At 41.7% G+C, this 250,752-nt stretch overlaps 1 protein-coding gene and 2 long non-coding RNA genes across 13 annotated transcripts; 2 read left to right on the forward strand and 1 right to left on the reverse strand.

The window, feature by feature from the left end:
• Positions 1-1,696: 1,696 nt before the first annotated feature.
• On the reverse strand, positions 1,697-219,344 carry FBN1 (fibrillin 1). 7 transcript variants are annotated; one of them, XM_048867767.2, is made up of 66 exons: positions 219,330-219,344; positions 218,300-218,585; positions 197,890-197,972; positions 196,525-196,623; positions 189,095-189,190; positions 187,020-187,115; positions 136,418-136,615; positions 133,379-133,504; positions 125,384-125,509; positions 120,454-120,612; positions 115,938-116,093; positions 113,769-113,909; positions 112,531-112,650; positions 107,313-107,438; positions 104,863-104,985; positions 99,373-99,495; positions 97,165-97,317; positions 92,638-92,691; positions 91,282-91,407; positions 88,916-89,041; positions 87,703-87,822; positions 86,521-86,658; positions 84,336-84,386; positions 81,013-81,138; positions 79,821-80,048; positions 77,527-77,652; positions 77,303-77,431; positions 75,654-75,779; positions 75,375-75,500; positions 74,188-74,310; positions 70,565-70,690; positions 69,428-69,553; positions 59,094-59,216; positions 58,225-58,347; positions 56,178-56,303; positions 54,087-54,209; positions 53,043-53,165; positions 51,778-51,942; positions 51,309-51,377; positions 51,077-51,202; positions 49,381-49,503; positions 46,830-46,988; positions 45,245-45,316; positions 42,226-42,351; positions 38,118-38,240; positions 33,886-34,011; positions 32,626-32,742; positions 31,636-31,764; positions 30,313-30,432; positions 29,419-29,544; positions 26,275-26,424; positions 23,016-23,081; positions 22,137-22,253; positions 21,790-21,909; positions 20,621-20,743; positions 19,950-20,081; positions 19,353-19,478; positions 18,529-18,735; positions 16,691-16,816; positions 16,333-16,455; positions 14,028-14,144; positions 12,795-12,923; positions 11,114-11,233; positions 7,405-7,636; positions 6,017-6,200; positions 1,697-2,969 (listed from the first exon to the last, which is right to left on the reverse strand). In XM_048867767.2, the coding sequence occupies exons 2-66, from the start codon at positions 218,473-218,475 to the stop codon at positions 2,580-2,582; spliced, it is 8,613 nt and encodes a 2,870-aa protein (XP_048723724.1). In that variant the 5' UTR covers positions 218,476-218,585; positions 219,330-219,344; the 3' UTR covers positions 1,697-2,579. The 7 variants fall into 7 exon arrangements, with proteins under 7 accessions (XP_048723724.1, XP_048723726.1, XP_048723723.1 ...); XM_048867769.2 differs by lacking the exon at positions 219,330-219,344 and adding an exon at positions 219,269-219,293; XM_048867766.2 differs by lacking the exon at positions 219,330-219,344 and adding an exon at positions 219,191-219,289.
• LOC142073398 (uncharacterized) lies at positions 106,984-161,599 on the forward strand. Of its 2 annotated transcripts, none has more exons than XR_012670253.1 (3): positions 106,984-107,183; positions 130,652-130,803; positions 160,476-161,599. It is a non-coding gene; the product is annotated as an uncharacterized LOC142073398 (long non-coding RNA). The 2 variants fall into 2 exon arrangements; XR_012670254.1 differs by lacking the exon at positions 160,476-161,599 and adding an exon at positions 134,889-136,819 and having other exon boundaries at positions 106,989-107,183.
• A 34-nt stretch (positions 219,345-219,378) lies between the features above and the next one.
• Positions 219,379-230,458, forward strand: LOC125644195 (uncharacterized). 4 transcript variants are annotated; one of them, XR_012670250.1, is made up of 6 exons: positions 219,379-221,332; positions 225,381-225,443; positions 225,978-226,015; positions 227,466-227,572; positions 228,774-229,006; positions 229,881-230,458. It is a non-coding gene; the product is annotated as an uncharacterized LOC125644195 (long non-coding RNA). The 4 variants fall into 4 exon arrangements; XR_012670249.1 differs by having other exon boundaries at positions 228,927-229,006; XR_012670251.1 differs by having other exon boundaries at positions 219,379-220,731; positions 228,927-229,006.
• Positions 230,459-250,752: the final 20,294 nt, after the last annotated feature.

Below are 250,752 nucleotides of genomic sequence, written 5' to 3' on the forward strand. Positions count from 1 at the left end.
GCTTAGAGTCTCTGTGAACCCACTACCAAGTCAAATACAAGAAAATAATTGTATTTAATTGCTCTTGTAGGTTCCACAAACACTATTGGCTTAGTGCAATATTACTCTTTGTTGTTCACCCCAAATCCAGGAGTAATTAAGAAATTACACTGGTGTCAATAATTATTGAAGCTAAAAGTTCTAAATTACATTGGCAGGATACAGAGGCAAATCTCAATTCAGGGCCCAATCCTGCAAAGAGACACACCTGGGTCTGAATCCTTTAAAGGGACATTGTCAAGACTTTGTAGCATAACATTGGAATTGTTCAAATAGTGTGTTTAGCTGACAGAAAGAACGTTCTGATTTCTAAATATCTCCTGTTTGAATATATCACTCCACGGCACAGAAATACTTTAAAATAGTCTCTCTTTTGTGGGACCTACAAAATCACAATATTTCAAACTGCCTTTTTTCCCCTCTGCAGTTTCAGTTAACAAAGATGATTTTCAGAGCTGTGCAGACAACACTGAGGCTGCTGGAGCACGATCAAACATGGTTCGGCATGATAAGGTGTTCTATAAAGATTTACATGTTAAACGAAGAAATCCACTTGACATTGTCTGTAGATTTCTCTAAAATAATTCCTTTTAGTTCCTCTCAGTTTTTATGTACAGGAAAGAAAAAAGAAATATAAACTCCAATGTACATGCCTTCACTGGCATTAAAAAAACCTCACTATCTATTGAAATGGGAATGGTATTTACAATTGTAAAACTCTGAATATGTTTTGCTATATCTAATCAACATGTGGAAAATATGCTGTTCACAACTGTGGCACTATGGTAAATAAAACCAGACATGGCCTATTGAAAACATCATGGTGACCCTCCGTGTGCCAACTTCTTTTTATATTATTAAGCTGGTTATGGAGAAAAAAAAATCTGAGATGAAATCTGATTACAGAAAATACTATCCCTCTGAGTGAATTATTACAGAACCTTTCCCTTTTACAAACTATTGTCGCTCAGTATATTTCCATCTATCAACTACAATGCTGTCCAATCAAGTTTTTCCACTGTATTTTCAGTGCCACGAATTGTTTTCTTTTCTTTTGGTTATTACATTCTCACGTATCAATAAAATGTTCTTTTCTTGCTAAAGTGTTAGCTTGTACCACTTCATAGACAAACACTGGCACCTTTACATTATGCATGTCATATAATTTGCAGTTGATTTCAATACTGGATTATCCCTTTGTAATCAGCCTTGGATTATTTGACAATAGATGTCATGAGGAAGGGAGGAGGAGGGAAGAATGGAATACTTTATGCATGCCAAAGGGGCTTTAGGAGACACGACTTTTGAAATGAAATGCACGTTTTCCAAATAATGATTTAACATCTGATTTTGCATGTTTTGGCTATTAGTTACTGATTGACAGGATTATTTAGGTCAGGTCATTGGAAATGTTCTAACTTGCCCTTTGGGAGCTACATTTTAGAGAATTCCATTGCTGAATTGAATTGCTGAATAATTCTGTATTTCTCTTCTGTCTTCCTCCATAGGAAGACTGAATAAACTACAGATGCATATATTCAGTAATGAATCACCTATACATGCAGTATATCCCACACTATACAGGAATGCATGAAGCATAAACATTCAGTCTAGTGTACTGAAGAACTAGTATTAGCAAGAACACAAAGTCACAGAATAAACTAAAAAAACCCACTGTTTTATTGTGACGTTGAACCCTTGTTGATATGAATGATTATGGGTACTCTTGACATGTATTACATAATGTCATGGTGTAGGATGGCACTGATTATCATCTGACTTCTGAGAATGTTTAATGGTCCCTACTGACCTCAGTGCATTTTGGTAAGTCACAGAAATTTCATCATCAGGTTTGTGTATACAGTTAACAAGTAGTTGGTCTTTATAAGCACCATTACAAACCCTCACATTAAGGGTATTATTAATCTAGTTTACAAATGCTTCATTGATAAAAATAGCATGATTACAGTATACACACACTTAATTTACATGTACTGTATTATAGGCATAACTGAGATAAACTACTGAGCTAACTTTGGTTGATTGAAGTATGTAGACTGAATAATTGCAATTTTGGCTTCTAAGTTGTGTAAATATTACAGTGCATTTATAAATCTAGATTGAAAATTTATGAGCACCAAATGGATATCATAAATGGCTGACCTAGTAAGTTGTAGTTGGAGAAGCAAAGTTTAAGAATTACAAAAATAGAGAAGTCCATCAGTTGAAAGCATGTTCTTGTACCTCTGCTGAAATGATGTGTCTCAGCATCAGTGGCCAACCTCCAATGATAAAAGTCCCAGTTTTCAAGATTCAACATATCAAGGTAGCTCAGCTACACTTTAAGAAGCCTGAGAAAGTGGTTGTTTTGAGCTAGGGTATTCATCCTGTACCTTGCTTATGTAATAATATAATAGTGCTCATTCATACAAATGTACTCATGAAAGATTGTACCTATGATATGGAGAATCTGATTGGGAGGAACATTCAGTCCTACCTATCTATCTTTGGTTTTAATTATTTGGTCTTTGGTTGATGAATTAATGAAGCAAAATCTGAATTTTCATTTTCAGGTTATCTCCCAGCTCACCACTGAGGTAGTCTTTGTCATGTTTGTCTTCAAGCTGGTTAAGTTCCTTCTTTTTATAGAGAGGAATACTACTGATTTGTAATGAGTAGGTTCCAGGTATTGGCTTCTTCTTTGTGAAATGAAGGTAGCTTATCCCTTCCTTCTGATTGATTCTAAAAAAACCGTCTTCGTTTCCAGAGTCAATTAAATATCGGTTGTGATTTGTCAGTGTTGAGAGAGCGGGAAGAAGTTCCAGGATGCGATCTTTGTTATTAAGCCCAGAGATGTTGAATGAAAAGATGGCTGTTTTTTCACTATCCCAACTGGCAAGACTGACTTCTGGTTCCATCTCAGGTTGATCCTGCACAAGAACACTAACATTAGTCTCTGCTTTGTCACAGAACAGTTTCATCCATTTATAAACATTTCTTTCCAACTTAAGAGGCCATCTAATAAAAAAGTTGAAAAGAAAACTATATTGTTGCCTGTCTTAAACGCCAGGCAACCCCACTTGCTCCAACTGAGTTGCAGAGGGTCTAGGTCAGATCAGGATTTGAACCTTGAACTGAGCAGTTAGTCCTGTGTATGAAGGCAAAAGAAAAGAAAGTCTTAGTTACTTGCAATTAGCATTCTCTGTATGGGTCATCTCAGGCATGCACTGAAAGACGCTGCATGCTGCACATGGCTCTCAGAGCCTTTGAGATGATGCATTTCAGAGTTCAGACCCTTTACTCACCCTCCACACACCTGTGTCGCACTTCCCAGTCTGTCCAAAACAGTAGTGAAGTGAAGCTAACAATGAGCTGTGTGAGGTAATGTGGTTTGTGGAGCAGGCAAGTCATTTACATGCGTGTGGACTTAGTTTTCTTCTTTACCAGCTTTCCTCTACCTAGGCACTCTGTTGGAACAGGCTTCCAACAGCTTCTGTGCCACAGACGAAGGGAGCTGGAGATGAAGTGGGTGTCAGCTCTTGCCTCCAAGGACACATCTACACTGAAGCCGGAGTTGTATTTTCCTGCTTGAATAGATTGCACTGACTTTGATCGAGCTAGAGCGATAAAAATAGCAGCGTAGCTGCTGTCGTTAGTGGCAAGAAGTATTAGGTGCCCTGAATACAACCGAGGGTCTTGGGACAGGATTATATTCAGGGTGGCTAATGTCTCCCACCACTGCACTGTGGCATCTACGCTGCTATTTTTAGCACACTTGCGCTATCAAAGCTAGCATGTGTACATCTATCCTGTGTGGGGGACATTACACCTGCAGTGCCAGTGCAGACACAGCTGAAGTCAAGATGATTGAGCTCATATAAGACATGAGCTAAACTCCACTGAGATGCGTTATTAGCAACATTTCTATAAGGCAGAGTTTCAGGGAACAGAAAAGAATGTCAGCTGGAACGATATTAACTTGGAAACTTCCTGCAGCAGGCAAGGGTATGCCAGTGTAATTCTTCAGCCACAGGGACAAATTGTCCTTCATCAGCTAGCAAACATGCTAAGCTTTGAAACCTTGATGATTTTTAGGGAACAGTTATCAAACCCGTGGCATTCCAGCTTGCTTCACAGTCAACACAGCTTCTTCTTCAAGTATATTTATTGTGCTTTACTAAATCATTGATCTTGCAAGATTATACACTTTGCACCAATTTCAAGGGGCCCAGAGAAGTGCACCCAAAAAACTTTTGCGTGGGCAAAACCCCCCTACTTTTGCACATGTGGATCATGTACCTGTGTACACAACTTGGCTTGCACACACAAACTTGAGTTATTTTACATGTGTGAAGGGTGTCCCTGATACCCCGTGTTAGCACATGAAAAGAAGAGATATCTGCACATGCAAATATATATACGCTGAAAACATGCAGGACGCTTAGCTTGGTAAATGTGCATGTGGTACAGGGACATTTTAAGAGGCCCTTTAAAGTTTTCTGGGTTTCACTCATCATGATGCACAACACAAAACGAAGAGGGCAGGGAATGAATTAAATGCCCTTGGATCTGGTGCCATTTCTAATGTAAATTAATTAAAATTTCTCAAAAAGAAGAATATGAATTTTATAGTATACATTAATTGAAGGACGTGCTCTGGCCTGTGCTTTACAAGAGTTCAGACCAGACAATCACAATGGCCCCTTCTGGCCTTACAAACTATCAAAGGAGCCAAATCCTGCAGCCCTCAGTTAAACACCAAGGTGAGTGAGAATTTTGCCTGAGTCAGAGTGCAGAATTTAGTCAACGGACATGAAAAGTTGAACCTGCCACTAGGACTTCTTGTGCACAGGCACTGTACGGTGCTGGAAACAGGAGGAGTCTAATATTTTTCTGCCAGGCAACTTAAGAACAGAACAGGGTTATGACCGTTTGAACACCGAAGTTACTCGCTTTCGTCAATTCAAAACAAACCATAAGGATGAGGCTGATGCAATGTTTATTTTCCTTTGAATCGATTTTGAGGAATGTTTACTAAAAATGAAAAGAAAACAGTCTCCCATTGGAGGGAGTGAAAGGCGACTTGTAAATAGGTGCAGCTAGTTGCATGACACACTGTTTTTCACGTAAATACAGGTTGTTACGTCATCTATTATTAACATTATTTGGTGCAAGAGGAGGAGGGGGAGTTGGCTGAGCAACACAGCAGATTGTAGTAATTTAAGTTTCACAGTTACCCCAACCTAAAGATGTACATTAAACCTACTCCTCCAGTGATCTTCCAACAATTATGTTCTGAATTCAGCTACCAGCTCCGCTATCTGGGCCACACAGGGAGAACATTATTTGCCTGACTGTCTCTGACAGTCTTTGGTCCAAAGCCAGAGTTGTGTGTGACCAGAAGCACGTCCACATACCTCGTGAAAGGCTGCAGTGACTGGATGCACAGCAATCCCAGCAGTTTCTGTATTTAGCCTTTGGAACACAATATTTTCTTTGGAGAGAGTCCCACAGGCTCCATGCTCAACAGTCCCTTTCAGTGGGGGACTCACCCACTCCCAGAACTAAGCGTCCTTGTTTTGAGACCACAAGGTAACAAAAGTGTTCTACACTCATGCTGTCCTTTGACATAGAGAACTGTCCTCGCTCTTGAGCTCACCCCTTGCTGGAGAGTTTGATGGGCATTTAGCTTTAGTGTTTGATAAGAAACAGGAAATGAGCAAGTGTGTTAGGATCTTCCAAAGATCCAAGGTCTGTACTTTGTAGGTTGCACATGAAGTTCTCCCTGATGACTGTGAGTATCTTCAGAAAGCCCCCCCAGACATGCAAAGTCCCAGAGAAACTCCTTGGGCCATGTTGAACTTACATGCCTGGTTGTAGTCTGAATTTTTCCCTCTAGATTCGTTCTTTGCACCCTAAGTCTCTAATTCTGGCTCTCAGGAAACAGCTCAAATCCCTCCCCAAGAAGGACAATTACCTCTGCTTCATTTGCAATGGTTTCATTAGTGCTTCTGCGCTTCCTTCCTCTCTTGGGATAACCATTGATTTTACATTCATAGCACGCCTCGGGGGAGAGAGAGTTGTCATCTACTTCATCGCTGATGGGCAATTCTTGACCATGACCATGACCTTTACCCAGTCCCACTCCAGAAACACAGTGTCTGATGAATTAAGAAATGCAAATTAGTTCCATGAAATTAGTTCCACCCCTCAAGAAAAAACCCATACAACATTAAGAACTTGTATTGCTCTAAACACACACAAAAATAACGTAGCCAATTTATGTGGCAAAATTCCTACTGAGGTCAATAGGCCAAATTCTCTTCTCAGTCACACTTTGGCTTCAGAGAAATTGGCCCAATGGGGCTTTGCCTAAAAAAGGCCTGCAATGTTTGGCCCTATGTAAACACTTAATGATTCATAAACACAGGCCCTGATTTTCAAAAGTAGCTAGTGATTTTGGGTGCCCAAACCGAGACACCTTGATGGGGCATATTCAGGAAGCACTGAGCCTCTTGTCTTAAATGCCTCAAGTTGGGCAACCAAAAATCATTAGTCACTTTTGAAAATGGTGAATGGGACAAAGATCCTGGCCTACAAAGTGCTTGAGCTGAGATTCTTCACACACCTAAAAGTCCCAATGAAGCTAATGGAAATTTAGGCACCCAAAGACTACAGACCAAGGTCTGTATTTTGTAGGTTGCACATGAAGTTCTAATGAGCATTATTCTCTTATTTTTCATGCCAGCATAGATATATACAGAAAATAATTCCCTTGGAACTTCAATGTCATTCAACGAGAAACTCAGGACCACTCCAATATAAGGATATTTCATTCTAATGTCATCAGTAAAAGACTGGGATAATAGTGATTGTCTTTAGAGCCATACAACTCCCCTTTTCTTAGAGAGGAGCTCTATGCTGCACAGGAATCAAGTTCATACTGAGGGGGAAAACCTCCCTAGTGCACAGCTCAGGTACGTGGGGTAGGTGCTAGAGTTCTTTGTAGTAGGACAAAAGGAAGGGAGGAATCTTCCCTCCCAACAGGAGTGTCTCAGCAGACACTACTCCAGCTTGTAGTATCCTTTGTGGCCCTGAACCAAACTTCCTTGGCAAGGCCTAGAGAATTCATCTTGCTATAGATCCATCATCCCCACCTTCACCTCTCCTATGGCCCTGCCTCATCTCCCTTGCAGAACTTGGCTCCAAGCATGGGAGGGAGTGTGAAACTCTTGAACGCCTTCCCCAAATCCTACCCCTTTCCCAGCAGCTCTGCTGCCATTGATTTTGCAGCTCCACAGCCAGAGGCAAGGGAGCAGATTTTGCCACCTAATGCCTATTAGTTTAAATATGAGAAGCCCTTACCCTTGTCCTATCCTGAAGTAACCAGGTGGGCATCCACAGACATAGCCACCATCAGTATTTGAACAACCATAACTGCATGGGGCTTGCGCAGAACTGCATTCATTGACATCTTGGCAGCCTCCACTAAATTGTTCATACTGAAATCCGGCAGGGCACATACATTTATAGCTTCCCAAAGTATTGTGACAAGATGCTCCTCCACAAACGTGTGCACTGAGGCATTCATTTTCATCTGGAAGGGAAGCACAGCAGATTAGAGACTGGCTTTTATCCTTAGGACTAATTCAGCCTATCCCTCCCCTCTGTAACTTTAGAAAGGCCTAACCTTGATAACTGAACAGATTCAAACATGCTGCCTCATCAGATGTCCAAATCCAAGAACAGGGCTCTGCCTCATCCCTGGCTGCTGCAGCAGGCCCTAGGAGGCTACTGCAACCAGAGTAACACAGAGCAACCCTTGGGCTACTCTATACCATACCAGAAGCTGTTTCAGCTCTCAGCCAGCCCAGCTCAAGGGAGCAGAACAGTAGCTTAAGTGCCACCTTCCCCCCCGCCCCACTTCTCAGCTATGCCAAGTGTAAACTTGATGAAGCTGAAGAGCTGGCCTGGTAACACCATATTTATTATATTGTAAAACATTAAGGGGAAAGAGTGAAGAAATAGAGCACGACAGTTTCTGTAACCACTGAATCTTCTTTTGATTCAAAAAGCAGATATAGATGAGGTACAGTTCCTTACAGAAGAAATGAGCAGGAAAAGCATAGTATTAAAGCACCCTTTGCAAGCATATGTAAATATTAAAGGTGAACAAAGTTTGGACCTGAACTTTCCCCCAGTTCAGTGGTATGGTGAGTTGGAGGTCAGGTTGGACTCATCTACAGTAAATATATGGCTTATTGTTCAGGATGTTTTCTCCAATATGGCAAATTGCAAGAGTGCCTTGAGATTTATTAATGCTACTGTTCTGTGACAAAGTTTAGCTATTTTTCTATATTTTAGAAGCAATCCCTTAAATTTCTTGCAATATTGAGTTATGGCTTGGCACAAAACAGAACTGCCTGGGCTAGAGAAGCAGTCACACACTGTACAAGGCATGGGAGGAACCAAAGCATTTTTTGGTGATTAACTAAATGTGTGTTGCAGCAACATCAGAAAGTCCCTGTACACTTCATGTAATAAGGTCAAAAAGACATAAATTGTTTGCAGAGCCAAGATTGCCAAATTACATGAAAGAAAGATCTTGCAAAAAGCCTATGACACAAATTCTTCCCCTGTGGTATGCCCAGGGGCCCCAGCTTAATATCTAACCATACTTAAGACATTCATATTCTTACATTCAGGAACCAGTAGAACCTAGAGCCTGACCTTGACTCCCTGAAGTCCATAGGAGTTTAGTCATTAAATAAAACGAGGACAGGTTTGGGTTCTATGTCACTAACTATGGCTCAAACCTACATACTTAATTGCTGCTGAACTCATAGTTATCTTGCCTACAGTATGGATGTAAATTTGGGCTAGAAGAAGGTTATAGTAACCACAGCAACAAGGGAAGTTGAACTCATTTTACCTAATTTTGAATTAACCTTTTTGATTTTTTGAATCAAAAGAGTTCTCAACCTTTTTCTTTCTAAGCCGCCCCCCCCCCGCCCCGCATGATATAAAAACTCCACGGCCTGCCTGTGCCAGAACCTTTCCTGTATATCCAGTAGACAAAAAGCCAGAGCTGGCATTAGGGGGGAGCAAGCAGGGTAACTGCCTGGGGCCCCACGCCAGGGGGCCCGCAAAGCTAAGTTCTTTGAGTTTCGGCTTCACCCAGGGCAGTGGGGCTCAGGGGCTTCAGCTTCAGCCCCAGCGAGTCTAACAGCGGCCCTACTCTCCGGTTGATTTTGGCAGACCCTGAAACCAGCTCGCGGCCCCCCAGTGGGCCCCGGACCCCTGGCTGAGAACCACTGAACTAGAATTTAAGTATTGATTTCCATTTATAGGGGGATTGTGATGAGGAAAAGGAGAAAAATCCAGTGGAAAATGATATAGTAAATATACCCTATAGAGAGGATCCATTGGTATCAGCCCGGCTTATCAGGGGCTCACTCATTTCTAAGAAACATTGGTAGCATATGCTTCACTTTAGCTAGAAAAATGGGTTTCAACTGTGGAATCATCCTACAAAGACATGGGTTTCAACTGCAAGCAATAATGATCCAAAATATAGTTTGAGAGAGTTCCTCCATCTTTGATTCAAGAGAGCTGGAAATTACAGTTTATTCTTTTCAGGTTGTTTTTAAAAAGGGTGAATTAAATCCCAATTTAAATCAAATCTCCCGCTCCCCCCACATTTAATTAAATCTTTCCATAACCAAACCATTTTTGAATGAGCCTCAAATTCCCCTGCATGTAAAACACACCAAGCGCTGGAGCAGAAATGTCTAGACTCCCTATCCAGGGCTGTGTAATATGTCAGAAAGTTTGGTAAACATAATTAAAAGCAGAGACCTCCCTAGAGCAGCAGAACGATAATGAACAAAGGCATTTTTATATGCTCTTAAAAACAAACAGAGCCAAACAAAGAGTTATGAGGCCCTTAATTCTCAAAGATGGGGTCATCAAACATATCTCTTTAGCCATCCATGCAAAACTGCAGCTTGTGTGGAACCTAATTAAATCAGACTGGAAATACATGCAATTCTAGCCAGCAGAAAAATAATGTGTCTATCGTTTGAATACGGCAGGTTCATGTTGCCCTGCTGCAGTATAATACAGAGTTGTTTCCTAGGACTTCTGAGACAAGTAGGGCCCAAATCTGTTTGCTGAAATCATATTGAAGATAACATTCTCCATGAGTAACCCCACTGATGTGGGTCACAGCAACTTGGTAAGTAACCAAATTTTAGATGGGGACCAAATGTTTCATTTTAATCTGCAGGTGAATTTATTTCCTAACACACTGAAGAACCAATAGCAGAAACAGTGTTGGGTAGGTGCTCCTTGAGAATTTTACCCCTAAGGTCTGGGGAAGTATCTTTGGGCAGATACAGTCAAATCTGGCTGAATTTTGACAAATCATGTTTTAGATTTGTAATGTGAGCAAACCTCCACAAAGCTTTAGGAGAACCTATCATTCACGCATGTGATCTCAGTAGATTTTAAAGCTAGTTCTCAGACACAACAGTCCAGTTGTAGGACTGTAGCTAAAAGATGGAGATGCAGATACAGCAGGATTGTTCTGGAATATTAGATGCTTGCAAAGTGTTGTGCTAGATGTTTAATCTTACAGGTCTATTACAATCCAAATACAGCGTTTGATTCTGCCATTTGTTATGTGTCGACAACTCTCAGAGTCCTGTCTGAGTAATGACTGAGAGACCAGTGAGTAAGGTTTTCTGCATTTGGGCCATGTCTGAGTCAACAAAGTACTTCAGCATATGAGTAGTCGTTCTCTTGAAGTTAATGGGACTACTCACTAGTACACACTTAGCTCTGACTAAAGTGCTTTGCTGAAGCAGGGCTTTGGCCATTGGACTTCAATGGGAGTTGAGAGTGCTCAGAATGTCACGAGAGGGCCTCAGTATCGTATCAGGTTTGCCTTCTGCTGGACAGAGTTTTATGAAATACATGGCTAAACAAAATACAGAAACAAACCTCCCCCCTCCATCTTGTTGCTAACACAATTATGGTGTATTTTATTTTGTTAACAAAGACAGTGACTTGCCAACACATTGGTTCCACTGGTAATGCTGGAGATATCCGTGTGGGCAGCTACACCTGTATCCTCCAATTATATTCTGGCAACCATGCTGGCACCGGTGGTTTCCATCACATTCATCAACATCTAAAAGGGTGACACACAGTCCAAATGTCAGGAATTCTCTCTTCTCAACGGAAATATTAACCATGTATTTTCCGTGGTTTCTAAAAAAGGGTTTTTTCTTTTCTTTTTAATCCTACTGTCCTTCAAAATCAATGTCATGTGATCAGTGAGGAGAATTTGTGAAAGGTGGGCAAATATGAGTGGCAATATAAAACTGTAAGATAGAGGAATATCAGAAGAGGAGTAAGCTAACTTCAGTGGCTTCTTGTGTTAGTTCCCTTGTCATTTGGGAATTATTTTATATGACACAAAATGTGATCATCTTTTTAAAAAATACTTTTAAAATTGAAAGCAGTGTATCCTAGAAACAGTGGCCTGCGAAATATTTTGCTCAGAATTTAAGCAGTATACATTAAGTATTGTTGCATTCCTTAAGAATGGAGCGTTTATGACTGAATGGAAGCAGTGGCACACAAGAAGATCTAAATGAAGGCCATTTAAAAAAGAATATAATGTGCATTTTAAACCTGTATTGTAAGATTAAATAAAATTTGTCATAAAAAAGGACTGGTTTTTATTAAACATTTCAGGTTCTATCTTTCTGAATCTTTTTCTTCGCAAATTCTATTAACCTTCATTACTCAGGCATCAATCACTCTTCTACTTCACACATGCAAGAAGTGAATTACACGCTGAAATTGACTTTGCACAGTGCTCCTTTGTGCTTCATACTGTAATCCTTCTTCTAAACTAGACAGAAAGAGCCAAATTCAGAGCTGGTTTAAGTTAATGGCATTGCATGCACTTGCTTATTCCAGCTTTGAATTGGCCCCTGGATGCAAATGACTTCAAATAACTGGGTACAGCTCCTACTTACTTCAATGAAAGTGACACTGCATAGCTGAGAGCAATGCGTGTGAGTATTTCCTTGCGTACTCACATCAGATGCATGCTTACTGTTCCCTTCTTCTATGGGGCATGTATACGAGGCCAAATTCATTACTGGCGCATCCACTGAATTCAGTGAACTTGTGTTTGCTTTCACCAGGGCTCAATAGGATCCACACAGTAGAATTCCCTTCCACACTCACAGACAGAGCCATCAGAAAATCAAGGTGTCCAGGATTCTCACCTCATTGTCTGTGTTTTGCTTTCTGGATATCTTATTATTTGAATGTATATCAAAGCTGATCTACAAATAGCAACAACTCCCACGGGAAGGGAAGGGGTTCACATATTCTGGGGCAAAATTCAACAGGAAGCCACCAAGCAATGTTCAGTTTGGAACAAAGGTGCTTGGCTCAGCACAGAGGGAAAATCACCGTCTCCTTATGCATTTGGGGAGAAGTGAAGGGAAATCCAAGAGGAACCCTCTTATTCCCAAAATTCCCACTGGGGCAGCGAAAGTCTGCGTGCTGTTGTCTTTGAGTTTATGATGCCAGATGCCCCAGGCTCATCTGTTGGTCTTCTATTGTTGGGACAATCTCTGGTCTTCTATTGTTGGTCTCATCTCTGGTCTTCTATTGTTGGGACAATAGAAGACCAGAGGGCTCAAGCTGTCTGTACTATTTACTGTGCCTACCTTCACAGCTGAGTCCAGTCTGGTCAAGGGAGAAGCCACGCTGACATTCACACGTGAAGCTTCCTGGTGTGTTCTGGCAAATACCCCTCGCCCCACACAGATTGATTTCAGAGGCACATTCATTATTATCTAAAGGTAAAACAGATGAAAGTATTACTACTGTTCTGCAAGGTAATTACTCATCTTGAAGATGATCATTCAAGGATGTTAATAGTATAAGAGTGCATGAAAAGCAGAGAAGAAACGTAAGTGACACAAGACATTGACATGACTGACACTGCGCTCTTTTCCATTCTGTACCTTGCACCAAAGAAATGGGAGAGAGAAATCCCTACTTTTCCACTTGACAACACTAGCAGGAGATACAATATGAAGAGAACTGCTCTCAAACCTTCATGCTGGATCCTGACTGATATTCTGCTCTCCTTGTGTACACAGCATGGACACTGGTGCCGTGGGAGCGCAGAATACTGGAATCAAGATCCAGATTGCAGAACCGAAAAGGAGAGATTCTATTTTACATTGAAACTGTTCTAATATGGATGTATACATCGATCAAGTCATTCAAATGTAAACATTTAGGGCCAACTTATTAAAGATACCTTAACATGGCACCCAACTACAGGCACAACATTGAAACTGCTGATAACTAGTGAAGAAAGGGCCAGAAACATGCACAGTGCTATCAGTGGACAGTCCTTGCACTTAGGGAACTCAAAGACTTGAGTGCAGGAAACAAGGGAAAGGGGGAGGGAGGAAGGGCCTTTTTTCCACCTCTGCCCCTACTCTTTCATCCAGTGCAGTCCTCCTCTGTCCCTAGGTCTCTAACTACCTGATTTGCTAGTGCATTCATATAGACACCTACACACTCTCAGTTACACCAACAACTAATTGCAGGTGCAAAATATAGAGGCTGTTTAAAGAAAACATGGCTCTGTGCACAAACATATCAGTTTCTTCTACAGTAAATAATTGGTACTAGCAGACACAGCAAAGAAAATTTGTTTGCACAACAAACTTATTAGGCCAAATTCCATCCTTTGTGGCTCCCCCAGTGTAAGTGGAGCAGAATTTGGTCCAGTATTTCAGCATAAACAGCCTCCATTTCTGCACCTCATTTCTTCTGGGAGATGAAGTCACCATTCTGTTACAACACCATCAGGAATGAGATGCAATAAGAATCCTCAAATGGGAGTTTCCACTTCATGAAGAGCAACGTCCAATGTCACTTACCAATACACGCTGTATGATGCTGAGTGAAACCAGGAGGACACTTACAAGTGAAGCCCCCTATGGTGTTGACACACAGGAACTGGCAGTTATGCTGTTTTGTTGCACATTCATCGAGATCTGAAAGAGTAAGCCAACATTCCTTCCATTTTCAGTCCCTACCAAGGTGCTGACATTTCAATGTCGACACTGAGAGAAGTGGCTGCAAGTTAGCAGTTCAACGTACAAATATTTTGTAGAAGAGTAAAACGTAAAAGTACATTTCACAGGCCTGGCCCAGTACTCTAGCAGAGCAGCACGTGCTACCAGTCAGAGGACCTTGCCTGATGTCAGCTAGTGGGACAGGAGAGCTTCAGGCAAGTAACATTACATTTTGATTGATTTATGTAATGCCCTTAATATCAAAGGGCTGAGTAAAGCCCCTGTAGGTTACAACAGCAATTCCAAACTTGGCATAGGAAATGCCATTTTACTTTGTCATTATTGTTTAAATAGTTCCTTTGGGATTACAGCCCACTTCAGCAGAATACAGTTTATAGCCTGCTGGAGCTCCTTTGGAAGACAATTGACTTCAGTGGTAGCAGGCACATATTTTGTAGTAGCATCTATCAGACAAATGATAACGATGGCTCTGATGCTGGAGTGGGTTCCCTTAGTGCAGGCTCTGATGGGCAGGCAGAGTCCTTTTTAATAGAGTAGGACTCCATGTGAAGGGAGCTAGAAGCCATTGAAGGATTGGAGATCTGACCTAAAAATGCTTTTACAGATTGAAATAATGCGGGCCAGAAGACAGCATATTGTATAAATTACAGAAATTATGGAGCAGATTTTCAAATGGTAGAGTCCCATTTGCATGTATATTAAAATACATATGCAAAGGTGCTTCCACAGTATTGTGCACCTTTACCACAAATACTCACAAACTGGATATTGCAGATGTGAACAGGAATTTAAGTGCACAGCTACCTAGTTGCCTATGCAGTTGCAGTAAATGTATGTGCACTTGTGGATGTGCAATTGCACAAGCTCCTCTTTGCATGTGGAGCTCCACCTCTCAGCATTGAAAGAATTGGTTCTCTAGGATGAATACATGTTAGCATGCAGCCATAAAGCCAGCAACAAAGGGAGAGCAAAATGGAAGATACTGGCAACAGAGAAAATGTCATCATTTTAAGATGAAATTTGAAAAGAGATGGAAATTGGATAAGATGTAGAGCTACAGAGACACTCTTCCAGATGACAAAGCCTGCAGAAGAGAGGTCTCTCCGATCAATGGTTTTGTCAAAAGAGACAAAGAGGAGGCAGAAGCAGTGGAGAGGAGGAGAGACAGAGAATATCCCTGAACTGGATCTGCATGGGGGCACCAGTGAGGCTGTTTGAGAAATGAGGTTTATTGGTAGTTCCTCTTGGGACTTGTGAGAAAATGGGCAGCAACAGTGGAGAGCTTGATTGTAGGACACTGGGACCTGAAAAAGCCATGGAGCCGGGAGTTGCTTTAGACAAGAGAAGGAGAAATGAAGGCACAGATGAGGGTTTCAGAATTGGTGGAGTCAAAGCAGTTATGTGCTTAGGCAATATAGACTCATAGACTTTAAGGCCAGAAAGGACCATCGTGATCATCTAGTCTGACCTCCTGCACAACGCTGGTCACAGAACTTCACCCACCCACTCCTGTAGTAGGCCCTTAACCTCTAAATTATTGCCTCTTCCTGTCAAAAGGCAGTTTTGTAGACAGGAGAGGTGTGGGAAGAAAGGTGAGGGTCGAGCATGATGCCAAGGTTACTGGGAAATGGGAGTAAAGGAAGGAAATGGAGGAGACAGAGTATTCTCCTCTCCTTCATTTTCCTCTCTCATCCAGTGCTGCAGGAATGGTTAGTTAAAACACTGCTGATGCTTGACAATGTATTGCAAACATTCAGTCTGAGCTACTATAACTGGCATTAATTAAAATGAAATTATTATTGCAAGGCATGGCTTAAATCAACATGCTTAAAATCAGAAGAAAAATTACTTATACCAGGGAGCAAATATTGAGAAAGAAAAGTCTTAAAAAATATTCACTGCTATAGTTACTGTGACTAGAATATTCCAACTGTCTCCAATATTTTTGGGCTCGCCTCTGCTCTCACATTTACTCCAGTTTTAGACAGCAGAGTTCAGTGGAGCTACTCCTGATTTACACCAGAGTCAGTGAGATCAGAGTCAGACCCTTGGCATGTATGTTGGTAGCTATTTGTCTGTGAAATGTATCTTTGGGTAGATACAGTAAAATCTGTGAAACGTAGAGTTCCTTCATTCAAGTTTTCACCTTTACAGCTTCTCCCATCCTCTTGTAAGATGTACCCTTTTGGACATGAACACTGGTAACTCCCTTCTGTGTTCTTGCAGATGAAATTGCAAGGCTTAGGGGACTGGTTACATTCATTCAGATCTAAAATGAGAAAAAAACAGACTATTTTTGGTGCTATTAACCAAGATTTGTAATGAAGAGTTAAAAATATTCAGGAGATTATTTCGCACAAAAATATTCCCCCAAAGCCTGGTAACAAGTGATGTTTTGTTTTCCTGTGATGAAAGGAAACCCTCATTTCTTATTCCTGTAAATTTCCATTCAAGTTCATCTCTTCAGTAATGTACTGGCAGGTGTAAAATAATGGAAAACCTACCGATGCAAAGGGTGCCCGTTATATCTGGAGTATAGCCAGGTTTACATATGCAGCGATATGATCCTCTCTCATTGATGCACTCTCCATGCCGGCAGACATCGTGAATAACCTTGCACTCATCAATATCTGCAATGCAATAAATATAAATTCAGAGAGAAGACAAATAATAGGAAATTACTGTACCTGATTTTAGTGAGACTACTGTGTTTTGACAAGAAAAATGCAACATCCAAATAATGAAATGCTCCATGCGTTTAGGAGGCTTGTATCTTTAGAAAGAAAAATATGGAAGGATTTAGGCAATGCAGCACAAATTTAACATTTAAATGTAATGAGCAAGCTTTAAATGCAAATGAATAACTAGAGTAGGAGGTCCTATCAAGAACCTCAAATAAAAGACTTGTTCAAGCTTCCATTTAAGCCAGTGACAAAGCTCACATTTTCTTTTACGAATCTGACCCAAAGAAAATCAACAGGGATACTTCAGCATATTTGCAAGTGAAATTTGTGTAACATTTTCAAAATCACATAAGTGACTTACGAGCTGAAGTCCCATTTTCAAAGATCATAGGGCCAGGTTTTTAAAGGTATTTTGGTGCCTAAAGATGCAGATAGGTGCTTATGAAAATTCCACTAGGCACTTGTCTGCTTCTTTATGTGCCTTTACAAATCTGGCCTTTATGTACTTAAGAACCTACCTCCAAAGTCAAAGTGACTTAAGCACTTTTGAAAATATTATCCTTTATGTATTATGTTTCTTACAGGTTTGAGAAGCTGAGTGTAACACTGCAGCATAAACTCTGCTGCTGACAGCTCACAACACCACTGAACATCACTGAGGCCTACCTAGAGCAAGCTAAAGTCCCTCTTTTCCAATATTGCATGTTTTAAAGAAAGTTTTCCACTTCCTTCTCCAGGGTTTTCTAGTTAGCACTGCACACTAGAAAGAAAACTTCACCAAACGATGCAATATTGGGGTAAATGGGACTTACCTCTCCAAGGCTCCAGCACTTTTCATGGGGTGTGTGCATGCAGCTCACCAACCAAGAGCATGCTGGGGCATCACACTGAGCAGGAGCCCATGATCTTGGGGTGGGGAGAGAACAACACTTCTAAGAGCTGGGGAAAAAACACCAACGCTCAGCATCAGTGACTACTGTGCTGAAACGTCTCCTGGGTCATTTGGAGTACTCAGTGGTATGTTTAATTATAGATCCTGGTAACTCCATTGTGTGTTTTTGTCCAGTTATCTTTAATCAAACCAAACAGGTAATTACACCAAACACAAATGCCAGGTTTCAAGTGTCCTCCATTAGGCACAGACAAAAAGTTCAGATCTGAGTGTGCAAACATCCACGGACACATAGGTGCTGGAACTAAGGGTGCTGCCACACACCCCTGGCTTGAAGTGGTTTCCATTATATACAGGATTTACAGTTTGGTTCAACAGCTCTCAGCACCCCCACTATAAAAACTGTTCCAGCACCATTGCACGTTCATGTGCTGGACTACCTGATGTCTGCATACAAATGTACGTCCTGCCAGCGAATGATTTGGGGAGCCTGCTGAAATTTGGGATTTAGTTGGTGCCTAACCACCTGAGTTGGCTGCTCAAACACCTTTTTGCCTATGCACGAAGGTCCTCAGCAAATTCTGCATTCTTACCGTTGGAAAGCTTGCAGAAAATTTGGACCTAAATGTCTATGCGTTAAAATAAAGGATTTCTGTGTGCTCAAAAATGCAGCAAATGGAGTTTACACTTTATCTCTTGATTTCATAGTCACTAATGTGGTTTTTTGATTGCAGATTTCCCCTTAAACTTTTACAGACAGAAGTACCTGCTCCATTGGTCATGTATCCTCGGCCATGGGGGCAAAGCTTCTTAAAGGCCACGGTGCCTGGGAAGGGGCAGATCTCACAGTTTGGCCCCCAGCCACGCCCGCCATCACAGCAGCATTCAGACTTTGTGACAGAGTTCCTATTGCTTGATCCAATCTGACACAGACTTTGTAACACTTCAGTGAAGCAGTAGCCCTCTCTGTTGTCTGAAAGACAAATTATGTTGCAAGTAGAGTACTCGTGGCAATGACTGTAGGGGGGTCATGACATATTAGGAATTTAGTCAGAAATATCAAAGAAAGGGAAGCATACTTAACCCTGGGACTGCGGAAGTGAAAATGAAAGTCTGGCAGCAGCAAGAAAGAGAACATGATGTCTGAGGGAAACAAAGGAGACAAGAAATTTAGTAAGAGGGTAGGAGTGAAGTCACAGTGTGCCTAGAAAAGTTGCACTTCTGTTTGAACCCAGAGAAAAGAAGAAGAAGGGCTGACTGAAAATAGAACGATCACAGACAAAAGGACAGAGTAACTCCCTTCTGATTGATACTAATCAACAGGAGGCTTTCATAATAAGCCAGTGCACTCTAACCAACTGATACAAGAGTACAATTAGCAAAGGAAGAATTTAGTGCCAGAATGGTGCCTAGTGACAGAGGGCTCCACCCTGCAGACACTTAGGTAATCCCGCTGAGTTCAAACTCTTTAGTAGTTCTGCAAAAACAATAATATATTATTAGCCAGTGAAATAATCCCAACCTACTGCAAACTTCCGGTACCAAATGAGATGCTAGTTGGCTTTGCTAAAGCATTAACCTGGTGCTTACCAAGGCATTCATTCTGGGTGTCACTGGCAGTGAATCCTTCATTGCATTCACATCTGTAGCTTCCTATTGTGTTGATACAACGTCCATTCTCACAGATCCCAGGTTTGGTTTGACATTCATTTTCATCTGTATTTTTTTAAAAAGATGTGACAAAAAATAAAATCCATAAACATGTTAGTCCAGGAGTCAAAAAAAAAGTATGAAGTTTTGAACTTTGAATATATTCAGCCTGTGGACCCGATTCTCGACTGCCTGTGTCATCATTAACCTCTGTGCAAAGAGAGTGTACAATGCGGCCTGATTCAAATTCTCCATTCACTAACAACAGTGGTAGCATTTTACACTTATCTTCCATATGTGGCCACATATGGAAGGCATTGGAGAAGTAGGCTCTCCACGACCCTTTACCTGCATTTATGGGCACAATTATACAGGTAGATGAGTGATTCTCTCCCCTCCCCCCAAATTCCTAAACAATTAGTCAAGTCCAAAATTGCCAATTTTTCTCCAGAATCTGGCTCTATTATCTGAAATTCAGCTCAGCTCTGCTGGGAAAACGATTATCTCACAGAAGTTTAACACCACAGTTTCACTTACCTACACAGCCCTCACCATCCTGTCTGCGCTGATATCCTGGTCCACATATGCACATGTAAGTGCCAATCAAATTTTTACACTCCATTTGTTTTGAGTCACAATCATGAATTCCTTCTTCACATTCATCCTGATCTGAAAGAGTTCATATTACAGAATCATACATACTTACAGAGAGAGATTCTCATGGAAACTCATAATAATGAACTCTTCATTTTGAAAGTGAAATCACAAACAACTTCTTTCTGCTGTGCTAAATTAATAATCGAAAAATACTGGCCTGGAGGTAACTGATTTCACTTAAGGTGGGTAACCCTTTACATTGATACTATTACCCTTTTCATAGATTAATATATTTTAAGACCAATATAATCAACTAGTCTGACCTTCTCCATAATATGAGCAGGCCATAGACTTTCACCCAAAATTTTAAACTTCCCTAGGATGACCAAAGAGCAAGTGTGAAAAATCAGGAAGGGGGAGGAGGGTAATAGGTGCCTATAAAAGACAACCCCCCCAGATATCGGGACTGTCCCTATAAAATTGGGACATCTGGGCACCCTAATCTTCCCCTCCAGGGCTCCCCAGGGATTTGTACCTGGGACTGTTAGCATTGAGAGAATTATACCCCAACTTGTCTGAAATTACAGTATCTTCTAACTATGAAACCTTACCTCTGCACATTCTCCTGTCTTCTCTAAGAACGTAGCCAGCTGGACACTTGCATTCATATGATCCGTAGGTGTTCACACATCGGAAGGCACACAGTAGAGAATTCTGAGCACACTCATTTACATCTGTATTCAGACAAACAACCATATGCAAAGTGAAACTTGCTTTTGCAGAAGACGCCAGCTGAGAATGTATGTAGTTTAGTTTAGTTATAAATCAGAGATGCTAAATTGCTCAAGGTTAAATTTTACTGTCAGATCTGTGATTCTACTGACTGACTGTACACTTCTGCACAGGACCAGGGCCACAGAAATCCCTACTTGCCTAGATTTCCTTATGGGAGCAAGGCAGCAGAAATCACTGCCTGCAGCATCTATCTGGCAATTGGAGTAGTTTCCAGCTTTGTACTACTAAAATACAATCAGTGTTAAATCAACACCTGCCCCCAGATCTTGTTTACTCTTACACGTGTTGTTGATTCTAGGCATTTTATTTTAGCTACCAACAAGACAACAGACTCTTCTGTAGCCTGCATTTTACAAAATATTATCCTTATTGTGACCAACATCGCCTGAAACATATTTATTCATGTGCTGTGTAAACTGAACAAAACTACATTTAGTGTTTATGCATTTGATTTACCTCCCACTGAAGTCAATGGGAAACTTTCCACCAACTTCTGTGGGAGTTGGATGAGGCCCTAAGTGCTTATTAACAGTGGCGTAAGCCAATCCAGTGGTAGAATTACTTTCCAGTGCATTGCTGGAGAGAATTAGGTTATGTCAGAAGGTCTGAACTCTCACATCAAAGCCGCATGCATAGTGAATACAATCAGTAACTTTTCTGGAGAGGGTACTGAATGGAACTTGCTTATGTTACTCCCAACTGGGCAATCCATCAGCACGCACTAGCTCAGAAAGTGAAGAAGCTGCTCACTTACCTTTCCAGTTAGAAACAGGGTAACATGGTAAAAGGATTCACATTTGGATTGGGATTCCTGTATTTGAAGTGCTGATGAGGCTAAGGTCTGCCATAGATAGTTGGAGACATCGCACAAGAGTATCTCTAGTTTGCCTGCTTTGGCACCTCAAAATTTATCAATTGTTCCTGAAGTTACTGATGGTTTACCATAAAACTGAAACTGAAAGACCTGCGCATTTGAGAGTCTCACCTTCACATGTCATCATTGGTCCTGGCTCAAATCCCTCATCACAGGTACATTCAAAACCACCTACAACATTCCTACAAGTTCCATTTCCACATGGATTTCCAACAGAGCATTCATCAGTATCTGCAAGCAGTTAAAACAAGACATGAATGCATGTTACAGGAGGCTGAAGTTGCAAGTATCTGACTCTGATCACGTGCAAGGATTCTGCATTATTCATGAGCATGAGAGTTTAAAAACAAGGAATCAGTAAGGGTCCTAAACTGGAGTTGCATCTATCACTACTCCTCTTTATTGTTATACTTGGGGAATTAGGAGTCATTACAATGGAATACAACACTTTTACTTACCTACACATTGAGCTCCCTGAAGGATATAACCAAAAGGACATTCGCAGCGGAAGGATCCATCCGTGTTGATACACTGCCCAAATCTACAGTTATCTGGGTCAAGGCACTCATCCACATCTTAGCCCAGAAACAAAAATGAAAGGGCTACAGTTAGTGAAATTAATTAAATGCCATTTTTTAGACTAATCTAGCATGACAAACATGAATTTAGGACTGAATATTCCACAACACACAATGAAAATATTTGAAAGGAGATTAGCTCACATGAGGGACAATAGGAACTTTCATGCCAAATTTTCCAAGGGCGGCACATAAGTTGCAATGATCTTTAAGGTTGGATAAAGAACCTTCTTAAGAGGGGTCCCAGTGAGAGGAAGCATCATGCTATAGTAGCTATCTCACTCTCCTGATATCAAAAGAGTTACCCACAAGATTTGGGCTAGAGTGTTGTTTGTCTACGGAGGGAATTAGACCCAAGAATGTATACAGGTGAACTGGGACTCTGTGGTTTTAGTACTAAGAGATTAAAACCATTTCTTACAGATGAGCTGGTTATAAATGTCGGTAAGAAGCGGAAATATGCAGCTTGGATCCCTTCTCTAGGTTTTTCAGATTTCTCCTGGTATGTCTGGTCATTATAATTTAAGACAGAGAACGGTCTCCTCAAGGTTAATTAATGGAGTGGGAGAGAAGTTCAAGTTTGAATTTTACATTTGTATAAATAATTCCATGCAAAGCGTCTGTACAAAACAAATTCAGGGCTTTTGAAAACATTTGCAGAGAAGTGATTTTTAATTGGAAGAGAGGGTGCCTGATGGACAGGAAGTAGCCTGCTAGAGTTATGACCCTACGGTAATGTTCAGAACACCAATCACTTACCAAGCCGTGCATCTCCTGGTCCAATAAGGATGCCAATTCCAAATGGACAAATTTGACGAAACGCCTCTGTAAGTGAAATGCGTATGTTAAACCATGTAACAACAATTAATTACAGATAAATATATTATCAGTTTAACATATGGTGGGACGCAGCTTTCATTTATATGTTACATTTAAGAGGGTGTGCGTGTGCACACACACACACGTACACATACACACTCAAATGTGGTACATAAAGTATATATACCTACACTCCTTTACATATAAAGCAACTGTATTCACTTCATTTTTATCAGGTACATATATAATCTTACAAACAATTAGCATTGTTTATTTTATCCTTATGGAAGACATTAAGTAAAAGATTTCTATTAAAAGCAGTAAAATGTCAACAACGGTATTCTTTTTTCTTGTAACTAAAATTTCTGAAGAAAATACAGCCTGATCTGATTGTAAACCAATTTGTTGAATCCTGTAGAGCCACAAGTTAATAGCTGCCTTTTATACATCAAGTATTGATTTCAGTACAGATGAACTGAGACAACAGCACCTCAGCCTATCTTAGATTTACAATAGAATTAGTCTGATGTCAACAAACCACTTGAGCTCTTTTTGCAAGATATCAAATGGCAGAAGTCGTGCAAGATCAGGTTGCTGTCCACTCTTTGGTGTGGAGAGCATGTTCCCCCTTGTTTATATGAGTCAGTTAGCACACTCTGGACACTTGAAAAATAAATAAAATCATAAATTTCCACTACACTGAACCAAAAGGTAATGAGAATGGAAATGCTCACAAGATTTCCATCAAGTCAGATTCAGAAAATAGAACCCTTATGATTTTGAGTTAGACCCAGGACAAAACCCTCACACAAGCTTTGGGGTTGAATCGAAAACCACCCCTCATCCCACCCAGCCATAAAATTTGTGCAGGAAAGTAGAGTCTTGGATTTGAGATTAGATCAGACCCACCTTGAGATATTATTTATCTACTCTACACTCAGAATATAACATAGTTATAGTTGCAGATGTTTTGTCTCATGGCTTAATTTTAAAATATTACCTACACTTTGCTGAGATTGTATAAAATGAAATGAAACAAAACAGAACGGTGTATGATAGCATTAAAAATCAATCAAGTGCCAGACCAGCTGTTCCTCACAGAGAGTGAAATTCAGCCCCATGTAGAGTGTCAGCAAAAGGGCTATGCATCACAAAGGCGTTTAAAGTAGGGCTTAAAATGGGACATAAGTGATGCATAAGCCTTAGTCTGACCATGTGCTCAAGGGCACATTTCACATGGACTGCATCAGGGAATACAATACAAGGTTTAAAAAATTTGGCATCCTCCATACTAAGGGAGTTTTCTAGGTTCAGAAATTTGTAAGCAATTTCTTTTTTAAAGATGGAAAAAAATAAAGAGCCTTGATCTTGTCATCTGAGAACAATTCAGACTGGGACAAATGTATGTGTAGGCACTTCAGGAAAACGCTCTGAAGCTCACCATGCTTTTATAATTCACTCTACCTTTTTGACTTGTACACAGATAGACCAATTTAATCACCCACGCTTAGGGAAGAAGCCTTCAAGAAACAGCACAATAGGGAAACCTGATGTTTTGTTTCTTGGCTTCTGCTCAACATCTCCATGATTTGTTCATGAGCTGAACTGCATTAACACATCATTGAAAATAGTAATACAGTTAATCGTGATTTGTCATTCTGAATTAATATACCTGTAACGTAATAGCACTGACACTGTGAATTCCCTAAGTGTCTATTCAGTAAAAAACTGTACACCAATACTTTAACTGAGCACAGCCTGTGGTTCAGGGCTATCCTAAATCAGGGCTGCAATGAGTAATCAGTTTCACTGTTCCCCCTGTTATTTGAGTCTTTCATAGATACAGGATGGAGAAAAACTTTTTAGCAATCAGAAAATGTGCCAAAGACAGGCAAGGAGGTTCAGAGAGGCAAGTGTAATACTTTTAGCTCTACAGTTTTAAAAAAAACTGACTAGATTTCAAGCTTATGGTGGCCCTTCCTAGATTTCATTTTGTTTAGATGAAATTCCCTTGTATCCCAAAGGTTTTTAAACTAACAACCTAGCAAGGACTTAATGCTATTCTACCAAAATTTAAAAATAAAAGATGCATTAGAAAACTCCAGAACAGAGACTTATCTGACTGACTTTCCATAAAATAACCCAGAAATGCTACAAATATTTTTTGAGAAACAGGTATGTTGTATGGTTTCAGAGTAACAGCCGTGTTAGTCTGTATTCGCAAAAAGAAAAGGAGTACTTGTGGCACCTTAGAGACTAACCAATTTATTTGAGCATGAGCTTTCGTGAGCTACAGCTCACTTCATCGGATGCATACTGTGGAAACTGCAGAAGACATTATATACACAGAGATCATGAAAAAATACCTCCTCCCACCCCACTCTCCTGCTGGTAATAGCTTACCTAAAGTGATCATCAAGTTGGGCCATTTCCAGCACAAATCCAGGTTTTCTCACCCTCCGCGCCCCCCCCCACAAACTCACGCTCCTGCTGGAAAACCTGGAAAACATGGTCTCTGTGTATATAATGTCTTCTGCAGTTTCCACAGTATGCATCCGATGAAGTGAGCTGTAGCTCACGAAAGCTCATGTTCAAATAAATTGGTTAGTCTCTAAGGTGCCACAAGTACTCCTTTTCTTTTTAGGTATGTTGTATGCCTTTCTATAGCACAAAGGTCTTTACTTCATCAAAAGAAATATTAAGTGAGATGGTTACTACAGAGAATTCTTTGCTGGATGTCTAGCTGGTGAGTCTTGCCCACATACTCAGGGTTTAGCTGATCACCGTATTTGGGGTTGGGAAGGAATTTTCCTCCAGGGCAGATTGGCAGAGGCCCTGGGGGTTTTTCGCCTTCCTCTGCAGCGTGGGGCATGGGTCACTTGCTGGAGGATTCTCTGCACCTTGAAGTCTTTAAACCACAATTTGAGGACTTCAACAGCTCAGACATAGGTTAGAGGTTTGTTACAGGAGTGGGTGGGTAAGATTCTGTGGCCTGCATTGTGCAAGAGTTCAGACTAGACGATCATAATGGTCCCTTCTGAACATAAAGTCTATGATTCAAACAAAATAATCTACTAGTCCTTGAGGAAGATCATTCTGTTTTCTAATTCCCACTTCTATGACTCTCAAAGTTATTGTTTGTCTTCTTTCAGTTCTGAGTGCCCATAATACCATGATTGCATTATATCTGATAACGTACCATCTCCTTCCTCTGGGCAAAGCTCACATGGGTCGCCCCATCCTTCTCCTTGCAAGGCGCAGCAACATTCTTGCTTGGAATGGTTTCTGGATTTGGGAACTGAGCATTTGCCATCTTCAAATTTGGTAAAGCAATAACTCACTCTCAGATCTGCACAAACAAAAGCACATTATAATACAGCTCTGTATTAAAGACATTAGGACTTGGTGCAATTGGTATGTGAAAATCAAAACTTAAACTAATTACAAAAGAGCTTCCATATGGATAATCTTAAAAAGCATTGTTGTGGCCAGTGGTTACAGGGGATTGAAACAGAAGAGAGAGCTCTCTCTCTACCAACCAAGGAAGAGAAGATCCATGGGAGAGAATTGTTTACTCTAGCCAGGGAGAAGAGGGGGGAGCTCCCCACTGCTTTAGAAGAGGAGGATGAGCTGTGCTCCTCCCAACCTCATTTTCCTTTCCTGCACCCCCTGAATATTAACTTAATTTATTTACATTCTATTATTAGAGCAATGATCTTTAGCTAATAAATCACGTGGAAACTAAAAAGTGTGAGTTAACCCTTGATGATAATGCTGTATGTAAAAAATAATCGAGTGGCAATTTTCAACAGCACCTTTTTCCTCCTCAATGCTTTACCAAATTAGAGATAAAGGCCCATTGGTTCTGTGGTACCACATTGTGTTCTTACATGTTGGGTAACCTAAACACTGGAACAGAAGTGAGATCGCAGACCACATGCCTCCAGCAGGCAGACAGCTGGCAACTCCTTAGGTTGGCACTCAGACAGCATAAGGGTCAGCTGCAGAAGCAGCTGCTCATCCAGTTTTCTGGCTACAAGATCAGTGCTGGGCACTGTCCAGACTTCAGAAAAACTCTAGGTAATGTGAAGTTTTAAACAGAAGCTTGTTTGGCTCAGTACACTCAAAAAAACCAACCTTCCGCTGAAAAAACACATTGCTTTAAGTTCAATGTACAGAAATAAATTAATTTTCCTGTGACAATCCACATGAAACACCTGTCCTCTTTCAGAAAAGATAAGATGAGGTTGCATTATTTCTACAGTTATTTTCTTGGCTTTGTGGGTGATTTTTCAGAAGAAGAGATTGATAGCACATGGGCTTTAAACAACTGTGTAAGTGCGGCTACTATTTTCACAGTGCCAAACCAAATGTTTACTGCAGGTTGGATTCATCTCACCAAAACCACAATCTCATTTAGCTATCATGGGATGAAGAGCTCACTAGGATTTCAACAAGCATCCCTGTCTTGGGCCAAACATAACTACAGAGATCCTGAAAGGTCTTGTCACTGGTGATTCTTGCTGGGCCTACTGTACATTGCATTTGTGAACCTGGATATCTGTTTGTGAGTTTGGAAGTTTATATCTACTTGAGCTTCCTCAAAGTCTTTGAGATGTCCAGCTCTTTAGTTTGCTGCACTTCTGTGCAGGCAGTAACAAGCCTACATGTTTCTATTCCTAGCTGTTCAGTTTTTGATCTCTTTTCTTAGTCAGTTCCATGTTTATGCTCAAAACACTGCACGTGATTCTGGTAGACAGGGCTGGATTAACTCTCCTGTGGACCCGGGGCTATTAGATTTTGTGGTGTCCATATATACAAGTCTTTTTCCTAATTTAAAACAAAATTATCACAATTATGGCATCGAGGCTATTAATGCTATACTAAACTTGCCTGTTAATTAACATAAAACCATTCTGTGGTTATATTTCAGTCTTAAAACATGTAGAATATAGTTAAGTTAATTCAAAATAGCCTACCTCTTACCTTACCAGCTGCTATATTAGTTTCTTTCTGGGAGGGAGTTTGGGTGCAGGAGGGGGCTCCAGGCTGGGGCAGATATTGGGGTGCAGGAGAGCATGAGGAGTGTGGGCTGTGGAAGGGAGTTGGGTGCAGGGGTGGATTCTGACCTCAGGCAGGAGGTTGGGGTGCAGGAGGTGGTGTGAGGTGTAGGCTCCGGCCGGGAGGCGCTTACCAGAGGTGGCTCCCCAGCCGGTGGCACAGCAGGGCTCAGGCAGGCTGCCTGCCTGCATGCCATGGCCCCACGCTGCTCCTGGAAGTGGCTGGCTGCTGACACATCTCTGCACACCCCTGGGGGGAAGGGGACAGCGTGTCTCCGTGCGCTGCTCGCACCCATACGCGCTGTCCCCACAGCTCCCATTGACTGGGAACCAGCCAATAGGGGCTGCAGGGACGGTACTGGGGGCAAGGGCAGCATGCGGAGCCACCTCCCCCCATCCATGGGCCACAGAGATGTGCCAGCAGCCGGCCGCTTCTGGGAGCGGTGTGGGGCCACGGCATGCAGGCAGCCTGTCTGAGCCCTGTTGCACAGCTGGACTTTTAGTGGCCCGGAGATCATGATCAACTGGCAGAGGCTCCAGAATCAACCAGTTGATCGTGATCGATGGATTGGTGACCACTGAATTATATATAATTATCGATTTATTTTTGCGGGGCCCACCTTAGCCCAAGGCCCTGGGCTGCAGCCCCTAAAGCCCCTCCATTAATCCAGCCTTGCTGGTAGAACAAAGGCATCTAAATCCTTTTAAAGCAGAGGGTGTTTACTCTTCTTACAATGCTGCTTTCAAAGGTTCTTCTTGTCTTTTCTTTACCATATCTTCCTGGTGAGGAATAGCATGTATTTGATGCTACTTAACATCTGCTAATCCTTTTTCACATACACTCTGTTCTTTTCGTCTACATTAGTATTACTCTAATGTAAGCTCTTCTGTATATTCATCCTCAGCTCCCATTCCATACACTTTGTTCAAAGTTCAGAGTAGCCGCCTCAGTCTTTATTTTCACCTTTCCCCTCCTCTTTTAAGATTTCTAAACTTTTTCTCCAGGTCGGTGAGGAAAGGTTTCAAGCAGACAGGGTTCCGTTGCTTAACTGTGTGCCTTAACCATATCTTTTCACTCTTAATTGCTCCTCTCTCTCTTGTGCTGAGGAGACAGTGTGAGAGAGAATCTAGGACAGAGTACATAAGCATCAAGCTTTCTTTGTGAAAAACCACTATTAGATTCTACAGCCTCTTTGTTACTTTAGAAACAGGCATCTAGTAAACTTTTTAGTAAACCCAAAGCAAATAAATATATAAAGACCAAAATGTATAAAATAACTTGCCTTGGCATCTTCTTCCTGTGGAAGACAGTACAAACCCTTCAGGACATAGGCATGTGAAGCTGCCTGGAGTATTGCTGCATGTACCCAAGGCACAGATTTCTGGTTCTTCTACACACTCGTCAATATCTGCAAGAAAAGGAACACAATACTTCAGCAATCAAAACTGCTGTATTGGCAGCTGCAAAACACAAAAGGTAACTGACAATACCCAGCATAGTAATTGAGATCCAGCAGGTATTACACTGCATAGTTTCAGCTGAGAGCAAATCCCTGTGCCTTAACGAAAATAAACTTTAGCGCTCTATTGATAATAAATCCAGGTGTGCAATTTGGGATTAACTTCCAAAGACGTTTTCAGTGGGCATGCCCACAATAATGAGACATCTCCAGGCCATACAGGCCTTTAAAAATGTCTTTCCGGGGGTCACGTCCTCCAGTCTTTGCTCAGGCAAAACTCAGAGGGATTTTTGCTCGAGTAAATACTAAGTGATGACAGCACAGGCTATCTAGCATTTCACATTACCAAGAGAAAAGTAATACTGCGTATTTAGATACCATAGCGATAGGTACCTAGACAGACTAATGGGTTGCCCCCCAAATGAGTAAAAGTCTCTGTGGCTGCGTAGCCTAGAAGGATTAATTTAATTATCTATTTTTTTAAATCAATACCATTTACACTTTATCATACATATTATACTGTACACATGTACATAAACTTTACAGGATACTTAATTTTGTTGGAATTATTCTATTTTATGATTAGGTTCAGACACTTGACAGGGGTCAAAAATGACACGTCAAGGCCTAAAGATAGGCATGACTATACCTATTATTAGGACTGAGAGCTGCTTTTGACCAGGCTGCCATTATGAAATACGAATGACCCTTACATACCTTCACACCTGTCATTTTGCAGAACGTATCCAGGAGGACAGATGCATCTATACGTCCCATCCAGGTTCTGGCACGTGCCAGGTGAGCATCTACCAGGCTCCACTGCACACTCATTGATATCTGCAAGCAAAGAAATGAAGGAACAATATTCAGAACAGTTATTGAGGCAGCTCTAATCCTGCTCACATCAAGTCAAGTGCAAAACTCTCGGTGAAAAGAATGGGAGCATCTATCACTTGCAGGGCTCTCTGAGGGCAGGGAGGCAGTCCTTTTTTACAAGGAGTTTAATGTGCTTATAAATTATCTTATAAATCAAGAAAGACAAAAGATTCCTCAGCCCAAGAATCAATATCAATTCATCCCCATGTCAGACATGGACAGGGATATAAGTGGATTAAATGTATCTGGAAGGGAGCAGGCACCCAAGAAGTGTGAAGTGCCCCCATATGCTGAACACTTCTATTAAGCACCCAAAGCCTTCTGTTACGCTGCTCCCTGTGCCTTAAACAGTCTCCACCACCTTGTCCTCCAAGCATCCACCCTCACCTTCTTTAAAACTGGCTTCCTCCAGGAGTCCTGCCTATCTTCTTCCCTTCACCGCTAATTCCCCACCACCTGCCTTTCCTGATCTGTTCTGTGTCCTGTTGTCTTGCTTTGATTATTTGCCTTACAACCTGATCCTGAAAACACAACTGCATGTAAACTTACTTTTATGCACAGTGCCATTGAAATTATACAAAGGAGCAACCATATGGGTGGGAGAAAGGCTCTGCTGGATCAGGCCCCTATGCAAGGGTGCGTGCTGGCCAGGAAAGGTGTCATACTATACATTTGTAAAGTGCCATGGTAATCTAGAGAGCTATGTACATTCTTATTAAGAAGAATCAATAACTATTATAAAAGAATGAAGTAAAATCGGACTCCGATGAAAGGGGAAGATCTGGGAAAGTCACTGGACCTGTTTGTTTCCCTCAAATATATGCAAGATGTTTTTTAAAAAAGATTACACGCAACGGCCTGCAAGGTATTTGACCCCCCCCCCCGCAAAAAAAAATCCCCAGAGAGGAGACAAAGGTAGTTTTAGCCAGTCCTAGAGCAAAATTCCTTCCTGACTGTGTGCACAATAACTTAATGAGTATTTCAAGGAATACAATATTACAATGCAGCATGCTACCACAGTATTTGTGCTTTTCGACAAGAGCATAGTGATAGCAGGAGAAGTTCTTCTCTAACCTGCCTTTTTCTCACCATTTTGCCTGGGAACATGTGCTGAGGATTTACAGTCCTCTTGCCGTAGTAACCAATGCTAGATTAAAATCTCACCCACACAGGTCCTGCCCTCGGGGGACACCTCATAGCCATCGTTGCAAAGACACTGGAAAGACCCAACTGTGTTTATGCAGCGGCCATTCCTGCAGAGCATCCCATTTCCACTTGCACATTCGTCCACATCTAAAACAAAAAACTAACATGAGAAATGCATGGCGAATATCCACAAAGATTAAATACACGTAAGAAGGAATTTTGTTTATTAAACTGACTTTCATCCTCACAGCACAATATTGATACATTCAGGATGGCATAATTATTTATCTGTCTCTTTATCCCCAAATGTGGGCCCTGATTCTTCTAAGGGATATGCACACGTGGGTTCTTTCTCCCACCTGGAGCCCCATTTGCATTCAGTAGGGCCACAGACAGACAGCCTTTCACACACTAGAATCCCATTACTTGCAGAGATTTTAAGTCCACAGTATTCCTGTCCCTTTCTGTCATCTCCTGAAGAAAGTCAAAACAGTTTTCTTCTGTATCATAAATATTTTTGCTTTCCTCAAAAACTATTGGGAAAAAATTGCAGCCAATTGATTGTTTTATGGGATTCTTAGATAGATAGATAGATAGATAGATACTTAGAACTGACTGTATATTCGGAGGCATATGTTCAAGTGGCTGCCAGAAGAGGGGAGTAAATTACATAGCAAGAGATTAGAGAGGCAAGGTGGGTGAGGTAATATCTTTTATTGGACCAACGTCTCTTTTATTTTTATTGGTCCAGTAAAAGATATTACCTCACCCACTTTGTTTCTCGAATATCCTGGGACTGACATGGCTACAACTACACTTCATAGAGTGTGAGACTGATAAACTGGCTTCTAGAGCAAAGAAATTGCTCTTTACCTCTAATTATATTGACTATACAGATGGGATTTGAATTCACTGGAAAAATATGGTGTTTATGACTATGTAATTAGAATAACAGACAATCTTAGAAAACCTGGACTGGTCTCAGCAACAGTTTTAGTACCTCCTTACCTATGCAGTCATTATTGTGTGAGAGAATGAATCCATTGTCACAGCGGCAGTTGAAAGAGCCAACGGTATTTCTACATGTTCCATTGCCACATGGATCTTTTTCACACTCATTAATATCTATGAAAGAAAAGCAGCAACAAGAACTCTTGTTACTAACTGATAGTGAAGAGGGAGGCCAGATAGCCAAACAATGTGCAAAGAAATGAACTAATCATGGATTACTAAAAGAGCAATTGGGAGAATAGAGATTAAGCTTCCCTAAAAAAAAAAGAAAAAAAAAGGAAGATATGAGACAGGGTTATACATTTGACTGATAATGTCAAAAGATGTTTTTTTGAGCAAGGGCTGATCCACAACTTGTTTACATGCAGCTTCCATCTTGCCGTTTCCTAAGGAGGCATACATTAACCTTGTCTATAAGGGATCTGCTGTCTTCCCAAGGGCTTTTAGGTGGCTAGCCACTTCTAACCCAGACACGCCCAAAATCTCAGTAAGAAAACTGAGTGAAACCCAGAACAAAGGGTGCATTTCTTCTCTCCCACTCTAATAATGTCCCCATGGAAAAGGGACAAATTGGCCCGAATCTGACTAGTTTTTATCTGAGATGAGCTCTACGCAAGCAAATGCTTAGAAGGCTTAGATGCAGTAGAGTATATTCTGAATTCACTGATTGCATAAGTGGGCACAAGTCCTCTGAAGTCAGCAAGTAATTTGGCCCTAAACCTGAAGCTTTCAAAGGGCTTAACATGAAAGTTCTTGTTTTACTTAAACAGCTTTGCTTCTGCCTCGCAGGAAATCAGTCCTTTACATGCTTCAGCATTAGACAGTTTTACAATTATTGCATTGCAATGTTGAATTATTAATCTGTGGAATTCATTTCCCCGAGGTATGATTGAAACCAAGGGGTTAGTGAAATTCTAAAAAGGATGGAATATTTATATGAAGAACAAAAACATCTCTCTACAGCTATGTTAGGTAGGATACTTTTTTTTTTTTTAAATCATAGGCACTATATGCTTCAGAGTATAAAACAACCACTAACTGATGCAGAATAAACTTAGCCAATGGTCAGTTCTATCCATAATTGTCAACTAAGGTGTTGCTTGCTCCTTTTTCTGAAGCATCTATTACTGGTCACTGTCAGAAGCAGGTCACTGGACGAAAAGTGCCACTGGTCTACTCGGATCTGGCAATTACTATGACAGAGAAAAGGCCTCAAACCCCTTACTCATTAATCTAACAGCATAACTTGATACTTGCCTATGCACATCGTTTGGTCAGCATTGGTTTTGAATCCTGAGTGACATATGCAGTAGAATCCTCCAACAGTGTCAATACACTGGCCATGGCTACAGATATTGGGAATTTCTAGGCATTCGTTGCGATCTGTAAATAAAAGGCATCTGAAAATTGTTCCATAAACCACAAAGCCAGAAACAAACTATAAGTGGCAACTATGAAAACTAGTATCCAATTCATGCTTCTAATTTAAAATGACAATTATTCTCTCATGGCAATAAAGTACTAATTTGTTAACACAAAATGGAATATTCATGGAATTCATGTGGAATTCATTGGATTATGTGGAATTCATTAATTCACAAAATTAATTTTTGCAACATTTGCAGATTTGGAAAATAATTGGGAAGAGTTACTTACAAGTGACTATTTCTAGCTACAGCAACAGGGCACCATGGGAATAAAAATAATGCAATGTAATTGTGTAGGAAAATCTCTCTTATGCTGAATTAAACAGCTTGTAAACAAAGAGAATAAACAATTGTGCAGTGGTTTGGGAGGTTTAAGAGCTTTATCTGTTATGGTTATACATATTTCCAGAGGAAAATGCTACTTGCTTGCAGACATGTTTGATTATAGTACTGAATGTAATATGATCACCTTGATTAACCATCAGAGAACTCATACAAATGAGAAATGGAGCGAACACTGGCCCTTCCCTGCACTAGGCTCTCAGAAAGCCAAAATCCAACGTGCAAGCAGAGTGGTGCACAAATAATATGGCTACAGTGGTGCACCCAAGTGTGGTTGCATCTAAATCTCATCTAAAGTGACACTACGCAAACCACGATCAATGGGAGTGTGATTAGCTTAAAACAGGGACATGCCTGGCAAATAATTTGGACAGCACATTTCCTGACAGTAGCCACAAATGCTTAATAGCACCATCTTGCACAGAAGAGCAACAAAAAGTACCATACCATGTAGTGCTGGCCCAGTGCATGACATGCTGATTTCTGATAGCAGGATGTCTTTTGCACCAGTTGGATATGTGACTACTCACTGCTACCCTTGCTGTGAATGCTTTCCTCTGTAAGTTCAGGATTTAACCAGCAGTCAGAAAAACACATATAAAGAAGCAGAATGTTTACTATTCAGCACATTTCTCCCCATAATAAGAAGAAGTAGAGATGGAAAAAAATCTAGTAAGGTGATCTTGTCTACCTCCATTCCAATGAGGGCTGGTTCCACTCAGTATACTCCTAAGTGTTTTGTCTATTCTCGTTTTAAATGACTCAAGAGATGGGGTACTCCCTTTTCTCTTCAAAGCCATTTCACAATCTAACAAATGTGGCTAATTAGGTAAATTTTTCCTTATATTCAGTCGAAAGAAAGAAGCAGCTTCTTCCCGGTGATGGAGAGATCCATTAACAGGAAGTCCCCTGTTCTGTCTTCACAACTTTCAATGGTTGCACTCCAAACTTTATGGCCATCATAGACCCTGGGAGCTTCTTTTGTGATGAACACAGAACATTAGGAACTGGGAAGCGGCACTCTTTTAGGCATTATGAAAGAAAGTTGGATGCAAATTATTATCTTGCCATAACAGGTAACACCTGAAGAATTCTATTTAGATACTGAGACGAGTAACTAGCTCAATCTGTCTGAGGCAGCAACGGGTCATATTTGGATACAATAGCACACAAACAGTTCTAGTATTACCATTTTCCATGCAGTGGCTGCTCTGTGGGCCCAATCCTACAAGGTGCACAGCACCCTAAACTTCCATTGATTTCAGTAAGGTTGCCAGGCACTTTTCTCAGGGCTTTGCTGGATCAAACCCTTCATCAAACACTTTTATTTTGACTGTGATTGTTCCACCTTATTTTCACTAAATATAAAATAAAAGCAAAATACAGGGAAGTAATGCTTGTGCCAATTTGTATTAGGGTATTGTGGCTCATATCAGAACCTTCCCTGGTTTTCCTGTTCTGTTAAAATGAAGGAATTACAACAACAATCATGTTAACAACATGCTAAATATTTGCACATGTTGCCATATATCTTAACAAAACAAGCTTTAGTTCTCAAAGTGATTTTCTTTTCTGCCCCTACACCCTTTTCCCATGAAGGTCTCGTAAAACAATGCAAAACTGCACTGCAGTGAAAAGTGCACTTCCTAAAACTCAAAAGATTAGAAGCAGAAAATCCAAGGAAAATGTTATCAAGTTCCTTTGTAATTATTATTTTGTCCAGAAAGGTATACAATGTTTACAGCCACTTGGCACACAAACCTGTATAGAACCTTTGTGATTCTTTAAATAATCAAGATAACAAGAATACCATTCTTGCTATGATGTCATCCTTGGAAAACAGAGTGAATGGAACAGAGAACTGTAGTCCCCGTCAAATAAGTATATTAAAATAATCTCCAGAGTCTTGTTTAAGTGTGAAAAGCTTCTTAAACTTTCTAAGCTAGCTATTGAACATCACCTAGCAGATAAGACCACCTTGTCATCAGAGACTACTAAAAGACAGTGATTATTTGTGAAAATCTGAGCGGTAAATGTGCTAAAACTAATGTTAAGATTTTGTCACGGTTATTTTCGGTGAAAGTCACAGACTGGTCGTGAGCAATAAACAAAAATTCACAGCAGCCTGTGACCTGTCTGACTTTTACTAAACATAATTGGGGGGATGGGGAAAGCGCTAGTGTGTGTGTGTGTGTGTGTGTGTGTGTGTGTGTGTGTGTGTGTGTGTGTGTGTGTGTGTGTGTGTGTGTGTGTGTGTGTGTGTGTGTGTGTGTGTGTGTGTGTGTGTGAGAGAGAGAGAGACAGCTGGAAGCCCGAGCCCTGCCAGGAGGTGCGGAAACTGCATCGCCACAGTGCAGGGCACATGGCCTTGCCTGAAGCCATGGGGTGGGGGCACACGGCCCCAGCTGCAGCCATTGGTGTACAGTCTCCGGTCCCAGCTGTAGGTGTTGACAGCTGAAGCCGAAAAAGTCACAGGGTCCGTGACTTCTGTGACTAAATCGTATCCTTAGCTATACACATTTAGCAAGTGATAATGCAAACCACAGTAATTATGTAGAGGAAGGGGAAAATACTGCACTTTCCCTGGGAAGTTTTTGAATTTCCAGGGCCAGATAACAGTAATTTTCCTTGGCTTTACCTCCACAATATACCACAAACGAAGGGTTAAGCACAACAGAATTAGTTCAGGGAAGGAGCTTTAGGGATAGATGAGCACAAATGGCCTATTTAGAAACCTAACTGCCACTTGTGCCTTTGAAAATCTACCTGTTAGTCTTTATGAATTTTCTGACTGTAACATTGACCATGTAAGTTCTTCTAGTTCAGTTTATTCTTAGTTTCATTTTCATTTTTAAGGTTAATTAAATAAAAGCTAGAAAAATATTATGTGGCTGTGTATGAGACTCAAATAACCTTTACGCGCTGTATTATACTACTCCATAGCCAGACACTGTGGTCTGTTATGGAGGTACATGCACAGAGTCCATCCAGCTAACACTAGTCACACAATAAGCACTGTACTGAGTGCAAGTCAAGGCCAGATTTTACTTGTAACCAATAAAGAAAATACTTTATTCAGTGTTTGATTCAAAGGATACACTCGTTTGGCAGATGACATTTCAAAGCCCCTCTTTGGAAGTTCTCTAGTTAGACTTATTTTGCAATCACACACCTGAATTTTTGCAGGCATGAAGTGTATTAACCATGAGAGAGATAAAAAAGCAGAACATTCATCAAAACCTTTATATATTGTTAGAAGGCAGGCCCTTACAGCTCAAAAATATAGTCTGCACACATTCCAACAGAGCAGTAGTCCCCAAACTGTGGGGCACTCCCTCTATGGGGGTGTGGAGGAATGTCCAGGGGAGCACCACCCAGGCCCACTCTGCCCCCAGTTCCGCTCCGGCGACAGCACCAGCTCTCAGCCCCTGGCCACAAGCCCACTTCTGGCTGCAGCCCCCGGCCCAGGGTGGGGGCGGACCAGGTGGACACATTCCATTACTGGTAACGGGAGCACGAGAGGAAAAGTTTGAGCACCACTGCAACAGAGGGTTGCTGAGGGGAAAAACCTAGCTTCTCCCTACATTCTTATCATCATATTAGTTTAGAGTGACACAAACACTACAGCCTTTGTTAAAAAAAAATATGATTTTAAAGGTTTTATTTTTAAAGCCACTATCTACTGCATACTGAGATACAAACAAGCCTGGAAATACTCACCAGCGCACTGGCCTGTTGACGTGAACCTGTAGCCGGCTTTACACTCACAGCGATAGCTGCCAGCCGTGTTGACACATTCTGCATTTCGTTGACACACTGGTCCATTCTGGCATTCATCAATATCTATCAATGCAAGACAGAATATGATTTTTAGGATAAACTGATCATGGACAAGAAAACAAAATGTATTTTTAAACTCAAAGGGATGCTCTCTAACCTACAGTTAAGGAATTTTTTTGTTTTGTACCAAATGTATTTTTTTGTATTTAATGTATTTTTTTAAATGCAGAGAAAAATACTTCAATGGGAGTAGATTTTTGGTTGGATTTAAATATTTCCCCACCATGATTCTGAATGTGCATGCAATCCATCACTGAAATTTATCCCTTTGCAGGTAGCCAATAGAAGGCTCTTTTGAAATCTACGGGCCTTTGGCTGGCACTCTGACCATGGGTGAATTTCAACCTGTGACCCCAATCCTGCACTATGAACCCTGCAGGTGGACTGCTGTGTCCACACAAAGATCCACTGAAGTCTCCGAGGTTCCACACTGATCACAGTGCAGGATTGGAGCCCAAGTGTGTAACTTTCAATGACTTTAACAGGAGTTCAACATAACAGTGACATGCAAATAAGACTTTTAATACAATTCTTTCAGTTTTTAATAACGTTAGACTCTAGTAAAAACACACGTGAGGACAGTTAGGAAAAAAAATCATTTTCACCCAACAGTTTTTCTTTGAAAATATTTTTTTTTCTTTTGAAAATTCTTAAACTGAATTTAATTATTAATTCTTTACCTGCAACTTAATTGATAAGATTTTTGTTTTAACTAATTTTCCTTCCTGCTGCCTGCCAGCAGAGCAGATGAGCAAATGACATATTTTCCATCTGTAATATTAACCAGTGCCAGTTCCAGTTTATTTACTGTGGGTGGCTGGGGGTTGCATGGGACACACCCATTTACAATAGCTGTACTGTTGTATAGAATTCCTAAAGGCGAACAGGAACTGAAATACCTGCTGTAATGAATAATGCAAGCACTAGCTACCCACAAAGAGGAAGACAGCATTAGAAAGAAGAGAGAGTGTGAGCCAGCCTGGTAGCTATGGGTAGTAGTGTGTAATAACGAACATGCGACCTGGGCCTGAATTTGCATTCTCAGTCCCCAAAAAGGCAAGGGCTGGAAGCATTACAGAGGCAACATGTGCATTTTCCCAGGGGTGGAGTGTTACCTTGGTTATTCAATAGTAACACCTGGGCAGCAGCAAGTGAGTTCTGAAAGCATCTTGTTTTAGCTCCCCTGACTGGCACACACTGTGGTGGGGGAAGGGGTGCACACAAGAAGGTGAGGAGTTATACAAAGAAACAGATAAGGACTTCAAGAAACTAAAGTTTTATTCTGGGTGGCCTATTGCCAAGTGCCTAGCTTTCATGGACTTGTCAGCTTCCCTAGAAGTGCTTTGGTCCTCTTGGGGAGGGTATATTGTTCCCTGGAAAAGTTATTGCCTCCTGGCAGCTGTGTGAAACAGAGGAGATATAGTCCCAAAGCAACTCAGCATTATTCTTCATGAAGAAAATACGAAGCATTTTGTTTGTGTTGTAGCTGTGTTTTTTTAATCATACAGTAGGTTTAAAAAGATATATTTTTCATTCCAGATACTATTTTGAAACTTGATAAATGCATCAGCCACATCCCATTAAAGAGCATCAGCTAACCTATGGGACATAGCAGATACTCATGCGGACAGACAGTGTGATCTAATAGAAAGAGAACTGGACTGGGACTCAGCAGACATGGGTTCTATTCCCAGATCTGTCATTGACTTGCTCAAATATGAAACAGCAGAACTACTAACTGTGGTATGTAACTGATCATTTAAATCGGCTTCTGTACCAGATGACTGGAGGATAGCTAATTTTTCAAAAAGACTCCAGAGGCAATCCTGGCAATTACATGCTGGTAAGCTAACTTCAGTACCAGGCAAATTGGTTGAAACTATAGTACAGAACAGCATTATCAGACATGTAGATGAACATGATTTGTTTGGGAAGAGTCAACATGGCTTTTGTAAAGGAAGTCATGCTTCACCAATCTATTAGAATTCTTTGAGGGGTTCAGCTAACATGTGGACAAGGGTGATCCAGTGGGTATAGTGTACTTGGACTTTCAGAAAGCCTTTGACAAGGTCCCTCACCAAAGGCTCTTAAGCAAAGTAACCAGTCATGGGATAAGAGGGAAGGTCCTCTCATGGATCAGTAACTGATTAAAAGACAGAAAACAAAGGGTAGGAACAAATGATCAGTTTTCAGAACGAAGAGAAGTAAATAGTGGTGTCCCCCACAGGTGTGTACTGGAACCAGTGCCATGCATCATATTCATAAATGATCTGGAAAAAGGTGTAAACAGCGAGGTGGCAAAATTTGCAGATGATAGAAAATAACTCAAGATATTTAAGTCCAAAGCAGACTGTGAAGAGTTACAAAACGATCTCACAAAACTGGGTGACTGGACAACAAAATGGCAGATGAAATTCAATGTTGATAAATGCAAAGTAATGTACATTGGAAAACAATCCCAAATATATATACAAAATGATGGGATCTAAATTAGCTGCTACCATTCAAGAAAGGTATCTTGGAGTCACTGAGAATAGTTCTCCGAAACAGCCACTCAGTGTGTGGCAGCAGTCAAAAAAGCTAGCAGAATGTTAGGAACCATTAGGAAAGGGATTGAAAATAAGAGACAAATATCATAATGCCTCTATATAAATCCATGGCATGCCCACACCTTGAACACTGCATGCAGTTCTGGTCACCCCATCTCAAAAAAGATATATTAGAATTGGAAAAGGTACAGAGAAGGGTAACAAAAATGATTAGGGGAATGGAACAGCTTCTGTACGAGGAGAGATTAAAAAGACTTGGACTTTTCATCTTAGAAAAGAGACGACTAAGGGGATATGACAGAGGCCTATAAAATCGTGGCTGGCGTGGAGAAGGTGACGAAGGAAGTGTTATTTACTCCTTCACATAACACACAAACCAGGGGTCACCCAACAAAATTAATAGGCAGCAGGTTTCAAACAAACAAAAGGCTGTACTTCTTCACACAGCGCACAGTCCAGGGGATGTTGTGAAAGCCAAAACTATAACGGGATTTAAAAAAGAACTAGATAAGTTCGTGGAGGATAGGTCCATCAATGGCTATTAGCCAGGATAGGCAGGGATGCAACTCCATGCTCTGGGTGTGGGAGTGGACAACTGGGGATGGATCACTCAACAATTGCTTGTTCTGTTCATTCCCTCTGACGCACCTGGCATTGGCTGCTGTCGTAAGACAGGACACTGGGCTAGATGGACCATTGTTCTGACCCAGTATGGCTGTTCTTATGTTCACAACCACCACAGAAAATGAAGGAAATCCATACCATAATCTTTAATTGTTTCCTGACAGTGACTAAGGGCTTTTGTACATGGCATGGCAAAGCACTCCAGAGAGATGCGATATGTTTTGTGCACTAATGTCCCTGTATAGACCACGCTGACGTGCTCTAAAAGGTACCTAGTTGTCTAGTCCAGGAAGCTAGAGCACAACATGCGAGCTTTCTCTACAAATCACGTCATTCTAGGGCATTCTGCCAGCACCAAGTAGCCAGCCCCTAACACACTGAACATTTATCCAGATTTACTTTACATGAGAATCCACTACAATATTTTTGATCATGCCTTTGATCTTGTTTTCATTACGAAAATAATATCAGCTTGGAAGTGAACGCTGGTCTTGATCTGACATGGGAAGACCACCCACTGCTCATATTTACATCCAGACCATGAAAAGTAAGAAGATTCACTTGCCACAACTGGTTGACTCAAACTCATTCAAGACTTTTATACTAATTGGAAAATCGGGTACTTTGTTTCCAACAGAAAACATATATGGCACCAGATTTTCCAGCAGGAAGCCAAAATGTCTTCATTAAGACATGCCTGGCCCACATTTCTCTGATCCTAGTATATACCCCTATTATGGATGAATTTGCAAGTACATTAGATTTGCCAGTATTTGACCCAATTTCTGTTTGTGATGGAAGTATAAGCCTCTTACCTTCACAGATCAGCAACTTGTCATTGTAAAAGAATCCCACTGGACACTCGCATCTGAAGCTGCCAACCATGTTTATACAGACTCCATTCTCACAGACTCCAGGGATCTCTCGGCATTCATCAATATCTGTAACAATTGATTTTTAAATATTCTGAAAGTGCCAATTCATTCAATCCCCTTCTATAGAAATGTTTTCTTATTATCATGGGATATTATCACAATGTTTATATTAGCAGCATGATCCTGTTACCGTGTAAAAAGGCATCAGACATTCAATAATTCCTACACATGCTGGAAAACTAACTAGTCTACTCAATGGCTCTCATTTTTCACTATACCCAAGATATACCCAGCCCAGGGCAAGTTAGGCCTGCACAGGACTCTCAAATTCCATCCCTGATCTGTCCACTTCCTGCCCCTGACATGCCTCCTGCTATCTGTTATGCTGGAGGTGAGGCTGCAGGTGTGAGAAGCAGCAGAACCATCTTCACCAGCCTGCATACCTGCAGACAGTTCCCCTGCATGGGGGTAATTCTTCACTTGCCATTTCTAGCCACTTTAAGGCCACTTTGTGCTACTCACATGGAACAAAGTGTCCTTAGGGGACCAGAGAATCCAGCTTAACCTATTTTGTTGTCAGGTGAGTGTAATATAAACTGAGCTTCTTCTGTATTAATTAAAAAAAGCTCATCATTCTCTAAGAGCCTGATCAAAGAACTCACTGAAGACAATGGAAAGACACTGTCTTTAGACCAGGCCCTCTGTCCTTCGGCATTTTTTATAACAACTTTACATCCACTTCCACCATCTGTTAAAGCTTGGTTAGTTTTATGCTCTTTTACAAAAGTTCTGAAGGTACCAATGACTAATGATATTTTAAATGCCTGAAACATACTATGCTTTTCATTGATTATGTCTACCAATTGTCCTTCCTGTTTTAGTAGATTTGTGAGGCAATTCATTGTTTTTGGCCCTAAAAACGCAGCCAAAACATAAATAGTACAAATCTCACTTATTGGGCTCTTTAGCTGTACGTCTCTTTAGGGGTCTAACTTCAGCATACAGGTCAGAAAATCCATGGAAGCCTTTTTCTTTAGTAAAGAATGCTGTCTGCAGGGATCCACAGAAGCCAATGAACATTAGCGGAAGGGATACACTACAGAGCTCTCTTCACACCTAAGGTACTTTGCTTCTGATTTTGAAGGGGCCAGTTTTGCTCCTGGACTAAGCTTTTAATTTCCTACACAAGATTTGCTGCTGCTGATGATGATTTTTAGCCTGCTGATTATAAAAAGTGAGTCAAGGCAGAATCTAACTCGGTCTCTGTTTCCCACCATCAGAAGCAATCATCCCATATAAGGATGGCAAAAATGGAACATAAACATAATGGGAAGAAAGTAACTTAGCATTTCCAGCAGTGCACAATGTGGACTGCTCCTGCAGTGGTGTAAGCCAGTATGCCTACTGCAGTGCTTCTCAATCTATTTAACATTGTGGGCCACATATGCAGTTCTCCGTGGGTTATGTGGGCCACATTCACACAACATCTATACTACCTGTAGGGCACTGAGGATGTCACATGGGCTACAGCTGTGTGCTGACTGGGCCACAAGCGGGCCATGGGTTGAGAACCACTGGCCTATGGTGTGTAAGAAGTGGGAGTGGCTACTACTGCCCTCCTGAAGTAGTAAAAGAAGCAGTTCAGGTATCACAACCCAGCAAGGCCTATGAAGATCCCAAGAATCACTGAAAAAGTGTGTGTTTGCTGCACAATGTAGCCCTGAGTGAGCAACTTGTCTCACCAGTGTGGCTAAGGATACACTAGTACATGAGGACACCAAAAGTCAGCTGCACTGGCTGCTGCACTCCAGTTGGAACAGGGCTAGCAGAATAAAATAACTACAGCTGTCAGGGGTGCAGGCTGCAACACATGCTATTAACTGCTACCGCAGGATCTGCAGATGGTGCACATTTACATTACCCCACCCCTGCCTAGGGTGACTCCATCCTCATCTGCACAGCGTACACCACATTATGTTGTTCAGAGAATACTCAGACCAAGCAGGGCTGGACACAGCCTCACATGACTGCCTCTGATTGAGCAGGTGGTGGGCAGGTACTTTACTACTTGCCACCTAAAGCTCATGTGTAACTTAATGTGCTGGTCACAGGGTGCATGATGATTTTGGTCAATGAGATCTGGTGCTTTGCTCCTCAAAAGACCAGGAACAAAATTTACAATATGTTTCTAGTAATTCTTTTTCTTATTTTACACTACATCTTGTTAGAATTGATTGATTAGACCCAATTGTAGGGTTCTATAGTGCCCATCACCATAATATATGGATATAATTCACTTTGTTGATGTCTATATACTATAGTTCTGCTTGTCTGTTGTACAACGATTGCTCCATCTCTCATTTGTCTTTTTGTGGGAATAAAAACAAAAGGAAGCCCCCACTAGGGATGAATTTGGCCTCTTTGACAAAAACAAACAAAAAGAGAAAAGGAGGAATTCATTTGTCACACACAATACCAATGTTACACACGATACCACAATGTGAGAAATATTTTAGTGGAACAGAAAAAAGGATTGTTGGGTTAATTCAATACACAGAGGGATTGGTGTGAAACGTCAGATTAAATCTGTGCTTTAGTCAAAAGGAAACACTCCTAATTCCTCTGAAACCCAATGCTGATTGGCCTTATTCCCAGAACCTCTCCACTCTCTGGTGTCTACAAGCCATTCATCTAGCTCGATTACCATTTCTTCAGAGCTTTAGATTGTCATGATCACAAGCAGCAATAATCAGAGCTGCCAGCTAGGAGGAGTTAGGCAGAAAGTTTGCAGGATCTGATTTAAGACAAGGGTTAAGGGTTGCACAGAAAGTTGAATTTCGTGGCATTGTTTAGTCTTTATTTCTTTCCAGGAAAGAGCTGACTGTGAAAACAATGCCTTCCTTTCCCCAGTACCTACGTAGTGTGGAATTTAACTCAAAACAGAGTAATCACAACTCACCAACTGGTAAACCTGTATAAATGTCAATGAAGAAACCAGGCCTTTGACTTCCACAGAGTGTTGCAAATTCATCTGTAGCAGGAAAAAAAAAAAGACAACAGTTATCTTGAATGTATCAAATTAAGTGAGTAATTTCACCCCAAGCCTGAGAAAAATGCAGTCTCCACTTTTTTCTGTACCTTTTGAGGGACAGATTTTCACACAAGGCATGTGTACCTTGCATGAGTGCACTCTCCTGCCAGATTTGTAATGGGGTTCTGATCCCAAGCCCAGTGAAGCCAGTGGAAAGACTCTCATTGGCTTTGGATCAGATACTTCATTTAGGTATTATTATTAGGTACACACTTGTCAGATTATGTGGGTGCACTGTACTTTGTATGCACGGCTCCAGCTCTGTACTTCACAAACCGTCATAATTTGGAAATCAACACATAATTTTTGAAAATTGCAAACGATCAGGATGGAGCCAGTTCTCAGGTCTGATAAGTCTGTTTTGTGCCAGCTCACCAGCATGAAGCAGAGGAACACCTGGTGAATCCAGCTTGCTGAAGATTCCCCCAGTGTGGAGGAATCATGCAATGGCACAGGACTGTCACAGTGACTCCTATGCTACATGCTTCCTGTACCCTGCATAGGGTCCATCTTTGGAAGGGGCTGAGGTGCCCCTGCAATCCCTGGCTGCTGGAAGAAGAGAAGAGTGAGGGGAGATTTGATAGCAGCCTTCAGCTACCTGAAGAGGGGTCCCAAAGAGGTTGGAGCTAGTCTGTTTTCAATGGTGGCAGATGACAGAACAAGAAGCAATGGTCTCAAGTTCCAGTGGGGGAGGTCTAGCTGGATATTTGGAAACACTATTTCACCAGGAGGGTGATGAAGCACTGGAATGGGTTACTTCGGGAGGTGGTGGAATCTCCATCCTTAGAGGTTTTTACGGCCCGGCTTGACAAAGCCCTGGCTGGGATGATTTAGTTGGTGTTGGTCCTGCTTTGAGCAGGGGATTGGACTAGATGACCTCCTGAGGTCTTTTCCAACCCTAATCTTCTATGATTCTACGGAAAGGCTCCTGGGGTCTCTTGGCAGCCATGGATAAAATACAATTGTGTTTTATGATGAGGACTGCGCTGGGCCTGGCTGCCCCAGGATCAGGGGAACATACAGATGTCTTAGCACCACCTATGACCCCGCTCCTGGTCACATGCCAAACACAGCTTGGTTGGCCCATAGCATCTGGCCTATACATGTTTGTCAAAGGGGGCAGATGGACAGTCGTGCAGAACAAAGTCCTCCAGTAATTCGCAGAACAGGCAGAGCATAGCAGCAGGAGTGCAGAGTGCTCTACAGTGACCTACTCATGTGCCTCAACCCTTACTTAAAAGGGTCATCTCCAGGGCACAAAGTATAATGAGAAATTTATTATTTAATATGTGTATATTTGTATACATATACTTGTAATATTTGTACACATATACGCACACAATTGTACAAAATACATAGCACTTTCCTCTCTCTAGCAATTCATTTTATAGCAGCTTGCAGTAATGTTATTGTTAACGGGGCCTTTTTCAGCTTGCTTTCAAATTAAACGTACCGGTGCTTGGGATGGGGCATTGTTCACAAGGCTTATTCCAGGCACGGCCAATATTGTAGGAACAGCAGCACATCTTCTTGGTCATATTAAAGAGCAGTTCTCCATCGCAGGTTTGATTGTCAGCATAATAATTTCTGTAGCACAGACTCCTCCTCATATCTGCAAAGAAAACAAAAATATCATGACAGTACTGAAATACATGAAGTGCCTATGAGAGCCCGCTCTTATTAGACAGCCTCCTTTCCCAAAGTTCCTGAGCACAGTTCTATGCTACCTTCACTAGGTCCCCTCTTCTAGTCCCTCAAGCGGACGCCAAAGGAAGCTTGTTCTGTAGTGTTTTATATTAGTCACCCCCAGCCCTTATGGAGTCACCCCTAAAATTTGGGTGTTTTTTTTTATTTTTGTTGTAAAACTGGCCATAACTCAGATCAGACTCACCAAAGAATTCACTAAGGCCTGCAAACCCTGGCCCAGACTTGAGCAAAGCTGAGCACATTTATGGCTGATCTTAAAATCATGCACAGTTTATGACTTCACATCATTCTGATGCAAAACCAGGTGAAACTCAGTGGTTTTCCCAAATTACGCATAGAGATTTTAGGTCTGTATCAGCTCAAAAGCCAAAGTGAAAGATGGAGGAGGCCAAACACAGCTAAACTGAAACCAAAGGAAACAAGATTGCCACACAGTACAGAAACCACCCAAAACCTCAGGGGAGTTACTGCAAAGCTTCTATGCTGTGATAAATCTTGAGAGGTGGACCCAAATCTGTACTCACTGACACTGTTCAAGGGTTGTGTGGCGTCAGGAACAGGAGCATTTGGCCCATCTTCTCTTGATAAATGTCCTTATAAATAGTGCAGGCCGCTACTGTATGCACTATTTTACAACAGTACATATTCAGGGTGAGATTGTGCCTGGCCCTGCACAGGTTGTTAGGCAAGGGTCACCGGCAGTGGTGAGCTGGAGCCGGTTCGCACCAGTTCGCTAGACCTGTTGTTAAATTTAGAAGCCCTTTTAGAACCGGTTGTTCCATGAGGGACAACCGGTTCTAAAAGGGCTTCTAAATTTAACCAGCCAAAAGTGGTGCCTCAGGCACCGACCTCATGGGTGCTCCAGCCCTGGAGCACACAAGGGGAAAATTTGGTTGGTGCAGAGCACCCACTGGCAGCTCCCCGCCCCACCCCCGACCCCAGCTCACCTCTGCTCCCCCTCCTCCCCTGAACGCGCCACCCCGCTCTGCTTCTCCGCCTCCCCAGGCTTCCCGCAAATCAGCTGTTCGTGCGGGAAGCCGGGGCGGGCTGAGAAGCAAGTCATGGCTTCCCGCTCAGGCCCAGGAAAGCAGAGCGGAGGTGAGCTCGGGGGGGCGCGAGGAGGGCTGCCCACGTCGCAGCAGGTAACCGGGGTGGGGGGGGGGTCGCGCAGGGGAACCACTCCCCATCCCAGTTCACTTCCGCCACCCTTAGCCTGAGTGGGAAGCACGGCCTGCTTCTCAGTCCTCCCCTGCTTCCCGCCGAACAGCTGATTCGTGGGAAGCTGGGGGGGAGGGAGGGCGCGGAGAAGCAGAGCAGGGTGGTGCGTTCAGGGGAGGAGGCGGAGGCGAGCTGGGGCCGGGCACGGGGTGGGGAGCAGTCAGGGGACAGGGGAGGGGGGTGGATGGGGCAGGAGTCCCGGGGATGGGCAACGACCCCCTCAAGGGGTGAGGAGGGAACCCGTTCTTAAGATTTTGGCAGCTCATCACTGGTCACGGGCGTCTCCATCTTCTGGTCTGGAGCAAGGGCGAGGCACTGTAACAACTCTTGAGCACAAGACAGGCATCACAAGGAGTCTGGGATTCTATCAGCACCACTGGTGTTGGACTCCCCAAAGTGGGAGATATAGGACAAGTGTGCAGCCATGGCTAACAATGCCGTTGTGAGCTCCGCTGGGGCGGTGTACATCACTCCTAATACGGCCACTGGTTTTACAGCCGCTATTTGGCCTTAATGCTCTACAAAGATATGGTTATTGGTCTTTTGGGGCCCGATCTTGGTCTCACTAACGTCAGTGGAAGTTTTGTCATGGACTTCAATGAGAGCAAGAACAAGCCCTTGATGTTAGGAATTACCACCATAAAAGCATTACAGCCAGCCAACAGTTTTACAATGAACTCTCCAGTTGGGAGGCCTGTGCAGAGATCAATAGCATGATATGGCTCATGAAAACTCAACCTTGCCAAGAGATTAAAATGCGAAATTCATGCCATACAAAGAGTACATATGACACTTTCTGCTGTGGGTAGAAGGAAATGGGAACATGTCATTATGCGGATTTAAACACTCTACATTGATCTGTGAATTGTGTTTTTTAGTAAAGCTCTGACAACAACCTGTCTTCATTGACTTAATACAAATAAAGAAATAGGCCAGAACCTTGGTTGGTGTCAATCAGCATTAACTCCATTCAAGTCAATGGTAATTCTTTTCTCTAAGTGAACTCCATAGAGCTATGCTGATTTACATCATTGGAAGCCCTGACATACAATGTAGAAGGAACACTTTAAAAAACTCACCCATACAGTTGTTGCCACCATTGACTTGCATGTAGTCGGGAGGACAGATACAGGTGTAGTTCCCAACAGTGTTATAACAAGTGCCAGGTCCACAAATGCCAGGTGTTTCACATTCATTAATATCTATAAGAAAACAATAAGACATTAAATAATTGCAGCAGATTTTGGTCTAAATTTCTTTTGTGAATCAGTGAATTTGGGTTAACCTCTTTTAGCAGTGCTTAGGGTAGCAATGTACTCGCTGGGGACACTTAAAGGAAATCTGAGCAGCTGGGTCATGATGGGGCAGGCCTGCATGGCAGAAGGGGTGATTCCATGATTAGACAGGTCTATAGGTGAGCCTTAAGGGCCTCACAACTAGCCAGGGGAGTGGGCCCCTGGCATATTCAATGGGTTCAGAACAGTGAGAATCCATTTCCTCTCTGCACCTGTTATCTAGAAATATTTTGGAGATGCTTTGAAATAAGGTGGTTTCAGGACAGATCACACATTCTACACTCCTGGTCTCTCTATCTCTTTGTGACAAGAGGGCTCAGTGATCAGTCTGTCCAGGTGTGTCCGCATCCATAAGTCTGACAGGGGCCTACAACTGGTGGACAGAGGCAGAGAGCCCATCTGAACACAGGATGCTGCAGTGGACTGCTCAGGCCTTTAGGGAGTTTGAGCTATTGAGCAGGAAAGGTGAAAGAGCTGCTCCCATCAAATGATGACACCCAGACACACACACACACACACCAAGGGGTTCCAAGCCACAGGAACAGGATAAAACTGGAAGCTTAAAATATATTAAAAAAACACTAAGTAGCCTTCTGCATTTTAAACAATCTATAGGGATAGGTAGATTTATATCTCCTCTCTACTGCACAGGAAACCAGATGTTGAGCTCTATATGGTGCAGAACTTCATGGAAAGTCTTTGTGTCTGATTTTTAATTTGTAAGCTCTCCAGGGCATGAATCTTCCTGTAGGTTTGCACAGGGCTCAACACGTTGTGGGCCTATGAGAAACAAACAATTATAGCAATGAGCTGGGAGGCTGAAGGCAACCTGGAAAATGAAAAACTAGTGATCAGATTTGGGGAGTTGGGCTAAAACTTTGTACAAAATACAACCTGATGGCTGCGGGACTGGGTTTAAGTATATGGTTGTGATGTTCTGAATGCATGCTACCAGTGGCAGGGGAGAAGGGGAGAGGGAAGGTTGTAATATGACAAATATTTTCAGTCAGAGACTCAGATCATCACGCTTTAGCCTGCAGGAAGACGGACAATAAGCTATGGTTAAAATGGACAATGCCACTTCAGCCAGCCCAACAAACACAAGCAGCAAGCTGCTTGTTGGTTTTAGTGCATGGTCATGTAAAGAACTATATTGTCCATCAGCAAACAGCTATTTCGTAGAGATGATCAAGAAATTATATTTTTATGCAACTGGAAAACTGTTAGATTTTGTGTTTTTGATGAAAACCAGAAAATTTTAAGCTAACATTTGCAAAAATTTCCATTTAATCAAAAAGGAATTTTCTGTTGAAAAACTTTTTGGAGGAAAAATTTTGTCCAGCTCTACTATTTCTGCAATTACACTGTTGGTTTGACTGTTGGTGTACTTTTAAGGAACAGATAATTTTGATGGATGTTCAGTTGTCAATAGTTGGTAAGAAATAAATGCCCATGCCAAGTAAACCCTAAGACTACATACCATCACATACTCGAGAGTCTTCATTCAAATAGTAGCCATTTGGACATTGACAGTGGAAACTACCAAACGTATTAATACATTTTCCTCCTTGGCAAAGTCCAGGTAGTTCTTGACACTCATCAATATCTAACAAAGTAAAAACACCAACATTATTTCATGCCATGAAAAATCAAGTTAGTCACAGAACGTTGCAATTTAAGACATGTAAAAGCATGAAAAAAATAAGCATTACCCTCCAATATAACTGTAATAGGGTTTGGTCGGAATCCTTCCCCTCCAGGGCACAGAACCTTATATTCAGCTGAAAACAAAAGAGATTTTATGAACCTAAAATAGTTGAAACATCTTCATCACAATGATCTTTGAACTTGTAAAGCTTATTACAGCACAGTATAGAACAGCCTAATACTAAAACAAGGGCCCACTGTGCAAAATCAGGTATCACTTTTCTCATTGGCTAACACAGAGTCTGTTGTCCAAGCAATAGCACAACTATGCAAGAGCCATTACAATACACCTGCTGGTTGATAATATCTGCACCAGCAGATTTTGTACCATAACTGGTGTAATTTTCAGGCAATTTAGTACTTGTATGTACCCAGTACATGATTTTACTAGCACTCCCACTGTCTAGAGAAAATAGGAGAGACAGAAAGATGCATGCATATATGGCTAGGCATAATCCAGTGAAGCTGACTTACTTGAGTTCACAGGTGGGCAATGTTCACAGGGAATCCCCCAAGCTCTCCCCAGGGAGCAACAGCAAGAGGCCTTGGAAACACCAACCCCAATCTCATTGCTGCAGACTATATCTCCATTGTCTCCTCGCGGTCTAATATCCAAGTAACAGTTGCCAGAACGTGTGTCTATTCAAAACGCACACAAAAAACATATATTACATCTGATGGAGGGGAAGAAAGTTTTGTTTCCTTGTGCTTCCCCTCTCTGTCTGTCTGTCCCCATCTATTGTCTCTTGTCTTATGCTTCGGTTGCAAGCTCTTTGGGGCAGGAACCATCTTTTTGTTCCATGCTTGTACAGTGCCTAGCACAACAGGGTCCTGGTCCATGATTAGTGCTTCTAGGTGCTATGGTAATACAAATAAATGAATTAATAATATTCGGGCAGTCTCAATGCTGAGAGAGAGAGAGAGAGAGAGAGAGAGAGAGCAAGCACTCCAAATTACCCTCATTTCACATAAGAAAGCTGTGGTTGGAAGTAATTTACTCTGGGCTCACTCTGCGAACAGTCTCACTGCAATCAGTGGGACTGCTCATAGACTAAGGGACTTCTGAGCAAGAGTGGCAGACCCAGGTCCTTCATCATTTAGGTGCCTATTCTTATTCTCACATCCTTGTATTAGCACCTTCCTCCAATCCTAGGAACTGCTACTCTTTCCTGTCCTTGAAATTGAGATTTACAAATGAAACCATCTATTCAACACATATACTTAGAAATTAAAATGCATTTCAACTGAAGGAAACAATCCAGGACCAGAGAGCTACAGGGAGGTTCTGAGAAAGTTGGGGCCTAATCCTTCAGAATTTACTCACAAGAGTATCTCCTTTGATGATGATAATTAAGTCTGGCCGAGTTGTACTCAAAGCAGGATCCAAGGGGTGTACTACTGGTTTTATGCCACACCTTTGTGTTTCTTCAGTCTTAAGGCCAGACAGAGGCTGGTTTGGCCCTGGTGCAATTTAAAGCAGCCTCTAAATTGAGCACAGCTGCAGCGAGTCCCAAGGGGCTGTTCTGGCAGCAGGGAAAGGCTGAAGTGCAGTACTGCTCAGGCCACATTCCCTACCCTCCGCCACACCCTGTTAGGCTGGAGCAGTAGGGTGGGAACTGCAGAGTATGCTCCAAGAGCTTTCCACCATACCCTGGGAATCCTCAGATGGCTGTTTAAGATAGAGTTACTGCCCCTTTGTGCCACTTCATCTCTAAATAATACAGGAAATGACAGCTTACCAACACAGCCAACACGGGTGGGGTTCAGCTCAAAATCAGGAGGGCACTCACAGGTGTAACTACCAGCGGTATTGACACACGTGCCACTGATACAGGTTGTGGGGTCTGCGCATTCGTTAACATCTGAAACAACAAGGGGGCAGTTAGCGAATTCCCCAATATTCCACCTAAACCAACAACATGCCAGGTGTCAGACTGTCAGTCTCAGGAAATAATCAGTTCCATTGCTTGTTGTGGGGTTTATGTTCCCTCTACAGAAATCTACACACAAAAAATCACTGAAACTGTGGAAGCAGAGCACTAGTCCGACATGAATTCAATATTTCACTGAGAAATACTCCATTTTTGCCAGAAAAAATAATTCTACAAAATGAAATGCACTGTAAGAGAGGCCAAAACATTAATCACATTGGTTAAAAATATCAAGCAGAGAAATCATTTTGAGGGCTATATTGTTCCATATGTCTCTGGGAGCAGAAATTACAGGGCCCAGCAGATCCCAACCTGTGGGAGATGTGGAAGGGAAGGCGCGACACCTCTTCTCCATCAATCCCCTCTTCCCTTGACCAGTGGAACCCCAGAGATTCACACCTCAGCAGGGAAAAGATTCGGGGATGATGGCACAGCCCCCAAAATCAGGCAAAATATTTGTGTGTGACTTCCTACTGTCCCTATTTTGCCCACTGTGCTGTTTTGCACTGAAGGATCTAGTGCAGTTCCATACTTTCTTATTTATAATCTCATTGTTATGATATAGCTAAAGCTTTGCTTAAGGAGTTGGTCAAGATAACAACAGCTATGTTCAGAGGCCGCTCCAGAGTCTGCCACTCTCGACAAAACTTCGGTGTGCTGCTGCCTCCTCCTAGTCGTAGAGCAGCAGATTTGGCATTTGAGTGAATGGCATTGTGACCTGACACACTGGGTCATAACAACTCTCAAATTTGGCCCAGCTGCCCCTCTGACATGATGGATGCCGTAGGTAGCAGCCCAGTTCATTGACAGCTAGCTATGTTAAAAATGATCTTGCTTAAAATCAGTCTTCACCTGTGCAGTTACCACCGGTTCTGTCCAGTTCATAGCCTGTCTCGCACTCGCATCGGAATAGACCGGGGAGGTTATGACAAGTCCCATAGACACAGATGTTAGGAAGGGAGCACTCATCAATATCTGTAAGAACAAAAAGGAGGGGAAAATTAGGTTCTGTGATCTTTTCGCTATAAACTTTAGACTAAAAACTTGTCTGAATAAGCATTCAGAAAAGTAAGCATGGAACTGGATTCTGACTGCTCCTGCATGTTTTGTAAAATGTTTTAGATTTGCAATACTAATATATAGGATTTGCATTTGTAGGCAACAGGGTCCAAACTACAACCCCTTACTAAATTGCTTTGGAAGTGAAATTAAGCTCTATGCAGATGGCCAGCACAAGGGGCTGAAGGGTTAAGTGGGACTTAAGTGACGCACAGGCTTTTGCAAAGAAATTAAATTCACCTTTTATTCAGTTTCACTGCATATGACAGATTTTTAGACATACTGTGCTTATTTCTTGGGTGTAACTTCTATGGTGTTTTGCCTGAGTGAGGACTGCAGTATCAGACTCACTGTTTATAGTATACTTATATGAACTGCATAATGAATGACTAACTTGATCCAGTAACAAAGAGAACATGTTTACAAAGGACTTTAAAATACTTCTGCAGTTAGTATACACACCAGAGACTTCAAGAGAAGATTGTTGTAGCAACAGGAGAGAGGCATCATGCAGGCTTTTTAAAGTTAGTTTGAAGATTATATAGTTTCAAAGTAAATGGATTCAGAGTTGAAATACTAAGATATCTAATTTTGTTTTTAGTTTACATAGAATTTTAACTTTCATAATTCATGCCTCTTCCTTTATAAGTAAGAAACAATACACGGAACAAATTTTGCTGGAAAAAGTACCAAATCCTATTTATAGTGTACTTATGAACTTCATCAAATACCAGTACCTATAATGCATTTAGGATGGTTGAGTTGAAAGATCTCAGTCTTGGGGAAAAAAAGCATTTATTTATGGATCTGAGCAAACAATTCACAAGGAGTTATTCATTCGTTATGTTTCTCTTCTTGTTCTATTAGCAAACAGATTGCAAAATTTTAACATCCTTTCAACACTCAAAATTATTTGTGATTTTTAAAGTAACTTCCCCTCTATTATTTGAGTAGTTTGTAAACAATTAACTGAGAAAATTCAAGATTTAAATTTTACATTTATGCTGTCTAGGTTATTTGTCATATAGTGTCTCATGTTCCTTGAATGGATGACTTAAATTACTAACCACTACAACATGAATTGTGGATTTCAAATGTTACAATCAAATATACAATTTGAAACATGATTGCAGCAAACATTTGCTGTTCACAAGTATTTGCACTAGCAAAGCTTAAGCGCTTGAAAATTCATATAAAAGGGCAGCAAAGAGTTGACTGGCAACACACTTTCGAATTTGATCACACATGCATAGGATTTAATTCCCCATTGTTTCCTCAGATCTGTCTCTTTATTAGCTTAATAAACTGTGCCCTTCTGCAGGGCTGCCATATATATGCTTTTGCACTTCACAGAAGCTGCTCAGAATGGGCTGGCTATCAACTACCGAACCTCAGCGGACCTGGGACTGATCTAAAGCCTACTGAAGTCATTGAGAGTCTTTCCATTGACTTCAGTGGGCATTGGCTCAGTCCCTTGTTTCCCACACACTGCTCTCCCTATAGGTTAAAGACAATATTATGACAATCTCTGCTGAAGAGACATGAGCAGAAGGGGAGACAGGAAAAAAAGCGACCAAGGGGAAGTAGTGGCTGAAAAGCCTTTGGATCACCAGACCAGTGAATAACTAGCTTTGTGGCAGTAAAAGATTCCTCAGAGAGCTGTTCTTATTCTCCATAGCTACGTGTTTAGAGCTCTGAAACCAAAATCAGTGTCCAGATGCATGAACTGAAGAAAGTAACAAAAAACTTTACCTTAAAATATTTTGGAAGTGAATGCAGTTTTCAACAGTAAACACAACTGCAACCAACTGCAACATTTTTCAAATATAAAATATTATTCAGGCAGATTTTGTAGAGTGTTATTTAAAGGCTACAGTGAATTACCTTCACATGCTTTCTCATCTGGACTTGGTAAAAATCCCATTTCACATTCACAGCGATACCCTCCTGGAGCATTGAGACATTGCCCATTCTCACAGAGATTCAGGTTTTCTGAGCATTCATCAAGGTCTGTTAAAGGAAGAGGAATTGCATTATATTGTAAATATTTTTCTCATTGATGTTCAGTTCAGCTAAGACACATATATATCCAAAAGTCTTCACTGTTACATTAACTGAGAACATTTGCAGAAGAAACTGTAGTCAGGTTATGTGCCGGTCTTGTCATACTAAAAGGCTTGGGGCATTTCTGTCACTTTGAAAATAAAATTTCCAATGAAAAAGAAAAAAGAAGCAATTAGTCTAGATTTTTAAAAGTGGCTAAAATTAGCAAGAAGTGGAGGGAGATTGGTGACTGCTGTGAAACAGCAGAGCCTAGAAGCCCCAGCTGAGATCAGGCCTCTATTGTACGAGGTGCTGTACAATGTACAAATAAATAGCAAGAAATAGTCTCTGCTACACAGAGTTTCCACTCTAACAAGGCAAAGACAGACAAAGAGAGGGAGTGGAGACAGAGCCAGACAGTGGTGAAGGTCACCCGACGGGTTAGTGGCTGAGCTGGGAACAGTGCCCTAGCCACTGGACCACACTACCTCTCAGAGAGTTTGGCGCTTAGTCTTTAGCTGACATTTTACACATCACAAAAACAGCACATTTGCTGCAATGCAGTTTGGCTGGCAGTCTCAGCTTATAGAAATCCAGGACTGGAAAAGCGAACATACTGCTTATCAAGAGTGATGTGCACACATTGCCACAGGTGTGCTGGAAACACTGCACAGTACTCATCTAGCGAATTCTATCCAGCTCTCAAACCCGTGAGCAATAACCAGTACAAGCATTTCAAGAGGAGTTCTATCAAAATCCAGAAACTTAATTAATACTCATTAACCCCCTCCTCCCCAAAGATACAGTCCATATACACCTCAAAATTAAGGAAGAACATCTAGAAAATAAAAAAATGGAGGTTACAAAGGCCATTTGAGAAGCTGAATCAGATTCAAGAATGAATTGTATAAAGAGCATTAACAGAATAATTCAAATGTAATTAACTTCAAACGTGGTGCTAGATTCTCAACTGGTGTAAACCAGGACAGATAACAGAGCGCTGCTGATTTACCCAAGCTGAGGATCTGGCCTACTCTCTAGAGCTCTATATATTGTAGGGGTTTACACTGCAGCCTATCAACTTCTACATCAAATTAGTAGCAATAGCGACTGATGTGACATGCTTATCTGTGGTCAGAGTAGAAGACTTAAGTCTGAGTGGGGAATGTCTCTGGTGACAATTTACACAAGACATTATTCAAAAGTAGCTACTTTGGCCCATCTATGTATGAGCACCACATCCTAAGGGTACTATGCTGATCATACAATAAGAGGGAAGTGAACACATGCTCACTTCTGAAAAGGAAAAAAAAAACATTTTAGGCAACTATACAAAGGAATTTTAACAGATGTGCCCCATTACTCAAATGTTATGTGGGTGGCCAATAATCTGGTTTATTAACTGGTCCAGTTATACCGCCATGCACTGTTTTAATAAGTTTGCCACCCACACCTCTTTACAAGCAACAGCCATGAAAACCTTCCATCTTCACAAGGGAAAAAAAAATGCTGTCAAGTTATACTGGTCAACTTTTTCTTGCCAGATGATGTCATGCTACCTGAAATGGGAGACATTGCAACATGACATATCATAATACACCTTAACATGAGGCTGGAAAGTGTCAAAGAAAACACTTTGGTCTTATGACTCACGCTGCCAAAGCCTGATCCTGTAATTGATACACACTTATAAGTCCAATTCAATGGGAATTCTGGGCATAGAAAGACTGCAGGATCAGGTTTTAGTTTTCAATTGTAAATATCGACCCAACATTGCACATTTAAATTAGTCTACCTATAAGCAGTGGGTAAATTTTCCCTAGAACTAGTCACTAAGATTCATGGGTATTATATGCGGAGAGTTGCATCACTGCAAAAGAAAGCTCACCTGTACAAGTGAAGCCATCCCCAGTGTAGCCGTCCTTGCAAAGGCAACGATAAGAGCCCATTGTGTTCTTGCAATTGGCATGTGGGCTGCACATGTGTGTTCCATTGGAGCATTCATCCAGATCTTTAATATAACAAAAATTGCATTAGTAAAACCAAATCCATCGTCAATGCAACCTTTAAAATCCTCAATTCATAGCACAGGGAAACTCTACTTTAAATAATCTTTCACAAAAACAAAAAAACACACATTCATGATTTTTTACTTGACATGTTTTAACAGATTTTAAGAAAACACCCGGCATTTATCACTGGATATTCTGGCTTGGTGCATTCAGTAGTTTAGGGCAGTCTAGCTGTTCTCTCTCATTTTGAAGGGAGATTTCTTTTTTCTTCTGTTCATGACAGGCACTTCCCTTCCCCACTCAGATATTCTTCTCTGACAGGAAAAACGGATTTCCAGCATATTTGCAACTCAGCTAAGAAAGTTTGCTAGGATGTCTGTGTCACTTGGGAATCACCGAGACCCCTCCCTTAAAGATAAAGGGTAAAATGCTGGCTCCATTGAAGTCAATGGCAAAACTCCCATTGACTTCAATGGAATCAGAATATCCCTTCAAGTGCACAAACTATCTCCATACATTGCTTCATTTCCACCAGCCTTGCAAGCCAAGCAAGAGAAACTGTTCATGCTGACATGTCTTCCACATGACAGTGAATTCTTCCTTTGTAGTGTAAGATAAACTGACATCTTTAATATGTGTGGCAATTTATTTTAAAGTTGTGGATACAATGTTGCTTTCCACAGCTGTCTAAACACTTTTATTGATGGCTTACAATGCTAAATCAGACATAATGTATGAAACTCACCTGTGCATTTGATGCCATCTCCAATCCAACCTGAGCTGCACTCACATTTGAAACTCCCTGCCGTATTTGTACATATGGCATGTCTGTCACAGTTATGGGCTCCAATTTCACACTCATTGATATCTGTAATAACACGGAGGGGAGGGGTGTTTGTGAAAGAGCTCACACATCAAACTTTTCTTACGTCCAGCAAGACTACGTTTTTCTTAAATTGCTTCTAATTGCTAGTAGCATTTAAGCATTAGGCATAAAAGAAAGACTCATGGCAAAGAAAAGCTACTGAATAGTTGACTTATTTCAAACGTGTATTGGCCTACTATTTTGTGTTTTGTTTGGCGGGGGGAGGGAAGGTTGGTCAGTTTTTAAAGAAGCACTTTTGAAGCACACAGCACCTAGGAGCCCTATGGTGTAATAAACTCTAAAGCTCCAGTAACATCAGCAGTGCAAGGAGTGCCGTATTTGTTCTTTTCATTGGTGTGATGCTGGAAGAGTGCTGGTATGGGGATTCACAGGCCTCCAGGAAGAAGGGGAACAGCAGCCATGGAGATTGCTAGAGCAGTGAAGCTGCAGCAGATGCTCCGTAGCCTGGGGTTCTATTTCCCCCAGACAGCCTTAGAAAGCCCTTTGGCAAAACCCGTTTAACTCAGACCCGGTGCGAGGACCAGGATTTGTACCCTACATTAGGGAGACACTGACATTTTACCAGCCTGTATCCTGAGCTGTACTTGGTAGCTGAGGAAAAGGAGGCAAAGTCTGCATTACACTGTTACCACCCAAGCCCTGGGCGTTGCTGGGGGCTCAGGGCTGCTCTAAATTGCACTGAGCAGTCACAGGCCCCAAGAGGCCATTCTTCCAGCAAGGGATCACCGGGGCGCAGCACTGGGCATACTCCATACAGCATGAATGGGATTGGTGCTATATGCCAGCTCTGCTCCACTAGCATGCCAAGGGTATCCCCCACCACCAGTAAAGCCAATGTTTGCACTGCCAGAGTGATGCAAAGCAGATAGAATGGGAGATGGGGGAGAAGGGGGAGGATTTGGCCCACTATGTTTGGTCCTTTTGTGAAGGCAGATGGGAGAAAAGCACAGGACTGAGAGTATTTGGAAGTATTATTTATCAGGAACCCAACACACCTAAACAAAGGGAAGAAAAGGACACCATCCTTAAAGAAGACATATAGCCATTTATACTATTCCTCAACCTCAGGCTTGCCAGCACATTCCATTTTAGCACTTGTTGTTTTCCCCTTACTTTGATTCTTGGGCAGTGTAAAATTGTAGAGAGAGAAAAACAAACCTAATGCAGCTCTTTCCTTATCACAACACAAAATTAGTGCTAAATATAAGCACTTGGAGAACTGGTATAAACTCAAAGAATGTTTTTAGAAATGATTTCTGGTAACTAAAACAAATGCTGCAGGAATTCTCTCACACATGAGCCATGGCTTTTACAACATTTACTGTATCCTAGGACTCTAGGTGTGTTTTGTTCTACTTCCATACAAGATGTAAACTGTCTAGAATTCACATCAAGCCTCTTAGAGTTTCTGTCAGTTGTTTCCAGCCCTTTAAACTGCCTTTAGTGGTAACTTACGCCAAATCATCCCATTCTGCAGAACAGCCGATGGAAAGGAAAAATGAAGGCAAAAAAACCCTACTCTGCATGATTTAACATACAGAGAACCCAACCCACTCTCCTCTTGGGGTAGATTAAAAAGGGTCGGGGATCTGGACTAGGAACCATGGAAATTCCCAGCCCCAAACCCAAGAATCTCAATGCATCTACTATCATGCCTAACAGAAATTGTCCAACTAATACCAGTTAGGGAGAGGAGCAACTGGGGAGAGTTTTATATTTCCAATTTTTTTTTAAATATTAGCTAACTATTGTATCATCAAGGTATATCTAAACACCATCTTGCTTTGTTTCTTGTATTCCTTTCTTCTACTCTTTCTTTGCCTGTCTGTTTGCCTTTTAGACTGTAAGATCTGTGCCCTTCTTAGGGGAAGAAACCTACCTAGAGAACTCACTCCTAGATCCTCCCCCTTCCAGAGGTGCTGTGACTCTGGGAAGAGGGAACTGAGGACATGCAGGCCAACTCCCTTCATTTTGCAAGTTTGGGTGACAGTATTGAGCCTGCTGTGTTTTATTTTTTTTCCTCTACACAGAGCAATGGAGGAGGTAGGGTCCAATTTTTTCTGTGGCGTTTCTACTAAAATGAGAGAGGAGTCTGAAGCAAAAACCTGACATGAACATCCCCAGTATTTGGGTTGGTCCAAAATTTGGTTGCTGGGGTCCATATCAAGATCTGAATCTGGCAGCCTGAGTCCATTTCTCATTAATGCAGACTAACACTAGCAATCCTAGAAATCATGCAAATGAGCACTTTTTAAAAAAAAGTTTAAAAACAAGGCCAGGAACAGATAACCCTATAACATATTTTCCTTAATCATGTGCAGAAACTTGTAAGATGATAATATTACCCTAGGCAGGAAACAAGTGTCTATTAAAGACCTTAAGGGTGGTCAAGAAAGCTAATTTTGGTTTAGAGTGAAGAGAAAGGCGAGAAAGAAGTTCCAGCGGTCAACTACAGTATGTAGTGACAAGAAAAAACAGGCAAGCTGTCTGCATCCTTAATCTTGACATGAATGTTTTAAAAAAGTTGTTAAACCACTGGTAATACTAAGGGTGCTCTGTATTTGATTACTTGAGGCTCTGAAATATTCAAGTGATCACATGCTTCTTTATAACCTTTTGAGCACAACAAAACAACATAAAAAAACAACATCATGCCAGATTTTTCTGCCAAGAATTTTTTAAACCACCAGTAAACACCAAATGGAAACTTGCATGCAATAGTTATGATAGTTATGTTATATTCAGATTCAATTTTGTAAGGCAACTTCAGAAATAGTAAACAGACCTATATCACCTGATCACAGACACAGTCCAGCTCCCATTGACCCCACTGGGAGCAGGGTCCATCCTTCTGCTTTTATAAAGCTAGATGCTGGAAGCTTGATTCTCTCATCATGTCTTGCAATGCCAAGGAACGAATGGACATTCACTCCACTTGGGTCTAGTTATATCCTACTATTTAGTATTCTAATGGTCCAATCTTTCCATGGCAAAAAAACCTACAGGCTAACGGCAGCCCTGTGTAAAGGGGTCAATGAAATTAATGGGAGCTGTGTCCAATTATACTGGGGCTTAATTTGGCCTGAGGATGCCATAAGTATTGAATTCAGACTTCTCAGGATGACATACAAAAGAGAAAGTGAGTTCTGAAGGGGAAAGCTTTTAGTGAAACGGATCTCTCCCAGAACAGCAAAGGGCCAGATTCTGCCACCTTTCCTCAAAGTATGAAGTGCCCTACTCTACAAATAGTTCCATATATTTGCATGGCACTGCTCAAGGAGTAAGGCACCACTCAACTGGAATAAGAGTACTAGAATCGGGGGCAAAGAGAACACAGGAAAATGCTAGCCAAGCCAGAATTTGACACCAGACTTCAGTCCAACAAAATTCCCATTGACTTTAGTGGGATTCTTACTAAAATAAAGAGTGCAAGGTCAAGTCACTGATCTGTATAAACACTCTCTTTGCCTAAATTTCCTCCAGTGTGAAAGTTTCCCTTTAAATATAACGCTATGGGAAGCCAACAAAAACAAAGGAATTACAATCTAAGGCTCACACCGCATCCTCAGCTGGTCCCATTGTGCGCCCATACCACAGCACACGTGTTCTCATCTTTGTAATCACATTACTCCCATTGACACTTACAAGGGAGCTGTCTGACTATAGCAGATGACTATGCTCCTGGTAAATAACAGGCAGCTCTGACACCATAGCAATTCCAGGCTCAGTGGGGACAAACTGTCAGTCTTCATTTACTGTGAGCTATTTTACTTCTTTTTGACTTCTAATATTCATTGTTCTCATGCATTAAGTAACAAATAAGGTATCTCCCATTAATCACAGAGGCACAAATGTTTCTAATTGTGCATGAGCAACAATACGTACGCACAACTGGCATATGCAATTACTGCACTTATGCTCACAAAAGTGGCAACTGCTTGAACAAATAACCAGCTAACATGCATGCACAATGACTACACACACCAATTACGTATGTGTATTTCTGCATGTTCTGAAAATCCAGGGCAGAAAGCAGAGATGGCAGAGACCTATTTAGTGGTACATCATCAGAGCTTTGCTCACGCTTTGGGAACCCTCTGCATTTCCTTGCACCTGAATGGAGAAGCCATGCCACCAGTACTGGGAGGAGTGGCAGATACACTGGAGGGTAGGGATAGGAGACAGAGGGACCTAGACAAATTGGAGGATTGGGCCAAAAGAAATCTGATGAGGTTCAACAAGGACAAGTGCAGATTCCTGAATTTAGGATGGAAGAATCCCATGCACCACTACAGACTAGGCACCGAATGGCTAGGCAGCAGTTCTGCAGAAAAGGACCTAGGGGTTACAGTGGATGAGAAGCTGGATATGAGTCAACAGCGTGTCCTTGTTGCCAAGAAGACTAACAGCATTTTGGGCTGTATAAGTAGGAGCACTGCCAGCAGATCAAGGGACGTGATCGTTCCCCTCTATTTGGCATTGGTGAGGCCACATCTGGAGTAGTGTGTCCAGTTTTGGGCCCCACACTACAAGAAGGATGCTGAAAAATTGGAAAGAGTCCAGTGGAGGGCAACAAAAATGATTAGGGGGCTGGAGCACATGATTTATGAGGAGAGGCTGAGGGAACTGGGATTATTTAGTCTGCAGAAGAGAAGAATGAGGAGGGATTTGATAGCTGCTTTCAACTACCTGAAAGGGGGTTCCAAAGAGGATGGCTCTAGACTGTTCTCAGTGGTAGCTGATGACAGAACAAGGAGTAATGGTCTCAAGTTGCAGTTGGGGAGGTTTAGGATGGATATTAGGAAAAACTTTTTCACTAGGAGGGTGGTGAAGCACTGGAATGGGTTACCTAGGGAGGTGGTGGAATCTCCTTCCTTAGAGGTTTTTAAGGTCAGGCTTGATAAAGCCCTGGCTGGGATGATTTAGTTGGGGATTGGTCCTGCTTTGAGCAGTGGGCTGGACTAGATGACCTCCTGAGGTCCCTTCCAACCCTGATATTCTATGATTTTCATGTCTGCAAACTTCCATAAAAGTATTTTCTGATTTTTATTTATTGGCTCTTTCTGAAAATCTGTCAACTTTATCAGACTGATGTTCCATTTGTATTTTGAGTTTGTGCCCAGATTCTATGGAGAAGGTCACATAGAAGTCACATGGCATATGCCCTCCTGGGTCCCTGCCTGATGGAGAAAATCCCGTATCAGCAGGTGGGTCAGCAGAAGCAATTTGTAGAAAATGGATTTGCGTAGAAAAGTAGAGCTCAGCTGAAATTCATCCTCTGACACAACTAGAGAAACCTAGCGGGGGGAACTTTAATTTTTCCTGGTCTTAGCCCCATGACTTCCTGACTCTGGCAAGCAGTGAGTGGCCTAGGAAACCATTACCTTCTTTTGGGAACTGTCTTGCTTTTTATTCAACATAACGGTGAGCATCTCCCAGTTTTACATGGGTCAATTCATTTGCTTGACATACACCATCAGCTTTCTATATTTCCCCCACTTGATGTATTATCATCATTTAGTATTGAACTTGATATAGCCTGCTCCCAAATTCATAAGGGGAAATGTATGTGTTTCACTGACATCAGAGTTCTCCTGTGCCACCAGACTGAGGCATAATGTGTTTTTAATGGATGGAGGCTAGAGGAGGGGCAAGGAAGAGAGGGAAGTGAGCTGTAGCTCACGAAAGCTCATGCTCAAATAAATTGGTTAGTCTCTAAGGTGCCACAAGTACTCCTTTTCTTTTTGCGAATACAGACTAACACGGCTGTTCCTCTGAAACCAGGCTTAAGAATGCAGCACATTTTACAAGCTGCAAAGTTAGGGCTACTCTAAGTCAATGGGATGGCTCTTGAGTGACAGCTGCAGGGCTGGATCCTTGCTTTTACCATACTCTTTTGCAATATGTTTGTTTTCAGGTATGCAATAATTAACAGTCATACTGACCACTCTTTTACATATAATCATCTTCACAAGGATGGGTGGGAGTGGGCTTTTTGCTCTAATTCATTTCTCTGTTCAGGGCTGGTGTTAGGGGGTTGCAAGCACAGCAATTGCCCTGCAAAGCTAAGTTACTCGGGCTTTGGCTTCAACCCTGTGTGGCGGGGCTCGGGCTTCGGCAGAGATGGCCTTAGACTCACTGGGGCTCAGGGCAGAAAGCCAGAGCAGGCCGACCCCCGCACTCACAGCACAGGGCTAAAGCCAAAGCCCAAACCCCCCCACTGCACGGTGTTGAAAACCTCGGGCGTGGGCTTCAGCCCCACATGGCAGGGCTTGGGCTTTCTGCCCTGGGCCCCAGTGAGTCTGACGCTGGCCATGTCTCTATTACACCCATGGCGCTCAATGCTGCTCACTCCTTACTCAACCCATACTCCCACTGATCTCACTGGGAGTCCTGGCTGAGTCAGAACTACAGAATTGTGCCCACATTCTGTTAATGAACTTTTCTCAATTCTCTGAACCTGCTGTGGAGAAGGCTGGTTTATTTTCTGCTGCTTTCGTTACCTGACTTTTATAAACATTCATCTTCAATGCTCTGACGGCTTGAGCCCAATTCTGCCCTAATGTGTACCCCAAGCAAACCTGTTGCAAGAACAGGAGCTTATCTAGTCCCCACACTACTCTCATTGACATCAATAGAAGCTGCATGCATGCAGTGGCAACAGGATAGGATACACGGGGCATAAGTCAGAGCTGAATTTGTCCCTCATTGTGTACAGCATATGTAGATCAAATCCAGTAAATCTATGGCTTTAAATCAACCAGAGTGGGATACTATGAACTCACAGGCAACTCTTAGGCATGGGCAATGAACCACAATGAAGAAAAGGGGAGTTTGTCCCAATACAGGATTTTACCTGTGCATGAATACAAAGAATTTATGTTCCCCACCACATAATGTGCACACACACAGTGATGGGAAATTTTGCAGACAGCTGCACAATCTGGAATGAGGGGAGGGGCTCTGCGCACCTCTATACCTGACCCACAATCCTCTTCTCTAGCAACTACATCCCATTCCCTCTATGAAAAATTAAAATCAGCTCACCTAATTTGGTTATGGGAAAGCCTGTTTTATAGGTAAATAAAAACGAAACATTTGTAGCACTCTCCCTAGACTGGCTTCATAGACTATGTACATCTTTGCTTAAAACAAACTGTTTTCCTAAACTCTGTCCACATTCTTACTGAGAACTGAAGGGAAAAAACCTAACATCTGTGTGGGATGAGAATGTAAGGCAGTGGGTGGATTTTGAATACTGCTAACTGATTGGGGGAAACAACATGTTTACTTGTTAAAATGGAAACAATCAGTAATAACAAGGGAGGTGAAATATTTAGACAAAACTGTAATGTAACCCAGAGGACATTATTTAGTTGTTCTCAGGAAACAGAGAACCTCCCCTTCAAAAATCCATACACATTTTTGTAATTTTTTTCACAGGAGTGCTTGTTCTTTTAAAAAAGTGAATGATTTTGACTTATCTATACGAGGCAAAGAATTATGCGCTATGACCAGGGTGCTGTTCAGCACAAGTGCAGAATCCCTTCTATGATACCAGCTCTAAATGCTGCTTCCACAGTGCTCATCTGCTTGGTCACAGGAACTCTGGCTTGTAACACTAGATTTGTGCAGAGAATGATGGGAGAGTTCAACAGTCTATAGACAAATAGCGTTTTTTATTTTAATGCCCAGGAATGTGCAAATTTTGACTGCAGTGGGGACTGTACAATCATCCCTTTTCTAGGCCATCAGCTTGGGACAGTTTTCATTTCTCTGTCACCCTTCACACCCCCATCACCTTCACACACTGTTCACGTCCCTTTTGTCTTCATTTGCTGCCCACTAGCTGTGTTTTCAGTAGTAGTGGGATGCTGACACAGCAGTAATCCCAGTGAGCCAGCTGTGATAGGACAAGGAATGCTACTGGGAGAGCACAGCGAGAATGGAGTCAACCTTAAGTGATGCAGTTCTAACCCGATGAGATTTTCTTGTTTTTAAATGTTTTCCATTACCCTGATTCAGTAATGCTCTTGCCTGAGCTGGGCCACCAGCTGACCAAGCATTTGTACACAAAGCCAGTTACACGTAAGGCGAGCCTGTCCCCTCCTGTACACAACCTGCAGGTCTGTGCAGACTCCAGCCCTCTCTGCCTGGCGAGCTGCTGAGCTAACTAGATAGTTGCACAGCAGCGCCCCTTGTGGTGGACTACAAGAAGCGTTTCCCTCTGCTTTACTATACATACTTCCCCTCCCCAATAACCTGCAGAGTCAAAGCAGCTGCTCTTCAGGCTTTCCGGCCCCTCCCTTACTGCCACCCTCCTCCCCACAGAAAGAAGCTGCTCTTGAGATACCAAGACCTTTCAGCTTCCCTCTCCATTCTCTTCACAATGTCAAGCCCTCCTCTCCCCCTTGCACTGGCTGTGACTGGCTATGTGACTCTGTGGCTGAGAGAGTAGTTATACTCAATATTTCGAGCTGAAGATGTAAATTCCAGCTCGAGGAGACATACCCACACTAGCACTGATCAAGCTGGCACACTAAAAATAGTGTGTCTTGGACAAGTATGTACTCAGGGTGACTAGCCTCTCCTTCCACTCACGCTGCCATGGCTTTAGCATTCCAGCTGGATCAGAACTAGCATGGTGGGGTGGCGGGGGAAGGGGCTGTCTGTGTTTGCTCATGCTGGATTTTATATCTCGAAATGTAGCTGGGTGACAAGGTAGGATGGGTGAGTAAGGGAGGGGGCGGGAGTGGCTACTTTGGGAAGGATAAAGAGAGGGAAAGGTGATGAAATACTTTAGAAAACAGAAGTACCAGAAATAGCTGGCTCTTTCTATCTGGATATCAGTGCTTAAATCAGAGGAAAAGGTTGGAAGGAAGAGATTTCTCAGCCTTACTCTATTAGTAAACCAACACTGTCATGGATGAGTTTTCAAGTGAGATTTTCTTCCCAGTTGGCCTACACCAGATGTCACCAATATGGCAAGGATTTCCAGAAACTTTTCCTCCGAATAATACCCCAGATCCTTTCCCTGTAGGACCTTTATTTGCCCTTCCACCTCCTACCAATTACTTAATATTTCCTGGCTGCTTTAACTGACCAGTATAGCCCTGCAGATGTCACAAACCAATATTTGTGTCATCACTTTTCATTTCCCTGAGAGTGATAGCTGCGGTGGATGTGACTGAACATCACAAGGATTTTTCAAGTCTGCAGAACTAAAGCTCTGTATCTTTTTGTGTAATTTAGAGTAGAAACAAAGAATGTTGAAATGTTGGTCTACAGGGTAAAATCAAGGACTTCTTGGATTTAGATCAGTTCACGTCTGTAAAAGGCAGCTGTTACCAATGCACAACTTCAGGCGAGGTCCAATGTACCAAGTAGAACACCAGCTCCCCCATTGTTTTATGTAAGCTGTAAAAAATCAGCATAATCTCTTTTTGACACCTATTGTACAACATTAATAATATACTTCTGTAAGGACAGACTTATCAGCATATATACTTGTCTCATAAAGGTTGCCAGAACTGTGTTTTACTCTAAATCCGTATTCAAAATTAAATTAAACATATGTTTGTGCTCATATTTTGGGCAAAGCTCATGACTCTCAACACCTTGGCTCAGATACTAGCATTTTGTGTTTTTAATGCTATCCTCTGAACGTGTAAGTCTGAACCTCAGCACTGTTGGCTGGCTGCTGCTGTGAAATAATTTACATTTTGGTTTTGCCGAAATATGTTTATAATTCAGCTAGTCAGGTATCTGTACTTCTGCCACTTTGCAAAAACTGAAAATATATTTTAGGATAGATTTAAAGCTACTAGTGTTTGCCAAAATAATATTTGGAATAGATGCCTATTACTTGCATATACAGTTATCTAATCCAAATCCAACGTGGTGGTCTTTATGTGGTCTTGTCATGTTACGCTGAATTACATGTTCTTTTCGGTCATACCAGCAACCATATAATAATAGGCCCAACTTTGCTCCCAATGGGATATTTGTCATTCACTTCAATGGGAGAAGGATCAGGCCCAATATTATGCCAAACAAACAGCACCAACTCAGTGACTCTGTACAGTGTAACATTTTGCAGAGAACAGAAATCAAACAGATACAAGAGAGGTTTTAAAAGCTAGAAAAGGGAAATGAAGAATCAGATGATGATAATTATTAACTTTAAAATTTACCTGTACAACCAGTGGTTCCTTTTTTGCCTGAATATCCCATATCACAATGACAGATAAATGAGCCTTTTGTATTCTCACAGCTTCCACTTAGACAGATGTTTGGATTCAGGTCACACTCGTTGACATCTAGAGAACATAATTTTAAGATTTTACAAAATTCTTAGACCATAACTAACCCAATGTCTTGGAGACATTAGTACTGGTACAAAAATGTGTCTACATGTGCAGAGAAAAAAATAAATTAGGCTAAATATTCTTCACCAATGTAAAATACTGTACATTTCCAAATCAGATTTAATATTGCTATGTTATTGCACTGATATTTATTTCCCAGCCCCTCTTATCTTTAATGCCAGCTTTCATTAATAATTACAAATGGCCAGATTTAATGGGGTTACACTAAGGATAAACTTGGTCTATTATCTGTCCTCAATATATTCTGTTTTTTTTCTGTTGATGTTTCCACAAGGGCAGTAAGTGTGGTTCAATTTTAAAATGTAAAGGTAAAATTCTACTCTTCTAGCCATGCAGCAAATCTTGACTTCAATATTTTGCTCTACCAACACATGCTAAACTCCCACATGGTTTTGTCTTGGTGTAAGTTTTGGCCAGAATTCTGATTTTGGCTCACCCCTAAATCTGCCATCCTACAGCACCCTCTGTGATCTGAGCTGCATAGAGACACTCTGGAATGGGACCCGAAGAGAGACGGCATGGTCATCATGGTCATCCTTAACTCAGCCAAAGCTCTGAACACATGCAGATGATTCCTACTATTGACAAAAATAGTCTGCACAGAAGGGTTGTCCATGTGGCCATAGCTAGTCAAAATACAGCAGCACTGCTTTTTAAGTTTTAATGTTTGCCAGTTTTGAGGCAGCAGTCAATTTGACAGAGTGCTGGAACCAAAACCCTTTTTTCACCAAATGCAGGTATCCAAGTATATTTGTAGTCTTGATATGTAATGTCAAAAGACACCCGACTGCCTGGACAGTCGTTATTCTTGCTAGAACATTCACTGTTATTTTTATTTGCTTACATATTTTAAATAAATCTAGTTTTATCATCATCTTTGATCACTTAATTAAGGAAGATGGCTTGTTAGAAAGATTAGGAATCAGAGGTGTTTTCACTTACCTATACAAGTCTTCATATCCTCAGAGGCCATGAATCCATCATAACAAAGACACCTGTATTCTCCTGGTATGTTAGTGCACTGGCCTCCATCACAGATGTTAGGATTGTCTTCACACTCATCAATATCTATAGGGAAAGTTTACATTAACACATCTTTTAGATAGGTGTTCCTTGTTATGAAATGCACTGCAACGAATGATGGCAAACAAAATTCTTGATGCTTTGTGATATATGTGCATATGATCAATCTTTGCAGTTAAACCAAATACAGTTTTATATAAAACTCCAACTGATTCCAATGAGAGCAGGAGCAAGTCTTGTATGCCCAAAATCACTTGTAGGAAAATAACTAAAGAACCTTTTTCATGCCGTACAACCACGCACAATCGGAAATTTCAGGTCCAGCCTTGCTGTCATTGAAGTCAATGGGAATTTTGCCACTGACTTCAGTGAGAGAGGTACTGGATCTTAAATGATTTTAAAAAGCCATTCCACACACCAAATTCCCACACAAGCAGGATTACGCCCAATATTAGAATAACTAACATGTATGTATTTATTTCACTAAAATATTATAAGTTACTTAGATTTTTTTGTTCCTGATGGCCAGTCAGGCTATATCTTTATGCTCTCCAGCATTTAAAATATTGTTCTGATCAGCACATCAGCCATCACTGGGGGTTGATCTGAGGAACTGAGACTGCACTGTTTATTGCAACCATGATGGGATCTGGACTTTTAAAAACTCAATGGAATAGAATTTCTTTTAAAAACTCTCCAGATTTTTCTTTGTCACAAACAACATATACCAGCACAGTTAAGATCCAAGACTCTGCTCAGTGACTGCATGGAAAAACCAGCAAAACAAGGACATGAATTGAGAACCCCCTGAGACGGAAAGGGCGTAACTCACTATCAGACTGGTCTGTTGTGGATTTTGGTAATTATGCAGCTGCAGAACACCAACTCACTTTAATTGTTTGTCCTAGAATCTTATGTTTGTTATTCTTTTTTTTATATTTCTAACAGCAGCAAACAGAAATGGTTGCACCTACAAGTTTTTGTATGGACAATTAACTCTTACTTGGTAAAAAGCTGATTGTTTACTGTTCATCCTACGAATCAAATAATGCTGGCATACACGTTAGCCTGGAAATGTAGATTTGGAAGTGGAATGTGAATTTATATGCAAAGTAAGTGCTGGAAATGAGAATACGAACCACAAACATAAAGAACTTATTTTATAAACATGAAGAACTTTATATGCTAAATTGCCAAGGTTTTACATTCACAGTTAGGGTGCAAAACTGGCTGACAAAGAATTTATTGTTTCTCCTAATTGAATTGATTATTAATGCATAACCTCACCAACCTGACCTACTATTACAGTGAATGGAACTCACAGCAGTTCAGTTATGGAGAAATATATTCTGCAAAGGCTTCTAGCCATGTGTCATGTTACAGATAAAATACATTTGTGAACAATGTATAGGGAAAACTGAAAATCATAGTTCCTTATACTCAGTCCACAATGGCACTAAATGTATATGAAGTTGTTTATACAGTCACACACTGTCAGAGTAAAGCTACACATTTATCACAATGGCTACTGACTGTCACCAAGTGCACCTATCATTTCATTAAAGAAGATTCTTGGGGCCAAATTTCAATAGACATGCATGTACAGAAGCCAATAGCTGGCTTCCGAACAAAGTCCTAGCTTGCACAGCACTTAGGATTGCCAGGCTTCCAGTTTTCAACCGGAATGCCCAATCAAAAAGGGACCCTGGTGGCTACGATCAGCACTGCTGGGCCGGTCAGCAGTGCAGTGGAGCTAAGGAAGGCTCCCTGTCTGCCCTGGCTCCGCTCGGCTCCCGAAAGCGGCGGCATGTCTCTCCTGCTCCTAGGCACAGGGGTGGCCTGGGAAGCTCGGCCAATGGGAGCTGCGGCCAATGGAAGCTGGGGGGCAGTGCCTGCGGGGCATACTGGCCACTTCTGGGAGCCGCCTGAGGTAAGCACTGCCTGTAGCCCGCATCCCCTCCTGTACCTCAACCCCTTGCCCCAGCCCTAAGCCCCCTCCCACACCCCAAACCACTCATCCCCAACCCCACCCCAGAACCTGTACTCCCAGCCAGAGCCCTTCCCCCCCCCACCCCAACCCCTTGCCCCAGCTTGGAGCCCTCTCCCACACCCTGAACCCCTCATTTCTGGCCCCACCCTGAGCCCACGCCCCCAGCTGGAGCCCTCCCCCCACACCCCAACCTCCTTCCCCAGCCTGGAGTCCCCTCCTGCACCCTGAACCCCCACCCCCCACCCAGAGCCTTCATCTTCCTCCCCCCCACGTCCCAATGTCAATCAATCATTTTCTTTTGACACTGGAACATGATGAGTTGTTAGATTTATAGCTCTATGGGTTTTCAAATCCAAGTCTGGGGTTTTCTTTTTGCTTCTGTTTGCATTGACAATAGGTTTAACAAGCATTAGGGCCTTCTTACTAGGGCACAGTGTCTCATTTTTCTACTGGTGTGTAGGGGACATTCCTGGGTGGACTGGGGCGGGAGTGGGGCAGAGCCAGAGGCAAATGCTCTCTGGTGATTCCCAGCCAGTGCAGCTTCATAGTCTTCAAGGCAGCTCTAAGTTATGGTGGAGCCTGTTGAAACCAGTGGGAGACTTTTCATTGACTTGATGGGCTTTGGATCAGATTCTAAAAAGTCCAATACATAAGGTAATACTTTGCACTGGAGGAGAAAATTCACCTATTACACTAAATCAGGGCCGCCCAGATGGAGGGGAAGTGACAGTCTGCCCCAGTGCTACCATTTGAAAGGGTCCCCAAACTGAGTGGCATTGTGACCTGGTGCACAGGGTCACACCACCACTCAGGTTTGGTCTGGCCATCCTGCCTTCATGACAGAGGAGTGACTGGGTCAAACCCAAGTAGTGCTACAACCGCATGTGCTAGGCTGTAACACCCAGAGCAAGAAGCCAGACTTAGGTCCGTGGGACGGGCTGCTACTGTGCGGTGAATGTGGGGCAGGCTTGCTCTCCAACACCCCTCTCCCCGGGGGTCTCATCTCAGTGGTTTTGCACCCTAGGTCGGGGAGCCCTCAGTTTCAGATTTTGCCCTGGGTCCCCAAAAACCTCTGTGTGGCCCTGCAGAAGATAAAATAGTTTTTGCCCCCAGACTCACAATGGACGCTGATCTTTCCTGTAATAGTAGCAGGCTCTGAAATAATACAGCTACAGCCAGCTGTAGAATGGACAGCTAGAAATATGTATCTTTTTTGTTGAAAAAAAGATATTCCCCTGAGAGCTACTGAGCTGGAAGTTGTGAGGCTGTGACTTCAGTATTGTACTCTTTCACCCAAGGAGAGAACCAAATTCTGCCGTACATAACATCTAGCTACATTATTTAATTTTTACTTTATGTAATATTTGTCCAAATGAAATATATTAATCATAACATGTTCAATTCAGAGTTTTAGGCAGTGTGCATGGAGAACTGTAAGAATTAATGAAGATAACAGTATAAATGGATTTCAATCTGTACTCCTAAAACTACATCTCACTTTTCAATACGAAGTAAAGAGCTTTCAGTACAAATGCTCACAAAGCTACTTTACCAGTGCAAGATCTGTGGTCTGGCATTAGTGCAAAGCCTGATTTACAGCTACATTCGTAGCTGCCCTCTGAGTTTGTACAGAAGGTGTCACAACCTCCATTCATTATGTTGCATTCATCAATATCTAGAAGGAAAGAAATGAAAGTTAAACACACGTACAAATTAATTTTTTTAAGCATATTTCATGGATACATTCTGGGCCAATTTAAAAAGAGGGTTCAATCCAGCATCTACATTTGCGCACACAATTTCTGCTCTCTTTTTACACACCTGCATTTGCAGGTGCAGGAACTTGGATGCACATGTGGACAAATATATAGGCACATCAAGGAATGAGATGTCCAATTAATTGAATGCATATGCAAATGATCCCGCACTTCTGTCTCTCTCTGGGTGCCTAGATAGTCCCTATCACTGTAGTTCCTGAATCACCTGAAGTCAACAGAAATGCTTGTGTAAGTGCTTACAGGATTGGGCCAAAGTCCCTGACTGTGTACACCTTATTCAGCCAGGATCAGAGCCACTGTTTTGGCACGTACATCAGAATTTTTCAAAATACGAAAAGTGCATTCGTATTTTTTGTACACAGTGTCTGGTACGAGCTTAGAAGCCCTTTCTGAACTTATGGCTTTTAAGGCAACTGACAGTAGAAATTTATACAACAGAGATATTTACAGATTAGTTTAAGGATAAGTGTCACTGAGCCGCACACACTATTCTACTCTACCAAAGAATTGCAACCTCAGAAATGCCAATCTGAAATAAAATACAGATCTGAGGGATATCACAATGTATGTAAGTGATCTTAGTTACAACATTTTACGGCACTTTAAAAAAAATGTTTTTTTTTTATATCTACTGGTTAATTTACCAAACAAAATAATCCAATAAATAAATATGCTGTGTAAATACTGAGTGTTGGCTGGGCAAATAGCAAGGAAAATGCAGGCACAAGGGTCAGATTTGAAACAGTGATATAACTTCCTCGATCTCAAAGGAAGGGATGTGCATGTTCATGCTACTACACACTGCTTTGACACTGTGCCCGAGATTATTGAATCAGATGTAGATATATTTTATTAGATAGACACAATTCTTTACATCAACTCTTGTTAGTGAAGTGGCAAGCATTAATTGGTATTTTATGTTCATTAATAATTACAGCTGCTCTGAGGATCAAGTTCTTACCAATACAAAATAATTTGTCGGGAGTGGATTGATATCCAGGGTTGCAGGCACACTGATACCTTCCAATCAGGTTGACACAATGCCCATTTCTGCACAGGTTGTGGCTTAGGTCACACTCATTGATGTCTATTTCAAAAGAAAAAGGGAACACATTTTACGTCTCTGCACTGCAACAATAATATTTGAGTAAATGCCATAAATGAATGCATAAACAGAGCCATGAAATGCAAATATAGAAATGACCTATATACGGTGCACATTTTGCTGGCACCATCATACCTATACATGCGGAGATATTTGGAGCCAGTTGATGACCTGGAGGACAGTTGCACTGAAAGCTTCCTTCTGTGTTTATGCAAATGCCACCTCGGCACAAAAGAGGATTTCGCTGACACTCATCAATGTCTGTAAAAGGAAAGGGACACACATCACAGCAGGTGCTAAAAGCTCCTGAATGCAACAGAGAATAAAGTGCTGGTGCTAAACAGCAACATCGGGAAATAAGTGTTTGTTTGACCCTTGGAATTCTGAGAGTGCATATATGCAGCTCCTCCCTATGTATTGCTCCCTCTCCTGTGAATAGTATTCTTACCTCTTCCAGCTGCTGATCCTTCTCCTCCACACATCAACTGATACGCCCTCTTCTCAGGTACTTACCCCCCATATCCTTGGAGAATAAATACAACTGTTCCTCCCTATCCTGTGGACAGTTTCCTCACTTCTCTGTTTGCCTCTCTGCTCTGAGCTCCCTCCCCACCCAGACATGTGCTCCAGGTCCACCAGCTTCTTTTTGCTGGCTGACAATCCAGTAGTCAGCTTCAGACTGAGTCAGCAGGAAGGGGCTCCAAAAGGAGCTCCTGCTGCAGAGCTGGAAGGGTTTCAATCAGTGATGAAGCTGGGCAAGACAAGATTCATTCTGGATAAGAGCCCCAGGCTGCCAACCCATTAATTCCTACTGGAATGCCATTTACTACAATTATTGATCAGAAAATGGCCTGTCTCCTAGGAGCGGGTGGGCAGGTTTTACTAGTATGCATATTCCTAAAAAAGAAACATACTTTCAAAAACGTCACTTCACATCACTGACAGTGTACTGTCACTACATGTTTTGAGGCCCTGCATCAGTCATCATTTAAAATGTATATTGGAGCTTTTTCAGTGCTTAAACTGAGCCCCTTGTTGCCCACAGCCATCCCTCCCTGCCCATCTCCCCCTCCCCCAAAGAGTCACATTCTGCTCTCAATTTCCATGAAGTTACACTAGGGTTACTCAGGGCAGAGTCTGACTAACAGTGATGATACATAGTAAAAAAAAACAAAACCTGCTACTAATCATACTATGCAGGGCTGCGCTGCCAACTGGGAGATGGGGATCTTGGGGATGAACTGAGAATCCTTGCCCTTTGTGCATTTGTGCTTTGGCACCCTAGAGAGGCCTAGAGACAGCAAATTCATTGTTGGGGTGAATCCTAAGCACCCACTTTAGGGTCAGCCCTGAAATGAGTTAAGTAACAATATTTACAACTGAAAATTTCAAGCACAAAACCCAATGAGTGTAGAGTATGTTGGAATAACAATCCTTTGTGTGGAGACAGGACAAGCCCAGGATCTTTTATCCTAACTCTCTCCCAAACCCAGCTCCTGAATGTTAGTGGTTCAGATAAAATGAACCAAGACCCAACTGATGGATTTGACTAATAAGATTCTGCAAATCCAAAACCAGCCTGATTTACCCACTGTGGAAATGGAACAAAACCAGAACCTTCTATTTGCCTTCCCAGTAATATGGAAGCTAGATCTGGAAACCAGATCAGGAAACCAGTCCTGTTTCAGTTTCCAAAACAAAACCTGACTAACAAAAGGCTTTGCAAAACCAATCCCAACATAGAGACTCTGTACCCCATCTTTGAAATATGACATAAAACATACCCATGCAGTTTTTCATCATCATAAATCCACTTTCATAGCCTTCAAAACATTTACATTCGAAGTCCCCTGGGGTATTGACACAGATGCCTTGACCACAGAGATCAGGAGATATGCGGCATTCATCAATATCTGAAATACAAATAATTTTAAATTCATGTTAAAATATAATTCAACATCTGTGTTTTCAAGACAATGTTCTCAAAGCTACCAGGTAAGAGTTTTACCTGTACAATTTCTTTCTTCAGAATCAAGTGCAAATCCACTGTCACATTTACACTTGAAACTGCCAATGGTGTTTCTGCATTTTCCATGGGTACAAAGACTTGGGATCATTTTGCATTCATTGATATCTAAAAACGAGAAAGAAAGGTTTGGTTATTTTTAGTAACCATCCAATTTAGTAAAACTTCATTGAAAGAGATTCAGGTTAGTAAAATTCTAAATCCAGCAATAATGACCAGCTTCTCCAAAGCTGCAACTAAAATTTTGTGCATGCAAACCACTACATTCAAATAATAATGACAACATGTAAGCAATTATATAGCCCTTTTCATCCATAGATCTCAAAAGCGCTTTACAAAAATAGGAATGTATTATTATTCCTATTTCACAGCTGGGGAGAATGAGGTACATCCTGTTCAAATTTCATTTGGACATATGGGAACAAAAAGAATTTATGTGACAAAGAATGTATTTGCAACACACAGTAACAAATGTAGAGAATGATTTGAGTGAGGATCTTCTGTGTATTTATTTAAAGTAGTTCACTCCCTTTTTATGATTTTACAGATGAACACAAAGACCTTCACGGATGATGCTGTCAGTAGGAGGTGGAGTGAAGTGACTGCACACACTGAGTTACTAGGGAGAGTGGAACTCTGTGAACCAGAACTGAAGTAACAGTAAGATTAGCAGCATTTGTTATGTAAGTAGGTTGTAATAGAGGCCTTCATTCAATGCAAAGCTATTCAAGACCCATATACCTCCCAGCTCCTTTCCTTTTATGATCCTCACCATAAAATAAGGGGCTGCTGGGAGGCAGGATTTGGCGCTAAGACAACAGGTGATCTAAAGTCTTGACTTCACATCATCTTAACAGACCACATTACTAAGTTCCTATAAACCATTTTCCATGCATATGACAGCAAGAACTAGGTGCACATACCCCCTAAAACATGCAATAAGGGGCCATCATGTGAGCAGTACAAAGGACTCACTACTTTCAGTGAATCACATCTATCATACGCCCACCTTTTTCATAGCCTGGAGACCGCAACAAGAATTCATACTGAGATTCACCTACATAGTAATGTAAAGCACTAACACACATGACACTGACGGCCAATTTCTTTTGTCATGAAAGGCTATTTTTTCCCCTCCTTTATCTAACAGAGTCGATCCAGGGCTCACTGAAGTCAATGGAAAGACTTTTATTAGCTTCAGAGGGCACTGGATCATGCCCAGAGTGGCCAAAGAGAACTGCCAAAATCATCACTCCATCCCCTGATTTCTGAAGAAAATGAGACTTCCACGAGTCAGAGAAAATATAATTACCCTAAACAAAAGCACATGTTACACTTCTTTATGGATAATTAAAAGCCTGGAAACTGTTTATAAAACTGATCCTGAAACAATCACCACCATGTGTCATTCTCATTTGTGTTTCCCCTTCCTTTCAAATATTAAAGCATTTGGGTTTTCGGTTAACTAGTTTCTTTAAATGCCTTTTCCCAAACTCATCCACATCCCCTTTCACTTTTGATACCATGTTGCTTAATCTAACTGGTAACCAAGGAAGAAGCTTTCAGAATGAGGTTCCATTAATGCTGGAAATTTACCCCAGAGTCACAAAATGACCTAAATGAATGAAGTCTTCATTTGCTGTTTCTACCATTAGAATATAACAATTTGGCCAACAAACTCCATGACTCAGACTCGAGCGTAGATTCACTTTTGCACGGCTGAAGCTATCTTTACAGAATATGGTATGTTTCTCCCTCCTCCTCCAACAGCTGTGCAAGGATTTTCAAAGTGTTGAGAGAGTCTCTTTCTCTCTTGATTTCCAAGGCAATTTAAACATATGTATCAGGCGCAGTAAGCAGTGGTTCTATAACAATTCCAAAGTTGGCTACTCATTTTGTTTCAATTTATAAGGGGCCGGAGCCAGATTTTCAAAGGTATTTAGGTGCCTAAAGATGCAGACAGGCACCTGGTGGAAATTTCAAATGTGCCTACAGTAGGTTAAGGGCCCAGCTCCCAATGAAACCTATGGGAGTTAGCTGCTTAGTCACTTTTAAAAATCCCACTAGGCACTTCTTTGCATCTTAGGGTGCCTAAATACCTTTGAAAAACTGGCCATATGTCCTTATTCAGTAATCATCCTTAACCAAGCCCTAACTCCTGCAGACTTCAAGTCCATAGGAATTTAACCTGAGTAAGAAAAGAGTAAAAACTAAGGAATGCCATCAAGATGTGGCCCCGAATGGCTTTATATATGAATTGAAACCCCCTTACATACCTTTAAAGAATGGCTTTCCATTTATAATCTCTCCCCTACTAGCAAATCCAGGTCCTCTTGGACAAAGAGCTTCAAATTCAGGAGTTGCCTTCACAGGACATTCCTCGCATTCAGGGCCCCATGCTGCACCAACAGAACAGCAGCAACTATCCATTCGGTGCCGGCCTGCTATCGGTAACGTACATTCTTCATCTTCATGCTTCAAGAAGCAAGTCTCCAAGCGAATGTCTGTTGGGTAATTAAATAGTGAGATGATAAAAACTGTGTGTGCGCGGTACATGTGTGTGTTTAATGAGCATGAGTGTTTGAATTTATGCGTATTTGACAAAAAGTCTGCCTCACTGCAGGGCTGGAGGGAAAGCATAAACACAAGAATCTTCTCCCAGAATCCCTTCTCAGTAGGGCTTGCTCCATTTCCTCAGATCAGGAGGATGCCAGAAATACCACACAGTTCTTTTCACTGGAATTACTGGCACTAAGCTCTGGAATTAACAGGCCTAAAACTTTCCAGGAAATGGGGCTCAGCATTTGAGGTCAGTTTTGGATTAGGGAAGAAAGGGCCTCCAGCATTCCAGTTCCGCCATAACCTATGTCTTTGTCCAACAACACTTGAAGATTTGCTGTTAAAAAGAGGTGAATGCACTGCAGATGAAGTCTATAGATAGCACCTGAAACGGAAGACTTTTTCTGGACTTTCCCCACAAAGAAATGTAGAATGGGGAGAAGCATTACAGTCTCTCTCAAACTCATGTGTACATCAGCCCTGGCTTGGAGAGCCACCTCTGGGGATGAGTGGGACTAGTCTCCATGTCCATTTTATCCTTGACTTCTTGTTGAGGCCAATCAATAAAGGTTGCCAAACATGGCCAAATTTGCTGGGGGTGTTATAACATTGACACCTGCCCTCTGGGAAATGGACCAAGGCTCCCATCTCATTTCACATAAGTTTCTGACCCCCCATCAGATGAGTTTTGGTCACTAACTATGCTACCTAGTCCAAGCTCTAACTGGCAACCTGAAGTTGAATGGCTCTGTACACCATTACTGATCCCATTTTAAAATGATTACGAATAAAATCTATTTCCCTATTTACAAGAAAGTATGGAATGCAAATCTTTGTTTGACATACAGAGATTTGGGTTCCCTCCCCACCAAACATCAAAAAAACCCTGTAAAATAGCTTAATACCTACCAAGGCATGTCCGTCCAGAGACATCTAAAATCATTCCACTAGGACACTGGCAAACAAAGGAACCCAAGGTATTGACGCACTGACCGTTTGGACACACCCCAGGAAACACTTCGCATTCATTTACATCTATTTCCAGACAAAATTATAAAAATAAAAATCAATAACACAAACATACCCAATTAGAAATACATAACATTTTAACACTCCCATTTTAGACTGACTAGGAATCAATCTGCAAAATCTGGCAAAATTCCAAACTCTTGGGCTTTCCTACGCAAATCAGACCGAACTAATTAATTACAGCCCCCTGCCACTGATTAAAACACATTAAAAACTTGTTGTCATTGCACCTTTGATATGTCTATTGAAATCAGGTTTATAAATAAAACAAAATTAGGTCACTGAAAAAAGCTGTCCTGCTGTATGTTCATTATGGGACAGATTTTTAAAAGTATTCGAATGCCTAAAGATGCAGTCAGTCATCTAGTGGAATTTTCAGAAGCGTCTAGGTGCCTAACTCCCATGGAAACAAAATTATGCTAATGTTTAGGCGCTTTTGGAACTCCCACTAGACACCTATCCGCATCTTTAGGCACCTACGTACTTTTAAAAATCTGGCACAATTGCTTTTTCAACCACTTGTAACAATACTGATTAATTTAAGTTCCTGAACATATCCCTGGTGAGCATGGAATTTAACTTGATTGTGTACAAGCATCTGAATTGTATTTTTTAAGAGGAAAATTTTGTACTGTTTTGTATGACAAGGTGTAAAGCATAATTCAGCCTGCTGAACTAGGATGGCCTGAATATAAATAACTGGTTTGCAATGCCCTTCCACCTCCTCCTTCTGTGGAACATACTGTATTTCACACAAAAACGGCTTGACCGCTTTTGTTGAAAATTGTCTTGGAAATTAAATGATAGGCCGAGACGAAGCATCAGAAATTTAAGCAAGTTAGGAGGGAGCGAGCATAGGAGGTTAGAAATGGAAAGGCTCCCACAACCTGCAGTTGCATTGCACATTCAGAGAGTGAAGCCAGGAAATGGGTCGCTCAGATTTGTAGCGTTGCTGATTCTCGCAATATCTTCGAGAGTGAGGTGAGTCTGGCCTACGCTGGAGCCAGGCTGCCTATGACAAGGCTCCAGACCACTTATGAATATCAGTTTCTGAGGTAAAACTCTGCTGATTGGCTGCCTTCTCTACTACCCTCCTCCTGGGAAAGAACCCCTTATGGAGCTGCTTCAGGCAGAACTTTCTGCCCATCCCCTCAGGCAGCCAACCCCATTCTCACTGGAGGGAGGGAAGGAGGAAGCAGAAAGAGTCCAGCAATTCAGGGGGTTCTATTATCTCTTCCCATCCTGTGATCAAGGGGTCAGGCAGACATGGAGGTGAGAGCTCCTGAACCAGGGGCCAAAATCACCTTAATACATTTGGGAATAATGGCAACGCTAACCCGTCACACACGTTGGGGGAGGACAGAGTGAATTCAACAATCAAAAGACAGACTCATAACACATCATCTCTCTTTTAAAAAAAATCTCCTGATTTTTGGGTGAATCACATGATTTTTGGGGTGTGAATTTTTGGGGTTGGCAATACTGGATTTATTAGGCTTATAGGGTGAAATTCAAAGTAGGGAAACAGCCTAAGCGAGATTCTTGAGCTGGTGGGAGAGGGCAGTGTGGCCAGAGCTGCCACTAGGAGACCTCTGCATTTCTTGCACACTCCACAGGGGTGAGTGACAGCTCCACGATGGCTGGGAAGTAAGACCATTGGATCCATGATTATGTGAAACAAATGGAACAGACTTAACTGCACAAGGTGGCAGATCACCTGTGGACACTTTCAGCTTCAGGGTTTATCTGTGGGTTGGAGGTGTGTTGTTAATTCCATCCCACACACCTCAACTTATTTCCCTGCACAAAACCCATTTTACACAAACTGTGCATGGGGAGAAGCGAGTATCACCTTGGGAAGCCACTATTACCATTTGGCCCCTCCCCCCCAAAATAAATTTCCTAGGCGAGTATTTTTCCTGCATCCTCTGATTTGAACAGTCCTTACGTTGGTGGATGCCAAAGGCTACTTTACCACAGAAGGAACCAGGGTAACTAGTGAGAGAAAGTTTGGGCTATTTTGGCCCACTGGAACGAGAAGGATTAAAGCATATAACAGTTGTAAACTAAAGTGCTGGTAAAAGAAATGCTGAAAGCACGGTGTTCACATCTTGGATTAATAAATTTTCCATCCCAGCAGTGTTGAAAATGTTCTAAGTCTTTCCTCGTGAATAGAGATAGGTGGGGCCACTCCCCCCCCACCCCTTTTCTTTCACTTACACACTCCAGAAAGTATTGCTGAGGTCAGAGAAGTTCTATACAGTGGGTCTGGGGTATAGAAGTGCCAAGGTATTCAGTCACCACTTGGAAAGCACAGGATACATGTGGTGGTGTTCTACTTATTCGATTTTTTGGTTCTGTTTAGTTTGTTCATTTGTCAAAAAAGTGCTTCTTTCTAGAAGCCACATATGGGAATAATTTGTTTTTAAAATATTTTAACTGCAGTGTCATGTCAGATTGTGTCAGTCATGATGACCTGCTACAGTTTGAGACTCTCTGAGCGTGTGCATAGTAGGGAAATATACAGTACAGCTCTTTGGCTGGGGTTCAAATTAATCCACAATAAGGAGGGAAAAGGGCGTTGGGGCTTTACATTTTCACTGCACAATATGTGATGATCTCACACACTGAAAAAAAAAGTTTTAAAAACCAACCTTTTCTTGAATTAATGTTTTACTGTGGCCTGAGACGGATTTCTTATATAACAAGAGAATGACTGAAATCTAAAGCTAGAAATTATTAAAAAAGAGAAATAAATTATTTAAATTTGATTTTAAATCCCTTTTTACAGTTCTATTTTATTTGTATATGCTTATGGAATGTTTTAATGACAAAATACTTTTATTATATCATAATGCTACACTTCTGTAATTGTTATTATGGACACAGGATGCATTTTATTTTGACCCAGTATTTTACTCCCCAATCAGTAACAATATTAGAAAAGACAGAACGCATCTCCATAGACCACTCTAGCTTGTATTTGCAAAGATGTGCACTCTGAGTGAGTAGCATCAGTCTATATCATTGTCATATATCACACAGTCAGACCATATTACCCCTGGGTGTAAATCTAATGAGGACAATAGAATAACATCAGGGATGAATTTAGCTCTGTTCTTCCATGGCAAATATCATTAAACCTAAACACCAGCATTTCATCATTTAAAACATGATTTATGTTTGAAAGTAACCGTAAATACCTTCACATAATGTTCCCCTTATTCTTGAATATCCTTTTGAACAGATTGGGTCTGTAAATAAACAAACAAACATGAACTTTCAGAGTCCAGAGCTTGCCGCTATGATTTACTTTATTAACGAAAAAGAAGACCCGAAACAGTAACATTTCTTCCTATGAAAAATAAGGGAGTCTGGAGTGTAATTTCTGAGATAATAAAGATACAGAATAGGATAACTACATTAACAATGGAATGGACCCTTTCCTTACTAACCAAACTAAACTAAAGGTGGAGTTAAATGACTCCAGCTTCATTCACAGCAATTAAATACATTAAAATGTTACCCTGCAGAAGTCACAATACATTATAGTCCTTGAGCTCTTAGGGCCACATTTACCACTGGGATAAGAGTTTCCAGTGAAGTTTGATAGATGAATTTAGTGCAGAGACTTTAACAGTAGGCAAGTTTCAGCCTTAGGGAGCAAGATTCTCTTTAAATGTCTGGGTTTTCCACTTTTCCCTGCATCAGAGTATTTCCACTGAACACTTAGATCTAATTATCAAGCAAATAGACAAGGATCTCAACCCATTCTTTCCTCAGATGTAGGATTCACTGTGTTATTAAGTAATCCAGGGTTTGTTACAACAGGGGCTAAAACCTCCATTACTAGAGCAAGGTCCATATGTCTGCTAACTGTTTAGTGAGAGCTCTGGAGCCATGCATCTAATGTTGCCTGGCAGGATCCCTATATCACTAATTAAGACAAACTATAGTACAGCAATATGAAGTATCACAGAATGTAGGTGTGGTCCAGTCCTTCAAATCTAATTGCACAATATATTAACCTAAAGCTCCAAGTTCAGGACAATATATGACCAACCGCTGACTGTCCAGCATTACACTAGCTCTTTTCCATGCTGGGTGGGAAACGGGTGAGCAGCATTATTTTGCAATGCAGATTTTACCAACCTACGCCTGGCTGCTATGGAGGTGTTGTTGGCCTGACTCTAAATAGACCTGGCTGAAATTTTCAGAAATATTGAGCATTGGTGTCCCTAATTGCTATACCTGCCTGTCATTGTACACTTACTCCTTTATACCATCTCTTAATAGGGCAAGCAAGGCACAGAAGTAGCTTTGTAGGTCCCAGCCAATGCTAGCTGACCTCCTTGCCCTGTTGGCCAAACCCACAATATGTAACATTTGTGCAGAGCTGGCCCTACATATCTAGAGATTAAGACCATGTCTGCTATCCCTTTTTAATGTGCCGTGGGTACATAAATGGTCACTGGCCTCTGTTTTAGTCATTAAAAGTGTAAATTAGGTGCCAAATAGTTTTGGGAATCCCAACCACTTGTCTTTTTTGTAGGCTTAGACCTGCGATACCAAGCCCATCTGACTGAAATACTAGGGTATTCATGCATTTTTATAAATTAAAATGTAAGGGGAGAGGAGGAAGCAGACCCATTAATATGACTCTTATCACAGTTGTTAAATAGGAATATAGAGGAACTGTCAGAGTAAACCAGAGGTTTGCAAACTACAGCCCTGGGCCCACATCCAGCCCTTCAGATGTTTTTACCTGGCACTCGAGCTCCCACTGGGGAGCAGGGTCTGGGGCTTGCCCTGCTTTGGCGCTCCAGCCAGGAAACAAGTTCGGGGGCTTGCCTCGCTTCGCATGGCTCCTGGAAGCAGCAGTATGTCCACCCTCTGGCTCCTATGGGTAGGGACAGCCAGGGGGCTCCACACGCTGCCCTTGCCCCAAGTGCCGCCCCCGCAGTTGGTTCCCAGCCAATGGGAGCTGCAGGGATGGCGCATGCAGACGGGGCAGCATGCAGAGCTGCCTGGCGATGCCTCCACATAGGGGGTGGGAGGGGGACATGCTGATGCTTCTGGGAGCTGCTTGAGGTAAGCGCCGCCCAGAGCCTGTACCCCTGTTCCCCTCCCGTGCCCCAACCCCCTGCCCCAGCCCTGATCCCCCTCCTGCCCTCTGAACCCCTTGGTCCCAGCCTGGAGCACCCTCCTGTACCCCCAACCCCTCATCCCCACCCCAGAGCCCGCACCCCCAGCCAGAGCCCTCATCCCCTCCCACACTCCAACCCCCAATTTTGCGAGCATTCATGGCCCGTCATACAATTTCCATACCCAGATGTGGCCCTCGGGCCAAAAAGTTTGCCCACCCCTGGAATAAACCAATGATCTTACCTCGTTCACAGGGTGTACATGGGCTACCCCATGCAGCACCTAGCGAGGAACAGCACTGGGACTTCAGAGTTGCCCCATTAATATTTATTTCACATCTTCCATTCACAATAGTCTGCCAACAAGTGCCTTTAATAGTTTCTATTGGAAAAAAACACAAGACGCTGCCATACAGAGTACCTAGCATTACATATATTCACATAAATACACAACGCACACACATATATAATGGTTAATATATTTGCCAATATACTTGAATTTCAGCATGCAAAATGTATAACTGACAATATTAGAATGGAATATATTTGAAAGGTTCTTATTGTACACTTCCCTCTACTGAGCCACATCCTGAAACCTGGCTCAGTACTGAACACCTACAGCTCCCACTGACTTTATGTCTGTTGACCCCAGTGGCACCATTCAGGATCTGGAGCACTATATTTACTGTGACTCAGATTATATGTCCATGAAGAACAGTAAGAGGGAGACCGAACTTACGCTCCTAGTGGATCCTTGGGACGGGGTGCATGAGAGTAAGCTGGGCTAATGTCCTGCCTTCTTGGAGCAGGTGGGCAGGGATTGGCAAAGAATAAGCGAGGACTTAATGAAGGGTGGGTCTCCACCACACGGCTTACTGGCCAGAGAAGATGAGCCAGCACAGGAGTTGGGTTTAGGAATTTACTGCTGGTATATATCAACAGTAAATTACTGACTCCCAGGAACAAGCAGTGGAGGAAATGTGACTCAGGGGAGTATCTCCAAGTCACAATGTCTTCCAGAGTTATTCCTGGGGTGGGACAGCCTGCACAGCATCTCTTGCTCAGGCTCCACCTCAAGTCACAAACTAGCCCTTCCTCAAATTCTAATCTGTGCCCATTTGGTAGCCTCCCTTGTAGAAGCACTCAAATGGGCATGTATAGTTTTGAGGAGCTGGCCCTGTGCATCTGTATACTATGCACAAAATCTATCGCCTCTCTCTCAAATCTGATATAAAAACACATTGTGTTCCCAATAGCTAGAGTCATGTACCCAAGGTAATGGTGAAAACAAATACTTTCTTAACATTTTTTCTGTAACGTTTTCCCCTAAACTTATCTAAGTTATTTTTAAATGCTTTCTGACTTGGTGTAGAATGTAACCGGACATTTTCAACTAATGAACATATAATCTTTGATGAATAAATACCTATGCAGATGGTTCTTGTTGTATCCAAAGTACTTTCAGGGCTACATTCACAAGCAAAAGAGCCAAGTGTATTTTTGCATATTCCATTAACACAGGGATTAGACTCACACTCATTAATATCTAGAAGAGAAACACACTCACATTAGTGCCTTTTGCTGCCAGTAAGACTTCAGAAGGCCTCCTTCAATCTAGCTAAAACAGAAAGAATCTTCCTACTTGATAGGAAAGTCTCTTGATATTTTGGTTTCCAGCTATGGTGCTCTTCCTAGAAGAGTGATGGGATACATGACCAAAAAATGTGCTAACTCGTTACTTTGACAGGAAAGCTCTACTCAGCGGCGGCATCTGGTTTTTTCAGTGAGGTCCAACTGCCCGGTTTTGCAGCTGGACTGAGTTGGTCAAGTGATGTGGTCACACGTTAAGTCTGTGGCTCAAATTGGATTTGAAACTCGGACTCACCTGGCTCAGTTGGACTTTTACAGCCTATTCTAAAACACTTGGGCCTCATCAACACTAGCACTTTCTCCACTATTGTCACAAGCATTTGTGCAGTTCCGCTGGTGGTAGTGATGGGGGCAGTGCTGACTTAGACCAGACCCAGGTGTTTTTACCATCATGTTGTCTAACCCTCATATGTTGCATTCTTGTGCCCCACCCATCATTTCCCTTGGTCTTTCTAGACTGCACATTCTTCAGGCCAGACACGGTCTCCTCCTTGGTGTTTCAAATACACCCGGCACATTTGCAACATTACCACATGGTAAATAATAAAAACCTTAACTGTAGGCATCACTACCTGCATTGCGTATACTAAATAAATAAATAGGGCAAGAAGCTTTGTTATGTAAATCTGACATGTGTCTGTACAGCAGAAGTTAAAACTTTACCCCTGAAACCCTCTCAGGAATACAACTAGCTTATTTTTTTTCTTTTTTTATATTCAGAGTCAAAGTTATAATATTGATAATCTCCATGCTGTTCTCAGTAGGCTATTAATACATCTCGAGTTTGCACTGGAGATTTTATTAGATTTTAAGCTTTCATGGATTGAATTTACACTGACTAGTTTCTGTGCATTAGTAGAATATATAACAATTCTATTCTGCCTTAAATGGAAATCATATCAACTGCTGGCAAAGAACTCCAGTAATATGGTAAAATGTTTTAAACTGTAATTAATATAGCTAGAATGTAATGGGTTGTTATCAATTACCTTCACATGTTTTTAGATCAGGCTTGTATATAAATCCTTTGGGACAGGTACAGGTGAAGCTTCCAGGGGTATTTCTGCATTGTCCATTGTCACACAGCAGCGTGTTCAGTGCACATTCATCAATGTCTGCAATGAAATTTAGAAACATTATGAGAAAAAAACATGCCTTGACAAGAGGCCATGAAATAATTCTGTTTCCAAACAGCCACATTTCATTAGGACTGATCTTCTGGGGCGGGGGTGGGGGTGGGGGTGGAGAGGGGAGAGAGAGATGCCTTGCATTGTTTTGCAAAGCCACTGAAAGAGCAGTTCCTTGGAGATGTTTAATAGCTTACAGGAATGGCCCTTGAAATTATTTAAAATAAAAAAATGCCCAGTACAAATGTAACTACAGTCATACCAGAAAGTAAAAAATTAAGATGATATATCCTTTTATTTTACAATTAATGTACTTTATTTCTCATCTGCTGATGATTTGCCATGAAAGTAAGAGTAACAATAACAGATGTATTAATTTAAACTACCTGGGTATCATCTAGAGAAAATTTCATTCTTTCCTGTTTACTTTATTTTATTCTTTTTAAAATTGGGGAAATTTGAAAAACTTGTTTATGTTTTTCTGGATCCCTTTCCTTCCTCCCTCCCTTTCCCAGTGCTTTATTATTTTAATGAATATTCAACCTACAGAAGTTTTGCCATTTCCTCTTTTTATAAAAGATTTATCTATTTGGCACAGTCATAATGCTGAAAATCACCCTTTGGTCTTGTCTACATTAGAAATTATCTTCAAAATTTCTCACCCTTCATACTGCTGGAGTTGCTCCACTGATTGTAGAAATGGTGAGAGCACTAGTTTAGATTGGCTGCTCGTAGCCACTGGCATTTAAACCCCCATGTTTTCTAGACCTGTTCTGGGCTGGGTTAGATGCTCTGGGGAAAGAGACTAGTCTACACTAGCTGCAGGGGTGGGAAATTTGAATAAAAATGCTAGTGCAGACATGATCTTTGGGAAGCCAAAGCTCAAGAGTCCTTAGGGGATCTTTGCATGAGTTTGGTCATTTGAGAGAAGCTGCAAGAAGGTGGCATGGGGCTATAAAGGATAGGTGAACATCAGTAAGGCCAAGACACAGAGGTGAAAGTAAGCCGGTCCAGTCCGGTCTGGTGTACCGGCAAGAGCCTGTAAGCCGTACCAGACTGCCTTCCCCAGGCAGGTGATTTAAAGGGCCCGGGGCTCCTGACAGCAGCTGGAGCCCTGGGCCCTTTAAATTGCCGCCGGAGCCCTGCTGCCAGAGCCCCAGGTAGTGGAGGCGGCCGGGAGCCCCAGGGCTCAGACGGCGATTTAAAGGGCCCGGGGCTCCGCTGTGGTAGCGGCAGCCAGGAGCCCCGGGCCCTTTAAATCACCGCCAATGCCCCTGCTGCCGCCACTACCCCGAGGGCTCTGGCAGCGGGGCTCGGGCGGTGATTTAAAGGGCCCAGGGCTCCTGCCGCTGCGGGGAGCCCTGGGCCCTTTAAATCACCGCTGGAGCCCCGCTGCCAGAGTCCTGGGGTAATGGCGGTGGCCGGGGGCTCCATGCAATTTAAAGGGCCTGGGGCTCCACTGTGGTAGCAGCGGCCGGAGCCCCGGGCCCTTTAAGTTGCCCCTGAGCCCCCAGCCGCCTCTGAAGCTGGTAGCTCCAGCGGTGATTTAAAGGGCCCGGGGCTCCCAGCCGCTACTACCGCACCCAGAGCCCTGGGCCCTTTAAATCTTAATTTAAAGGGCCTGGGGATTTAAGGGCCCTGCCTCTTCCGGTTGAGGCCCTGCCCCCTGCTCAGGACTCTGGCATACCGAGTCCTTTCAATTACTTTCACCCCTGCTCAGAGAGCAGTTAGGCAGAACTGGACGTGTCAGAGAGACCTCAAAAAGCGTTGAGAGAAGCTGGGAAGGCAACATATGAGAACAGCAGAACATTACAAGGGGCAGGGAGATTTGGGAAGTAAAGCAGAAAGTCTCAGAAGCTTCAGAGTAGGCCAGGAAAGTAGATGGAGAGGGCCAGGAGAAAGACTACAGAGAAATGGGAAAAGATTTGTGATGAAGCATGGAAACATACTGGTGCAGTAACTGGGTGGGCTTGGAAGAGTGGCTGGAAAGGTCAGAGTTGGGTAGGACAGAAGAGATGCAATAAGTAGGGGCGGACACTGTGGAAGTTGGAAGTTGGACACAGCATGCCGGAGGACAGGAAGAGCATTGAGGAGCACGGACAGGAAGGTGGACAGATCAGGTGAAGCCTCAGAGAATATCAGTGGAGCGGATGGGAAGGATCAATGGAACACTTGGGCGGAGGGAGTCAAACATCAAGGTTTGATAGGGAAAAAGGGAAATTTCATACCAATGCAGTTTTTCCCGCTTGCATCCACTTCATACCCAGAATTACATATGCATTTATATGTTCCACGCAGATTCTCACAGATTCCATTTGGGCAGATATCAGGATTCAGTGCACATTCGTTAATATCTGCACAAACACAACAAAGTTCATGATTTTCTTTGGACGATCAAATTCACTAAACTAGAAAAAGTCATCTTTTTCAATATCAAGACCATTGAGTTTCCATGTTTTCACGAGGATGCCTTTCTAATTAAGAACTCCCATACAGAAAGTCACTCTCCCAAGAATGAAGACCCCCACCTTCCTGGTGATTAACCTCCACCGCTAACCCATTGGTGTTTGAAGTCCTGCAGAGGTAAACAGGAGCTGGAGGTTACGTGAAATCACTTAAACTAGTGTTCTCCCATGTGAAAACAGAGTGCTAAGGAATCACTGCATAGCCCACTTCATTACACTTGCAGGGTAGTGCTCTGTGGCCCTTACTCCTGAACACTGCCTGCTTTCTATGCAGCACAGTCTCACTGACTTCAGTCATGAGCACTGTTTGCAGGAGTAAGGCTTTGCAGGAACTGGCTCTAAGATTACAAGGCTTTAAAGGGAACCACAAGAACCTGCTAATCTCTGATCAATCGTGCAGGACCATAATACTGTTAAAATGAAGTCACTGCATTATGCACAGCTGAGCATACATTGTTCCTGATCCCACTGCAGAATGTGCCATGGGCCAGTTGCTCACTGGAGAGTAAGTTGGGAGGATGAGGGATCATTGGATAAAGAGAGAATCAACAGCACAGAGTATTTTCCTCATTGAGGGTTCCCTTTTTTCCTCTCTTCACAGCTGGTGTTCCCTGCTACAGCTATGGTGCTGAAAATGAGGAGCAATCCATCACAACACAGTTATTTATGAGGCAATTTACAAACATCTGCCCTGCATTTAAGGTCAAATAGGTGATTTATCAGGCCTCCCAGCACCATCCCAGGGGATGGGCTATGTTAGTTAAAGTATCCAGTAAGCTAAATGCACACTGTGTTTTGTTGTTCTGTGTGGCTGCAGGCTGGGGTTCTCTAGATAATGAAATGTATAATGCTGCAGTAAAAATACATGGCTTACAAATCTGCTGCTCCCAAAGAGCATTCCTATGTAAGCCTGATGAGTGTATGTGCTTGAGCAGCCATTGGAGTGAAATGAGGCGTTCCATGGGTTTAAACCTAGGCTTATTTCTTTGAACATGCTGCAAACCATTCACAGACCCTTCCTCTCACTTCTTCCCTAAAGCAACCCCTTTTACAGTAACTCATCGCATTGACTCTTTTACCCTGGTCTAAATTTCAAGTGATACTGTTCTGTGCTCTTACCTCTTCCTTCTAAATCCAGGCCTGGTCCACTGCTGCACAGAGCCTGGTACTCAGCTGAAAAATATTAAAAATAGATGTTTATTTGGTTTCTTTTTAGCTAATTGTTTGCAAGGTCGCCTACAAACAGATTTATTATCCCATTGCAACAAAGCACCTTGCCATCACTTTAAAAATGTCATTACCATCACCTGGCTGTAAAGCTCATCAACTTTAGGATATTTTAGCAAAAATACACAAAGGGGACATGCAAATTAGCCACATGTGTGTATTTTGTGACAAATCCAGGCCACAATGATATGTGATATCTGTAAGGTGGAGAAGCAAGAAAGTTTTCAGACACTCACAGGAACTCATTTTTACAAGGAGTCTCACAAGTTTCTGTGCATGCCTAAATTCTTCTGATGCGCTCACAATGCTCAGACAGCACTGCACAGCCATAACCGGACTAAATACCACCACAAGATACAGGTCATCACCTTCCACCGCATATGTATTTTGCTAACTGTCCATATAATTACACTGCTGTTAATTTAGGTAACAGCCATCCCTATATACCTAGCGGTCTCTCTCTTTTTTTTCAGTACTGCCACATGCAAAATGTGTTCCACTGCCATCATAACGAGCAATTTAATTTGTGTACCAAAGACCCTATGTTTAACAGATGTTCTAACTCATTCAGACTGTCAATAACTTGGATCAAGTGTTTGGTCCCTGGTCCCAAAGGAATTGAAACAAAGATATCCTGGGTTAAACATCTTGCAAAGGGACTCTGCTGAACACCTTGTTCTGGCAAAACTCCCATGTCAAGATTGGGTCTGAAGTAATCTTACACACATACATTTAAAATAGATTGCTTTCACTGCCTTGAGTCATATAACCACTTTCACATAAGATGAAAATAATCTAATACACCTTGGAGTCTGCACATGGCTACCTTTAGAACAGGGGTAGGATACATTTTGAACGGGGCTGTAGGGTTAGCGTGGGAGGAGTTTCTGAGCAGCAAGAGATAAACTCCTTCCTTTGAGGAAGTTCTTCGGCTCCTGAAACAATAACTTATATGTGAAAAATTCTCTCCTCCCTCCTGCCTCGAAAGCTGAAGATGTCCTATATTTTACCCTTCACAAGTTGGCATCTTTAACAATAGAAGAGGAGGGCAAAAGATCCCAGAAGAAACAACTTCCACACGTGTAAACGTTCTGTTAAATTTATTCAAATATAAAACAGAAGTCAATGGCATTGGGCCTTACCTTTTCAAAAAGTTTTAACTGTACCGTGCAGTAAAAAGGGAGCCCTGGTATCAACAGGTTTCAGAGTAACAGCCGTGTTAGTTTGTATTCTCAAAACGAAAGAGAGTACTTGTGGCACCTTAGAGACTAACCAATTTATTTGAGCATAAGCTTTTCGTGATACTTTCCACAGTATGCATCTGATGAAGTGAGCTCTAGCTCACGAAAGCTTATGCTCAAATAAATTGGTTAGTCTCTAAGGTGCCACAAGTACTCCTTTTCTTTCTGGTATCAACAGACACTGATGGAAAAACTCTTTCCTACTCTGATAACATTCTGGTGTTTTGTTGCTATTCTAACTAACGTGGCTTATTGTCAACTGGTGAACAGCAAGGTTTCTTTGAAGATCACATGTCAACTAAAGTAGGCTAATTTGTTCCAACTGGTTACATCTCCCTGTCCCTTTTTGTAAAATTGCCAATTAAAACTAAGATCAAAAAAATCCTGAACTATCTTCGCCTACAAAGTAGATACCAGATTATCTTGAGATCCTTCTGTGCTACGCATTTTACGGCACATTTCGCTTGAATACAATAACTATCTTCTATCTGCTACCCAAGAGCCATAAACCTGGAAATGCTGGACGCCCCATCATCTCAGGCATTGGCACCCTGACAGCAAAATTGTCTGGCTATGTAGACTCTCTCCTCAGGCCCTACACTCCCAGCACTCCCAGCTATCTTCAAGACACCACTGACTTCCTGAGGAAAGTACAATCCATCAGTGATCTTCCTGAAAACACCATCCTGGCCACTACGGATGTAGAAGCCCTCTACACCAACATTCCACACAAAGATGGACTACAAGCCATCAGGAACAGTATCCCCAATAATGTTACGGCAAACCTGGTGGCTGAACTTTGTGACTTTGTCCTCACCCATAACTATTTCACATTTGGGGACAATGTATACCTTCAAATCAGCGGCACTGCTATGGGTACCCGCATGGCCCCACAGTATGCCAACATTTTTACGGCTGACTTAGAACAACACTTCCTCAGCTCTCATCCCCTAACGCCCCTACTCTACTTGCGCTACATTGATGACATCTTCATCATCTGGACCCATGGAAAAGAAGCCCTTGAGGAATTCCACCATGATTTCAACAATTTCTATCTCACCATCAACCTCAGCCCTCTACACCTACAGTCCACACAAGAGACCCACTTCCTGGACACTACAGTGCTAATAAGCGATGGTCACATAAACACCACCCTATATTGGAAACCTACTGACCACTATGCCTACCTACATGCCTCCAGCTTTCATCCAGACCACACCACACGATCCATCATCTACAGCCAAGCTCTGCAATACAACCACATTTGCTCCAATCCCTCAGACAGAGACAAACACCTACAAGATCTCTATCAAGTGTTCTTACAACTACAATACCCACCTTCTGAGGTGAAGAAACAGATTGACAGAGTCAGAAGAGTACCCAGAAGTCACCTACTACAGGACAGGCCCAACAAATAAAATAACAGAATGCCACTAGCCATCACCTCCAGCCCCCAACTAAAACCTCTCCAAAGCATCATCAAGGATATACAACCTATCCTGAAGGACGACCCATCACTCTCACAGATCTTGGGAGACAGGCCAGTCCTTGCTTACAGACAGCCCGCCAACCTGAAGCAAATACTCACCAGCAACCACACACCACACAACAGAACCACTAACCCAGGAACCTATCCTTGCAACAAAACCTGTTGCCAACTGTGTCCACATATCTATTCAGGGGACACCATCATAGGGCCTAATCACATCAGCCACACTATCAGAGGCTCGTTCACCTGCACCTCTACCAATGTGATATATGCCATCATGTGCCAGCAATGCCCCTCTGCCACGTACATTGGCCAAACTGGACAGTCTCTACATAAAAGAATAAATGGACACAAATCAGACATCAAGAATTATAACATTCAAAAACCAGTTGGAGAACACTTCAGCCTCCCTGAACACTCAATTACAGACCTAAAAGTGGCAATTCTTCAACAAAAAAACTTCAAAACCAGACTCCAACGAGAGACTGCTGAATTGGAATTAATTTGCAAACTGGATACAATTAACTTAGGCTTGAATAAGGGGGTCATTACACAAAGTAAAACTATTTCCCCATGTTTATTCCCCCCCCCGCCCCGCTGTTCCTCAGACGTTCTTGTCAACTGCTGGAAATGACCCACCTTGATTATCACTACAAAAGTCCCCCCTCCTCCCCCGCTCTCCTGTTGGTAATAGCTCACCTTACCTGACCACTCTCGTTACAGTGTGTATGGTAACACCCACTGTTTCATGTTCTCTGTGTATATTAATCTCCCCACTGTATTTTCCACTTAATGCATCTGATGAAGTGAGCTGTAGCTCACGAAAGCTTATGCTCAAATAAATTTGTTAGTCTCTAAGGTGCCTTTTCTTTTTGTGGATACAGACTAACACAGCTGCTACTCTGAAACCATTTGTAGACAGTGAAGAGAACCAATAGATTAACTATGGCCCTGATTCTGCAACTGGCTCAGCACAGGGACCCCCATTGTCTTATTTACTGGCTTCTGTCTCGGGACCGTGTCAGTACACTGTTCCTGTAAAAAGTGCTTTTCTAGCAGCAGTACCTTCACAGCGAAAATGACTAGGATTGCAAGCTTGCCAGAGTGTAGTTATGGTCCAAAGAAGTGAACGGTATTGTCTTGGGGAGTTTCGGGTTAGAGTCTCAAGTATCCTTCACTGGGCTCCCCTTTTTGCATCCACAATTGGAAGACATGATTTTGACTAATCCCAGTTATTTGTGGACACAACTTAGGTCATTTAGTTATCCAGAACAGAAGGTACAATTAACTATTCAGACACCCTCAGTTACCTAAAATGTGCCCACAAATAATTTTGAGGTCAAAACTGTGTCCACAGTTATTCATGTTGACAACAAAGGAGGCCACTGCTTGAAAATCTGGCATAATGCTTGCAGTGATCATGGGCCAGATTCTTGGTGTTCATTTATGCCTCTTAAAAAAATATTCACCCCTGTACTCTTCATACATGCACAGCAGCAGACGTTCCAAGACACAGCAATGTGTGTTTCATGTACCTGAGGTTACACTTCTCCAGATTTAGGATTTATGAATGACAGGATCAATGCATGTGACTTTTTATTTTAATACTGTCAGAATTGAGACCTTTGTAAAAATTAATCATCAATGGAAAGTTTAGGTCAAATTTCATCCTTCTTAAACATACAGTACCTGAATTTTGAGCAGGACATGGCTGGCACGGTTCTCCAAAGGCATAGTCAGTGCTGGCACAACAACATTCCGATTTAGTAACAGCGCCAAATAACGGTTTAACACATTGACCTCTCTTGTACCCACCATAGCATGTGCTTCGCATGTGCGTATCTAAATGAGAAACGTAATCCATCAGGGATCTAGCAGAGTCACAAGAATAATGCCATAAATCAAAATACATTCAGTCACACCTTTAAAATCAGATTTTAAACACTGTGAAATAGCTGAAATATATAATTTTTGCTCATCATTTTCTCAGTAGATCTCACTCCAGTATAACCTCTCTCATCATTTAGTGCTCAGCTCAATGCAAAGAATTCTGCTTCTTTGCGCTGTAAGCCTGACAGGGGCTGAAAAGGCTGAGGAAAGTCAATTCTCCATAGCTACTGCATGCTAAAGTAAGCTTACTAAGTTGAGCCCTTATAGAGATAGCCTGTCAAAAAATCAGCTTTTGAAAACTGAACAATTCAGCCAGGCTATTAAACAAGAGATAATTTTACATTACTCTGGGACCTTTCATCTCAAAATATTTATTAATGAAATCTTGCAACTTCCATGTGAAGAATGTATGTATGTAGGTATATCTGTATTATTATTATCATTATTTAATGGCATGGTAATTGCAATTTTTAACTGGCAACCACTGTAGTAATATACATTTGAATATAGGACGGCTTCAAGACCGAAAGGTAGTCTTGGGAGTCAGTCATGTGACAGGGGCATTAACTTTTCATAACATTGACCCATGTCACATGACTGGACTCCAGAAATGCAGATTAGCACAAACCAACACTCTGAGCTGTCACGCCATTTTTGAAGGAAAAAAACTATATAAACAATGTTATTTTGGAATATTCCACTTTATTCTCAGATTTAAAGGGTGATTTCACTTTACATCAAATTGTTTTCCTTCTGTTTCTATCTAAATGTATTATTTGTTCCTGACTCATACAGGCCCAAACATACATGCTGGAACTAGGGGGCTCCTGCACCCCCTGGCTTGAAGAGGTTTCCTTTATATACAGGGTATACAGTTTGGTTCAATGGCTCTCAGCACTCCCATTATCCTTGCTCTGTTCCAGCACCCATGGGCCCAAATTCATCACTTGTGAAACTCCAGGGATTAAGCCCAGTGAGTTTGTATTTTGTGCAATATAAGGGTCAGGACAGAAATGCTGAGCTAAGCAACTCCATTCTGCCACCTGACTTCTAAATGGCCCACAAGCTATCTCCAAAACAAAGTGAGAATCTGCAGCCACACTGCAGCCACTTCACTGTTTTTCCTTAGAGAGACAGAATATGCACAAAAGCAAAAACACGGATGCTTTTGTTTTAAACTGATAACTCGTAGGTCAAAAAAAAGGGCTAGACATTTGGAAGTTCACATAATTTGTAATAGTAAACAGAAAAAGAGGGGGTAAACAGATGGGACATAGTGTTTCAAGGATCAGGGCCAGAGGTCCTAACAAACAAGAAGTTAACCAGGCTACTCCTGTGCATAAAGTTACACATTTCTGTGTTTGCAGGATTGGGGCCTATACAAGGTACGTGATTTTTTTTTTCAAACTACGAGACTACAAATTATTTTAAAATGGGTGGTAATCTTTCTTGGTTATGCAAAGAGATAGATCTCTAGACACTGGAAAAGTTCTCATGTCCCACCTTAAAAAAACTGATATGTTGACATAGAAGAAATTTACTTGATAGGAAAATTTTATCTATAATGTTAATGACAAAACTAAAAAAATATTGTGATATTGGGAGAATTTCTCTCTTGTGTAAAGGAAAGCAGTGATGTGCTAATGGGAGGTACTTCTTCTTACGAACGGTTTTATGCACCTGTTTTAAAATACAATGGCCAGATTTTCAGCTGATGTAAATTGATATTGTGCCATTGACTTTAATAGAGCTATGCTGATTTACATCAGCTAAGAACCTTGCCCGAGAAATTTTTTGAAAAGAAAAGAAAGGAAAAAGAAAATAGAGAAAAGTGAACAATTATAGTGAGCCTCACAAACAGAGACATTCATTAGTTTGGGAGCACCTACCAATCCAGTGTCATGTGCTATGTGCTATGAGCTAAACCATGGTGTGTCCATCATTGCAATTTTAATGCTATTGCTCAGTTAGTTAATTGTGACTTGTCTCACAATGAGTTTGTCTTACCAACGCACACACGTCCATCTAGTCCAACTACAAGACCTGGGAAGCAGTCACATCTGAAAGAGCCATCAGTGTTCACACAGCGCCCGTTCATGCATATTCCAGCTGTCTCACACTCATCGATGTCTGTTAAAGAACAGAATAAGCTTTATTAGAAATTAAATTAAACCATCTTCAATGCCTGACTGAAACTTGCATTTGTGAGGCTTATTTTCAATGTATTCAATAAAAACAAACACAAATCACTTCACCAAATGAAATATGAGTGCAATTTTTTAAAAATAAAAAACCCTCCAACATTAGTTCATTCTATGAAGCAGAAAGAGCAAAATTCAGGGCAAAAAATATCCTGCTTTCCGTGGATTTTCCTCCAGTGAAGAGAGCTACATTTTCCTAATATGTTCCCAAGAGATGCATAATCCAAAATAAGGGTCACTCAGGCAAAAACAGAACTGGAGGAAGGAGGAAACCATGAATGTTAAGACAAAGGACTTGTGTAGTGTTTAACAGGGCATTCCCTGTCTGTGTTACCATTTAGTTTGTGCTGTAAGAAATCAGGCCAGATAGCAAATTAAAGCTTTGACCCCTATGACTAGTCTTCACGGGGCCCCCAAAGAATTTTCTTCTTCCTGCTGTGTGTTCAGTTTTTGGGAGCACTTCTGAATGCTAAGCGTCCAAGCCCAGCCCACACATCATGTCCCCATGGTGATCTGCATGACAATTGGGTTTTTATATCAGATGCTTGTTACAGCCCTTCACATAAATTTTTTAATGGGAAAATTACACACCAGCCTCGTAAGGAATTTTTTAATGAACTGAACCCTGAACAACTGTTAAATAAAAGCTATCATCTTTGTCCAACAATAGCTACATGGAACAATAAGTCCTGTTGCACTGAAACACAAGGTTAAAACTATTTAACATTTGAGTTGGGAGGTCAAATTAGTCAAACATTTTAATAGACTGCATACCCTGCTAACAGAGATAGCATTTTCTTGACAGAGGGAATAAGCTATTTTTCTACAATTAAGAATTACAGAGGGAATGTTTTAAAATATTGTTTGGAAGCATGTATAACACTTACAAAATAATCACTTTAGAACAACTCTCAAACAACGGATGACAATTTCCTTTTTTTCTGACCTTAAACGTGAAAATTGAGAGTGAAACACCTCTATGTTTTTCTTGGGTTGTGTTGTTTGACACAAAATATAGCTTGTATGATCCAAGATTCCTTGTTCAAAATATATTTTTAATAGAAGTTATATTTGATTACATGGGCTAAATTAATTTCAGTTGGCCTGCAAGCTTTTGTTCTGTTTCAAACAGACAGATAAATCATGAATTCCTTCCCTACTTTACACTCAGTCCTTACTCAGACCACACTCTCGTAGAGTTTTGTTGGAGTAAAAGCTGAGACAGAACTTCAGGATTTGGGCCACAGTGTGTATCAGTGGAGACTGTTCTTGACTAGATGACAAGCAAATCCTTTTAGCAGGTATACACGTTCTATAAAACGTCATCTTAAACTTTTTCTAAAGTTTATTTTTAGGGGTTATTTAAAAGAAAGAACTGAACAAGCATAAATGTGTATATTTTTCCTTTCTCGTTTTAGTGGGTTTTTAAAAATGTTTTGTAACTTCATAAAAATAAAGACTGGAATATAAAACACATTTCTTTCCGTACAACTCAATGCACTTTACAAAGATAGGTAAGCATTATCACCACCTTCTTAAAGATCAGGAAACTGAGGCACAGAGAGGTAAAGTGATCTGCCCCAAAAAATCACACACATCAAGCGAAGTGCTAGCTTCACTGAAATCAATGGCAAGAGTCCTATGGACTTCAATGTGGCCAGGATTCCACCCATTAAGCCTATTGCAGAACCAGGAATAAAACCCAAATTCTGGCTCTGACTGGACTATGTAGCCTCCTTCCATGAAAGGATGACATTTTGACAACCCCAACAACTGTAAGTTTTCCCCCACTGACTTTGCCAGCATGTCTCAACCTTGTTCTGAAGAAACTTATCTACAGGATTCACTCTCCATGTCTAATCTGTCTTTGTCCTTTCCACTTAGATTGCCAATTAGTGGCAATTGTGAAGGACCTTTCAGATGTGCAAGCAAGTTCCCTAAATTCTGAACTGAAAACAACTTATTTCACAGGCCACTAAACATTCACTTTCAATCCTGCTGACTAGGGCAGGATTTGTGATCTGAAGGTGAAACCATTTATTAAATGTATAAAACAGCAACAATGCGCCCAACATGTAAAATATCATAAAAGGAACTGTCATGGTAAATAAGTTTAATGTCCTCTGTATTACAGGGAATACTCACAACTATGGTGTAATATTCCTTTTGGGTACATTATTTCATTAAAGCTTGAGTGAAATTTTTCAGACAGCCAGATACATGCCCCTACACATACTTAAATGCCAGTTTTATGGAACTAAGGGTCAATTTCAACATCCTAACAAGGGGTTAGGAAAGTGTTTTTACGGCACCCATGTTTCAAAACTCAGCTTACGGTGCATCAAATGAGATCCTTATAAGAGTGGGATGGTGTATATTGCAGATCTTATATTCCTTTTGATCCCTCAACAAGTTTGGCAAAACACTTGTCAATTTCACACCAAAACTGTAGCCAGTTTCCTGCATAGCTGTCAGTTTCTGTGCACACATACCCAACTTGCATGTGTAATGATAGTAATTGCATGTGCAAATTAGAGGCCAGATTCTCAGTTAGTGTAAACTGAGGTATCACCGTTGACTTCAACAAAGATTTACCAGAAGAGTATCTGGCTCTAGGATTGCAATTGCATGTGTTTGTGTAGGTGCATGCAGTGCAAAAATCTGGCACGAAACGCTTACTTGCTGAAAATACTACTTTTTAGTCAGAAAGAAACCATTTACTCTGTAATGGTGTATACAGAGAGGAGTTAATGAGGATGAACAATAAAATCAACAGGAAAAATCATTAAACATAGATTTTTTAAAACACATGTAGCTGTTAATGTGATGACAGAAGTTGAATAGGGAATTATGTTAATTTTAACCACAATGTATTTCTGGGAGCTAATAAATGTTATTTCAGGAAGGTCTGTGGTTGGAGGTGGGAAGGAGGGATAGTTGAGGTGAATATAAAAGTTGAAAGCAAAGTGAAGATGGATTTTGACCAAATAACAATCTCACCTTTCCTGGCTATTTATGTGCTCATTCTTAGAGCTCAAGGTTTACTCTGAGTGTTGAAAAGTAATGGGGGAAACCCTCTATTTTATTGCAAAATCTGTTCCAGCTTTCAGCAGGAATCATTTGAGTTGCCTGCAATTTTGGATAATTTTCAAACTTTTTCCCTTTGATGCACAGAAGTAACATTTCTCTGGGCCAGGAATACCTTTTTGTCTGGATCCTCACTACTGTTTGGCCCTCAGGCACACAACTGAGGTTGGGGAAGCGGAGAATCACAGGTTTGTTTATTTAAGACCATGAGTCAATTTATCTACTGAATTTTTGATCTAGGTCATTTCCTTGCAGAAATTCACTTAAAAAGATCATTAAGATGATTATGCCAAAAGTGAAAGTTAATGAGGGCTTTTGGAATAAGTCCCTGTGGGGGGCTCAGGTTGCTGGTGACACCACATGTCAAACTTTGTGCCAGTGACACTGGTGTTCTGCAGCAGATGGCTGCCAGGGGCCTTATGCCACGGCAACCTTCCACCCACCTATGAGCCCACATTCCATTGCCATTCTGCATCCTCACCAGTTGAAACATTGGCAATGATTCTCTTCATGCTAGGATGACGGCAGATGCAGATACAGTGTTACTGGCCACATCTGCTTTAAGAGATGAAGGAACAGTATTGCTGGTGGCTGCCAACATTATTAGTGATGGCAGCTGTGTGTCCACAACAAATAGAGAGCAGTCACTAGACAGCGGTGCTGAGGCAAGGACAACTATCACGGGGCTTTAAGTCTGAGTTAGTGTCTTGCCCATGTTTGTATTTCCTCTTGCTGCCCATTCAGACACTGACATACAGAAAAAGACAAGTTCTTAGTCCTCTACTTCTCATTTGCATCCTTATCACCCTTCCCTCTCCCGCCCTAACACACAAAGAGGCCGAGTGCCCATTCTCAAAAACCAAAACAAAACTGAACCAAAATGCATTCCTGTGTGTCTGTGCAAGTTACAGCTGGCTCAGCCAGTGACTAAGCTCCAAGGCTGAGGAGACACTTGGTCAGAGGCAGCGGAGTGTGTGTGTGTGGGGGGGGAGTTACATGTTTGTTTGAGAAATTAGTGGAGAGTTGTTTCTTCTATGACCATCTTGAACAAACAGCCCTATGGGCTCTACGAGAATAAGCTGCTCTCTGGCACAAAACATGCAACTCTCATCCAGTTTCCTGAATTTTGGATAGATCTGCCTTGCAGCTTCAGTAGGAGAGGTGTCAAATTATTATTGTATTCGCTTTTCAGAGCTCTATGAGATCTGTTGAACCTGATCTGGGTCCAAGTTCTCAGACAAGGTGTGGTTCCAATCCAGCCCTTAAGACATGGATTCACATTCATTCGTCTTTCGTATTAACGATACTTTAAAAAACAGAGTATTAACTGAAATCAAAACCATGATTTTTATTACTGCTCTTCAGGGGAAAAAAAATAGAAGCAAACCTCAAGTGTGCTTCAATGAGCTGAGTTTTTTTTAAAATTACCCTAGGGTATTGTTGACTTGATCCCCAGAGCTAAAAGATTTATAATTTTTAAAAAGAAAAACTAAGGAACTTGGCTGAGTATTTGTTTATTCCTTGCTTCAACTTCTACTTTGTGCCTATAAAAATTGTTGAAATATGAGATTTATACATAGAAAACTTCCAGTTCTTTAAGGGACAGGACGGAAACTATGATGACATAGCCAGCAAAGAGAATGCTACATTGTCATCCAGTGAGGGTGAGACGAATTATCATAGCAAAGGGGAAAGACTAAACTACTGTGGTGCTCTCATCTAGGTCCCCACCATGCAGGGTGCTGTACAGGGTGGGAAGTACAGAGACAGGAGTGTGAGAAAGATCCAAGGAGGGCAGAGAGTCAGGATGTCTGGGTGGCCAAGGAGAGAGGAGCAGGAGAAGACAAGAAAAGGGAAAGCATGTGGGAACCAAGCTACAGAAGATGTTACAGGTAAAGACCAGGAGTGTCATTGGGTCAAATCCTTCAAGCAACATCCTTCTTCGCTCAAGCAACATTTCCCACTGATTATTTGGGAGCGTTGCTAACACTGTGGATAGGAGAAATTGCCTTGGTCCATGACAGATCTTTCCAGCTGATTAAAGAATTTATTTGATGCAAAACTTGCTGAATCCTTCTTGGTCTCAAGGGTCAGTGTGGGGTGGAAGAGTAGGAAGAAATTCAGTGATTCTTTAAGCTGTCACAGAGATATGAATCACAGGCCCCTTGAAAACACTAATGTATTGTAATCACTATTGTCAAACACTCACCATTGCAATAACGTCCATCAGATGCTAACTGAAAACCAGGTTTACAAATGCACTTAAAGCTGCCGTCTTCATTGATACACATCCCATTAAGGCACATGTTCCTTATGCTACATTCATCCATATCTGAAATTGCACACAATGGATACAAATGTTCACACTGATGAAACAGTAAGAGAGATTCTGTTAACTCCCTCCTCAAGATAATGAACCAAACCAAACATATGTGGCTGTGTGAATCTATGATAAATATCAACAGGTGATGGAATCAAAATCCAGTGTGGCGGATGCCCCAGAGAAATTACTCATATTTGTAGCAATGAATCATTTGTCGATGAAGGAATAGGTCTGAAATCACTGAAAAGCACAAAAAAGACATTCAGACTCTTGAAATCCTTAAAACTGCCACCTGGGAAAACACTTGTGGTTTTTTTAATTGAGACCTAAACCTCCCTTGGTGAAGAGGAAGTATGGTTTTCAGATATATGAGAGCTTGACTATAGGCAACCTCTAGGCTGAAAGGTAATCACAATTTTTTTTTATCATTACGATAAGAACACCTACAGGTGGATGGAGGAGAAGATTGTGTTAGGAGTGAAAATTTCTCTAACCCCCATTAGTCCCAAATTTGTGTTATGTAGACTCCCTAGTATGTTGCTCAAATCTGCACAGGAAAATGCAATGGGGCTCTCTTCAGATGCTAACATTCTGATCATTAGCTTCCATTTAAAATAAAAGTATCACTTCACTTTCTTTCGGTGACAAGTTACCTATTAAAATACTTGCTGACTAACCACTGAACTGTACAAGCACGGGGTATCCTCTGTGACCTCGCTGTATAGCATAAAAGATACTTTGCTATTGTCTGAGAAATGTCTAGGTTGTAATATGAAGAAAAAACATTTTCAATATTTCAAAACAAGTAATCTATTGGTTAATGCTGACACACAAGTTATAAATATAATAGACAAATTCTCCGCAATTCTTACATATATAGTAAAGTATTAATTGGGATATTGAAAGAGAGCTAAAGGGGGTCAATTCGTTGCTGTCCTGCACCTTCTGCAATCATTCACATCAATGCTCTCTCTCATTTTGGTAACATTTTATACTTCGCTTTGCATTTATTCTGCACTGGTATAAATAAGCATGCAAGACAGCAATGAATTGGTCCCATTAAATCTATCAAATATCAGGACTGGTCATCAGTTTAATCTAAAAGGCTACACTTATAATCTTACATGTGCAGCACAATTGCCATGGTCTTTAATGAGAACTGGATGTGAGAGCAAACTTTGATCTATTACAGTGCAGCCGATGCAATGAGTTTAGAAGTTGATGCAATACACAGTGCTCAGATACATTCTGGCAACATGCTTAATGGAATGACAAATGTTTTATCAGATTGTCATAATTACTGCTCTGGTTCTTATTAGCACATGGAGTTTAGTGGGAAAGGAAGAAGTCAGGCCTTGGGTAACAATGGATTTTCATTTGTATTTAGATGACGTAGTTACATATTTGATATTTAAAAAGAAGTCCATAGTGTTAAATTAAACCTAAAGGGAGCAGGACAAATAGATCCCTAAAATGTCTGTCTCTACCAAGGATTAATAAAAGCGCTACTAACATAAAATCCCTGGATCATAATGACATTACAATATATTCAGAATCATGCTATTTTCCTTAATTTTGCAGCTGTCTTGGATAGAAATTATACTCCTAGACATAGCGTGGTTTCTTTTTACTTACAGGCTAAGTCTGACCAAAATTATTTATGATTTTTAAAAAAAACTGTGTATCTATCCCAACCAGGAATTTTGGCACTAAGTCTTTGAGCTGAATCACTGAGATAATATTCTGCCAAAAACATTTCTAAGAACAGTGCTTGAAATTCTTTTAACGTATGAATAGATCATTGGGAACTCTCCCAAGGACCTTGGGAAGCATGATAAAGAACATTCTTCATTTTTTTTCACTATAGGTCTATGAGGTAGGAACACATCAGTTAAGTTCCCATTTTCAAATTTTGAAACACCTAGTTTTTTGCAGGTTGGCCCAAACTAAATCCACATGAAGCACATTGCTAGTCACCCAATAAAGTTCCATTAAAGCGTGCTGTTAATCTCACAGTAAGATCATGAAGCGTGTGACTTATGCTCCACTCTAAAACATACCACTCCCATCAAAGGAACTCTACATTTTGCGATAGTGGTATGAACTATTTCTTTTGCTGGACAGACATCCTGTTGCCAATTGCCAAGCCACGGCTCCAGAACTGGCTGCAAAGGATGGTTTACTTGCCCTCCCAGACACAGGAAAAGGTATTTAGAAATTTGATTCCCAGCTCCTTCTCTCCCTCTACCCCAAAGACTTTTTATTATTTTTTAGAGTGAGTAATCTCTTGGAATTGTAATTACCAATGGGAAATAACTTCAGAAAAAAACTCTTACCTTCACAGTTTTTTCCATCAACTGCCACATGAAAGCCAGCATTGCAAACACAGTGAAAACTGCCATCTGTGTTTATGCACCGTCCATTATTACAGATCCGGCCATTCTGTAAACATTCATCGATATCTGAAAGACAAGCCAAAAATCAAAATATAAGTGTGATTTCTTTTCCAGTTTTTTGATTCCATGTAAAAATTACCTTTGCCTGGAAAAGTTTGATTTGCATAACTGAACATTAAGAAGGTGGAAAGAGTATCAAATGATCAGTTTGAAAGAAATTTCAATTTGCAATAGGAACTGAACCTTAGTTCAGAAAACACTAGACTGTAACTTGCTAAAATAGGGTTCAGGCTCCTTCTTACTTTTTCTATGTGGGTTTCTGCATTTCAGTTCCTTACAAAAAGGGTTTTCACTAAAATCTAAACTTACTAAAAGCAAAAGGTTAAACAAAACCAAAGGATTTTTGTCCTTTGCTGTTGCTGTCTGAAGTAAGAATATAGTGGGAAATTCTGAGACTTTCCCACCGCCAAAATATGTTTTCTGCTCATTTTTATATTTAAATCATCAGATCCTCATTTCCCTCTCTCTGCTGGAGGCCCTTGGCAAGATCTTGGAGGACCTGCCTAGTGGTATCACACAAGGCTGGCAGCTCTCCCTCTCCCCCTAATGAGGGGGGAGGAGATCCTGAGACATACTGTCTAGACATTTTTTAGATTGCTCAGTGTTCTTCATCAAGGGCTGGAGCATCTCCCAGAGATTCTTGCACTCAGGGGACTCTGTGCACAAAGATCTCAACCAGTTCATGCAAATGCCTCCTCAACTACCCAGTCACTCTCCATTTCCCCAGACACGCTGTAGATGCCCCCTGACAGGTGTTCAGGACCAAAAGGGCTCTGCTAGGGGTTGGGGATGAGCAGAGAACAGACTGCACTCCAGACTCATGTCCCCTGCTAACTATGTTGGTATCTGAGGCAGAATTATTGGTGCTTGAAATCCACAGTTCCCTTCCATGGCAACCCATCTTCACTGAGCACTTGTAGAGGGAACCCAGTCAATAGTTGGGCTGCCAGGGAACGGAGGTACCAGCAGAGGCAAGAATCGTCACATGGACAGTTTCTGCCTCAGCAAATCCCATTCCCCATGATTCCTAGGAACTGTGTGAAGACCTGGGAAGCCTACCCTCAGAGTGACAGGGGTGATGGACAGGAAATGAGGCACATGGAATTTTCCTGCCCCTTGGGCCCCTTCCTTCAGCCTCCTGTACAAAGTTGAGTGTGGGGCTTGGTCTCAGGTAATTAGAATGGCAGTTCTTAAGGATCTTCACTTTTATTTACCTGCTGCTATCTGACTTGTGGTGAAGAAACTAATATTTGCAATTTTGTTGTTCCCGAAAGCAGATAGAGGGCAACAGATGCAACAGTATGTTTTGTTCCACTTGTGGTTTTTAATTACAACATTGTTGTTGATTTTTCTTTTCAGAACTATTAGCAACCACAAAGCTGTCTTTCACCTGAGAGAGCCGTGCATGTTCTTTAGCTTCTACCTTTTCCATGCATGACCCATCTCCTCTTGCTCTTTGAAAGGTTATAGCATAACAACATGATGATTACCAGTTTTTGGCTCTCTGACTCCCAGATACACATGACTCTTATGGTTGATCCTGGTAACATTTCTTATACTTTTCAGTGCTATTTTACTTGCCTCCTTATGTCACTGAATTAAGTTCTCTAGGTTTCAATCACTAGTCACAGAGCTGTCAGCTTTATTCAGGAAAATCTCTTTACTGGGCCCATATTTGAGATCCTCACTAATTTTTACTCAGTCAAACTCCCACTGAAGTTCTTGGGAATTTGACTGAGTAATAATTGAGTAAGTACCGTGGGATCTGGCATGCTATGTTTAATAATTACATCAGTGTAAGTTATGGTCCCACAAGGGCACCCACTCTAGGCTTCAGGCTCCCTTGGCTGTTACCTCTTCTGAGTGGAGACATTCACCTCACTCCCTTCTTACCAGGGTAGTTTCAGGCTGCACAGCCCCTGACAATACTGTCATATCCAAGCAAGCAACTCTGCTTAAGCAAGCCTGCTTACTTTCTCTTTGGAGACTAACAATAGACTAATTGTCCACCATTATAAGCACAGCACTTCCTATGCACGCCTATTATATTCTTATGGTAAAAGCACTCCAGAGAAAACAACAGAAGAATCTATATGCGTGCTAATAAACCTACCAGAGATCACCCCAAGCCTAAAATGGGCGCTGGCAGAAGAAGTCCTTCAAACCCCACCAAGAGGTTTCCTGTGGTTTCAAGTTCATCACAGCTTCAGCTCAGAACAAGCACACAGTATTATGGGACCCTCTGTAGGCCCAGTCCTTCTAAGGACCAGGGGTCCTTATTTGTGGACCGGGGTCCTGTCCGTTTGCTGGATCAGGAAGAAGGCCTGGAGCCTGTTTAAAACCAGGCAATTTAATCAAAAAATCCTTTGTGTGTGTGTGTTGGTCCCTGGAGAATCCAGTTTGAATTAGATGCAAACCTCTCCAAAGGGTTGATAAGCAGAGGAATTACATTAGCACATCTTAAGTTACATAAAATCACACAAACAATTGCATGTTTAATACAATGTACCCAAAAGCATTGAATCTAATTCAATCATATTTATCTTCATTCCATAAGGTTTGGGCAGGATATTATCGTATCTGTCACAGATTCATCCCATGGTACCTTAGAACCAGGAGTCTATAAATGTTTTATGATTACGCAGGATTTTTCAGAAAGGGGTGCCCCAGTAAAGATGTACATGCAACTGTACAAACTCACATTTGGTAGGTGTTACAGACATGGTCGTGCAGGCAAAACAGGCACTTGCATGTGCAGTTGTTCACTGTAAGTGTAAATGCTGTTTTTTCAGACACAAAAGGAGCATGCACATTTTGGCAAACACACTTTTGAATAACTGTTCCTTAAAGTCCTTTGTATAGCAGTGGTCCTGCCTGTTTTAGCATATTTTAAAACTGCAGCTAGACAAGCAGAGCTGTGATGGATTGCAAAGGGCCTGTTAAGTGACCACACAGTAACTGCAATGGCCACCAGGCTTTAGACATTTATGTGTTTCATGAGTCACAGCCAATCAAAGTAAAGCAGTGTAACAAACATGCCCCATGACTAAATTCATCCCCTGAAGTGCACATCATTGGCACTTTTTCTGCATGCCCTACTGTTCTGCAGACAGCTGTTTGTACTATTGCTGTCCTTTTGAGTCAGAAAGGAAAATCCCACATCAGTGCTGGTGGCTTTCTTTTCAAGGTTTTTTGGCAATGAGGCACGTGGTGATGAGCCTCTCTCGTCCCCTCACTGCTAAGACTGCTTGCAGATGTTTTCTCTGGGCTTTGTTTTTTAATTCTTTGCTTCCATCTCTGATCCCCTAATCCCACTCGGATTTCCGAACTCTGCTTTCTTCTGAGTGTCCAATAATATATCTTTAACCAAGCATAACAGCCCTGAATTACTTCTTCTTGAGACTCCTATGTGTAGTTGTGTTAAGAGTATCCAATTCTGACCTCATTAGGTTCTGTGATTCACCCACACCATATATATTAAATTGCTGGTTTAGGCACCACTGGTTTGGTGATTATCTTCACTTCTTCATTTGGTCTTTCCTATCACAGAATGTAGAGTACACGAAGAGCTGGTCTACGCTGAAAGGTTATATTGGCCCAGCTACATCTTTTCAGGGGCATGAAAAATCCATACCCCGGAGAGACGTCGTTAAGCTGAGCTAACTCCCCGGTGTAGACAGTCCTAGGGCAACAGAAGCTGTAGGAAGAATTCTTCCATTGACCTAGCTACTGCCTCTTGGGGAGGTGGACAACCTACAGTAGCGGGAGAACCCATCCCATTGCACTGTTAAGTGTCTACATTGAAGCACTACAATGGCATGTCTGCAGCTGTGCCATTGTAATGTTTTAAGTTTAGACACAGCCTACCTCCCAGATTTTCATCAGCAACTGGTCTTTGCTTAGCCATGTAGGGGGTTGAGAGACAGGAGAATGGACACCCAATCCTGGCCTCCCAGAAAGGTATACCATAGTTCACCCTAAAAACAGTCACTGCAGCCTTAGGTTCTGTAATGACTGCTCACAATCCCCTTCTGGGTTTAATTACTATTTTCATTGCACAGTGGGAAAATAATTTTCTGAGCTTCCATAATCAACAGTAACCAGAAATACCCGTCTCATTCATCTTCTGTGCCACTGAGTCCCTTCGCAGGGACTCCGCCTCTTGGAAGTCTGATCATATTGTAGTAGCAAAGGGTCTAGAGAGGTGGCAAGGATCCCGTCCAGTCACCTTTTGGAGTAGAACTTCACTTTATGTGAATTCACTTGTGTGTCCTTGTAACATCATTCAGCATGGTCACTAAATGTACCCTATTGGTTTGCTGAAGAAACGGTTCACAGGACTCTCGTGAAAATGAAGTTGATGAGGCAGATTCTTATCTCAGGTAATAATTTTAAATTAATATAAAGGAAAAAGTCTTCCACTTCATGTGAGAACTTTTCAGTAGGCATTAAAAGCTACTCATTGAAGGCTGGGGAAAATTTGAGACCCTCCCATTTTTCTTTTTGGTTTCAGTCATCTCCATTACCACACTCAACTTCAGAGTGGGTGTATGGCTAGGGAATCGTCTTCTCTGTACAGAGAGGGAAAGATGATGAAGGCAAATCTGAGTCTTTGAGCATTCAAACTCACCCTATTTCATTTGCAAGGCTCTCTTCCTCTAATATATCCTGATCATGCCCTCGCAGAGTAGTCAAATTCTCTCTCAGTAGAACTGTCTCATTATCAGTTAACTAGCGAGGAAACAGATCCACCTTTAAAGCCAAATTCACATCCCAGCACTGACCAGGAATGTCTGAGAGCAGTGAAAAATGAATCTTGCATCTCAGAGGTAGGTAGTGCTGCCAGATAGATTCCTCCCAAGCCCAAATGTCTTTTCATAATCCTGGCCTCCGAGAGTTAGTACTTTGCGCTACCAACTCAACCATCAGGTAGGTTTGGGTCAGCCTTTTTGAAAGAATATTTTTTACTCAAGTATTTAATTTATTTTTAAAAGTTCTTATTAAATGCATATGTTTAACTTTGCTTAAGAATAACTAATACTTTCCCTCCTCAGTGTGTATACAGGAGTACATCTAGGTATATAATATTGTACTTCACCTCGACACTCTGTCCTAGTTAGTGTGCTCTGATATCCAGCACGACACTGGCATATGTAGGATCCTTGGGTATTTATACAGTCTCCACTAATACAAGGATTCTTCTCACATTCATCAACATCTGTAAAATACAGACAGTATATTTTTAGTAAGACATTGTTTGGCAGGTATTCAGGCCTGAGGGCTATTTTATTAGTTTATTTTACATGAGCAAAACATATTGTTTTTAAAAAGAAAAGGAGTACTTGTGGCACCTTAGAGACTAACCAATTTATCTGAGCATTAGTCTCTAAGGTGCCACAAGTACTCCTTTTCTTTTTGCGAATACAGACTAACACAGCTGATACTCTGAAATATTGTTTTTATAAACTCTATTATGCAATACTCAAACATTAAGAATATTTTTTCTCATCAATGTAAGTCTACGTTATGTAGCATTTCATATTCAAAAGTTCTAGGCAGGTACTGGATACTAAGTCAAACAATATTTCCCAGATAAACGTAGCTTCAAATAAACTGAGCAAGCCTCAATGTAAATTTCTGCATTTACATTTTAAAATTACCAGTATTTGGACTAACCTCTAGAATTGCACGTTCTAAATCAGGTTGCTACTCATGGACAAATGCAAAGGGACTCATGTAAACACTGTTATATATGTAGTTATTAGCAGCAGATCTATGCAATCTATACCTTCTGTTATTTACAATAACCTTCACTTTACAGTGAGCTAAAGCCTCCTTATTCATTGCTTATTTGGGTAAAATGCCAAAAAATCAATAGTCAGTGAAGTCACTAGGCATTTTGCTTTAGTAAGGACAAGATCTGAGCCTATTTTTATAAAAGTTACTTTAATCTGTGATTGTAAACTGCATATTTAAGCTGCAGGCAACACTTTAAACTGATTGCGTTTTAACCACAATCAACCACATTATATTTCTAAGAAAAATGTGCTTAATTTTGCATACTTAGAATAATCAGAACTTAATTTATCACAAGGTTTATTTGTTTTTACATGTAATACGCTAGAGGTAAAACTATTATAAATATGCGTTTACATTTGAAATCAAATTAAGTGTTACATCCATTTTAAACACGGAGCCTACTTCTGTTTTTGTTTGTTTGTTTTTTGTTTTGTTTTACTAAGAAATTAATGAAGGTCTTTATATCTTATGGGATCGGAAAACAGTTTCATACAATTATCACTGTCTGATTTATAAAGCACAAGGAAAATCTCATACCAATGCATTCCCCTCTGACATCCAGTTGGAATCCTTTGTTGCACTCACAGCGGTAGCTCCCAGGAGTTGGAATACAGCGCCCATTAAGACAGAGATGTCTGAATAGCTGGCAATAGTCAGTGAAATTAACTGGCAAAACCACTGAAATGAAAAAGTTACAAAAGTAGATTAATAGGTTATAATAATGATTTTCTGTAATACTTTCTCTAATACAACTCATATAGCATTCTCCATTAAAAGTTAACATTTACCTTCCATCACCACATAGATTAGAGAAGAAATTGGACAGCAGTAAGCGTGCAAAAGCAGCGCTATGTCCCAGACAGCACTGTTTGAGAATGGCTGGTAAATGTTGACTTTTTGATGGTGACAGCTATAATCTGCTTTCCCATCTTGCAGGACACAACTTTTAGGGCTAAACCCATGCATAAGGAGGTGTGTGGTATTATATAGGGATGATAAAAAGCCAGCATTAGCCAACAGCTGCGACACAGTAGCACAGTACCTCAAATATCTCCATTTTTATAGCTAGGAATTGGACAGATACTGAGAAGATTACTATGGTAACTATGTGGTATCAGTTGACAAGTGCTTACTGTGGGCTGCATTGGCATTTTGCAAACCAGTCTGAGTAAGGGACAGGATAGGGAATGAATTGACACTCTGAAAGTCCGAGTTCTTTTCCTGCTTCCTCCTTGCACCAGACACACCTAAACCTTCCCCTAGCCTTTTCCTTGGCACAGTTTACTTCTCTCTCCACAGTGGCTCACTTGCATGGGCCAGTTCACTGGATGAGTATGTGAGGCATGGTGAATTGGAGCTCTGGTTCCACCTTCTCCGCAAACCTGTCTGCTTAATCCCCACTCACCTAAGGAACAGTGGAAGTAGCAGCTGGCAGCAGCAGTTGCTCTCCCCCATGCAAGTGTGAGAGATACAGCAATTTCCTGCCATACCCTTGGGAGATCTTACTGCATTCAATTTAAGTATCTTTGGGGTTCATTATATCAATGTACTACCACGGGCTGGGATTTTACGAAACCTCTCAAGTGGGGGAGGATGTGACAGATGTGAGACCTAGGGGTTCAATTAACTATATTGAACAATGTACCTGACAAGAACAGACTTTTGGAATAAAACAAGTTAAGTGGTTTTCCTGGTGAATATCTAGAGGAAGGTGAATGCCAATTCCTTAACCTCCAGTTATACAAAATTCCAGCCTGGGGAGTGGGCCATTGTCTGTTGATCACCTGCTGGATGAGACCAAGATCATAGGCCCAAAGTGTATAAAGGAAGGACTGAACTATTCACTGCTGTTCTGGTTCTGAATGTGAGATGGTTATGAACTTGTAACCACAGGGAAAACCCAGTTGTGGGTTTTGAGGGACCGACACCTACCAGAGCCTAAGGTTGGAGTCAGGGTGACCTGTAGTAAGCTTTATAGCACGTTTGTGGGTTCTTTTATTGTTTTTAATATGTTTTCTCTGTAATGCTTTCAGTCTTAAGAATAAATGTACTTGCTTATAAAGAGCTGTGTGCTAACTTATAGCTGGGCAATTACATTGTTCATAACTTCTGGAGAGAAAGCAAAAAGCAAATGCTGGCTTGCTGGGCAGTCTGGCTTGCTGGGGATATCACAGTGTAGACAGGGAATTGTGTAGCCTGGAAACAGCCTGGTCAGGAAGGAGAGAACCAGGAGAGTCTCTGAGGAGCCAGGATCTTAAAGTGGGTACCAGATCACAGAGGGGGGAAATAGAGGTGCTGCTGCCCTGAACTGTGACAGCAAGGACTTGCAATATGAGTAGCCTGCACAGGGAAGTAAGGGAACTTATTATAATCCTTACTCCCCTGCGCAGACATGTAGTTGGGCTCAAGACTGAGCCTTAAAAATGACAACCAGCACAGCACATAGGCTACAGTAAATATAATGTAGGAGTAAAGATGGTATCTAATTAAGAGGGGATGGTGTTACAGAGAACGCAAGTCTACCACAAGGGTTACAGGGAAAACAAGACATGGTTATCCTGAAACCCAGTCAGTGCACATGCAACCACCCAAAGCAAGCACAAGACAGCAACAACAGGAGTGAGCACACTGCTCCTGAGAAATTCACATTTTAAATGTGATAAAGACCAAGTATCCTGCAGGGAAAGGGCTAATATTTATTCTTACCATGTGGAGGTGGACCGCGTGATGGAGGTGGAAAAACAATGTCTGGCCGCTGTGGTATCACAGGAATCAGAGGAGGATAAACATCAGGAAGGCCTGGAGGAAGATCAGGTCTCCCAGGCGTTAGCCCAGCTACCACACATAACTTGCGATACTCCTCTGAAACATGAATACACAGCACTTCAGTCTGGTGATAGTAAACATGAAATACCCTCCTGGAAAATAGAGACCAAGTGAACTTGTTTCGTAACAGAGGACCTCATTCTGTGAACTGTCCTTCCAGTCCAAAGAAGAATTTAGTACACAGTTCATCAAAACACTGCCAGTAAAGAGAGAACATGTCACTGGAAATCTACATTTAAAAGCCACGAGGGGGCATCAGGGAACCAATCCTATTCTATTTATTTAGTCCCTTTCAGGCAAAACCTCTGCCAAACTCAATGGGAATAAGAACTTTTGGACTGGGCCCCAAATTAACTACCATCCTGAAGTCTTAAAAATTCAGCCTGTCCTGCAGGCTGATGTCATTCCACAGAAAAACACTGAGTTTCTGTTAAAAGAAAAGAAAAGAAACAAAACAAAAAATAAAAACCTTCTTTCCTGTATGTCAAGTGAAATTTTCAGGCTCCAGGGTTGTATTTTTGGCTCTCATTAGCATCTCAAGTTGTAAATCCCTTTATTAGCCCAGAATAAGAAGAGTGAACTTGAAGGCTACATAACTTACATTAACAAAACCTATAATACGTAAAGTGATTTTACATATATTTTCAAGGTATAATATACTAGTATAACTGATGATCACAAGGCCACATTTTCAACTGACCTTTTTAATCAAGCCCACAAAACATGTATGTACAAATAGCCATTAGTGCATGCAGATCTGAAGGCTTTGGGGCAATAATGAAGGGGTTCAGTGAAAATGATGATAAGAGATAAATTAGTCCTAAAAAAATAAAGTAGTATGTATGTACAAAACACTTAACATAGCAAATTATAACCTGTTCCTAAGGACACTGCCAGGCAAGTTAGACTGAATGCTTTAGTCTTCAATCTGACTGTCCAACAGTTTATATGCTGTTCAATATGTTAGAGTAGATTTGTTAAAAATGATATTAACCTAAGATTTTCTTTTCCCTGTCATGATCCACTGCATTTGTCTTGCTTCTCTTGGACAACCAGGCTGCTTTACGTTTCACTGTATTTCCCTTTCCTGCTCTTTAAAGTGTCTTTACCTTTAAAGTCTTTCCTGATATTTTTTATTAGATAAGAGATTTTTGGGTTTTATTTTTTTATTTAAACTTGTAGGATTTGTTTTAACTTTCTTTTTCACTCCTCATTCAGAAAATGTGTTGAATCTGCTTTCACTTAGTCTAACGGCTATAAAAATAACCTTTGCGTTAGACATTCAGAAGGAATAGTGTGTGTGTGAGAAAAAGGCAGACATACAGAGATTTAAATACCTGTTAATGACCAAGTGTAACTTTAGAAGAGGAGAGGTGACCAGGGGAAGTATCCAGACAGTGGAGATACAGGAGAGCAACACTGACTGCCCACTGGAATACTAGATAGCTTATCGTCACTGGGGCATAAGAGTGTCTATACTGGAAACCCAGAGAGACTTCGTTCCCCTGGGAAATACAGATTGTGAGCCCAACTTTCAAACATGGACATCTAAACTGCAACTCCCAATCCCTTATTGGTGTGCTCAAATCAGCAAACAGTTGCTGTAATCCCCTTTTTAAACACCTACATTTGAGCACCCTAATTTAAGTGCCCACTTTAGAAAATTTGCCTTTGTGAGCCAACAGGGAACTTCTTTGATGCTGTGCGTGACTAGACAGATTGTTAGTATTGGATCACAGTATTGTTGAAATTTATCACAGTTAGCGGGAATCTAGTTACATGACAACACCAATGATAGAAAACCTATATGTAAGTAATTAACCAATTTCTGAGAGAGGAAATACTGTATTTTAAAGTCTGGTGGTTTATCAGCAAAGTAGCTGAGTGTAACATATTCTTGGACAAGCCCCTCTCCACTAGAACAAATCACAGTACCCCTGTTAGCAATCTACCCAATTGAGCCAAGAAACAATACTAGGAAGTGTTTAGGTGAGAAGTGGACCTACTAGGCTGAAGACTTTAGATACCAATTTAAAAGTATTTATAGTTTTAATGGTGAATCCTGCCCTTCAGTATAAACAATTATTGCTGTGGTATGCAGCAGAATACAGAGCAGGCCTTTTTTATTGGAACTTTAATCTCCATGTATAATTGCCAGCAATAAACAGCCTATTTTATAGTAACAGCTGTAAGAGGGTCTGCTGCCCACATTGAAAAAGCAACTGCCTGGTTATGCAACCAGTGCTCTACTTTGTATTACATTAAATTTCCATATCAGAGTTGGAGAGACTTGGCCTCACCAATGTCATTCATGGACAGCCCTAAAATTCCTAGATTTGGGCTCACTCTTAGGACGTATTTAGAAATCAGTGAGCCTGTAATACTACTGATGATAATGCTGTGTGTAAAAAGAAAAGGAGTACTTGTGGCACCTTAGAGACTAACCAATTTATTTGAGCATGAGCTTTCGTGAGTTACAGCTCACTTCATCGGATGCATACTGTGGAAAGTGTAGAAGATCTTTTTATATACACACAAAGCATGAAAAAATACCTCCTCCCACCCCACTCTCCTGCTGGTAATAGCTTATGTGTGCATATCTAGCCTCTCTCACCAGAGGGGTTGAAAGAAGTTTAAAAAGGAAAGTATAAATTACTAATTCCATTTTAGGCTAGGTCTACATTATGGCTGCATGTACGGTACAGACACTTGACAAGCCCCTGGTGTGTATAAATAGCCATGTAGAAGGTGAGACACTGCTTAGGCAAGTAGAGACACGCTAGAATCTTAGAGTACATACCCTGCATGGCTCTCTACACATGACATGCTACATGCTTCCCACATCCACACTGCTGGTTTTAGTGTCCCGAAGCCTCCCTCATGCCAGAGCCTTTCCCCACCACAGTGAAAGACTCTGACAGTGGGGAAAGGCTCTGGCATGGTAGAGGTAACTAGGAAAGGCTCCTGGAGAATTTCTCTGCTGCCTCCCCCCTGCCAGAGCCTTTCACTGCCATGTGCAGCTACACACCGCAGCGTGGATGCTGCCTAATTTTCACTGTGGCATTTAGCTACATTGTACCCCACATGCTGTTACTCTGTCTTTAAGGCCTTTTCTGGTAAGAGAAGCAGAGAGAAGTTAAAAAACTTGCCCAACGCAGCATGAGCTGTCAAGACTTAGCACAGGTGTGAGAGTCAGGAAGTCGTAAGTTCTCAATTCTGCTCTGCCATTGACTTACTATGTGGTCTTAGGCAAATCACTTTTCTGCCTCAGTTTCTTTAGCTGTTAAATGGGAATAATCAGGAGTTGTGTAAGGGAAAGTGGGCAGTGTGTTAAAAGCAGAGGGGAGCTCCCACTCCTCCCCCCTGTCTTGGGAAAAAGCACTCTCCTAAAGCTCCCCATCCTATTTTAAGCTACTTTAGCCAGGGGATAATACTACTTCCTTATTACTTGTCTAGTATTCTAATCGTTGTCTGTACACTGCTTCAAATATGTAAAGTATTATATGAATTTGAAGTTTGATCATTCAAGTCACTCAATAAGACAGTGACAGAGCCAGGAACAGAACCCAGGTTCTGACCTTAGAACACTGCTCTCACCACTAGATCATGCTGCCTCACTCAACTAATTAAAAAATAGGGATTGTAAACCCTCCCCCATCCTGTGAACCAAACCTGCATTTTTTCATATTTACACTGCTTTACAGAAAGAGACCACTCCACCTCCTCTCTAGCCTCCTCCCTCTCCCTAGCTCCTGATCTAGTGTGAGCTCCCTCCCTGTAATCTTCCTCAAGTCTCTTGCACTCTTCTTTCCTGTGACTTTCCAGAAGGCCTTCAGTCCACCTTCTCTCCTAAACACCCTTCAGCAGACCCATCCTCTGGCCCTTTCCACTCGGTTTCACAATCCACTTGTGCTAATACTCTGTTGGGCCCCAGCCAGCTCTGACTCCATATGTCATGTTCCTTCGGACACTCAATGCAATGTAGGGCAAACAACTGCAGAGCGCATGAATTCAGTGACAGTCAGGACTGGCCATGAGGAATCACATGGTTTAACCCTCAGTGGTTGCAGCCCTCAGAGAAAAGGGGCCAATCAGAAGATTGAGAGACAGGACAAAGGGAGATAAAGACTATTGGAAGGTCATGGTGCGAGGAGAGATGGGAAGGAACTAGAGCCTTCTACAGGATTATGGAGGAAGTAGCCTGTGCCTATTGGCAGGATTTTTGAGAAGGATGCCTAAAAATTAGGTTAAGACTGAACATCCAGTCCTTTATCACAAGCCATAATCCTTTTCATAGATTTCAGCTAAGTCTACACTGCAAACATTACTCACAAAACAGGATAACTGAACAGGAAAGTGCTAAACCATTATTGTAAGAATACAAAATGATCCATACCAGTAGCTCGGATGGGGCACATTTCAGGGGCACTTGTTGCCCCAGGAGACCAGCATCGTCCGGTGTCACAGCAGCATTGCATTTTAGTTAAAACCTGGGGTAGCTGATTGCCACAACGGCCATTGGTCAGAGAAGAGAAACAGTATCCAGGACGTACATCTAACAGGGGAAAAGAAATACACATGGAAATATCAGCCCGATAAAAAAGGCATCTTTCATTTACAAATCCAATGCCTATTGCTCCGAATGCTGCCTTGACAGCAAATGTATTGGTTTGCTTGGTTGAGTAGAATTGATTCAGTATCAACATTATTAATTTTAAAAAGTTGAAAGCAAAACAAGAAATTGGGTGATTTTTTAAAACCCAAAACCCAGCACAACTTTCTCAAGTGTCGCCAACTCTCAGGATTTTTATTGTGAGTCTCAATACATTTGGAGTTTTCTTTAAAGCCCCTGAAGTCAGGTGATTACATGAAAAATCTCAGCTTTCATTTTAAAAAACCCTAATTATCTAGCCCTAATGGTTGCAGAGTAAAGCTTGAAAATGTGAACCATAAGGACTCAAAATCCAGCAAGCAAATAAAAAGAACCCCAAAGGGATTGTTTTCAAAATCTCATGATTTTAAGCCAACTCGTGATATTTGGGGCCTGGTTCACGATTTGTGAATGAGGATGGCAATAGAGAGAGATTCCCAAACCTTTTGTGTCAGCTTGGACCCACTTCTCAGCCATCAAACCACTGGTAGATTTATAGTTTCACTTCAAACCAGGTGGAGTGCCATGATTTTTAATGAGACTTTGCTGTGAGTTCTTAGACTCATGGAAACCTGAAAGCTAAACTGCAGTTCAGAGGTGCAAACCCTACAGGAAGTAAAATCAAAGAAAATGTGATGTGGAAAAAAACTCTTCAGCTAAGAGTCCCATGCTGTAATAAAATAATCAATGTAGAAAAGGAGAAAGAAGAAAAAGTTTATTCAATATTTAATGCTTCAGCACCTTCAAGGAAAAGCCCTAGGGTGCTATAACTGTTAACATTATTACAGGCAGCATGAAATCATTATTGTTTCAGCTTTAATGTAAAGGCTGTAGATGTACATTAACAAACAAACTACAGCTCCCACAGCCACACAGTAATTAATTTTTCATTAGTCCTGGCTTTTGAAGCTGAAGTGCACGCTGACTGAAATTACATATAGATGGCAGAGCAAGAAATTACAATTCAGTTGCAACAGGTGCCAAATTGTTTATGGAGATGTGTTAGCTTCATATCTAAAATGGGCTCGCACGTGCTCTACAAACAACAGCTTGTACCCAGATTTCACCATCTCAGCTCTAGCGACAGTTTACAAACATCTCCTATCTGAGGAGGGAAAAGAAAAACACCGGAACACCTTTTCAAAGTCTATGATACAATCTGCAGCCTTGAAGAATTCTTTTACAGTGTGTAACATCACGTCAGCATAATTCAACTTAAAACAAGCTGTAGCATGATTTGATGTTGCATGATAAACCAGACTGATTTTAAAGCAGAAGAATGTTCACTGTCAAAATGTAGAAGAAAAACATGGATGTAATCTTATATCAGCATGCAACATTCCTGAAAGAAAGCGTTTCAGTTATCCAGGATGTGACAGATTCTGCTGTCCAGCATCTTAGTTATCCAGAGCTTAGCAGATGAGATACTACAGTTTGTATAAAAATTCAACGACATTTCTTATTATTTTGAGGGAACTGATGATATTCAATGATCTGATGAGAGAGTCTGTAAAATGGTTTTGACTTTCATTAGCTGGAATCCTAAACAAAGATATTAGCGGTACTACAGCCAATGGAGGCAGTGAGCCATTGCTTCAAGTTTTAGAACTAATTCAATTCAAATCACAGAATCATGAAAATATGAGATAGAGAAGACTTATTAGATCATCTAGCCTATGGGTTCTCGATTTTTTTTCATCCACAACCCAAAAATTATCCCATGATATACCATGTTAAAATGAATCTCAAACTGGGCCAATACAAATGAAACATCTATGTATTGTTCTCCATGCTACATTAATTTCTTTGTTAGGTTTCATTCTGACTGCAGAATTATGAGGCTAGGGGGAAGTGTTGGAAGGATGACAGGGTGAGGATAGAAGTGGTTCTAATCCCTGCTCCTTAATCCAGGGATCTTTATTTGTAGACCCAGAAGCTCCCTCCATGTCCCCGTTAACTAACGCTTATCTAACACTTTTTACTTGAGGACAGACATATTGTAACTGAATCAAGACTAGATAGTCTGCCTAGCTCTAATGCAGATTTTGGCTATATCCTTGTTAATACTGCAAATGCACAGCTTGCAAATTAAGACATAAATCTAAACTACTTGCAGATAATTAAGAGTGCTTCACATTTAGCACATTTTTCCTTCGACATGATGCGAATATCAATGATGGCTCACGGCCTGGTATATCATTTACATTGCTTCTTGTCATCACTTCAATACCCAATTGTTAAACTAAACTACTTCAGCCTGGAAATAGAGGGAGGGAGCGGAAAGTATGGTTGAAAATCTGTAGGAATCTAATGACAGGTTTCAGAGTAACAGCCGTGTTAGTCTGTATTCGCAAAAAGAAAAGGAGTACTTGTGGCACCTTAGAGACTAACCAATTTATTTGAGCATGAGCTTTCGTGAGCTACAGCTCACTTCATCGGATGCATACCATGGAAACTGCAGCAGACTTTATATACACACAGAGAATATGAAACAATCCCTTCTCCCAGCCCACTGTCCTGCTGGTAATAGCTTATCAGTTTGGATGAGCTATTACCAGCAGGAGAGTGAGTTTGTGTGTGTGGTTTTTGGGAGGAGGGTGAGGGAGTGAGAGAACCTGGATTTGTGCAGGAAATGGCCCAACTTGATTATCATGCACATTGTGTAAAGAGTTGTCACTTTGGATGGGCTATCACCAGCAGGAGAGTGAATTTGTGTGGGGGGGTGGAGGGTGAGAAAACCTGGATTTGTGCTGGAAATGGCCCAACCTGATGATCACTTTAGATAAGCTATTACCAGCAGGACAGTGGGCTGGGAGGAGGTATTGTTTCATATTCTCTGTGTGTATATAAAGTCTGCTGCAGTTTCCACGGTATGCATCCGATGAAGTGAGCTGTAGCTCACGAAAGCTCATGCTCAAATAAATTGGTTAGTCTCTAAGGTGCCACAAGTACTCCTTTTCTTTTTTAGGAATCTAATGTGAGTGATGGCATCAGACAATCTTGATTGCACAGTATCTATAGAACAGCAGAATCTGCACTACAGTAGTGAGTTAAATTCAGAATATTAACAACTAGCATTATAGTGGAGGGAAAATGCACATCTTATATAATCTCTATAGCAGTCTGCATTGCTTTATGTAAACAAACATCCAATATATATAATAACTAGTGAGCAGCACAGTCCTTAAGGAGCTACTTGTCCAAAGCAAGAAAAGCAATGACCAGGTGCATTCTGTACCCTCTGAATACCATCTAACTACACACACAAATACTGTGTCTGATAGTGGAAGAGATACTGTTAAAGGAAATGCATTTCTGAACATATACAAAAAAGTATAATGGCAACCTTCACAATGAATCATGTCCTAAACTAATGTCTTTCCAGATTTCTAGGGAAAAGCACTTTTTGCTGGGAAAATTACTCTCCCTTCATACTTTCCTTTCAAGAGTTATTTTTCTGCTCTGTCCTTTACCAAATGATCTCTTCTGAAAGGCGCTCATATGGGGAGACTGTTATTCCGCCTGGTTTTCAGAGTCCTTTTGCATTTTAAATAAACCAGCCAAAACCATGGAAATTTAATTTTCATTTAATTTGAAAATGACTATGAAGGCTCTGGGTTTCAGGACTGAATAGAGAACAACATACTTGCAATAAGTTTAAAGGAAAGACAAGAAATAATGGTGCATCCTAAAATACCTGACCCAGCGGATCTTATTCTAGACTGGGGATATCATCAGTCACCAAGTATCAAGGAGCAGGCAGACTATATCCTTCCCAGAAATAGTGTTACTCCAGTGCATTGTACTTTGGAGACCATGACATCAAAGTGTCAGTCAGTGAGTTATGGCAACCCCCGATACCTTGTCTGGAAGCACAGTAGCAACCTCAGGGATACTGCTTTGGGACATTATGTGATGCAGCATGACAGAAAGACTGCTTTGGAGGGTCATATCCATTCCGTCACATTCAAAGTAAGACAACAGCACCTCCACACTATCAATGTCACAAAATCACACTACTGCATGTATTTTAAAGATAGCAGCCACCAGCCAGGCTGATTAAAGAAAATAATGTGTAATGACTCTAATGAAAAACATTTGAATAAAACCTATAAAGACTGTGACTGGCAATGTTTCAAATTTCTATGTCTATGATTTTATTTCTTGGGGTTGTTTTTTTTAAAAATAACCATGCAGTGTACCACAGGCTACAACAAAGATTAATGTGGGAGAATAGGAAAATAAGGGGAACCCTGTAAAATAACTTCAGCTCATTTTAATGCAACAAACTTTTTTTAACAACATTATAGAGAAACCCTGAATAAGAAGAAGAGAAGGGGAAAGATCACAACAAAAGGAGAGAGGAAAAGGGGCAGACTACAGTTAAAAACTGTATATCGCCACCCATCTTTGTAAGCTAAAAATATCAAATCATTTCAGAAAGGGAGTAGCCACATGAACATTGTGTTAAATTGCAAGAGTATCATTAGCTACAACAGCAAAAAGAAAAATAGAAAACTAACCTCTGATGACAGCTGTGGGCACTTTCTTTCAAGAGGGATTTCAAGAGAGTGCCTATGGTTATTAAATATATTTTGTACGCTATTATCTACTTTTATGGATATATGCATGTCAATTGCATCTACTACTCTAACACTTATGATTTTATACTCACCTATACATCTTGTGCCATCAGGAGCTGTATAAAAACCAGGTGGACATTTGCAAAAGTAGCTGCTAACAGTATTAGAACACTCTCCTCCATCACAGATTCCAGGAATAGTGCTGCATTCATCAATATCTGCAATAAAAAGAGAGATCTGATCAGCTTAATTATCAAGATTCCAGCATTAAAATATTTATCATTATTGTTATTTAAGGTCAAATTCTTCTACTACAATGGAGTTACGCCAGCAATGTTTAAAATATGGTACCGACAGGTGGCCCTAAAATGGGAGCAGAGCCTTATTTTGTTAGGCATCATATAAATACATATGAAATACAGTCTTAGCCCTGAAATACTTTGAATCTAAGGAAATACCATATTTTCTAAATTCCAGAAGCACAGAGAGTACAGTTCACTGTTTAATAATGATGGATGCAACCCTGAAACTTGATTTAAAACTGTCGAGGGAACCTACTGAATGCAGACAAAATGCAACATCCCACATTTAAATTTAGCTAGTGCACAGGAGTTAGCAGTCTAATTTTAAGAAAACTGCCATTAGATCCACAAGTGGTCCGGAGCGCCGTTTTATGTCTCATGGTAATTCCAGTAACACTACTAATTCAACTCTGGGCACTAGTTCAGCTCTGACACAAAAGGGAAGTGTACCACTTACTGAATCACCAACACCACTTCCTACCATGCCTAGGTTTTTCTTGGAAGCCTCAAGTATTGACCAGACAGACCCAATTTAACTAATAAGCTCTGTCAGCATGACAGCACAAGGCAGTCAATGAACATCAACCTTCCTGCATCTTCCATCTTCAAATGCTAAACAAAAGGATCATGCAATGGATGCAACCTATACTCTTTTTTACCAGCATACAATATTTGTCTGAAATAAAGGTTTTCATGTGCTGTAGATTTCTAGACATAAATTGAAGTATATAGGACAACACAGATGGCAGAAAGCAGATCACATCCATGAACGTCTTATACATTGATCATCACTTTTAAACAAAAGGATCATGCAATGGATGCAACCTTTAAGAGATTTATTGCCCAAAATCTTCAAGTGACAAATCATTTACAGGAAGTTCTTCACTGTCAGCATAAAAAAAATGACAGCACATGCCTCCGTATACCTGATCATATCTACTGACACTGATAACAGAGTCTGTAATGCTGAAGGTTCTATTCCTTCCACAGCAAGGGGCTTATGTGACCTGCAGTGGCATGTCAATATCAACCTATACCAACCTCCATTGTTCATCAATTACTGGTGGTAATCAGCCTATAGTACTTTGTCATCCCTTTATTTTTCAGTGGCTGTTTCCAGTCTGCAGCTGGTACCACTTAGCACTCTAGGGAGCTCAAGCACACAGGAACTGAAAGACAGACAACTGTTTCCATCATCTGCCATATAAGTGCCTAAAATCAGAACACGTAACTATCAGCAAACAGGAAGAAAGAGTTCTGGCAGCTAAAAAGACAGACTGCATTCTAGAAGATGCTCTGGAAACCAATAACAACCACCTGTCTAAGTGTCTGTAACATCAACATGCAGCCCTCAATGTGATGAGAAACTAATGGCACCAAAGGCCCAAATGAATCAAAAAGGTTTGGAAAATAAGTGAATATAACAGGGGGTCAAATTCAAATCAAGTAGCTGAAGAAACTTAACCCCAACTTATTAACAGGAAGGAACAGTCCCTCTTATGGGCAGCAAAGGAAAACAAGGGATAATGTCCTTGTCATCTGTATGTCTGATTGTGTGGAACATGGCAAAGACTTTATTGCACCTTTCATCCAGAGATATACAAAACGATAGACCAATTTTATACATGTGTATGTAGGAATTGCTTCTTCCTTCAATGAAATATTTGAGATGAAATATAGCAGCTGGTTAACAGCTACACCACACAACAAGTTAGGGCACACTGTGCAGACTATTTTATGTATTAAAAATTATTTGATGGAAGTTTGGCCACAATAGCTGGGCTAATACCTTTACTAATTCCCATGGGCTCTTTAATGAGCACAAATAGCGAGGACCTCAGTTTCACATCTCATTGGAGGTGTCAAGGCAAGAAAAAAAATAAATGTTATTAATTTGTCTTCCTACCATTATCAGCCTGAAGAATCAGGTGCTTTAAACCATCCTATCGTGAGATCTGCTTATTCTGCTAGGAGAGTACAGACCATCTAAGAGTATACAGAGATTGATTCATTCTAAAACCCTCATGTCCATCAAAAATGCATTCTTCTGAACATCTCAGTGAGCTGTTATGATGTCATTTGTGTGGGCCACATTCCACACATGGGTGTATGGGAGAGGTGTAACTTCTTGGTCAGTGCTACTTAAAGGGCGTTGTCAAAGCCTGGAGTCTGAGCTCCCTGGGAGCAGTGCTGAGAGACTTTTGGCTTCTGCACCAGGACTATACTTCACAGGAGTCCCAAAAATCTCAGAAACAAAAAAATGTGGAAATTGAATTTTGGTCTGAATAAAGCACTTAATTAACAGAGAAAAATGTAGTTGTAAATGGATCAGATTCAAGTATCTTCTGACTCAAGTTCACCACTGCTTAAAGTCAGTGTTGCCACTGTTTATATAGATTCTGACCTTTTTAAAAGCAAAATCACCACTCTTTATTTTAGGCTGAGCCTAACCCAAACAGCATTTCACTGTTTATTTTACTGTTGATATTAATATAAATAACAGTGTCATTGTTAAGCACATGAGTTTTATAAAGGTAAGTATGTTTGAGGTACTTGTAGACATAAAGGTCACTGCAAAAAGAAAAGAATAACCCACCATCACCACCACCGGAAAAAAAAAACTTGGCTTAGCATTCGTGAAACTGAAATGAAGATGATGGCATGAATCAGTGAAACAATCGAATATTTAATGTTCTAAATCTAATCTTCCATCGCCTGTGCTGGTAAATAGCATCATAGCTAAAAGGCTTTTGGCTTTCCAACTAGGGCTGTTGTTTCACAAACTAAGAAAGGTCAGAGTTGATCAGAACTTAGATGGAAGACCTCCATGGAAGAGATACATTCTGCGGGAAGTATAGCGTTGGTGAGTCAGTAGACAGCTGAACCAGATCTACTGTACAAGTGCCAGAGATGGTATTAGGGCTACCAGAGATGCTACTTAACAGACAAGATGTAGAACCAAGGACTTGACCACTTGTGATAATTACTGATCCCTGGGGTGTCCTAAAAATAATTCCAATTTGATTAAAGTACATTGTGCTTAGCTACATGATCCCTTCAGTATTTTGAAATGTGGTGTAATGACGCTGTAAACTGTTCAACAGACATCCCCTTTCACATCAGAGGGAGCTGAAGTGTTATTTTTAATTATTTGCATTGTAGTTGTGTCCATAGGCTCCAACTGAGAGTAGGCCCCATTGTGCTGGGCACTGTTCAATCATTTAGTAAGAATCAGTCATTGTCTCACAGAGCTTCCAGTTTAAACAGCCAAAAGGTGGGAAAAAGGAAGTATCATCCCTATTTTACAGATGGGGAACTGCTTCACAGAGATATTAAATGAGTTGCTCAAGACTACACAGTAGGTCCATGGCAGAGCCTGGAACTGAACTTAGATATCTTGAGTCCCTGTCCAGGACTTAACCCACAGACCACCCTTCCTTTCAACAAAGTGATTCCTGCATAAATCTTTGTACTGTTTGTTAGGCACTTAGAGATCCTTTGGGATTAAAAAAACATACAGAAATGCCTGTAGTTAAAAAGCTAGTTTCCACTTTGGTGTACAAAATTTGTCAGAAAATTCTGTCATTATTTAATCAAACTTCAGCATAATGCTGAGGCAGCAGAACAACTAGAAGTACAGTCTTTTAAATGAAACCTAAATCTAAGGGCCTGCCTGGTAATTCATGGTCATTAATTATTGTGACACTGCACTCCAAAATAGCACCTTGTAGTCTGCATATTCATCATTGGGGATGGTTGTGATATTCCATACAAAGCATGTCATGTAAGATATCATAGGAAAGGTCATGACCTGCTGAAACCCATTGTTCTGTCAAAATATGTATATTGTTAGTGTTAGTATGAAGTTAGGAGATTTTGCTGTATGGTTGTTATTGAAATATGTTGTGAGTTTGGGAGTTGCCCACTGCTAGTTCTCCAGTGACAACAAAGGAGGAGACCAATGCCCAGGAGGGCGTTAAACGGCCATTAATCAGCAGGGGAGTTGTAAACAAAGGATTTACAATTCTTTAAGAGAGTTGCACAAGACCACACCAGGGGGATTGCTCAACTCTGTGACTCAGCAAGGCCCACCAGGACATGTCTGTGCTAGTATTTTCCAGCAACATGGACTGAGGGTATAAAATAAGGGACAATGGCATCATGTGATTACCTTTCTCCCCCACCTATGCTGAAGGCAACAAGAATGGACGGAAGACAAAGACTTGAACTGAGGTGACTGGTTGCAGGCTTAAAGAGAAAGTCTGTATATTGCAGTCTGTAACTTACCAGGGGTGAGAAAAACTGCTTAATCCAAATACTGCTTAGTGTAATAAGGTTTAGGATTTAGACTGCATGCTTACTTTTTATATTCTTTGGCAACTATCTTTGACCTTTTATGCCTACCACTTATAATCACTTAAAATCTATCTATCTTTCTATAGTCAAACTTATTTTAATGTTTTATCCTTACCAGTGAGTTTGTCTAAAGTGCTTGGGAAATCTGCTCAGGTTACAAAGGCTGGTGCATGCCCACTTTCCTTTGATGAAGTGGTGAACTAGTTAATAAATTTGCACCACTCAAGAGAAGAGCTTGAGCAGTTCAAGGTGGTATATTCCTGCCGTGCAAGGCTGGGGGCTTTGGAGATTTGCTAGTGTTTTCCTGTGTATGGTTCATGAGGGACTTGGGGAGCCTTCATGCAACATAGCTGGACGTGCCTCTGCATGCTGGTGGCTGAGTGATAACAGCACCTGGAGGGGTTCGTTGCTTGTTATCGGCAAAGAATTTTGATAGACAGCACAGGCTGCAGAGTTAAGGGGACACAGCGGTCCCACAGTCCCAGGTTGTACCTCAGGGATCCTGTGCCATCTCTTAAAAGTAGTGTGTTAGCCCAGAAGTCCTAGCAAAATTTCAACGTGTGTAACTGCATTCATAGAATCATAGAATATCAGGGTTGGAAATCTGGTATCTGCATTCCCCATGGTTCTTCAACGAGGGAAGCCGATACCAAAATAAATAACTAAGTAATATTGTGATGTTATGTTCCATTATGTTTTCAGATCTGTATTATGCATGCTGATTGAAGTATGGACCAACATCTAGCTGAGGAAAATATAGCAGACTCTTCACTGCTGTCAGAATCTGCACATGTCTCTGTAGCAGTCTTCAAAAGAATTTCCATTCATTGCAATGTAACCACAGGATATACCAGGTATAGCACATGGAGGTGGGAGTTTCCTACACAATTCATCATTGAAGGGCCTGGAAATTGAAGTAGCGGTGTTTGCTGGGATGTCCAGGTCTACAGGTTTCAGTTTTCCCATCATTAATATTTCACAAGACACAAGTTCAGTCTTTATTATTCTCCATCTCCTCAGTGCTCTATCCCCTAGAAGGAAAGCCAAGCCACCAGCAGCCAATGTGAAAAACATACTGTATGTAAATTCTTACAAAATGGTTTTTCATAACCTACAATTAAACTAAAATGTTTGTAAGAAAGATATTTATTACTCAAAATAGGGGTTTTTCCTTTTAAATGGCTGTGCTCCAAATTTTCGAAAATGACTAGTGATTCTGGGTCCCTCAATTTTGTGGTGCCCAACCTGAGAATCTTGAAAGAGGGATACTTCCCCTGTCATACTGTTTAAATGTGAATATATAGTACGATAGTAAATGAAACAATGAATTCATACTACTGTGGCTCTTTTGGGTAATGTTGATTGCTAATTTGGCTCCTCAACCACTGCGGTCTGAGTATCACTGCCCTAAATGAATACTGTCAGAATAAAAAGCTATAGGTAAGGAGGAATAAATTAAAACCATATGCACATTATTGGCCTGTGTAGTCAACCGTCATATTTTAAAGGCTCAGTTCTGGATCCCTTGTGGACCCAGAATTCCCAGTGAAATGTGTAAGCAAGAAATGGAGCATCAGTACTTGCACAGAAACATGCTACTGATTAAATCCTCCTCGGGCCATATTCTGATGCACTTGCTTACACTGAATAGTACCCTAGTGAAGCCAATTGGAATTGAACCACCTGTGGAGTAAGGAGCTACTCACCATGAGTCAGAGTATCAGGCAGGGTCAATTCTAGGGGGACCACACTGGGTGCCAACTTTCAGGGGGCGCTGACCTACTATGGCCTCAGCTTTTTTTTTTTTTTTTTTGCGCGCTCTGCTCTGATTGGCCAGGTATTTGTTTATTTGTTTCCTCTGCCACTCAGGGCGTGGTGGTGCCAAAAACATTTTCCACCCTGGCTGACAAAATGACTAGGGCCACTCCTGGTATGAGGATTGGTCCCCAAATTAGTTAACTAACATACATTGGAAACAAGCATTTTTATAGCTAAACAACACAACCAACGAGGGATGAGAAAGCTTTGGAAATCACCCTCCTGTCATTTAATCAGAAAGAAATCTTTTCTGAGGACTGGAGCCTGCAAGATGCTAAGTGCCTCAATCCTCATGGCCTCACGACTTTGCAGCAGCATGTGACACCCGGTCCTGCATTATTAAAGACACTGAGACAGTTGTCATTGACTTCAATGTAAAGGATCAAGCTACACTGTTACTCAATAAGGCTTGGGATGAAAGAGGGAGAAGGGCTTCCATTTTCAGGGTCTGTTTTTTTCCCTGACGGTGAAAGCTCTAAGTATCCCATTTTCCGGTTACATTAATTTAAGAAGAAAAAGGAGTTAATATTGTCAAGTCAGGGTTAAGCAGCAGTAAAATCCCCATGACCATGTAACTATGTGGATCATCAGGACGTGCAAACAGGCCTCCGGCATTAGTAGGTGACTGGAATCTCCACGCTGCCACCCAAAGGCAGCTGTAACCAGGCTGCTCCCTGTGATCCACAATCCACAGAAGTTGAACACCATCGGAAGTTCCACTTCAAGTGATCTGACTGACAATTGTCTTAGCCATCCCTAATTGGCTCCTTGACCCTATAGAAGCCCATGAGGTGTACCAAGCAGTATCCAGGCAACAATGTGGACCCCTAGCTAGCTGCCATGACTGCCCTGCTTCTCTGCTTCTGAATTCCTGGTGTTGACCTAAGCTTTGATTTGGATTCTGACCCCTGATCGACCTCCAAAACCCCAACACTGACTATGATACTAGGTACTGACCCTCAGATTGATTCCTGACTCTGTCTCCAGCACTGACCCATGGCTTGACTCCCAACTCTGACTCCGGTTCTGAGCCTCTGTTTGACTCTTGACCCTGACACCGGCTCTGACCCCTGACTCCAAGCTCCTGCCACTAGTCCTGCCTCCTTTGCCCAAGCTCCTGACCATAATGCACATTTCTGCATTGCCATCTGCCACTGATCTACACAAGGAGGACGAAAGCATTGATAAAGGAAGAAAAAACACTTCGTCTAATGTAGAAAAGAAAAAGGGGAATTGGATCCTGCATGTCATATAAGCATTCTTGTAAATCAAATTGTGCAAAGACATGTGCCTCAAATATTTCTAAAGCAAAATATTAGTTCATAAATATTTTATGTTTTCATGTTTAATTTGATTCAGATGTACCTTGAGTTTTTAAGTCTGTAAAATGTTACATGAATAAAACTGGAAAAAGCTGCAGGGCCAATATTTAAGATTCTCTGGTTTAGAAGGAGAAAGGCATATTGTTCATATGTGCTGTGTGCAATATCATTTGCATACTCAAGGAAATGAGAGAGACTGGAACATTTGTGACAATCTTCTAAACAAAGCTGGCATCAAACCGAAGATTTCTCCCCCTTACTTTGAGACGAAAGTTCTGAAAGTTCTTACCTTCGCATTTTTGTGTCACTTCATTAAACTTGTGTCCAGCTGGGCATTTGCACTCAAAAGATCCAACAGTATTAATACAATTTCCCCCTTGACAGATCCCAGGGATGGCTTGGCATTCATCCACATCTATCATATAATAAAGGAAAAACACCCACATTTAATTCATTCCTCAGAAAGAGCCATAACAATTTGTCCATGCAGAAACTAAGTAAATATGCCTAAATCTGTTGGTCATCCCATCATAATATTATGATTCTTGCCCATGTAGAGACTGATTTTGTAATTACATTATAGAAAGAATGATTAATTACAATTCTCTAAATGTTTTTCTGTAAGAAATTGCTAGCTTATTATTGTTTCACCCTTTCAGCTTATTGCTATAACATTTACTTCTTTTTTCAAAACATTTGGGACATTTTCAGTACAGGGAACTCTGTCCTCTGAAAATCAGTCCCCTTTAAGGCTTCTCAAATTGAGCACCCAAAAATCACTAACCCCTTCTAAAAATCTTGGCAGGCATGTATAATAGGTTATCCAAAATGAGGCATATGCAGAAATTTTGGATGAGCCAGAGAGCTGCAAGCTACAACTTGTGAGAGAGACCCTTGTTCTTCGTGGTATTCAGTCTACTATTGATGGGGAGTTTTTATTCTTCACTCCCATGGGGCAAGGTGCCAACTACCCTTAAATAAGTGGTGGTTAGGACCTGGTTTAAGAATCCATGACTGACATTAATGAACAATGTACTTAGACATCAATGATGTAGCTTTTTCCTTCCCCTTTTTTCTCCTCCTCCTTATATTTAATCTTTGTTTTTAAGAAAATGAAACAGCAAAATTGATGGCAGCTTGTGGGTAGGAAATTAAATGTGAACATTTCAAGGGATCCCCATTTTTTGTCCCCACATCAACCTTAACAAAGCAAGGCTGCACATAAATATTAAGGTGCAAAAGTCTGGCTAGACTGTGACTTTCAGCAATGGCTGCACTGGAAAGTGGAAGGGAGGAGGAGCAAAGCAGCAGTACGAGGTCTTGGAGGTCTCAGAGAATTCTTCTGGGAGCTGCATGGTAGTACAAGTTGGACCCTGAGCTCCACCATTTGTGGGAGCATTCAGAATGGTCTTCCCACCCTTGCACTTGTACTACCATGCAGCTCCCAGATAAATTCTCTATGAGAAGGCCAGTGGAACTTGTGCTTGTAAATTACTTAAACACTTGAACATCTCCTCCTCCATCTTTGATTCCCCTGATTTCTAAGTGTTTAAAACCTCAACCATGACACTTTATTAACTTAACTTTCTGCATTTTTAAAATATGCCAGATAGACAGACAAAGAGCAGATTTGAACAGTGGGCAACAATTTTGTATTTTGTATTTATTTATATTTTATATCTTAAATGTGTGTCCATTTGTCTTACTGACTCTCAAACATCACGGGCTTGTTCTTTCTTCAGAGAACCTATGGCAACAAGGCTGCATTTTATTGAACCTGCTTTCATTTTACTATTTAGATCAAATATAGATGTGAAATAACATCCACTAAGACTGAAGACATTTAAGTTATCTGATTTAAAGAGACTGGATGTCATACAACTGCATGAAGAATAAAGATAACATATAGTTCCATACCTGGTCTGTTAAAAGTATGGACACAGGAGAACAGATCAACTGGAAGTACAAGTCAAACCTACAGAGCCAAAACTGGATTGTCATTGCACGTAGCTGCATGCTAAGAAACATGCAGTGTGAAGAAGCAGCCTTGTTCTGGACTATACAAACCGTCAGAGGTCACTCTGCAGCATTCCCGTGACAGGAACAATGGAGAGGTGTAACAAGGCATAGCCTAAGAGCTGAGGGGCATGGGTCAAACATTTAGGTACATACAGTCCCTGACCTGTCAATGACTTCAACACTCAACCCTCTACACAATTTCTCCCTGCTCCTTCACAGGGAGAGAGGACTGTGCCTTAGGATAGCTGAGGTCAGAATATGGGCACATGTATCCTAGAAAAGCAGCATTAACATGTGTCCATCTAGAGGTATATCAGGCCTGTTTCAGGTACCAGACAGGACTTGACGAGTGGTACAAGATGTCTAAATGTTTTAATGCAATGGAATGCCTTGAAGTTCTTCACAGGAATTTCATAATTAAATAAAATTAGAAATAGATTTATAATCTTTATCTTCTCTATTCTCACAATACAAAATATGTTAGAAAGGTCTAAATGAACAAGTCCCGAAGATACAGTCCTGGGAATTTATAATCCACACCAGTTCAGTACATGGCTGCCCCTGTTAACTTTCTCCTATTTCCTGCCAGACATCCAGACAATAAAAGAATTTGTACAGCTGGAAGTATTAGAATAAAAGCCAAAAAAGCAGTGTAAGGACTTTCTAGGGTGAGGCATGCTCAAAAAGAAGCAAGCAACATCTGGGTGGATTTTACAATTTGAACTAAATGCAAATGTATTTCCAAAATTGTTTAAAATGTACAATAGGGCATTTTAATTTGGGCATTTTAAACGGCACGGCATGCAGTTTTCTCCAGGTCAGATGAATGTAGCTCAAAAGGCGAGACATACAAAATGAACCTAATGCCAACAAACTGAAGTAAAAAAAAAAAAAAAATTAAGATAAGCAGAGAGAACATCCTCCTCACAGGTTTGATTTTCTGTCTATCTCGAGTACAGTTTGAAACGGAACAAACCCCTTCTCAAAGTGGCAGTGTGTGTATAGAGAAACACCACTATCCAGTCAAACGAAGGAGCTGCTGGCGGTGAAAAATTCATTAAGAACCTGGCTGGTGAAAAATTCATTAAGAACCTGGCTGCTCTCTCACATGACCTAAGTTACTAATGCACTTACTTGAACATCATACACTTAGTGAACCATAAAGTAATGTATCTGACATCATTTTTCCATTCTTCCCATGTACAGCAGAGAATGGCTTAGGACAGGTTATACAAAGCAATGTAACTCAATCAAGATTAAGCCATTCATAATTTTAGCAGCTCTTGGTGAAGCTTTGCATCTAGCTTACCTTGACAGGCTCCTGTGCGAATATTTGGAATGAAACCCCGGCGGCAGGGATGAGGCTGAGCTGGACACATTTCACAGGGGTGGCCCCATGCTCTCCCAACTGTTGCACAGCAAAGGGTTTTTGTACAGACTATTCCAGTGAGCTGTCCCTGGCACATCTGATTGGTTACCAGTGTGAAGCATGGGCCAGTCCTATAATCTGAACCAAAGAAAGGAAAGACATTACATAACTCATAATAAAGCAGAGCTGGGTAAATAATTCGCAACTAATAATTTACCCCATAAAAATCCCCAAAAAACCCTCTTTCCAACATAGTGATTATCCATGGGCACATAATTTCTCTCAAGTTTATTTTTAATTGTCAATATATTTGAATACGAAATAAACATCTCTGTGGATTGATCACGATTACTTTACCATGAATATCTGATATTCAAGATGCTCCAAGTCTCCTCATAATTTTCAGGACTAAATGTAAGCCCCGTTTCTTTGGCTTAGCTTTCTTACCATTGCTCTTTATAGAGCCCACATGTGTTTGGGTGAGAGGTAGAAGTGAGAAGAAGAAAAATAATTCCACTACTTTTTAAGGTATTTCAGCACATGATGAGGAGTGAGAGTTTTGTTGTTCTCTTTTATTTAACGGGAGATGCTCAGCTATTATCATGATGAGGCATACCTCTGTAAAATGGTAGACACTCAAACTTATTTGTAACTGGTCAGATAAGTCAGATGGTATTGTTCGCTCTTTAAGGGGATGCATCTTTGCATGGGTACGTTTAAAATCAGTCTCCAGAATTATTCACCAATGCAGCTAAGTAGGTCCCACTCTGTAAATGGCTGTGTCAGTAAAATTCAACCCCACAAATGTTCGCAGAAAGCCAACATTATAATGCACATGAGCATGGCTGAAGCTAGTTCAGTTACAAATTTGATTGAATATTTGTGTGCCTTTTTTGCTTAATGCATGCCTTTATTTCAGATGGTCTCAGAAGGAAAAACCCTCCTTAAGCTGAATGACTCCCACAGTTTGGGGAAGTTAAGCTCTAGATTTGGATCCACTTTGCAGCTTGGGATCATATCTAATAATAACATCAGTGAGGTCTTTTCATCAAACTGAATGAAGTTTGTTTTAATATTTAGCACAGTACTTAAAATTACACTGATAAAAGAGGTTCTGTTTGTTGCCACAACTGTTGTTTTTAAACAGGTCTCAGGGGTATGTAGTCTACATGAAGTTTATTAAGCATAATTTTCACGGTTACACAGACATGTTCCATACCAAGCATATGGGTAAACTTTGCCTACAGCTGGACTGAAGGCATGTCTACTTTGATTTGTTTATGGTAGAACAGGCCATTTATCCAACAGACAGAATTAAACTGGGATGTTAATAAAATATTAGTAGCCTTTATTTTGTTCCATTCTCCCACGGCAACAACAAAATAGCAACACCAGTTCCTGCTGTCTCCGGGACATGCCAGACTCCACTCGTCAAATAAAATTTTCATCTTTTTACAGAAGATTTATCACTCCCCGCTTCCCCCCCTCACCTTTGAATGGAAAAATCTGGAGGCCAATAAAAAGGATTAGTAAAAAGATTAATTTGGATGCTCATGTTAATATGTGTTCACAGAGAAACCCATGCGTTTTTCAGCCCCGGTTTCTCATAGAAGGGCCTGATCCAATGCCCTGAGGTCAATAAGACTCTTATCACTAACATCAGTCGGCTTTGGATCAGATCCTAATAATATATGCTGATACAGTACAAGGTGAATGCTTAGGGGAAAAAAGGTGAAATGAGTTTCACTCAAAATATCAGAAGAAACTGTAATTGTAGAACAAGTAAAGACATTATAAAATCACAGATATGTAGGGCTAGAAGGGACCTCAAAAGGCCATCTAGTCTAGGCCCATCCCCATGCAGAGGCCGGACAAAGTATACCTAACACATACAAACTTATGTGTGTCCCCCCTGCTCGCCTGCTGGTAATAGCTCACCTTATCTGATCACTCTCATTACAGTGTGTATGGTAACACCCACTGTTTCATGTTCTCTGTGTATATATATCTCCCCACTGTATTTTCCACTGAATGCATCCAATGAAGTGAGCTGTAGCTCACGAAAGCTTATGCTCAAATAAATTTGTTAGTCTCTAAGGTGCCACAAGTACTCCTTTTCTTTTTGTGAATACAGACTAACATGGCTGCTACTCTGAAACCTATACTTATATCACTCACACTATTTACATTCCTTTAAAATAACATGTTTCGCTTTGTAAATCATGCTGATTTCAAGAGGTTATAAATCCTGGGCATTCTTCTACAAGAACTCAGCTCTCACCGACTTGGGTCTTGATCCCACAAACTCTTCCTCACATTCCATCCGAGCTCAAGTCAAGTCAATACAGCTACTTCAATGAGCAAAGGGTCTGTATGATCAAGCCCTTAGTTAGGATCTGAGAGTAAAGCTAGTTGAAAAATGCCAGGTAAAAAATAAGAAAAAAATTCAAAAGTTTTCATTGAAAATTTTCACTTAAATTTTTGAAAAATCTGATCCTTTTTATAAGCTGCTTGAAAAACAGAAGAAAAAAACCACCCTTTTTAAATTAAATTTATTTTAATTTTGCAAACATTTGCTGTTGAAAACACAAACATTTTCACCTAACTCTAGTTGATGGGACTCAGCACTTCACTACAGATGCTCACCAGATTGTTGGATAGGGCCTTATTCATTTCATGGGCATTCCACAATTGTATACATTCTTTCATGTATCTACTAGTTATTTGCATAAGCCAGTTCCAATGACAGTTTGTCTCAGAGCATGCCTGCCCTGTAGCACTCCCTCCTGACCTAGTGTGGTGTCATAGACACTCGTTGCCTTAGTTTCCCTTCTCTCAGGGCCCCTTAAGAATTCCACCCCATCCAAGTGGGTATAAGATGTAGAACCCCAGCAGGGGTATTGTTTTATTAAATTCAAATAAACCTGAAATAAAATCTCTCCCCTTGGGTTCAGGGGGTTGTACAGTCCCATTTTTTGGAGGGGCCTGCACTTCTCTGGGAGTGACTTTCCCTTAGGAGAGCTTCTCTTTGTGTAAGCACCTACCTGCAACTGAGTCTTGATAGCCTTTTATCAGGCTCCGGTGCTCGTTCTTCCATTAACTGCCTATATAGGCTCAATCTCCTTAAATGAGCTTGTCATAGGTTCAGGCTTGCCTTAAAGGGAGTTCATAAAAGGATGGCAACTGTAACAGCACTTGTGCTTTCAGACATTGTCACAAAAAGAATACTGAAATCAATGGAGTTAGGCCAATTTACATGAGCTGAAGATCTGGCCCATTAAGTCACAGGGAAGGAATGAGGTTGTGTTGCAATGGGTTTCTCCTGCTCTGACTACAGCACCTAGACAATTGTATGTATTTCTTTAAAAGATTCCTTGTGTTCATCAAGCCACCACATTGGCTTCTGAAATACGTACCGTTGACAGACTTGGACCAAAATGCAGCACCGTGATAAATATCGATAATTGGTCCAAGTACAGACTGGATGGCATTGCCCAATGCGACTCGGAGCATTAGGCCATCTGCAACAACTACAACACCTGGATATGCATTACCCTGGGTCTTTAAGTGCTCAAATAACATTATTCTTGATGTCTGCAAGTACAGTTTGTCTTTCTTAAACGTAAACGTATTGTTTAAAAGTAAATTTTAAATGACTGGAGCATTGATTTTAAAATTCAAATCAGTCTAAGGACTAGAGGTGAAATCCTGCTTGCCTTACTCACAGGAGTTACCATCCTTAAGTTGACGGGAATTCTCATGCAGAGACTTTGCCCCAGCCTTAGAGGACAATGGTTCAAACTAAGGGCCTCATCCTGCATTATACTTGATGACAGTCCATGTAGATGTGTGGATAGTTTCAGGAATGGCTGATAGCTAAAGCCGCCAGACCCGCCCCCAATTTTATGTTAGGACCACTGATTTAAAAACCATCTGTACAAACAAAGACCCCTTTTCCACATTGGCACTCTGATTATAAAGTACTAGAGCCCTTCAAAATCAATATACAATTTCACAAGGAAATACAGCCACTGATGTTCATTGGAGTCACATGTATCTAAATGCACATGAACGGCTTTGAAAATTACCTTTATATTTTAGCTGAAGATGAGACCAAGACGACTTAAGTCATACTAAAGAAGTAGACTGGGAGAAGGAGTTTGCTTTAGTCCATTGTGAAGCAGGGTGGAGAAAGAAGAGGATTGTACACATTAGAGCACTAGGTAGAAAAAGGAAGTCTACAAAGGTCAGAGTAAATGAAATATTCCATGTACTACTACAGCTAGCCAATGATCAAGAACTGTCAAATCAATCTCACCAAGCATACAAGGAAACATGTCAAAAGAGAAGGAGTTATTTAACACTTGGAATCTGGACAGTGAATAATTTGTTACAAAAGTATCAAAAGAAGGAAGAAAACACCTACTGATTTCCATGTTACAGTGTCACCAACCCAGGTTTCTGAAACAACGCAAGGAGGATCAAGGAGAAAAACAAAATAATGGAAGAGGAAGGAACAATATCAGGAAATATCTTCAATATACTATGAGAGCATACAGGGAGAAATTTCTATTTTTGCCTTTCACATCAATGGTATTTGTAGCCTATATTCATCCTGTCCTTTACAGGAACTTGGCGTTTTTCAACTGAATTCACCCTAAAAGGGCCAGGACTTTGATCAAAACTCTAGTTACTAGTGAAAGGATGAGCATTTAATTTACTAGATAATTAAAATGCTGCAAACAGTAATATGACGGTAGGTGCTACATGAGAGATAGTTTCATTTTTTTGTCCCAGTCCCCTTCTCCCTGGAACGGCAGAGGCTGAGTGTGCTATAGCCACATATCCAGTTCTGTGGAAGAGGGAAGTATTTGCATTGCTCAAGAGTATCCCCATCAATTGAAAAGAAAAGTTGATGGATTCCAAAAGGAATTTCATCCAGTCCTTGTCTAGAAGTATGTGGCGGCATCATTTATTTTGGGGGAGAGAAAGGGAACACAAGCCAAAAGGTTGGATAGGAAAGAAAGGGAACACAAGAGAATCCCTAGAAATCTAGAAGGGATTCCAAACAATGCAGGACAGTTTTGATCTGACTGAGTAAAAAAAAAAATTCTATACTGTACCTCAACTGTCCAACACACAAAGTTGGAATTTACTACTTTGGGTCAAATTTTCAAGAGGCCTCAACCCAGTTTCATATCTTGGGCCTGCAATTTTGTAAGCACAAATTCAGGGCATGCAAATTCAGGGCATGCAAATTAGCTGTGTCTCTAAAATCACAGCAACAAATTTAGAGACTACTTTTGAAAACTGAATCTTTAGTGGGAGGTGGGAGTACACCGAGTATTTTATTTTTCAAAGAATTAATACTAAAAATGTCCTTCTGTCTATTATCTAACTATCATGGAAAATACTACATTTACCTAGACTGGTACAAAGAAGATTCATGACATGATAGAATTCCCAAAGTTGCGACCTGATCCTGCAGTGCTTACCCAGGCTAAAAAACTCCCATTAACTTAGCTGATGTTACAAAGCTGTAACTACATAATTATGCTATCACATACTGTTAAAGAGCTTGAAACCAATGACCACATAGTATTTACTACAGCATTCACACTGCTGCTATCTGTTACAGTTGTGATTCTTTGGCAAAACATTCTTGATAGGGTTGGAAAGTTTAGATTCTAAAGCAAAAAGTATTACCTTGGATTATTTAGAGTCTCTTCCCTCAATTTTAAGCTACAAAAGACTTCCAGGCCCATGATTACTTCTGAGACAAGTACAGATGCTTTAACAAACATCTTATGTTTATATGTTACTTTTAAATTGTTTTTAACACCTGTAACAATATAACATGAGTCCTCTTTTAATCTTCTATTTGTGTATATCTGTGATGATTTGAAGATGGGATCATGATGGTCTTGATTGTAGCAAAGATTCCAGATCAGATGCAAACTTTAAATAAGATCACCATCAAATACATCGGTGCTGCAATCTAGAAATCGGATGGAATCAAAACTTTGAATCCATATGTTGAGGGTCTTCAAAATCCAATCACAGATACAGATCTTGATTTTGCAAATGAATCCTGGTCTTTTTAGTGGACCAAAGCAAAACTTCGCATCTGTAAACCTCTGAGCTTTGGGACATTCAAAATGTGCCCATGGAACATTCAAAATTTGTGGCTTGAGCCCATCTCTACTGTAAACTCTAGTGAGAATCACTAGCACAAAAAGTGGGAATGTGCTAATAAAGTTTCGGATGACATAAAGCTGGGAGGTATTGCCAATACAGAGAAAGACCAGGATATCATACAGGAAGATCTGGATGACCTTGTAAACTGGAGTAATAGTAATAGGATGAAATTTAATAGTGAAAAGTGCAAGGTCATGCATTTAGGGATTAATAACAGAAAATTTTGTTATAAACTGGGTACGCATCACTTGGAAGTAACAGAGGAGGAGAAGGACCTCGGAGTATTGGTTGATCACAGGATGACTATGAGCTGCCGATGTGATATGGCCATGAAAAAAGCTAATGCGGCCTTGGGATGCATCAGGCGAGGTATTTCCAGTAGAGATAAGGAGATGTTAGTACCGTTATACAAGGCACTGGTGAGATCTCATCTGGAATATTATGTGCAGTTCTAGCCTCCCATGTTTAAGAAGGATGAATTCAAACTAGAACAGGTACAGAGAAGGGCTACTAGGATTATCCGAGGAATGGAAAACCTGTCTTATGAAAGGAGACTCAAAGAGCTTGGCTTGTTTAGCCTAACCAAAAGAAGGCTGAGGGGATATATGATTTCTCTCCATAAATATATCAAAGGGATAAATACCAGGGAGGGAGAGGAATTATTTAAGCTCAGTACCAATGTGGACACAAGAACAAATGGATATAAACTGGCCACAAGGAAGTTTAGATTTGAAATTAGATGAAGGTTTCTAACCATCAGAGGAGTGAAGTTCTGGAACAGCCTTCCAAGGGGAGCAGTGGGGGCGAAAAACATATCTGGCTTCAAGACTAAGCTTGATAAGTTTATGGAAGAGATGGTATGATGGGATAGGCTAATTTTGGCAATTAATTGATCTTTGACTATTAGCAGTAAATATGCCCAATGGCCTGTGATGGGATGTTAGATAGGGTGGGATCTGAGTTACTACAGAGAATTCTTTCCTGGCTGCCTGGCTGGTGAATCTTGCCCACATGCTCAGGGTTTAGCTGATCGCCATATTTGGGGTCAAGAAGGAATTTTCCTCCAGGGCAGATTGGCAGAGGCCCTGGGGTTTTTTTTTGCCTGCCTCTGCAGCGTGGGGCACAGGTCACTTGCTGGAGAATTCTCTGCACCTTGAAGTCTTTAAACCATGATTTGAGGACTTCAATAGCTCAGACATAGGCTAGGGGTTTGTTACAGGAGTGGGTGGCTGAGATTCTGTGGCCTGCATTGTGCAGGAGGTCAGACTAGACAATCATAATGGTCCCTTCTCACCTTAAAGTCTATGAAAATCTATCAATCACTGGATATCTCAGTAAGAACACTGATTTATGACAGCAAGAGGAAAGCTCACTGAAAAAAGTACTTAACTTGACTCTTCCTACTGAAAGATCTCAGCTAAATGCTCATGCCAAGATAAATCTAACCCTGGTGACCTTGCAAGCACACAATGCTTCCTGTAATGAATTAATTAGCATCAGAAATGCAGCAGCACAGAAGTAGCATTTCTGGCAAATTAATTTTAGAGAACTACACGTATTCTGTAAGAACAAACACCAGTCTGTAAACAATCTCGTGTGGCAAGGCCTATGATGTGGGGCAATATATTTACTCTAATTAAAACAGATGCTACTGACACCCCACAAAGAATGGAACCTACAAGAAGGTTTCTCTGGGTGGTTGTAATTGCCTCTAACAGTAAAAACATGGGGCCAAATTCTGCTACTCTTGTTCAGACAAAGCTCCCAAAGAACTCAACGGGAAGTAAAGATCGTAGGATTTGGCCCAAAGATTGTAGGAATGGGCAATATATGCATTCCACAATCAATAATATTGTTCTGAAGAATCCGTATTTTATCTATTTTGTTGTTTGTGACTCTGCTGTCAAGAAAATGCAAATATTAAATCCATTGGTTTATTGAACGGTTCACTCTAATAGATGATGTTAAGGTTACATACAGAGTAGAGACCCACTCTATTTCCACTTGCTCTTAACTTAGAGGGAAATTACTCTGTGGTGGTGAAACCTTACAAATAAAATATAGGTGGTTTCTTATTTTCTCTTTTCTTTTTCTTGAAAAAACCAAGAAAATTAAATGCAAATAACTATATGGATGTGATTTTTCTCTCAAAACCAGTATAAAGCATTAATAACTCCACCTAACCATAGAAGCTTACTTGGAAAAAATATTGAGTTTGCCCCATAAACTGCAGTATTCATGTTCCAAACTGTTGTTTTGTGTATTAATATTGTAGTTTATATAGAGCACGGGGCAAGTGTTATACAGAAGCATAACCATTTGCCACAGCAGAATGTGTGTCAATAGTCTATCGACACACAGCTCCCTTATGCATACACCAATACCTTACTATTACACATCTGTTGGGGCTAATTTCTTAACTGACTTACTTTTCTAGAAGTCTTGAACTGAGCAGCCACTTGCTATGAGTATATATTTGTGCTGAGCAGGCCTTCAAGACCAATAAAACTTAGAATACTAGTTGCCTCACTTTCACTTTTAATATACACTTACCTCCCACCAACTACAATATTAACAGAGAAACACTGTTTCAGCTACCCCATGTTCCACAGTATTTCAGTCACTACTGTCTCCTTCCTGAACTCAAAGAGCAACAGAACTGCATGTAAGGAACAAAATGACGTAAATTCATCCATCAGTCTCCAATTATTTCGAATCCAAACCGTTATAAAAGTTATAAACAAAAGGAGGAGCTATGTATTTATACATGACAGACGGTCACAACGTGCCTCCTTCCAGAAGGCAATGTGTGTGCTATGACCAAAACAAGATTAGACTTCATTCTACAAATTACTATGAGGCCAAGAACTGATGGGAAAGTGACAGAAGACTGAGCATAGTAGTAAACTGGAACATAACTGTGGACAGTTAAAGAAAACAAAGGTTAGGAGTTGGGCCTCAAATTTGCAGTGCTCTTGAGTCTCTCAGAGTGCTCCTAAATATCTCAGACATGCTCAAGGTCCTATGGTAGAGGAGGGAGAGCTTGTATTTTTTTTTAAACGAATATTACACACACACACACACACACACACACACACACACCCCTCACAAAAAACCCAAATAATGCATTCTAATGTATTTCACTGCAGTAGAGAGGTGGGGAAGGCAACTACACTGTGTTCCTGCTTCCCTTACACAATGTCCCTGTCAGTTGCTTGTATGCTACCACTGTATATAGCACTTTTAACTTGGTTATGTGACTCACCTAACTTCACAGACTGAGTCAGCAAGCAGACCTAAGACTCAAGAGTTCCTGCCTTTCATCATCTAGCCTGCTATTTTGCATAAAGTTGTCCCTTTAATAGTGTATCAAACTATGTGACAAGAAGAATGTCAACCAATCAGCCCCAGAGCACCCAGTTACAAGGGTTCTCCCTTCACAGGTGACACTGAAATTCTGCTGCTTGATAACTGCATCCAACCACAATACTCCTTTTTCAACATGGGCCATTTCCTCAAAAAAATATTCACTGTTTAACACTCACACTCTCCAGCATACACTCATCCTAGCCAAACCCTAAAATGTATCATTACTGGAAAATCCATGGTAGAGGCAGCAGGGGGCTTTCATGAAAACAGAAAAACAACTACATTTTGTAAATATTTTTAACACTATTTCTTAGTATGCTTAGCTGCCTCTCATTATTTTCCTTAGTCATGTAATAGGAATAATGATCATGATGTTGGCACTCAGTACTTGCAATAAGCTGCTTTTGCTGTTATTATATTGCTCTGTTTAACTTCAGCATTTAATCAGCCACAAAAGTTGTTTACTGCTTCATATACTGCAGCACCACAAATGTCATCCCATAATTTATAACTTCAGTGACCCCATTTCCCCATGTCTCCCCCACCTTTGCTTGTTGCTCCTACTGTAGTCATATATTGCCTTGCTGGCACAGTTTAACCTAAATTTATTTTCCATTCTGTAAGCTTCTTCAAAAATCCATCTTTGCAAGATGATCTTTTTAACATGTCTATCTAGCAAATACTATCTAGTACTCCTGGGTAGTGGTTAAAGAACAGGACTTTTAAATAATAGTTTATTATCCACATAAGCCTAACTCTATCTTTTATCAGCTGCATTTGATGTACAGAACAAATCAGGCTGACCATTTAAAAAAGTATTTTGGCAATCCATGTTCAAGAGCAAATACACAACTCTTTTCATGCCAGTTTTGTTCTTGCAACTGACCCACTTCTCAAAGTCTGTCACTGAAAAGTAAAGTAATAAAATAAAAAATAATATTCAAAAATTATTATAGAATTTGAGTGATTTGTTGCACACATTTTAATCCAACATGCAGACTAAGCATTTCACCAAAATCAAGGCTTTAGCTCTGTTGGTCCCAATTATGTGCAGCAGTAGTCCAAAATACAGAAAATTGTTACCACATTTTATTCTTTTTCATGATGAAGAAAACAGTAAGCAATGCAACTAAACGGAGAACTTTGCATTTCTGAATAATCAGTTACCTGACACATTCTTCCCCTCACCCCCATTTCCTGTAAATCCTGAAAAGGAATGCTCTGTTGTAGCTTTTCATTTTTTCAATTCTTCTCAAAAGATTATAACAATAATGAAATAAAATTCAAACTGATTTTTTCTCTCCTCCCTTTTGCAAAGAATAAAAATTTTGGTGACATATTTACTGTCGAGCCCGGATGATTATTAAGGAGAATGGGTTCAATTTAAATAGTCTGGAAGTTCCACTTAAAAAGAACAAGTTGGCTGCAGTTATTACTTCTTTTTAAAAAGAGTTCTTAAGAAGTGCCACGTTATAGAAACTCTCCTAACTCACCACAGATATTAACTATTAAACAGCAAGGTAAAGACAACACTAGAAGACTAACTTTTTGGGTCTGTTTTTCTATTTGGCTCCAAAGGATACTGACTAGAAAATAGTTTTGACTATCCAAAAGCAGTGCAACCTGTGTAAGAAAAATAGATCCTAATGAGCTAGAGTAGATTAAATAGAGCAATCTCTTGGTGCAGGGAGGGAGGGAAAGAGGAGAGGAAATGCTCTTACAAAGACAATATAACACCCAGAACTGAAAGGGATACGTCTGCGATTTCTTTAAAAAAGGTGTGGGGTAATTTTTGTAAAAAAAAAAACCCGAGAATGTTCTCTTCGTTTCTTTTTTTAAATATAAATATTCCTCAGCAGTGTGGTGAAGCCAAATGCAACTGTAGTGTGCTGGGATGAGACCCAGTCCAGAAATAAAATGGATTACAAAGAAAAGGGGGAGGTGAGACAAAGGGAACTGGCCAGTTTCAACGTCCAAGCTAAGTGAAATGCAAAGAGTGAACGCACAATGGAAATGGTGGGAAAGAAATTAGAATATGTATTTCAGATTGGATAATTTAAAGTAATAGCAATAAATGTGGTAAGGAAGTTTTTTGATAAGTGTATGCTTGCATTTGTCATAAATGTAAAGGGAACGGTAAACCCCTTTAAAATCCCTCCTGGCCAGAGGAAAAATCCTCTCACCTGCAAAGGGTTAAGAAGCTAAAGGTAACCTCTCTGGCACCTGACCAAAATGATCAATGAGGAGACAAGATACTTTCAAAAGCTGGGAGGAGGGAGAGAAACAAAGGGTCTGCGTCTGTCTGTATGCTGCTTTTGCCGGGGATAGAACAGGAATGGAGTCTTAGAACTTTTAGTAAGTAATCTAGCTAGGTATGTGTTAGATTATGATTTCCTTAAATGGCTGAGAAAAGAACTGTGCTGAACAGAATGACTATTCCTGTCTGTGTACCTTTTTTGTAACTTAAGGTTTTGCCTAGAGAGATTCTCTATGTTTTGAATCTAATTACCCTGTAAGGTATCTACCATCCTGATTTTACAGAGGTGATTCCTTTACTTCTATTAAAAGTCTTCTTGTAAGAAAACTGAATGCTTTTTCATTGTTCTCAGATCCAAGGGTTTGGGTCTGTGGTCACCTATGCAAATTGGTGAGGATTTTTACCAAACCTTCCCCAGGAAGTGGGGTGCAAGTGTTGGGAGGATTTTGGGGGGAAAGACATGTCCAAACTACGTTTCCCAGTAAACCCAGTTAAAGTTTGGTGGTGGCAGTGGAAATCCAGGGTCAAAGGATAAAATTAATTTGTACCTTGGGGAAGTTTTAACCTAAGCTGGTGAAAGTAAGCTTAGGAGGTTTTCATGCAGGTCCCCACATCTGTACCCTAGAATTCAGAGTGGGTGAGGAACCTTGACAGCTTTATATATAATCACTTTTGTGATCCTCTCTCATAGTGCAGGATTTCTAGACTTCTGGCAGTTCCTTAATGAGATCAGAGCAATCGCCAATCTCTTCCTACCCCATTCTAATGGCTGCCAAAAAAGCAGTTGGCTTGGGAGGAGAAAGTCTCTCCCTCTTTACCATAACAAAATGGAATCCGCACTCATGGGAAATCATGGCTATGGAAAAGTTTCCCCTATGCAGAAATAATAAGCATGCAGAGTGTACTGGAATGTGGACTCTCTCTGACACACAACATACACTCACCCGTCCAACTCTGTTCTGCCAGGCACTTGTACAGATTTTCACATTAAAAATCTAAGCATTTCAGAAAAGTTTGATTAGTCACAGATCTGATCTGCTGTAAAATTAAAGTCCTTCATTACTCAATTTATTCAATTACCAGTGCCAATAAGCAATAAACTATCACTATTTTTTGCATAAGGTAGTGGAAACTTATATATTCTGTGCAGTAACTGGTTGGCTAAATGCACCAAAAACACTATTTGGAGACAATAATAAATAATATACAAATATGCTATTTCATCTTCACAGTGTGACCTTGATCATGGTTTTATATCCACATTGCACTTTGCATACCAAAAGATCTCAGAGCGTCTTATAAATTTAAACTGATAGATAAACAGATCACGTCAGACATCAATATGGTGCATTCAACTCAGCAGCTAACAGCACTCAGCAGCACTGCACGACCCTTTGTGTCATGGGACCAGATTCTGACCTCATTTACAGTGCTGCAAATATGGAGTAACTCTGACATCAATGGAGTTATTCTGTATTTACATTGGTATAACTGAGATCAATCTGGTTCATGTTTAGCCATCAAGGTGGCGTTCATTTTAGCATGTATTTTAACAAGGAATGCCTGTAGTAATGATACTCTAATTAGACTGAATAACTCTGATTACACCACCACTGAGAGTTGATGGGAAAAGTGTACAACAGGCATGAGAATAAATCAGGTCTCCATTACATACGGTAACTAGGAAACAGCTATGTTTCTCCTTGTAGGCATAGGAGCTGATCCACCTGCATAACATTGTAACCTATAACCATTTGGGGTTTAATTCAGGCTCAGTCATAGTTGCTGAGATTCCACTAAAAACTGGAAGCTGCCTATGAAACACCGCCAATTCCAACTTACTAATATTTGGTTAGAAAAAACTAACCTCGGATACAATTGGAAAGTGGTAATGTTGCTTTGGAAGGATCCTAACAGCCATTCATTTCTTGGTCATGCATAGCAGCCATAGTGGATGCAGTTCAGGGAGCATTCTGCTCATGAAGTTCTATTGTGTGTGCAGGTGTTCCAAATACAGCGAAGAGCTCGAGTCTGCGTGACTGATGCTGCAGCATTGCTCTGTGGGATGTTCATCACCCCAGGGACAATGAAACTAACTGATTTCAACTCACAACAACGTCATCACCTTTATATTAAAGCTACAAAATCCAATTTTTCTAAGGAATAAGCCAAAAATAAACAAAAAGAAAAGGAGTGCTTGTGGCACCTTAGAGACTAACCAATTTATTTGAGCATGAGCTTTCGTGAGCTACAGCTCACTTCATCGGAGCTGTAGCTCACGAAAGCTCATGCTCAAATAAATTGGTTAGTCTCTAAGGTGCCACAAGTACTCCTTTTCTTTTTGCAAATACAGACTAACACGGCTGTTATTCTGAAACCAAAAATAAACATCAGTCAAAATAGAAACCAAAACCTGGAATCCTTAGCCATAGGCCGTTACCAAGTTTAAGGTCAAATTCTGCCTTTATATGCATGCTGGGCGGGAGATCTTACTGAACTTCCCAGTAGGCAACTTAATGAAGATCACCGTTATTCAATATTTGTTAAACTTGACATATTGGTTAAAGTAGAATCGTAGGTCTTCCTTTTTCATGCATACCGACTATGGCAGACCTATTGTTGCTATTCAGTATGTAAAAATAATTCCACATTCTCAGCATATTGTTTAACATTTCCTGAATGTTGTATAACATCTGTGATGATGTAATTTGCTTTTCCTTAGTCTTCCTGCAAGCTATGTGTACATTACTCTAATGTAACAGGTACTGCAAAACTATTATTTATCTAAGCATTCAAAAAAAAAAAAAAAACCACACACACACACACACACAAAAACCCCAACCCCCAATTCTTCTATCACTTGGTGGGAGTTTCTAAGATTCCATTTGTCCCATGCTTGGTGCCAGTACAAGCCACTAAGTCTTGGAAGGGGGTCGTTCCCATGGGAAGCCTACAACATACATTGTTACCTGCCAAAATTCAATTTCCTCACCAAAATTAATTGCTGTAAACAAATGACTGATATAGACACAAATTTTCAAACATCTCTACTAATTTGAGGCATGTCAGTTTCTAAAGTGCTCAGCGTTAGAAGTCTATGGTGAAATTCTGGCCTCAGTGAAGTCAATGAGAGTTTGTTGCCAAGACAATCATTTACGTAACACCGCTACATCCTCATTTTCAGAGATGCTTAGCACCTTCCACCCCATTTGAAGTCAATGGGAGCTGCCGCTGCTCAACACTTATGACAACCCATCCCTATGGGTGAAACCCTGGCTCCACTGAAGTCAAAGGCAGAACTCTGAGTGATTTTAATGGGACAGAACTTCATGCTCAGTGACTACAGTTCTGCATCCAAAACAGAACCCCTGCAAAGTTAGGAGCCTCTTTTGAAAATCAGGCCCATATTGGCTCAATCATAAATGACATGGTCCAATTGTATTTTACTAATGATCTGCTCCTGGGGAAGTGTCAAAAGCTTGGAAATCTTAATTTATACCAAGTGGTCCACTGCATGATTTGCTGTTTAGTTCTGGAAGCTTCCTAGCTAGTTATTTTGAAGATTCCCCTTGCAAAAAAATACAGGCTTCTCTCACCTCCACACTGTGTAAATCCCAAAGCTCCTTCAAAGTGGAACTTTTTATTTGTTGCCAGGACAATCATTTAAATATGTCAATGTAAATATGTAAAACATCTGGATCTAATGGAGTCAAGCAGTTGATCCAGAACAGTGGTGCTCCCAGAATCCATGTCAATGGGAACTAATAAATAGGAACATTTTCTCAGAGGGGAGAGGAGAGAAGGGGAGGGGAACAGAGGGCTCAAGCAGGCTGTCAGCAGAAATTCAATTACTACACTGACATGAACATGTAGTTCTGTTCATTCCTTGCATGCTTACACAGAATACTGTTGCTGCCACACAAAACAGCATGAGATCCTTCTTGACTGCGAATGGAGAGCATATATGAAAGGGAGACTGTGCTGTGTTTCCTTCCCCCTTTACTAGTTGGGGGGGGGGGGGCAAGTGACTAAAGCAAAAGCTTTGATTTTATTATATACTTTGCTATATACTATATATTTTATGCTATAGTATATAGTACTGTTTATTTTATAGTACAGTATATACTATACTATATATTTTACTATGATACTGTGGGTATAAATAGAATTCAATCTCACTTTAGTGTTCATACCTGGCATTGGAGAGAATATCTCAAATGTAGGCCTACGTGTTGGAAACCTCGCTAAATCTCAACGTGGGAGTTCCTAACACTCAAGTAGAGTGGGGTTGACCTGCCTCCCCTTTCTCTCTCTTTCTCTCTCTCTTTCTCCAGGGTAACATAACTGAGTGTAATGTACTACTTAACCAGGCATGATGCATCATGGTTAATTCATCATGAGAAATGAGCCGTGGCTGGAATTTATAATATGAACATTACTGAAAGCCATGGAGTGTGTGGGGGGTGATGGTGGTGGTCATGAGAGTGTATTTAAAATACATAATACTTAATATCTTTTCAAATTTGTCATAGTTAAATGTATTATTTATGGCCTACTGCTAAACTTTTTATAGATAAAAGAAGTTTGGGAAATTTTATGAACTGCATAGCGTACTCTTGCTAACAGGTAAAAACAGATGCAGGAACTGAGGTCCAGATGCCTGTCAAATGTACATGTATCATGTGATAGTTTTACCAAGCACTGTACATAATAGGCTGGAAATTGCTTATTGACTGAATCATTAGAGAGGAAGGATGCTCCTCAGTTTAAGACAGAAGGCTGGGACTCAGGAGACCTGAATTCAGTTCCTAGCTCTGCTACAGATTTCTTGTGTGTCACTGGAGAAGTGACAATTTTCTGTGCTTCAGTCTCCCACCTGTAAAGTGGAGTTAACAGTACTTCCTTCATAGACACACAATCCGTGAGTTCTGCCTAATGAGACTGTAATCGCTTCGGGGCAAAGATCTAGTATATGTTTGTACAGCCCTTGGCACAATAGGGCTCAGAGCTCATTGGAGACCTCGTGGCACAACTGTAATACAAATAATAAATAAGAACTTTCATGTAACATTTTTTCATGCTAACATCCTCTAACTTTCTATGCACAGTTGGTCATCAGCTTCTAGTCAAAATCCATAGGAATTATTTCTTGAGATTTTCTGTGTTGTACAAGCGTACCGGCAATAGAACACATTCCTCAGAGGAATTCATGTGCAATCAATTAGATAGTCTAATTAATTTTCCAACTCAATAAGTTGCATGAACAATTTTTACACAAAAATGTACCTCATCTGAGCATTTGCAAAAAGGCAATCCACAAGCCTCAGAATCTGTCTTTTGGCAGCTGGACAAGGGGTGTTCACTCACAGTAACACACTGCCATGTGGCAGCAATGCCCTCTCAGGTGGGATTCATATTTCTGACATGAGAGGTGGCTTAACACATCAGGAAGAAAGAAGAGGGTTTTTTTCCCCAATACAGACAATGTTTGAGAGAGTTGCCCTAAAAGGACCCCTTAAGGCTGATCTATCAATCAGTACTGATAATACTTACGTAGCTTTCAGCCGGACGGAAAGTGACATGCTATGCAGCAGCTAATAAGGGGCTCAAATCATGCAGTTCTTAATTAGGCAACATTTCCACTGAAATCAGTGGGAGCTTTTGGCTGAGTACGGAGTGCAAGATTGAGCTTGAAATACATGAGAAATACTCTATGAAATGCAGCACCTCATCTTACTTGGGAACTTCTTTTTTAAATACCAGGTTCTTCAGCAAACTTCTATTTAGCTGCCATGATATTTGCCTGTACTTCCTTTCCCATCATTGTGATCACTAAAAAAAATTCTTATTCCACACTGACATAATGAAGTGTTTGTGAGACCACAATTGCAATTGTAATGTCTGAAACAGTGGGCTGAAGCATTTCTAAAGGAATCCTGCAGGAGACAATTGCCAATTATAGAAGAGAAAAGCTGTTATTTGATACGCAGATTTCTTGGTAGACAACAATGATGGGTATGAAGATACAGAAGAATTATGTGACACTTTAATAGGGTTTCTATCAGATGTATTACTGTAAGATTTGCTTGAGTGTAGACTGGGCTCATAAATCCGTGAAGTTCAGGAAAGAGAGGCATATACCAAGGGCGAATCTCCACAAGCCACCAAAATAAAACCCTCAAAAACATTCTTAGATGGTGTTTTAGTAAAAATATCATTTCCTCTGTTTTAATGAAAGTGGTTGCTAGGTTAGGCTCCCCAGGCAGTGCCCCCAATGCACTGGGATGAATGGAACAAATTTGAGGAAAAGGGGGAAAACAGGAGAGAAAAGGGGTTAGAGAACAGGTGTGAGGGAAACAGGGACAAACAGCCAACAAAGAAAGAGAGAGCATAGGAAAGAAGGATGTAGCAAGGGAGAAAGGATCAAAGTGAATATAACAGGTGGGGAGGCAAACAAGAAGGTGGTGAGGGGAGCAAGAGGAGAGACAAACTATGGGAGTGAGGAGACCCATGGGGAGGAAGAGATGGGGAAAGAAGAAAGGAAGAGATGGGTCAGCCAGCCATGAGGGGCCAGCCAACCAGGAGAGGGAAGCTTGCCAGCAAAGGCCAGCCAACCAGCTAGTTAAAAGGGAGGCATAGCCAGGAGCAGCCAGCCAAACAAAGCCAGCTAGGAAGAGAATCTGAATACCAAGCTGACCCCAACAAATCTTGGTTCCACCCTGGGAGTGGGCTGCCTTGCCTTAATGGATGTGATTTTTAAGGAAAGGAAGGGTCAAAAGCAAGGTTCTGTTCACATTCTGTCCAGCAGAAAGGTATCAGCTTAAGAAATGCATGAGAATAGAAAAGCACTGTGATGAGTAGATCATTAACATAATACACTAGACTGTCTCATCTGGCTATTTTCTCTGACATATTATGTACTAGCTAGCACTAGGCGACCACATATGAATAAACAAAGTTACATAAATTGCAGCTATTAACCTCATATTTTCCAAAAGGACCATTTCCCATCTGTAGGCAGTTGATTTCCACATTCTTTTTGGCCTGTTCTCCTCAAACTGATGTGGTCCAAATGTTTTGCCCTGATATTATTCTCATACTTGATTGTCAGACAATAGGGAAAACAAATGCTTCACCAGATGAAATAAGAGTTAAAGGGTTGCAAACTACATCAGGAATGGCTTAATCCAGCTGCAGAGATGACATATGCCATACGTGACATAACCCCCACCCACCCACCTCACACACACAAAATGCAGTAAATTGGCAAATGAAAATAAACCCGAAGTCAGTGAGAATCTATTACTTCAACAGACTTTGAATCAAGCCCATGGTGTTTAATAGTTGGGAACCTGTTCCAGCCAAATCCAACTCTCCCAACCTCTCAGCCAATACAGATTCACATTCCAAAGCAGTGGACATTATGCCTATTAGGGGCCAATTTCTGTCTGGGATTTAAGGCAAAAGAACCATTAAGCTACACGAGAGTACAGGAGCTTCCCATAATTGTTGGGAAGAGAGTGGAGAAAATGGAAAACAGGATGGGGTTAACCAGTGATAAACCAGACCTCTTCAAATTGAAGTGTTAAGGAGAGTAAGCTTATAGAGTGCAGTACAGTGTATACAGTTCCTCTGCGGGAGCTCTGGCATCAGCCTGAAATGCAAGGTTTAGTAGTTATGGTGCCAATTCAAACTTGTACTTAAAAAAAAAAAATTCACTATAAGTTTGAAAGTAAGTTTTTGGTTTTAATTTGTAACTGAATGGGAACATTTAGGGATCTAGATGGCTACTGATACACACACATCAGCCCCAGAAATGTTAATGGCAGAACAGACTATTTTCATAGAATCATAGAATATCAGGGTTGGAACGGAGCTCCGGAAGTCATCTAGTCCAACCCGCTGCTCAAAGCAGGACCAATCCCCAATTAAATCATCCCAGCCAGGGCTTTGTCAAGCCTGACCTTAAAAACTTCTAAGGAAGGAGATTCCACCACCTCCCTAGGTAACCCATTCCAGTGTTTCACCACCCTCCTAGTGAAAAAGTTTTTCCTAATATCCAACCTAAATCTCCCCAACTGCAACTTGAGACCATTACTCCTTGTTCTGTCATCAGCTACCACTGAGAACAGTCTAGAGCCATCCTCTTTGGAACCCCCTTTCAGGTAGTTGAAAGCAGCTATCAAATCCCTCCTCATTCTTCTCTTCCGTAGACTAAACATCCCCAGTTCCCTCAGCCTCTCCTCATAACTCATGTGTTCCAGTCCCCTAATCATTTTTGTCGCCCTCCGCTGGACTCTTTCCAATTTTTCCACATCCTTCTTGTAGAGTGGGGCCCAAAACTGGACACACTACTCCAGATGAGGCCTCACCAGTGTCGAATAGAGGGGAACGATCACATCCCTCGATCTGCTGGCAATGCCCCTACTTATACATCCCAAAATGCCATTGGCCTTCTTGGCAACAAGGGCACTCCGTTGACTCATATCCAGCTTCTCGTCCACTGTAACCCCTAGGTCCTTTTCTGCAGAACTGCTGCCGAGCCATTCGGTCCCTAGTCTGTAGCGGTGCATGGGATTCTTCTGTCCTAAGTGCAGGACTCTGCACTTGTCCTTGTTGAACCTCATCAGATTTCTTTTGGCCCAATCCTCCAATTTGTCTAGGTCCCTCTCTATCCTATCCCTACCCTCCAGCGTATCTACCTCTCCTCCCAGTTTAGTGTCATCTGCAAAGTTTAGTGTTATCCACACCACCCTCCAGATCATTTATGAAGATATTGAACAAAACCGGCCGCAGGACCGACCCTTGGCGCATTCCACTTGATACCGGCTGCCAACTAGACATGCAGCCATTGATCACTACCCGTTGAGCCCAACAATCTAGCCAGCTTTCTATCCACCTTATAGTCCATTCATCCAGCCCATACTACTTTAACTTACTGGCAAGGATACTGTGGGAGACAGTGTCAAAAGCTTTGCTAAAGTCAAGGAACAACACGTCCACTGCTTTCCCTTCATCCACAGAGCCAGCTATCTCATCATAGAAGGCAATTACATGAGTCAGGCATGACTTGCCCTTGTTGAATCCATGCTGACTGTTCCTGATCACTTTCCTCTCCTCTAAGTGCTTCAGAATTGATTCCTTGAGGACTTGCTCCATGATTTTTCCAGGGACTGAGGTGAGACTGATTGGCCTGTAGTTCAGTATTTTGACTGATACTGAAAGTTACAGCTGCATTCACACCAATATTGTGGGAAAAGTGGGGCTTTAAAAAGCAAAGCAAAACAAAAACATCCCATAAAACAATAGAAAGCCCGTAATTTGGGACACTTCAGGGGCAGAGAAAACTTCCTCCTAATGATCACAGTTATTTTGCATTCTGTCCAAAAGGCAAGTTCCCAGAAAGTATGCCATTTCTCCATATCATTCCTGTTAGGGGGTGCTTGGGTTAGGAACAGCCATGAACCCTTATTTTAATAATTAAGCTTCACTTTTCATGCCGTGCTTCTGATAGATAAATTGGAATTACAAAAATGTTTTTAAAGAATTAAATTGTTTAGTGTTATAAAATAAAATCAGCTTGATGTGGTTAGACTGCCCTTAAACACAGCTTTTATTAGTGTGTGAATATACTGTAAGCCTAAATTACAAAGATAATGTAGTTTAGCCCACATGTTTAAAATGAGAACCACCAGACTGGAACTCTCACTTGGCAGGAAGACTGCTTTGACACCCCTCCCCCCCTCCAATTCACTTAATTAGGAATGAGAAATTGAATCAGTATCTTTTAAATAGCCAATTAAAACCCTGTTCATACAATGATCTTGTTGGTTTTTCACATAAATCTTCATGCTTCTGTTTTCAGGAAAGTAAAATACAGCATGCATGTTGCATGTCTGGAACCAAATACTGCTCATGGCTGGATGCATGGGATCCCACTGACATCAACGGGTGCCCTGTATTTTTAGAATGTCCTTATGTGTAGGATGACCAGATGTCCCGATTTTATAGGGACAGTCTGATTTTTGGGTCTTTTTCTTATATAGGCTCCTATTACCCCCCACCCCCATCCCGATTTTTCACACTTGCTGTCTGGTCACCCTACCTATGTGCAGTTGCAAACCAGGTTCAGGTTTGATTACTAAAAGATGCAGTGCCCTCACTGAAAAAAGAACTCAGGACTTTTCCATACACCAAAGTCAGGGACTGATCCAAAGCTCACTGAACTTAATAGAAAAATGTAATGGGATCAGGCTCCTAGTAAGAAATGCGTACATTCCCTTTGTAAAGTTAATGGGCTATCTGCTTTTCATTGGTAGCATTGTTTGCGGTACACATGCACACGCTGCGTTCTTACATTTCTATATGTGACCTCTAATGCAAACATGAACATCCCAACAACACCTATTTCTAAAGCATACACATAACACGAAAAAGACATGGTTTTCAAATGCAGGGTACTAAGCCCAAAATAAAGAGTAGACGGCATTATCGGCTGTAACAGTAGCATACCCACTTAGTTTGCCATCATTTTAATACAGTATCTTTCCCTACCCATAATCACTAATTTTTTAAAAGACCTAAATCCCCCTGACCAGGTAATGACAATCCCCATCTGGCATCCTGAGCCTACACAAAAAAAGAGAATCTTCTTTGCTAAAAGTGATTTAATATTTGTAATTGAACATGTCTTACATGTATCCAAAATGCCTGTGCCTATTCACAGAACAAGGTGCCTCCAACTCCCTTACACCCCTCACTGGAGTCGGCTGACATAAGCATCCAGGCTTCATTTCCCCTGACAGTACAGAATTTCTGTATCTGAGTCTCAAAAAAAAACAAAGTGCCCATGTGTTCTCATATACGACCAATTCCTTTGTGAAACGCATGTAGAATTTATCCTCTGGATATGACAAAATGAAGAGTTGTGAAATAAATGCAAGCCAGGCCCGTGGGGCTTGGGCACCATTTTTCAAATGACAAATCATTATTTCTTTTGGTATTCACTGTTATTGTGTTAATCACCTTGAATTCTTTTGTGATTTCTTTGAATGCACATGCCTAGGAACTCAATTTTACTTAACATTATTTAATGCAGAGCTGGTATATGAATATTTTTACAAGATTACGCATTTATTTATGAAGAGAGGATTAAAAGCTTCATATGTGTAAACACCTTACCATTTATTTGAATGTGTTCATGGGGACTAAAAGTAGTACCATTAAAGGGAAACTAGATAGTCATGAAGATATAGTGGTACTAACAGGAACACCCCAATAAGGCCACATTCATGAGCCTGGCACTGAAGGAGTTAAAGTCAACTCCTGTCTTCTGAGCAAATCAAAACACCTCAGGTGAAATCCTGCTTCTCACCCCTCTCTGAAGTCAAAGACAAAACTCCTATTGGCTTCATTGGGGCCAGACTATCGCTCCTGGTATGTTTAGAAGACAGCTGAACCTTTATAACAGCAGAAATACTTCACATCAGTTTAACAAAGAGAAATGTATTCCAGTCTGGGACTGATGTGAACAGCAATAATATATGCTGAGGAAAATTGTTATTATTTCTATTCAAAATTCTAAACAGCTGTTTTCAAGGCAGATTAAAAGATTTTTCAGCATTTGGACACGACGCAAGAGCTTTATCTAATACATACTTTGCATTTGAGTCTTTGTTGAATTAGAAATTTAATAGAGCAGCTGAGTATTTTAAAATCTTTTGGAAGACGTAAAAAAGGGATGTGAACTCTAGCACACCCTGTAAAACATAAATTTCTTACCAAAAGAATATGTTATTCATGTGCACTGTACATTAGGTCAATTATTACTCACTTTCTTTGGAGAACCACCAAGTGTCTCCACCCTTTATAACAGAGCACACTGTAATCAACTGTAATAAGAAGAGCAGAATCATTCTCACACACATTGGTGGCTTTGGTCTTACCCCCAAGAAGTTTAATCAAGAGTCTACAATTTAATTTGACATAATTTTTACAATTTTTTAAAAAATAAATTAATTAATTTATTAGAAATAGTAAAAATCCAGAGGATTTTTTTTAACTGGCCTCAAATTTAAACAATCCAGTTATTCAATGACAAATTATATAAACACCTCTTCTACTACACTTCTTTAGTTTCCACTAACCTAATTTACCCTCTCATCTTCCTTTCAGACAGCAGCCATAATAAGAAGTACTTTTTCTTTCCTATACGGATGTCAGCAAATAGCTGAAACATTGGTGCTAGATTCAAGGTGGGTTTCTAAAAACATAACTCCCTGGACTGTATTTGGAACTAATTTTGCTCCGTTAATTTAGTACATCAGTTTTCTTCCATGTAGCCATGTCTTATTAGGTTGCTGTTGGAACAAGAAGGAAAAAACGATGGGACTATTTCATCAGACCATGGTAGCATGAGACAGAAAGCATGCCCCCTCACTTTGTCCACTCTGTCTCATGCCAAGAGAAGTATTTCACATGATTTAGATAACCACACAGGTTAACTACCCAGCTAGGTAGCTTGCAGAGGCTTTCATCTTTTATTGCTTATGCTTGTGTCCAAATAATGTTTTTTACAGAACAGCCATTCACATGAATAGAATGCATCTCTATTAGTTTCCCTCCCCATTAGTTTCTCGTCTAATATTCAGTCTAAACTCCTTATCTCTGCCTTCAATTAAATCTCAGGAAAAACTTCCTAACTGTAAGAACAGGAGGACAATGGAACAGATTGCCTATGGAGATTGTGGAAACTCATTTACTTGAGGTTTTCAAAAGTAGGCTGGAAAACCAGCTGTCTTGGATAGTTTAGACACAACAAAGCCTGCATCTTGGCAGGGAGTTAGACCAGATGACCCTTGCGGTTCCTTCTAACCCTATGGGTCTATGATTCAAAGCTCTCCACAGCTCCGCCCCTGTTTATGGTACATCTACACAGCCCATGGTAGCGAGTCACAGAGTCCTAGGGAGGGGCTGGGCTTCATAGCCTGAGCTCCAGCCCAAGCCCAAATATCTGCACAGCTATTTTTAGGGCTGCAGCATGAGCCTGCAAGCCCAAGTCAGTAAACCTAGGCTCTGAGACTCACTGCCATGGGCTGACATTTGATGTGTAGACGTGCCATGAATGTCAAAAGCTTTGAGCGTAAAACTGCTCCCTCAGCCCCTCTGTTATTGATTCCACACTCTTTTGCCTCTCTTTCCCTCACCTGTTTCTGTCACCTTTATGATACCCCTTACTAATGGAATGACCTTCCATTTCCAGTCTGCAACATTATCTGAATAAAATATGACCGTGTGGATCATTGTTGCTACCACTGTTACATAATAGCAACAAATCTTATATAAAAGTGTGTCAAGTAAGGAGTTGATAGAAAAGTTATGATTTGTTGAATATGATTATGCTATTTATATGCATGTATCATTTTTGTATCTGAAGTTATGAATATAACTATGTACCTGTATTTTAAAAGTTTGCTCATGTGGTAACAACAACAACAAGGTATTTAGCTTGCACATCTTGAAGGGACTATTCAAGTTAAATGGCTCATCAAGGAGCACTTAACTCACAATGGACCAAGGGAGATACCTATCTACACTTAATAGACTTTCCTGTGAACCTTCTATCTGGAATAAAGGTAATGGCTTCTGCTGTGACTAAGCGAAATCATGCATGGACATGTGACTTGCCAATGTGACTCCAAACACCATCTTGTTACCTGTAATTCTCCACAGTGAGAACAATGTGTTTCCCTTCAGTTGGCAGAAGCTATAAAAGGCCCCGGAAACATCTCCATTTTGCCTCTTTCTTGCTCAAACCTCTGGACTATGAACTTACATTAATGGGAGCATTCTAACCAAAGGACTGAGGACCTTCCAATGATTTGGAAACAACCAGAGACTTAACTTAACAAGCCAGCAATTTATTCCATCACTGCTACAAGCCTGATCCAAGAACTCTGCAAGTATTGTATGTATTTAATTCCTTTAACCAATTTTAACTCTCACCTTTTTCTTTCTTTCTTTCTTTCTCTTTCTTTCTTATAAATAAACCTATAGATTTTAAATACTAAAGGACTGGCAACAGCATGATTATTGGGTAAGATCTAACTTATATATATTGACCTGGGTGTGTGGCTGGTCCTTTGGGATCAGAAGAACCTTTTGTTTGATGAAACTGGTTTTAAATAACCACTCATCTTTAAGTCTAGTGTCTGGGTGTTGAGTCCAGGACTGGAATGCCCAAGTAGACTGCTTTTCTGACTTCTTGTTAGCCAGTGTGGTGAAACAGGTTTCAGAGGAACAGCCGTGTTAGTCTGTATTCGCAAAAAGAAAAGGAGTACTTGTGGCACCTTAGAGACTAACCAATTTATTTGAGCATGAGCTTTCGTGAGCTACAGCTCACTTCATCAGATGTTTACCGTGGAAACTGCAGCAGACTTTATATACACACAGAGAATATGAAACAATACCTCCTCCCACCCCACTGTCCTGCTGGTAATAGCTTATCTAAAGTGATCAACAGGTGGGCCATTTCCAGCACAAATCCAGGTTTTCTCACCCTCCACCCCCCACACAAATTCACTCTCCTGCTGGTGCTAGCCCATCCAAAGTGACAACTCTTTACATAGTCAAGTCAGGCTATTTCCTGCATAGATCCAGGTTTTCTCACATCCCCCCCCCACCCCCATACACACACAAACTCACTCTCCTGCTGGTAATAGCTCATCTAAACTGACCACTCTCCAAGTTTAAATCCAAGTTAAACCAGAACATCGGGGGGGAGGGGGTAGGAAAAAACAAGAGGAAACAGGCTACCTTGCATAATGACTTAGCCACTCCCAGTCTCTATTTAAGCCTAAATTAATAGTATCCAATTTGCAAATGAATTCCAATTCAGCAGTTTCTCGCTGGAGTCTGGATTTGAAGTTTTTTTGTTTTAAGATAGCGACCTTCATGTCTGTGATTGCGTGACCAGAGAGATTGAAGTGTTCTCCGACTGGTTTATGAATGTTAGAATTCTTGACATCTGATTTGTGTCCATTTATTCTTTTACGTAGAGACTGTCCAGTTTGACCAATGTACATGGCAGAGGGGCATTGCTGGCACATGATGGCATATATCACATTGGTGGATGTGCAGGTGAACGAGCCTCTGATAGTGTGGCTGATGTTATTAGGCCCTGTGATGGTGTCCCCTGAATAGATATGTGGGCACAATTGGCAACGGGCTTTGTTGCAAGGATAAGTTCCTGGGTTAGTGGTTCTGTTGTGTGGTATGTGGTTGTTGGTGAGTATTTGCTTCAGGTTGCGGGGCTGTCTGTAGGCAAGGACTGGCCTGTCTCCCAAGACTTGTGAGAGTGTTGGGTCATCCTTTAGGATAGGTTGTAGATCCTTAATAATGCGTTGGAGGGGTTTTAGTTGGGGGCTGAAGGTGACCGCTAGTGGCGTTCTGTTATTTTCTTTGTTAGGCCTGTCCTGTAGTAGGTAAACAGTAGTTTACTTTTGTTGCTGATTTGGTGTATCTCATGGGAGAATAACCACCAGTTTTGGGGTGTGGCTGCCCTATTTCTCAGCTGTTTGTCCTGAATTTGGTATTCTCAGTTGTGATCCACGGAGCCACAGTGACACACTCATAGGGTAGGTCTACACTGCGATCAAAATCCTGCAACAGTCAGTCTCAGAGCCCAGGTCAGCTGACTCAAGCTTGTGGGGCTCAAACGGTGGGACTAAAAACAGCAGCGCAGATGTTTGGGCTGGCCCAGGCTCTGAGATCCCCAAGCCCAAACAATACACTGAAATTTAATAGCCCCGCAGCCCCAGCCCGAGTCCCATGAGAGCTGGCCCAGGCCAGCCTCAGCCATGCCACACATCTTTTGTTGCAGTGCAGACATAGCCACAGGGTAAGAAAGGTCCCCTTTCTTCTATTTGTTTATATAGTTGTAGCTGACTTCACTTTCCCTCTAAATCAGGTCAGTTTTTTTAACCATACCCAAAATGTGGCCACTCTAGCCCTCTCTCAGTATTGCAGTGTGGGAAAACTTGACTGTCCCCCAAAGTTGACCATCCAAAGGACAAAGAAAGTTGGTCATAGGATTGTGGGATACTTTTGGCAGACTCCCAGAGAACGACTCCAGTGGGGCTGTGGCCACACTGCAAAGCAATAGGGCTTGAACCCTGGGTCATGCCTTGATTCAGGCTCAGATCCTCCACCCCTGTGGAGTCTTGGAGCCCTAGGTCTGAGCCCTGAGTTAGCACAATTTGTGTGTGTAGATGAAAGGAATGGGTAGGCTTAAGCCTGAGTTTGAACCCTAGGATTACACTGCTGTGTAGACAGAGCCAGTGAGATTTGGGCTCTGACTCACCCACTCCCCCACCCCCAGCAGGGTCCTAGGATCTGGGTACCGAGGGCTTGCTGACCCAAGTCAGATTGATGCGTGTGTGGACAGGAGGAGGACTTGAGCTCAAATCTGTTTCAGAGCCCAGTCTTAGTGTGCAGTACAAACATACCCACAGATTCCAAAGGCAGAAGGTACCATTGTGATCATCTAGTCCGACTGCCTTTATAACACAGGCCATAGAATTTCCCACAGATAATTCCTAGAGCATTTCTTTTAGAAAAAACATCCAATCTTATTTTAACATTGTCCATGATGGAAAATCCACCACAACCCTTAGCAAATTTTTCTAAATTGTTACCCTCACTGTTAAAAATGTAAGCTTTATTTTCACTCTGAATTTGTCTCGCTTCAATTTCCCCAGCCACTGTATTTGATTATATTATTCTCTGCTAGATTGAAGAGCCCGTTACTAAATATTGGTTCCCCACATAGGTACTTATAGACTAATCAAGACACCCATTAACCTTCGCTTTGTTAAGCTAAATAGATTGAGTTCATTGAGCCTATCACCAGAAGACATGTTTTCTAATCCTTAGTCATTCTTGTCACTCTTCTCTGAACTCTCTCCAATTTTTCAACATCTTTCTTGAATTGTGGACACCAGAACAGGACACACTACTGCAGCAATGGTCACACAAGTGCCAAACAAAGGTAAAAATCTCTCTACTGATAGTTGAGAGTCCCCTGTTTATGCATCCAAGGATCGTATTAGCTCTTTAGCAACAGCATCTCCCTGGGAGTTCATGTTCAGCTGATTATCCACCACAAATCCCAAATCTTTTTCAGTCACTGCTTTCCAGAATAGAGTCCCCCATTCTATAAGGATGGCCTACATTCTTTGTTTCTAGATATATACATTACCTTTAGCCATATTAAAATACATAGTGTTTGCTTGCAGCCAGGTTACCAAGCAATCCAGATCTCTCTTTATAAATGATCTGTCCTCTTCATTATTTACCACTCCCTCAATTTTTGTGTCATCTGCAAACTTTATCAGTTAAGATTTTGTTTTTTTCCGGGTCACTGATAAAAATGTTAAATAGCACAGGGCCAGGAACTGATTCCTGAGGGACACCCACTTGATGACAATTCCCCGTTTACAGTTACATTTTGAGACCTATCCATTTGCAAGCCTTTTTATCAATTTAATATGCTCCACGTTAATTTTATATTGTTCTAGTTTTAATTGTTCTAGTGCATTACTAAGTCAAAGGCCTTACAAAAGTCTAAGTATATGTTACATTAACACTATTGCCCCTATCTACCAAACTTATCTCATTAAAAAAAATTAAGTTAATTTGCCAGAATCTATTTTTCATAAACCAATTTTGATTGGCATTCATTATATTACCCTCCTTTAATTCTTTATTAATCGAGTCCTATATTAGTTGCTCCATTATCTTGCATGGAATCTATATTAGACTGACAGATGATATGGGTCATCCCATTTACTCTTTAAATAGTGACACAACATTAGTTTTCTTCCTGTCTTCTGGAATTTCTCCAGTGTTCCATGAAAATCAACATTAATCGTCCAGTCAGCTACTCAGCCAACTCTTTAAAAACTCTTGGATGCAAGTTATCTGGATCTGCTGATTTTAAAATGTCTAACTTTTGTTATTCCTGTTTAACAGCCTCCTTAGGTACTAGTGGAATGCAAGAGTGTTATCATCATCCTCTGATGAGACTACATCACCTGTTTTTTCCCAAATATACCCAAGAAATATATATTGAACACTTCTGCCTTTTGTGCATCATTATTGATGATTCTGCCATTCTAGTAATGGACAGATATGATTGTCGACTTCTTTTGTTCCTAATATACTTAAATTCCTTATTATTGTCCCTAACTTTGCTGGCCACATATTTCTTCCCCTTTCTTCCATTTGTCCTATATATATAAAATAGGAAGTGAAGGCAGATATAGATATTTGCCTTCACTTCCCCTCTAAATCAGGACGGTTTTTTTTAACCAATATTCCTCCTTCCTGAATTGTGAGATTGTTGGTTTTTGGGTATCTAGTAAGGTGTTTTTAAAGGATTCCCAATTATCAATTACATTTTTCTGGTTAAATGCTTCCTCCCAGCTGATCTGGCTCATGATTGCTTTCATTTTTGTGAAGGTGGCCTTTTTAAAGTACCAAGGGGGTGTGTGTGTGTTACTGGTGTGCACTTTATTCTGTTTGCACATTATAAATGTGATCAAATCATGATCATTTGTACCTAAGCTACAATTAATTTTTAGTTCTGTGATCAGTTCCCCTTTATCTTTCAAGAGGAGGTCTAATATAGAATTCCTCTGTTTTGGTTGCAAAAATTTTTGAGTTAGACATTATCTTCTGTAGTATTTAGAAATTCCAAGGATGTTTTAGTACTGGCAGCATTAAACCTCCAGCATATGTCACTCACGATCCCCACAATCACACAGCTTTTTGTCCTACACATTGTAGATAGATGTGTAAGGGGCTGGTCATCCTATTCCGTAGTGTGATTTGGTGGTCTCTAGCAGACACCAACTAATACCCCATCTTGTACTAATCCACCTCACTCTCCTCAGTCAAATCCCTCCTGAAGACCCCCATAAGAACTAATTCATGTTATTCAAATCTCCTCTCTTCCCCAATTATTATGGAATAGGGCCAGGGTCAAGGAAGATGATAAAAAGGAAGTAACATTTTAAGTTATGCCCAACTTCTGATCATTCAGCATGTTTTGCCCTTATTCTCTCCTGTGTACTAAGGAAGATGCTGTGACACTATTGACTTGAACTGGGACCGTGTAGAACATTGTTGCAACCAAGACCCTGTAGTGGCACCAAATCTTGTACAAAGGGGGTCAAATAAGGTGTCTAAGACAAGGTTATGGTTTGCTGGTTATGATTATGCTATCTGTATGCATGTATCATTTTTGTATTTAAAGATATAAGTATTGGCTCTATACCGGGGGCGGGCAAACTTTTTCACCTGAGGGCTACATTGGGTTTTGGAAATTGTATGGAGGGCCGGTTAGGGGAGGGGGTTGTGCCCCCCCCCAGGACTCCTGCCCCATCCAACCTCCCCTGTTCCCTGATGGCCCCCCCAGGACCCCTGCCCCATCCACACACACCCCCACTCCCAGTCCCCTGACCGCCCCCGGACCCTCGCCCTTAACTGCCCCCCGCCGCCCCATCCAACCCCTCCTCTCATTCCTGACTGCCCCCGGGACCCTGCCCCATCCAACCACCCCTTCTTCCTGTCCCCTAACTGCCCCCAGAATCCCTGCCCCTGACTGCCCCCTGCTGCCCCATCCAAGCCCCCCTCCTTCCTGACTGCCCCCATTCAACCCCCTGTTCCCACCCCGACCCCTATCCACATCCCCGCCCTCTGACCACCCCCTTGAACTCCCCTGCCCTCTATCCAACCCCCCGCTCCCTGCCCCCTCACCGCGCTGCCTGGAGCGCTGGTGGCTGGCAGCTCTACAGCCGCGCCGCCCAGAGCACCGGGTCAGGCGGGCTCTGCAGCTGCGCTGCCCCAGGAGCTCACAGCCCCACCACCCAGAGCCTTGCGACGCACAGCTCGCTCCCCTGCCTTCGGGGGAGGGGAGACAGCAGGGGAGGGGCCGGGGGTGAGCCTCCCGGGGCAGGAGCCCAGGAGCTGGGCAGGAGGGTCCCGTGTGTGGCCCGTGGGCCATAATTTGCCCACCTCTGCGCTATACTGTCTGTATTTCAAACTAGTGCTATGCTTCGGGTGATACCTCAGACAAGTTGGTGTCAGCTCTGCGTAGCCTGCTTGACGGCCCATTAAGGGCCATCAGCCATACCAGGGGTCAGCAACCTATGGCACGCATGCCAAAGACTGCACGCGAGCTGGTTTTTAATGGCACGCTGCTGCCTGCCGAGTCCCAGCCACCAGCCCCACTCAGCCTGCTGCCGAACCCAGGCCGGGATCCCGGCAGGCAGCAGCATGCCATTAAAAATCCTGCCTGCCCCGGCCCGCTCTTCTCCGCCCCCCTCCCCTCCCCCTGGGCAGGGTGAAGAAGCTTGGTCCTGCCGGCTGCTGCTGCAGAGCAGGCAAGCTCCCCTCCGCCTCTTTGCTGGGTTCCTGCCCCTCCTCCTCTCCCTCCCTGCCCCATCAGCTGATGGCCCTTGCGAGGGAGGGAGAGGGAGAAGCAGAGCCACGAGGAGGTGGGGATGGGGGGTTGGAATCAGGGCATATCCCCTCCAGCCCCCTGCTGTGAGCCGCTCAGGGCAGGGGGCTGGGACCACCCCTACGACTCCAGCCCACACCCCGAGCCCTCTGCCGTGACCCCTGCACCTCCCCACACACCCTCCCAGCCCTCTGCCCTGACCCCTGCACCCCCCCACACACCCTCCCAGCCCTCTGCCCTGACCCCTGCACCCCCCTCACACACGCCCTGACCCCTGCACCCCCCTCACACACACCCAGCCTCCTGCCCTGACCCCTGCACCCCCCATGACCCCAGCCCTGACTCCAGCACCTCCTCACACACACACACAGTCCCCCCACAGCTCTTGCCCTGACTCTTGCACCCCCTCACATGCCCCCAGCCCTCTGCCCTGACTCCTGCACCCCCCATACCCAGCCCCCCCATACCCCACGTCCTGACTCTTGCACCCCCCACATTCCCATTCCCACCCCCACCCCTCGCACCAAACTGGAGCTGCCCAGGTAAGCACTCCACTTACTGGCACTGGTGGTGATACTGGGAAACTGGAGTGTCTAAGGGAATTGCTTGTGTGACTTGTTGTTAGCCAGCGGGGTAAAACCGAAGTCTTCCCTGTTTGGCTGGTTTGGTTTGGCTTCGTATGCAAAGGAACCCCAGCCTTGGGCTGTAACTGCCCTACTTTAAGCAATTTGTCCTGAATTGGCACTCTCAGTTGGGTCCCACCAGAACCAGCACCGTTACAGATGCACATCTTCAACATCATACTGACATCATACTGGTATCTTAAATCTCGACCAACAAATCAGCTTTTCACCTGTATTGCTTGATGCCTTGCTCCATCTACCACAGGCTTGTTCCTTGAGTTGTCAGGGGCACAAGGCAAAGGTGAGATGAGGTTCTCTCCCCCTCAGATTGCAAGCAGGAGGTCCTCTCATAGGGATGAACAAGTAGCATAGGAATGTTCAGCCAATAATAGTGAGAAACTGAATGTATACAGCAGAGATTCGGTCAACAAATAACACAAGGTAAACATTTGAGAGGCTGCTCTGGTTCTTCTGTCTCTTAAGAAAAATTAAAGTTCCCACCCTTCTTTGTTCTTTCTTAACACCCTGACCCAGTTCAATTTTTCTTCTTTCCCATGTGAACACTGGCCCTTCTGGCTGCTCTAGCTTATATCAGTGCCATCTCTGGACCCTGAACATCCTGGAGATAGAGAGAGATGTAAATGTGACTTAGAGCCCCCTTTGCCTCTCCTCCCTCAGCTGTATCAAGGGGGAGCTTGGCCCAGATGAGGATAAAGCCCCAAACATACAAACACATAGACTGTAACTACACAATAGCAGAAAGACAGACCTCAAATAATGCCAGTAAGTCTGGTGTTGAGAAGGAGTACAGGCTCCAAAACCAAGGTAAACATCAAGTAAAGAATGAAAAGTGAGTCTTTCCTGGCTTGTTGGCTTCTCTAACACACAGTTTCTTGCACGTCATTGGCCTGCATCCGACACTCTCTTCCCGACTGAAGAATGTTAGAAATGAAAATGAAAGGCCGACTACTTTCCCATTGGCTTTACAGTGATTACATGATATCAATTGCTCACGCCAGCCAAGAACCACAGTAAGGAGACACCAGCCCAGCAAATCCAGGTAAAGGCAGGACCCCAAACTGTCTTTCTGTGTGTGTGCTGCAAAACTGTTACATTTGCACACAGCTCTGCAGATACAGCCTATCCTCACAGAGCAGCAAACAAGTTAGAGTGGTATGGCAATGTTGTCTCAACTGTCTCCTTCTAATCTAAAATCTGTCCATAGCATGAAAACAGGTCTTTAGCAGGTATCTCTGTATTTGTTTACTTTACCACATGACCCTTAGTTTTCTATTCCCTCTCTGTGGATATAGTAACTAGAAGGCAGTTGTGTTAGTCTGATTTCTTCAACACATTGCTGTTCCTTATAATAATGGTCACAAGGTGAGAAAAATAAAGACACCCAAGTTCTTCTCAGCTACAGGATGAGTATGAACAATAATGGGAATTGTGCTCTTAAGAGAAGAGAAACACTTCATTCACATAGGAAAATCACTTCAGAATTACTCTAATTATGCCAGAATGATTCCTGCCCTGTCTTTGTCACCAAAGCTCACTCACACAGTCTGTCTCATTGTGCAAGAGTAGGGTGACCAGACAGCAAGTGTGAAAAATCGGGACGGGGGTAGGGGGTAATAGGAGCCAAATAAGCCCCAAATATCGGGACTGTCCCTATAAAAAATCAGGACATCTGGTGACCCTATGCAGGAGCTGCCCTCTGGGCATCTAGTCAGACAATTTAGGAAAGCTCTTTTCTTGTTTTACCTAGTATCAAGGAGCACTGATTTCAGATAAGATTCCAACCTCCTTTTTAGGACTTCTATAGATGGGGACACTCAGGAAAATTAAATCTGAATTAATTGTGTGGATTAGTTAAACAGCATTAAAGACCTGTGGACACTCTCACTTAGAATTAACAAGGCTTTAATTCGGTTTAGTTTAATTCACTCCTTCACCTTTTGGTAAATATTCCTTCCACCACCCAATGAGTCAGAGCCAAACACCAACTTGGCACAGAGAAAGTTTTAACCAGGGTTCCTGAAATGATGCTGATTGTGGTTGGTCATGTCTGCGCTTATAGCTAATTACGTTCAGCACTGGTTCAGCTTCACCAATTGCTGACAATGATTGCCACAAACACCTGTGCTCAACCTGGGGTCCCATTTCAACTGACTTCCAATATCAGGCCACAAAATAAACATGTATGGAATGATCTTCCCAGGCCCACAGCACCCAAGGAGACTACTCCTTCTATACCTCTCAGCTGTTGCATCAAAGGAAAACATGAAAAAGTGTTAACTGTAGTCCTCAGTTACCAAGATAAGTTCCACCGATACCCTGCCCCAATCCTGACCTATTATTATCCTATGACCAGTCTCTAAACACAACAATGTGGTTGGCTTTACAGCGCAAAGTAATGCACACTGGAAAATGTAATCCCAACTATACATACAAAACACTGGGGTCTAAATTAGCTGTTACCACTCAAGAAAGATCTTGGAGTCATTCTGGGTAGTTCTCTCAATGTGCAATGACAGTCAAAAAAAGCTAACAGAATATTAGGAACCATTAGCAAAGTGATTGATAATAGGACACAAAATATCATAATGCCACTATATAAATCCATGGTACATCCACACCTTGAATACTGAGTGCAGTTCTGGTTTCACCATCTCAAAAAAATATATTAGAATTGGAAAAAGTACAGAGAAGGGCAACAAAATGATTAAGATATGGAACATCTTCCATATAAGGAGAGATTAAAAAGACTGGGGCCAGTCATCTTAGAAAAGAAATAACTAAGAGGGGATATGATACAGGTCTATAAATCATTAATAATTTGGAGAAAGTGAATAAGGAAATGTTATTTACTCCTTCACATAATACAAGAACCTGGAGTCACCCAATTAAATTAATAGGCAACAGGTTTAAAACTAACATAAGGAAGTAGTTCTTCACACAATGCACAGTCAACCTGTGGAACTCATTGCCAGGGGATGTTGAGAAGGCCAAAAGTATAACTAGGTTAAAACAAATAATTAGATAAGTTCATGGAGAATCAGTCCATCAATGGCTACTAACCAAGATGGTCAGGAAGGCAACCCCATGCTCTGGGTGTCCCTATGCCTCTGACTGCCAGAAGCTGGGACTGGACAACAAGGGATGGATCACTTGATATATGCCCTGTTCTGTTCATTCCCTCTGAAGCACCTGGCACCAGCCACTGTCGGAAGATTGGATACTGAGCTAAATTGGCCATTGGTCTGAGCCAGCATAGCCATTCTAATGTTCTTATGCTCTAATACAGCAGTTCTCAAATTTTAGCAACCCAAGGACCCCTATATTGATTTAAAATTTGTCGTGGACCCCTCCACCCCTCCCACTCAGCCCCAGGCCCCACCCTCACTCCACCCTCATCCTCCAGGCCCCACCCCCACCCACTTCTTCCCGCCTCCGCTCCACTCCTGCCCCTCCTCTTCCCCGCCTCTTTCCACCCCCTCCCCCGAGGGCACCCCATCCCCGCTTCTCCCCTCCTTCCCAGTATCTCCTACATGCTGCTGAACAACTGTTTCCCAGCATGCAGGAGGCCCTGGTAGGAAGGGAAAGGAGTTGATCAGTGGGGCCAGTGGACCCCCTAGTGTACCCTTGCAGACCCCTGGGGATCCGCAGACCCCAGTTTGAGTAACGCTGTTCTAATACATTGGTTTATCAAAGATCCCCAAAATATATGGCTCAAAAGTAAAATCAATGGCACCACAAATGGGAAGTTTACCGGTGTAAATCTCACTGATGCCAATAGGCCCTAAGACTACATCCCCTACACATCAGTCGGAAAGCAGGTTTCCCCCTCCCCCATCAACCATTGTAACTTTGTCAGCTTGAATTTTTTAAAACTAGCTGTTCCATATTCAAGATTTTATTAGGCAAGTTCATTAGGTATTGTCAGCATAACATGTGCTTTCCCTTCACAGCACTCAATTAATCATTGCTCCACTCACTGGATAGCACAGCACATGCACAACAGAGAACTCAAAACATTCTGGATTATGAACACACTGGCAACGTGGGCACTAGATCTTTCTTGGACTGTTAAAGTGTTCCACTGATGCCATTAGTTAGGTCACAAATTATAGGCAAATGCACATTTGTGTCAGGTTCTCAAAGCCAAAGTATTATTTTGAAATAATGCTTTCTCTCCAGTATTCTTCCAGGTGCCATACACTTTTCAAAATTTATATAAAAATAAAAAAAAGTCATCACATCCCTGGGATCGGCATCACCCTAGAGACCTGCAGACACATTTTTATTCTGTGCTCGGTTTTCGGAAGAAATGACAGCAACTCCCCTGGCCTTGCACAAAGCTTACCAGCTAATACATTAAATGAAGCTAGCATGGGCAAGCAGAGATAAGGAAGGAGTTCTGGGAAGGATGGTGACACTGAGACTGACTGAAGTTCAGAGCTCTGCAGGTGGACACCCTGGCAAAAACAGGAAATACATTAAATAAACTATAATAAAGGGTTGCGATGCCATTTCTTACCTTCCTGTTGAACTCACTACTATTCCTGCAGTGCCAGAATGTCACCCGAGCTGCCAACTTGCTTCCTGCCGGTAGGAAGTGGGCAGCAGCTCAGGCTGAGTGTAGCAGTGCCAGGTTGATACTCCCCTTCCCATGCAGACAGGAATTGGAAGTGGGTGGAGCCTTGGCTATACTCCTCTCAGTGTACCAGCCAGCACAGCTGAACTGGTGCAGAGTGGGGCTGGAGTAGCTTATTCCCTCCCCTCCAAGTAAGGGGGAAGCAAGGACTGTATTGTTGCTCCTTCATTCACAGTTCAATTCCTGCTCTGCTCCTGGGTCAGCTCAGGATAAAAATCATGGCTGATAGCATTTACGGATGACTCAAAGATTAGCAGAATGGTCAATAATGAGAACAGGGCAGTCATACAGAGCAACCTGGATTGCTCGGTAAGCTGGGCCCATTCAAGCCAGTTGTATTTTAAGACAGCCAAATGCAAAGGTATATGTAACCCATGCTTCTGTCGCATGTTTGAATAGGAGAAGTCATTTGCGGGGGGGGCGGGGGGAGGGTGAGGATGGGGAAGGGAGCCTGCCAGAAGAGTGGACCAGCTCTCTCCTAACTCCAGCTACTATGGGACTAGCTGGTAAACAAAGGAAAAAGGTCACAAACCCTTGAAGAATGGTTAGTAAGGTATCCCCAAGGATGGGAACCAATTCCACTCTAAAAAGGCATCAAACTCTTCAGTGCTGGATCCAGAGGGAGACAGCCATACCAGAGGGAAGGTGAAAATCTCTGTGCCTAAGGGGTGATGCTCACAGGGCTGCTTTTACTAATTGCAGCAAGAAGATAATCACAAGGAAGAGGATACCAGCCTATTTACAGAATTAGGCTCATGCTGCTTTTCAGCTCAGGACAGTATGGGCACATTAATGCCAAATCGGTAGTGCATATTTTAAATGCCTAGGATTTGTGGCCTATGTACCGTTTTGGTACGGACAATATCGGTATGCCTGATGCTACTATTTTTTGTTTGCATAGGTAGAACCCTGTAAATCTGCGGATACCCACTTAATATCCACGGACCATGTTTGTGAATCGCGGATCAGATGTGGATACAAATTTTGTATCCACACAGGGCTCTATGTGCAGTATTTGCTGTACTGCTGCAACAATAAGTTTGTGTTTAGATTTCTGAGGAGTCTTAAGTAAACCCTCAAAGCGTCCTCTTATAAACTTAAAGATTTGTTTTACTGTGAGCAGCTTTGCTACACTGTGGTGTCTTTATTCCAAACTGGAGCATCCACGACTGTCCAAATTTGCTTATTTATCTTATATGTTATCATCCACAGGTGGGAGCTCTGCTGTGAAACCAGACTGAACCCGCTCACTATTCCTACAGTAAAATGGAATTAGAGTGGGTACTTCTGTAATCAAAGTTTAGTGGGTTACACATACATCTAGCAACAAGGAATGCAGGCCACACCTAATTAATTAATCTTTAAATATTCATGGTAAATAGGCCCAATGGCCTGTGATGGGATGTTAGAGGGGGTGGGATCTGAGTAACCCAGGAAAGAATTTTTTGTAGCATCTGGCTGGTGAATCTTGCCCATGTGCTCAGGGTTTAGCTGATCGCCATATTTGGGGTCAGGAAGGAATTTTCCTTCAGGGCAGATTGGAAGAGGCCCTGGAGGTTTTTCACCTTCCTCTGTAGCATGGGGCACAGGTCACTTGCTGGAGGATTCTCTCCTCCTTTAAGTCTTTAAACCATGATTTGAGGACTTCAATAGCTCAGACATAGGTGAGGTTTTTCGCAGGAGTGGGTGGGTTAGATTCTGTGGCCTGAGTTGTGCAGGAGGTCAGACTAGATGATCATAATGGTCCCTTCTGACCTTAGTATCTATGAATCTACTCAAGGGGGTGGGGGGGCTGTGTACTGTAAAGCAGTGACTCTGAAAAGGATTTCGGGGTGATACTGAATGAGCAACTCAACATGAGCTCCCATTCTGGTGCTGTCACAAGAAGAGCTTTTGTAACCCTTTGGTGTATACACAGGAAATGAGCAAGTAGGAGTGGGGAAGTGATTATACCTATGTACACGGCCTTGGCGAGACCGATATTGCAATACTGTGTCCCATTCCAGTGCTCGCATTTTACAAGGCTCTTGAAAAACTGGAGAGGATGCAGAAAAGAGTCACAAAAATGATTCGAGGCCAGGAGGAAATTCCATACAGTGAGAGACTTACAGAGCTCCAGCTGTGTACCTTATCAAAAAAAAAAAAAAACCCAAAAACTTAAGACTGAGAGGTGACTTGATTATAGTGTATAAAGATATTCACAGGGAGAAAAACAACATATTTAAGGACTATTTAATCTAGCAGAGAAAGGCAGAATAAGAACCAATGGCTGCACACGACAGCCAGATAAATTCAAATTAGGAATAAGGCTCAGATTTTTAATTAGGGTGATTAACCATTGGAACAAACTACTGAGGAAAGTCCAAAGTCTTCAGATCAAGACTGGATGTTTTTGTGGAAGACATGCTATAGCTAAACATAAGTTATTGGGCTCCATACACAGTAATTGGGTAAAATATAATGGCCTGTGATACGCAGGAGGTCAGCGTAGAAGATCCAATGGTCCCTTCAGGCTTTAGACTCATTAAATCTATGAGCTATATGCTGCCCTTTACTAAGGGCAGATTGTAAGACTGACACAGAAATACAATATTTATAAGTAGCATATTTTAAACAGTAAAAAGGCAAAACCCATTTGGGTAGGGCTTTGCCTCTTCATTAATGACTGGTTGGCGGTAAAGCCCTTTAGTCCAAATGTCCATCATCTGAGATGAAATGCTTGTGCTAGGGATCACTATTGCTACTGTTGTCATCATCATAAGCTGAACCATAAAGTAAGAACATGAACTAAAAATAAGGTAAGGATTATTATATGTGTTAATGGTAAAAGTTATACCACCAATTAAAACTGGGGATCAAACTTTCAAAAGCACCTAAATGACTCAGGAGCCTAAACCTCATTTTCAAAAGTGGCTTATGCAATTCAGAGTCTAAATCTCACTGAATTTCAGTGGGACATAGGAGCCTAGGTGCCTACATCACTTTTGAAAATGTGACTTAGTCACTTAGGTGCTTTTGAAATTCTTACCCTAGATTCTCAGCTGCTGTAAATGTGTTACAGCTGAGGTACTGGCATCGTGATGTGAAGAAATCCTGCACTGCTTGAGTCCTGTATTGTAGCTTTGCTGCGGAGAGAGGATTTTAGTCTCCATAAGTCTCTATCCAGCTGTTTCCTAACCACTATGTGCACTTAAAATAAATATATTAAAAGAAAATTTAAAAAGAGAATAAATGAGAAATGTGATTTTCAGAGTAAACTGTGGAGAACTGGAGCACTGCTACAGCACAGGAATGTTCTCTCTAGGGCAGCAGTTCTCAAACTGTGGATTGGGACTCCAAAGTGGGTCATGACTTTATTTTAATGGGGTCGCCAAGGCTGGCGTTAGACTTGCTGGGGCTTGAGGCTGAAGCCAAAGTCTGAGCCCCATTGCCCAGGGCTGAAGCCCTCAAGCTTTGGCGCCCCCCAGGGCGGTGGGACTCAGGCTTTGGTCCCCCTTCCCGGGATCATGTAGTAATTTTGGTTGTCAGAAGGGGATCACAGTGCAATGAAGTTTGAGAAACCCTGCTCTAGTGCAAAACCACACAGGTGGCAAATGGATGCACGGGAGAGCCCTATGATAAATTTTTACGTTAGAAGTACAATATATTGTATTAGGACTTGAATGACAATCAGTAAATGAGCTGGCTAGATGAGTAACTTAACTGTCCTATACTGTCTGTGGCTATTGATATTTATAATTGAATTTTGCTGATCTCTGTTGCCCAAAGTTCAGTTAAAGAGTTATGGATATTTGTTTTAAAATAAATATGTAATTTTAAGACTTCTAGTGGTGTTCATTTTTAACAATTGTAGAGGTTTATTGGTTACTTCCCCCAATCCTTAGGCATTAAAACCTTTTTACGAAGAGAAATACTCAACCCTGCTTTCTTTACTCAAGTAAAATGCCTATTAATCTCAACAGGAGTTTTGTCTGGTTAAGGAGTGTAAAACTAGCTCTTTATTTTATAGCAGAGCAGAGTTTGGAGACAGATCTTTCTCTTAGGGCTCTTTCCTTTTCAGACCTTATTTAGGCCTCTTTTCTTTTCCTACAGCATTGCTCCAGAGTGCCAAACAGTACATGCTGTCACTGAAAAATATAAAATCCACTCAGTCATTATTCCTGAATTTCCCAAGGCTAACTACAAGTGTGAATGTGGCTGTTGTAACGGTTCTTAAGTAGTTATTTCCTATCTTCTTTTGCAATTTTTATGCTGAAATTAAATTAGGAAATTATTTCGAAATGCAATATTTACTGTACAAAAGCATTGACTTTGATAGGGAAAACATTAATCAACTTTGTTGCAAGGGGATATGACAGGATAGTTGCACTGACCATTCTGACAACCTTTGCTTAAGATCTGTCTTCATTACAGATAACCCCCATTTTGCAGCTGACCTACACACAATTGTTCTATTTGAAAATGCCCTTGTCAGTTTATCCTTGCATCAAATATGATCTATGATGTTTCCGACGAGGGTCTCTTTCCTTTATTAGAACTGATCATTATTCAAGTTTCAGATCATTTATTTAAAAAACAAACAAAAGAAAACCACCCTCATATACTGAACTATTTGGAGATCATATGCATTGGAATTTCACTACTCTGTCTCTTTCTGTTGCAGTTGTAACAAAACTTGCAGCCTAACGGCTCAATAAAGGGGAAAGGGGAAGTATGAATGGAAAATATTCACATAAAATTTCTTGGTGATTCACAAAGAAAATATTTGTTTTCACAGCAACAAATCAAGTGATTCTAGGTACTTGTGCTTTCTTATATCAAAACACAAAGGCCCAGAGCAGAACGAACATTTTTCTCCATAAATGGCTGCATGCATAGTTAAATAGGTTCTCGGCCTCATTTATTCATTCTTTTTATTATTTTAACCCCAGGAGTTATCATTTAGGAAGCCAAACACCTCTCCAGCCAAAGCTCCTACAGAAATTCCTTTTTCTCGGCTATTGTATATTCTAGGAAATATGTACTGAGCAGTAAGCTGAGAGGTACCTGAAATGTAGGTAACTGGGGACTATATTTGTAACATTGGTAAAAAGTCAAAATACAGATGAATGAATGTTCATGCTCATCATGGAGGCCAGAGATGTATCTGTATGGAGACAGCTCAAAAGCAAAGAATAGTCATTCCTTCAGTTCCTTCAGTGCATGAAACAATCTGATCTTCATAACACAATACACCTCTATACAGATTCCTCCAAATTCCTACAGGACTTCACAGAGTGCAAATCTAGCAGTGCAAGCTCTTCAGGGAAGTTACATTCTTCACCTATCTGCACTGTGTATGTAAGTCATATCAGTACTAATGTGAAAACCTACAGTCAAGCAGGCATGGACTTCCCTTCTTGTATATAATCTCAGCAGAACCCATTGATGTAATTATGTCCCTGTACACAAGGCTTCTTAGATACTAAGGGCCAGATCATGTACAACAGAAGTCAATGGGAGTTTTGTCATAGCCATCAATGAAAGCAGAATCCAATCCTTAAGTAATAATTATGAGTCACCCACACGCGTACCCCAAAGGAACTGGTAAAGTGCTCAATCTTTGCAGGATTAGGATCATAATTTGGGTAACAAAACTCCAAGAATTATTTCAATCCATTATTATTTTTAAAATATCTATATTACAATTTATGACGTCTGTCTGCCTAAATTGATACAGTTAATTGCTGATGATGGGTCCCATCTTTTCTACACTGAACACAATGTGGAAACCTTGATTTTCACTTGAATTTTTGCACACCTCTACCAAAACAATTTTAAAAAACCCCAAAACCTAAAACCCAGTACATCACTGCATATCTAGAGGTCACTGGCCTTAACAGCCTGTAGATAAGGTAGAGGTTTTTATAATGAAAATCTTTGTACACTTTATTGTGGCATTTGTGAAAAAACACAGGAATTCCTGTTGATTTGGTGGAGGGTTGTTTGGTTGATTTTTGTTGTTGGGTTGAACTGGAGTGTGTGTGATGGTTTCCCTTCTCCAAACAGAGCCTTGAATTCAACGAGAATTTAAAAACGCCTGACACTATGGATGAAGAATTAAGCTCCTCCCAGAAGCCCTAAGTCCCTCTGCACTGAAGCATATGTATCATGATCAGCTTTATGTATATCTCTTAATAAGCACTTTTTAAAGATGCTATTTAATATCTGGCGATTCACAAGGTATAGAATAAGCAACAATATATGGCTAGTTAGGTATCAGATACATATATGCAAGGAACAGAACAATGGTCAAGTCCTTTCCCCACTCAGGAATTACCAGTGCCTAGTACAACTACCCCATCTGAAGTGTGTTATTGCTTACTCAAAATCCTTGCTACATTTGTTGCTTTAAATAACTCAGAGTTTTAAGCTGAATTTATCAACTTCAGGCCTAGAGATCCATTGATTATACTGTTGTGTATTTTAAAGCATCTTAAATTGGGTGAGTTAATTGTGTAATGTGGACTATTGTCCACAGGATTAAGCTACAACCTCCATTCCAGAAAAGAAAAACTCAAGTGGATTATCCATGTAGCTCACTCTCTTTCATGCACAAAAATACTCCAAAGCACTAGCTCATTTGGAAAGAAGAGCTGCAAACTGCGTTTTAAAATTGAAAATATTTTATAATACAGAGTTACAAAACTGTGTTCAAAATATTTTAAAGGAAAAAAAAAGTCACTCCAAGGCTGAGACTGAATCGACTGAATTTCAGCCTGGAGCAAATTTTCATAATTAAGTTATAAATAAGGGTCTACAATAGCAACAGTTATTACAGGCCTTCAACTACAGCTGTGTTAGAGTGTGCTGCTATAATACCATACATGCATTAACGTTACTGGGCTGCAGAAATTACATGTCTATGTCAACAGATGTGTTTCTTGGAAGCCAGCTACAAAAATCAAGTTTATTCAAATGTTTGCCAGCGACCATATGCTGCACCACTACTTTAAATGCGACGTAGGGCTTTGAGAACATACTTTTACTGCTATCTACACTTTGTTATTTACTTTCCATTTAGACTAAATACCAGAGACGGGGCACACTAAGGGGTGCAGTGTCCTTGCTGTAAAAACATATTCTACCAGTTGTAATATTTAGAAAGAAAAAAAATATGCATAGCACTAAGGCCTGGTTTGAGCACAGTTAGTGTTCGCACTCGCATAGAGGATTTCTGGGAAAGATAATTTTACATAGGGCATTCAATTTGGGAACTTTTAATAATGGCCAAACATAATTAAAAATCATGCAAAAATCCCTGCATGGAGATAGCAGTACAGGAATGACTCGGTATGCAGAAAAAGAATTCATTGGCTCATATTCAGAGTACAGAAAAAAAACACGATATATTTTAAATAATATTTGAACTACCTTGGGCCCAATCCTACTCCATTGAAGCCAATGCCAAAAAGCCAGTAAGCTGCAGGATTGGGCCCTTTATGTTGCCACAAGGACTTGAACAAATAAACAGGGCCGAATCATGTTCTAAGAGCTTCTACTATGTTTCTCCAAATGGGTCTAAGTAGCAAAAGCATGTTTTTCAGGTCATTTTTGCAGTGCAAGTACAGCAACCATGTACAGCATCAATTGTACATTATGTACAGTTCACCCTATTAAAGTACAATTATCTGACTGTAACAGGGGAGAGTGATACGTTCAGAAAATCGAGGGAGCTTTCAATGTAATTAGCAGGCAGTAGAGGGTCTGAACCTATTTTGGATTATAGGGGATTTCTGATCATTAAGTTTGTACTGTCTTTTCTGAACTGAACTTTTTTGTTCATAAAGTGCACGATTTGTTGTGATATTTTGAGTGGCAGAAGGAAATCTGATTTTTGGTTTATTAATCTATTATTTGGAATTTATTTTCATTAAGAACTTGATCCTGAGAGACTCAAATACGCTCAAAGTTAAGCATGTGCTTAAGGGCTTTGAGCACTTGGGCGCTTATCCAGCAAAGCACTTAAGCACATGCTTAACTGCAAGCACATGAGTCTCTTGGGTTTAAAGTTCAGCACATGTTGAAGTACTTCATTGGATCAGGGCCAGAGCACTCAGCACCTTGTAGGATGGAGCCCTAAAAGCTGAAATCCTTTCAACCAAGCTAGGCTCCATAAAATATTCTCCCGCCTAGTTAATACATCTTAAATCTGTCTTAAATTCTTTTAGGAAACTTTTCCAATTCCATTACCCTTTCATTGTTTAATTTATGCCATGTCCATCTTTCCAATACATATTATCACAAAGAAATACCAAGTCAGTTTTATTCATAATGATGCATCTGCATATACTTGGCACTACGCCCAGTAGGCTTCCCCTGCTCTGGAAAGGAGCCAAATACTGTACTCAACAGCTTAGGAGTTATCGATACAGGTATATGACTAATGCAATCATGCCATAGCCATCAAATAAATCAGTCTCTAAGAGAATATACGTCAGTGGTGGCATAACATACCCTCCCACAATGTGCTGAAGATCTCCAGCAAAGTAGTAAGTAAACAACATTCCTTTTGGCCTTGTTTATAGTATTTTATGTCAGGAAGGCTTCCACTGATCCATACAAAATGTAATTTGTATGCTCTAATCATCCAGGGCCAGATGCTGCCCCTTCCAAGTCAAAAGTACTCACGCCACAGATTTCGGCAGATCTCACTGCGCTATCATGTCAGCAGGATTTCTATTGTAATAGGCCCTTTGATTTGCTTGGCTCGGTGCTTGAAGGAGCTGGCCTCTGGGATGGGCTTGTAGATCTTCATTTAGCAAGCACATGGCCAGCATTTTATTCAGATAACAGCTTGTCTCAGGTTACATATATGGACCAAAATATATGTAACAGAAATTCTATTTAAAACAGCATAATATTAGGGGCAAGACCATGTTGCATACCTCGGGATCTAAAAAACAGACACAATCTTTGCTACAACAATAGAGCCTTTTCATAGTTTTCCACCTCAGATTATTAGGATGCTTCCAAACAATGTATTAATTGTTCAACAATACACTGTATAAGAATGCTATACACGGCAACATCATGTAGTAAGTAAGGGTTGCAGGATTCTTTGGCTTGTGACATACATGAACTAAAAGGCATGCCACAAACATGCTTTTTGACTGTAATGATTAATGTTTGTAGACAGAAGCACTGTATAATTTGGAGCCATAATACATGATCTAGACCATTGGCACAATCCAGAAGTCAAACCACAGCCACACATGTATGATGTGCAAGGCACATACTACAAAACCCGGCAACTCCATCTCCCATTCCGTTTAGCTAGAAATGGTCCTGTCAAACAAGAAAACTGGGTCTATTTTGCTCACTCCAAAATTGAGAAGTTTTAAAAGAATGCCGCCACATGTAGTTCTCATTTTACTCATGCTTAGATAAAGGTGCTTCCCCTTTGACATGTCAGGTTTGGTCGGAAGAAAATAGATACTGTTTTACTTTACACAATATGCATTTCACTGTAATCCACTCATTGGATCACATCCATCCATATACATCTAATAAGTCCTCCAGGGAGAGTCAAAAATCTACACCATGTTCCTGATGCGAGAGTGTGCATTTGGATCTCTGATTCAACTGACAGATGTGTAAAATCACATGCAGCCAGAGTGCCAGACAACTCCCTAACGACAACACAGGTGCAGATGGTGAACAAGGCAAGTTATTCCAGCTAAGGTCGGCATTAGCTTATACTCAAAACGCTCCCTTCAGAGTGGAGTTTTTCTGATGAGGTAGTCTGACTCAGGGATCTGGAACCCCGCCCTTTCTGGTGGACAGGAATATATTAGCTCAGTTAGGTACAGAGGCTGCAGGGATGAAATACATGCAGCATGTATGAAAGAAGTCAAACTTCAAAGATCCCCAGTGGGCCATATCATTTGGCCTCAGCTTTGCAATAATCATCACCAAGAACAATTAGGGTGTGTTAATCACCATTCTCTCTTTTTTCTGATAATTATGGAATCAAACACGTATGCTAAGAAAATGCCTGATGGAAAAGGCATACAGATTGAAGATACCAGGCCAGGCCCTGACCCATGCTGCGGCTGCTTTGCTCCAGTCCACTGGCACCAAGTAGTGTGGAGGTGGCTCAGTTGCCTGCCCAAGATTCCACAATGGCATAAAGGTTGGCTTAGCCAGCTCTCTGGCCCCTCTTTCATCCTTATATAGGGAGTGTGGCTGGGAATGTGGGGCATAGCCAGAACCCTGCTTGGCTCCAACAACCCCCACCTGGTGTAATGGTTTGCAAGCTGTTAATGCTAGACACACACTTGAGCAGCCGACCACTGCTCTAACACGTGCTGGGAATTAAACTGGCCCCTGGCAGCCCCAGGAGCAGGGGGCATAAAGGTGGCATACAGCCACCACTGTTCTCTCCCTCCTCAGATCCTGCACTGGGCGGAGCCTCACCAAAAGCAAAGCTTGATCTCAGTGGCTGCAGTAACAAGCTCTGTCTGCAAGGCTCTATGAATAGTCCCTGTCGAGTAATGTTCAGTACTCCTGAGTACAATGCAAACACTAAGACTATTTTATTTCCTTCAGATTTAGAAATCTTTAATCTCAGATCCTTTAGCGCTTTTTGACTCCTCACACTCCTCCCCACCTCACAGACTTGAACGGCACCTATAATCTGTACCATCCCCACATGACATACAGGGCCAGTTTATCCAAGTAATTGCAGGAACTGCCCATTGCACAAGCACAGATCAGGACCTGTGCAAACCCTATTTGTGCACATTAAGTTTGAAAATCTAGACCACAATGGTAATGGTCAAATGCAGAGGTGGTAAGTAAGATGCTGTGGGTTATATGTCAAGAAGCAGCTAAACATGGTTGTACAGCCATCTATGGAGTTTACAGTGGCACATAATTAACACTCTGAGGAGCTGGAAGAAGGCATAAGAAAGTGTAAATTAGAGAAGGGCACTCCTTCTTTAGCCTACATATTCATATATCTTCCAGCTGTTAGTCGTTTTTCTTGCTACACTTGTGTCTTATAGACTCTTGGCCATCTGCACCAACCTAGATTCCTTCACACTCAGTGGGTCAAATTCAGATTTGATGTGCAAGGGGATTCAAGTTACACCTCTAAGCTCGGGTAGAATTTAAGCTCGTGTAGTGTACATGCAGAGGGTGCCATGGGAAAATGCAAGATGCATACATTGTAGACTCCCCACAGAATCAGACACTATAGCTTCTTTAATATCAGTATCATTCTCCCTAAAAAAAACCTCCAGAAATCTCCAGTTTAAAATATTGATGGCAAAAAACCAAACAGAGGATTTATATGGTGCACCCCACAGTGTGCAGAAATATTTCACCAGCAGCTTTGATCATAAGAGCAAAACCATACCCAAGTGAACTGTATGCAAGACTTTTCTTAATGCCAATTGTAGTTCTCTCTCTCCCCCTAAGCAAAGTAGGAAATACCTACTACTTCCCACCTCGTAACCAAAGACAGAATAAACAACCATATATTTTGCCGCCTCTAATACACAGCTGCTTTAGCCTTTAGGTAACCACCTATTCTGCCTGTATAGGAGAGCCAGCCACAATTCAAGGGCCCAAACTTGAAGGTTCAAACACCCAGAACATTCATTGATGTCTAGGGGAGTTTTGGATGATCAATATCTCTCAGGGTCAGGCCCAAAACGAGCTCTGTAATACCTATAATACGTGTTTCTTTAATATTATCGAGCATATAATAACTTCTAACTTATGGGTGATCTAGATGAATTTTCAAAAGCAGCAAATTAATAGACCATTTAATCAAATTTAAACAAACGTTATTTTCAAGACTACAAAGAGTTCAACATGAGGATTACAATAAAACAATGATGCCTGGCCTCTGTCTCCAGTGAGCCATTAAACTGATTTAATTTCCTTGAAACAACCCAGTATAGCAGATAAGGCAGTTGGTATGGCTGTGTTTTCCTCTGAAACAGCTGTGTTTGTTGCTATGGATATTCTTAAGCAAAAAGTTTCAAATCGGTAACAACAAATTCATATAAGATGTAAAGAACTGAGTAAATCTTGCCAAGAAACAAAGCATAAAAAGAGTCAGGATGCTGCTTATCATCGTTAAATACATCAGTGTGATTGATCTGAAAATAACAGAGCTATTCTCAAAATTTAAACACAGAGCTAACGCTTATGTAAAAATATGTCTTGATGCTTTCATTTGACAGCTCTTGGATCTAGATGTTTTCATGAGCATCACAAATGGAACAAAACATATGCCTTAATTAATTTCATATGTCTTTTGTTCTGGGTCCTATTTTTAAAATCAAACTTACATATTTCTATAACACTGAATATTTATTTTCTAAAGTTAAAATAAGTCTCATTCAGTTGTGGGGGGAAATGTGACATCTCTACATCCCCTGCAACAGTAATTAAGTGGGGAGCTTTGCAACAGAAAAATAAAATAAGACTTGCAAAAATCTATCATTGGGCTGCATAAGGACTATAGGACCATGCCATTAACCAGGTACATAGAATGGAAAGTTAAGAAAATAAGAGATTGAACTGTTAGTCCTATACAAAAGGTAAGGATTCCATCCATCAATAGATCATCCATCCTCAGAGATTACATCCATAAACTAGTCTTATTCCATAATTTTGCATGAATGCATATATAAAACCTTCACAATTCTCTCGGACTGAAGTTTTGCTTTCAATAAAGAATTTGCATACTATTCTTCAAGAAGAATCTTATTTACATTAATCATTGTCAATAATAAAATTCTACAGTCTAAGTTGTGTCACATCATCAGTATTCTCAATTTACAATTATAATAAATAACCATTAAACCAGTTTCACTAGAATGCGAACACATACACCAGTGTTCGTGATCTAGAGCACATACCTCTTTCACACTGAGGTCCAGTGAAGCCATATGTACAAGCACATCGGTTTGGAGCCACACATCTCCCTCCATTAAGGCACCCATTTTCACAGACAGCTGCAAGTGAAGGGGAGCAAAAAATAATCTTAATTGACATACTTTCATAATAGACATTTTACCAGCTTCGGGAAAAATGGTGAAAACAGGGACTCTAATGAGAATGGATATTTTACTTTAATTTAGATAAAAAGTAATTGAAAAATAGATCCTGTAAGTCTAAATTTCAGTTTTTACACAACTTCACAGACTAAACTGATTGAAGAATATTAATTTTTCCAAGGGCATATATTGCAAACACCTTAAAAATCAAAATCCCTCTGGGCTTCTGGTGTTTCCCCTGTATGGTACAGTCTAATTGTGCTAGTTTCAAACATCCCTTTACATTCGGCATTAATTTAAGTAACGTTTAATTACTAGAGAGTAAACAGATTAGGGCTGGGAAAACACATTATCTCCAAATCCTCCAAGTTCTGTCCATGCCTTTGTATAGTCCAGGAACAAATTAACAGACTGATTTGTTCACTCAGACCTATCAGAAATATGATTAAATGTCCCAGGGTTTCTTGTCGACAACCAGTAAATCATGGTATCAGACAGGATAGTCAAAAAAAGATATCAGCTATTCATGTTTCATTGTTTGGATCCAAACAGAGGAACACCAGGTCTTGCAGCCTCATATGACATGTCATGAGATATAGAACCCACTTCTCCTGACATGAAAGTCCAAAAGCATAGTTCCAGTTGTCAAAGATAATTCAGTAAATGTAATATTCACATGAAACAAACCTACTGGATTTTACCAGTACCAATTTTCGCAGTACCAATTGAAAAGGCAACTGATCTCTTCCAAATGGAGCAGCCCCACAGGGTTTGCTCTCTGAGGTGACTCTGTTTAAGCAATATCTGTCTTAGTGACCCTGACTCTACTGAAGGAAACCATCTATAAACACACTTTGCAAGACCGTCTTCCCTTACCTACTTGCTATTTCACATCCAAACCACACACATTGATTACACTAACTCATTCATAACAAAGTTCTCCCTCCCCTTCAAATTCCTATGATGAAATTCTGGCCCCACTAGTTCTTACCCAAGGAAGAAATGTTTTTGTCTGTATTTGAATAAATTTTCTTTGTAGGACTAAAGCAACATGACAGCACTGGATTCAAAAGTGATCTTTGAGTTTATTAGAACTGTTGCAGCCCTGATGGGAAAGACACAATTAGCATCAGCCTTTGGTACTCTTCAAACAGTGGAGTCTGAAATGCTGGTGGAGACTCTCCCACGACTGCAATGTTCCTGGTTGTTACAGAGGAGAAGAGGTGGGTTTATACAGGATCTCACTAAACCTAGCAAATATCCTGTCTAAAAGAAGAAAAGGACTCTTGTCATCCATTACCGAGATCTCACATAGGGCTGCCTAGATCAATTATGCACTTCTTTAACAGAGCAGCACTTACATTAAAGGCATTCCCACTTATTTGTATTGCCTAGTTAGTATAGCTCCAGTCTGAACACAACAGCTAAGAAGAGACATGTAATTCAATGCAAAATATGTTGGTCAAGGAGAGTAACTATGTCAAGCAACCTTAACTAATGCCAAAATGAACAATCTGGTTATCAGGTACACTACGTAATTTTATATTTAAAAATACACATATTACATAAAGTTACTATATTAAAAAAATCCTTGAGAAACTCTACTGTATGGAAACTGAATCCCCTGATAATACTGAAATTTAGGGCCTACTGCTGCAATGTGTAAACCCCTGGAGGCCAATGCGAATTTTGCTAGCGTAAGGATCAGGTTATATCCAATTATTATGAATTTATTTGATGTTTATTTTAATAGTTCTGATCAGAAAGAATTCACTTGGCACTTAATTCAAAGTCACGTGTGTTCCTGTAAAATTCCACTGTAATTCACCAAGAGCGAGTCCAGTGTAAGCAGAGAGTTAGATTTGAATTGTGACTGATCAGTCTCTCTCAATATTGTGTACCTTTACAGTCTACATATGTAAATATTGGTTACTTACGCTGTCCACAATGTGTTCCTGTATATCCTTTCTGGCAGAGACAATGGTCATCACTGCAGCTACCTCCATTCATACACCTGATGTTGCAGTGTTGTACTTGAAAGAAAAATAATAATTTTTCACAAGTTAGCAAAATAGTCAGGAATAGCTAAATGGCTCAATGATTATTTTAGGGTTTCATTCTGTGAAGAGCTGAGCATCAAGGGCGTCATTAGAAATAGAGGGTGCTTAGCATCCTTTAGGATTAGGTCTCTGGTATGTAGAAAGTGGAAGAGAAAACAATATTAAGTTTCAGTATTAAGGGACTCAAAACACTGCCAGAAACAAACGAGGGTACAATCTCCAGCTCCTATTCATTGAACTAACTAGAATTTCACACACAAGTGAGGGCTACAGGATACAGCCCCAGTTTACAGTGGTGAAACTAGGCCAGCAGAAAAGGGAAAGCAAAGATGTTGGCAGACACTACCAGGCAGTAGCATCAGTGCTTAGCATCAGTGCAATGGAGGAACAGGCTCATGTGGGGAGCCAGCAAGACCCCTGCTCCTGTTAACACATGCAGACCAGGAAGGGGACCTGCAACATTAGGCCCTCTAGTGGGAGAAGGTGGAACTGCAGTGCAAATTCTCTGACTTGTCGATGTAGGGTCTTTACATCACCAGACAAAGGTGCTGATGGTTGATGTGCTGGGGGGTGTGGTGTGGAGGAGCAGTTTAGGGCAGCAGTGCTCCCCAAGGCCAGAGAAGGGGGAAGTGCTCCCCCATCTGTTAACAAAGGAAGGGTAGCTGTATTTCATGCTCCCCGAAACCTACGCATTTGCCGTTTACAAATGGTTAACATGCAATCTACCTCTTATGCCAATAAAGCTGAAAAGCCAGCACTACGCTTTTCTGATAATAAGGACAAATATGTTATTCAACTAAGATGTCAGGAACCACTTAAATATCAGGCACTTCATTTGCATGGAAGCGGAGAGACCTTGTGATTTCATTCTCCTCACAGTTCCCACTGTCTAATAGATTCCAATTGAGGCAGACATTCTGCATATGTAGCCAGGAAATGGTTTCCTTCTTAACAGGAACCACATGAAAGGCTCCTCCCCAGATAGGATTACTGTCAGATTAACGTTTTGGTAGATTGGCACAGAGCACAGGATACCTACTACGTTGTCTGAAATGCTCAGAAGGACTGAGGAAAAGAGACTGCGCAAGCAACCACTGCATGTTACTGACAGATGGCAAATCACCACTGAAAGTTTGCTGCAGCAAAGCTCCTTAGACCCCTTGGCAATTTAAGCTCCACAAAGATGCAAGTGAGATGGTTGTTGGGTTTTTGTTGTTTTTAAGGAGAAATAATACTTGTAGCTATTGTTGCCACTGGTACATACTACCACTCTATAATAGATCCATCAATATAAACACAGACTGTTAATGTTTAAATTGAATGAGGTTAAAACTAGAATTTATATTTCCCATGTTTCTAATAGTTGTGATACATCTTTGCTTTGCTATGGAAGTACTTTAAGCAACAAAAATAGTAACAACATTCCTCAACAAAAAGTGAAAATATCTGAAAATATTCAGAGTAAGTGTCTAAGTGAAGGTTTTTGGACAGCATCCTAAGTAGGTCAGAAAAAGGTGTATAGTTACTTTAAAATGTGTAGTTCAACTTAGCTTTATACAATCTTAGAAAAACAGAGGGGATTAGAAAAAGCATAGGAAATGATATCATCTGTCAAGCAGGGTAGGAACTTAAAAACCACAAACTGATTTCAATTAGAGCAAACCAAGCCAAAAGCTAATTTACATTCCCACATGAGTACCAAAGCCATTTAAATACTTTGAACTACATCTGAGATAAAAAGGTTAACAGTAGCTTAACTGCTAAGTTTTATATTATTTGTTCAAGTTGAAAGCAAAATGATATTTCCCCATTTTGGGAAAAGGGATGGTTTTACATAGAATTCTGAAAAAAAATAGTTTCCATCATTTGTCTTACTTCTCAAAGGCACTCTTCCAAAGTAAAATATTCCTCTCTACTTTTTAATGCATGGGAGTTTGGTGGTACATACAGTCATCATTACTAAAATGGCCCATTCAAGTCAGTGAGCTGTCTCCCCTAGTGCTATACAGCAGAACCAGTTACATACAACAGGGAATCTAAACACTGACTTTGGATCCTCTTTTGACAATTTTTGGAAACACCAGTAAGAAACCATACTGAATATTCTAAAACATTAACCTTCCAAAGATGTATAGAAACACATGCATAGCCTGTCCAGAGTTCTGGTCTATGATTGAAATTTTGAAAACCAGCATACTAATAAAGAGCCAGACACTCCCCTTGGTTACACCAGCAATTTCTTCATGTTCAGCTGTGTTATTCTAGCTGGGAGCGAAGAATCTGGCCCCAAAATTGCAGAATCAAAAAAAAAAATACAGGAATTACATGGGACTGGTGAGCTAGTACACATGGCTTTGCCATGTCTTAGATTGCACAGGAGATGGTTAAAAAACCCAAAATGGTTGTTCTTTCAGGCCCAATTCTGAAAATCAATCCATTTACACTCAGAGCTGCCATGGACTTCAAACAGGAGTAGCTGCAGGAAAAGGGCCTTATAAATCTGCAGATTGCGCTGACAATTAACACTCAAAACAATGCATACGTAATCTTAAAATTGCTACACAAATGGAAAAAATGGGCAGCACATTCAAAAGTAACAAATCCTGAAGTTCTAACTAAATTTTCAGTGAATACGAATAAGAATTTCAGGATTTGGCTTCACACTGAGTTTCCATAGCATATCATCATACCAATATAGCTCATGACACATTCAAAAGATGTTTAAGCAGTAACAAGATAACACGCATTGTCCAGTCAATGATTCCAAGCAGGGAAACATAAAGGTCTTCAGTTTTGATGTTAAGAATAAAAGCAGCAGTAGGATCAATATCTCTGGAAAGGGGCACTTTGTAGGATCAAGTACAGGGATTTCAGTAAAAATATTAGTGGTTATTTTTATAGAATTCCGTGACAAGAAAGAACATTTCCATTCTAGCCCAGGTATTGTATAGAAGAGTTCCAAACAGCAGCTGTAAATGTGAAATGAGACCTTCATGGCAACCCAAATGCAAAAGACGTGTACATCCTAAGCATGCTTTTTTTGCGGCGTGACTGACTCAGAAGACTAGAGTTAGGCGGTGGACACTAAACCCACTGATCATGAAAGAAGGTGCACTCTACCTCGCTGCATGCATGGTAGGAAAGTTGTGATGGCCCCAAAAGCCTTCGAAACATTAAAAATTTAAGATGATATAGCGTCTTCCTGATGGCAGGAAAAAGAAGAAAGGCATGAGCTTTGGGAGGTTCTGTTTGGTTTGAACAAGGACCTGGAGTCAGAGTCCTGACCCAAAGTCCACTGAAGTCAATAGAATTCTTTCTGCTTGCCTTGCATTTTTAAATTACATTTTAGTCAGGGCTTTTGTGGGATGGTTGCGATAATGTCTATGGACTGACCCATGACCTCAGACAATCTCAAACACCTACAGACCTGCTGACTGACTGGAAACATTTCTGAATCGGAGAATTCTCCAAGCCCAAAATTACGCAAAAGGAGGAAGTTCTTCCATTTACAGAAAGGTGACAATTAAATCCCATTGGGTGATGTCACTGACCTCAGAATCCCCCATTCCAATTCACCAAGAGATCCTGAGGAGATGTTCCAAGAGGGAGGAACCAGGCAGGTCAACATCTTAAAATACCAAAGAAAAGCCTTTGCTTGTTAGCTTGCTTGACTGCAATGGCTGCTGCCATTAGCTGCTGGCCTCGAGACATGAATGCCACTATGACTGACCAAGAAGCCAGTGTTTCCTACGTCTTCCTAGCTAGCCACCAAGGGGCAGGAGTCCAGCAGCACGAAACACTGGAGATTTGACATTTACAAGGAAGGAACCTCTAGTAAGTCAGCAAGTCTGTTGAAATTAAAACATCTAAGCCAAGAAAACCACCAGCTAATCTTTTCAACCATGTACCAGCTTCCTAAAGCTGAACTAAACCAAAAAAGAATTGGGACAACCCCAACCATCCTGCATAAATAGCAACCTTTTTGGTTTGCTTTTCTTTTCCAGTCTTCTTAGTAGAGTAATTATTTGAGCAGGCTGCCTTAACTGGCACCAGAGCATTAACTTCAGCTTGGGAGCTCCCTGTATCAGCTGTGTGACTAGGACATGAATGTATCCACTGAGATTGAGAATGCTTGCTATTTAGGGGACTGATAATAATTTGGGAAGGCAGCAGTCTTGTTTATGTAGAGCTCAGAGAGAACTGTTGGTTTATTTGATATGATTTAATCAACATGATCATTAGATTAATTTGATATTAACCTCCTTCCTTTAAATTTTATTTGTTTGTACTTATTTTATGTTTTTGCATAGTTTAGTTCAGTTAATAAAATTTATACACGTGGAAACCTGTGTGGTTCACACATTTCTTCCACAGACATCAAACCTGACCTGAAGAGTCCTGAGGTAAATAAGAGTAACTCTAAGACCCACCAAATGGTAATCCACAGGACTGCTCTATAGTCCTCCCATAAGTGGGGCCCAAACACTGTTAGCTTTTGAAGGAAAGTTGACTTCTGTAAATACAATTTCTTTCAATAAGCAACTTAGGTTCCAGAACTTTTGAGGGCCCGGGGTGCATGATTCCAACTGATCAACATCAAGGCTGATCAATTCCCCATACTGTACACCCTATCCCACCCCCACAGGATGTATTATGGATGGAACATCAGTCTTAACTTTGAATTTTCACTCCTCCTTAGGTCTGTCACAACCTTATATATTGTTGAATCAAACTCATGTTGTGAACCAATAATTTTTTTTTGCCCATATTAATAATGGCACTTTAAGGGCTAGCTTGTGCATTCATTACTTAGGTTGGTGAGTACTGACTCATACAAGATGTCTCACTGAAGTCAACAAAACCACTCATATGAGTGAGTACTCACCAGTGGTAAGGTTTGCACTATCCAACCCTACCCTGTGAGAAGTCAATGTTTAAAATACAACATGCTTGACACTGCTTGTTTCCTTTTGTATGTCTCTCAGGTGGGACAGTGAAAACCAACGAAGTTTGTTTCACTGTTCTTTATATGGTTAAGTTTCAGCTTCTTAATCTGCAGTATTTGGGTTTCAAAAATTGCAGGGCACAGACAATGGTTTAAAAACAATTGTTTTAAATCAGAATTTATATTTATTAGCATCATTTGAAGAACATTTCCATTTGTCTTTGCTTTTATAAAAGCTTGTTTTGACAAAATTTTAATCTGGAGCCAGATTTCAGTTGACAATATCCCTTTAATGTTAAACAGGTTTTTTAATGTCACATTTCCTTTGTTTCTTAATGGCAGCTCCAAGCTATTGTGGTCTATTGTCTATTCATGGAATCTGTCTATGATGCCAACTGTGCTAACCATTCACACAAAGTCTACTTTCTTGTGCAGTTGAAGTGCTTGGTGATAAAAATTACTACATAAAAGCTCATCTAGGCAGTAGCCTGTATTCTAATTAACATAACTCAGTCACTTTTTATTTTAAACGCTGGTTTGCTTTACTGATTAAAAACAGTGTGACCTCCAAAAGTGTGCCTAAAACTACTGTCCCATTTAAACAAGTTCTGAGTGATTTTTTTTAAACACAAACTGCATGTAAAGTTAGTGTTTTATAATGTATATAGGAAATCCACAATGTTAAAACAGCCAAAATCTAAGTAACAGTATAAGGGAAAAATTGTCAGCACTGATTAAAAACAGTGATTAGTATAATACCCTAAGATATAACAGGAAATCACTTGACAACAGAACAGTATTGGTCCTAACTGTTACTTTACTCAAAACTGCAGCAGAATCTCCAGCCTCCTTTAGCCATGCATGGAACTCCCATGAAAGCCATTGGGAGTTTGTGCTGAAATAAATGACAGGACAGAGCAGAAAAAAAAATACTAGGTCAAATCCAAGTCTTTACTCATAATTTTTTAATTCATGACTCAGAAGAAACTTCCACTGAAGTCAATGTTGCCCAAGTAAGGGCGGAGCAAGTGCCAAGGGCCAGATCGTGCCTGGCTCTTACACAGATGTAGGAACATAAAACAGACTCAAAGACGACTTCCTTGGTGCATCTCAAAGGGGGCCAATGCACATAGTTAGGGCAGTACCATGCACCCTATGCAGGGAGGCAGTAGCAAGCACATTCCCCCTGAGCAATGGGCACCTCAAAAGAAAAATTCTTCCTCCTTGAGGTAGAATTCCTCCCAGAGCTCTTCTGGGACTGTGTGGCACCAGACCATCCCTCAGGGCTCTACCTGCTAGGAATGACAGAATCCAAAATAAGGACTTGGGAGCTTGATCCATTAAGAACAACATTTGCTATTATAATACGTCCCTCACTCACATTCCACATTTTCTTTTACTGCTACTATGTGAAAAAAAATGTTAAAACCACAGACAGAAATGCTCAGCTAATATTAAAGCTCTTACACCTCTAAAAACAAAAGGAAAGAAGAGGTGCCAACCTGAAAACCCCCACTGAGGATCCTGAAGAGATATCCACAAAGTGGAGACTCAATGTATTGTAACACAAACAGGCAAGATAATATTGCAGACCTCAGTCAGACACAGCTCCCTTTGACTTCGGGTTTAGACACTCGTGACAACCATGTAACTTTTACCTGAATATGGTCTTCAGGATCAGCCCCAGAAGGTGGACACCGAGCCTGACTGCTGATTGCATTTAAATGGAAATGGCCACATTCTGTTTTCTGTTACACCTGGTTAATCCCTCTGAAATCAGTAGGATTACCCAGCTAAATAAGAACAGAATCTGGCCCACCAATGCCCCATATGACTTCACTGGGGTTATATAAGTGAGTAGAATTTGGCCCATTGTCTGCAATGACGTGTCTATCATGATGCATTTTGTGCTGCTGATGTGTGCAAGTCTAGTGTCTAGCAGAGAAGATAGGTTTCAGAGGGGTAGCCGTGTTAGTCTGTATCAGCAAAAACGAGGAGTCCTTGTGGCACCTTAGAGACTAACAAATCTATTTGGGGATAAGCTTTCATGGGCTATGACCCACTTCATCATTTTTAGTAGAGAAGAGGAATTTTCCAGAAAGTAAAAAATGTTGGAATTAGTGTGACTACTGGCAAGCCAATATGGTTTCTAATACAACTAATTTGGTTTTAATTTGGCAAAAAGGAGTATCTTCCATAGCTAGCTTCTGAGTCATTGTTCAGTTTTCATCACAGGGGACTAGGCCTTCTTGGCTGTGGTAAGCAATTCTAGTGATTCAGAGGTTAGTTGTCTGAAACATTATTGACTGCTGATAGCTTGATCGACTGCAAACAGGAACAGAAGGTACAGCAAAATACTTACTTGACTTTGAACCACAGGAAGGTGCTATCTGGCCATTTGGACATGTGCACATGTTCGGTCTTGAACAAAATCCATCCCCACAGGAATGTCTGCAAATTGCTATAAATAAAATAAGAGAGGCTTTAAAATATGTTTTTTAAAAAAGCCATAAAAACACAAAAGGCACCTGATTCACAACACAAATAGAGTAGAATTACTAAAATATCTACAGAGACAAGGTGGGTGAGGTAATATCTTTAATTGGACCAACCTGGACACCCATAGCTCGCAGAGAAACATGCAGGTCACACCTCTAACTCCAGAAGCCTGCCTATGGCACAAGAACCCCGCCCTGGCTTCTGCCCACTTTGGTTACTATTTGCAGGGTGACCCCAACACACTCCCAGTCCCAATTTTCCCCAAAACCATCTGCCCTGAAGTGTCCAGCCCTCTCCTTATGCAATAGATGATATTCTCTCACTCACCTTTTCTCTCTAATATCCTAGGACGAACACAGTTACAACAACACTGCAAACAAAATCTCGGCACACAGAAGGCAGATTCTGTGGTGGGAACAGAGAGCAAAGGGGGCCAGTCCCATTATTTGTAGCGGACAGCCAGACTCTTGCTCCCTGAGAACAAGGCACGGTCAGGCATTAGAACCACCTGTAGTACTAGGTGCCCAAAAGGGGACACGCCTTAGGAGCCATGTGACCATGGTGTTGCCTACTGCATCACTAGTGAAGAATGGGGCTGATGGGAGTGCAGGCCTGCACCAGAGATGTACACAGCAATGTAGTTGTCACCTCAGATATTACTCTCCCGGTCTCTGTCATCCACAGTCAAAACACCTCTGACAGCTGTTGCTGGTATGACACACTTTTACACAAATATACACATACAGAAACCTATAGTTGTAGATATATTTTATACCCCCTACGTATATTTCAGGACTAAAGTATAAAGAGGTCCAGCACTTACACATAGCATAAATTCCTTTGCCATGTGGTGTTGTCTCCCTCCTAGATTATGAAAAAGCATTTGTGTTTAAATGGGGAAACAAAGGAACGGATTCCATAGCTCCTAACTCCTGAAGTGCGTGAACATCGCTTGGTTTAGGGGATTTACCACAAACTCAAGAGGAACATATCTGTGGGACTCCCTTGTCCAAATATTTCCAATACATGAACTATATACATGCTGTACTGTAGCTCAGAGGGGGTTTTATATTATCTTGCATACGTTAAAATAGTAAATAAATGCAGTATGGCAGGTACTGAACTGATACCAGCAATAAATTCAGTTCTGCACAGTCAAGACAAACACGCACACAATGCAATGAGAAAAGATAAATCTTGGCCATAATGTTCAATGACAGTAACTTACGGACTATGCACTGATTTCCACCAGGTAGCGTTTTCCATCCAGGGCAACAGTAGGCATTGTAACGTGATCCACACACATTGGGTCTAGAAGAAAAATTGGTTCTTGTTTTTCTCCCAAATACATTTTAATAACCAAGATTTGAAAATGTCAAAAATAAAATCAGTGCAGTACACATTATGGGAATCGGCTCTCAGGATAAATGTTGCTAGTGGTCTATGCCTATTTAACAGGAAGTATTTATACTAGTTATTGGCTTTAGGGATGCCTACCCTCTTGTGATGCCAAAGATTACATTGCAAACATGTGAAATTAATTAATATAATTAAAACTACTCAAAGCAAAAGAAAAAACGTAACAGATCCGGTAACTCAGATGCTACTGAGTATTTATGTGGACACTGTTAATTTAACTTAGGAAACAGAACAACATATACAGGGTTCAACCCTACATTCCTCATGCCAGCAGAACTCCCACTGAAATAAGGAGTGAGCGATCAAGCCTACAATCACTGAGTAAAGAGGAAGTCTAGCACGCTCAGAATGACTCCTGACTCCTTGCAGCTTCATGTACTTTTCGATATTCTTTTCCAGCTCTAACATGCTATACTACTCCTATTTTGACCAGGATAACAGGAATGCGAACTATTACATTAGACAAAATTAGAAAGCCAATGCATGTAAATATGTATATAGTAAAAATGTGTCGTTAGCAAAAAAAATTAAAATGTGTGTGCTCTAGTGAGCTGAAGTGCCTGTGAACTAAATACTAAAGCACCTGGTATACTCAGAACCTATTATTGCTACTCAACTCTTAGATATAGGAACCAGTGGGGTCAATCCTTCAAACTCATACTTCCAAGCAGTAATACCTTTAAGTGAGTGGTAGATAAGTTTTGCAGTAGAAGTTTGCAGGATTGGGCCCTGCAGTGTCATATTTCTAAGTCAGTGAAAATACACAAGTTGAAACCACCATTCTGTGCCTCTCTCGGATCAAATCTTCATTTTACTCCCATGTGTAGTCCCACTCAATGGAACGCCTCCTGTAAGGAAGACTAACATGATATAGCTCCAAATGCAAGAAAATAGATCTTCCTTTTCTTTTATGTACCATAACCTTACTAGGGGACAGATCCTACAACCCTTACTCAGGCAACGCAGCTGGAGTAAAGTATGCCAAAATCTAGACCTTGGTAAATATGGGTTCCTTCGTATACACTCTAACATACAGACAGATTAAATGCTTGTTTTTATTTTTAGGACATCGTTTGACCTTGTTTAGATTTTTTTTATTATGAAATATAGATACAGAAAGTTCTTCAGCCATAGTATTACCATGTCTAAGTAAACATCTGCCCTGCATGGTGAGACAACTCAAGCACAGATTTCCAAATTTCTTTGATATTTATAAACATTTGTGTGTATGTCCCAGTAATATTACTGCCTTATATTTACCTAGTGATATGCATTATTAATAGAATCTTATGTATTATTATTTCACCAGCTTCAATGGCATCACTCTGGTGATTAAGGACCTAACCCAAAGCCCAATGCAGTCTATGGCAACACTCTCATCAACTTCAGTACGTTTGGGGTCAATGGCTCCATGCTCAGCAAGGTAAGTACGGGCTGTATAATTGGGCCCCGTTTCTCAGAACATCTCACTGCCCTTTTTTCTAACTGCTTTTACAGGTTTTAAAACTCCCCACTCATATATTTTCAACATACTAAATTGTAATTGTTTCAGCTACATTCTCCAGGACTACAACCATGTCACTTCCTAGGAGTTCCCCTCTCATCAAATCAAAACTGCTCCAGTATCTCATGCCAAAGCAAGACTGGGAACCAGGCAAGTGAGATTTCCTTTCACCTTCTCCTGTCTGAAGAAATAATGGAACTTATTAATACAGACTGGGTGGCATTGTTGGTACCTGTTACAGCTGGAAACATAAATTGACAGTATCCAGGTTTGGTTGGTGATAACCTCTAAGCATAAGGCCACAAGACAACAGTTACACACTGGGCCAAATTTTGATCTCAGTTACACCAATTAGAGCAGTGTAAATCCAGAGTAAGTAGATGGTCTTGTGGTTAAGACACAGGTTAAGAGTCAGGAATAAAGCTAGACAGAAACTGGAACTCCTGTTCCATGGGAAATTGTGAAATGTAAAAATTAATAATGAAAAATAAATCCAAAATGGGACCTGGGGAGCTAACTGCCCTGGAGCCAATGATGTGAGAAGCCTTGGGAACCCCAACAGAAGCAGCTGGGACCTGGCTTTTTGAAGCCTGCGTGGCAAGCAGGATCCCATTGGAAACCTCCTGGTTTCCACTGGAATTTCATCAAACTTGGCATGTTCCTTCAGAATGTTTCAATTTCAACAAGTTTGCATTTTTTGACAGAAAAATCGTAGTTTCTGACTAGCTCTAGTGAGGAGATCAGTGTTCAATTCTCAGCTCTGCCACAGATGGCCTGCGTAACATTACCCTGTGTGCATCAGTCTGTCTATTTATAAAATGGGGATAAGGATTCCTGAGTTGTGAGCCTAAAATTCATTAACATTATGAGACACTCAGATACTACAGTAATAAATACCATAGAATAAATACAATAATTGAATGAGATTAGAATCTAGTCTACTTTATCTTCTGTAATGTTGTGATAGTAATACATAGGTTGGACTAAATTAATCAATGATTTAAGTGGACATAACTCCATTGATTGCAATCACTTACGTTCCTGGCCAATTTTGGTCACTGCATCTAAATATATAGATCAAGGCCTATAAAGTTATGTAAGTCTTGCTTTTCACCTGCTTATACTGAAGAAGCCATGTCAATAGTCTAGATATGCCAGTCATATTCTTCCCTTTCCTACCCTTCCCTCAGTACAATCAAATTTAAAGAGGGCAACTGAATTACACATCTTACTTCATAAGCAGTAACTTGGGATAATGAAACAAAATTATAACAAACGACTGGAACATTTATTTTGAAGGTAAAGAAAAAATGTAAGAGGGACAAAAGCTCATATTTAAGTAACACTTTTTGATTAAAGTATAGATCTATAAAAACAAATAAGATATATAGTACAATAAACTGTTTGTTGTCCACGGCAAGTTATGAAATGGAGCAAATTCACCAGGTTTCTTTTTTAAATATACTATATTTTAAGATCACTTATTATTGTCAACCAGTTAATTTTTTTGTTATAGCACAGTCACAAGGTCATATAGTCAGAGGCTATAGAGAAACATTAGCTTTTAACAAATACACCTTCAAAGCACAATGTTTTCGAATAATTTTTTGAAATTATTGGTTACAGCCACGAATGAGGCATTATGAGGCACAATGCTAAGGAATATAACAATTTCTCTGACTGGCGTTACATGGAGAATGCATTTTTATGAAAAGGTAACTTATAGAAGGTCTTTACTTTTGATTGAAATAGGTGTCTTTTTAAGAACAAAGAAGTTGCCATATTCTTCTTCCAACACTGGGCAACACCCAGTGTTCAAGGGAAAAAAAATCCTTTTAATGCAGCTAGGAAATGTAATGCTGTCTATAGGGGAACACACATGCCAGACCCCAGTGGGAAACCATGCTTATACACTGAAGCAGGCCATTCAGTTATATTATTATGGCCTTATTTTGTATAGCTACAAGTGGTTCAAATAATAATAAAATTACCCAATTTCTCCCTCCCCTCAACCCAGTGTTCATCTTGGTGACCTACTCTGGAAGTGACTTTCCCAGATCACAGATTGTACACTTCATAAAGAAATACATCCTAAACTTACCGCCGTTAATTTTCACAGAGCGTCCTCTTGTTCTCGTATCATGGAACAGTGTAAAAAGGAGGCACTGAGAAATTCTACACTTACAAACCTAATGACTCTGACTACCTCTGTTAAGCCGCTCGCTCCATCTCTCTTCTACTTTGGAAACTAAACAATCCAAGTCTTTATTATACCTCATCATAACTATCTATCCAGATATTTATAATGCACCCATCAGACAACTTTCTAGCTTACCAGAGATAGACACTGTTGTGTAGATGAGGGTGTACCACTGTAAATTTACAAAACTACATCATCCTATTTTCTGTGGGGGGGGCATTTGGGGAGGGGAAGAAGTTCCAAGTGAATTTAGTGCTGGGAAAGGTGCTAGGACAGTCCTGGATCCTGCAGTCCTCTTTCCAAAGAAGGGGTCTGCAGCAAGTGGGCTGTGATCTTCCGGTAGCTTATGAAGCCTTCTCAAGTAGCTCCCTGTCAGCTCTTCCCTCTCTCCCCATCCAGCAGCACCAGTGGAATTAGCAGATTTCTCTCTCTCTGCATCACCTCCTGCTGCGTCTATGGCAAAGGAAGGTACAACAGAAGGCAGAGAGACTCTTTTTACTCCTGCTCCTATTGCAGCTGATAGTGGGGAAGGGAGGGAACAGCACACACATACACAGCCCCCCATGGGTTGAAAATGAAGATCTCCAGTGGCTGGCCCCCTCTCTCCCCAGGCCTGAGGTGGGATGAAGTTCTCCTTGCCTCTGCCTCACTCCCCAGGCCTACGATCACATCCACTGCGGATGGGAGGGGAGGTATATCGATGGCAGCCCCCGCAGCCTGCAAGAGAGATTGAAGGAAGAGCTACAGCAGCTCCTCTCTCCTCGCAGAGGGCACTGTGAAGTGGACAGAGTAGTGAAGGTCTCCTCTGCTGCTCATCCAGCTACCCTCCCTCACCACAGTCAACAGATGAAATGGAGGAGCAGCCAGGACACAGAGAGGGAAACGCCAGAGAGGTGAGCTAGAGAAGCAGTCAGATATGAGCACAGCTATGGGCTTTGGCTGATATTCTGGCCTGCTTCCATATTCAGCGAGCATGCATTGCTTCTTTTACATAAATGCTCATTACCATCAAATCCTTCAATTCCTCGCTCTTCCCTATCAAACCTATCATTTGCCTCCTTAAGTTTCCCACCCAATCCCCCAGCCCAGTTTCCTCTGCTCAAATGTCCCCCTTCTCCCTAGTCTGGGTCCTCCATATATCCCCCCCTCATGCTCTGGTTCCCCGCATCCCTCCTCACTACATCCCCCAGTTTTCCTCTGCCTAGAGCATGGTCACCAACACACCCACAGCCATAGAAGCATGGCTAGAGTGACCCCCTACATCACTCTGCACTGCATTACCCTATACCAATATGAGTACAGCAGGTTGGTGCTATGCTGTAGATATGATCTCTGTAGCCAGTCCTCATCTAGAGAGGACTGCGTAGAATGCCTCTCCCACAAGTCTGCAATGTCTCCAGTTGGGAGAATGAAGCCGCTGCTCAGGAACGCAGCACAGAGAACAGAAAATCAAGAGTCTCCCAGACAAATTGGGAAACTGAACAAGTCTGGATGACGGAGGGGGAAAAAGGGGGAGGGAGGGGGGAGTCAGCCAGACAACCCACTAAAGCACAAATGACTTAGCTGTACTCTGGAAAAGAAGCAGAAAATGCACCATTTTCATGAATTTATACACACAAAAGGGAGCTACTCTACTGCTTATATTGTATCTCATCCCCCTTTTGTCTAGCTCTTACCTTCCAGACTGTAAATTTTTCAAGGCAGAGACTGCATCTTCCTGTGTCTCTATTGCACCTAGCACAGTTTGAGTACTACCCTTTTAAATAAATATAATTAATCAGAGTGGGAATGTAAGAGTTTATGTACAAAAGAAAAAAAGCCAGCATGGGCAGCTCATACATCACCCCAAAGCTGCTATTGGCAAAGAGGGTGATTTGGACGGTCAGCTTCACCACACCTCATGAGAAACATGAAGACTATCCCAAAATCTTCAAATTCAGGGTTATATTCTGCTATTCTTACTTCCACCTTCCCCCTCAAGGAGTCCCATCAAAGTCAATGCAACCACCCACCCAGCATAAGTAAGGATGGCAGAATCTGGCCCAAAGAGAGCACATGCATTTTGAAAACTTAGACTACCATATTTTCAAAGCCTTAAAAAACAGTGTGGGGGGAGGAGGGGAGACACGGAAGAGGCTGCATTTTTCAGAGTTACTTATATACTCGCAAACCATAAAGAAGGCTTTCCCTGATCGCATGGTGGTGAAAAAAGCCATGACTGAAGCCCACAGCTTTGTTCAAAGACTTCCAAAATAAACAAATTCTGTCTTCAATTAATAACATGCGGGTGAAAATGCAGTAGCAAGATGAGTTGAATTATTGTCAAAAGATGTTAGTCATCTCCTGGAAAACTGATAAATGTGTATGAATGTTTTTCTCTTTCAGTTTCCATTAACTGATACATGAGATGACAGGCCTGGTGATACTTTTGCGTCTGATGCTTGAAGACAGTAGCTCAAAGAAGGCCATTTCGATAACAATATCATTAAAGAATGCAGGATGTATGTATGTGGTTAGCAAGAAAGGGAACACGCCCCATCTAACACTGGACTTGAGGCTTCATTGCTCACCATCCTCAGCAGGCACCCTGTGAAGCAACAGACTCAATATGTCATGGGAGTAGTGGCAAATATTGTTAATTGCATAGAAGTCAGATGCCTTCAGCATCACCAATGCTGTCAGTTTTGTGTACATATTAGGTACATTTCTATGAAAGATGCCTAGAGCGTTGGATAGATACATTTGTCTTTCAATAAAAAATCTCACCCTAGAATTTTGGACAGTAACCTCCTACCGCACATCATTAACAACACCTAAGCTCATTACATTGGACTAATATAAAACTTAAGAGATCTAAAATGCAACAAAGTAGCTCAATGAAAAGACTGGAGAGGCCTGAACTAGAACATGGTAGGCAGCAGAGCAAGCCACAGTGCCCTATCCACATATCTCAGCTGTGTTCAGACCTCTGTGGGGGGGACTTGATCCTTCAAGAGCTCTGCTTCCCACTGACGTTACTTGGATATGAACGTTTGTCAACTAAAACTGGATTTAGACCACCAAATCTTCACTGAGTTAACCAGGATGGTTCCCAGGTCTCATTTCTCAGAGGATCAATGAATTTCAAACCCCATCAGTAAATATGAGAAATGGATTATTTTTGCCAATATGCCCTTAAACTATGAAAATTTATCTGGCATTTTAGTTGTGTAGAATCAAAAAGATCAGTAGGCCTCAGGCACTTAGAGTCAGAAATGGCTTGATGGCAACTCAGTCGTCATCTCTACCCTAGACACTGAACTCTTCACTGTTTAAACTGGTTTTAAAATAACTTTTTTCTCACAGAAGAGGACAAAAACACTCCTGTTGTCTGGAGAAAATATATGGGTGGATGGGGAGATGTTTTGGAGGGAAAAGGAAATCATGGTCCACATTAAAATCCATCTGCCATCTCTTGCTGCTTAATCTTCCTGTTTCTGAAAGCCTTCTGGAATTTGTCATAATTGTTCTAAGCAGGCAAATGCTGACAGTTTTTCTCGCTTTTTGCAACATATTTAGTACTGTGGACTGGCTGCAAAGATATGCACTCCTAACATGTGAAAGATGGAATTAAAGGATTTTTAATAAGAGACTTAGGTACATACGAAAAGCAACCTCAGATCTCTGTGATGGTATCTGTGAGCCCAATCCTGCTCCCACCTCTGAGAAACTGCCAGGACAGAGACACAGCAGAACTAGTCTGGAAAGAGAAGGTACAAGATTTGGGCCAATACATGGAGTCCTCCCATACTGCGTACAACCGAATCTGGTTCTGAGGTGACTCCTTCTACAGCTGGATTGGGGTCGGATGGAGGTAAAGCAGTGGCAAAAAGACAAGAGGCAGGGGCAGAGCTGATAGACATACTGCTATGTAGACACAATTGACCTCTGTGGAGGGGTGCAACAGCAGAGCATTTCTACTGCGAAGTGAAGGTTCCTTCGCCCATCATCCCCACAGAACTACCTTGCATCAAAGCCTCAGACTTGGTGCATGTGCAAGGACCTGGGCACAGATATACAGTGCTGCTTCTTCACAATTTTAACACAGGTCTAGAAGAGAAGCAGCAAATCAGTGACCCTCTAGCCAGTGCCCCTCCAATCATGATTATGCATGCACAACATATATGATGTACATCCATAATCATGATACATTAGGCATTCATGAATTGTTCTTTTGTTTCATTAATACTACCCTAGTATCAGCTTATTCTGATAGCCATGATTGTTCAGCGACCCATCATCAATGAAGTCCTGTATTATACTATCTGCTAGTTCTGCTACATCTCTACACTGTGCAGCACTGTCCCACTGTTTTGTCTTCCTTTCATCAACCAGTTCCTCCTTTGCCACTTCAGCTTCACCCTGAAATATCGCCTGGGAGCGGCTGCCTGCTTTTTTTCAGAATGGAACTTGCTTACAGAGAATCTGTTTGAGAATTCGTAAGAGACAGGAAGATTCCATGAACCAGTGTAGCAGAGTCACTCCAATATCAAGCACCATCAACCAAGCACTATGACTGCCGAATAGTGTGACAGGAGCTGGGGAAAGGGAAGAGTTTCCCTTAATGAGGCAGCAGCAGGAGTGGGGAGAATTCGATTCCAGGAAAAGGTTGGTGGCATGTACACTGCTGCCCTTCCTATAGGTTTTGACGGGCGAAGGCAGATCTGAAATGTAGCCAGACTAGTGTAGGAGCCCCATGGTGAAATCTTCCCGGGGTGGTGCTGAATGTTCACATTCCCCAGTTGCCCTGGCCATGACCCTTCACAGAAAACACAGCTCATTACTGGGGAAGACACTGCCCATCTGTGCATGAGAGTTGCTGGCACTGCTGGGAGATGTACCACAGACAGACAATCTGCCAGGAGCACTGCCATACACTAGTCAAAGCTGGCGTTTCCCAGGGATGAATCAAACGTGGGTTTGGAATAAATTAGACAGAGGCTAGACAGAGTGGGCAGAGTAAGGCTGAGAGAGTAGCAGAGACAGTTTGCTTGCCAGATAAAGACTGAACTGAGATGGAGAAAAAGCAGTTAGTTAAACTGGACAAGGGGAAGGATGTTGTAATGATCAGATACAGTACAGGGTGAAATCTCTAACCTCTCTGCTCCCCATTCTCCCCTACCACAAAAAAATGCACCTGTACTCTTATTTTCAAGGAAAAGTTTGTTGATGTTAAGAATGTTTTTTCTTAATTCCTTAGCTCTAACAGTTGGCATATGCTTCATGTAAAAAGGCAGTTTCCTGGTGCCAAAGATAAAAATCAAACTAATACAACAGGCCAGATTTTTAAAGGGGCCTCCATCCAGTCTCCTCCTTCTCTGAGCAAAGTTGGTGCCTGCAAACACTGCACCCAAAAGTAATTGCAGAAACAAAATTGACCACTTAAACATGGTACTTAATTATGAATGGAAATGAGGTCTTTGGCTAAGTGTTCACATTCACACATGCAGTTAAAAATGCCTGGCCTTTACAAATTTCGTTCAATGTGTTAAAGTTTATCCAATATGCCAGTAAATTCCACTGAAGAATTCTAAGTGTATGCAGGGTTGGCCTTATTACCCTGTTTAAAGCCATCTATAATCATAACATTACCTGTTACTGTAAAATGGCTTTGCAGACACCTGCGTGTGCCTATCTGTGTGCAGAGCTCCCCAGCTTCCTGCGGTGGGGCCCATTTAACAGCTGATGGGTAGCTTCACTGACTGTTGACTTGGACCTGAAGTTTTAGTCCAGGCTTAACCTACTCCCTCAACTCCAACAAAACTGTGAAGCAATGAACTAGAGCTTTAAAAATCATGTATTTCCATGACAGCTGATTTTCCACACATCCCACTGCTAATTAAACTAGTTTTGCCAATTATTATCCTCAAGCAAAATGAGACATTTTTATCATTGTGCTTTGTCTAACTAAGATCTTGGTCCACCTGGGGGCTGGGGGGAGAGGGAGAGTGTGTTGAAAACTTATAACAGCAGTGTAGAAGAGAAATCCATGAAAGCATTCAGGTCTCAGTACAAACAACCAGAGTGCTCAGCCACAGTGCTTATTATCCCATAAAGAAGATATTAAGCATCTGCCCCATGTCACCAAAATCTTGTGCCATGTTTCATGCACATGTATGTGTGACACAGACAGTCATAAGAGATCCTGTGTGATTTTCTTCCCCTGTAGTGTGAGAGTGTGGTATGTCTGTGCCGTGCAGTGAGTTTAACACGATAATTACTCCTCACTCTCACAGGACGGTACTACTGTCCCAGAATCTTGGCTCAGTTCAGCTGAGGAAAGAACAGACTTAGTAGCTCCAGGGGTGTCCTTGGCTCTGCAGTCCTGAGGCCAATGCGCATGTCAGGAGCTCAAATGACCTACAAGATCTTTCCTTCAGCAACAAGGAACATCCTGCAAACCCCAGCTCCGATCACACTGTGCCCACTAAAATACAGCAATTGGGTGATGGTATTTGACATCATGGGGACTCTGCTACACTGGTTCACGGAATCTTTCTGTCATCATTTTGCAGGGACAGATTCATCTGACCTGACAGCCATGCATTGTTCTCACCACTTAGCCATAGAATGGAAAATTCTTAGGCACATTCTCTCATTGTTCTACATGCTAATGTCAGTGGGTCCAGCCCTAGACCCAATTTATGCAGTGGTATGAGGCACATGAGCCCCAGCATGCCATGGAAACTAATGGCATCCTGGGCCAATCAAGCATGGTCCATAAAAGGGAATGAAGGGTCTCCCATGCATTCCATGAGCAAGAACTATAGACATGCTCAAGGGACGGCATACCTCAAATCCTTCCTCTCACCTCACCTTTTAGGGACAAGGCAGATGTCTGTAGTCACCCTGATGTAGGTCCAGCCGGGGAGAGAGGGAGGGACTAGGTCAAGGTTTCCGCACCATTGCCAATATTCACACTTTGGTTGCTAGTGATTGGGGTCAATTGTGGGAGTCTCTTACAGTCTCACAAGGAAACAGAAGCAGCTCAGGAATTTTGCGGGATTTGCATGGCGTTTCCCGCTTCAGCCGCTAGAGGCTGCTTGCACACATCTTGCGTACTCTGAGTAGAGCAGGCAAAGCACAGTACAGCTGAGCAGCCTCTCTCTGAGGACAGCAGCAGTAGTCTCACCTCCACCACAGGGCATGAAGGTGAGTGTGTGTGGGGGAGGGGTTGGCGGAAAGAGTCCAGGGGAATCCACCCTACCCCTGCAGGCTAGAGACTGGTAGCACCTGTTGGAAGCTGGCAGAGGATTGGAGCTGCAGGATGTTGCCGGAGAGGCATGGGGCAGGAGAGTGGGGGACTGGGAGAGACAGCCAAGGAGGGGCAGGAAGGGTTGGTGGCACTGAAATGGAAGGGAAAGGAGTAAGTCAGGGAGCAGGTGAACAGGGGAAAGGGGACCTGAATGTGTGTGCACACACTTCGTATGCTCTGAAGGTTGAATTTTCAAGTTGAAAACATGTTGGGGGCAGTGGAGAGGCAGGGGGAGCTCAAAATCCAGACAGATGGCCCACACAGCATGATTTTGGGAGAGATTTTCAAAGGCACAACTGGTCCTTGAGAACCTCCCTGCCATTGAAAGTTAATAGGAACTAGGCACCTAATTGCTGTTCATGCCTTTGAAAATGTGCCTGAACTTCTTCCTCAACCCCTGTGATTTTTAGGCCAGTCTAAGGGTGAGAGGACTTGTGGTTTTTGAGTTCCTGCTGTTAGCAATACTGTTCCTGTGTTTTTTAAGTAAATTAAATATGTTTGGTATGGAGGAGTGGGAAAGGGCTGCTGCTAGTGGACACTCTACTTTAGCCCATTGAGGGTGACCACACAGCAAGTGTGAAAAATCGGGACAGGGGGTGGGAGGTAATAGGAGCCTATATAAGAAAAAAAGACCCCAAAATCGGGACTGTCCCTATAAAATCAGGACATCTGTTCACCCTAAACCCATCCCACCTCCAACAGCCACAGGAAGGGAAATCAACCATCTTTAGCTTTGGAGTTGTCAATCAACCCATTGTCTTTGAGGCACGTGCTCCCATTCAGCATCTCTCTCTAGCAGACTGCTGTCCAGTCACAAAGGAACCTGCTTTCCACACTCCTCCCTCCCGAATCCAAGAACAAAGAGGTCCACATGAAACAGGACATTCTGAGATGAGTTTGTGGCCCTAGGAAAAGAGGCAGGGGAAGGATGTGCGGCTACATATACATTATATGGACTCATTTGGGGAGTGCTTCCTTCCTCCTCAGAAGTGGTTTAGCCTCAGCAGCTGTGCAATCCAGGTGGATCTCTCACCTTTGGTGCATTCCATTCTGTTTGACCCAGGAATGGGCCCAAAGTGACTTCCAGCCACCAAACAAGGGGAGAATATTACTCCTAAGGTTTTATGTCCTGTAAGACATCAAATGGTATTACAGAGCATAGTAATTGGCCTGAGCTGGAGCTCTCAAGAAGAGCTATTGAAAGGTACTTCGCAGTTCACTTTAGACATGGGGACGAGCAAAAAACCAAAAACAAAACAAAAAAAAATGTTCTATGCAGGAGACTCTCACCTACATGTCTCAACCACCTCTGTGTGTCCAGGGTTCCTCATGGATCTTCAGATATCTAAAGGTTTAGGGGAAGAAGATCCCACTTCCAGCTTGGTGTGGGAGGAATACAAATTACTCCCCCACCCCAGAATGATTCCTGGGGGCCTCTATGAGTCGAAGTTCACTAGTTCTTATGAGGGTTTTTCCAAACAGTGGTAGGACATGGCCCATGTGTCTTTTCTCAATTCATTTCTATGGAAAGGAGTTCTCTTTGGCTTTGTTATGCATACAGTTCAACAGTGCTTTTGTTAGGTCCCCATGTTGTCAATGTGCTAGTAATCAGATGCATCTAAATGCACAGATGTGTCCAAAATGACCCCATTAAAGTCCATACAGAGTTAAATATGGAACACAAGTCATAACAAACAAGACACTCTTTGTACTAACTAAGCAACACTTTTGCTGAATGGCAGCATGCCAATGAGGGGACAAATCAACCTGAGCAGAAAACAAAGGCTGCAACTTTATTCAACAATAGCCAATGTAAGAGGGCAGGTAGGCAGCCCAAGCCAAATGTCCCTCCTACTTCCTCCAAAGAGGCTTATAAGGACGTAGGCCTACATCAAATTGCCAGGGTCCTCGAGCCCAAATACAGGTCCAAACTACCCGGAATAGGTGTGTTCAGCCCCACGCAGAGTATTTTGCCTGGGTAATGAGACAACCACATGAAGTCAAGCTGAATCTAGCAAGCAGCATGCAGACTGGCCCCCAACCAAGAATGATCAGTATTTCATGTACCACGTGCTGGGTAATACAATGAGAGGCCTCCATGTTTCTAAAACTAGACTGTCTTTATTAAAAACTATAAACATAGGTGCCGCAACTTCAGCTACAATTCCAGCCATGTGCACACAGACTGGCTTCCTGGTGCGTTCTCCAAACTCTTCCCTCCTGCAACCTGTGCACCTCCCTTCAACTTCCAAGCAGATTACTACAATCAGACTCTATTCTGCCACTGTTACTCTTCCTTCAGCCCCATTCCAACTAAGCATGCAGTTTCTATACACTGGTTACCACTCACCCGTCTTTGGGTGAGCACTGCCCATCTGACCTAACATGGTAAACTGCAGCAAATAAACTGTCTGCAGATGGACACAAATCAAAAGGTACAGTCCTATGGGCAAGGCAATACAGGAAATAAAAAAGACACCAATACAAAATCAGAAGCCATAACACACACATGGATACCAAACCATGAAAAGCCAACACCCTATATATACACCCTACACATCCCCACAGGAAAATGATGCAATGGAACAGGCACGTGGAAACAGATTCAAGTCCCATTACATATCTAGCCCTGACTGAAATCCTAGCAGACCCCACTTCTGACCTGCCAATCACCTGGTCACATGTAGCCAACCTTGCACATAATCTTTCCTAATCCATGACAGACTACTGTGTTTCACTTTCCAGGCTACAGGGCTAGCCAACACATCATGAAACCCCCAGCCTGTTGGGCAGGCAGAAGGTGGTCCAATCAAATACCCTGTCCAATGGCCAGTTGTGACCCCCAACTTGCAGCCTGCTAGGCAGCCTGCCATGGTCTATCCTGTGCAGTCAATTAAGCAGGCAAAAAAAAAATCTCACCCTGATCTGCACATCGAAGTGTCTTCCTGGCAAAGTGGTACTTGGTGATCAGGCTTCACCTGATTGCCTGGAGCCAGTTTTACAATATTTACGTTACAGCCATGTTTCACCCTGTATCACAGAGCAGCTGTGCTGCATTCGGTTTACTATAGTCTGTTTACTCTCTCTGTTCTAGTTACGATTTATTACTGATAACCTATAGAATAACTTATTTTTTTCAGTTGAGAATTTCTGGCTCAACTATCAAATAATACACAACCAGCATGTCAAAAGAAATTTGTGCCTTGTCTCAGAGTCCGGTTAAAACATCTACCTTTGATAGAAGACAGACAGACAGACATGCTGGGGAGCAGGGTGGCTCAGGGGTTTCGTAATGGAATATATAGCCTCCGGGTCACTTGCTGGTTGGAATACAGCCCTTAATGGTATGGACTTGATTGCTTTTCAGTGATCTGCCTGAAATTATTTGGATGGGTCCCCGATCCTAAATTGTGATCCACACAGGCCCAGGAATCTGCCAATACAGATCACAAAGCAGGATCTTTGGGGTGTCTTGCGGATCCAGTTTATAGATAGCTGATGGTCACACCACAATAATTAGAAGTATAAATGGAGAGCACAAAGACCTCATGGACCTGGAGACTGAATTACTCTCTCACCCCTAGAAGCTCCAGAACAAGACTGACATATTGGCGTGGGGATACTTGCACTACTACTGGCTGTGAATAGAGGACTCCAGGGCTATCAGACAACTTTCACTAAATTCACGGAAAAATAAATATTTTAATCAAAAAAACCAACAGACTAATTAAACACAGCACACAGAGGAAGGCATCTGCATTATCAAGGATTAAATGCGATTTCTTGCTTTCTTAAATTTTCATGCTCCAGAAAGTGTTGGCACTGGTTAGCACTAGCCACAGCAAAGGTAGACCTTGCACATGCTTTCGTGCAGGGCTTTGTATATGCTTCCCCAATCCCACATCACACCTTTATCAAATGGTATCATACTTTGTTTTTTAGGCACGAGGGGACCCACATGTGCATTAGGGACTAAGCCAAAAATCTCTTCACTCATTTCATTCTGAGCTGAATTAAACCTCAATTCATGTACAGGAAAATGTAATTGTAACAACCACCATCAATGGCAAGTAGACTCAGGGACAAGTGTAGTACCTGAAACTACTTTTAACTGTCAAAGGCCTTAATTCTGCCTCAGGATCTGCTAGTACTGGAATCCAGCATACATATTGGCTTTAAATTGTAAGATCTATTGGACTTGAACTATGCCTTCCTCTGTGTTTGTAAGCCACCAAACACAGACTGGTTGCTATCACATTGTATATTAAAAAATATATATATAGTAACAGTTTGTTTATTTTTTTAATTGGCCAGATTTCAAGTTGGTGGTGTTCCCTCTTAAGTGCTGCAATTTACATGAGATATATACTAGCAAACATCTTTGAAGCCAAAAGACCCACTTTGCCCTGCATTTACATTCTTTTCACTTTGTTCCCAATTCAAAGTTTTCAGCTTTCAATTTAACTCAGGACCAGAGCCGGACACTGACTGGGTGTGGCATAAATGAACAGCCAGAGGTGTGTAGGCCAGAAGTGGTAAGAAAAATGTTTGAGGTTTTCAGTATAAACCAATATTTACCAGTACGGTAAGTCTGCTTTTCTTCAGCAGGTTTTTAGTGGCAAGTATTGGTTTTAAATGAAAACCAGAAGCCTTAATTATATATTAGAAAACTGGAATTATGTTATAGATTTATAAGACTTATTTTATTTCAGTGAGCAGTGATGCAAATGAAAGACCAAATCCTGCCTGGTTTATTCAAGTTTATTTAGGCCCTGTAAAACCAGTGCATCTTGCTTTCAGGAGTAAGGCAAGCAACATTTAATCCCAAAAGGATAATAATCTGCTGTAGGAGAGTTTCATTTGTTTCACTCAGAGTTTCATGAATCAGATCAGTGCCAACTATTCTGTTCTGTAATATTCACTATCATTTCCAATTTAAAAAAAAACCAAACAATCGTGCAGTTCTAGTATGAATTTATTTAATTATGGTCTTTAGAATAATCTGTTATCTCATGGTTCAGCTACCTCAAAGAAAGCTTAGTCATTTTAAAATTTCAGTTTCAACTGATTGTTAAGCTAGGTATTACCCTCATCCACCTTATACTTTGAGAGGAAGCAAATAACCACTTATCTTTTTTTGTAACTGTTCCACTTTTTCTTAAAGTTACAAGGTCTTTGCCTCATTTTGGGGAGAAATTCTAATCGATGTAGATAACAAAACAAAACAAAACATATCTCTGCCATTAAGTCCAAAAGGGACCAGATCACAAGAAACAATTGACTTTTACTTTATATCCAAGGGTTAAGTTTACACATCATGTTCTTCAAGTGTATATTATTTAGGAAGTTTCCCATTGGAGGCCCAGTCCTGCAGTACTTACTTGGGCAAAACTCCAAGTGACAACAGTGAGAGTTTTAGGAGTTCAATGGTTACAGGATAAGACCCTTGCAATATAATATACTAACAGTCTTTAAAGCTCTTGGGACTCTTCTGGATGAAAGATCTATCTATACGCACATAAGGTGTTTATTATTTTAAACATGCTATGGGGTAAATCATAATGGATTCCAGAGATACTGCAACTTGGTAAACAGACCTATGTATTTGGATGGGGAAACTGACACAGAAAAATCAAATGATACTTTCTGAAAAAACAGCTACTACCTTGATAATAGTTTTCTGATCAACTAATAACAATATGAAACTAGCATGTAAACATGCGTGTTAGATTAGAGGAACTGATTTAAAAACACAAAGGATTCAGCTTTTGCTAAAATGCCATTTGCTCAATGGCATAATGGTTGAGTCAGAATTCTAAGTTACAGGACAAGCAGCAGGCTTGAATCTTAAAGCTCAGGCTAACACAGAGGAGCATCTGCTCCAGTTAAAGCCCTCTTCTAGCTTTCAGCCATCTCATCAGCATAACTGATGAAACAATGATAGTGAGAAAGAAAATAACCAACTTTAAATTTGCAATAAAATACAGAATTAGTATGAAGTTAGATACAAATTAACAATAAACCCTAATTGTATTCTTTTACATATAAAACCAAACATCTGCCCATAGAATCTTAATATTTTTAAAAGCTACATGCTTTTCAGTGTTAGTTTAACCAAACACTAACTATAATTTTTTCCTCTGAAAATCTTGCAAGAGGCTCCCATGTCCATGCACTGACAATCAATAGCAGAAAACACTGTAAAACCAGATTCAGACTTACTCTCCCTCCACCCAAAAAAAGAGCTATCTGAACTATAGTAACACGAAAACAAAGTCTACCATTATGATTTATATTATAATCCTCAGAGCTCCAAAGATATTTGTACTGATGGACAAATAGAAAAATAATGTGAATGTGTCTTCTCCTAAGTCAAGTGAATTTTCTAATCATGTTTTAAGTCTATTTAACAACCACTGATTCTCTGTCTAATGTACCTGCAATTCCTATATACTCAGGGCCTATTTTCCATATGGATTTCCACAGACTTAACCCCAGCCCTGTCTCTTAAAATGACAGCTCTTTTTAAGAAACTCATTTTGTACGTTAGACTGCCACACCAAAGAATGTCTGTGTTTTCCAAATTGGAAATGTCCAACAGGACTTTTCATAACAATGATAAGGATGTTTATATGGCTAACAGAAGAAAAGATTTCCAACTTCTTAAACAATTTGGTCACTTTTTACTGTTGGCCTTAAGTATGAGGTGCAAAAAAGGGACTAATAACGACTGAATGAACTAATGATTTGTTTTGTGTTTTTCTGGATCAGAACCTTTGGCAAAATGCTATAAGCTTGTTAAGTATCTGCTTTCCAGGACACTAAATCAGAATTGTAATATTCCAAATAATTAACCAAGCCATGGTCAAATGGAATGTCTAAAACTAATGTTGCTGTTAACTCTAAACTCTCGTGTTGTCTAAAACACATCAACTCACGCACAAATATTTCTTATGCAATTGCTGCAACATATTTTATAAATAAAAGATGTCTAACTCATGAAGCAAATCACAGGACTAGACAGTTGTGCTATTTCTTCAGTTTTCAGCAGTAATCAGCACTTGCAATATCATCTTTGAAAAAGCTGTTGATTTCAACTGTTTGTTCTTTTCTATTACTTTCTAAACAACCCACAAAAAGACAATGATGGTTATTTTCAGCAAAGCAATTGTGTCTTCCAATGCACACATGCAACTCCCACTGAAGACAACACAGAAGGCAGAATTTGGCCCCATGATTAAGTAATAGTGTTTTTCAACTTGATACTTTAATTCAGAACCCAAATTATGCAAAGGGGGGAAAAAACGGTTGAAAGTCATAGTACAAATAGTAATTATCTGTCTGAAAAGTAATTCTCTAACCCTTTGAGTGCTTTTATTATTTACAATTATCTTTGCAATCTTTGCTTGCAAGTCTTGCCATCAACAGCAGTTTTGCCCAAGTAAGAAGTGCCAGAATGTGCACTGCCCAGCTCTCTCTCTGTTGACAAGACACCTGGAAGTAAAACAAGAGGGTCTGACCATGCAAACCCAGGTTGTTGAGACTATTTGGATGAGTAAACACTGATCACTTGACTATGCTTTTTTGCAAGATGATGCCCAGAAAGGATAAAGTAACTTGAGACACCTCCTCACTCAAGGAACTATAAAATTACCACATTGCACACTTACATATAGATATACGTCATGATCATTATATGCATAATTTGGCAAAAGAATGAATTCCATGTATCTAACCCTCTGAGAATAAAACTGTAAAGTTTCCTTATTAGGCAAATAATGAAATAAGGAAAAAATATAAGGCCCAATCTTGCACTTCTCATTCAAGCAGAACTCCCACTGATTTCAAGAGAAATATTGGCAAGATTAAAGACTGCGAATTCAGCTCATTTGTGGTGCCTGCTAATATCGATATAGCTAGGCTTGTATCAGAACATTCATATAAACTCTATTTTCAACCGTTGAGAATTTTGCCCTGGTGATGGGGCAGGAATCCACATTACACACCCATACAGGGATGAGGTATTATTTTGAGGTTTCCCATTTAACAAAACAATTAAGTTTTGAAATGTGTTGTTTCAGCATTTTTAAAGATATTTTGTTTTACAGGTTGAAATCTTTAATATTGAAAATAAACTACTAAGACTGCACCATGACATTTCACCATGATTTTATTACACTTAGGAGTACTTCGGGCATATGCCAATGTAGCTACTAATACTAGATATTAATAGCTCCAGAAGAATGGCATTGTGAGAACGGTACATATTTTATACATCAGACCACAATGGTACCAAATGAGCAATGATACATATTACAAAATGGTCTAGATAGGCATGACAGCCCATAAAATTGATCTGAAAGGGCAGGAGTTATGGGCATTCTTTTTTAGGCAAACAATGGGAGTCCTGTGTGAACAAGGAATGATGGACTGGCCCTAATTATTCTTTAAAATGGGAGTGGAGGTTTTTCTATTTTCTTTTCTAGAAGTTAAATTAACAAACAACAAAACATTAAAATATAATAATCTTTAATATGAATTCAAATTAACAGTTATCAAAAAAGCAAAGACTGGATTGTACAATCCTGGTTCATCCAAATCTCCCACTAAAGTTCCTGGAAGTTTTGGGCACACAGGGAATGCAGAATCAGGCCGAAAACTTGTCCTTACCAGTCCTGTTGTGCACTGCGTGTAATGTAGTGCACATGGTATGTCTAAGACCAGCTAAGGACAGAGCAGCAGGGATCTCGGCCACAGCCTTAGCTTGGGCTTTCCTTGCTTTTGTCAGCACGATCACACCCTTTTACTGTATTTAATAGGCGAGGGCAGGATATTGCAGATCAATAGGAACCACTACCCCACACTCCGGAGCTTGATTTGGGGGGAGTATAATCCACCCCAAACATAAGAGAACAGAGACAGCCAGATCTTGCCTCCTTTCAACTTCAGCGGCGCCAAGGAAAGTACCATCCTAACTGCACTAGGTCTCACCAGGCTGGGTAATAACAGGGGCTTTTCTTCTACTGTAACAATCGAACGTGTCCCAAACTCTCGGACGTCTGACCTCCCTTTCGCTGAAACCCACTGGGGGAACTAGGCGCTGCGAAAACACTAACAAGTCCCGAGGATGGCGCCACTTCACAGCAATTCCCCGTCTAGCTTTAAGGTGCACCAGGTTCTGTTATGTACGAACACCCCGTAGTCCCCCCCAATCCAATTACCCTTTGAGCGCATCGTGCCCTCCTCCGCCTCCTCCTTGTCCTCTCCTCTTGGCTCTACTGGCTCTGGTTTCCTTCACGCTATCAGCCTCCAAATTCCCTTCAGCACCTTCGCTCGTATAGGAAGATAAAAGCACTGTAAATCCCAGGGCGAACTTCAGCAGCCTACCCAGCCGCATCGCGCCGCCTCCCTTCTCCGGCTCGCCGGGGCTCGGGGCGCTGCAAGTGGCTTCTCCTTCCTCCCCAGCCGCCTAAGTCCGCAGGTCCCAGCCGACCGACTCCCGATCAGCTGCAAGAGGAGAACGCAGGGGAGGGGAGGGGAGGGGAGAAGAGGGGTTTTCAGTGACACGGAGCGAGACCTCGGCCATTCCCCACACCACCTCCAGCCCCATCTGCCCAGCGCGCCATGCGCAGCTCCTCCGCTCGCCCTACCCCAGCGCCCGGCCACTGCGCAGCCTGTCCCTTCCCCAGCCGCCCAGGCTGCAGCCCGGCGGAGCCCCGTCCCGTGTCCGTCCCCCCCCCCCCCAGCCTGGCTTCTCCGACTGCCGGCTGCGGACGGCGCGAAGCTGCTGCAGGGGCTGGCCAGCGGGCTCCCCATCGCTCCCGTACCTTCCCTCCGACAGCATCAGCAAGGGCTGCGCAGCCCGCCCAGCGCACCGAGCGGCGGCTGCAGCTGCTGAGGCTGCTCTGGGGCTGGGACTGCCTCCAAAGCATGAACCTGGCCAGGCTTTGCAAAGCAGCACCAAAACAACGGGGAGGCTAAGGCGGCAGGGGAGAGGTGTCAGGCTGGGGGCAGCCCGGGCGAGCCAGGCACGGGGCGGGCGCTGACACCCCTGCCCAGCCGCAACGCAACCCGAAAAAAACCACCACCCCCACCCCGCTGCCTTCACCCACGGGAGCCGCCGCCGCCGCTGCTGCGGAGGCTGCCGCCGCTGTTCCCGCCGCTGTTCCAGCCGCGGCCGCTGCACCCACCGCTGCTCCGGCGGCCCCCTCCTTCCCTTCTCCCTCTCCCTCTCCCCTCCTCTTCAAGTACCGTCCGCGCAGCTGTGTCTCGCGAGAGGCAGGACAGCCGGCCTCCCCTCCCCACCCCGGCTCCTGAGACCGGCCGCGGGGCTCCCGGGCCGGGGCGGCGGCGGGCGCCGCGCCCCCGGGCTCCTCGGGGTCCCGGGGCGCGCTCTGGTGCCAGGCTCGGGAGCCTAGACGGCGGCTGAACCTCTCCCGTGAGGGCGGGCGGCACCTGCGCCAAGAACGCCTGCGGGCAGCCAGCGAGCCGCAGGGAAGGTGGGGATGCCCCGTGGGCCGAGGCCAGCAGCAGATCCTGGTCCCACCCTCCCTCCGCGCTGGAAAGCGAGGACCAAAAGGCAGAAGGACCCAGATGCTCTTCCCCCTGCATTGAGGGTGGAGAGGGATACCTGCCCTGCAGGGCTAGGTGCCTTCGGTGGCCCCAGGCCCTGCAGAAAGCATCAGGTTCTTACAGTACCTAACTGGGCCTGAATATAACTGCATGAGGAGGAGAGGATTTGCCTATTTAGCCAAGCCCCAGCCTGGCGTTAGTGTGCCATCTGGGCACAGGGCCTAGTCCCAGGAGGGTACGAGGACTCAGAAGTGTCCAGCTCACTTCCTTGCTAGGTTGGATCAGTTTAAAGTTAGGCCAATCAGCAAAGCAATTTATAAAACGGGGGATAGGGACAGTGATGCAGCTGCACCCAGAGGTGAAAGTAAACCGGTACACCCTAGTACGGTGTATCGGTAAGAGCTGGTGCACCATACCGGGACCGGCTTTCCCAGATAGCAATTTAAAGCCCTGAGTTAGCGGTGGCAGGGCTGCAGTGGGGACTTAAAGGGCCCCGCAGCTCCAGCCGCTGCTAGCGCCCCAGCCCTTTAAATCTCCACCTGAGCCCTGCTGCTGAAGCCCTGGGGTAGCAGCGGGGGCGAGGCTCCGGGGGGCATTTAAAGGGCCCGGCAGCTCCAGCCCCCACTACCACCCCAGCCCTTTAAATCCCCGCCACTGCTACCCCAGGGCTCAGACAGCAGGGCTCAGGCAGGGATTTAAAGGGCTCGGGCAGCCTTTACCACAGCGGAGCCCCAGGCCCTTTAAAGCTCTGCCGGAGCCCCGGGGTAGCGGTGGCAGCCAGGAGCCCCCAGGGCTCCTCAGTGATTTAAAGGGCCCAGGACTCCGCTTCAGTAGCAGCAGCTGGAACTGGGAGCCCTTTAAATTGCCCCTGAGCCCCGGGGTTCCCAGCTGCTTCTGCAGCTGGTAGCTTGGGGGTGATTTAAGGGGCCCCGGGCTCCCAGCTGCCACTACCGCAGCTGGAGCCCTGGCCCTTTAAATGAAGATTTAAAGGGCCCAGGGATTTAAGGCCCTGCTTCTTCCAGTTAAGGCCACGCCTCTTCTGATTGAGGCCACACCCCCTGCTCAGGACTCCGGTGTACTGGTAAGTCCTCTAACTTACTTTCACCCCTGGCTGCACCCCAAGGCTTGAAGTAGTAATAACAAACACCAAAGACATACAGCAGCACCCCCATGAAAAAATAATTCCAGCACCATGGGGTGGGAGAGAAAAAAAAAAAGACTGAAAGAGGTGGATTCCTCAGCCTCTGTCTGAAATCATGTATTCTGGAGGTGCAGCAGTTTAAGTCTGATTGAGTGGCTTAGAAGCATAATGGTATTTATATTTCCCTTATAAGGGAAACGGCACAGATGTTGACTTTACCTTGGAGGTTGCTGAATAATGAATAAAGCGCTTGCTCTTGAATTGCTTCAATCTGCCTGGACATTCTATAACAGATTTTAAAGTAGCCATACTTGAACAAAAATATTTCAAAAACAGACTTTAAAGAAAAACTACAGAACTAAAATTCATTAGAAAAATTTAACACTATTAATGTGGGCTTGAATAGGGACTGGGAGTGTTGGGCTCGCTACAAAAGCAACTTTCCCTCTCCTGGTATTGATACCTCCTCATCAATTATTGGGAGTGGACTACATCCCTCCGCTTGAATTGGCCCTGTCACCACTGATTCTCCACGTGTAAGGTAACTCCCTTCTCTTCATGTGTCAGTAGATTAATGCCTGCATCTGTAATTTTCACTCCATGTATCTAAAGAAGTGGGGTTTTTTACCCACAAAAGCTTATGCTCAAATAAATCTGTTAGTTTTTAAGGTGCCAGCGGACTCCTTGTTGTTTCTGATATTGACTAGGGTCACTGGAAGATAGAGAAGTCCAAGTGCAGAAATAGAAGGCAAACCAGGAGACCAAAACTGCAGCAGATAGTAAGATTTTTAAAAAATTAATAAATAGAACAGTGAAGCCAACAACTAGAAGCTTTTCCTTTGTGGAAAGTCAATATCACATTCTTCCAGACTTAGAAGTGGCACAATCTTGGCCTTAATAGAATTATTCTTTTTGGCCCACAAACAACAAATTAAGTCTCTGCTGATTTTCAAGCAATCTTTCTTGTAAAACGGAGAAGCATGGTGACTGTGTGATTAATTATTAGTGCTTTGCATTTCTGGTTGCCTGCTTTACAATATGTACTTGGTCAGCCCTTGGTGTCAGGTTTGGTGCAGAACTAGAATTACTGCTCTTAGGAGCTTACACACTAAAAGATAGGTACAAAGAAGTTAGAATGCAGTGGGAAATCCAGAGAAAGAGATCAGATCATTATAAAACATAAATAAACTTATGCTATGATGATGTGTGGCACGCAGAACCATACAACTAACTGATAAATCAAACTGCCTATAGAAAATCACTAAAATGAGAGAGAAGATCTGCACACATTCTGCTGCATTCTAAGAGGAGTAAGACTCCTCTAGGAACTCAACTCTCAAGTAGCTGCTTATTTTAGGACTCACCATGTATGTTTATAATATTATGCACAGCTCCGACTGATGTTCTAAAATGGAATGATACCTTTTTGATAGGAAGTTTGGATGCTAACAGCTTGCACCCCATAGGCCTGATCTAAAGCCAACAGCAGGGAACAGAAAGACTTCCATTGACTTCAGTGAACTTTAGATCAGGGCCTAAAAGAGTAACAGAAGCCAGTCTTCCCTTTAATTTTAATAGCTCTGGCTGCATAGCACTTTTGTAGCCGTGTCTGTGGTTGATAAGGTTTATAGTGTCCATTCATGCTCCTGTAGTTACTTTTATTATTTCAATTTTCATAAAACACCTTGCAAAATAAACCTAATCTCACTCCCCCTCCCTAACCCATTTATTTATGCTTTTTTGGATCCATTTAATTGTCCATAATCAAACAGGTCAGTACTGTAATTAAGCTATCCTATATATCAAAACTTCTGTACTTACAAAACACAACTGAAAGCACACGAGCATCTTAGGGCTTGTCTGCACTTCCTGGGGGATCGACAAGTGGCGATCGATGCATCAGCGGTTGCTTTAGCAGGTCTAGTGAAGACCTGCTAAATCGACCGTAGACTGCTCTCCCATCAACTCCTGTACTCCACCGGATCAAGAAGAGTAGGGGGAGTCAATGGGAGAGCATCTCCCATCGACATCACGTAGCATGGACCCCATGGTAAGTACCTCTAAGCTATGTCTATTTGAGTTACTCTATTCATGTAACTCAAATTGCGTAGCTTAGATCGAATTTCCCCTGTAGCGTAGACAAGGCCTGAGTGTGAAGACAATAAATATGAATGTATTCATCTCCTTGCCAAAATAAGTATTTTGGCAGACACGTTACATTTTCAAACCTGAAAATATTCCAGGTTGTCAGTTTCAACCAGCTATTCAATTGTGAATGGTCCTACATTACAAAACGGGTCTTCTAAAGTCTTTGCTCTCAGTTGTGTTTTGTAAGTACAGAAGTTTTGATATATAGGATAGCTTAATTACAGTACTGACCTGTTTGATTATGGACAATGTACAACCTTACAGCAAGTAGCTAACCACCCTCACGTATGCCACCCTGCCTAAAGTATGCATTAGGTAAATGCAAGCTACATCTGTGCCATGAGTACATAATTAGAATAATGCAAAGCTTTGTATGGTTACATATTGCATATTTTACATACTGTGCTTACAACTCTAATCTAATCTTTTTAGGTGACAGATCTGAGGAACTGTCCAAGATTGAGGTATCATTAGAGGAGGTTTTGGAACAAACTGATAAATTAAACAGCAATAAGACACCAGGACCAGATGGTATTCATCCAAGAGTTCTGAAGGAACTCAAATGTGAAATTGCAGAACTACTAACTGTAGTCCGTAACCTATCATTTAAATCAGCTTCTGTACCAGATGACTGGAGGATAGCTAATATGATGCCAATTTTTAAAAAGGGCTCCAGAGATGATCCTGGCAATTACAGGCTTGTAAGCCTGACTTCAGTACCAGGCAAACTGGTTGAAACTGTAATAAAGAACAATATTGTCAGACATGTAGATGAGCATAATTTGTCGAGGAAGAGTCAACATGGTTTTGTAAAGAGAAATCATGCCTCACCAATCTACTAGAATTCTTTGAGGGAGTCAACAAGCATGTGGACAAGGGGGATCCAGTGAATATAGTGTACTTAGATTTTCAGAAAGCCTTTGACAAGGTTCCTCACCAAAGACTCTTACGCAAAGTAAGCTGCAACGGGATAAGAGGAAAGGTGCTCTCATGGATTGGTAACTGGTTAAAAGATAGGAAACAAAACATAGGTATAAATGGTCAGTTTTCAGAATGGAGAGACGTAAATAGTGGTGTCCTCCAGGGATCTGTTCTGGGACCAGTCCTATTCAACATATTCATAAATGATCTGGAAAAAGGGGTAAACAGTGAGGTAGCAAAATTTGCAGATGATACAAAATTACTAAAGATAGTTAAGACCCAGGCAGACTGCGAAGAGCTACAAAAGGATCTCTCAAAACTGGGTTACTGGGCAACAAAATGGCAGATGAAATTTAATGTTGATAAATGCAAAGTAATGCACATTGGAAAGCATAATCCCAACGATACATATAAAATGATGGGGTCTAAATTTAGCCGTTACCACTCAAGAAAGATCTTGGAGTCATTGTGGATAGTTCTCTGAAAACATCCACTCAATGTGCAGCAGCAGTCAAAAAAAGCAAACAGAATGCTGGGAATAATTAAGAAAGGGAAAGATAAAGGACAGAAAATATAATGTTGCCTCTATATAAATCCATGGTACACCCACATCTTGAATACTGTGTGCAGATGTGGTCGCCCCATCTCAAAAAAGATGTATTGGAATTGGAAAAGGTTCAGAAAAGGGCAACAAAAATTATTAGGGGTATGGAACAGCTTCTGTGTGAGGAGAGATTGACAAGACTGGGACTTTTCAGCTTGGAAAAGAGACAGCTAAGGGGAGATATGATTGAGGTCTATAAAATCATGACTGGTGTAGAGAAAGTAGATAAGGAAGTGTTGTTTACTACTTCTCATAACACAAGAACTAGGGGTCACCAAATGAAATTAATAGGCAGCAGGTTTAAAACAAATAAAAGGAAGTATTTCTTCACATAACACACAGACAACCTGTGGAACTCCTTGCCAGAGGATGTTGTGAAGGCCAAGACCATACAAGGTTAAAAAAGAACTAGATAAATTCATGGAGGATAGGTCCATCAATGGCTATTAGCCAGGATGGGCAGGAATGGCGTCCCTAGCCTCTGTTTGCCAGAAGATGGGAATGAGCAACAGGGGATGGATCACTTGATGATTACCTGTTCTGTTCATTCCCTTTGGGGCACCTGGCACTGGCCACTGTCAGAAGACAGGGTACTGGGCTAGATGGACCTTTGGTCTGAGCCAGTAGAACATATGTTCTTATGTAGTAAAAAAAACTTGATGGACATCACTTAAAATGACTATAAGGAGCTGAAATCTCTTTTTACAGCAGTTCTTTAAATTTTATTCAACATACACTTTATCCTTTTAAATAGAGTATGTGGGACCATTTTGCTTTAAGCCATCCAAACAAATACAGTATCTTTTGCTTACTCAATAGAAACAGCATTCTACTAATTTTATTTTGGCAGAATTTTATTAAGGGGATCAATTAACTTTATATTTGTACCCCACTCGTTTCATTTTGACCATTTCAGCGTAACTAATCGGTTAACACTAACTGGACCGACAAGCACACAGAGGAGACCATATTCCAAAAGGTAAACATTTTTCATAGATTCATAGAACCATAGATGCCAAGGCCAGAGGAACAATTTTGATCATCTCATCTGGCCTCCTTACAACGCCCCAGAAATAATTCCTGACGCATATCTTTTGGACAAACATCCAATCTTTAACATTTGTTAGTGATGGAGAATCTACCACAATGCTTCGCAAACTGTTGTAATGGTTACTTTCACCATTAAAAATTTAGGCATTATTTCCAGACTGAATATGTCTAGCTTCAATTTCTAGTCATTGGACTGTGTTCTATCTTTCTCTGCTAGAAAGAAGAGTCAATTATTAAATATTTGTTCCCCTCGTAAATAGTTGTAGACTGTAATCAAAACATGCCTTAACCTTCTCTTGGATAAGCTAATAGAGCTCAATTATTTTTGTGGCTCTTCCCTGAATCCTTTCAAATTTATCAACACCCTTTTGAATTGTCGGCACTGGAACTAGGAACCGTATTGCAGTGGAAGTCACACCAGTGCCAAAAAGATTATCCACCACAACCCCTAAATCTTTTTCAGAGTCACTGCCTGCTTCCCTGGATAGAGTCCCCCATCCTGTAAGTATGGCCGACATTCTTTGTTCCTAAATGTTTATGTAACCCTTCTGCCAGTCAGAGTTGGCAGCAACAAGGGCCGGTTCAGTATCTAGGGGTTCCATTCCAACAACACAATGCAAAACCAGCTCGAGCCCGCAGCCAGTGACCTGGGACAAATATATACCATCCCCCCGGGCATCTCCAAGAGGCAATACTTCCCCTCTCACAAGCACAGAGTCTGAATGTAGCAAAAGCCTTTTAATAACAGAGAGAAACAATGTGGCATTATGTTGGTAAAACACCACCAACAGGATTCATAACACAACCCATGAGCAAAAACTCATCCCAAGCAAATTGGGCCTTTGGTTCTTGAGTCCAGCAACCCAAAAGTCACCCAAAGTCCCAAAAGTCCAACAACCCAAAAGTCTCTGTCCCTGGTCAGTGCAGCCCCAGAGTTCAAAAGTTTATCTGCAAAGTTTTACCTCCCAACCTGGGTGGAAATGGGGGAGCTAAGGGGCACCTTACGTGGTCCGAAGCCAATTGCCCCACCTCTCCATGGGGCTCGGCTCTGCTCTGCTCCACCAGCCATCCCACGAGTCACTCTGCTCTGGCAGCCGCTCCGCTCCACCAACCATCCTGTGAGCTGCTCCAGCCGTCTCGCAAACTGCTCCGCTCCGCTCCACCAGCCGTCTCGCAAACTGCTCCACAATATAGCTTCGGGCCTCCCCACTACCTAACGCAATGCTCAGTGATTTCAGTTCTTCATAATTTTAGCTCTTTAGTGATTTCAGCTTGTAGTAGGGGAGCCCCAGGGCTGGTGCACCACTGGCCCAAAGTGATTTCAGCTTAACAGCCTGTAACGAGACTCTTATTGGAATCAAAACTAGCTCTGATATTCCACAGTAGAGAGAGGAGACGGTGCAATTGGCATGTAGGGCCCTCACCTGGTGGCCCATACCACCAGACATTAATACTTGTCCCCAGCCTCTCTCCATTCACTGGGTTTTGGAACCCATGACCATTGCCTAGAGAGTGCTGCTTAGTTGATGGTGAGTCCCTCCATCATAACAAAAGGCCAAGTACAGTTCCCTGTCCTTGATTCACATAATCAGGATAATAACAGTTTATTCCTGCCCCCATAACAGAGAAACTGGGGCTCCTACAGCAGCCAAAGTGACCATCTAGGCGGGGTGGGTGTACCTATGCAAATGAGATCACCTCCTGAAGTTCTTTTCCACAACCCACCATGACTCGCCACCAGATGTCAGGGTAGAGCTCATCTTAACTCTGCTTACATTTATATTTACATTTAACCATATTAAAACATGCATTGTTTGCTTGCACCCAGTTTACCAAGTGATCCAATTGCTCTGAATCAGTCACTTGGTCCTTGTCATTATTTACCACCAACTACCCCCCAGTTTGTGTTATCTGCAAACTTTATCAATGATGATTTTATGTTTTCTTCCAGGTCATTTTGATGTTTAATAAATCCCTTACACCTTGCAATTCAGATCTCCTAACCTGGACTCCCAAGAGGGTACGAACAAAAAAAACACAGGAGGATGCACAGGCAAGGTAGGCTGGATTTACAGGAAGGGTGTGAAGTCCCAATGAACAGGTAAAATACAGGTATACATTGAAATATTATGAATGGCAGGCTGGGCAATGGGATACAGATCTGATTCTGGCCCAGGGTGGTAGTGACCCAAAACTTACCACAACCATTCAGTGGCCTGTGTGAAAAAAGTTGTTTATGTACAATAAGGATCAAGTCACTAATTTGTACCTTGTTGGCACTTTCAGAAGAGTGTGTGTCCTTCCAGGGAATGTTTAGCATGGAGGCTGAAAAACGTTTACACATCTAGAAAAGCTAGTTTGGTTTTAGGCACACTCATGAGGCAGTGGGGAGAAAGCTTGCATTGATGCCACTCAGACTGAATTCTGGAGATAAAAAGGAAAGTAATTTCTTGAGAGCTGTTCATTCAGATTCCCACCCACCCAACACTATCTCTCTGAAACAGACATACACACATATATACACACACACACACGTATGCATGCATGCATGCATGTATGTATCTGCTAAAGTGAAGAGAAGGCGCTGTGCAAGGGATTTTGCACTCCTTTTGTAATGACAAACTTATTTTAAAAAGGAAAGTTTAGATGGGGTGGTGGTGGTGCAGTAGCTGAGTTCTTGCTGCTACAGAAGAATACAGATCAAATGTGTGTAATAGGGCAGTCATCTTTGGTTCCATTACTTTGGTCTTGCTCTGTGTGAGCGAAATCTACACATTTACTAAAGTGACTCCGAAAGCAGAGTGCTTTTAAACTATATTGTTGCCAGAACTGCTGTTAGAAAATGAGGTTTAAAATGAAAAAGTCAACAAGTCAAATGTCAACAAGTAAACAAAAAGGTAACAAGTCATGAAAAGTATTACTTTAGCCCTGGTCTACATTACGAGGTTAGGTCAAATTTATCTGCATTAGGTCAATTTTATAAGCAATGTATCTACACAACCAACCCCATTCCGTCGACCTGAAGGGCTCTTAAAATTGACTGCTGTACTCCTCCCCGGTGAGGGGAGTAGCACTAAAATAGACGGTGCTGGGTCGAATTCGGGGTAGTGCAGATGCAGTTTGTTGATTTTGGCTTCCAGGAGCTATCCCAGAGTGCTCCAATGTGACCGCTCTGGATAGCGCTTTCAGCTCCGATGCACTAGCCAGGTACACAGGAAAAGCCCCGGGAAATTTTGAATTTCATTTCCTGTTTGATCAGCATGGCGAACTCAGCAGCACAGGTGACCATGCAGTCCCAGAATCGCAAACGAGCTCCATGCTGGAGCTAACGGGAGACACTGGATCTGATTGTTGTATGGGGAGAAGAATCTGTGCAGGCCAAACTCCAATCAAAATCCGTTCTCCCCGGCAGCCAGGACCTTTCTATCACCCTGGAGCCAATATCCTCCCAAGGCGGGTTCCCGGACCCTGAAGCCGGAGAAGGCACCTCTGGTGAGTGCACATTTGTAACTACAGTACAGGGTTTAAAAGCAATTGGGTTTAATGTTTTATTTGCCCTGAAGAATTGGGATGCATTCGTGGCCAGTACAGCTACTGGAAAAGTCTGTTAACGTGTCTGGGGAGCAGTGGGAATCCTCCAGGAACATCTCCATGAAGCTCTCCTGGAGGTACTCTGAAAGCCTCTGCAGAAGGTTTCTGGGGAGGGCTGCCTTATTTCATCCTCCACAGTAGGACACTTTACCACACCAAGCAGTAGCAAGTAGTCTGGAATTGTTGCAGCACAAAAGCATGGCAGCGAATGGTCCTGGGTTTTGGTCGCATTCAAGCAACATTCAGTCTTTATCTTTCTGTGTTAGCCTCAGGAGAGTGATATCATTCACGGTCACCTGGTTGAAATAGGGGAATTTTTGTAAGGGAACAGTAAAAGGACCCCATTCATGCTGGGCTGTTTGCACTTGGCTAAAAGAGATCATCCTAGAGAACAGCCATGTGGTAGGGTGGAGGGAGGGGTGTGCTGCATATCCACCTGAAAACCGCAGCCCCTCCTTTTAAATGGCAAACCCAACCAGCATTGTTTGCTATGGGAAAGGAGGGCGCTGCAGTTTGAAACCCTTCCCATATGTTATGAAGGTGGAAGAAGCCAACCCCGCATACCCTTTGGCTTACCATGGTTGCCTGGAAACCAAATTCTGATGCCCAGCCGTGTGTGATGTGTCACCATGCTGGCAGGTGCTCAATATAAAAGGCAAAATGCGACCTTGTACGGTCTGCTGGGAATTGCTTGACTCACTGTGAAAGAGTCTCCCCTTTTGTTCTCAGAAGTGTATCATCTTAAATTTTACTCTCCCTTTTTATTCCCCCTCAGGTACAAAATGTTTCTATGCTCCCCCATCATCTTCATCCCTGAGATTATTGCAGATTAGAAGGCAAAAAAAAAAAAAAAAAAACGCACTTGCAATGACATGTTTTCCGAGCTCATGCAGTCCTCCTGCACTGATAGGGCACAGCTGAATGCATGGAGGCATTCAGTGTAGGAGGCCAGGAAAGTATTAGGTGAGCGCAATGAGAAGAGACAGGAGGCGATGCTGAGGCTAATAGGGAAGCAAACGGACATGATCAGGCATCTGATGGAGCTGCAGGAAAGGGAACAAGAGCACAGACCGCCGCTGCATCCACTGTATAACTGCCTGCTCTCCTCCCCAACTTCCATATCCTCCTCACCCAAATGCCCGAGAACGTGGGCAAGGGGGAGGCTCTGGGCACCCAGCCACTCCACTCCAGACGATGGCCCAAGCAACAGAAGGCTGTCATACAAACAGCTTTGATTTGTAGTGTGGCTACAATAAGCAAGGTGGCTTTGTCCTTCCCTCCTCCCCCACCCCACCTGGGCTACCTTGTCAGTTCTCACTTTTTTTTTAATTAATAAAGAAAGAATGCATGGTTCATTCAGGGTGGTTGGCTTACAGGGAATTAAAATTCAACGAAGGGGGCGGGTTTGCATCAAGGAGAAACATACAACTGTTACACCGTAGTCTGGCCTGTCATGAGACTGGTTTTCAAAGCCTTTCTGATGCGCAGCACACCTAGCTGTGCTCTTCTAATCGCCCTGGTGTCTGGCTGTTCAAAATCGGCTGCCAGGCAATTTGCCTTAACCTCCCACCCCTTACTCTGACAGATATTGTGGAGCACACAGCAAGCAGTAATAACAGTGGGAATATTGGTTGCGCTGAGGTCTAACCTAGTCAGCAAAGAGTGCCCGCAAGCTTTTAAATATCCAAAGGCACATTCTACCACCATTCTGCACTTACTTGCTCAGCCTATAGTTGAACTGCTCTTTACTACTGTCCAGGCTGCCTGTGTACAGCTTCATGAACCATGGGAGCAACGGGTAGGCTGAGTCCCCAAGGATAACTATTGGCATTTCAACATCCCCAACGGTAATATTCTGGTCTGGGAAGTAAGTCCCTTCTTGCAGCTGTTCAAACAGCCCGGAGTTCCTAAAGATGCGAGCATCATGCACCTTTCCCAGCCATCCCACGTTGATGTCGGTGAAATGTCCCTTGTAATCCACCAGTGCTTGCAGCACCATTGAGAAGTACCCCTTGTGGTTTATGTACTGGTTGGCAAGGTGGTCCGGTCCCAAGATAGGGATATGCATTCTGTCTATTGCCCCACCACAGTTAGGGAACCCCATTGCAGCAAAGCCATCCAGTATGACCTGCACATTTCCCAGAGTCACTACCCTTGTTAGCAGAAGGTCAGTGATTGCATTGGCTACTTGGATCACAGCAGCTCCCACTGTAGATTTGCCCACTCCAAATTGATTCCCGACTGACTGGTAGCAGTCAGGTGTTGCAAGCTTCCACAGGGCTACCGCCACTCGCTTCTTAACTGTCAGGGCATTCTCATCTTGGTATTCCTGTGCTTCAGGATGGGGGAAAGCAACTCACAAAGTTCCAGGAAAGTGGCCTTACGCATGCAAAAGTTTCGCAGCCCCTGGGAATCATTCCATACCTGCACCAGTCTGTGCTTGTTTGCAGCGTTCCACTGTATCAACCTACCCCAGTGCCACCATAGTATCCCAATTGCCACATCCCGTGCTTTCAGGAATGTCTGTGTCCATGTCCTCCTCACAATCGTCCTCGTGCTGGCGTCTCCTAGCAAGGTTCTGCACATACTGTAGGACAATGTGCGAGGTGTTTACAATGCTCACAACAGCAGCAGTGAGCTAAGCGGGCCCCATGCTTGCCATGCTATGGCGTCTGCATGGGTAACCCAGAAAAAAAGGCGCCAAACAATTGTCTGCCGTTGCTTTCATGGAGGGAGGGGAGACTGACCACATGTACCCAAAACCACCTGCAACAATGTTTTTGCCCCATCAGGCACTGGGAGCTTAACCCAGAATTCCAGTGGGCAGCAGGGACTGTGGGATAGCTACCCACAGTGCACCGCTCTGTGAGTCAATGCTAGCCACAGTATTGAGGATGCACTCTGCCGACTTAATGCGCTGAATGGGAACATACACCATCAACTGCATAAAATCGCTTTCTAAAGATTGACTTCTATAAAATCGACCTAATTTCGTAGTGTAGACATAACCTTGGTGAGGCACTTATAAACATTCATTTGGACTCAGATTTTCTCTTATGATTGCTTTCATGGTCTGGGTTCAGCTTCTGAAAAGTCATCCAGCCTGCATAACAGGTTAATTAGAATCTGATGTCTGCTATCTGATGAGACATTTATGATGTGGGGGGATGAGGTGGATGAGGCTTTCTTCCGGCAGCTCGTGGAAGCTACTAGATCGCATGCCCTGGTTCTCATGGGTGACTTTAATTTTCCTGATATCTGCTGGGAGAGCAATACAGCGGTGCATAGACAATCCAGGAAGTTTTTGGAAAGCGTAGGGGACAATTTCCTGGTGCAAGTGCTAGAGGAGCCAACTAGGGGGGAGCTTTTCTTGACCTGCTGCTCACAAACCGGTAAGAATTAGTAGGGGAAGCAAAAGTGGATGGGAATCTGGGAGGCAGTGACCATGAGTTGGTTGAGTTCAGGATCCTGACACAGGGAAGAAAGGTAAGCAGCAGGATACGGACCCTGGACTTCAGGAAAGCAGACTTCGACTCCCTCAGGGAACGGATGGGTAGGATCCCCTGGGGGACTAACATGAAGGGGAAAGGAGTCCAGGAGAGCTGGCTGAATTTCAAGGAATCCCTGTTGAGGTTACAGGGACAAACCATCCCGATGTGTCGAAAGAATAGTAAATATGGCAGGCAACCAGCTTGGCTTAACGGTGAAATCCTAGCAGATCTTAAGCATAAAAAAGAAGCTTACAAGAAGTGGAAGGTTGGACATATGACCAGGGAAGAGTATAAAAATATTGCTCGGGTATGTAGGAATGAAATTAGGAGGGCCAAATCGCACCTGGAGCAGCAGCTAGTTAGAGATGTTAAGAGTAACAAGAAGGGTTTCTTCAGGTATGTTGGCAACAAGAAGAAAGCCAAGGAAAGTGTGGGCCCCTTAATGAATGAGGGAGGCAACCTAGTGACGGAGGATGTGGAAAAAGCTAATGTACTCAATGCTTTTTTTGCCTCTGTCTTCACGAACAAGGTCAGCTCCCAGACTGCTGTGCTGGGCATCACAACATGGGGAATAGATGGCCAGCCCTCTGTGGAGAAAGAGGTGGTTAGGGACTATTTAGAAAAACTGGACGTGCACAAGTCCATGGGGCCGGATGAGTTGCATCCGAGAGTGCTAAAGGAACTGGCGGCTGTGATTGCAGAGCCATCGGCCATTATCTTTGAAAACTCGTGGCGAACGGGGGAAGTCCTGGATGACTGGAAAAAGCCTAACGTAGTGCCAATCTTTAAAAAAGGGAAAGAGGAGGATCCTGGGAACTACAGGCCAGTAAGCCTCACTTCAGTCCCCGGAAAAATCATGGAGCAGGTCCTCAAAGAATCAATCCTGAAGCACTTACATGAGAGGAAAGTGATCAGGAACAGTCAGCATGGATTCACCAAGGGAAGGTCATGCCTGACTAATCTAATCGCCTTCTATGATGAGATTACTGGTTCTGTGGATAAAGGGAAAGCAGTGGATGTATTGTATCTTGACTTTAGCAAAGCTTTTGACACAGTCTCCCACAGTATTCTTGTCAGCAAGTTAAAGAAGTATGGGCTGGATGAATGCACTATAAAGGTGGGTAGAAAGTTGGCTAGATTGTCGGGCTCAACAGGTAGTGATCAATGGCTCCATGTCTAGTTGGCAGCCGGTGTCAAGTGGAGTGCCCCAGGGGTCGGTCCTGGGGCCGGTTTTGTTCAATATCTTCATAAATGATCTGGAGGATGGTGTGGATTGCACTCTCAGCAAATTTGCGGATGATACTAAACTGGGAGGAGTGGTAGATACGCTGGAGGGCAGAGATAGGATACAGAGGGACCTAGACAAATTGGAGGATTGGGCCAAAAGAAATCTGATGAGGTTCAATAAGGATAAGTGCAGGGTCCTGCACTTAGGACGGAAGAACCCAATGCACAGCTACAGACTAGGCTAGGCAGCAGTTCTGCGGTAAAGGACCTAGGGGTGACAGTGGACGAGAAGCTGGATATGAGCCAGCAGTGTGCCCTTGTTGCCAAGAAGGCCAATGGCATTTTGGGATGTATAAGTAGGGGCATAGCGAGCAGATCGAGGGACGTGATCGTCCCCCTCTATTCGACATTGGTGAGGCCTCATCTGGAGTACTGTGTCCAGTTTTGGGCCCCACACTACAAGAAGGATGTGGATAAATTGGAGAGAGTCCAGCGAAGGGCAACAAAAATGATTAGGGGTCTGGAACACATGACTTATGAGGAGAGGCTGAGGGAACTGGGATTGTTTAGTCTGCAGAAGAGAAGAATGAGGGGGGATTTGATAGCTGCTTTCAACTACCTCAGAGGTAGTTCTAGAGAGGATGGTTCTAGACTATTCTCAGTGGTGGAAGAGGACAGGACGAGGAGTAATGGTCTCAAGTTGCAGTGGGGGAGGTTTAGGTTGGATATTAGGAAAACCTTTTTCACTAGGAGGGTGGTGAAACACTGGAATGGGTTACCTAGGGAGGTGGTGGAATCTCCTTCCTTAGAAGTTTTTAAGGTCAGGCTTGACAAAGCCCTGGCTGGGATGATTTAATTGGGGATCGGTCCTGCTTTGAGCAGCGGGTTGGACTAGATGACCTCCTGAGGTCCCTTCCAACCCTGATATTCTATGATTCTATGTATTTGGTATCTTGCATGGTTACAGAAATGTAGATTACAGTATATGAAGTAACGTTATATGACAAATAAGCTGCTCATCAATTAATATAGGGAAATATGGAGATCATCAATTTTTGGTGTATGGCTTTTTTAAAGACCATCAGCTTACACATACTAAGGGGGAATATTTATCTGATTTGTTTACAGATTTATAATGGCGTGTATCTGGGCATTTTAGATCCTTTAAAAAAAAGCCAGCCAATAACAAATACCTTCTCCAAATCAAAAGACTTAACAGAACTTCTTTTCTGTGCTACTAAATTGATTAATCCTTACTAGCAAACCAGAGACCTACAAAAATGGATACCTCTGGCACAGCCACTTGAAGCTTCCCAAACCTGGACTCTAGAACACATCTAGAAGGAAGAGGTTCCTTGGCCCTCCAACTATGATACTCTGCCATCCATTCAAGAGTATTTCACTCCAAGAACAGACAGCAGGAATCATCCAGCATCTCTCTGCTACCGGCACAGGCCACAGGGGAAGACCTGATCTCTTGGATAACTGAGATCCAGACCTTTGATGACTTTTTAGAGCGTAACCAACACCTTGAACTGCACCCAGAAATAAACCAGTAATCACAGCGGGTCTGGTAACACCAGTATTGCATGCGCATGACAACTTACCTCCCTTGAGAAAATGTTCCAGATGATTTTCAGGAGTGACCCCAAGTAGAGCGCATTGCAGGTAACAGTGGTATGGGTTATGGTGGCAGGGTCCACAGCAAGAAGGAACAGTGGCAGCTGATTGGGTCAATCATAGATTTGGGGTGGGGAGATGTGTACTGCCTCTGGCATGTGGGAAAACAGTAAGAGTGACAGATCCTATATAAACTTAAGAGTGGAAATGACTTTTGCAAAGGTCAGGACTGCATCTTTAATAAGAGAGACACCCTTACAGCCACCCCCCCACACTGCTTTGGAAGCATCTCTGCTCATCAGCATAACTTCCTTAGTATATGCTTGTTCTCCACTATTACTTAGATTGTAAACTCTCTGAAGCAGAGACCATCTCTTTGCTGTATATTTGTACAGTGCCTAACACAATACTGCTGGGGCCTCTAGCCTCTACCATAGCACAAATTGACAGTTATACATAAATGGTTCCGTTCATTTTATAAAGTGGCTGAGTTATTAAAATAATAATAAAATCATTCCTCCCTACCAGTTGTACCAAGCTACCTCTCCAAGTAAACACAATTGTAATTCCATTTTAGTTCTGTTAGGAGTCTGTGTGTCTGGAACTAACTTGCGGATTTTTTTTTTCACTCACACTGGCTAAGTCTGACAGATTCTTTTGCTCAGGCTGCTATGTAGTAACTTAAAAAACCCTAGTCTATAATTGTGTTCTATAGAGTATGCTAACAGGAATTGGTCTTTAGGATTCTCATTGATAATTATTCTGTTTTTCTGGATATTAAACTCTCTTGGAGTGGACCTGTAAATCTAGGATGGTCTCATAATTTGTCTAAGAGACAATTAAATTGCTCATCAACGCTCACTGTATATAGCTTACCTTCAGGCAAATACCCCAGTTTACCCTGCTATACACTTCTCATGAAGACACATAACAGACCTTGGGTTTGGAATATTGGTGGTTCAGAAGTGCTTAGTCTGTTTGCACTGTCTTTCCCTCCATTTGAACTTTTACTGCTCAGACAGTTGATTTTGTTCCAGTATAAAAAAAAACCTCTCTCTCCCCTCTCGTAGAGCCAAATATTGATTTAAAAAAATGTTCACACTTTACACTGAAATGTTTTTTTATTTGTGATAAACAAAGAAGCAATCTAATGGGACAGAATTAAGTACTAGTCTCTAGCTAGCTAGCTGTATATTTTTTTTTTTAATGCAACCACCTGAACTTCCGAGGTAAGTGAATATTTAGATCTGTAAATTTTGTTAATCTGTTTCAACCGACATGGACAGAAATAATACGTTCATGCTTTTGAAAAGGTCTGGATATCTTAGTTCAATTGGCTACATATTTCTTAGTTAGTAAAGGAAACCTTGATTATGCCAATGAAAACAAATAGTGTGGGAAAGATTTTTTTAAAAAATATAAGTATTCTAGAAGCACAAATAGTAATAACACAGGTTTTGCCTGAATGTAAAGTTAGATCAAGTGGCTGGTTTAAATCTACAAAAGCCAAAGCAAATTTTGAAACTCACCAGTAAACCACCCTTTTTCCTGACCGTGTACAATCAGGTCATCTGTAATAACTAGACACAAGAAGATATGTTATGGAGGAGTTTCAGGGGTAACTCCTCAGAGACATGTGGCTCTGGGGCCACAGATTTCTATTTAATTTTTGCTTATGGTTTTCTTCTGAGTTTTCATTTTGGTTTGAAGTTTTCATCTCTCAGCTGAGTTGGTAAAGATGAAGGAAGGGATGAAATCCTAAGCTAGCTGAGCACAAACTGTTCAATTTGTTAGTCTGTATCAACTAAGGAGCATGTCTGTCACTGCATGACACAATGTCAGACCCCTGCTAAGGGGTGTGCTGTGCACCCCACTGGAATACAGCAAAAACTAAAGAAGATTATCCTCTAGTTCACATTTTCTGGTCCTTATCCAAAAGCGCACACAGGCCCCTAGTTCTATTCCAGCTTGTAACCACAAAATCCTGGCTGACCATGGAGCTGTTACACTTCGTACAGGCTCAAAAAAATCTCTCTCCTTTGCTATTACTTCCTGTGCAAGGTGAAATGCTTGCAGGATTTGTAGTCTTGTATCCCTTCAAGCAAAATAATCCCTTAAAGTTACGGAATTGAGAGAGTTTGATGGCTCCATACTGAAAACTGGAGGCAATTTGGGCAAGAATCTGATTGCCCTCTCAAAGTCTAAAGGAAACAGATGTGCTTGATCCTCTAATACACCTGGCTTCATAAGTCAGGATGACAAAGAAAAGCAACAGGGAAAAAAAAAATAGATGCCCAAATTGAAACACCTTTCTCTACGTGTTTGTTATTTTTAGGGGTTGGCCATTAACACTTTAGTGTTTTTTTCCCCTTTCCTAAGGTAGGTCAATTTTAAAATTAATCTTTACCCTCCTGAGAAAAGGGGAATGAGATTATTACCTTTTAATGGATGGAGATGTAATCCAAGCCGCTATTAATACCAACATAGTTATTCATGAGCGCCCCTTCACAAAAGATTATTAATGAGTCAGAAAACCACCAGCTACTGGGGCTTTTCTGGTACTTCTGGCCCCCAGGGAAGGTGGAGTTTGACCTAGTTTTCTGCATGACTGATGTCAAATGTAATACAACTAAATTAAAATAAAAGTCTCTCTCCTAGCAGGGATGCAGGGGAAGGCTTTCAACATCCAACCTTTGATGGTGGCTTTACACTGTATTGGGAATATGTTATGTACTTAAGGAAACATATCTACCACTATATAGGTATGTAGATAAGCCAGTGGTTGCAAGAGAAATTCTGTTTCTTTGATTTAGATGTAAAAAAATTAAATGCAGGTTTGAGAACTATGTAAAATATAAACAAGAAATGTTTACGACATGTCCTTCCTGGTCCTCCAGTGACCACTCAAGCATAACTCAGCACAGCTACAGACTAGGGACCGAATGACTAGGCAGCAGTTCTGCGGAAAAGGACCTAGGGGTGACAGTGGACAAGAAGCTGGATATGAGCCAGCAGTGTGCCCTTGTTGCCAAGAAGGCCAATGGCATTTTGGGATGTATAAGTAGGGGCACAGCGAGCAGATTGAGGGACGTGATCGTCCCCCTCTATTCGACATTGGTGAGGCCTCATCTGGAGTACTGTGTCCAGTTTTGGGCCCCACACTACAAGAAGGATGTGGATAAATTGGAGAGAGTCCAGCGAAGGGCAACAAAAATGATTAGGGGTCTGGAACACATGACTTATGAGGAGAGGCTGAGGGAACTGGGATTGTTTAGTCTGCAGAAGAGAAGAATGAGGGGGGATTTGATAGCTGCTTTCAACTACCTCAGAGGTAGTTCCAGGGAGGATGGTTCTAGACTATTCTCAGTGGTGGAAGAGGACAGGACAAGGAGTAATGGTCTCAAGTTGCAGTGGGGGAGGTTTAGGTTGGATATTAGGAAAAACTTTTTCACTAGGAGGGTGGTGAAACACTGGAATGCATTGCCTAGGGAGGTGGTGGAATCTCCTTCCTTAGAAGTTTTTAAGGTCAGGCTTGATAAAGCCCTGGCTGGGATGATTTAATTGGGTATGGGTCCTGCTTTTGAGCAGGGGGTTGGACTAGATGACCTCCTGAGGTCCCTTCCAACCCTGATATTCTATGATTACTCCTATGGACTGAAATGGGAATATTGGCTGAGTAACGTCTGCAGATCAGCCCACTGAACTTAAGCCAATGCTGAAGCCAAATAATAGATGACTGGTAGGGTCTTACTTTGGTCTCCTTTGCTGTCGCAAATGACATTTTGCATAACCACTATCTCTAGGTTCAAAACCAAAAGTAAATTGCCATACCTATCACTGGGTGAGCTTTCAGACTGAAGCGCTGAGCAAAATGGATGCAGCTTCCTTTTCAGCTACAATGGTTACATGCCAAATGGCTGAAAGCCAGCATCTAGTGTGTTCCTGCAGCTCTCACTCATGCAAAACTCCTCCCTGACCCGAGTAATAACTGTAGGATCAGGCCCTACATTCCTTACAACATTGTGTCAGCAGTGGGATTGGGCGTCTCTGCTGAGATATTCTCTCCCAGCATTCCTCTGGCAATGAGATATTTCAGTTCAATGGGAGTTTCCCCACTGACATCATTTAAATAACAACATGGCTAGCAGAGACCTGGGATTAGACCCTGAACACACCGTGCTTTCTCTGCCCAACTTTTCACATGAGACGCACCAGTGCCATGGCTTTGGCAAGGGCACTCGTTCATGGCCGTGGTCAGTCTCCAGCCAGTTCAAAGCTCTGATGAATAGTTCACTACAGCTCTGGTCTGCCTGAGTCTGCACTTTCACTTATTCAGAAAGAGTTTCCAAAGTATGACCTCATTTCCTCAGGTTTTCTAGATACTGGCTTAAACTAAGTGGGACAATCTGATTTGGAGTCCATCACATTTTACGGGGTGTAAACCCATTGGGGGATTATTTTCCATGTCTGCCTTAACTGCTGATTTTCGAGTTAAAATAGCCAAGTGGTGATTCTCATTAAGGGATTTTCATCAGATCCAGATTTGGCATTAGCCAGTCCTCAGAAATCATTAATTGCCTCAAACTGCACTGGAGATTATAAGAACTGTTTGCAGAGTGCTAGAAAACATGTTCTAGCTTTATTACAGAATACATATATTTTAGAATATTGCATCCTTATATTGTGGGGTGCAGGGCTCAAAATACTGTCACCTAAGTGCATCTGGGGCCTGATCTAAAGCCCACTGAAGTCAATAGAAAGACTCCATTGACTTGAGCGTGGGCTTTTTTGGTTATTCGTCTCATTCACTTATAGACTGGGTTGGAGAAACACTTTAGGGTACGTCTGCATTTGAGCTGGGAGGTGTGATTCCTAGCTCATGTAGATGTAACCCACACTTGCTCTGCTCCAGCTAGCACCTGAAAATAGCAGTGTGTTCCCAGCATTTCAGGCTAGCCACCCAAGTATGTCCCCAGGCTGTGGGCAGGATTCAATTCAGGGCAGCTACCCTGAGTGGCCCTCTGTGCCGCTGCGGACACACTGCTTTTTTTTAGGCACCAGTTCGAGCGGAGCTAGCGTGGGTATGCCTATGTAATCACACCGTGCAGCTCAAATGTAGGTGTATCCATAAACTCATACTGTAATTCATGACAAACTGACTATTTCCAAAGAATGCTGGCATGAAAGGTGTGGATACTCTGATAATCAAAACACTGCAGTTGCACACAGGAAAGAAAGAGGAAATAACAATTGGAGTCAGGACTGAAACATTACATTACTCGCACAAGTAGGCTTATTGAAGTAAATGGGTAAGGTAAGAGGAACTAGGTTCCAAATACTGAGCCTGAAACCCTTAATAGTGAGAGACAAAGCACGCATTTTTGCTACATGCAGATTTGAGATGAATTAGAAGTATACTAGAATATCTAGGTTTAAAGGGGATTTTTTAAACATTTGCTGATATCAACAGTGAAAAATCTTGATAACACATTTGTGATACAAATTACTCAGAGATTGTATTTTGAATGGGGAAGACAATTCTAACATGCAAATGCTTCCAGTTTGGGGGACACTGGATTTACAAACAAAAATTTTGAATTGAAAATTACCACCAGAACTAGATCTGGTGTTCATATTAGCTTGGGGTGGGGGGTGGGATGGGGGCACACTACTCATTGCTGGATGGCACCTCCTCCTGGCTGCTGTGGGGATTAGCTCTGTGAAGCCAACACCCCTTCCTGCAACTGCACCCTGTCTCTTTGTCACAATCTCTTGATCTGCAGCTCCTCACTCAGTCCAGGAGCTGCTGCTTGCTCTTCATGACTTGTCCCTCTGGCCAGGTTACTATACATGTTTTCCCCTTCCAGAATATCAAAGTCTTTCTTCAGCAATCTTGGGCAGTCTTCCCCATTCACTGCCCCAAGTGCCACTCCCTCAGTGGCTAGTAGGGGAACCTGGGCCCATCCTCTACTCCAGGCTCCAACTCTGGGACCCTCTAGTCAGCAGCCAAGTTCTATTCCCTTCTGAACCTTGCTGCCTTTCCCTGAACCTCTTCTGTACCTTCTGGCTACCCCCCCCCCCCGGGTTTGCCAGCCCAAATGCCATCCTCCCTGGGAATAGTTGTAGGCTACCTGCCTCTGTAGCTTCCAAACACATCTCTCTTTCCCCTGGGAGTGACTGTACTCTACTTCCCTGCAGCCCCCTTCTGTTGCTTTATAAGCCCAGCCCAGCTCCTCCCCCAGCTGGACTTCATCAGCAAATTAAGCCTTAGCACCCCCGACTTCCCTCCAGGTCCAACCTAGAAGTAAATTGGTCTAGTTTACCCCTTCCGGCCTTGTGTAGGGTGGGCACAGGGGAAAGTTACATTTGTATTGATTTAAAAAAAAAAAATCTTGATCGACTGACACTTCATGAATTGTAAATAAAAGTGTTGAAAACAGTTTTTAACTTTGTGAACTCTTGTCCATACCAAAGAAAATACCACATTACTTCAGACGATTAAGAACAGAGGTTGAGCAGGCACACAGTCAACAGAGGAAGTGTCATCTGACACTCACAAGGGAGAGCCAAGTCAAAATACTCATGGGCAGGAGATGCCTGAAAGGGAAAAACATTTTTGTATATATAGCACAGCAGACTTTTCCCACTCCTGTCCCTCAGGAGTAAAGCCATAAGGAAAAGGAAGCCTAATTTATTGATGGAAAGGTGGAGATTATAAATAAATTGAATCTGTGGGTGCCCCTTCAAGTTGAGAGGAACACTGAGAGGCTGCAGTCTTCACTCATTACAATAAAATGTAGAGGAGATAGCAGAATTTCCCACTCTTCGGTGGCTGTGAAAGGATTCGCTGGGCATTACGGGCCTAATACAAAGATCACAGAGGTCAAAGAAAGACTTTCCACTGACTTCAATGGGCTTTGGTATCTTCAGTATGGAGTACTTTACCCTACACAGCCCTTTTATCTTACACCAGGGGTGCTCCTGAAAATGACATCAGGTTGAGTCTAGTGCATTCTGGAGAGTTGGGGATGTCCTAGCACAGAAGTGGGGTACTCTCTGGCCAATGAACAGATCGTTCCTCACTTTCTGGACATTATGGTCTAGGCTAGTGGTTCTCAAAACTTTTCCATACCTTGACCCCCAACCCAAGAATCATTTCCCACCTAGCTGGGTTCCCTGTCCTATTTAATTATATGGTTACAACACCCCTAACTGGGAACCCATGGTCTAAGTCTTAGACTCTAAAAGGAGGAAAATATACTTTAAAACAAATGCCTAGATAACTCTTCACACAGCTTATTATATGCAAGACACTTATTCCTCCTTTGAAGCTGCTGCAATTTAGCTGGTAAATAATGAATTTTCAGAATTAGCATGTGGATCAAGCTGTTTGTCTACTTGAGACCTATGGTCAATGGACTAGCTAACTCAGATTTTGAAAATGTAATAAGTACTAAAATACCTGCCTTGCTATTACAGTCCAAAAGGCCTACTCTAGAACACTGGCTCCAACATTTTCACATTTTGGTTCTTTAATGTAGTTAGACACACAGCCACACACACAAGCCAACCAAAGGAATCCCCTATTGCTGTGCTGCAGTATCCATATGAAAGAAAGAATAAAAATCTGACAGTACATGGATTTTGTCAAGGGTAGCACAGCAAGATAATGTAAAGTAGCCCTGGTGGCAACTTCTATTTGCCCTGTTGTGGTTGGTTGGTTTCATAAATCTAAACTTTTTTTTCCCCCCTCCCAATAGCTGTATGTCAACAGTGTGGTAAAAATCATATTTATTTAGTGGTTCATGGCTTCGACTGAAGCACGTGATAGAGGAAGTTTAGCAACACGCTTAATCAACTCTCGTCCCCCAGGACGGAGTTACTGTATCACATGGGGAGCTAAATTCTGCCCTCTGCTGCATTGTTGTGCCAGGACTGGGCTAGAAAATGGGCGCTCTTCCCCCATGCAAGCACAGGGCAGCATTTAGCACCACAGAGTGCTCCAAGCTACGCCAGCAAGCGCGCTAGACTGTGCGTCTCACCCACAACGGTTTGTGGGGCTGCAGCTCAGGAGGCTGTTTCGCCCGAACCCCTGAGTTGACCAGCACATACAAAATGCTAGTCAGCAGCAGGCAGAGATTATGTTACTGATTCTTAAGAGGAGAGGCAAAATGCATTCTACAGTTGGAAGCTTCCTACAGCAGAGGACACACTGAACAGCTTATGTCATTAGTATGTGTATTAACATCTACTGTCACCAAGCAAGACTGGGGATCTACTGCACTAGGCATATTGTAAAGAGACAGCCCCTGCCAGAGTGCTGGTTATTTGGCAATCCATAAAAGGCCTAGGCACAAACGGAGGAGTTAAAGGAGAGATTTTGGGCCTTCTGTTCTTTTTCTAGCTTTTGTTGATTTCAGACAGCCCTTCAAACACAAATGGTTTAAATATATTTTTTTTAAATTGAAAACGTCAACAAATTCTCAAACGAAGCATGTCACTGCTCAGCTACCATTAACCTTGATCAGTCGGTCCGTCAGCCTTCATAAGATAGCGCTGATCACAACATGTCTTCCATTCTTCTCATATCCTGGCCTTGCTTCTCCATGTGCGGCCATGTCTTTTCATAATAAAATCTTCCCATCTCTTTGGAGGTCGGTCGAGTGGTCGTTTCAGTTCCCATGAGTACCACTCAGCGATAGCTGCAGTCCATTGATGGTCAGTGAGCCTCGCTATATGCCCAGCCCATCGCATTTTACTATGCCTGCTCTCAACAACCACATCCTGCACTCCACTCTGCAGTCTGATCACTTCATTGGGAACTCAGTCGCGGATTGAAATTCCCAGAATTCTTCTTTCCATCGCCCTCTCTGAGACAGTTGGTGCTCCTCTGTCTTCGTCAGTGGCCATGTTTCACTGCTGTACAACATTGCTGGCAGTATTGTTGAGCTGAAGAGGCTGGTGCGTGTTGCCTCGTTGATTTTTCCTTTGAGGACATCCTTGATAGAACTGAATGTGCACCACCCTGCTTTCTTTCTTCGCAAGAGTTCACCTTTCTGATCATGGCACATGTTAATTTCTTGGCCAGATAGACATATTGCTCAGCTTCTTCTATTTGTTCTCCCTTTATTGTTATTTGGGCTTTTGGCAAGGTATCAGATTGCATACCTTTTGTTTTGGAGCAGTTAATTTTCAGTCCAACTTGCCTGCTTTTGGTGTTGAGTTCTCACAACGTTTTCTGTAGTTTGATAGTATTTTCAGCAAACACCACAATATTGTCCACAAATATGAGATGGTTTAACTGCTCTCCATTGATGTTGATTCCACCCTTCCAATTCATCCACCCCCATTTTGATGCAGGCTGTCAAGACTTTCGGTGAAACTGTGTCTTCTTGTTTCACACCTTTCTTAACTGAGATGCAAAGGGGGGCATCAAATCACATTATATCTGTAGTTCACTCAGAATTTGCTTCCTTTAATAGTTTGATACAGTTTGTGTCAAAGCCCTGTTCTGCAACAGCTTTCAACACTGCAGTGATCTCTATGCTCGCGAATGCTTTTTTCATAGTGGACAAAGGCAATACATAAAGGGAATCTGTATTCCCTTGAGTATTCCAATAGGTGGTTTATAGTGAAAATATGGTCCATTGTGCTGAAATTCCTTCAAAAGTCTGCCTGAATGAGCAGCAGCCGAGAGAGCAGACTGTGAGAGTCAGTTTGTTATTATTTTGGTGAACACTTGTAGACATGTGAGAGCAGGCATACTGGACGATAGTTCTTTAGATCTTCACGTTGGCCCTTGTACAGCAAAATGGTGTTGGACTCCTTCCAGCTCAATGCTATCTTCTGCATTTCCAAGTAATGGCTAAACCTCTGAGCAAGGGTTTTCCAGAGGTCTTGGCCTCCATCTTTTATTTCAATTGTCAGTCCATCTTTATCTGGGGCTTTTCCTACCTTCATTTGGTGAACTGCATGTTGAACTTCGCTGACAAGGATTGGGACTACGTGCTTGTTGGTCTGTTGAAGTGTTGGTACTGGGACATTTATCTGAGACACGAACAGTTTGGTGTAGAAATCTTTGCAGACTGCTCCCATCCCTGTTCTGTCAATTACTGGTTTTCCATCCCTGTTCTTCAGCACCATTATTGTTGACCTGTACAGTGTCAATTCCCTTTTACATTTTTTGAGGCTTCTGCGATCTTCAGCCATCTTTAAGAGCCTTTCATTTTGGTACTTCTCAAAGTCCTCCTTTAGTCTTCTTCTTATCAACTTGCAGAGGAGGGAGTACTCAAGTTTGTCGCTTCATATTCCTCCGCTTCTCTAGCAAGTTCCACATTTCCTTAGAGATTCTTCCCTTTGTTCTTTTTGGTCTTTCTGTCTCGGCTAATTTCACACATTGCCTCAATTTATCAGTGACGTTTTTATAATCCTCATCGTAGTTATCTATAAGTCTCCAGTCTTCCTTGGAAATGTTCGCTTTCAAGATTGCCTCATCGAATATTTTTGGCCGCTGTCTCTGATTTACCACCTGCAGCGCTTTCTTCTCCGCCTTTTCACTGCAGTTGAGCCGTGCTCTGAGCAAGCAATGGTCACCACCGGTGTTAAATGGTGGTACTACTGAGATCTCTTGCACGATGCACCACTTATACCATTAACATGCAATTAAAATCAAAAGGATCTGCCTCTCCCTTCCAGCAGCCCTGCACTGTGCCCAGGTTAGCGCTATCTGGCGGTAGCAACAGCAAGCACGCTAATGTAAACAACGTGCTGGCATCTGGCTGCGTTCTAAGCACCATGTTGTCGGGAGCTACTCTCAGCAGTTAACTTTTTAAGCACAGTGTCTGCTAACAGGTGCCTGGAGCCCCTGCTACACTGAGTCCATCCCCATCCCCTCTTGCTCCCAGCAGTGGAGCTGAATTGGTTGTAGCAATAGTGGTTATTTATTATTATCATTTTAAGATCCTGATGTAGACACACCCTGATACATGTGGTGTGAGGTATTAGTGACCTAAAGTAGTCAACAGCTGAAGGCTTCAGGGAGGAGCATGTAATTCACTAAATCTACTAGATCTACTGGCATAAAGGGAAGGCCACCTGCTGGGCTGCTACATACAGCCATCAGGAAGCAATGGTTTTCTTTTCCATTGAAATAGGATCTCTCAAAAAATCCTTGGTAATCTGGATTGTGCTTTTTATTTTGCTTCTTTAGGACTTAAGGGTTGGATGGATTTTTAAGGCTTATTTTCCTTCTCTCCCCTGTTCATTCCTATTTTAGGAATATCAGGGACATCAAGTCCATTCTTCCCTGGGTTTTGGTGGAAAATGGATAGGAGTTTCACCAAACTATGCAGTGAGCTTTCACACCTCAATTACAGGTGCAGGAGCGTTGAATCGTTAGCAAAGATGTCCTTCTGATGAAGTGGTTATTAGGCATTGGAGTAAAACTGGCATTACCAAAACCCAGCGCATTTTCATCTCTTTGATTAGACGTTCCTTCCCTTCTCAACTATTTAGTTCTCAATGTCTTGTGATGTTTATCTCAAATGCAACCCAGTCACCAAGGCATACGACACCAGCATTTCTAAACAAACAAAATGAGTGAGTTTGTATAAAGGCACAAGCCCATTTCTCCCCCCTCCCCCCTTTACAGGTCATCTTTAAAAGAAAAACAGAATTCATATCCTGACATGCCTGCGAACGAAGAACAGGGGATCAGATATGGTAATAAAACCAGGACAAGAGGAGTACATATACAACCTCTGGACACAATAAGACAACCATGCAGCTTTTAAGATTCTGGAAACAATTTCTTCTGAAGAGAATAAAATGGTTATTTTAATTAGTCTGTTTCGTTTAAAGAAAATTTTCTTCTTACTCTGCAAGGCACATTTGAGAGGTTTCATATATGCATAGTTATATTAAAGATACTTCATATAAGAAGTCATCATTCTACATGGGTGTTTTGAAACTGCTGCACAAGGTACAGTAGAACCTCCGAGTTACGAATACCTCAGGAATGGAGGTTGTTCGTAACTCTGAACAAAACGTTATGGCTGTTCTTTACAACTGAACATTAACATAATACAGCTTTGAAACTTTACTATGCCATAGAAAAATGCTGCTTTTAACCATCTTAATTTAAATTAAATGAGCACAGAAACAACTTCTTTACCTTGTCAAATTTTTAAATGTTTTTCCTTTTTTTAGTAGTTTACGTTTAACACAGTACTATACTGTATTTGCTTTTTTTTGTTTGTTTGTTTTTGTTTCTGCTGCTGCCTGATTGTGTACTTTTGGTTCCGTGTGTGATTGACCGGTCAGTTCATAATTCTGGTGTTCATAACTCTGAGGTTCTACTATAATTGTTAGTTACTTTGACACTGACATGTTAAACTGTTTAATTATCTGCTAAATTGGTGCAAGTCCTGTTCACACACATGCAGTGATGTAGGGGAGTCAAAACAACAGTGGCTCACGTGTATTGGAAGTGTCTATTAAAGACCTACAGGGAATAATCTAGAGAATTTTGGAGATATTAATATTGGGTAATCTACTGTGTGCAGGTATATGGGCACAGAACATTTATCTATGGTTGTGCAGAGGATAAAAATTCCATTTTGTGAAGGATTTCAAGATTTCTAAATTTGTTTTCATTCCAATGCAGAAAACCCCAAAATTTAGTTTCAGATTGCAAAATTAAAACAATATTTGGACCGATTTTAAATTTTCCTAAGACAAATTTTTTAAGATTTCAAAAGTCATTTCAAGAGAGACATTGAAATATGGTTCCAAAAGTGGCGAAACAGGACATTTTGACAACCAGAACTTTATTCCCCCTTTTTTCTCTCCAAAATGAAATTTCAGAAAAAAAAAATCTACAGTTTCATGAAGGATTTCAATTTCAAAGGAACTAATATTCCAGTGGGAAACGGTGCCATCAAAGATTTCAGTTCTGTCATTACACCTCTTCCCTTCTCCCCTCAACACCAAAAAAAAAAAAAAAAAGAAAGCCCATTCTGTAATCATGGATTACAGCCTCAGGCATGAAAGGAAACCTGGGCCAAAGATTTGTTCATAATACTGCCGTTTATTAGCCCTGTGATACACAATTCTTTACTGCATGTTACACCATCAGTGATTTTGGAAGGAACCACTCCTGGTGAGGTATAAAAATAACTGCAGGCCTAGACATCTTCAGTATTCTCACAGAAGCTCTTGTCTTTGCCTGCTGAAGGGGACCATGTTTAGTGTAAGACTAGGCGCCTCTATTAAATAAAGTTTCTACAGCTTTTAGCTGTGCTACTTGAGTCGTAGGCCTGTTAACATTAATGATGGCACTATGTGTAGTATGTAGCACAAAAACAACTCTCTGGAATTTATCTGCAGATTTTGGCTTTTTAAATACATGAATACACTCTCACCTTTGATGAGCAGGCAGATGGCTGTTCTACAGGGAAGAAAACTCCAAGGAACTATGTGAATGCATTTCACCCAATAGGAAGAAACAAGTACGTAGGGGAACGAAATGTAATTGCAGACATTTGTTCTTTACAATGCCTTAACTCATCATCCAGTAAGTCCATTGCGATGGATTGTTTCATGCTATGCACCCTATAGAAAACCACTAGAGGGGAGTAAAGTAACATAAAAATGCAACTACTTCATCTCAGACTCAGCTTTGCTGTACAAATTGCAATTGCACCAGTTAATTAATAGCTATAGTAAAACCAGAGTGTTAATGAATTACATTTGCTTCACAATCAAAAGTGGAGTTGATTAGATAATTACAATATTGTGGTCCCCTTTTACTATGTTGCAAGGCTGACAGGGAACATTCGTCATCTGGACAAAGCCATAACACTGAAGATGGCGTTTAGCCAAAACATTTGCCAAAAAGAGGGGTGTTTCTTTAATTTCTTCAAGCGTTGACGAGGTTTAGAGGGAAGCACGCTGAGTGGGGCTACCATGAGCCGACGAAAAGCTCGCCGCTATCACACAGGCTCTCACGCTGATCATTGTTCCTGTGGCTCTCTGCCTCACTGTCTGAAATCGACACAACAGGGTAACATCTACCCAAGTAGTGAGGGTGGGGAGGATTCATTAACAGTGAAGCTAAAAAAGGGCTCTGCATGCAAAAAGCATTATCGGGCGGAAAGCACTAAGTTAAGTCTCACTATGGTCACAAGTATTGCTGGTGTTCCATGTCACTTTCAGGTGACCCCAATTTCTACTGTAACTCACCTACACCCGCAGAGATGAGGCAGACGGCACAGTGATGAACTTCACTTCAGAGCAGAAGATAGTATATGAAATAGCAAAAGAACTACTTGAAATACATTTCATTGGGAAGTCTGAATAACCTCCACTGAACAAAGGGAAATAGGAGGATGCAAATGTTAGTGGAATGAGCTTCAACAACAAACGAAAGCTCACAAAGTCAGAGTGGCTCTCACTGCAGACTTTAAGGACAAGTGACAAAGAAGGGGCAAACTAAATGATGTATATAACAACAACCCATTGTTCCTGGAAAACATGCCTAGAAAGCTTCTAAACAAATTATGTAAATGTGGGTGTGAGATCCAACAAGTTTATATACTTCACTTACAAGCTTTTCTTTGCAAGGTCTTGTATTAAAGACATTTATGGACTATCCTAAGAACGTTACACTTAACAATCCTACATGCAGTCCACTTACCTGTATAGACAATTAGCTACTTAAGGCTGGTTTCAGAGTAACAGCCGTGTTAGTCTGTATTCGCAAAAAGAAAAGGAGTACTTGTGGCACCTTAGAGACTAACCAATTTATTTGAGCATGAGCTTTCGTGAGCTACAGCTGTGAATTACAGAAGTGAGCTGTAGCTCACGAAAGCTCATCCTCAAATAAATTGGTTAGTCTCTAAGGTGCCACAAGTACTCCTTTTCTTTCTACTTAAGGCTGGTCAGTTTGTTACATGGATGAAGATATTTCCTAGAACACAGGCCCTGCAGACACAGTATAAAAACAATAAAGCAACTAGAAAGTAAAAGGATTTTGTAGCACAGCATGAATGTGCCACTGCAGTCTGCTGTTAGGTTGAGGGGCTTCAGCCATGAATCTTTTTGAATGCAGATGAAGTTAAATAGTGTTGAACTGAAACAGTAACAGAACAAGCAGAGAACTATTGGCTGCTGTGGCAGAAACAGTGTTAAACTAAGCAGCAGTCTGAATAAGGAGCTGCTGGCAAAGTCTCTACAGAGCACAGAAGAAGGAACAGATTCACATAATAGTAAATGATGAGTTATTGATTAAGACAAATATGTTATTTCAGC

The sequence above is a fragment of the Caretta caretta genome, chromosome 10 (genome assembly GCF_965140235.1).
Source record: "Caretta caretta isolate rCarCar2 chromosome 10, rCarCar1.hap1, whole genome shotgun sequence".
Taxonomy (NCBI): Eukaryota; Metazoa; Chordata; order Testudines; family Cheloniidae; genus Caretta; species Caretta caretta.

What these genes read in the sequence shown, in the direction of transcription:
- FBN1 (XM_048867767.2), bottom strand. Translation starts at nt 218,475, where the DNA reads ATGCGGCTGGGTAGGCTGCTGAAGTTCGCCCTGGGATTTACAGTGCTT. An exon ending in TGGAAAGCCATTCTTTAAAG is followed by an intron (nt 77,653 to 79,820) that starts GTATGTAAGGGG and finishes TCTCGTTTTTAG; the next exon opens with ATATCAATGAATGCAAAATG. An exon ending in GCAAAATGACAGGTGTGAAG is followed by an intron (nt 29,545 to 30,312) that starts GTATGTAAGGGT and finishes CTTTTCTTGCAG; the next exon opens with ATATTGACGAGTGTGTAGAA.